This window comes from Uloborus diversus, chromosome 1 (assembly GCF_026930045.1).
Source record: "Uloborus diversus isolate 005 chromosome 1, Udiv.v.3.1, whole genome shotgun sequence".
Taxonomy (NCBI): Eukaryota; Metazoa; Arthropoda; class Arachnida; order Araneae; family Uloboridae; genus Uloborus; species Uloborus diversus.
In genome coordinates, this window is record NC_072731.1 from 230,237,104 (window position 1) to 230,456,580 (window position 219,477).

General features: G+C 32.5%; 7 protein-coding genes across 11 annotated transcripts; 4 read left to right on the forward strand and 3 right to left on the reverse strand.

Annotated features, from left to right (window-relative positions):
• Positions 1–8,874: 8,874 nt before the first annotated feature.
• Positions 8,875–33,872, forward strand: LOC129225669 (2-amino-3-carboxymuconate-6-semialdehyde decarboxylase-like). 2 transcript variants are annotated; one of them, XM_054860147.1, is made up of 9 exons: positions 8,875–9,070; positions 11,821–11,971; positions 13,049–13,098; positions 14,354–14,590; positions 26,824–26,917; positions 28,297–28,439; positions 31,453–31,578; positions 32,199–32,294; positions 33,677–33,872. In XM_054860147.1, the coding sequence occupies exons 1-9, from the start codon at positions 9,008–9,010 to the stop codon at positions 33,737–33,739; spliced, it is 1,023 nt and encodes a 340-aa protein (XP_054716122.1). In that variant the 5' UTR covers positions 8,875–9,007; the 3' UTR covers positions 33,740–33,872. The 2 variants fall into 2 exon arrangements, with proteins under 2 accessions (XP_054716122.1, XP_054716130.1); XM_054860155.1 differs by having other exon boundaries at positions 8,971–9,070; positions 11,808–11,971.
• LOC129225658 (GTP-binding protein 10-like) lies at positions 33,850–57,482 on the reverse strand. The gene is made up of 9 exons (XM_054860137.1): positions 57,310–57,482; positions 51,325–51,524; positions 51,154–51,242; positions 46,212–46,356; positions 46,007–46,080; positions 41,267–41,319; positions 40,031–40,216; positions 36,777–36,900; positions 33,850–34,091 (listed from the first exon to the last, which is right to left on the reverse strand). The coding sequence occupies exons 1-9, from the start codon at positions 57,334–57,336 to the stop codon at positions 33,883–33,885; spliced, it is 1,107 nt and encodes a 368-aa protein (XP_054716112.1). The 5' UTR covers positions 57,337–57,482; the 3' UTR covers positions 33,850–33,882.
• Positions 57,483–57,725: 243 nt separating this feature from the next.
• Positions 57,726–103,731, forward strand: LOC129225687 (polynucleotide 5'-hydroxyl-kinase NOL9-like). Its single transcript, XM_054860166.1, has 14 exons — positions 57,726–57,821; positions 66,678–67,280; positions 77,548–77,609; positions 80,360–80,874; positions 82,831–82,933; positions 85,196–85,293; positions 89,308–89,341; positions 90,898–91,034; positions 97,384–97,540; positions 98,787–98,906; positions 99,168–99,282; positions 99,369–99,441; positions 101,584–101,717; positions 103,330–103,731. The coding sequence occupies exons 2-14, from the start codon at positions 66,756–66,758 to the stop codon at positions 103,438–103,440; spliced, it is 2,184 nt and encodes a 727-aa protein (XP_054716141.1). The 5' UTR covers positions 57,726–57,821; positions 66,678–66,755; the 3' UTR covers positions 103,441–103,731.
• LOC129219202 (jerky protein homolog-like) lies at positions 59,649–60,706 on the reverse strand. Its single transcript, XM_054853531.1, has 2 exons — positions 59,774–60,706; positions 59,649–59,690 (listed from the first exon to the last, which is right to left on the reverse strand). The coding sequence occupies exons 1-2, from the start codon at positions 60,704–60,706 to the stop codon at positions 59,649–59,651; spliced, it is 975 nt and encodes a 324-aa protein (XP_054709506.1).
• Positions 103,732–114,688: 10,957 nt separating the features above from the next.
• Positions 114,689–157,425, forward strand: LOC129225697 (src substrate protein p85-like). Of its 4 annotated transcripts, none has more exons than XM_054860177.1 (17): positions 114,689–114,811; positions 115,944–116,038; positions 117,549–117,625; positions 118,297–118,426; positions 118,956–119,066; positions 119,296–119,350; positions 125,946–126,167; positions 128,003–128,113; positions 130,550–130,716; positions 131,373–131,439; positions 133,587–133,738; positions 135,180–135,377; positions 136,771–136,950; positions 138,698–138,815; positions 141,435–141,527; positions 142,286–142,341; positions 155,906–157,425. In XM_054860177.1, exons 2-17 carry the CDS (start codon positions 115,949–115,951, stop codon positions 155,984–155,986), a joined length of 1,908 nt encoding a protein of 635 aa, XP_054716152.1. In that variant the 5' UTR covers positions 114,689–114,811; positions 115,944–115,948; the 3' UTR covers positions 155,987–157,425. The 4 variants fall into 4 exon arrangements, with proteins under 4 accessions (XP_054716152.1, XP_054716161.1, XP_054716170.1 ...); XM_054860186.1 differs by having other exon boundaries at positions 133,590–133,738; XM_054860195.1 differs by lacking the exon at positions 128,003–128,113.
• Positions 157,426–160,021: 2,596 nt separating this feature from the next.
• LOC129225720 (methylosome protein 50-like) lies at positions 160,022–183,969 on the reverse strand. The gene is made up of 9 exons (XM_054860216.1): positions 183,833–183,969; positions 177,645–177,830; positions 175,424–175,565; positions 171,006–171,058; positions 169,957–170,027; positions 169,828–169,882; positions 166,392–166,569; positions 162,017–162,094; positions 160,022–160,230 (listed from the first exon to the last, which is right to left on the reverse strand). Exons 1-9 carry the CDS (start codon positions 183,888–183,890, stop codon positions 160,101–160,103), a joined length of 951 nt encoding a protein of 316 aa, XP_054716191.1. The 5' UTR covers positions 183,891–183,969; the 3' UTR covers positions 160,022–160,100.
• Positions 183,970–184,233: 264 nt separating this feature from the next.
• LOC129225730 (uncharacterized protein CG1161-like) lies at positions 184,234–199,414 on the forward strand. The gene is made up of 5 exons (XM_054860227.1): positions 184,234–184,360; positions 188,267–188,376; positions 189,834–189,948; positions 195,263–195,394; positions 196,270–199,414. Exons 1-5 carry the CDS (start codon positions 184,298–184,300, stop codon positions 196,411–196,413), a joined length of 564 nt encoding a protein of 187 aa, XP_054716202.1. The 5' UTR covers positions 184,234–184,297; the 3' UTR covers positions 196,414–199,414.
• The last annotated feature ends 20,063 nt before the right edge of the window (positions 199,415–219,477 follow it).

Here is a 219,477-nt window from a genome sequence, read left to right on the forward strand (position 1 = left end):
AAAAGTTCCAACAGCAAAAATTTCTTATTTCTAAGGGGCTTAAGCCCCTTACTTGCCCCACCCCCCATATGGGTGCCTATGGTGTGTAGTGAACAGTTGTTACTTGACATTGGTTGCAGTCCCGGATCTACCCACCTGCAGACCCCCTCCCCCAGTGTGGGAGGGTGGAACACCTCTAATGGGGGTAAGGCGCCCTGTTTTTTTTTTTTTTTTTTTTTTTTTTTTTGCAGGGAGGGGGACCCGAATTTTGTAGAGCTGAACCTGATTGGTTGAATGCTTTCAAATGGGCATCATCATCGAGAATAATAGGCAAACAAGAATTGCCTAGTTTGGCCCAATGTTAGTATTCATTTCCATTTATCTGAATAAATATTATTTGAGGAAATAGATTTTCAATTTCAATACTTTCTCATTGCCAGACAGGTATGAACCGGCATGCTGTCTGTATATCAGTTTTCTTCTGAAATAGACAAAAGCTAACAAACACCAAGCTATGCAAGATGTATCGCGTACTGATTAATTTTTCTTTAGAACCACTCTGCATGAGCATTCTGTTGTGCAACATTAGTAGGGGGTATAAAAATTTTAAAAAGTGCAGTTTTAGACGTGGAACTGGGTATTTAAAAGTTATAAAGTAACACCAGTAGTTAAAGATTATATATATTCAAGTTCTTATGAAAAATTAAATATCATTTGACCATTAAGTATTAATCGTGTTTCCAGATGAGCATAGGAAGTGTAACATGCAGGTCTCAGACTATTAAAGTATAAATTGATTGTATTTTTGGTTCATAAATATATTCACTCTGCTAATGTATTCATTAGCACAGTAACCTATCAGTTACTATTGTGCTGTTAATCAATCTGTACTGCAGATTATGCACAATATGTAGCAACTAACAGACCAAAACTGTTTTGGTCAAAAATCTAATGTACGAAAGTTTTGTTCCATGTTTGAAATGTTAAAAAGTTGATTTCTTTTTTAATTTAAAACTCTGCTGTAAAAAGAAATATATATTTTGGAAATTTTGGTGCATTAGTTTAGCGTTTTAAATTTTTGCTGTGATCCTGTTCTTATGTAAATATTGTATTTATTCATATTATAAATATTTTTCGTTGAGAAATGCTTATTGTATATTTAAAACTTCTTGATTTGAAAGTATTTTTAATACTGTTTAAAATTTGGAAATTCATTATGGTGTTTGCATCAAATGCATGTGAAATTATTTAAGAACTATCTATCATTAAAAAGACAATTATTTAATAATTTTAGGGGTTTTATTATGTGTTATTATATGCTCAAGTATAGATGTTAAATCTTTAATTCTATAAAATGTTGTTTTTTAAGTTGTTTAACAACAATGAAGTTGTTAAATTTAGAGTGCACTTATTTTGGTAAAGCTTGTACATATTTTTTAAAAATTATAATTGAATTATAATTGTAGGTTTTTCATGTTGTATTTTCTTTAAATAAATTGATATTTTAATTTGAACAAAAAATGGAATAGGGCACTAAAGAAAATATACATTGAAATGTAATTCATTACATTTTATTAATTGTTCAAATTTTATTTAGTATTAGATTCTATAAAAGTGTTTTTTTTTTTCTTTTATTGTTGCGGAAAATTAAAATTTTATAAAATCCGTTTATTTGTATTCATTTTGCAGAAAATGTTTTCAAAAAAACGTTATGGAAATTTTTTTAATAAAATTTTTTCCTGCATCTTTTATGTTTTCTGGCTTTTTGAATATTATTTAGTTTTAGTTGTGTTCAATAATAAATAATATAATGTGAAGTTATAAAGCAACATTAACAGATGAATTTCAAATATATGCTTTATTAAGAAAAATAATTATGTTCATAATATGTTTTCAATTGTTTTTCGATCTGTTTGAGTGATTTATCATTGCTAACAAAAACATTAAGGGCAATTATTTTAAAGTAAAAATAGTTTTTCATATTTAATAGGTTCAAACAGAAATTTTGATTTTACCCATGGCCTTTCAGATTCATATTTGATAATTAAATGCAATATTTGGAGCAATTTGAAAAGCCAATTTCCTAACAATTTTCTGTTTGTCCTTACACACTTCAATAAATAACACATGCTTCAATTTATGACCTTTTTTGAGTTTGCCATTCACTGAGTAAAATACATTTAAATGATAGGTATCACATTTTCTTTCTGGTGTATTTTATTATTAAAAATGACAATTTTGCTTAAATAATTTTATTTTTATAAAAGACAAGCTTTTGTATAGTTTGTAAATATGTATTATTTCTGAAATCACTTGTATAAAGGCGAATTATTTGGTCTTGAAATAAAAAATTATGTTATAAATATTTCATTGTGTCATGAAATTATGACACTTCTACCGGTTGTTTACTGCTTCATTTGTTACTAGAGTGTGTTTTAGAGAGGTCAGGGAAACAGTTGTCTTCATTCAACTAAATAATCTAACAGAAACCAACAAGTAAATTTATTTTTAGAAACATTCCTTTATGCATTTTTATTACTTAATTACTGATTCTACCATGTTATTGATAATTCTGATTCTACTTGATTTAGCTTTACTGTGTCCAGAAAATTTTCCAGATACTTCCTTGGCTGTAATAGTTTTATATGAACTAACCAAGTTTATTACTTTTCCGAATTAGTTGGTTTTAAGATAATAGCTTCTGGTGAACTGTCTCTTAAAATACTGAACTGCAATAGTTTTTATTAACCAAAATTTACAATTTGCTGATTATTACTTCTTCATTTGTAATGAAACCTTACACAGAAAAACAGCCCTAAATTAATTACACAGAAAAATAGCCGAAATATTTTTGCAAACTTTTAGGGCTGATAATAATGTCATAAAAAGTCACGTTTAACTGCAACTGTTTCCCTTATCCCTTTCACCTTTTCACCCTTAAATGTGAAATTCAAAAAAATGACAGGAGCAAAATATGTAGTATATACCCATAGTTCTGAATAATTATTTTGCAAATTATGTTTAGTAATATAAAGCCTAAATCGTGGAACAGCATTGCTGGTATGTTAAATAGCAGCTTATGTAAATATGCAATATCTTCAATATATCATGTAATGATTTTCTACAGTTGGTTAAAAAGAAAGAAAAATGTAATTTGTAACCTGGTTTAGAATGTGTAGCTTCTGTTATGTAATAAATGATCATCAATTGGCATTATCCATTATTACGCAGTAATTGCTGTGTGAAATCTCTTGTGCTATATGACATGTGGCTTCTTAATAAAGTCGTGTCTCTTCAAGATGCAATTGCTTTTTCTTTTGTCTTGAAAGTTTTTACACAGACACCCTATCTAAATGGTGCACGATTGTATTATTGCCTTAAATATATTTTCATTACCTAAAATATTGTTAATCGTTTAAAATATTGCACAACATTTCAGGCCTTTGTGACCTGGACTATGATAAATGTTGGATTTTGAATATGCAGGGTGCATATAACACTGGCTTACTTAAAAATTCCTCAAGGGAAGTGTCCTGCCAAAAATCAGCCAACTCTGATACTGGGAAACGCTAATTGAAGCAGAGATAATATGATTTTAATTCTACATACGCAGTATCACATATGTTAAATTGAATAGATGATGAAAAAAGTATTCCAAGTGGAATAGAATAACTTTAATTTTAATTATTACAGCTTAATTTTGAGCTTCAAGGGAAGGGTCCAGATCCAAGGCCCAGCTCCCCCCCCCCCTCCAGGTTTTAAAAAATTACATCAAATTGACGGTCTGAGTTAAGTCAGAGCACACACACAATTAATTTTGGAGAGCAATAGCTCATCAAATTTTGTACACACTAGTTTCAGTTTCCTTTTTCAGTATTAGGTAGTGGTAGCGCTGCAAGTCAGTGCCGGTTCTTCAATTTCTCTGAAACTGCGCCCTTTCCCATCTTCTTTAAGTTTTTACGTCATGTGCAATGAAAATAAAAATTTAGAAGAAGGGATATTTTCCTGCTGGGGTAAAGGCCCCTGCTTGCTCCTTCTTAGATTCGGCACTGCTGCACCTCATTTGAAATAACATAGAAAAGTCCATAAATGGACTTTTCTATTGGATTGTTAACGTATTAACTTATCAATTTCATAATTATATTATTTAGTTTAGTTTCAGGCGATGATTTGTTATTATTCAAAGCTAGCAAATCATTTTTAAGGCTGAACTTAAGCAAGCATGGAAGGATTTGGAAGCAATAATGAAAAAAAAAAAAGCATTTGTATAATTATATAACTTATATCACTCTGTAATTATGTAGCTTTCAAACAGTGATGGAATTTTTAAAATAGGTGCAATGGTTCCAGAGATTACTCTGACACATACAGGCCCAGGAACATGTAAAATCCGCTCTCTCATAGTATATTAGCATAGATTTCATTTAAAATGTAATGTTACTTCTTGAGGAATAGCCCTCCCAAATCCAGGGCCGTCGAGAAGGGGGGGCAAGCCTATGCATTGCATTGGGGCCCGTGAGAGATTGGGGGGCCCGCGAAACGGGCATAAGAAAAAGAAAAAAATCCCTCCCACCAGGGGGGGGGAGGGATTTTTTTCTTTAAAAAAAAACTGTTTTTTTCTTTAAAAAAAAACTGTTTAGTTTGAAGAAACTCTTTCTCCTAGAGATTACAAGTTTTCAATCGTGCATGTTCAAAGTGAGATTTTTTTTTTTTTTTTTTTTGTCCTTATCTTCAGAGCCCTCTATCGACCAAAAATAAATATGACTTTTTTTTTTTGCGTAAATTGCAAGGCTAAAAAAAAACGCTTTTTTCTGAAAGATTACCAGAACTTTAGTAAAATGGACAAAGGGTAAAAAATTTAAAAAAAAAGCGCTTGCATTTTTAGCGTTTGAAACTTAAAACGTTGGCAAACGGCTCAGTTTGATGAAATATTTTAAAATATGTATTGTTCTGAGTTTTAAGTTCAATGATACAAAATGAAACTAATTCTAGCGTTGTTTCAAGAGTAAAAACGGTTGCCTAGTTTGGGAAAACATTTTGGACGAAGCACTTCTCATCAAATATCTAAAAGGGGCACTGTTATGTCACTCAAGGGTGCCCACCTAGGGGGGGGGGTCAGGGCCATTAACTTTTTTGGGGGAGAGGGGGTGCCTATTCTCTTGGGGGGGGGAGGGATGGGTTCCCTGTGTCACTGTATTAATTAGAATCAGTGTTGAATTTACCTATAAGCTAAACAAGCTATAGCTTTCTCTGTGTGTGTGTGTGTGTGTGTGAATTCTACTTTTTCATTAGTATCTATTTTTTAAATATTTCCACTATTTATTTTAAAGAGTTTTATGCATTGTTTAATCTAGATAATTTTTCAATTGATTCAGCGTTGTGTTTGTCGGTGGGTAGAAGGGATAATCAAAACTATCGGGTCGAAAAATAAAATATGTTAACCGAAAGTCGATGTGAGCAAGTGATAGACTGTGTGTCATATCGTTTCTTCTCTCTCGCTCTTCATGTCTGTCGATAAATATCAACGATTTGTTGAACCAAGGGCAATTTTTCTTTTGTATTGCCTTAATTTGCAAAAAAGTGCATAAGTTTAAAAAATTTCTGTATTTTGTTCTCCTATTTTTGCTGATGTTTTTGTAGTTCGAATTACCTCTTATAAGACCTCAAAATGCAGAATTTTTGAATGAATTTTTCTAAAACATTTACGGGGGAGAAACCCCCGCCCCCCCTCAAATTTGAGGTATTCTACCCTCAACTCAAAGGAGGTCCCTGTCAGGGCCACGCCGTCCCTATGTGCAAGGTCGTGCGACGCACGACGGCGCCAGAGCCCAAAGGGCGCCGAACTCTACCGATCAAAAATGCTTCAAATGAAGGGAAAACAAACTCTAACCAAAAAATAAAATAGAATTCTTCATGACATTTAATGGAGGCAGTGAAATTATACTGCTCATTGAAACAATTAATCCGTCTCACTGAGAATCTAACAGGAAAAAAATATCGACTTGTGTCTAAACATGCTATTCAAAAGCGCTATCTTTTACACTGAAAACAAGTGACATTAATTAATGCATACATTAACATTTCCTTCTTAATTTGGAGCCATGAATGCTATTTCGGTATGTCTTTATTACACAAGATTGAACATATGAGGAGCAAAAATTTGCTTATCCCCATTTTGGTTCTTGATGTCAGTATCTTGTATTATAATTAGTGCAGACGTAGTCGTTTTGTGATTAGTTCGTTGTAATTCCACTAAATTGGAATTACAACGAATTTTAATTAAGAAATTTTATCATACATTGAAAAAAAAAAAAAAAAAAAACGGTAAGCACATTTGCATATTACTTAGATGTGTGTAATATTTATACATTGTAGGACAATAATTTAGGTTAAATTTTTAGTTCCGAAAAGTGTTGACCATAATTACTTGATTCTCCTCTCCCCTCCCCCGTTTATCTTTTTAACTATTTGTGCATTAAATTAAAAAAAAAAAAAACTTTGGAGAGACTATATATTTGTTTTGGATCTTAAATTCAATGCCTTTTGTAACGGTTCCGTATTTTAAAATTTTTGATTTTACCGGAAAAGATTTCAGTTTCATATTTTAAGGGGAAATATCCTCTACTTCAATTTAGAAATCTATTCAGTGCTCTGTTGTCATATTTTGACCGGCATAACACTTTAAATAATTATTTATTAATTAGAGAGATATTTAGAGCGGTGTTAACTTTGATGTTCAAAATATTTTCTTTTTCCAAAAACGCATTAGCATATCGGATTCGGTCGGATTCGTCAAATCGGGCCCAGCCTGAAAAAAATCCGCTATCTCGGTAAAGTAGGTTTTCCAGAATTTTCTATATTTTGAAACTTACTTTTCAGAAACAAACTAAATATCGATCAATATAAAGTCCAGAAATAGACATCTTGCTTTCTGGAAGGTAATCAAATATTATAATAAATATTATAATATTTGATATACTGTCCAGATTATTATGTCGCATACTGGCAAGCTTGCAGTAGCTGCATACTAGCAATGCAATTTAAGCTGCATAATAGTAAGCAATAATTATTTCGATCACATTCCAAGATTTTTTTTAAATTGCTGGGGTAAAATGCTTTGATTAACTGAAACTGGTCATCTCTTTTTTAACGGGAGCTCCATGCAAGGTTTCCAAGAGAAAAAGTCAGATTTCAAAAGTCAGTTTCAATCGCCCGTACGTTATACCCGCCCATACTCGAAATAACTTAGAGATAAGAAATAAACACGTACACTGTGTTCCAAAATTGAAAATTTACAGATTGTTTTCATTTTAATAAATTAAGTACTAAATGTATTTTTTTCTATGTTGCATTTGTCTACAAAACCTGACACTAGGAAGTAACTATATTTTGCTCGAGCGTCACTGCATGAAGGCGCTCAAAAGACATTTGCACGACGGCGCCGATCAAGCTTGGCGCAACTTTGGTCCCTGTATAACTCTCCTGAAAACCCTCCTCTTTCAAGGTAAAAAAAAAAAAAAAGAAAAAGAAAAAGACAGTATAACAAAACATTTTTTAAAAACATATTCATGGCTATATCGCTATATGTGCCAAAGGAAAAGAGACATAATTGGTCAAAAAAACTTAAAAAATAGCCCGTTTTGCTCCTAATATAATGCTGTCCGAGCTACAAAAAAGGTCCCCCATACTTAAAATAGCCTAGGGCCTCATTAAGTCGAAACCTGGCCCTGTATACAAGAATCTCTTTTTAATAACATTACAAAGTTTGGATTAAGAAGAAGCACAGCAAAGCAATTTTAATTGAGAAAAAATACTTTCAGTTAAAAAAAAAACCTTTTTATTAGACCTAGACACATTGACAACATTTGGGACATTTATGTAAAAACAAAGCGAAGAAAGAGGAGATTCAAGTAAAAAGTTAGGGGCCCTGAAGAAAGTTGCATAGGGGCCTATAAATCCTGTCGACGGCCCTACCTAAATCGCAATGAACAAAAAAGAACGTTCTACTGCGACACTCCCTTTTGAGCCATTGGTGTCAAAATAAAATCAGCTCTTGTACCCTTTGAGGTCTGTCTACCTTTCGATTCATGTTTTTTTTTTCAATTCCTTACATTATTACTTCTCGAGATAAAGCAGTCACAAGAATCGAGAAAAAATATTCGATTGCTCACCTGCCTTTTGAGCTATTGACTCCAAAACTGAATCATCGCCTGCACCCTTTGAGATCAACATATGGACCAAATTTTGTTTGATTTCGACAGTTACTTCCTGAGACATAAGAGGCACGTTTCAAGTGCTCCACCCGCTCCCTCCTCTCCTCCCCTTTGGAGGAATTTGCGCCAAAAATTAATGGGCACAAGTTCACATTGGGGCCAAATTTTATTCGATTTCATGCTGTAATTTTTGCTCTAGAGTGACCACAAAAAATCGGTCACATACACAAGGGCGTGCACGAGGGGGGAGAAAGGACACCTGTTGGCCCGGGCCCGATCCTGAAGGGGGCCCAATATAACTAGGGGTGAAATATAGGGGTAAACAACATGGAGGGGGGCCCAGAAAAGTCATTTGTGACTGCCCCAAAATTTCTGCACACACTTCCACAGATTAGATACAGAAGAAAGTAAGAATCATAGGAGCATTAAAAACAGTCAGATGAGGTAAATGAGCAATTTGTCTCACTTAAAGATGTTAAAATCTATCTTACATCAAAAATCGTAATCCTAAAACAACACAAACATTGCCTAACACTGATGAAGTAAGATTTCCGAGTTATCTGATATTGATTGATAATAATATGAAGTTGCATAATCAATCAGAATGGCATAATCATGAGCCAGAAAATTCGAAAATAATCTTCAAAATCCCACAAGCACTCTGGATCGCGTTTAAGAAATCTGTTCACAACCACTGTCATATTTTTGCTCTTTCTGCATAATTTTTTGATAATTTTCCAGATAGCGACAGGCTTCAAAGAGAAGACAGCATTCATCATTGCAATTTATCTGCAGGTTGGACATTGTCATTGATAATGGTCTTCAAATTTGATATACACACTCATATTTTACCACCGGAATGGCCTGATTTAAAACAGGTATTATATTTTTATTCGTTTTTATTTTTATTTATTTATTTATTTTTTCTAGCAATAAATATTCTCAGAAAAAGTGCGGGAAAACAAGTGATAGAATAAGGGAATATTATGTAGTTTCTTTACTCTTGAAGTTAGAATAATTAAATGATGTTCACTCCAGTGACAGCTACAAGGGGAGGGGAGGGTCATGACTCCCCGCCCTCTAACCGTCGACAATATTATCTATTCACATTGCGTTCAAAAACTTTGCCGATAAAAAGAAAACGAACCCCCCAACCCCCATAGTGACATGCATTAATCATATTTTAGTACTTAAATTTAATTCTTTAGTAAAATTTCTGCCCTATGCCTCAGCATCACTTTAAACTTTCATTATACATAGATTACATTCAATAAGAACGAGAAATCAAGGTTGTCTACACGCATTTTGACATCGCCAAAAATCCATGCAATAGCACTCAGCCTTTTGCAAGTAATGAAGGGTTTTACAAACATATTGTCATTATGCATTTTGCATGCATTTTGATCCTTTTTTTTTCCTATAAAATACATTGAGTATAAACCCTAACTAATGTTCCAAATTTTTGCTTTTAAATAAACAAAAAGAATTTATCATACTAAATGATAAAATGATTAAAAATTAAAATTTTTTTCAAAATTAACTGGAACTTGTCCTAGTGTAAATTTATCGTGAAAAATCGAAAGTAAATATTCCATCGATTATACCCCCCTCCCATCTCTTTTAACAGAAAGTAAGATTATTCTGTAATTCAGTATATCCTCGTAACTTTTGCCGATCTTCTTTATTTGCCACTCCCTCAAAAAAACACACACACACACACACACACACACACACACACACACACACACACACACACACACACACACACACACACACACACACACACACACACCACCACCACCACCACCACCACCACCACCACCACCATACACACCAAACATTTTCAGCTCTGCTTGTCAGAACAATTTTAGAATTTTAGTTTCCCCCTCCATTTGCAGGTTTTCTTTCCTAAATAAAACAAAATTAAGCAAACAATAATACACATTAAAAAAAAATTAAAACATCATGTAAAAAAAAAAAATAGCCAGTTCCAAGGATTTCTTCCTTCCACTTTGTCTTGGCCCATTTTAATGCTAGGGCGCTTTTTTTTTTTTTTTTCTCTTTTTGTTCATATGTGTTACAAAAAGAACTTATTTGGAACGAACAAATTCGGAACATACACTAAAAATGCACAACCTCAAACTTCACGCCATGTGGAAAACACGTTGTTTAAAAATTGTCGCAACACTTAGAAATAACCTAATACTAAAAACAACTTTCAAAAAATCTCAATAATTCCCCCTCCCCTTCCACCTAAATTTATCAGTTTTGTTTTGAAAATGGGGGTGGGTACTTTCTAGATTTCTCTAACATAACTTATTTATTACGTATGTTACATTTGTTATGAAACGCGTCTTTTTACACCCCCCCCCCCCCCACGCAAAACTCTTCTACGAATTTAGATTTACTTTGCCGCATCTTTCTACTACGTTTCCACGTTATGATAATCAAGCAGCGAATTAAATATTGCGTTCTAAACTTGCTATCAACCATATCGTTGCCAATTCACGTGAGTAAAGACGCGAATTAAATATTTTGCAATGTGAATTGCAACACTGAATGGCATTTCATCATTTGTGATGTCATCGGCAGAAGCCGTAAACAATGAAAGCGCTCCGATTTAAATAATTTTTTTAAAATATCAAACGTAAACAAATTTATCAGAAAATGGTCAGATCCTATGTTTTTAAGCATTCTCTTTCAGAAAAAAAAATTGGAAACGACCCAATTGTGTCTGAAATGCACGAATTGTTTTTTCCATTTTGATATACACTGACATTTATATTTTAAAATTCCACCTTTGAATACTAAATTTTAGATGATTACAAGTGTGACTCAGAAAAATTCATTAGCCAATAACACCCTTAGATAAACAGATGATGAAAATATAGGTTTAAAAAGAAACGCGTTTGTTTGCGTCAATAATTTTGGTAATGTCAAGGAAACATAAAATTGTAATACCTCAGCCGCCCCCAGAACAATATCCTGGATTCACCACTGTACAATAGCGCATTACATGAAAATTGTAATATAATTTTTGCAGTAATAGTTTATTTTAATGAATAAAAAAACACTTCTTTTAAAAGTATTTCTTGCACTATAAAATATGACGATTCAAAAAATACACACGTAATTGTTCAAGTTTTCACTTCTATCGGCACTCCCGGAGTGCCTTTTACTTTTTTCAAGTACTTTTCAATTCATTTTTCACTTACGCTATCCCTTCTTGTGAAACAGGGTACAATAGAAAGAGAAATAAAGAACTATTTTGTGTAGAATGGCATAAGAAAATGTATCAACGTGAAGTAGAACAAATGTGCAGAGAACTGCATGCCTGTGTTTCGGGGACACAAGGAACCTCTTTTTCAATGCAAAAGAGTTCAGCTGAAGGAGTTCCTTGAAACCCGAAACACGTGTATGCAGCTATCTGAAAATTTGTGCGATTTCACGGTGTAATTTTTTCTTTTACTTAGGGTACAATAGAGTCTTGAAAACTCGGCAATCTTTTACCTAGCCGAATACAAATAACTCCGCCACGTATAGTTACGTATATTTCACGTTATGCCGAGTTTACGGGACTCTATATAACAAAGTTCCTACAATTAACGAAATCAGTTTCGAATTCTAGCGTTATGGTTACGGAGGGTGGCTTAGGGTAGAGCCACACCAAAATGACCCCAAGAAAGCAAGTCTATACAAAGACGACGGAAGATTTTTCCGGGCCATTGAAAGCAATTGTTGGTGTCCAGAAGACAGAATACAAGATATGAATAGAACAGGTAATATAGAATATATAATTATTTATACCAATAGAATTTTTAATCGCTATCCCATTTAGCAGTAAGTTACCGCTCATAGGGCCATAAGGCAGGACTACATGCCACTCGTGTGCAAAATTTATTTTAGCTACCAGTTTGTTGGTACTCTCAGCGTAAATGGCAGTAGCATCCAGCTTGTTTATCGACTGTTCCAGACTGATGAGACCATAACAGGAACGAAACTGCAGTCTCTGGATATGATAACCGGGCAGCCGATTTATTGTTTTTTTTTTATGTCGCTATTTCATATTTAGCCGATTATTGCTCTCGTTTCTGCCAGCAGTATATTTTCATTTATTACGAATTTTTCAAAGCAACAGACGAAAAAATGAGCTTTTACCAGTGTGGTTTTTTTTTTTTTTTTTGCTTATCTTTTCTATTAACTCTTTGTCGGTAGATGAATAATTACATTGAGTTGCTTCTTTTTCGTTTTGTTTTGTAAATATCCAAACAGAGTTACATATTTTAATAATTATAAATTCATTATTCATTGATAAAATTAAAACAATAGTGAATAATCTTTGGTCCGCAGGCTGTAACTCGGAAAAAGTTGGCTAAGAACACCCTCGATCTAGTTCTTTTTTTAATTTAAATATTATTTGAAATTTTTCATTGAGGTTGTTTTGTAGAAATTTCGAAACAATAATATTGCAATTTCATTTCTCTCTTTTTTTTTTCTTTTTTTTTTTTTTTTCGTTCGTTGAAACAATTCTTGATATTTTGAATTTTCTGAAGCACGCTTTGTCCTAAATAGCACGGATGAGTTAAATATTATTTTCATAGTAACTGATAATTTTCTTTTAAGTATTTAAGACTTTGTTTTGTTCTGAAATGATTGCTTAAAAAATAAGGGCCGTGGGAAATACAATGGCAAGCCGAGGCCGTGATAAATAAGATCAAAAGCCAGTGTTTTTTTTTTTTTTTTTTTTTTTTAAGAATATAAGAACGAAGATTCGTTCCAGAAAATTCAAGGCGAATTTCGATTTTAAGATGTTTCTTAATTTTTCTTTTCCTTTGTAATCGTGATCTTTTTCTTAGGTGTTCATGTACAACTTTTATCAACGGTTCCCGTCATGTTCAATTATTGGGTAAGTATTGTGTAAATTTACAAATCATCTTGATAACTCTTCATCTTTAATTCAGCTATTAATAGTTTTAAATTGAAACAAGAAAACAACCTAAATTATCCAAGACATTAACTATAATTCACTCACTGGCCAATGAATTAGAAACCCAGGATCAATATTTTATTGGACCACCTTTTGCACGGACAACTGCTCTGATTCGTTTGAGCATCGAGTTTACAAGCTTCTGGAGTGCATTTATATCCAGAGAATATCATGCAGCATATTATCCAGAGAATAATATGCAGCTTTTTAGATCTTGTAAATAAAATGGAAGAGAGTTCTATCGCATCGGCGTCCATGTACAAAATTTTAAGGGGAAGGGCTCAGATATTTTCCCCAAGGTTTAGCAGGATATGTTCCTCATGGAAGGCGATTTCAGTACACATTAGAGTTATTAAAATTTGACATTTTCAATGTATTATTCATTAATGACTGGAAAAGCAATGTTCTTACATTTTTTCAAAGAAAAACTACTAAAATCAAGGAAGTTTTGATTTCTAAGGGGGGGGAGGGCTTGAGCCCCCACTTGCCCCCCCCCCCTCCCATATGGTCGCCCATGTATCTGTTGGATGCGTCTTTCCACCATATCTCACACATTTTCTATGGGGTTAAGATCCAAGCTATGCGGTGTCCAGGGAAGGGGTTGGAAGTCAGACTGATGCTCCCTCCAGACCCTTGAACAGTGCGAGTAAGGCAAGAAATTTCTCTCAAAGGTTTCTAATTTATTGGCCAGTGAGTGAAAATACCAATATTCTCCGAACTAGAGCCAGCATTAAAAAAGGTGGGACCCGATTGGGGAAACCTGACGAGGTCCGTAACAGAATTAAGAGTTCTGAAATACCCTACCCTGTATATATTCAGAGGCGCTTCTAACCTAAATTTTTGGCTAGGAGAAAATGCTCAATTTTTCGGATGAAACATCAAATTTCACCGAATAGCATGAGCCCCCCGCCCCCCTCATGCTTAATTCTGCACTATAGTCGGTGAAATCCTAACCTGGTAACATTGTAAAGGCAACCCAGATCAAATCACACCATCACAACGCTGTCGCTGCCAGGTTAGGTTTGCCCCAACTTAGTATCTTCCAATTTGCCGAATCGTCGGACAAAACTTGCCGAATAAGAGACTTTTTTGGAGTTCGCAGTGACCTAACATCGAGGCACCCCTGTATATAGGTTTATGTTTACTGTAATTTAAACCCATTCATTATTTGCAGGCAAAGCCTGAAGATACTTTGGATCTTTGTCGCATTCTAAATGACCACATTGCATCTGTTTCTGGAAAACATTCTAAGAGGTTTGTTGGATGTGCTACTGTACCTCTACAGAATCCTGAACTAGCTGCCGAGGAACTTAAACGTAGTGTGGTAGATCTAGGCATGTCTGCCGTTATGATTGGCTCCCATATTAACGATTGGAACTTAGATGAACGTGCACTTGATCCATTTTACAAAGTGAGTCTAGAAATATGACGAATTCTGCTGTCATTCTCAAAGTGTAAATAATTTAATAATGAACTAAAAAATATCAATAGACAAAATGATGCGGGTTAAAGCTACAATCAGAGGTCAGAGGCTTGTTTAATAGAATACACATTAAGATGCCGTTTATTTTTTGTGCTTAAAATAATCTAAGCAGAGAATTGTAGTTTGGCTCTAATAGCAAGAAATCTAACGTAGGGAGAGTTCATTTCTGCTTGGAAATAAAGATGAGGAAATCTTTTATTGGGGCATACGACTAATACCTATCGATGTACAGTATTAGTAAAGCAAACTGGTTTTAGCAAACCTACTTAAACGAATAGAATCGTTTCATCTATCGTTGTCGAACTTCAAAAGTTGTCAAAGCCAAACTCTATGATGGGTAAAAATACATTAATTCGATTAAAAGAATCTTTCGTTATGATCACTTGACTAGTGATTCAATTGCTCTGATACTCTGCACGATTGACAACACCAGAAACGAAAAGTCAAAAGAATTTGTTATGAGGTGAATCAATAGAGAGATGTAGAAAGGCTTCTTAGAAGTATCTCCGAACTCCGACATCAAATGCAGTACATGAAATGCATACTTCTGACTATATATTTTAAAACCTCATATCATACAATTAAATAAAAATACACTTTTATTTGGCAATATCTCATATACACCGTTGGGAAAACGTTTTTGATAGATATGTTTGGTTGATTGATAGAGGTTCAGGGTCCGACTATGATTTTTGAAGACACTGGGCACGAAATTTATTTGGTGTCGTCCCCCCCCCCCTCGCATTTTCTATAGTGAAGATATTTTGATATTTTGTGTTAACACAGCCACGTGCTAAATTTGGCAGTACCTTTTATTACAATATAATTTGCAATATATTTACATTATAAAAAGTAGAAGTGATATAGCATACAATAATTATCCATTTATAATATAATATTTTTTCAAGCTTTTCTCGTTGTTTTAAGCCGCAAATATCAAAACTATCTTCTATCTTCTATACATATACAGTGAAACCTGTGTAAGTTGACCACTCGCGGTGCAGTACTATGGTGGTCAACTTAGACAGGTGATCAACTTATAAAGGGCGGTAATGATTCTTTTTATTTTTTGTCATTTCTCTCATCATGTTTTCATTTTTTGAGTAATTCACCCTTATTATTTCTGTTCAACTCACTTTCATTGTTTAACATGATTGAAAGTGAAACAATAATTAAAATACTATTCAAATAATTTTGTTATTTTTTCCCTGTTTTTAACTATATTAGACACTGTAGTTTTCGAAATTCCATATGTGCCGGCTAATTTTCTCTTGCTTTCTCCATTTTCAATTAATTTTAATATAATATTTCATACTTTTTATTAATCTCAAGTTCAACTAACTTTCTTTTTCAAGCCTTTTTTGTACAACTTATAGCACAAAGAGCAATAAGGGCGACTCTCCCAGTTCATAAAGGCAAAATTAAACTGTCCTATCTCTTAATCCTTTAATCAGAAACATGTAACTTTACTCATTAGCAGGTCCAGATCTGCGTATCCGCAGTGCGAGGGGCTCGCGTCCTTAAAGGAGCTAACGGCCCTAAAAATTGAAGAAAAAAAAGAAAAAAATTAGCACTAAGACTTATTCACTTTACAAATAGACACTGCTGGCCACTAGAGAGGGGCCCTACATATTTTGTTTTAGGCCCAAAATGTATAGATCCGGTTCTGCTCTTTTTAGCACAATTCCTGTGTTGCCACAACATATTGCAAGTGAAAGAAAAGAATTTGAACTTTTCTACTGACACCTATTTTCATTGAATAGGGTACAAAAAGCTATCTCAAGTGGAACAACAAATGAAAAACAAGTTTGGAGAATAAAGAGCAGCATAAGCTTTATGCTGCTGTTTAGTTAGTAAAATGCTAGTTTGTCATCAAAGCATTAAAAACACTTTTGGAAAGCTAACAAAAAAAAAAAAAAATAATGAAAGGAAGAATAATAATAATTAATAAATCTATCTTCTATACATATAATAAAATAAGATGTTTGTGTGTGTGTGTGTGTGTGTGTGTGTGTGTGTGTGTGTGTGTGTGGCGCGCATCCCGGGAAAACGGTAAGGCCTAGAAAGATGAAATTTGGTATACAGGTGTAGTTTTTGCTGAAGTTGTGCACCTCGGGCTTCGATTTTTGATATTTTAATTAGAAAAAAAGTTATTTAATGTTTTATGTGATTTTTAGCACTTTTTAGTACTTTTAACCTCACAGACCCCGAACCAATCACGCCAGATAAATATTTTTGGTACTATAGTGTCGGAAATTTAATTTTAAATATGATGAACAAAAAAATTTTGAAGATAGAGCAATTTTTGTATTTTTTATGAATTTTGGAAAAAACCTTTAATTTGCATGTTTTTCTGGGTTTTATTTTTTTCTAATATCATCCTGCGAGAAGTATCAAAGCCTCATTTCTGAAATTTAAGTTGGTAATAGTAAAAACATTTCGCCCTCTTCAGAAGAAAAAAGTTCTTAAAAATACGCAATAGTTTTTTTTTTACAATTTTTTTAATGCTGAACACATCATGTCCTTTCACGCATCAGTCGAAAAAAGCGTTCTTCAATCTTTTATGCCTGTGACGTCACCACTTGGGTTTCGATTCGATATTTACGATGGAATCTTAATCGTAAGCAATGTTAATCTTTTTTTTTTACTATACAGCTTACTTCTACATTTTCTGACGTGATGACCACGTGTTTTTTCGGCAGCGCTTGCTTTTTTTCATTCCTTTTTTTTTTTTTTTTTTTGTTTCATTTAGGGATTGCATTTATTTCTTTTTCCATCCCCCCCCCCCCCCCCAAGCTGGACCTTTCGCTGTATCTATATTACGTTACATTTCATAGTTGTGCGCATTAATTCCATAAAAACAGCGAGATTTTTTTATCTTTGTCAAACGCTCTTTTTGCACACTAAGGGGGAATTTGAGCTTTTTTTTTTTTTTTTTTTTTGCTCTACTTAAATAAAAAAAAAGCGGTTTTTTGAGTGTTCTTTGTTTTTATTAGGAAATGGGTGAGGAGGTCAAAATAAATAGAGATGGATAAGAAAATGTAGAGATAGATTGTAAAGGTAGATAGCCGCCGAAGGCGGCAATCTTGGCGCAAAAATGTGAATGGCACAAAAAAAAGATAGAGATGGATTGATTAATACGCTGCCAAATTTATTTAAACAACCGCCGAAGGCGGCAAACTTGAAGTAAAAAGGTAAATGACAAGTTAGCCAAACAGCCACCGTAGGTGGCTGCTTGCACATTAAATGTCAATGCCCCCCCTCCCTCCCCCACATACACCATGACTTTGAAAAAATAATGCTTTCACATAAAAGTGGAAGTGCTTTTTGTTATTTTTCGACAAAATTTGCATGAAGAGTACGTCGTTTGTGTCTCCCCTCCCCCTCTTTTAAAAATATTCCAAACGACGAAACTGGAGACAGATCTAGAAAATATTTTATTCAAATTATTAATGATATAGATAGATATAGATTGACTGACACCGCCACGAAATTTATTTAAGCAGCCGCCGAAGGCGGCAACATTGGCGTAAAAAAACGAATGATAATACTGATTTATAGAGAAAAACATTGATTAATGTCGTCGCTAAATTGTTTAAGCAGCCGCCGAAGGCGGCACCCCTGGCGTAAAAAGGCGGACCAGCTGGTCGCCGCAGGCGGCTAGTACATATAATAAAATAAGATGTTTGTGTGTGTGTGTGTGTGTGTGTGTGTGGCGCGCTTCCCGGGAAAACGGTAAGGCCTAGAAAGATGAAATTTGGTATACTGGTGCAGTTTTTGCTGAAGATGTGCACCTCGGGCTTCGATTTTTGATATTTTAATTAGAAAAAAAGTTATTTAATGTTTTATGCGTTTTTTTTTTGCACTTTTTAGTACTTTTTATCTCACAGTCCCCGAACCAATCGCACCACACAAATATTTTTTGTACTATAGTGTAGAAAATTTAATTTTAAATAGGATGAAGGAAAAAATTTTGAAGATAGAGCAATTTTTGTATTTTTTAATAAATTTTTGAAAAAACCTTTATTTTGCATTTTTTTCCGGGTTTAGTTTTTTTCGAAACCCATCCTGCAAAAAGTATTGAGCCCTCAATTAGAAAATTTTAGTTGGTAATAGTAAAAACATTCCGCCCCCTTCAGAAGAAAAAAGTTTTTAAAAATACGCAAAAGTTTTTTTTTTACAATTTTTTAAATGCAGAACACGACGCGACCTGTAAGCATTGCCGGCTGAGTTCCGCACTTCCTCATCACGTGACCTAACTGAAATCGTTTGCTTTCTCTTCACTTTTTTTTTTTTTTTTTAACGTTCAGAGATTTCTTAGATCTTTATTTTCCCAACTTTTTTTTTCTGGACTGTTTGCTATATTTATTTTTGGTCAAATATTTTTGCGCATTTTAATTCAATAAAAGCGGTGATTTTTTTTCACTTTTGCAAGCGCTGCTTTTTGGACACTACAGGGAACATAAAGCCTTTTTTTACGTGTAATTTTAAGTAAATAAATAAAGCCCGCGGTTTTTTTGCATGATTTTTGTAGGGATTGGTGATTATGTTTGGTAGATAGAGAGATGATATTAAGGGGGCAAAAAATGTTTTTTTTTTACATATAAAGGATTGTTAATTACTATCAGAGGTAGATATGCTTGGATCGTATAGATAGATAGATAGAGAGAAAGAAAGGTGGACAAATATAGAGGTGGATACAGTAGATGGACAGTAAGAAATAGAGGAACTTCAACGGGGGATCAATAGCCCCCCCCCCCCCACACACACACACACACCATGACTTTGAAAAAACAATGCTTTCACATAAAAGTGGAAATGCTTTTTGTTATTTTCCGACCAAAATTTGCATGAAGAGTATGCCTTTTGTGCCTCCCCTCCCCTTCCCTGAAAAATATTCCAAAGGACATAACGAGAGATAGATCTAGAAAATACTTTATTCAACACAAAAAATTTTTAAGCAGCCGCCGATAGCGGCAACCTTCGCGTAAAAAGGCGAATGTTAATATTGATGTATAGAGAAAAAGATTGATTAATACCATCGACAATTTTTTTTAAACAGCCGTCGAAGAAGTCAACATTGGCGTAAAAAGGCGAATGATAATATTGTTATATAGAGAAAAACATTGATTAATACCGTCGCTAAATTGTCTAAGCAGCCGCCGAAGGCGGCAACCCTGGCGCAAAAAAGCGAATTGCGTAAAAAGGCGGACCAGCTGGGTCGCCGCAGGCGGCTAGGTATATAATATAATTTTTAATAGTGTAAATATGCTCTAAACTTGGAGTGTTTTTGGGATTTGCAAAAGGAGGTTAAATTTTCAAAGGAAGTTTTTTTTTTCTAGATTTAATAGTCAGATCCTGCCACAGTGCGATATGCAATGAGTCCAACTCAAACTTTACCTACAGAATTGGTGCCCCCCCCCCCCCCGCAGTGTTGCCAGATTGGGGGAAAATTTCCCCATTTTGGGGGAAATCTGGTGCTCTCTGGGGAAATTTTGGGGAGGAAATGGGTTTTGTGGGGAATTCTTTGGGGAAAAATTTTTTTCTTGGGAAAAACCTGGGGAAAAAAAACTTCGGGGAAAAAAAATTCGTATTTAAATTCGAGTCTTGACATCTAGTAGTTACATTGTTGGTATCAAACAGCGTTGGTGGTTTAGCTTTTGCTAAACTTGATGGAATTCGCATTTCGCATTATGTGGAATATTATGCTACGGAATTCGCATTAATAGTTCTGCGTGAGTAACTAGATGATACGTGAAACAGGCAAAAAAAAAAAAAAAAAGTGTGATGAAGAATGCTCTTGGATAAATATATACAAAAATCATAATTTAAATGTACATACAGAAGCAGAGTAGTAAATGGGAGTAGAAAAAATATATTTGGCTATTTTCTTATCTCTCGGTCAGGCGCTTGTATTTATGACTAGTGGCACCCGCACGGCTTTGCCCGTAGTAGAAAATTAAAAGGTATTTTGGTTCCCCTGTATATTTACAAATAATGAATGATGAATTTCTCGCCAATTGGCTTGCCCACGTTACGGTTCCACGTAAATAAAATATATAAATTATATTAAATAAAGATATTAAATAAAGTATAAAAATGTCGCGTTTGTTTGTCACAGAACTATATGTTGATCAGGCACGTAGCTAGAACTTTGTTAAGGGGGGGGGGGGGCAAGGTTGCACGAACTTCAAAAGAGGAGGCATGCTAAAGTAGAATTAGTAGCTGATAATTACACAAGATAAGATAAATCCAATTAAAACTGATTATTAAAATATGATAATTAACTAAAATTAATTAAATAATTGAAATTAATAAAGTCATTAGTTAAAATTAGTTAACAAAAATTTTATGTTAAGTGGTAAATTAATTATTGTCAGTTTGTAAATTAACATTAAACTGAAAGTTATCACATACAAAGTTTCCATATATGGGTGAACCTCTGTCCTCTTGAAAATGAGTGATATATTTTCTATTAATAAAAAGGGCACAATAAAAGAAAAACGAAAAGTGTTCTAGAAGTTACTTGGAAAATGCATTCGATAATTTAATAAAATATTAAAGCGTTGTAATATATTTCAACAAAATATGTACATTTGTACTTATGCCATTTTATTTGAAAACTAGGAAGTCTTCCGTCAAGGTATAACGGGTGAAAATTGCTTCAGCTCTTCTTCATTTGAACGAAGCAATTGCCTGTTTCGTGATATTTTGATAGTTGAAATTTTAACTCTTAACACCAGTGGATTAATCCTAAACTCCAGTAGATAGCGTTCATTGTTTTCGTTTCTTCATTCCTCTGATATGACACAGTCTTACCAGTAAAACTGTTCAAGTTACCGGATCGAGTTCAGCCTTGTCACAATAAAGCCTTTCCTTGCATGTTAAACATTACCAAAACATATTATCGAATTACATATCATGCCGTGGTGCGAATTCATTGTTGAAACACGCGGGTTACTCGATCATCGGCATTATTTATGTGAGGATAAATACATCTATATCTATGGAGTCGAATGTATAACTATATGAATGTTACATAACGTAACCCTGTCCGATTTGAACAACATTTCAGGCAAAATCCCACAACTCTCTCAACGAAAATATTAACAAGGTTTCATTTAAAAGGCTTGGATTAGTTTTTATTTATTTACATTTATAATATTCTTTTGATAATACGAAATAGAATGATATTTCCAATCTTATCCGTTTTCTAATTATCATTCCTAATCATCAATTAAAAACTTGAACAAACTATTAACTCTTTGAGGGACGGAGGCTTCCTTTGATGCAACCATTTTTTTATATATTTACTTTTTCTTTCTTCATCCAACTGACACAGTGATTTCAGTTAGCTGAAAAAAAAAAGAGAAGCAAGAAATAAATGGGGTTGAAGTCACTATTCCTCAAAGGGTGAAAGCTGGTCGGAAAAATTTTAAATATCGGAAAAAGCGTATTGCCGTTTTTTATCATTATTTTTTTCTTTCTAATGGGGCTGTGTTAGAGGCTTTAGCCTTTTTCGGAACAAGCGCGAAACAACGATATGGCATCCAGTCATTCATATGCCACCATTAAGGCGCGGATGTGAATGTCACAGGAAAATTTGATGCCCAGTTTCCACCAGATGGAGACACCTGAGCTCTCTTCGATGCGAAACTGCAAAAGGAATTTAATTTTGTCAAGAGCATTCACAGTCAAACGACCTAAGGGATCTTTTACATGCCGATTAATGGAACGTATACCTAATGAATTAAATCAAGCATCTCTGTAATTTTATTTTAACAACATGTTGTTAATTTTAACAACAATACATATCATATTTTACGACGCAGGTAATGATTTTTTTTTCTTTAATACGATGTTAGCAAAATACTCTATTTCAAGAAATAGTAAATATCTTTAGCTTAAAGAAAATAAGAGTTAAAAAAAAAAGCAATATAGAAACGAAAAACAAAAAAAAAAAAAACCTCTTATTCACCTTTTTTGTTTCTTTGCTTGTAGTGCAGTAAATAGCGGTAATTTTTACCTCGTAATTTATAGTTAAATGCACATGCCTGTTTTTTGTTACGTTTAATGCTACCTTCACAATTTACTAAAGATGTATGCATAGATGCTAATTAAATAACTCCTTAGTAGAAAGCCAGTGAATAACAAACGGAAAATGTATTCCAATGATGCAAATACAAATATGTTTTGTGGAACAACATCGAATAAGAGATTTTTTCATCAATTAAAAACTGACTAACTGTTTTTCTTTTGGGATCATAGAATAACAATTCAGTAAGATTTTTAAAAGTAATAATTTCTAATAAATTACTTATTACATGCGTTAATATGGCCGAACTTGCAATTTCATAAACTGATCACAGTAAAATTTTCAAATAATTTTCAATTTTATTTTTCAAAAAATTTTGATACCGCAAAAAGTTTGTTACATCAACTTTAAGTTTTATTTATTCATTTATTTTATTTATTTTACCTACAAACCAGGGGCGGCAAATAGGAGGGGCGAAAGGGGGCGGTTGCACCCCCAAATTTTTCACTAAGAATAATAAAAAAAATGGGTAAATTCAACTTAGAAAATTATTTGCCTGCATTTTCAAAACAGAAAAAACTGATTGAGAATAATTGTTTGCCTTTCCAAAAAAGTAATCTCTTAATATGGGTTAAATAATTCAAAATTGTGTACACCATGTTTTGATGGTGCATCTTGTATGAGATGCCCGTACAGTGTTGAGAATGCGCAATTTTTACGCGTCAACTCCATGTCATTTTACACAAACTTTATGTTCATATTATAGCTCAATGTTTAGCTAGTAAGTGTTCATTGATTCCTTGGGCCACAAATACATTTTAGCAACTCAATGTATTATATAATTTCATAGAAACGTTTTGTAAAAACATGCTATCTTGGCTCTTTACTTGACAATCTCTGAATACACAAGATGGTATTCAAGAGTTAAATCTATAAAAGCCCCCTGGAAGAATGATTGGAAAGCGACCTTTTCAGTGATAGAAAATCTCATGTCATTAGAATATCTATGACTTTGCTTGAATGTTTGTTTATTTTATTTATACTGCGGTGCAGTTTTTTGAACAGTCTATCATAAAAACAAAATGAATTTCAATCCGTTAATCTTAATTCTTGGATTGACAATTGAAACTCATAGTAATTTTCGCACTAATGCATACTTGAACCAAGTGTGTGACAGAACTTTCCATAAAAGATTTTACTGTATACCATTGTAGAAGAGGTGACAAAACCCACATGAAGTTTTAGTCAAAATATTAAATCAATATTTTGAATAAAATAAGCGTTTCTTAAGAAAATGAGACAGAATTTGATGAGATACATTTATCATTGGTCTTAAGTTCAATATTGTAGGTCGGTTATAGAAAACGAAAAGGAAAATATTACACTTCTAAGTAAAATTTCTAGCATGAGGGAAGAGGAATTGTTTTGTGAACTGCGACTATGCTTTTTAATGACGCAAAATAAATACTAGCCGAATTTAAAAAGCTTTCTTGGTTACTTTAAAGAGAGGGATCTGAAGGAAATGTGTTTTTTAAAATAACTTTCTTGCTCCCATTATTATTATTTTAACTGTTTCAATCAGGTCTTTGAAAGATGACTTTTGTCTCTCAGGAGGTTAGGGAATTACCTTCGAAGCGCAATGAGCCAAGCAAGACCTTCATCTTTAGCTATACTGGCAATAAAGCAAAACACTGGATATTGATTAAATACAGTTACAAAATCTTCTCTTCTTCCTGAGTTCAAAAATAGCAGACTAAAACTTTACAAAAAAAAATAAAAAGTACTACCGAGATATTTTGTGAGATAACTTAGTTACAAAATAAAATTAAAGCTTCGGTCGCAAAAATGTTAATTTTTCTTAACAAATTTAATTATTCTTAACATTAAAATCATTTTATTATCCTTTCCTGTTAACCAATAAGTATTTTATACTGTATTGAGGAAATTCATGTTTAAGAAACTCGACCCCCCAAACGAAATGCTGAAATGCCGCCCCTGCTACAAAAACAAATTCTTTTTTGGCATTTAATATGTTCCATGATCATGCTTAAATATTGGGTGGGGGGGGGGGGGGAACATCAGTAAAAAATCTACGTAATTTGTTACTCAGAAAGGAGAGAGATGTTAAAAATAATCTAGAAGTTCAAATAAAATTTTTATCAAAATATAAAATGAATCTGAAATGAACCATGCCAAAAATATAGAGTTAAAATGAAAAAAAAAAAAAAAAAATCAATAATTATTTTTTCTCATCCTCAAACACACGAAATGTGTAGAATTTCTATTTTCGCTGCTGGCTTAGAATCTAAAATTAGTTTTTAAATGGAAAAAACACATTAACACGTAAAATTGCTGGTATTATTAAGTAAACTTTAAAAGGGAGCACTGCGACTTACCTAGTTTGGGTAAACTTAATTTCCTTTTGCATACAATTTTGTTCAAGATATGTTTCCTATAAGTATGACGTAGATAAAAACTGCGTGTTAAAACAGAAAAAAATCGGAATTCAATTACTGATTCACTAGGAACGCACCTCACTCTGGCTGTCTTTCGTACAACATGCGCCTACGAAATCCACGAAAATCCAAAAAGAAAGGAGAAAGAAATAAAGAAAACCAGGCCAATGAGACTGTGGAATACGGCGTAAGTGGCAATAAATGCTTGTTTTTACTTTGCCAATGGCAATTTGATGAACCAAAGGAAAGGGGCTGAATTTCAAGGTCACGCGACCCAGCTGGTTTGAAAGACGAAACGGACATTTAACCGTTTCAGACCAAGTAAGCGACACAGCAAAAAGCAGACGAAAATTGGGAACCTGCAGTTGTTGCACGAGGTTCTCGTGTTCTGAATTGACTCAAGCGCTGAGAAAATTGCCGATTAATGGGAATATTTAAGGGGAAAATGCTGCGTTTTATAAAAACATTATCTTTCGGAAAATTTTTGTTGATGCGAGATGCAACTGAAAACAAAGGCCAGGGGTCTTTCGGGAGGGCGGGGGGGGGGGGGGGGGTCCGGACCCCATGTACCTCCCCCCCTGGCTACGTCCTTGTGTTGATCATTTATCATGTGAATTTATGAACCTCCTTGGGGCGCCTCTTAAATTGTGACATGGTAAATTCACCACTGGCAGAATGAATAAAAATTCTCTTCTAAGAAAGGTTTTTTTTTTTCCAATTAACAAGTCACTATTTTTTAACTATTATTTTCAAAATGAGTGCATTTTTCGTATAGTTGTAATGCTATGCATAATTCTTTAAGGGAACAAGGGACTTTTGAATTTTACTTTTCAATTTTATAATTTTACACCATGTATTTGAAGTAATAGAACAAAAATAATATTTTCATATCAATATTAGACATTTTAAATGTTAATTTAAAAATTTTAGGGTTAAAAAAGGTGTTTTGTGAGGCATATGGAACGCAACATGGACAGAATTGAAAACACTCCAGGCGCAATTCATGTAAACGAAAACCAACAATATTTTTTTTCCAGATGTAGTTTATCCGTATGAACATAAATGGGCATTGAATTCAATCTATGTGCGTATATAAACTAGAAAAAAAAAAGCAAATTATGAATAGAATTTTACGTTTTTTTAATACGTATGCTACTTTGCTAACAGCGGATAAATAGTAAATTTTTGTATTTGGGTAAAGTAATGCCCAGTTTTATGAAGTATAAGACTGTTAATGTGCTCAAAAAATTTTGAAGCGATAGTGAAAAATAATGCGGTGGGAGCATTTCGAGCCAAAAATGATGATTAAAAACGTGTAAACAAAAATCAGCTGATACTTTTATCCCTTTAAATACCACGCCCCCTTTTTTAAAAATGTAAATAAAATGCGTAAAAATCATAATATCGCAAAAATGAAAATGGATTATCAAAGCTGGTACTAAGCTCTATTTTTTTGGCGCAAAAACAATTTTTGTGAAATTTGGTTGATTTTCCGAATGTATAAGGTCCCTTGTCCCCTTAAGCAATTTGGGGCCCCTTAGAAAAGAGGGGCCAAGACCACCCTCACAATTCCTTTTTATATTGTTCCAGCTTTCATGATTCATTTTTCAATACTATTATTCAACACTATTACTTCGAATTATGAATGTTAGGTAAAACATATTTTTCAGACAGCTGAAAATTTGAACTGCCCTATATTTGTTCATCCATGGGATATGGACACAAGTGGAAGAATGAGCAAATATTGGTTGCCATGGCTGGTTGGTAAGTGTTTCCTAAAGCTAAAATCTGACAACTTCCAAATCTGTAAAGAAAAGGCTTGATGGAGTATTTTTTTCTTCTTCTTCTCTTATACCTATGTTTCGAAATTTTTTCGGGTTAATCATGATTAATTGCATTGTATACTAGCAAATAGGTAGAGAACTCAAGTATCATGGGAGTTAGTTGAGGGTTTACTTTAATGCGACGCCAAACGCCAAAAAATATTTCCTGACAAGACTGAATCTAAACTATTTCCAATTCCCGACTTAATCGAACCTTTTCAGCTAAATACCACAAAAAATAAATGTTGTCAGATGATATAATTTCATAGGGTCTAACCGTTAATAAAAATTTTTTTGCCTCTTTGGAAGAAGTCTACAGTCGTGAAAGGGCAGAAATGCCGAATTTCGGCCACTCCGGAAACTACTTGATCGCGGGAATGTTGAAGATCATTACAGTTACAAATAATTAAGAAGCGAAAATTTAATGTTATACATTCAGAACAACAGAAACGATGGACAAAGATCGGAATCACGAAAACGAAGCGTTAACAAAAAGCGCGACTGGGGGGGGGGGGGGGGGGGGGCAAAAACAAATCATTAAAGTATTTTTCTCTTCTACATGTGCAATCTTTTGCAACCTTAGAGAAATTTATTTTATTTTTGGCCAAACTTTGTAATACATTATTCCATTGTGACGGTGAATAATAACCTAAATGAATAATAAACTAAAATTACTCTAAGTTTTGCTTTGCGGTCGAAAAATATTGCAGAACAAAACTCTTTCTTCCAAACCTTTCCATGCTATTGAAAATCTCAATTTAATCTGTTGTAGTCTGAGCCGAATGGAAGAGTGACCCCCCCCCTCTCTTCCCCCATCTAACACACACAATCCGTCCACGCACAATAGTTTGTATATTTATTTAAACATAAAACGAACTTAAATCCATAAAGTGTTGCAATTTTGAAATGACGTAGTTGGCCAAGTTTTCACTCAAAAAACAAAGTGATGTTGTTGACAATCAACAAGAGACGATTAAAGCTTGACCACGGAGAGATGGGGGATGACCTTGAAGTGGAAACATCATTTGCATCAGTAATAGAGGTTGTTTGTTATTATTTTGTATAAAATCAGCGAGAGCGCGCCTCTTACTACTCGGCGCTTTCGGGCTGATTCTTCCTATTACAAATTATGCAAATGATATTACCGCTTCAAGGTCGTCCGCCATCTCTCCGTGGTCAAGCTTTATTAGACGCAGAAGAAGCAAGCTTTTTTTTTAAAAAAAATAATTTAGTCTGTTATCTTTCGATGCTGCATGTGTGCTTTCTGATTGTTACTGACTGTCCTTTTCTCGCGGATAATTTCGAAAATGTACCTCACAGGGATGCCTGCGGAAACTACAATTGCCCTCTGCAGTGTACTATTTGGGGGAGTCCTCGAACGATTTCCCCAACTCAAGATGTGTTTCTCACACGGTGCAGGAGCCTTTCCTTACACGATCGGAAGGATCGAACATGGATTCAAAGTAACGTATATAAATGAACATTATTAATTAGGAATGTTAAAAATCGGTAAAGATTTTTAACTTTACAAAGGTAGGGGGAGAGGGGAGGGGGGCAGACATCGCACATTGCAAGTAATTTGCTTCTAAAAGGTATATGTATATTTCGCAAATAGTTGTTAATTCAGTCTGAAGCTGTTGCGATGCTCTGTAACAGATATTCAAGCAATGAAGTTCTAATATCAGAATGTTGAACATATGTTTTCAAAAAGTAGCTGAACAATAACATTTTTCAGTTTTAAAATCATGTTCCTATAATATCGCCCACAGGGTTTTTCTTATTCCGCCTACGCTACATAAAATGAAGTATTGGAAGATCAAAAATATTATTTAAGGACAAGTATTATTTTTTTACATGCACTTGCATACATTTTGTAAATCATGTAGAAAATACAAAACGTTTGTCTCTTTCTTTCGCCAATGAAAACCCCCTCGAACATCTTATCAAAGTTTTACCATGCTTGTGAAAATAAAGTCCTTTACAAATGACAAATTGTGCGTCATCAGCGTCCATTGCTACTATCGAAAGGGATGAATTAAGAGAAGGCATTCTCTTTCGCGTGTTCCATTCTTTTTTAGTTTGATTAGTTTGTGGTTTGTTAAAAAGGCGCTATCTTTTGCTTGTATTTTTTTTTCCTTTTTTTTTTTGTTAAGAGTACCTTTATAGAACTGGTGACAACAGCTGCTGGTCCAAGCCCTGAAATTTGATGTAGCGGGTGATTGAAGGGTTGATATTACTATGATCAGACCTCTAGGATGTTTCTAAAAAGCTTGCAATGGATGTTCTGGCCTTTGTTCCTCCTTTCTGTGCATTGCCTACTGGGCGATAATTGGAACACTTGGGTGGGCGATATTAGGAACAATCCTACACGCAAACAAGGTGGCCTTTATTGCAGATTTGCACTGCAAACCCAAACTCAATACATCCAACAGCGTATTTCCGTAGTTTTACATAGCGTCGTGAACCAATGTACTGCTACTAATTTCTACAATCTACAGTCAATTCGGGATAACTCGAAGTTCGAAGACTAAAACATTATTATAACTCGAAGTTTTTATCAAGTCTCTACCCATTTGTCTTTAATTCTATGCTAATTATTTTCAATATCTCGAAGTTAACTTCCTTTAAATCGAAGTTTTTTAAAAGATGACTCGAAAATAATTTCAAAAGAACAAAAAAAAAAAAAGTGACTATGAGAGAAAAATTAATTTACCTTCACTTGCAATTCCTGCACAAGAGACCTTTAAAGCAAGAACACCTGTTGAGCCAATGTATGATAAAGGAGTTACACGTGTGGAAATGAGTTAGCTTGTTTTCTTTTGTTGCACTGTTACACTATGACATGTTGCTGGTCTACAATTTTGCTTTTAAGCTGTCAAGTCAACTGATTGTACCTTTATTCAAACGCTGACCTAAGTTAAGATGCGTTTCCCTTCATTCATTAGTTCGATCATCCTGAGAGATAGAGTGAGTTTTCTTTACTATTAAAGTTGTTTAAGCAAATACTCAGTCAATGATATTAAAGAAAAAGAGAAATTTCTAAAGCGATAGAATCCATGAACCTGAATTTGAAACGGATGAAGATGTGCACCTTACCTGAAGTAGAATCTGCTCTATTCAAGTGGTTCCAACAGTATCGAAATCAACACCATGCTTTTGATTTTTTTCTCTCAATATTTTTGATTAAACTGTGCATATTGTGCTTAAAAACTTTTAAGTTCGGTAATTTTGTCTGTTATATGTACATATTAATTAAAATATTCGATGTTTTTCAATAGTAAAATGTCGAAAACCGAAACTAGCAGTAAGTTGAATTTCCGATAAGTCGAAGTTTTTCGTCGGTCCCTTTAGATTCGAGTTATCGCGAATTGACTGTATATTGATAATGTATGAAGTAATTTTATAAGACCCACACTAGAAAATCCGAAAAAAATCATAGCACGAAGATGAGATGAACCTGTGTCTTCAAACTTTTACAATTAGCTGCTGTTGCTGGTGAGTACCTAGCAGCACTAGTTATTGAGAAATCAGGACGGCGATATTTGGGCTGCTACCGAATATGTTTAGCATCTCTGATGACGTTGCTAAGTGCAAACAATTTCGTGATAAACTTTTCTTATACACGTAATCAACTAGAAATTAAATCACAGCAGTTTTTTTAAATACTACAAACCTTTTTATCCCCCCTCTCCCATACCAATCCATCAGTTTACATTTCAAAATCTGTTAAAAAGTTGAAAAGCAGTATTATAGATAAGTATTTTGATGATTTAATTGTTATAATTCGTTGGAAATGTTAATTACACGAACTCAGACACAGAATTAGGTATATTGTGCTACTAAAATTTGAAACTGAATAATTAATGAAATAAAATTACACAATGTTTTTTAAATGAACTGAAAACTATAAAATATTTTCTCTTCGCTTCCTGCAGCTTTAAAGCCCCACACAGTTTCCAAATTTCTTGCAGATTGTCTGGGAAATTTGTGACTGTGAGTATTTTGATAGCTATCAAAATACTTGTAAGCTTCAAAAGGAAAAACATGGGGTGCATGTACTACATAACTGTAAGTGTAAAGGATAGCTATCAATAGGAAAACTTAAATCTCAGTTTATACTATTTTCCGAGAAAATTGTTAGTTAAACCATAAATGCATTAATTGTCTGTTGGTGTGCCCCATATTTTTCCTTTTAAAGATTACAAGTATTTTACAGCTATTACAAAATCACAATCACAAAATTTCCACACAATCTGTAAGAAATTCTGAGACTGTATGGGGCTTTAAGCAGCATGAAGAGACGAAAAATTATTCCATACTTTTTAGTTCATTTTAAAAACAAGGTATATTAAACGTTTATTTCACTATTTCCTTTTTGCTCAGATTTCATTACATTTCATTAGAAATAACACTTAAAGTAATTTGATCTTGGACTCAAAATGTTAATAATTTATTCAACTTGCCTTTTTTCTGAAGGTTAGGCCTGATTTATGTGCAATTGAAAACAACACACCACCCAGTGAGTATTTAGGAAAAATATATTCGGACAGCCTTGTGCACAATGAAGATTCTCTGAAGCTACTATTAAAATTCATGGGTGAAGTATGTATTACCTATGTTTTGATTATTTTAGATCTCTGATATTTATATATATATGGTAGTCTGACCAGTGAACTAATGAATGAAAAATTCGTAACCTTTAAAGTTTGAATGGGGATGGAAACTAGGATGAGTGAATTGGGAACAGAATTTTTTAAATTTTCAATTCCAAAAAGAAAACGACTAGAGTAGTTGTTACTCTACTTTTTAGATGTTTTCATTTTCTGGGTTGATGCATCCTCCAAAAGTTTAACCACTCCACCACCACCCCTCCAAAAAAAAAATCTAAAGTAGAAACCATAAAAGTTCTGCCCCCCCCCCCCCGCCAAGATTTTTTTTTCTTTAATATTAAATTCACCAACAAAAAAGTTTTTTTATGTCATGTACCAAATACTAGCTTTTAATACTAGTTTGCCTCAAAATATTCATTTGCTGGTCAGACTACCCCATTTATAATGGAATAAAACAAAACAGATTAATTTTTGAATGTAATTGAGACATTTCGTTTAATTATACTGAATGGTTTACAGTTTCAAACCCTAAGGAAGATCTTTTTTCATATTATAATGTTTACTAATGAATTATTTTTATAAATAACTTCTGATAAAAGAAATATTTAACAGGAGCAAGTTTTACTAGGAAGTGATTATCCCTTTCCACTTGGAGAACACTCTCCAGGAAAATTAATAGAAGATACAACACATACTCGAGATATTAAGGTATGCATACTGTTCTCTTATTTTTGGTCAAATGATAAGGCTAAAATATATCACATGCATCTCTTACACTAACATAATTAAAATAAAATTGATGTAATTTCATTTCTATTTCATGCATTCCATAATTTATGCATTCCATATTTTTGCATGCAGAAACTTTGACCCAGTGGTGGAATTTCAACCACACTTTGTTAGAAATTGACTGTCGAAATTGGCTTATTGTCAATTTTCTATTTTAAACTCACACTGGGGTGCCTACAGGGGGGAGGGGTTTATGGCGCAAGTTGTGCCATCAAAATAGGGGGTGGTATTTTTTTTTAATTTAATTATTTAAATTTATTTATTAATTTATTTTTGATTAAAATTTTTGTTTTATTTATTTTATTTTATACTGTTTATATTTCATTTCATTTATTTATTTAGTGTGTGTGTATGTCATTGACGTAGCACAGAACTTTTCTAATAAAATAATAATCATAATAATTAAAGATAAATAAATAAATAAAAAAATATTTTAAAAAAAGAAAGAAAATAAAAAAGATATTTTAAAAAAAGAAATAAAAAAAAAGGAAGCTAAAAAAGGAAAGAGGGTTGAGAATTTTTTTTGTGGGGAGGGGGGAGGAATTTGCGCCATTAAATTTGGGGGAGGGGAGGGTGGCACCCCTGGACTCAGAGTACCAGAAATGATTAATTTTGAATTTCTACTGAAAATATGCTGCAGTGACCCCTTAAATTTTCAACAGTGGCAACAGCAGCACTGTGCAGGTAGTGCTAATGTATTACAGTCAACTCTCAAAAGCTCAAAGTTCCAAAAGATTGGCTAAAAACTTCAAGTTCTGGGAAGTTTCCACAGCCTTCTTAAGAGTTTGGAACCCAATGTAAATTTTGAGCTAAAGGAATATTCAAGTTATAGGGCTTTAAGTTATTGAGAGTAGACTATTATATATATATATATATATATATATATATATATATATATATATATATATATATATATATATATATATATGTGTGTATAAAAGGTAAGAAATAGTTCTAATTTTTTTTCCCTTAATGATACTAATTTGAAGAATCCACATTTACATTTTAAGTAGCAAAAAATAAACAGAAGAGAAATGTGCGCAGGCTCTGAGCAAATGAAAAAGATTTATTCTTTTTTAACTTAATGTCCACATTACCTTATTTGCAACAAATTATCTTTTAATCTTGTACAGAGGATCCACCTAGCAAAGTAACTTTCCTGGCAAGTTTTCCTTATCTAATTCCTATTATTAAATGACTTTTAAATATTTCTGGCTGAAAAATGCTGTTTAACTAATATTTATAATTTACTGTTCAAATTGCTGATTTTCTATTTCTTTCTTTTTTTTTTTTTACAACAGGACAAGATTTTGGGAGAGAATGCAATGAGATTCCTGAATACAAAGATGGAGGATTTTATGTGAAAAATACTTCAATATTCATTAAATTTTTGCCAATATAATTCTGTACACTTGAATTTTTGACGCTAATATTTTTGAAGACAATTTTCTGCTAAAGAGCAAAAGAGGAAAAATACTTAAAAACTAATTTATTTTACAAAAAAAATTTAAACATAAATAACATCTGGGACAGCATTTCTTAGGTGACAAATTTCAGTTTCTTTTCTTTTTTCTTCTTCACTGATATCTATAATAGTCCGAATCTTTTCTTTCAAAACAGAAATATTTGCACCATGTTTTGCAGATATAGGAAGGATAGCATCAAATTTCATAAATGAACTAGGCAACATTTCGTTAGGTATGTGACCAGAATTGCCTATAAAAGAAATTTATTTGATTAGTTCAAAAACAAATTTACAGATAGTTATTTTTTAAGCATGAAAAATAAGTAATGATACTTGCTTTCAATTTTTTAGTTTAAAGAATATAACTAATTCTTCAAAAATGTTTTGGCAAAACTGAAGCATTTTACTTAAAAGTTTGAAGATTTAAGAATTTATGTCACAAGATTAAAAATGTTTCTCAGATTTGTAACATAAAAAATAACAATAAACGGGGGGAGGGGGGAATCTGTTTCTAGTGTATACTGAATGAAAAAGCATCACATTTAATTTTTCTCAACAATTCACTTACAAAAAAGGGTGCTCATATTGGGGGGGGGGGGGGGGAAAGTGGGGGCTCATCCCCCCTTGAAATTAGAACTTCCTTGCTTTTAGTACTTTTTTCTTTGCAAAAATGTAAAAACATTTCTTCTCCAGCAATTAATGAAGTTATTTAAAATGTCAAGTTATAATAACTCTAATCTGTGCTGAAATCAGTTTCTATGGGGGAAAATATCCTGTTAAACCATGAGGAAAATATCTGCATGCAAAAATTTTAAGGGGGGTAACCCCCCCCCCCTTAAAATTTTTGCATATGGGCGTTTACAAATATTCTTCTACATTACTGATTAAACTCAAGTTATGAAGAACTAAGTGCCATGCTGTACCCCTAACTGATTTGGTCAACACCCTGAAGATTTGGCCAAAAACAAGAATTAAAATTGAAAAAGCAGCATAGCAAAAACTTAAGCAGTGCAGTAATTATTTTTTTTTTCTTAAAATCGTAACAAAGGCATAAATAATGAATGAGGAAAAAATAAACTACAGAAAACTGTAAAATTTTATATTATAATTTTAAAATAAAGGTGCAAGATATTGTTAATAATTTTATGATTGAAAAGCAAGTGAAATTTATTTCTGATTTATAAAAATCTCAGTCAAGTCGTATACAGAAAGAAAAGGACAAGAACAAAAATTCAAACTGTACCTAGATAGGAAGAAAATACTTGTTACAGACAGAAATTAGAATTCTAAGCTGAGTTTATGATCCTTACTGTGGCCTAAATTATGCTGATATAGAGTAAAGTATAACTCTTCTGATCCTAAAATTCAAAATCATAAAGCCTTTAACATCAGAAAGATTGGAGCCTAGTTCAATGAATTGAATAACTAATTGAATGTGATGGACTTTCTGAGTTTTCGTAAAATAACTCTATATATGAATTATTTAATTATTTAGCCATTAACATCACAGCAGAGCAAATATTGAAAGACAGGATACTTAGAAAAACAGGAAGGACTATAGTGGTCCCTAAGGCATTTTAAAGTTAAAACAGAAGAACTCTTCTTCCACAATAATCATTTCACGTGGAAAAGTGGTATTTACTCTTGTTTTACCTTGAGTTTCTTCTCTTTGCAGCCAGTTTGAATTTCAAACCGGTTGACACCAATCTTACATTCAAACAACGTTTTCACTGAAAAGGTTCACATTAAAAAATCAAAAAAAACTGAATGCAATCCTCAAAAATATTTACAGGGTTTGTAATCAATTTCAGAAATAAAATGAAGGAGTTTTTTCGTAAAAATGTTGTTATAATAACTATGTGATGTCACTTTTGTTACTCTCGCTCTTCTCCTTGTCACAATTTCATGAAACCGCCTCCCCCTTTAAGGTATGACAATGACATCACACATAGATGACCTTTTTAGAATGTCAAAACAACGATTTAAGAAGCAATTGTTTTCTTTAACAAAATCACTTAAAATGGTACAGCTACTTAAGTATTTTTAATATTTAAATAATTATTAGACAAACTGACTTTTGCTGTCGACAGTGTGGTGGAAGGAAAAGCAATAATCATAAAACTTGAAAAAACTTTTGAAATGTCTCAGTCATCTAATAATATTTTTACGCCTTCAACTTTTAAGACTTCTATAATCAATTTGTAAATCACATCTTTAACACAAAACAAAATAAATATATGAAATTACTACATTAAAATCGCCCTTATACCTTTGCCCTTGTGACGATGTGATGAAGCTTAGTTGTCATTTGAAATAATTTAAATTACTGTCACAGAGGAAGAATATGTAGTCTTGAACTAAAAAAGGAGTTTTGAAGGAGTTAAAACCAAAATGAAGGAGTTTGAAGGGCCCTTAAAAATTTTTTTCTAAATGAAGGAGTATTCGAGGAGTTTTGAAGGACCATACAAACCCTGATTTAATATAAAAGATATCACTAGGGTGGGAAAGGGAAGTGTTTCCTTGGTACCACTTCTGAATTTGATAAATAAGCACTAGGGTTTAACTTCTCCTTACCACATAAATAGCGACACAGATGTAGTAATGCAGCATCATGCACTTTAAAAACCAAATGGACAAATCTTGCACTAAAAACCACCAGAGCTTTTCAATGCAATCTGCTTTTGTACATATCAAGGAATGCCATTTTTCCTTCACACAGTATCGAATACAGTTCAAACAATTAGCTTTGAGCAATAACCGCTCAAATATTATTTCTATTACTTCAAATAAGAACCAACATTGATATAATGTACGGCATGTTCATCACTGGTAATGAAGAGGTTAAATGTGAGAAAGACATTTTTGGAAGAACAGAATTTTTTTGAATTCATATTAGTCATACATAATACTAAAATTTAAACAAAAACTTTTCTTACTTTTCATGTCCCTTAACATATTCCTCAGAGAATTGTACTTTGAAAGATCAGGGTCATTGTCACTCTTATTAACAGCTAGTATTGAAGGCTTGTTCAGTAACTCCTCATTGTATAATTCAAGTTCCTTTAAAAATCATATAGACATAAATCAAGACATGATTATCAGAAAAGCAGTAAAATAGGCATTAATGTAAACTGTTGTCATAGAAATATCGTACTTGAATAAACATATATTTTTTTCTTTTTTAATTGGGTAAAAAACTAAATAAATCAATTTCCTAAAAATTCATTTTTAAAATGAAATTATTGCTACATTAAAAAATAGATATAATTACATTTTGCATCCATCCTTAGAGATATTTACATGCATTACTTTGAAGTCAAGTTGTTTCAGAAACTACAGTTTCAATTTTATGTTCGCTATGTTTGATAACTGTTTTGTTCTTATGAACCACGATCAACTTAGCACTGATGAAGCATGAAGCTTTATCTACTTTAAATTCCATTGATCCTCATATTCAATTCTCATGTGAAAAAGAACAGAATAATTGCCTTCCATTTCTGGATGTTCTTGTTTCTCGAACTGAGGCTGGTTTTGAAACTATGGTTGTTCTTAGTTTTCAGGTTGCTAAGATTCTGAAGCGATTCCAATTCCAAGTGGTGTTTTCTCCCATTAATAAACTTTTATTCTCTTCTCTTAAAGATTCTATCCACCCTCTTAATTGTTGTGGGATTTATAAAATTGTTTGCAATTGGGGACTCGGATACATCAGACAGACAAGCCGTTCTTTGAAATTTCGCTTAAAAGATCATCAAAGCTACATGAAAAAATCACAGTTAAATAAATTCAGTATTGCTCAACACTGTTGGGATTCAAATCACTCTTTTGATTTTAACTCTTATCAAATTATCCGAAAATGCCCCAATTTGCTGGCTCTTAATTTTTGGGAATCTTTCTACATACAGAGGAACCAGTCTAATTTAGTCAACGATCTTGATCTTACTGCAATTCCGTGTTTTTCTTCTGCGTGGACTCCATTTTAAAAATTGTGTTAGTTTTTCTATTATTTTTATGTAAACATCTGTACTTTTCTTACTTTTATTTTTTAATTTTTTGCTTTCTTATTTCGTTTTGATCAACTTATTCCAATTTGTTTATCCTTCACTCTTTTTTCTGCATTGCTCCATTTGTTACATTGCTTCCATCCATAATTTTTCCCATCGGTAAATTTATTGCTAATTTATTCAAATTGTTTTCTTTTTTGGACAATTTGAATTGTTTATGGGTTTTCTTAGCAATTAATTACTTAACGGTTTTCCTGATAGAATTATATAATAAATTTCGGCTTCAGGTGTTATTTTGTCTCTTTTGTTTTGCTAAATTTCTATTTTTTGGTATTTATACTGTCTCCTGATCCACTGCTTTTCTCGGATGACTTTTCATCCAGGATCTCACACTTCTTTGCATTGAAAAAGGTGTTCCTTGTAACACTGAAACACGTGTCTGCAGTAATTTACAATTTTTGTGCTTCAAAACATTGGTTGATTGAGTGCTTTAATTTTTAGCACAAAGGTATTTATTCGTTAAACAGAGGTAGGCTTTTTTTTTCTAAACTCTTTTTTTAAATGCTTTTATTTGTACAAGTATACATGTTGCCGTAACTTTACTCAAACGGAGGTAGGTACACCTACGATGTGTTTAAATGAAGAAATTGTACAGCAGGTTTCTCATAAACAAATTGCATTTAAACTTTGTTGCCTGGTGAACAATTGTTGGGATACTCCATGCAACGAGAAATGCTTAGCAGCACATTTTTGACTTTGATAGAGGTTGAATGGTAGCCTACTGTCATAGTGGTTTATTGCATCACAGCACTGCTGCTCACTAGGGCTGGGCGATACATCGATACATCGCAAAACACCGGTGTCAAGCAATCATCGCCATGCCGGTGTTTATATTTACTCTTCTTCCGATACACCGCGATTCCCGGTGAAACGTGATGTATCACGATACATCGTGATGCGCCGCGATGTTTCCAACGGCTTCAGAACGTCTGAGCGAACCACGATGCTTGCGAAAGACCGCGTTCGTTGAAACACCGCGATGCGTCGGAAGGAAGAACGGCCTCATAATGATTCGGCGAGATTGCGCACGCTCCGGACCTTCGCGATTCTCCCCGGCTCGCTGATACACCGCGATGCATCGGAAGAACTGCCTTCACTTCGCAGATACATCGCGAATGACTCGGCGAGACTACTCGCTGATACACCGCGATGCATCACGATGCGTCGAAAGAACTGCCTTTGAGAATACATCGCGGCTTATGATGACTCGGTGACTGAAGTCGAAGCATCGCTTCTCGCAGCCAATGGCGAAGCATCGTGATATTATGTCGATGGCAGGGCCGTAGACAGGGTGGGGACCGTCAGGACAAATACCCCCCGAAATTCTAGGACACAAACTTTTTAGTCCTTCCCTTTTTTTAGTTTTTCCTTCTCCACTCAAAAGAAAAAAGAAAAGAAACAACCAAGACTCTGAATCCTCTAATCAAAACGTTTCCCCTTCACCTTGACCTTGCTACTTCTTTCTTTAAGTCAAACCCCTTCTCTGACTCCCCCCCCCCCCCCCCGCACAAAAAATGCGCAGTGGACTGGGGTCATTGTTTGAAATGGGGAATGTCTTCCAAAATATGAAATTAAAATGAATCTTCTGTGTTTTTATGTGGCTCATGCTTTTGCAGACCTTGCGCCTTACCCCACCCCCTCCCCCTTGGTGGACACCCTTGATTTAATGAAAAGAAAATACATCGAAATATCGCGATGTATCGGAATATCGCGATGTTTACTCGCGATGTATCGCGATGTTAAAATCTGCAACATCGCCCAGCACTACTGCTCACATTGGTCCAGATCCCACGACTGCCCACAAAATATGGAATGGATAAGTTGGGAGGGAGACATACAGAATGGCTCACTGCATGTCAGAGCCCCACTATCACTATCAGCCAAGAGGACAGTCAACAGACATCTTGCCCACATGGTCTTACTGAATTGTACAGCCTAATACTAATGTTTCTTCTATTTCTTTGAGCTTCTAAATCTGCTTTCTAATTATCCTTTACTTATCACTGACTAGTTTTAGCCTCACACATCATCTTTGAATCAGAAAAGAAAAAAAAAACATTTTCAAAGAAAAAGATTTTAAACTAAAATAGTTACACAAAAGGATTTCTTATGTTTTCAAAATTTCATACTTTGTTCAGGAACACAATAGTCTCAAAAGCATCTCGGTGAGAAGCCATTGCATTCAGTCTAAATCCATCAATATCAACTACAAAAAGCAGAATTTTGGTACGTAAACAGTGCTTCAGAAATCTGTGTCCCATGCCATAATTCATATGTGCACCTTCTATCAGTCCTGGGAGATCAGCTACAGAAATCTGTAAAAGAAAATAATATGTCAGAAAATTAACTTAGTAAATTTAAATAAAGGGTGCAGCATGATTTGCTTATTTGAAGAGCCAATAAAACCAAAGACCCTATAGGTACCATTCTAAATATTTATTCCCCATATGTTACATACATAAAAGTTACTTGCACACTGTTTTTAAAATTGTATTGAGCAAGTTACCCTTTTTTGGCAATACACTGAGTGACCTGATTTCTGAAGTTTTGGCCAACTCTTTACTACATAGCGATGGGCATTTTCGTGATTTCTCGGCTAATGTTGTCAACCCACACCACAATTAATTGCCTACCAGGAACACAAGTTCGAGGAGCAATCTTGAAATATGCGCAGAAGGCTCACTGCGCCGCTACTATTTAGTGACCATTTAAAAAGTAAGCCTCTAGGGTAAACAAACTTTTCATTTGTCCAATGCATTCCCTGCAATAAACAGTCATAATAAACTTCCCAAACCACCCCTTTGCATAAGATCAACAGCGTCTTCTTACCACCATTTCTTGCTTTGTAACAGCAACTGCAAATAAGCAAATTATGTCCCCCCCCCCTGTAAACCCTGTATGTAAAAGTAAGAATTAAAACTAGTAAAGGTCCTAGACTTCATCTGAAAACAATTCATCAATTTCTATAAATTTTAAAGCTTAGGCCAAAAATAATTTTAAAATAATGGCTTTGATTAATTTAAAAACATTGCAGAAAGATTTATATGATGAATTGAATAGTTAAATGATAATCAGCTTATATACATTTTAATTACCAGCTGTGTCCCTACTTCTTACAATCACTTTTTAGCAAATGAAATCTATGTTCATGATAAAGTAGTTCTTAACAGGGCTGATGTTATACTTAATATGCTTTATCTTTCATAATCTAATTGAATCTCTGTCAAAATGTATGTTTTCATTATAAAAAAAATCTCAAGTAAAGATGAAACAATTTCATGCACAAATATATTTGTAAGCAAACAAAGAATAGTTCATAAAATTATAAGAGGTTGGCTATTAAAAGTATGACAAAATAAACTTACTTTTCTAAAATCATTGTATTCTACCATTCCAACTTTTGGTTGAATTGTTGTAACTAAAACAAAAACTTTTGTTTACAAAACACATTCGTTAACAAAAAGGAATAGAACAAAATACATCATCAAGAAAGAAAAACCTGAGTCAAAATTTCAAAACGATTTCAAACTTAATTTTATACAATGCACAACAAACATCTTCAAAACTGATAAATTAAGGCACACAGTGAACAAAAGTCAATGTACAACCTAGGTTTTTGACCCACCCAACAAAGTCTATTAAAAAAAATATATATATCTCCAGCCTTTTTTTTTTTTTTTTTTGAAAAAAGCAACTTAAAAAGCTCAATTAACACTCACTCTGGAAAGGGTCTTTATCTATATGACAGCATTATTTTTGAAAAATGTTTCTTAAAAATATGTTTTTAACCATTAGTTTTTCAATTTTGACTCTATTTCTATTGAACAAAGAAAGAAAAATATAAGCTATCAATAAAATATTATGTCAGTTTTTATATTTTGTAACATTTTTCAAATTAATAATTTTTTTAAACTTTTAATATCTTAACAGGTTATTTAACATAACAGACACAATATCACATATCAGTAGATTCAATTAGGGAAAGATAAATTAGGTAATCTATTAACAAATTAATTTTACAAAGATGCATAAGCTTAAGACTCACTCTTGGCACATTGGCAAAGTATTTAAAATAGATAACCTTCATGATTTTTAAATGGTTGCATCTCATCTAACTTAATGGTTGCAGCTATAGAAATCATGGATGCAAGGATTTAAGTAATATGTTAGTGCAGTTTTAATTTTACTGAATTGGAAATAAAGAAATTGAATTTCAAATTGCAATGAAGTCCAGAATGAAATGAAACAAGAAGGATCAACTTCAATTAGCATAATCAATTTCGTTCTCAGTAAAAATTTTCATCAATATTTCATTTAAACTAAACTAACGGACAAAGTCACTGAAGCATTGTCATCAAGCATCATTTTAGTGCTATTGTCTACATTGAAATACATAAAGCATAAAATAATTAATTTTGCAAATTTAAAAAGGTGCAGAAAATTGATTTTTGAAACTAAGTATTACTATTTTGCAATGAAAGGTTTTGCATAATCAAACTGTTCTCTTCTCCAAAAGGTCTATTAAAACAGAACTGAGCTGAGATTAGCTGGGAAAAAAAAAGTAAGAAAAAAACCCCTGCGTACAACAGATTGGTTCTATATTAAAAAAAATCATCAAAGATTAAATTTACAGACTTTTTCTAGATTTTCAGAAAATATCACATAATTTTAAAATACAGGGTTTGACAAATCCTGAGTGCTAGGTTGCCTAGGTGACTAAATAAAACATATTTGGACTAGTATATTCAGAAGAAGAACCTTTCAGACAAGACCGTATCCAGAAATTTTTTTCGGGAGGGGTCCGGATTAGCACATTGCCCTAACACACACACACATATAGTATACATAGACACACCAAACTCATAAAAATGTTAACATAGAAGACTTTTTGTCTCGATTTTGAATGATTCCACTTTTTGGACTGTTGTTATTTTAATTTCTTATTATTTTTCTTATTCACCTTGTAGTGGTAAGGATAATAGGGGAGTGTCCCTTTAAGTGGGATGTAGAACATCCATAACTTCAGGGGGTCCGGGAGTCTTTCCCCCGAGAAATTTTTGAAAAAAAATCTGTATTTTGAGGCCCTATATTAGGTAATTGAGACTACAAAAATATGAAAAAAAAAAGGCAAACAAAGTCTTTCAAAAGTTATACATTCCTTTGCAAATCAAGATCAAACAAGATAAAAATTGCTTGCTCGACAAATCATGGAAATTAATGGACAGAGAGGAAAAACGAGAGAGGAGAAAAGAGAAGCACCCAGTCATCTGCTCATATCGGTTTTTAGTGATTTTTGGTTTTGATCACTAACCCTACTCCCATTTTTTTTTTTCATTTAATGCCCTACAGTATGAAAATTCTACATAATAGTTTAAAAGAAATGGTGTAGACATTCAGAAAATAAGAACAGAAGAGTAATATTCTAGCCATTTGGACAATTTATACTTTATTTTCTTGATAAGATACAAAATTGAAGAACTTTTCAAGGAATTTCAAAAACTTAAATAATTTTCAAAGATTCTCGAACAGTTGAAATTATTTGAAGCTCTTTATTTACACTTTTCAGAAGTTGATTGTACAGTCTTACAAAATGATTATAACTTTGTAACACACACCCGTTTTAAGTTAAAAAATAAATGCAACGAAATATTTCTCGAAACAAACTTTTTTTTTTCAATCACAAGTAGTGCAGAAAATGAAACAGAGTAGAGTAAGTGTTATTTTTTTTTCTCATACTTAAGGTATTAACAGTATGCAGTAGAGGTAAGAAAAAAAAAACAAACAATAACAAAAGAACTTCCATGATACTGAATTCGGCATTAAATAAATGCAAGACATGAAACATATCAGTCACAAAAATGATCTTGAAAATTATGCTACAAAAACGCGAGAATCGTGATTTTTGCATTTTTTACTCAGGATGTATCATGGAGCTGAATTTGGCACATCTAGGTAACAAGATACTAGCCTAATCGAAAAATAGGGGCCCAGCCTTTGGGGAGTCCCCGGCTCGAAATCAGTACAGTGTAAGTTTTATAAGAGTTATAGGGGGAGGAGGGTAGGGTCGTGCACAGAGGGGAGAAAGGACACCTGTTGGCCCGGGCCCGAGCTTAAATGGGATCCAATATTTTTAAACCTAGGGTTGAAAATATGGGTAAACAATATGGAGGGGGCCCAAAAAAGACATTTGTGATAGCCCCAAAATTTCTGTGCACGCCCCTGGAGGAGAAAGTGCACAGAAGTCAGTTTGGTAGACTTGAAAAACAACGAACTGACAAAGGGCCTGCCTTAACCCTGGACTGCCCTGAATTGAATTGGGAAAGAGAGCAGGAAGTCCTAATTAAAGGTCTAAATTTCAAGTATGCCTCGCGGCTTAATGAGAACTAGAACTGCTTTTTCTGTATTTCTTCAAAATATTATAAATTTTGAATAGTAGCAAAATTAAGAATAAAAAAACTTTGTTGTTTTCCTTTTCTGACATTAGGAATTAAAAAAAAAAATTAAAAAAAAAAACCTTCTGTTTTACGGTACAAAACATTTGGGGTTTCGGGGAGGGCCCGGGCCCGTCAGGCCCCCCCCTCTGGATACGGCCCTGCTTTCAGATGCTATGTTACACTGAATTTTTGTACCAACTACAAAACATAATATTCCTGTCAAAAAAATTTTCTCCCTAATTTTGAAGATTTTACAATTTTTTTTGGCCTCTGAAAATATCAAACTTACTAAAATATAGAGGAATTCAGAAAAAGGAGAATAACTTGATCTTAAATATGAATAATATAGCAATATAATAAGTAAAGTAAATAATAACAAATTAAAACAAAAAAAGTTTGATGAATGAACATTTAACAATAAATTAAAAATGGATATACTCATCAGCCATATGCGGCTGGTGCACCAAAAAAGAGGGGGGGGGGGGGGGTCAAAAAATATCGGAGTTAGGAGGCATGGCTCCTGAAGCTGTTATTTTTTTCATTTTTTAAAAATTACTGATTAAATGCGCTTCTAAAAATGAGGAATATAGCATCAAAAATCGCACTTTCGACTTTTCCCTGCCATTTCAAAATTCCATTCTTCTAAAATAAGATGAGAAAAGCAGATTTCTTTTTAATTTTTAGTTTTTACTTTCGTGAAATAAATCTATCCACGTTATAAAAATCACTTTTCAATTTATTATTACTTTTTCACTCTAAAAGGTATGGGGGCAGCTGCCCCCCCCCTTCTCGTACGAGCTGTTTATGTCATTAGCAGTGGAAGTCTCAAGTACATTGTCTTAAAAACCATCACTGCCACTGATAAATAAAGTTTTAGGCGAAATACACTGAAACATCCAAGTGCTGGTATACAGAGAAGAGACAGCTAAAGGAATCTAACTAAATAAAAAATAGTAGCAAATATAACATGCCATTTTGCAGACTAAATTTTAGGTTAAGCACAATCAAAACTCTTAATTACAAATAGACATTGAAATTGTAGTCAACACGGATGATAATAATTAAAGTAAGATAAGGTCAGTAAAAATCATAAAAGGGTTTCATTACAAAAATCATACTAGTAACAATGCCATGTTGCCCAATTGTTTATCTTCTTTTCACCCAATAACAAAATAAACAAAATTGTGGCAAAATTCATGGGATAAGAAATCAATTTAGTTGAGCTTCATTACTAGGAGATTAGCTGGATTTATCCAATTAAAAATTTTGGACCATTTCTGAAGCAATAATGAGACATTTAAGCATTTGTCCACCAAGAAGCTTATTTTCAAAAGGGAGTTTTTTTTTTCTCTCTCTTTTACTTTTAATGGCTCTTAACCTTCATGATTAGTTTTGTTTAATTATTACACCATTTAATCAAGTGGAATATTTTCTGGTAAGGAAAACAAAAATAACACTATTGTTGAATAAAAGCTAGATTTTCAGAAAATGTATTCATAACAGGCTTGTCAAGCACATATGTATATTAAGAAATTAACCTTCGTGCTGAAAAGTACGTATCAATCAACAACATTATGACCCACAAAATTGACAGATTTGTGAATCATAACGTTGTTGATTGCCATTTAGATATGCATAATACTTAAATAAAAAAAAAAAAAAAAAACTTACAAGGATAACTTGCAATTTTTGGCTGAGCCTTGGAAATTGCTTTCAGCAATGAGGATTTACCAGCATTTGGAAATCTTTTCCCAAAAATAAAGAAAAAAGCATTAATTATAAATGAGGAGATAATAGAATTTAAATTCAAAGAGATAGACAAGTTAAAATGAAAAAAAGTCCAGACAGGAAAACAAATTGCTATAAATTCTCTTACCCAACAAAACCAACATCTGCAATAAGTTTCAAGTCTAACGTTAATGGAAATACTTGACCTTTCTGGCCAAGGTAACCATTCTGTGGACCCCCACCAGAGCCTCCTTTTGCAAGCAAAAGTCTTTCTCCATGAGCATTTACTTCTCCTATTTTTCACAAGCATGAGGCATAAAAAAAACTTAACATCAGAATGGAGTCATATGTCAATACGATAGAAAATTTAATTGCATTTTTAAAGCATTCATTAAAAATTATTTAATGACATTTCAATAGCAAATTTCTGAAAATTTCAATTTATTCAATTTTAAAGTTAGATTTTTATCCTATCAACAAGTTTAAATGAGATATTATCAAAACTTATATGATATTTGAACAGGACAAACAAAACAAGCACAGAAAATTTTCTTCAGAGAGAATGAACAGGGGCGCCTAGAAGGAAGGTCACTGTGCAAGGACGGATCCAGAAATTTTTCAAGGGAGGGGCGATTGATTTTAAGTACTTACCTTTTACTATGTATACTGATTGAAAAATATTGATCACAAAGGACTATAATTCCGAAACAGTTCCGGGTTAGCATTATAAACTCAAACCTCCCTTCATTCAACATCAATGAAACTCGTCTAAATTTGCATTTTTTGAACTTCATTTTCGAAATTTGACCGGTGGAGAGTCCCTTAAGGGAGGTCTGATCGCCCCCATCGCCCCTCCCTTGTATCCATCCCTGTCACTGCAACTTACTAAAAATCCTCGATTCCCTAAATTTTATCTGATGTTTCAGCAAATTTGAAGGCAACATTACAAAATTGCAACTTTTAAAAATTTTATAATGAAGTTTATTGTTTTTTTGCATCAGACACAGGTATGTCTGTATGTTTGCATTTTATCATTTCAAAAAATACAGAGTTTGACAAGTTGAAAACTCCCCCCCCCCCCCCCCCCCCACCCAAAGTTTAAGTTCAGAGCGTCTCTGAATACAAATTGCATCATAAAAGATCAAGGGATACTCAACATAGTCAGATTCCAAACAAATTTTATTTTAATTTAAGTAAAAATCATACTGAATTGCTCCTCTATGCACATTCATATGTGGAAAAGCTTACAAATTTTGAAGAATTGTTCTGAGAAGTTTGCAATTTAACAACTACTTTCATCACTCAAGATTTACTTCTGTTTTTATATAATACTTTTTAGCTCTGTAGGCTTAAATGTATCATTTTAAGCACTTTTAACATACTTGGCATGTTTGTCACAGAAACTCTGAGGCCTGCTTTCACTTACATCTCAGCAACTAGGCCACTTAGTGACTTCAGGATTTCACTAAATGATTTGTTTAATCTTAAGCTACAACTTAACACTAAAAAATTACATTCTAAAATAAAATCAATTATTTTGGTTGGAATAGAAAACAGTATATTTTCACGTAATTTCCCCATTAAATGATTAAATATAAAAACCCATTGTTACAAAAATTTTTTGCCTTACAGCAGAAATATTAACAGTAATCGCAATGAAAACGTTGAATGGAAGCTTCTCTGAAGCAAACATGAAATATTTCACTATCGTTGCTCTTGTAGGATTTTTATCCTGATCTATGCCAATTATGATGACGGGGCTAAGTAAAGAGACATATTAAGATCTTTATCACAAGTAACTTGTATGTTGTAAAACATAAATTAGTTTGGGAAACCTTTAATTTTTTAATGATTTTAATTAAATTAGCACACAAATAAATCCTAGAAAGGAACAAGGATTAATTTTTAGTGCCAATTGCTTAAAGTTTTGGACACATACATAGTTTTTTTTTTAATACAGGTGTGATATCCCCCCCCCCCCTATTTGGCAACATCTGATTTTTTGCACAAAATTGAAATATTTTTCTCGCCAATGAGGCGATAATTTTTTAAGCATGGCATCCCTGGCAAAACTAACCTGTGTTTGCAGGGTTGGCCGAATCGGACCCAATTGGGTTGGACCCAATGGGTTTTTTTGAAAAAACCCATTTAAAAAAACCCATTATTTAGCCCACTTTTGGGTTTTTTAAAATTTTGTGAGAAGTTTGTAAAAAAATTAATTAATTTAAATACTTTTACAATTTAAACTTCTTTTTTATTTGTTCTTCACCACAGACAATGAACACAAAAAATGAATTTTGAGCTTTAATAGTATTTCTTAATTCTTAACGGCATTAAAAATATACTTCAAAGATTTTAAATAAATGTATTTAACTTTTTTTCTTTAACTGGTCAATAAATAACTCAAATTATCTTGATCAAGTCTTGTCACGTCTGATTTTCTCAATATTTGTAGATTGTATAGAGGAAACTAATCTAGTTAAAAGGCTTTCATGTGAATTATTTTCTGCTAACCAACACGTCACAAATCTCGAATAAACACAAGGTAATTTTTTTAGAAATAAACAGATTTTTCAAACGGTCTACAGAGAACAGAACAGGTACAGTATTTTCATTATTTTACAAAAAAGTTTAATATTTCTTACCCTGTACACAGAAATAGAAAAACAGGCAACATAAAATTCAAAGAAATGTCTTGATTAAGCTGGAATTCAGTAAAAAGGGATTCAAACTATTTGAGGTTCTACAGTAATTTTGCATAACAAAATGAAATACTATAAAGTAAAATGCAAAAAAAAAAAAAAAAAAAAGTAGTAATTAAAAACGAACAATAGATTTTATCACTCGAGAAGTAACTTTGCCTTAACTGTTGGTAATAATAAAAATTAAAAAAATCTGAAACTTTAACATTCTTGGGTTTTTTTGTCTTTTATACTTTTCTTCAGAAAACTCTGAATTTTAACTAGTTTTCCAGCTTTTTACCCGAAGATAATTTTTACACTTTGTCCATATACTTATGCTACAATATGCTACAAGTACCCCACATTTTCCCTAAAAAAAGACAAAAAAACCCACATTTCTTTTAAAAAACCCAACTTTAGTTGGGTTTTTTTGGGTTTTATTTAAAAAAAACCCAAAAAAACCCTGGGTCCATGGGCTTTTTTTAAAAAAAACCCGGGTTTTTGCCAACCCTGTGTGTTTGACAACCCGAAGGCAATCTTAGATCTGTTCAAACTTGTTCACTTGTTATCGGTTTCACGCAGGAGAGATTCTTGTTTTTTCGTGCAATGTACCTTACAGGAAATCTTACTTTGTGTAGTTTAAATTCAGTAGTTGTGTTTTGATGAATAAATATTAGAAAATACCAGTTTCTTCAAACTTGAGCGTTAATTAAAAGTAAACTCCAACTTGGTGTGTATCTGTTAGGTGTCACTGTCATTTTGTTTCAGAATGAGTGAGGATTTATACCACAGAAAGGTAAGTTCTTTTTTCTAGAATTAAAAAAAAAACTCTCACTTCCAAAATTCTTTGTGTTTACATAATCTTGAGGGTTTGTTTCTTGTAGTTTTTAACTTTATTTTTACTGTATGTAAATTAATTATACAAAAATAGTACGGTTATTTTGTTCTAAAAGTTAATTCTTATCGATGCCACGAATTATTTAGACATTCTATAAACGTGCCTTTTTTCGGTACTGAATTTCTGAAAATAAGTTGACTCTAGCATTTTATAAAAATATGAAGGTGTTATTTTACGTAAAATATAATAGGTATTTTGAAAGCATGTCTGAATAGCAAATTAATGTATGATATTTTTATATTGTTTATGTTTGGGCTGTTCTGTTGAGACATTTCTACTTTTCATACATCAAAATTTGAGTAACTAAGCGTTTTTTGGCTGAAATAGTTATTATTGATTTTGGGGATTTTTTCCACTTTAAAGATCACAATTTGAATCGCTTTGCTCTTTTTTAGTAGAGTATGAGAAGTTTTTGTTCGATGAAATGCATGTTGGAAAATAGCTTTTGTTTCTATAGGTACATATTTCATTGGTGGGCTGTTATAGTAATTTTACTAATTTAAGCATTTTAAATACTTTTTAGTAATTTTTCTTTGTGTACAAAAACATTCCAGTTTCTGTTATTCTTGAAGCGTATATTCGCGATGTTTTTTGTTGTGGTTTTATGTTGCTTTTATATGTATTGTGTTCTGAAGTGCTTTGATCATATTTTTTTTACATGAATTTTTCCTGTTGGCGCTAAAAAAGCATCATGAAGAACGATGTATGACATATGTCGTCATACATCATTTTCTTGGCGACGCTTTCTTGGCGCCAACAGGAAAAAGTCACCAAGGGTGGGATATATGACATTAGTTCCTTTTTTTTTAAATATAGATCATTTATATGAAAAATAAGGTGAAGTTTCATGATGGTAACATTGTTCTATTTCTGAAATACATTTACACTTAAAAAGAATAAAATAACAGAATTTTTTTTTAATGCTAAGCACTTTTCATAATGCACTGCAAAGGACAAAATAACTTTTCTGGGTCAGAAAGGACAATTTAAGTATCATTGTAGTTTTCAATTATTCCAAGAAAATGACACCATAAATGAAAAAAAGCACAGCTCAAGTCATTTCAAACGAAACTCCCTCATCATGAAAAATATGTATGTTTCAACATTTGAATTAATGATTGAAAGCTAGATAATGATAATACATTCTCTACATGACTTGAGCCACACTTTTCTTCGTTTGTGGTGTCATTTTCCTGGAATAATTGAAAACTACATGAATACTTACATTGTCCTTTCTGACCCAGAAAAGTGATTTTGTCCTTTTGAGTACAGTATGAAAAGTGCTTAGTATTTTTTCAAAAAATCTGTTATTATAACTCATTGGTTGACTTTTGATTAAATTTTAATCCAATTAGCTTTAGAATTTATAGTTAATATTTCTTAATGAATTGTCTTTCATCTAATCTTGTTATTTTTGTCATAATTTACACTGAACAAAAGGTTCAATTTTAGTTTGAAACATATGTGTAACTACAGGAATAAGAACATAATAAGCTAAAGATAGTTCTTACCTACAAACTTTGATTCCACAATTGCAGCAACTCCAGTAGGGCAAGGTATGATAACATCTTGTCCAGGGCTTCCAAGGATGCAAAATCTCCTATTTTTAAGTACATAGACAACAATTAGAATCCTTGAATTTAAAACAAAGTATTAAATGGGCTGCTAAAATTGAAACTTACTTGCTGTTGGCTCCAGGTCCCCCAACAAATTTCCGGGCAGGGAATTCTTTTATGAGTTTCAAAAGGGAATATTCACTATTTCCTTCAATGTAAACGTCACCTCCCTTTCCACCTACTCCACCGTATTTAGGCAATCCATTCCCGCCTCTACCACCTCTGACAGTAATTCTTGCAGTATCTATAAATGTTCTGATCGGCTTCTGTAAAAGCAAAAAATAAAAAAGTTTAAAAATTAAATTATAATTTACTTCTCATTCACTCTGTACTTTAAAGTTCATAAAAAAAAAAATAAATAAATAAAAATAAAATATAACTTTTTTTTTCCCCTTTGTGATTATCTGCAACATTTTACCATAAAAAATCCCATTTACCACTGGTGCCCATCCCCACCAAGAGTGCTGGTGCAATCCTTGTTATTGCTACAAAGTAACCCTCCAGAGAACAAGACACAAGATCAAAAAAAAAAAAAAAAAAAGAAAGGAAAATATCACAAAAAAACAACACACTTCAAAATTTTAATTTTCAAATGCAAAATTTCAACTGATAACTCTTCCTCTTTTTTTATCTTTTGCTTTTTGAACCATCATTAAAGTCATAACTACATGCTCTTATCTTAAGCTTGTTGTTACAAAAAGAAAAAGAAATGAAGAGAAGAAAGAGAAAAATTTCTATCACAAACACTATCAACTTAATTGCCTCTAAAAATTTAAAAATTTTTTTTGAACAAAATCTGAGTATATTTTATAAATAATCAATGAACATTAGCCAGAATAAGTAAATCAACTTCTGATAAAGCATATTTTGATAGACGATTTATGCAAAAACAAAGTGAAAATTAATTGTAAGCATACTATCAGAGCTTCCCCCAGGATTAAAAAAGGGCAGGGTGCTGTTTTTTCAAAAAAAAAGGGCACTTTTTCGAAACTAAAAGGCATGTTAATTATAGCTTCAAAGCATCAGTGAATATAGTCGTAGGATATTATTACTGTTATTCCTGGGTTCAAATGTCTTACTGTGGCAACAAAAAAACTTTGAAACATTTATGAATTACTTCGTAGGACATTTGAATAGTTGATAATCATTTTCAAAGGAGGCGATTGGGACTAAAAATTGGGGAAGAGGGGGGTTAAAAAAAGAAAGCAACTAAAAGCCATAGGATTTTCAGCATCTGCAAGAAAAAGGAAAGAAAAAAAGGAGAGAAAACAGTACAAAATTTTGCTAAGGCTGGTTTTGAGAGCATGTGAGTGGTAATTGATGCAAATCTAACCGCTTAACTCACGTTTCTCTTAAGATTTTGATGAATTATGTACATAATAACTTTCCCCAATAACACACTTTAACATTAATTAGACTTACATTAGTTACCACAAAGTACTTTGAGATGTCACAAACATTTGGTAACAATTTCATTAAGCAAGAATGGCTTGTTTATGTAAAACAATTGATTTACTAATATCTAAACAATGAATATATAAAGTAAAAGTTTCTGCTTGTGGCTAAATAATGTTTTGTAAGCAGATATGCATAAGTAAAACAAATTATTATGATCTGAAAATTTGGACATTCTGCTTTTTTTTTTTTTTTTAAATAATTTCTAGTTTTGATTTCTAAATTGGAAAACAAAGAATGAACTATAAAAGGGGGAGGGGGCGGAAAACTAATTCTTTCAGCTGTTACTAGCTGTAACTTAGGACTTTTAAATCCAAAAGTAACAATTGCTCTTGGAGTAACCACCACCATAAGGAAACAAAAACCAATAAACAGCACCAGTTTCAAAGCACTTAGTATTTATTTTCAATAATTAAAAGTCATTTGTTTTCATTTGAAATGTCAAAAATCATCCACATTTGACTTTTACATGCTGAATTCTTTTTATTTTTGTCATATTTTTGCGTTTTTTTGATGCCACGTGTCACGCGAAATATTAGCGTTTTGCTGTTAATCTGCAGCAATCTTTTAGCATCTGCTTTCAGTTTTCGATATTTCTTATTATTTTTTGAGTAGTACACAATATGAAGAAAACTGAGCAAAAATACAAACGTATTTTTCAGATAAAAAATTATCGGCGTGAGTATAAAGCATAATAATAAAACAGAGCATATTATCCGCTAAAACAGCTGTTTCAGCAAATAATCGTGATTTTGATTAATTTACACTGAAATAAAATTTAAGAAAAAAAAAAGATTAAATTTGCAGCGCAGGGGAAAAAAATGGAAAAAAAAAATGGCGCGAATTTTGGACGTGGCGGATTTTAGGTCGGTGGATTTGTGGCGCTCCATTGCATCTACTTAATTCTAATTCAAAATGGAAAAGCACTATTAAAAATTTGAATTTGATTGAAAGATTATAAAATGCAGGGCTAACTTAAAGTTTATCTGGCTGGAAGAGAAGTAGAGTTTTCTTGACATACATGTCAATTGGACAAAGAAACACTTCTCTTGTCATGAAGCGATAAGGAGGAAGGATGACAGCCAGTATTCTTCCCTACAGCCCTCCATTATTAAATAAAGGGCGATGGGAAGCCTGAGGCAAGGAAGTGATTCTGGGAATTCAGCAGTGGCTTATCAGTAGTGTTCCCAAAAGTGAAAGGTCCTTGGAAGAACATTGTTAAGTCTCTAGAATGCCCAGTAGGCCACTTTTTATCCCTTGTGGTAACTGATAATGGAAGGCATGCTTTTCTAATAGTCAGCTCAATGGCAATCCTAGTTAAGAGGCGAGGGGGAGGGGCGGATGTCCGCTGCTTTCACTTAGAAGAAAGTCATTGTCTGAAAACAATGGAAAGGGACACTGGCTCCTTACTTTTTCTAGTAAAAATCTTAAATCCAAAGGATGCCAGTTCATGAACAAAAAGGCAATTAGGGCGCCGTTTTACCGATAAAACGGCAAGTTGGGCGCGTTCTAAAAATCAAAGGGCAAGTTGGGCGCGGCGCCCTCCCGCCCATTGGCGTAAACTAGGGGGGGCATAGGGGGCAAGTGCCCCCCTACTTTTTTGAGCTATGGGCAAAGTATTATTTTGCCCCCCTAGTTCTTAAACAAAGGATTTTTAAAATTGTTTGTCAAATGATCTATATATTATTTTCAAATGATAATAAAATGTAATTCACATATTATCAATGCAATTGTCATGAATTATATGCAAAAGATGCATACTTGTCTTCAACCACCAATTAGTAATTTCAACCTATAATTAATCTATTTTAAAACTGCACCAAGGCGGCGCAACTGAAGCCCAGAAGAGGCCCGTGTACCTGATCGCCTTATCCCGAAGTGATGATGAACATCTCCCCCCCTCACGATACATATAGGCATGTAATCCTAGTTTACTAAATTCAGGTAGTATACTAGGATTATATGACCAAAAAAAATGAGTGTTTTCGGGAAAGAGATAATGCTGCAAAATTCCGAAGTTTTTCTTAAAGCGAAATTTACTTTTAATCCTTTAATTGGAGCTAACATGAATGAACAACCAACCATATAATGGACGGGTCAAAATAGAACAGTGGTACAACCAGAAAGGAAGCTTAAAGCTCGAGCCCCATAGAATGTTTGAGTTGAATGTTTTTTAAAGCTATTCTTTATTATTGATGAGAAGACGTCTTTCGAAAACAAAGTATTTTTTAGAAATTAATAGTAATGTTACGGGAAAATCTAGTTTCTTTTAAAAATAAATCTTTAATAAAAAATATTCAAAAATAACAGCTTATTGATCAGCAATCACCCCCGCTCCCACCACTCTGTCCTATTTTTTCTTTTTTCTTTTTTAGTTCGTCTAAAAATAAGAAAGTTATCAAAATGCTTCTCGTCCGAAGAGCCCCCTCCCCCCCCCCCCACACACCGGAAGCATTATGGAGCATTTGACATTTCATTTTCAGGTTTCAATTTCGCGAATTTTCCAGGGGAAAGTCCCCAATTACCGAACATCGAAAATCGCTTAAAATTACGTTTTTGGAGTTTTAATTTCGAAAAATTACTGGTCCTAATATTACAAAATATGGTCTTACAACCGCGTTTTAAGATACGAATTTCAGAAAATATTCGGGCAAGGGTCCCTATGCCGCCATCCTCCAGTACCATAAGCAGTTTGGTTTTTTTTAACAATACTTAAAAAAAAATTTAAGTTTAATAGTTAATTATAAAACATTGCTTTTAGCACCATAATTTTAAAAATTTTACCAGGGAAGAGCTTCAGAACCTCCTCCCCTTAAAATGTTAAACGTTTGTCTAAAATTGCGTTTTTAACTTCAATGTCGAAAGCAGGGGGAGGAGGAATTGATTTCAATCTATAAAAAAAATCGATCGGGGGCAGTCCTTGAGCTCCATCCGTTACCCTAATGTCGATAAAATATAGCCTATAATCGCGTTTTTAAAGCTTCAAGTTCTAGAAATTCCGCTGAAACCCCTGTACCTTTTGTCACCCTAACATCAACGAAGAAAGTCTAAAATTGCGTTTTTGAAGCTAAAAGTTTCAAACATTTTCCGGGGGAGAACCCCTGGACCCCCGTTTCCTATCAGTTCTAAATTTTTCTTTTCTTTTCAGATGTACCCCCCTCATCCCCCCCCCCTAATTTTTTTTTCTGGTTGCGGCACTGAAGTAGAATATTTTTGGTTCAGGGCATAGGTCATTAATAGCAAGGTGTATACTATACAGATTCTTCATTCCTGGGATCCTGGAAGACAACTTCGGAAAGAAAGAAAAATCATTTCCAAAGTACAGAATTCCTTGAATTTTCCAATTATCCATGGAATTATTCGAGAATTAAAACCAAAGCAACTTAGAAAATGATATCCGTACTTTAGGATTACAAAACGTAAGCAAAACTGTTTGGCGCCAGTGATCATGTAAACTATAAATACAACAACAAAAGAGTATCAGCATATTTTTTGGGAAAGAGTGATTCTTCTCTGGATGTATGTGCGCATTACTCTCTGTAGCTCTATTCTGTTTAAACTGAATAACGTACATTGCGTTAAAAGTTATTATGGTTTCTTAAATTCATTTATTCTTTGAAAAAGTAATTTTTTTTTTAGAATTTTAGTTGGATGGCAAAATATGAATCAAATTTCCCTTTAAAAAAAGTTTGCCCCCCTGCTTTACATGGCCAAGTTACGCCTCTGCTCCCGCCCAATCCTGGGGAAGGGTCTGATACTATAACAACATTCAAAATCATTGGTGGTCTACTGGTCCGAGGCCACTGAAAACTGCTTCCGACCACCATAAAATAGAATTCAGTAGTCTGTGGGACCAGTGGATAGTCACCGTCAAGTAAGCCACTTCATAGTATTTAAATTTAAATTTTTTAAACCCTTTTTTTCTTTTGCATTTAGTGTAATTCTGTGTACTTAAATTAAGTTTTCTTTCTTTTTTTCTTGTGTATTATTAGTTTAGTGTTTGAAATTTTGAGTTAAATTTTTAAAACTTTAAATACTTTGGTACACAACAATTTAGATGTAAATAAAATGCTTAGAAATTTATGAAAAAACATATTTACGTTATGTTAAACTACAATCAGTGTTATGCGGACCAATCATCCAACATGACTTCATGATTGCTGGTTTGCAAGACCAGTTACTTTTTTTTAAGAATTTCTACTGTTGTATTAATTTTTTGAAATGATGTTGCCCAGCTGTAATACCAGCTTATTGATTAATTTGTTATACAAATTCTGAAAATTCAACCACAAAAGTTTTAACAAAGGAGATTGGAGTCAATTAAATTTGGTTAAAAAGTTATACAGGGTGAAATGTTGCAAACCTCTATTCAAAATTTAGGTCTATGTTAAAAATATCTCTGAAATTTAGTGCCGATAAGAGTTACTTGCAGAGTCGTCAATTAATTTTAGAACAAAATTTTTGTCCCCCCCCCCCCCGCGAACAGAAAAGAAAGAAGATACAGGAAACCATCAAAAGCTTCAATAGAAATATATTAGTTTTATTCTTATGTGAAGGAACCATTTTAGTGTAAATTAATTCCGCATTAGTTCTTACCCATACTACATTACTTAAGATAACCATGTCGAATAACAGCTGTTCATGGGTTTGAATGATTCTTTTGACCTTCTGTAAGACATTCAGAGTATTTTCAACATGAATTAATTTTTATTTCATATTTTACTCAGATTTTCAATCTTCGATTATCGACGGATGTTCACTGTTTCACATTTCAAAATATAAACAAAAGAAGTATGTTGCCATTTCTTTTAAATTAATTCCAAAGCCACAGGTAGGTACTGAGGTGATCTTCGAAATTTGATTATTAAACTCAATTTCTTAAATTTTAAAATCACTTAAAGAACTGAAAATGCATTGTTTACACTGAAATATCTCCTTAAAAAGATGTCATTTTATTTCGTTATAGCTCTTTAAGCTTATTTGGCAACACTCTTAAAAGCCATTTTTGATTTGCGGTTTGCGTTTGCTGATTTGTTTGCAGTCGGCAGTGTTTGTCATCTGCGAAATTCACTTGTGATGGATTTAAAATATTGTTAATTCTATAGATTGTATGTATTTCACCTTGTATCTGTAATTTATGCTTTAGTATTAATCATTTCAAATATACTTTTATCTATATTCAGATTTTCAAATGCAATCTCGTGTTCAATTTGTAAAAATTAGGATCCAAAAAACTATTTCGGTGTAATAAGAGTTGGGAGAGTTTTGGATGAGTGAGATTTTGGCCTGGTCTCCAAGCTTCGTTTCATTCTCGCTTTATCATGGAAACCTAAATGCAGAAGCTTTGGCGGCAATTGAAAAGAAAAAAAAATCAACAATCGGGTTTCGAAATCTCCCTGAACTTCTTGTTCTGCTCAAAATCATATTTGACCAGCATAAAATTGAAGGGCTTCAAGTTCATAAAAAGTCCACTGGGCAGTGGCGGATTTCCTACGGGGGCGGTAGGGGCGACCGCCCCTTCCGTGACCGTCATTTTCTGAAATCGATAATATGGAATTGAAGAAATTACTAGCAGTCGCTACTACTTTCAAGTAAATTCCATAAATTTGCTTTAAATTAGTTCTATCAAACAGCAGTATAGTCGAGGTGGGTTATGAAGTTAAAATAAAGGGGATCAGCTTACTCGCGAATCTACTAACTTTGCATATAAATGTCAGCGCTCTTCATCCTTGGTTACAAAAGTAATAAATCACTAATACTGCCACATTTAGTGCTGGTTGCTAACATTAATTTTCTTTGAAAGGAATTAACAAGTTTAGTCAGTTGTTTTGTTTTTATAATTTTGCTTGTTTGTTTTATAATAGTTGAATCAAAATTGCTTGCAGCGCGGCAATGTTGTTATAGATTTTTGTAAGCATGCAAATTCCTTTAGCTTAGAAATTGCCTCATAAGACTTTTCTCCTTGCTCATGCTTTAAATGGACTCTTACTCGAGGAACAAAGAAATGGAAATAATAACATGCCTGGGAATTGACTACAAATATATAGCTACTGGTGGTTATATATATACAGTAGAGCGCCGATTATCCGAACACGTCGGGACCGACCCTAGTTCGAATAAGCAAAAGTTCGGATAATTGGACAGACAATTTAAAGGATATCCCTATCTATACAAAAACCTTCACACTTTATCCAGGCTTAGGACTGGCAACACTGTTAGTGCTGGCGTGTTTAAAAATGATTTTTTTTTTGTCTTTTTTTCATTTTTTAAACTTTTTTTTGTCTTTTTTTCATTTTTTAAACTTTTTTTTTTGTCTTTTTTTCATTTTTTTAAACTTTTTTTTTGTCTTTTTTTCATTTTTTAAACTTTTTTTTGTCTTTTTTTTAAAAAGATTATAATTTAAGTAAAAAAGCTTTTGATTTTTTCTTGCTTCAAAGAAGACATTCTTTTCAATGCTGCCATATCTCTAATGCTTCTTAAATGCATTGCTTGACTAGGATCAGCGTCTTTCTGCCTTTCGAGCCATTTCATAGCTTTTTCCAAGCATTCAAGGGCTTCGCTATGTGATGGACCTGGGTCATTTTCAGAGCATTCATTTTCAATTTCATTTTTATTTTCTTCATTTTCGCCTTCAATCTCAGCCACAATCTCATTGTCATTTAAAATCTGATATCCAGGGTCTTGCATGTCACAATTTAGCCACTCATTAATTTCTTTTTCCTCATAATTTAGGATTCTTCCCATCTCTTTTATAGTTTTACACTCCTCATTTTCCTTATCAGATGCTTCTGCTCCAGTGTCAATTTTTTCCCTGTTTAAAATTTTATTCCAGGAATTTTTTAACGTTGATGATTTTACAAGCTTCCAGGAATCGGCAGCCATTAATGCAACAATCTTTTAAATTAATGTTTTTGGCATTCTGGGAATCAGGCTCTTCAGTGTCTTCTGATAGAAGCATCTTTCTCAACATTTGCTTTCTATAAAAGCGCTTAAATGTCTCTATTGCACTCTGATCCATGGGTTGTATCAGTGATGTAACATTAGGTGGCAAAAACTTTACTCGGAACTTCCCATTTTCCCGTTCAAGGGTATCTGCACACGGATGTGAAGGTGCATTATCAAGAAGTAGGAGTACTCTGCCCTCTTTCTTCATATCTTCTTGATGTGTCTTAACTTTAGGAATGAATGTGTGATCATACCAATCAATGAAACCTTCTGATGTCATCCAAGCCTTTCTTTGAGAAGTGTAAATTACTGGCAGATTTTTCCAATTATTAAAACATCGAGGCTTCTTTGAATGTCCTATCACGAACAATGGTATTCGATGGTTACCGGTTGCATTTGCGCAATTAAGAACTATGATTCTTTCTTTGTTTAATTTAGTTCCAGAAGCACTTTTTTCGAACCCAGATGCTAATGTTTTTCGGGGTAAAGATCTCCAAAACAGGCCGGTCTCATCTGCATTGTAAATAAATTCTTCTTCGTATTTTTCTGATTTTACAAATTCAATAAATTCTTTTACGAATTTCGTAGCAGACTCTGTAGATACAGATAATTTTTCACCATGCAATCCGATTTCGCGTATACCATGCCGTAGCTTAAAATTTCTAAGCCACCCAGAGCTTGCTTGAAATGTATTAGTATTTTCTCCATTCAACTTTTCGTTGAAAAATAGTGCCTTCTCACATAATAAGGGTCCAGAAATGGGATGACCAGATGAGCGTTTCTGCAAAAACCACATGTGCAAAGCTTTACCTACTTTATCATCAAAGGATTTTTTCATCGATTTTCTATCTAAGCTTCCTTGCTCACTTTCAAGTCCCGTTAAATACTTCATAATTGATTCTTCATTCTTTTTTATATCTGATATTGTAGACTTTCCTACACCAAACTCCGCTGCTAATTTTGAAGCGGCTTCATTATTTTTCAGCCTCTTCAAAATCTTTCCTTTGTCTCCTAGCGAAAGAACAACTCTTTTTCGCTTTCCAGACATCTTTTCACCTTCGTTGCAGAAAAAGAAATGAGCTAGATCGCTGGTGCAATCAACAACCGCTATCAAGAAACCTTTAGTAACAACCACTAACAACTCTATTAACAACAAGAATTAACAGCGGCTAGCAACCGATATCGACGATAACAAACTCTAAAAAAAGCAGAGCACATGATTCTGAGCAACTCACTTTGTCAACGTAGATACGTCACACAAACCAGTTTTTCCCCACGTGTCCACAGCGAGGGTGGGGGGAGAAGAATGCAAACAGGAATTTTGTGCTTTGACCTTGGTTTCTCAACCCCTTTCTTCAAACTTTTTGTGTTCTCTCTTCCCACTAACAAAACTCCCCAAAAATACCTTGCAGTTTCCGGATTAAAATTTGTATGCCAAGAAAGAAAAGAAAAAAGATAGATAACAGGGTGAAAAAAAAGAGTACGTACGTAATTAAAAGCTTGGTTGGAAGGGACAGAAAAAAAAATTAGGTTTTGGATGAAAAATATGCCGTTCGCATAAAGTTCGGAAAAAAATTTTAAAAGGCGAAAAACACGGTTCGGATAATTGGAAGTTCGGTTAATTGGAGTTCGGATAATCGGCGCTCTACTGTATAGAAAATACAATTGTTTTAGATAAGATTACCAGTTTTTTAATTATCCCATTCCCATATTTAGCATTCGGTCGTAGACTTTAGCAACATGTTTCAACATTATTTTAGGAAAAAATTGTATGACTTTTGAATTTTTTATGCTAACATGGGTGACTGCTCCAAAATTGCCTTATTTATTCGTGTGTTATTACTAGAAGCAGGGGTTCCGCTGATGCACATAAAAGAGATGGGATGCCTGAAAAGGACTCAATTTTTCAAACACAATGCGTCTGAAAGGATGTGCTATTTTCCCTTCAGTTATTTTCTTTTTTTTTTCAACGTTCCTGAAAGTTGAACCATAGCAGAATGGAATTCATTCTCCTTGAAAGAATTAGAACCAGAGTACTTTTAAGGTCTATTAGCTAACATTTAGTATTTCTCTTTCTTTCAATAGCTATGTCCTTGGAAAGAGTTTTTTAAATGCTTACTTCCTGGAGATGTTGTTCTATCCTCATTATCCCCCCTCTCCCTCCCCCCCCATAATCCAAGAACCATCTCTTTTCCACCGGCTTTCTTTCTAGGTGACGACTGTCAATCTTGACTTTCAAGTAGAACTACATTGAATCAATAATAAATCAAACCTCTGACTATAAACTTTAAACGAAATTGCTTGGCTTCCGATCTGAATAAAAAAACAGCTGTCTTCAGGGTCCTATCTAGCCAGTTTAACCACAAATAGTGGTAAGTGTGGAGTGTCCCTAGAATCCCAAAGCAGAAGACTACTAAATTTGCGACTTCTTCGCAGAACAGAAACCTGAACTATAGAACAGTTCTGTTCAAACGTGAGAGGAAGACTCAAATTTCTGCGTACAGATTTCTGTGAATTTTTGCAGAAACTGCAGATTTTCTGCAAATATCTTCCAACTCGGCATAAAATTTAAGAATTAGAAATTTCTTAAAATTAGACGAAAATCTAAAATTCTCGAAAATACGATAACTTGGTGGAAAGCTCACGAAAAGTGTTGAATTCAAAAAGTCATCCGCAGAAACTTTAGATTTACTTCGAACTCAAAGAAAGCTGTCGAATTTGTGCAAAGTTCTATCTTGAGTTGGAAGATATTTGTAGATAATCGGCAGTTCCTGGAGATTTTTTTCAAAAACTTCATGTTCTAAATCTGAAAAGATTGATTTTTCTAGCATTTTTATTTCTTCTTCTCCTTATTTTTCCCAATCGACCTTCATCCACAATCCACAGCAATATTCTCCATAAGCGTATGTTTTGGAAACTTGTCAACATTGAAACACATCCATCGCCGAAGATTGCGTTTCTTGTTTGAGATTTCAATCCTTTTGCATTCTGAAAATATTTGAATTGTTTAGAAAGTTTTGAAGCGTTTTATTATTTGCTACCTTAACTCCACTCATTTTATCTATTATTTTTGTAATTTATTTATTTATTAACATAATTTTAATTTCTCCTTCATGCCTTGTAAAATTAACCAAAAAGAAATGTAGTTTGATGCTTAGGTTCGGATTTTTATAAAATTTTGTATCTTTGCTCTTTCTATGTATTTTAAAAAGATTATAAAATATTTTTGGAGACTCTCAATTGGTTTAGGTTCCACATGAATGTGTAGCAACTCAGTAAAGTTTTTAAAACTGAAAAAAAAAGACCCCTCCTGTATGAAACGATTTTGATTTAGGGCTCCCAATTTGTGGAAAAGGTCACGTTGGTTGGTTGTGTATACAATGCTTGAAGTACTTGCAGAACAATTTTGGTTAAATGATTTTACATTGCAGAACATTGTCAAGTATTCTGCTTTAGGGCCCTGGAATGTTATCTGATATGCCTTCATTTGAAAGTGCAGTACAGAACCTTTTTGTCCTGTATCCAGAAAACCTGGAAATAGTTGCTAGATTTTCCCGCAGTTTTTATAAAATGCCAATTTTTGGTAAATATTTTCCTGAACAAAACTTAAAATGAGCACATGAAAATCTGACATTTCCCCTATTTTATTTCAACTGAAAACTAAAGAAATAAATACTGACGTCCTCTAAAGCAATCTCTTATTGAATGGTTTATAGCATAAGTGACTATGTTCAAAGTGCGAAAAACGCAAGTACCAGATTGGCGAATTTTTTCGATAATATTGTGGAATTACATGAGAGGTTAATAAGATGGAAGAGCTTAAACGGGAAAACGTTAACTACAAAACAAAACCTTAAGAAAAGAAAAAAGGGAAGAGTGTTCACACGAAAGCAACACTTTTCATACATTATTTTTAAAAAATCGCATTTACGTTCAGAAGCATGTAACTTACCCTTTATTTTCTTTCTTTTATAAGCATTATTGAATACTGTGATCAATTTTATTTGTTTATTTTTTATTTATTTACTCATCTTTTTTTTTTTTTTTTTGAATTTTCATTCACCAATTCCATTTACTATTTTTTTTCTATAGTTTATAAGCTTTTCTGAACTGTTTACTACATATTTTAAGATGCATTACTATTATTAGTACTTTTTGGGTTTCATAAACAATCAACAAACAGCATTTTTTAGTGATCCAGAAAACTGGAAAATTCTTACAGCCGGGATAACGATAGTTCAAACATCACGGAAAATTAGTTCTCTAGTGTATTTGTTCAAACCAGGGCTGCAGAGTTGGAGGGAAAATTAGACTCTGAAAGTTTTAGACTAGAGACGTACCGAGTAGCACTTTGGCCGAGTACCGAGTACTCGGCCTTTCACTACTCGGCCGAGTACCGAGTTACCGAGTACTCGGCATTTCACTACTCGGCCAAGTTAACAAGTACCAATTATGTTTTAAGAAGAACCACTGACACACACATAATCAATTTTGAACTTATTGGAATAGTAGTATAGACCTCTTTGTCCATATAAAAGTTTTTAAAACTAAATTCCTGCTGAAATTTAATTTCGTATTATTTAAAAAATTTTGCTTACGTCAAAAATTTTACAAAAGAATTTTCTTTTAAATTAAAAATAAATAAATAAAAGGTATGATTGATCAAGTTGGAATTAAGACAAACTATACCAATCTATTTTAGTTCTAGTCCGCCAAACATAAATAATTTTTAAAAGCAAATGTGCAGGAACACTGCACACACGTGTTTCTGTGTTACAAGGAACGTCTTTATCAGTGCATAAAATGAGCTAAAGAATGTTAAGACATTCGACAAAAAAATCCGACTTTCGTCGGATGCCTTTAAATCTACAAGCTCACATTTTGTGCATTGAAAAAGGAATTTCCTGTAACGCCAAAACACGTGTCTGCAGTGTTCCTGCACTACGCTTTTAACGTTGTTTTATTTCCCTTTTTTTTAAGCAAAGGAATTTTTATATTTCTTATAACTAATTTTTGTTTGTATCAAAAATTTATTTTTTATGAAAAAATCCCATATTTTCTATACTTACCCTTTTTGCACAATTTTTAATAAATAAGTTTTATTAACTTTGGGGACATAAAAAATAAAGATTTATTCCATTAAAGCATTAAAAAACTTCATTATTCTCAAAATTTAAAATTGACTTGTAAATGATTGCAAAATATTAAAAATGCTTGCGCTTTTTTATAAATTTTAATATCTGTCTTGGACAATATTCAATTTTTTGCAACTACTCGGTATTGGCCGAGTATCTGATCAAAATTTGGCCGAGTACTCGGCAAATTGGCCGAGTACCGAGTAGTTACCGAGTACTCGGTACGTCTCTATTTTAGACTCCAACTCCTTTTCCCAAAATTCAGTCCGACTCGCAGGGTTCATACGGGTCATGGAAATCCTGGAAAGTCATGGGAAAAAAATAAGCGAATTTCAGACCTGGAAAAGTCATGGAAAATTGAAATTTTCATTGAAAGTCATGGAAATTTATTTCAAGTCATGGAAAAATGTCTTAGATAAAGAGAAAGTAACAGTAACTAAAAGAGCATTAGAAATCTTGAGTGATTTAACAGTACAGCACATAAAAGCTATTAAAAGTGGAAAATTGAACGATCCCAAAATCAAATTTGAATTTTGAAATCCTATTGCATCCACTTCTGTCGCAGCCGCTTGCTTTTTTTTTTTTTTTTTTGTGATTTCACTGCTTTGACACCACTTATTTTGAATTAACTGTTACTTTCAACACTTCTAATATTTCATATTCTGTAGTAGCGAACTTGCACGTTCTTGGTTTTGCCGCGCCAACTTAAAAAAAAAATCAATTCAATTACACCTGAGTTCATTTAATCACTCATAAGAACTATATTTAATAATATAGTTCTTATTAGAGTTAGTATATAGTTAGTACTAGTAGTATTTATTAGAGTTTATCTTAATTTGTTGATGGTTTTAGGAAATAAAAATCTTCACTCAGGCGATAGAATACAGAAAAAGAGGAATTCTAATACTCTAAAACAGTTGGGCCCAACATATACATACATCCCACAAAACTAATCCATGCGACCCACTGCTACGCTCAATGTCTGGATTCAAATATGTTCTGGAATTTCTGAACCTATTAATTTATATGCATTTGAAAATGTGCAAATAAGTAAACAAAACAAGTATACTTTTGAATCAGAAGATTGATTTATTACTGATTTTTTTTTTTTTTTTTTTCAAAGAAGATCTGGTGAAAGATCTGGTTTAGAAAAATAAAGAACTAAACTATGTGGCTTTACTATAAATAACCAAAATACTGTCAAGTTACGTGGATAATTAAATGCTCTGTTTGTCATTGAAAGGTTACTTTTGAAGCAAATTTATTGAAACTTATTAATGACTCATTAAACTTTGTCCCATTCAATATCATTCTGCCTGTTCATAAAAATAAAAAAAAAAGTTAGGACATTTAAGCATCATCATATTTCTTTCACTGCATTTTTACTTAAATTTATATGATGAAGACAAATAAGAATAGTTTAGGTTTTTAAGTGTACACTTATATTTTTTCCATTATGAGTAAGTTCTTCAATGAGGCGTGGCCTTCACGCTAATGCTCATTTCCAAAAATTAGCAAGTTTGAGATTAGATAGTGCTATTCTCTTCGTGTAATGAGGTCATGAAAATTTTCATTGAAGTCATGAAAAAGTCTTGGAAAAGTCATGGAATTTTTTCATCCAATTAAAGTATGAACCCTGGACTCAGACTGCACATCCCAGGCAGAGATGCACTCTGGCAAGGAAGATGACAGACTCCTACTCTGACTCTTGGAATGTTAAAGCCTTAGACTCCAAACTTTTTTACTACAAAATCAGTCCAACTTCACTGCCATGACTAAAACTAGGACACTTTTAAGTTTGTTGGCATGGAAAAAAAAGTATATATTATATGTTTAATAGGTTAATCGTTTAAAGTTTTTTAATTTCTTGTTTTTATTTTTTAGCTCTTCAGATATTTTTATTTTGGATGAATAAGATTTAGATTTTCTGGAATTCTAATTGTATTGCCCTGCATAAGAAAGATGAGCTCTCGTAGGCACAACTCTCATAGAGTTACAAACAGTTACGAAGCCAACAGCAGTTTCAGGAATTCACATACTAACAACAATTACAAGGAGTCGTCTTACAGTTCATCATCAGATTATTCTGGTAGTGACCTGGAAGAAACGGAAATGAACTATTCTTTTAAAGCACCTTCTGCTTCATTTCGATCTACACCATTTGATAAAAGCAGAAAACGGAAGATAGCAAAAAAAAGATCCAAGAACAACATGAATAATGATTATGGAACCCCATCCTTTTTAAAAAGGATCCATGTTTCTTCAGATGAAAGTGATTTTAGTGAAAAGCAAGCAAGAAAGAAAACTAAAAGAAACTCTGAAGTTGAAGACCTTCCATCGTATTTGAGGGGTTTAGATATTTCGCTAAAAAGTGACGTGGAAGAATGGAAAGAAGCTTTAAAAAGGAAAAGACAAAGATTTTTGGAGAAGAAACGTTTAAAGAAGAGAAAGAGAGAAAATAATCAGTTGATTACGAATGGTGATCAGGTAATATGTATCGTAGTTGTTAGCATTTTTATGCATTACTAGAATCAAGTAGAAAATCTAGTTACTGTTAATGCACGTCTCTTTTAGAAACTTTTGTTTTAATACTAAGCCTCGGCACTTGAGGTTAGTGATTGCAATAGTGTTGTACCAAATACTGGTACTTCGAACTGTTTTGCTATGTCGCAAAACCAGTATTTGCTGAGGTAAAATACTGGTATTTTCAAAATTAGCTGAAAATAATAATCTTTTAATTTAAGAGTTTTCAATTTAATTTATCATATATCAACTGTTATTTTAAATGTATGTTTCTTTTTAGATGAGACAGTACCAAAATTAATCTATTGGTGTAAAAATTGGCTTCAAAAGCAAATTACCTAATGAATAAAAATAGCAGAAAGATTTCAAAATGATATTTTCATCACTGTAGATAAATTGCATTTTCATCCTTTTTTTGTGCACCATTGTTTTTATTTTTTAAATATCTTTCATTACTCACTTACCCTTTTAGTTAATTTCAAGTGTTTACAATGTATTTGTGCTAAGAATAATTTATTCCAACCATAATTTTATGAAATATTTTTTAACTTTTGCATACCTGCCAACCCTTTCGGATTTCCCGGAAGTTTTACGGATTTTTATGTCCTTTTCCGTTTTTCCGGTTATGAGCAAAATCTTTCGGATTTTTCACGTTTTGTAGGAAAAATAATTATCTCGCCAATTTTGGCACTAACGATACTTTTGTGGAACGCGGCACCGCGTTTTAGGCCAAGTAGCCAAGGAAAGGTTGCCGTAAGAGAATGGCAGGAGAAGAAGCGAGGCAAGATTATGACGTCACTGAGTGATACAGCGCATGACTTCATCAGGATCCAATCAAAGCAAGTGTCGCGGCGGGCAACTAGGGGCACAATTTCGGCGCCAATTATCTTCTAATTCTCTCAATTCGAGCTGTTTTTGCTTCTTTCTTTTTTTAAGATGAGTAACAAATGTTATTTCCAAACTTTTAAAGAAAGCAATAAAAGTAATATTTACTAAACGAAAGTAATTTCAATTGATATGAAATTCATAACTAATATATTGTTAAATGTAAAGAGGGTAGGTGTCCTGTTTGATTTTATTTTGCGTTAAAATCTTGTGGATAAAAATAAAAAAATCTTCCGGATTTTTTTTCTCGGAGGTTGGCAGGTATGCTTTTGACTCAACTGTACTGAATTTTGAGAATAACCTTTTCTTCCTGCTTAAGTAACAAGAAAGGCAGATTTGTTGTCGCCGATATTGGGGTGCTGCTCTGTCTTGCTAGTTAGCAATTTAGCTGTATACTTTGTGAGACAACACTTGGCTAGTACCTTAAAAATATGTAGAGGTTTATTATTAAAAAATATAAATCACTGTCTGCCAGTAAATAAACAGGGGTTAATATTTTTTTTTTTTTTTTTGGTGTTTACCATGGTTTTTACTGGTAAAACCTAGTTTTTCCAATGTCCTGATAAAAACCAGTTTTGCCGGGCAAAAACACAACCCTGTGATGGGAGCAGTGTTCAATCCTTGGAATGTGAGATTAATATTTCTTGTGATGTACATCGTAGGTTTTTAAAAGTGTTTTGTAGTTAGTCCTCACTTAGTTAGTCAAATTTTAGTTTTAAAAGCTAAGGGGTGTGAGAATGCACTGGCGCTTGTTGACCTAAACATGAGATTAATAAATCTTCATATGTCTTTTGTAACTTCAAAAGAATTTTTAGTGCATCTTCAATTAATTCAATTTTATTTTTAATAGCCAGGAGGTGAAGGCGCGTCCACTGCCAGTAATCATAGACACTTAGAAAGTGATTTTTTAAAATGTATTTTGTAGCTTTAAGTATTTTTGTTGTTTCTTCTCCATTTAAAATGAATTTAATTTCATTTAAATGTAAATAATTGCTAAAGAATTATTTTTACTTTCTTCTATATCTAATATATAGAAGAAAGTATTGGATTCGTGCAAATTTTCGAATTTCGAATTTTGACGGATTCGAACATTTTGAGGTGTACCGAGTCCATTTCGACTATTTTTGGAAAATGTCTGTTTGTCTGTGTGTGTATGTGTGTCACGTCTGTGTGTGACCAGTTTTTTGTGGCCGCTCTACAGCAAAAACTACCGCATGAAATCGAACGACATTTGGTACACATATGTGCCGCTATGTGAACTTGTGCCCATTGGTTTTTGGCGCGAATTCCTCCAAGGGGGGTGGAGCAATGGGACGTTTTTTGAGTTGCGCGTGCTTGCTATTCCCAGGGTTCGTACGGGTCATGGAAATCCTGGAAAGTCATGGAAATTTATTTCAAGTCACGGAAAAATTTCCTGGACAAAGAGAAAGGAACAGTAGCTAAAGGAGGATTAAAAATCTTGAATGGTTTAACAGTATAGCACATAAAAGCTATTTAAAGTGGAAAATTGAACAATCCAAAAATCAAATCTGAATTTTGAAATCTCATTGCATTCACTTATGTAGCAGCCGCTTGCCATTTTTTGCGATGTAATTTTACTGCCTGGACATCACTTACTTTGAATTTTCTGTTATTTTCGACAATTCTTATGTTTAATATTCTGTAGTAGCAAAATTTCACGTTCTTAGTTTTGCCATACCCACTCAAAAAAAAAAAAAAAAAACAATTCAATTGCATGCGAGTTCGATTCTATCACTCGTAAGGACTTTATTATTAAATTTATCAAAGTTTATCTTAATTTGTTGAATGTTTTAGAAAATAAAGATCTTAAGTCAGGCGATAGAATATAGAAAAAAAGGAATTCTAATGCTCTAAAACAGTAGTGCCCAACATATGGCACACAAAACTAATCCATGCGATCCACTGCTACGTTCAACGTCGGGAATTAAAACGTGTTCTGGAATTTTTGAACCTATTAATTTATATGCATTTGAAAATATGCAAATTTGTAAACAAAACAAATATACTTTTGAATCAGAAGATTGATTCATTATTGAATGTTTTTTTCAAAAAAGATCTGGTTTAGAAACATAAAGAACTAAACTATGTGGCTTTACTTCAAAGAACCAAAATACTGTCAAGTTATGTGGATGATTAAAGGCACTGTTGACACTAAAAGGAAACTTTTGAAGCAAATTTATTGAAACTGAGTGATGACTCATTCAACCTTTGTCCCGTTCAATATCATTCTGCTTGTTTTTAAAAAAATATCAGACATTTAAGTATCATCATATTCGCTTCACTGCATTTTTACTTTACTTAAATTTATATGATGAAGACAAATAAGAATAATTTAGTTTTTTAAGTGTGCACTTATATTTTTTCCAATACGAGTAAGTGCTTCAATGAGACTGTGGCATTCATATAGACGTTTTGCTAATGCTCATTTCCAAATATTACCAAGTTTGAGATTAAATAGTGCAATTTTCTTCGTGTAACGAGGTCATGAAAATTTTCATTGAAGTCATGAAAAAGTCATGGAATTTTTTCATTCAAATAGAGTATGAACCCTGTATTCCTCGGGAAGTAACTGGCGGAATCACACAAAATTTGGTCCATATGTTGCCATTAACAGGAACAGGTGCTGATTCAATTTTGGTGTTAATAACTCTAACGGGGGGTTGAGCTATAGAACGTTTTTTGTCGTCAATTGTGACTGCTGTATCTCAAGAAATAATGAACGGAATGAAAGAAAAATTTATCGGCAAGTAGCCCTTAGTGGGTATAAGAGCTGATTTTATTTTGGTGTCAACAGCTAAAAAGGGGGTAGCGCAATCACCTGTTCTTTTTTTCCATTGTGAGTGCCCTATCTCAAGAAGTAATGCTACGTTCTGGTTGAAATTTGGAATATATGTGAATCCATATGTAAACAGGCTTTGGTTCAATTTTGAGGCCAATCGCGCCAAGAGGTGCTGATTTTTTTTTTTTTTTTGCGAATAAAAATAGCTTTATTAATGCAACAATAAGAAAGATAAATCGTAATAGATTGTCGTCTGCGTATTTCTCGTGATTTTAATTGTATGGAAATGATCGGAAATATTATCTCAATGATTTAAAATTTTTAACTGTTGCCATCTTATGTTTGTTAACAAATAAAATATTTAATTAATTCAACCAAGGCTTTTAAAATAACTTTCAATTTTCGCTCTTTGCTTTGCTTTTGCAATAATTCAGACATTGGGATGGTCGTCAAGTTTTTGCATATGTAATTTTGTTTTTGTTGGGAATATTGCTTCCTCATCAAGCATGGGGAGGGATCCCCAAAAAAAAAATATATATATAGAAGAAAGTTTTGTGATGGTCACAACATACTAGTTTAATTTGTTTTCAAAAGCTTGCGGGATGAACTTGCTCCCCCCCCCCCACCTCCAATGCCCATGATGGACTTAGGTACCATCTTATTTACAATGAAAAATGCACCATAATAAAGTGATGTACAGACTATAGTTAGGGTAAACCTAACCTGGCAGCATTGCAAAGGCTGCACAGCTCCTGATCACAGCATTATCACGCTGCTCAGCCAGGTTTGCTCCAACTATAGAGTGGGAAATGCCGGTGTCAATGTTGCTTGAATCCAAAGTGTCACTAAAGTTGTGAAAGTCGATTCACAAAATCAATATTTTTTTGCCAATATTTATGCATGCATTGCAGGGCTTGAAAAATCTTTAAAATTTTACATGCTTTGCTGGGCATGTTTGTCTGAAAGATACGTGCCCGAATTTCAATATGCCCAGTTTTCCTTGTTGTATATCAATAAAAGCATTTGAATTTGTCGTACAGCATTAATCAGATGAATTATTTTTATGTAAATTATAAAAATAAATAGTTTGAATAAATAGTACATAATAAGCTGTCGTTAAATTTAACAAAGTTTAAATTATATAATGGGAAGGATCGCTTTTAAGCAAACTGGAAACAGCAAAATGTCTAACAGTAGGGCTTGAAATAAATTTTGAGCTCCAAGTAAGGATACGGTAATTTTTCAATAAAATACGAAATAATAAAGGTTAGAAAAAAGTATTTGATCAAAAAATTACATGACCAGTAGGGTGGAACGAAAAAAACAAAGTTTTTATTTTCAAATCGTAATAGTGCGGAAAAGTTGCGATTGGTGAAGACTTACAAAACAAAACAAAGATTTTTAAAATCGGATAATATCTTCCGATCCCGCAACGAGCCTGAATATTTGAAAAAATGGAAAATTTCGTGTTTTCTTAGTGATTTTTCAAAAATTTTGTTTTATGTTTCTTTTTAAAACTCTAAGATGGAAAAGTTACGATTGGTGAAACCTTCAGAAATTTAAAAAAAAATTGAAATCGAATAATACCTTCTGATCCAGAACCAAGCCTAAAAAATCAAAAAAGTTGAGAATTTCAGGATTTTTCCGAATTTTTAACATTTTTGGATCAATGTACTTTTTCAGGCTACAGAACGGAGGAGTTACGTTTAGTGAAGACTTCAAAGTGAAAAAAAAAAATCTTTTTGAAATAAAACAATATCTTCCGATCGCGCAACGAACCTACATGTTTGAAAAAATGTAAACTTTAAGCCCTTTTTTCAGCTTTTTTTTTTCTTTTAGTTTAACGATCCTCATAAGTTCGGTATGAAATACTAATGGAAGAACGTTTGTTTATAAAACAAATGTGATATTTCAGTACTAGAGCCTGCCTGTAAATTGTCCACATGGCCCTTTAATCCCGCAATACTTATATTTGTTTATGCCGCTTAGTACAGTGTATGCATCTAATACGCCCCATTAGCGAAATAAAGAACCGCAAAAATTTCACAGACGATGCCATTCATGGTTACTGAACAATTCAAATCTGTCGATACTTACCTGACAATCTAAAACAAGTTGTTTGCCCTGTCATTGAAAGAAACTCTTTCTTTGCGCATCCCGAAATTTTATTAATGGCAATGGTGTTTAATGAAAGGGGGCACATAAGAGAACTAGCATTTAGAAACGTCTTAAAAGCCAGAGAATCTGTTTCTAAAGGCAAAAGCATTAGAAACTTTGTCATTCCATCTCTAAATTTCGAAGCAGAAGGTTACACAGAGATTATTAATTGGAACACGACAAAGCTATCTTCTCCACCTTTTCTTCGAAAAGTTCCTAACAAAGACATTGAAAATTTTATTGTAACAGGCACTATACCCGACTGGGATATAAAACTATTCCTCTGCCATACGCAAGCTGTCGAAAGATGTGTGAAGCTAATGACGGAAGCTTCACTCAAAGTGTGGATTTAAATCAAAAGATGTCTACATAAGAGCAACATTGAAATCCAGATCAATTAAGCCCGAATTTTCCAAAAAATCTTATTATAAATTAGCTTCAACAACTAACACTTAAAACAATAAGACTTGTATACTGGATTGTAAATTTGGTAAATATTTTATAACTTTCTATTATTTGAAAATGTTTCATTGTTGTAAAGAATGGTAGTTTTGCTTGTTTCGAATATACCTTAAAAGTCAAGAAATAAATTAATGTTTATGTGTAATATAGGCTTTTTTTAAAGGCTTTTCCCTGTAACACCGGGGAAAAAAACAACAAGAACAATTTTATTTTTAATCACTAAGAAAAGATGAAATTCTCAATTTTTTTACTTTTCATGCTTGTTCCTGGATCAGAAGGTATTATTTGATTTCAATATGTTTTTTTTTAAATTTCTGAAGGCTTCACCATCGTAACTTTTCCGTCTTAGAGTATTAAAAAGAAACGTTGGAGCAACATTTTTAAAAAATCTCTAAGAACACATGAAATTTTCCATTTTTTTTTTCAAATTTTTAGGCTTGTTGCGGGATCGGAAGATATTTAAAAATTTTTGTTTTGTTTTGTAAGTCTTCACCAATCGCAACTTTTCTGCACTATTACGATTCGAAAATAAAAACTTTGTTTTTTTTCGTTCCACCCTAGTAAACAACTTGTTTTAGATTCTCAGGTAAATATCGACAGGTTTGAATTGTTCTGTAAACATGAATGGCACCGTCTGTGAAATTTTTGCGGTTCTTTATTTCGCTAATGGGGCGTATTAGATGCATACTCTGTACTAAGCGGCATAAACAAATATGAGTATTGCGGGATTAAAGGGCCATGTGGACAATTTACAGGCAGGCTCTAGTACTAAAATATCACATTTGTTTTATAAACAAACGTTCTTCTATTAGTATTTTATACCGAACTTATGAGGATCGTTAAACTAAAAGAAAAAAAAAGCTAAAAAAAAGGGCTTAAAGTTTACATTTTTTCAAACATGTAGGTTCGTTGCGCGATCGGAAGATATTGTTTTATTTCAAAAAGATATTTTTTTTTTCACTTTGAAGTCGTCACTAAATGTAACTTCTCCGTTCTGTAGCCTGAAAAAGTACATTGATCCAAAAATGTTAAAAATTCGGAAAAATCCTGAAATTCTCAACTTTTTCGATTTTTTAGGCTTGGTTCTGGATCTGAAGGTATTATTCGATTTCAAAGTTTTTTTTTTATTTCTGAAGGTTTTACCAATCGTAACTTTTCCATCTTAGAGCTTTAAAAAGAAACATAAAACAAAATTTTTGAAAAATCACTAAGAAAACACGAAATTTTCCATTTTTTTTTCAAATATTCAGGCTCGTTGCGGGATCGGAAGATATTATCCGATTTTAAAAATCTTTGTTTTGTTTTGTAAGTCTTCACCAATCGCAACTTTTCCGCACTATTACGATTCGAAAATAAAAACTTTGTTTTTTTCGTTCCACCCTAATGACCAGCCAGGCATGTAAGGGTAAAAGATTCATGCCCGATCAGAATTTTTACATGCCCCGGTTTTTGTGTTGAGAGCAAGGAATTTACATTAGTTAGCACAAGTGTTTCTATGCCGAATACCTTGGCTGCCAGCACAATCCTATGCATATGGTGTACCTGCATTTGAATCACTAAGCGAGTAGTTTTACTTTCTTAAAAATTTTGGTACAGATGTGACATACCCCCCCCCCCCCCCCCCATTTGGCGGCATCCGATTTTTTGCACAAAATTTAAATATTTTTCTCGTCAATGAGGCGATAATTTTTTAAGCATAGCATCCCTGGCGGAACTAACCTGTGTTTGACAACCCGAAGGCAATCTTAGATCTGTTCAAACTTGTTCACTTGTTATCGGTTTCACGCAGGAGAGATTCTTGTTCTTTCGTGCAATATACCTTACAGAAAATCTTATTTTGTGTTAGTTTAAATTCAGTAGTTGTGTTTTGATGAATAAATATTAGAAAACACCAGTTTCTTCAAACTTGAACGTTAATTAAAAGTAAACTCCAACTTGGTGTGTATCTCTTAGGTGCCATTGTCATTTTGTTTCAGAATGAATGTGAGGATTCATACCATAAAAAGGTAAGTTCTTTATTTTAGGATTCAAAAAAAACTCACACTTCCGAAATTCTTTGTTTTTACAAATCCTTGAAGGGTTCTTGTAGTTTTTTAACTTTATTTTTACTGCATGTAAATTAATTTTACAAAAATAGTACGGTTATTTTGTTCTAAAAGTTAATTCTTATCGATGCCACGAATTATTTAGACATTCTTTTAACATGCCTCCTTTAGGTACTGACTTTCTGAAAATAAGTTGACTCCCGCATTTTATAAAAATATAAAGGTGTTATTTTATTTAAAATATAATAGGTATTTTGAAAGCATGTCTGGATAGCAAATAAATGTATGGTATTTTTGTATTGTTTATGTTTAGGATGTTCTGTTGAGACATTTTTACTTTTCATACATCAAGATTTGAGTAACTAAGCGCTTTTTTGGCTGAAATAGTTATTGATTTTGGGGATGTTTTCTGCTTTAAACATCGCAATTTGAATCTCTTTGCTCTTTTTTAGCAGAGTATGACAAAAGTTTTTGTTCGATGAAATGCATGTTGGAAAATAGCTTTTATTTCTATTGCTATATATTTCATTGGTGAGCTGTTATAGTAATTTGTCAATTTAAGCATTTTAAATACTTCCTAGTAATTGTCTTTGGTGTACAAAAATTTCCTAGTTTCCGATATTTTTCAAGCGTATATTCGTGATGTTTTTTGTTGTTTTTATATATATTGTGTTCTGAAGTGTTTTTTATCTGATTTTTTCCTGTTGGCGCTAAAAAAGCACCACTAAGAGCGATGTATGACATATTTCGTCATACATCGTTTTCTTGGCGCCAACAGGAAAAAGTCGCCAAGAGTAGGGTATATCACATCAGTTCCAATTTTTTTAAATTATTTTTAAAAAAATGTAAGTATTTTTGCATTTATTAATTTTTATGCAAATTTTGAAGTGCATAAGTGAGCAAGTGGAACTCACTTACAGACCTCTGCTAGAGCCCATCAATGCACCCTCTAGCATCTCTGCCCCCTACCGGCACTCAGTGACATAAACACAGCATTAGGAATTTTCCTGACATGTTTCCTAGTTTCAGTACATTGTAGTTCAGGGATTCCCAACCGGTTCTTCGTGAACCCCTGGGGGTTTTCGAAAAAGATATTGTAATGACGGAGTTTTAACATGTCTGTTCCTGATGAAGTTTCATGTTCAAGCGGTTTCAAGGAAAATTTGCTTCTTTCTTATTCATTTGTCTCTCGCACATTCTATACTCTTAGCATGGAAACATTACATGGAGCATATGCGAGCGTCTCAAATATTTTGATGCTTAGTTTCTTTACCTTTTGAGTCCGATGAAGAGCTATTGCTCTTCTTTTGTGTCGAGTCCAAAATGCATAGAAGTGAGATCACGCTGTTGTTTGTGGCTATAATTTTCGCTCTACGCAGACTACAATTTACTTTCAGCTTTGTTGTCAAAAAAGAGAAAGAATGGCCAGCAACCCAAAAATACCACAGAAGTATGAAAAATTAATTACTGTAGAAAATTTTCGTGGGTGAAAGTTTGGCAGTGTAAGCTTTACGCAGTAAAAAAACAAAAAAAAAACACGACGGAATTAAACCATGCACTATATGTAAATAAGGAATTTATGAAATTTATGTTGGAAATTTCTTTTGTAGTAAGTCAGCTTAAAAATATTTGTTTCGTTAAAAATTCCCTTTCGGTTTAAAATTTAGAGTAAATGCGTAAATTGGAAAAACGACACTTCTATTATTTTCTTAATATATGCATTTTATAATGACAATGCAGCTTACGCATAAAGTTAGATGAGATAAATAAGGATTGAATCCTCTGGAATAAGTGAATTACTTTTTTGAACAACATGATGTATAGAATGCTATTTAAAGTTTTATGCTATATCTTCAAATATTTCATTAATGTCTACTTCCAGGAATCACAGTCCTGTGTTTCAATATCTCAGCCCTCACTTGCTCAAAATAAACCTAGTTATAGGTATGTTGATTTTTGTTGCCTTAAAGTTTTTTTAAAAATATTGTTTGTTCACATACAAAAAAGAAAAAGAAAAAAATAGTTTAAAAAACTAAAAAAACACGCTTTCGTAGCAAAATGAACTAAAAAGTGAAAAATAAGCTTTGGATGATAGTAGTTGACCAATCACTTAATTTTAATGTAATACACAAAAAGCGTGGGGTGCTGTCTATTTACATTTTTGCTTGGACAACAAATGGAAGAAATTCAAGACGACTGATAAGAAGCCCCCCCCACGCTTTTTTGTATTACATTAAAATTAAATGATTGGTCAACTACTATCATCCAAAGATTATTTTTCACTTTTTAGTTCATTTTGCTACGAAAGCGTGTTTTTTTAGTTTTTTAAACTATCTTAAAGTTAAGACAAGGACACCCCAATGGGAAGCTACTGTGAGTCATCGATGTATATGTTTGCGGAAATCATATTTATATTACTTTGAAAATTTGAGATGCATTTGAATGAAAGCTTTGTTCAACAATGGTCTGATCAGCAATGAATTTCCAATTGAAGGTTCACCTAAATTTGGCATGAAATTAGTTAAAAACAATTATATTTCATGTTCTAATTATCTTGGAACATTGGAACAAATTTTGTCAGATGCAGAAAAATTAAAGGTTTTTGCTGATATTTTTAAATAATTTGGAGAGCATTTTTTAATGTATTTTTTAAAATTTTTCCTTTTTCACATTGTTGGATTTATGCCAAAATATTGATTAAAATTGGAGGAAACTAACAATTAAAAAAGTTATTAATTAATTTGATTATAGAACATTGCATTGTCATCGGGTCTGAGGTCGCGTGCCAAATTTGAAAAGAATCCGATCGCAGGAAGTGGGGGAAATTTGAGCTGAAAGATTCCGTTACAAGATACATACATACGGGTGAGGCTAATAAAAGCGTGTTAAAAAAGTAAGAGAATTTTTGAGAGTGGTGCTTCAAGTTGAGTATTTTTTTTTAAAGATTTAATAAATGGTTGGTTGTTTACCTTTTTTTTTCTGAAAAAGAAGAGAGTAAACATATCCACCTGTAACACAAGGTTATTTCATTTCAGTAATTCTCGTGTTTTTTTGTATTGTGGTCATTCACTCTAGCAGATTGTCGGATTTTTTTCTCTGCTATATTGTCTCATAGTTGTATTATAATTTTTAATAATACTCAGTTTTAAAATTTTGTATAATTAAAGTTTTAAGTGTAACCTAGTTTTTAGTTTTTATCAGGATTTGCTTTCTGCCGGCAGAAACTAGTTTTTGCCCTGCCAGTGGCAGAAACTGGTTATAAACGGCAGAAACTGGCAAAAACTTAAAAGCATCTTTAATTACTTAAGTGATTGCTAAATGATATTCATTTAAGTAAACTAAAAAATTAAGCTTCATTTCATCATTTAAAAAAATAAAATCCTATGCTAATGCCCTTGATTTAGTTTGAGAAGGGAACTTTTCAATTGCAGATGCTCGTAATGTTTGGATTAATCTAACAAAGGACGAAAAATCATATAGGTGCTCAGGAAAGAGGAGCGAAATACAAATTTAAAAGGCATTTCTGATTTTAATTTGCTCACTCATATGTTTCATCTAAATTGTTTGTGATCGAAATTATCACGTGCTTCAAGAAGAAAATGCCAGAATTTTACTTGCCAATAAATATTAAGATAGATTTTGTACCTTAATGTCACAGTTTTGCAAAAAAAAAATTGTCCCTATTTCTCAAAACTTATTTTTCCAGTTAAATTTCTCTCACTACCCCAGTTACTACATGGTGAACCAGTTAAAAAAATATATACAATCGATGAAAGTTTCACGAACATTGCTTGTTCCTTCATGCATTGCTTGCTAGCTCTTCTGTTGAAGGAATATTCTAAAGTTTCTCATTTGTACATATTAGATTGAGAAACTGTTTAGATTTTAGAAACCACCTTTACTAAGAAGCAACTGCAGGGTCCAAACAATGTAACATTTAATTTTAAATTGTGGTAATATCTTAATTAAATTGTGCTTTGGTTAATAATTTTTTCCATGTACTTCCTATTGCATGTCAATAATTTAATTTTTTTTATTTTGTGAGTTTTTGCCAGTTTCTGCCGCAAATGTGGCAGAAAGTGGTTTTTGCCATGCCGGTTTTAACCGGTTTCTACCAGTGGTTTTAACCGCCTCGGCAGGAACTTGCCAGCCCTGGTTTTTATAAATCTTGTCGTAATTCAAAAATAATCTTTTAATGCTAGTGTTTTAGATGATAATCAAAATATAAGCACAGACACAGATAAATGGTTCCTGTTCTGCATTTATTAACATTAAAGAAAAAAGGTATTTTATAAATGAAAACCTAAAACATCACAAATTCAATGGTGTGTAAATAACTTACAATGATGCATTGAATATTATAGGATTAAAACATATTAAAAAAAGAGAGAATTAGAGCTAAAATTTGTAAAAATTAAGACAACTTGAAAGCATATCTTATTTTGCTGTTTTGTTAAAAAGTGATAAAATATTTCTACCAGGATGATTTAATCATGAAAAACAATTAGATCATTTTTCATGAAAAATGACTGATTGTTGTCTTCACTAATTTAAAATGAAACAGTAGATGCAACAACTATTGGAGTTCTTGATATTAGTATGTTTGTAGCAAAGTTTTCACTTCATAAATAATTTGCAATTTTGTTGTATAGTATGAAGCAAAATTATATTGTAAATTTTTTTCCTCGTTTCAGTGTTACAAGTGTTCCATCATTAAGTGCTGAAATTGTTGTTCTTCAGCATCCGACTTCAGTAACTCTTCATAAGTTCATTGATGTTAAAGTTATTAGTGGTGGCATTTCAATTTTGGGGTGGAACATGACTTCCCTGAGTGAAAAAGTTACCATATTTTCTTATGAAAGAACTGGACTCATCGAGCTTACCACTTTGCATGCAGACCCAATGTGGAAAACGAAAGAAACCTGTAAAAGTATAAAAACAGCTCTTAAAGAAATTATAGGGAAGGAGGATACAATTAAAATTCTTGAAAAGTGTGGCAACTCATCTGTCATTGTGATGCTACAAAGAGCAGCATTTACATCACCGTTAAAGATTCTTAGTATTTACTATCCAAGAGAATCATGGCTTCCGACAGATTGGAAAAATAATCGCCATTTTATAAAAAAGAAGTCTAGTCATCAGGTCATCAAGTTCACAGTCGATCATGTAACAGTAGCTGAAGCAATTGCTCATGCAATGCGTAAAGCAAGTATGATTGCATTTTTATGCCTTGTTCATTACTAAGTGCTATTTGTATGTGCTTTTTGAAATTTCTTCTTAGTAGCTTAGCTGGGTTCTGAAGTAAAAGTTAGATTAATTTTGGGGTAAAAGATGTATGACTCCTGCGGGGGAAAAAAAATGTTAGCTCTAACTAGCTAACTGCAAGTTTTGTTGGACATTTTTAAAATGAAAAGCAACGGGAATTAAAAAGAAATATTATTAATAATTTGTTTACAAACTAAACTACTATTTATACGACTATCATTAGGGCATACTTGCCAAATTGTGTGCATTAGGCATAATATTTATACTTCTTAACTCTTAACTAGGCTTGCCAAACGTCCCAGTTCCACCAGGACAGTCCCTGTTTTCAGACAAAATGCTGGTGTCCCGGCCAGTTTACTTCGCGTCCTGGAAAAAAAATAAATCGGAGAAATGATGTCCAAAAAAATTTTTAAATAATTAACGGTGAAGGATTCTTTTGGACAATTAATGTTACAATCCTTTGTAACATTAACATGGAAAACTAGTATTGGACTAGCTTTTGTAAATATCTTTACAACAAGATCAAAACCGAAAAAATTCTACCCAATGTAAACATTATTTTACTTTTTATCCCTCATTTAAAGTCTTTCTTCTAACTAAAGTAATCTGTAAATATAAATGTGTAAGAAATAAAGTGTTTCCTGGTTTTGGTTCATAATTAGTAACCATTTATTCATAGCATTGAGAATGAACTACCCTCTAAAAAACACTCTAAAAACTGGCCAAAATGTGTGTACCCTTTTGAAGACCAGCAACACTGTGTGTGGGTGTGGGAGGGGGGGAATACATTCTGGTGTCCCGGTTGAACATTTCAAAAATCTGGCAAGCCTACTCTTAACTGATATTGCACTTTTAAAAGGCTTTTTTTTTTACACATATTGAAATCCAATTGCATCCGCTTCTGTAAAACTCGCTCATTTTTGTTCACTATGCCATTCTACAGCTTAAAATTTAATAATTTTGTATTGTTATATTCAACTTTTATTTTATTCTCATACTTTACTTTTTGTTGTGGACTTGTATGCTCATTGTTTTGCCACTCTCATTCGAAAAATTTCTATTCATTTCCACTCCAGTTTATTCAAGCCAGCACCATTCTCAAAGTTTATTCTATTGCTTACCAAAGATGTAGTGAACGAAGATATTAATAAAGTTAAACTTATGTTGCTGTTAAAAACGTTTAGAATGGTGATAGATTTCTGAAATGAAGGAACTTTCTTTTGGAAAAATAAAATAAGTCTAAAGTCTAGAAATTTTGTCAGTTATACAAAAATGTAAAGGGTACTTAAGCTTTCTTAAAGTTTGGACAATCATATCAGTTACTGTAACTGAAGCATTATTTGTTTTTTAATATTAGTAACTTAAGAAATGTTTTGTTCAAAAAATCTTTTTTGGGACATTCTAAGAATTGGAATATTGAATTCCGATTATTAAACGACTTTGTTAAAAAATAATAATAATAAATATTATTTTTAACACAAAAATACAAAAATATTGCATGCATAAGTTTCAAGAGTAAAAATGTAAATCTTTTTTCAATGCAGAAACTTTTTTTAGCTTCTGATGCTAAGCAGCCTTTCTCGTGACTTGAGCATTCACATGTATGCAATATTTGTTGACTAGTTGGATGTTAATTATTTTTCAAACGTTTGCACTCGATAACTAGTAGAAAAAAACCATTTTTTACAAATTTCAATCCCTATATCTTTTTTTATTGAAAAACCCATATTTGTATGTGCCTTTGCTTGTTCTTAGACTACATTTACTGAAAATATTAACTTTTTGTTAAATTAAAGGCATATACTTGTAATTGAGTATTAAAAATATTTTCTGAACAGGAGGAGTTGATGTATAGTTAAATTTGTTCAGTACTGTTTCAAATGGTCTTTTACACCCTTAGCTGTGAACGCCAAAAATCCTGCTCCACGTGTCGTTATTTGTGGGAACTCGCATACTGGAAAATCTACTGTTGCACGTTTTATTATCAATAGGCTGTTGGAAATGTAAGTATGATTCTCTTATTAAGTGTCTAATTTAAGGGAGGGGTAAGGTTTTCAGCTTCAAAAAATACACTTTTGTCACATTTCTTTCTTTTTTTTTTTTTTTTTAAGGGTTTGATTAAATTTATTAAAACCATTTATGCATTATTATATATAGTTTTAAGAATATGCTATAAAATTTTGATAAAAAAATATCCACAGACTAAAATTTTTCCCAGAGCGCCTTTGGAGAAAGACCATTTGCCGTGTTCACTATCTCAGCTGACAATTATCTGAAAACAAAAAGTATTTGAATTTTATCAAAGCATTAATAAATCCTCCCCTCAACGGTCTGTTTTTTTTTTCTTCACTCTAAAATTTTTCGGCTATTTTAAGTTAAAAGTGCTATTTTTCACGAAAAGTTCTGCCATTTTGTAAGTAAAAAACAGATTTAAAATAAAAAAAAAATTCTAAAAACCAACATTTAAGGGAAGTTTTTTATATGCAAAATGTGTGTATCAAGTTTAAAATGAATCAGACCAGTAGTTTTTAAAATGGGAATGAACTTTGAAAAAGTGGTTTTGAGAACAAGACGTTAAATGTTATAGAAGCTAAAACCATTGAATCCAGATCCACGAAGTACAATCCCTATAGCAGCTTCGATGTCCTCAGCATCTTTTTTTTTTTTTACTGATACTTATTTAATTTTAACTAACTCCAAGCAAGTAGCACTGAGGTTCTGAGCGTCCATAGCTTTAGACTTCTTCAGCTGTCGGAGCTACAGCTTGAAGGAGCAGAGACTAAATACTCGATAATTTTGGGAATTTTGCTTGGATTGACTGGAAATTTTGGAAATATAGTTTTCGAATGTTTAACTGCAAGAAAATATGTAAAAGATAAAATCAATTTTTTAAAAGTGCAAATCCCTACCCCTCCCTTAAGAGATAATGTAGTTTTTGCTGCCTTCAGAAATTTTCTCATTGTTAAACAAATTTTATTTTATATTTTAATTTTTCATAAATATCCACCATCGAGCTATAAGTAAAAAAAAAAAAAACCTGAAAGAAAAAGCAAAGTTATGCTTGGCTACGTGATATGATATGATTTGTTTTCAGCTGTTTAAAAACTTCAAGCAACCTTTTTTTTTTCTGAAATTTCAAATTATGAATTTATTAGATATAAAAAGAAACTTTATGCAGAGAAAAGTTAAAATAAATATTACATTAAAAAAATTGCAGAGAACTGCATACGTATGATTCATAGTCGCGAGAAACCCCTTTTTCAATGCAAAAAAACGTTAGCTTATGGGTGTCAAGATATCCAACAAAATTGCATATCTTTTCATCCATAAGCTCATCTCTTTTGAATTGGAGAAAGGGCTCAGTGTAACCCCGAAACAAGTGCGTTAATTCTGCAAATTTGTGTGATTTAATGAAGTTATGTTTAGTTATATGCATTTATTCAAAATTTTCAGCAGTTAAGGTCAACACACCAGTAGCAGCCAATGCTGAATGGTGCTTCAGTAGTTGCCACTTCAAGGTTTGTATTTGAAAAAATAGGGTTCTCGAGGCTTCCCAATGGATTCAAACATGCAGGAGGTAATACCTCCTGCACATTTGAGGCAGTGAGAAGCAAAGGGATGTAAGTGGCAAAATTAAAAATTTGGAGATAACCAGTTCACATGGTAGGTCAACCTCTCCTCTATCTTGGGGCAAGAGATGGCACTAGTTAGCCCTGGTAGTTGCAGCTATACAGCATGTTTTACGGAAAAAAAATCAATGAAAGCCTACCTAGATCCTAATCTTTAAACGCGATTTAATCAAAACTTGAAAATATCCATTTGCATCCGTTTGCTTCTCACTGCCTCATTTGATGTTTTTTTAAATCCATTGAAAGACCTGGAATCCTTTTTTTTTCTTTTACAGATATAAACCTTGAAGTGGCCACTACTGAAGCACTGGGCACTACTCTGCCGTGGGCAGGTAAAGAACAGTATATGCAAAAATGAGTTTTCGAGATTTTTGATAAAATGTGTGTTGGTTTCAATACTAGAGATAGAGAAACGTTGAAATTTGACATCTTTTTAAGGGTTTTTTTTCAGCAGAAACCAAATAAGCAAGCTTGTACAATTAAGCTAACATACAATAGATGACAAAAATGAAAAATGTGCAGCTACTGCCCTTTACCTGCCCATGGCAGTACTGGTGTGTGTACCTTACTTGTCGTATATTATCTTCAAGAAAACAAAAGTTTACTTGTTTTTGACTAAATGGATCTTGATTACAGGTTTTCACATGTGTTTTATCTGGATGCTGATCCTGGACAGCCAGAATTTACTCCACCTGGTGTAGTCAGTTTGAGCAAAGTTGACAAGTGCATGATAGGTAATTTTTAAATTGTCATTATTAGAGATTTCCCCCCTTTAATGTTTCAAATAAAAGACCCCGTGCCTCCTCCCAGAGTGCTGAGTAACAGATTTTTTAAATATATTTTATTGTTATTGAGGGAAAAAAAAGAACACGTTGTGGGAAAATAAAGTGATCTTTAGCAGAAAAAAAATGAGCTGATGTATGCATCACTTGACTCAGTGGTTGGAAGTAGAGCGCTACAAGTAGCGACGCTACTGTAGTAGCTACATTTTTTAGTAGTTTCTAGTGTAGTGCACTATTTTTTGAAAAAAGTAGTGTAGCGAGTAGTTCGATACAAACAATTAGTAGTTTATAGCGATTTCAGAAAACTACTTTTAAATAAACTTCCGAAGAAAAAAAGAAGAATCAAAGTTCAAACGAATTTGACTGGTGCAAGGTTTACACAAGTGCATCAGCGGATACAATGAGAAATAAAGCTCATAAAAATACGAGATCAATCGTTTTAACGCCATACGTTATATCTGTTTGACGCCATTAGTTTGTTTGTCATCGTATTTCTCATATTTCGTCAATATTTATATTCAATAGAGCTTGACTTAAAAAGAAAGTATATGAATTAGCGATAACCGCCAATTTTGTAACTCCTTTTTTTTTCTGGCTGCCGAGAATGTCCCATGGATGAACATTTTAAATTTCAAAGAGATTTTTGTTCCAAGATTGTAAAAGCACTTATTTTCGCGAAAATTAAAATATCGGTGATTTCGCAAGTGGAAAATTTCGTGAATTTTATATGAACAGACCGAAAATTGAAAAACAAAAGTATTTCGTGAAGGTGAGGCTTACATTTTCGTAATTACGATGGGCACGGAAAAATCGTGAAAATAGTGCTTCTACAGTGTTCACCAAATAAAGAAGCTGTAAATATTATAGAAGATGATACTAAACTGACCTGACCGGCTTACAATAAATACGAGCAGGAGAGTGTTTATAAAAGTATGATAACGGACATTTTTGGGGAAAATAAAAAGAAAAAAGAAATAATAGATAATTCTTAGTAGTATTCCATGTTCAGATGAGCTAATTTATCAATCTATCCCTTTTTCTGTTCAATCTTCATACAGTGAGTGTGTGTATTAGGGTGCCCCCGAAAAATCAAAAGTTGATTTTTCAAATCGCACACCCTCTGTATTTTTCCTTTAAAGTCAAAACAATTGTAAAAAATGTTTCATATAATTTTAACAACGGCAAACAGTCTGGCTTTTGTCTGAGAGTAAAAACCAGCTCTGTGTACTAGACCAAATAAAAAAATATATAATTTTTTTCGAAGTTTGAAACTTTACATTGATAAAACGTTTGCCCTATAGTACCACATGTACCACAAACATATTTATTCAAATTAAAAAAAAAAACTTTTAGGTATCCTACACTTGGCCTAAAATTAATAATTTTTTTTTAACTTTTCTTTTTTTATATACAAATTTTTAAAAAGCAAGGTAAATTTAACGAAATTATCAAGCTAAAAAATATGAGAAGTAAAGTAGGTTATTAGCGTTAAACAGAAATTTTTGCTCTCCTGCAATATTTAAGTCTCCTACATAGTACTCAAAGATATGCATTTTTTCAAGGTTAAGTTAAATTTTTCATTTTAAATTTCTTTTTTTTTAAATATTATTATTCATTTACAAATGTGTGTGTTGATCTGAAAAATGTGTTCGCTAATAATTTTTGAACTTGATATTTTGTTTCCATTAAAATGTAGATAAATAGAAAAAAAAATCAATTTTTTGAAGAAAATTATAAAGTTTAGGCCAAGTGTGAGATATCTAAATGTTTTTTAAATTTGAATAATTGATTTTATGGTGCATGTGGGATGTGGGATATATAGGGGCAAGAACAATCATATATCAACAAAAATTTCGAGTTACTAAAAATTTTTTTTTTTTTTTTTTTTTTTTTTTTCAATTTGTCCTGACATACCTACAAGTGCTGGCTTAACCTTTCAGACGCAGGTCGGCACGGGTTGCCGTTGTTCAAACTGCATGAAAACTTTTTTTTTTTAACAATTGTTTTGACATAAGAAGAAAAATATAAGAGGGTATGCAACTAGAAAAATGGACTTTCATTTTTTGTGGGGCACCCTAGTCTGTATGCTTTTTATTTACTTATTTTGTAAAAAGTAGCAAAGGAGCGGCTACATTTCAAAAGTAGTTGTAGTTGTAGTTAACTATATTTGTAACGAAGTAGTTGTAGTTCGCTGCAAAATAAATGTAGTTTTTCCAACCACTGATTTGACTTCCTTTTACTCCAATTTAAGGTCATTTCACCGTTACTGGCAATTTTAATGTGATTCAATAGTTTACTCTCTAAATATCACCAACAGTGGTCAAATTGAAATCAGATTTAAAAGAAGAAAAAAAATTGCCATATTTGTCACCAAGTTGGCGATCAAAAGACTAGCAATATATTGCCAAGTATCCACCAAATGATAACACCACTTGAGTTAATAGTATCCACCAATATTTCTGGTATGAATTTACAGTAGTACCTTGCAAAGTTGTCTCTTAAAAAGTGCTTGAACTTTTTTCTCCTTGAAGGGTTATGAACCCTGATTGACGTACCCTGATCCCCAAATGATGGGCCTGAAGGAAAATTCTGGTTTTTGCAAAGTATGAAAAATAGTGTTTTACTTCCCAGGTGCTGTTAACGAAAGAGAAGAGTCTCTTTTATGGATTTCTTTTTTTTTTTTTTGGTTTGTGTGTGTGTGTGTGTTATCCATATATAACATACAAGGGCGGATCAAATGTAAACCGGAATTCTTAAAAAAAAAAAAAAAATTGTTTGCATCAACCAAAAGGTATATATCAGTGATCCTTTATCTACATGGTGTCCTTCTTTTAATACACATTTTATCTAACAGATGGGTAAGCATTTGATGCCATCACGATAGAAAGAAAAGGGATGTGTGCAGAGCTGATTGCTCACTATAACTCCTCTATACTTGCACCATCATCAAATTGTTGTCCTCCTAGGTCAAATGGTAGCCACAGGGCGATAAATCTGGACTGTACAAACGGGATTTCTTGGTATGTCCGATGAAATTCCTTCAATTTTTTCTCGTCAAAGCGGCAGTATGTGACCTTGCATTTCATGAAGAAGAATCACTTTGCGAATCGCTTACCAATATCACATGTTGTATGCAGCTTGTGCTTCGTCCCAAAGATGACAGCAATAGCCTGCATTAGTTTTCCTTCCGTAATGTCATGAATGGTAACAATATTGTCTGCTAAGATGCTTGTCTGTGGTCTTTCACCAGGTTTGTTTTCCTAATTTGTTTCCTCAGGCTTATTGTCCTGCCATAATTTTTGCAGCCCACTCATGTGTTTCTTCCACAGACTGTGCTTAAAGCTATCTCAAAATTTCAGAGGGTTTGGTGCCATCTTTGCGAAAAATTTAATAATGATGCGTTGCGCAACTGACTTGTGCACATCTTGCTCATTCATGGGGTACTGAAGCAGCCCAGATTTCCAATGTGTGTGCGAACAAAAAACCCTTCTTTAGATATCCCCATCAACATATTGACAAGTCACCACTTTTACTAACAACAACGTAAGAGTCAAATTCCAGTTAATATTTGATCTGCCCTCGTATTAGCAATATCTACATCCCTTCAAACCTGACAAATGTTTTTTTATTTCAGTAAATTTACATGTCCAAATTGGTAAATTTCTGAAAAAAAGGTTTTTAATTTCCTTTTTATGAGAGTCTTAAGTTCAGATTATTTTCTAAGGGATCTGAGAAATTTTGCCAGGCGTCTTGCCAACAAAAATAATTGCTTTGAATTTTCCTCTGACATTTTCTTACCTGTTAGTTTTTTTTTTTTTTTATGAACTAAAGGGGATTAAAAAATATTGTTCCAATTAGAGGAAAAAAAAAATTATTTCCTTAATTCGCCATTGCATTTTCATCATTTTAAAATAAAATTATTATTCAATTATTTTATGAATATCTAATTTCTGTTAATTTATGTAGGACCACCTTTCAGTCATCTGCGGAAACCAATGAAGTAAGTTACACTTAACTATATATGTATGAATAAGATATGAATATATATGAAACAAATACTGCTTGGTCTGGGGAGGAAGCATTGCTTTTGAGTTGACTCTCCTATTTTTAGGGCTCCCAAAATGACTTTTTTTTCCCAAAAGTCACTTTTTTTTTCATTGGTCACTTAAGTCACTTCTGAATGTCAAAATTCATTTTTCATCACTATTTTGGTAAAAATGTCTGTTTTGTCGATTTTTTTGTTAACTGGAAAAAAAATCTAAACAAGTGACAAATATTTGAAATTTTTTACGAACATCCAAAAACGTTGCTGAGGGCCAGGATTCGCAGCAAGATCTAGAGGAGGAAAGTCCTTTTCCCCCTGACGGCATTGAGTTTGGCAGCGTGACTTGCTTGTGGCTATTTTCTTGTGATTACTTTTTTTTTTTTTTTTTTTTGTAAATAATTATTTAACTGATTTTGTTAATTTATGGAAGAATAGTCAGGCTAAAAATTCTTGTATTTTTGAACAGTCAAAAAAAATATGGTCTGTGCTTTTCTTGTTAAGTTATTAAAAAAATTTGTACTATTCTGTGTGTTCATGTTTGATAGTCAAAGTGAAATGCCTTTAATTTTGAACAGTTTTGGTCGATAATATTTTCTATGATTAGATTAAAAATTTTTTAGGTTCAGAACATTGCAGATTAAGTTTTAAAATGTGATAAAACTATATACAGTCGAGCCTCCATATATCGAACTTCCACATATCGAAATTTTCTATATATCGAAATTCCAGCAAATTTCAATATTCATTACATAGAAAAATTGTTTCTATATATCGAAAAAATCTCTATGTATCAAAATTTTTTTCGAGACTTTCGTAGATTTTTTTTTTCACTTTAGACTTTGTCTCATGAAAAATGAAGGTTGGGGGAGAAAATTATGGTTACTAAAGGTTGCTAAGAAACTCATAAGAAATCTGGGTTTGAGGGGTGTGTAGATAGGTCATTGTTCCGTTCTAGAGTTTTTAAATTCCCTCAAGTTTATTTCAAATCTTATGTAAAATCAGTTTCAAGTTATCCTTTTTATCTGTTGATTATCATTCCTAGTCTTTTTAGCTTCCGTAAAAATCATTCAAGTTAAGTAGATTAATTTTTTTACTTTTCTCTCGATTACATTGTCAAAACGAAAATCCCCTCATGTTGCGAATCAAGTTGAACTGCCGAAGAATGAAGATGTATGAGGCCACAAAAATGTAATTTCTGTTATTTTTTCAGTTGTTAACTTTCGTTTAATTCGATGCGTGTATAAATTATAAATTGGGTTTCATGCACGAAAATTAGCTTTAATTTTAATGTTTTAGGAGATTTCTATGATAAAATAAGATCGTTTCTATATATCAAATTTTTTTCCGGCAACTTGCTACTTCGATATATGGAGGTCCGACTGTACTTAGTTTTAGTGGTAATAGTTGATTATTGGTTGGTCACTTTTTTGCATCACTTTCTTGGTGAGAGCCCTGTATTTTAATTTAATACTCAATATTATGAGCTCTAACAATGTGCTTCCATGTTGTAGAATGGTTTTTACTGGAGCAATTTCTGCTGAAGCCTCTCCGCCTATGTATTTCAAAAGCATTAAGCAATTAACTCAGCAATACTTCAAGGAACATTCTTCAGAAACATTAATAGTCAACACAATGGGATGGATGCAAGGTAAAAACCTTAATTTGCTTTCTTGAGTAATTTTCATTGTAGAATTTGTTTCAGTGCTTTATAAGTTGGAAGATTCCCCTGGAAGCTGAGAAGACATCACTAACTTTTGCGTGGAAGAAAATTTTTTTCACTACAACCTGTGTATTCTCACATTTTAAAATTCCCTGTTTGAAATCTTGCCCTCCCTCCCCCTGCATAAACATTTTAAATTTTACCCACATTGTTAACAACAGCTTTCCTTTATTCCACTAAATTTACACTTGTCCCAATGCAGTGGAACCCCAATTTTACATTGTTCATTTCATACGTTATTCCTCTTTGGAGCTCATTTTCTGCTGGTCCCTGAAAAAAGATGTTCTGATAATGTAAAAATATTCCAGATTTTTTTCTACACTTCTTCAGAAAGTTCGCTTTATACAGTGGTGGTCAAAACTATAAGGGCAAAGGAACAATCACCAAATCTTAGCTGTATTTGATTGGAAGGTTTTGTAAATTTTATGACTGAAAACTGATAGTAAATGAAACTTTTTTTTTTAAATTGGAAATGTACTGGAATTTTTTTTTTTTTTGTGTTTATGAAATAAAGTGTGAATTCAAACATCTATGTGATATGGATAAAATTGTAAAGACAATTAGATTTGTGTGTTTAAAAAAGCAAAATTTGCATGTTTTTCTTTTGAAAACTACACTGCATAACAATATAAATGCTTGATAAGCGACTGAGAAGCCACATTCTATTTTTTTAATCATGCCACTACGTACAAACTCTTCAGAGTTTGAAAAAAGAAATGAACAGTTGAGCCTGATTTTTCAATGTACCAAACCGTTGTAATCTTTCATTTTGATTCTGGATAATGATATATCCTGCTTACCAGAGTAATTTTTTGTGAAAAACTGGCTATTCCATTAATCGTGCTCGATTGTAGTTCAATTTGAAACAATTTCAGGACCAATGCAGCCAGGAGTGCCCATCCAGTTCAATGGCACAAATCTCCCCCCCCCCAAATATTTCTCAAACCTCTTTCCTTTTTTTATTTCTTTTTTTATTTTATTATTTTTTAAACATTTTTTATAAAAATTATTTTAAAAAATATTTTTTATTTATTTTATTTTAAAAACATTTTTTATGTAATTTATTTTTTTAAATATTTTTTATGTATTTATTTTTAATTATTATTATTTTATTTGAAAAGTTCTGTGCTATGCAAATGACACACACAAACTAAATAAAAAAATAAAATATAATATAAAAAATTAAATTAAAATAAATAAGTTAAATTAAAAATAAATCAATAAATAAGTTTAGTCAAATAAATTTTAAAAAAATTTAAAAATCCCCCCCCCCACCAAAAAAAATTATTGATGGTGCAACTTGCGCCATAATCCCCCCTTGTGGGCACCCCTGAATGCAGCTCATGCATCCACCAATCAATGTCAACATTTCTAAGTTTGTTTATCTCTCTTCTATATCTATATATATAAAAATGAATGTTGGTAAATGGTGTGGCTGTGTGTGTGTGTGTTCCCTAAAATCTCAGAACCTACCCGGCAGATTTTACTGAAACTTTCACCGTTTGCTCTTTTTGGTACTGGGAAGGTTTATAGACCAGTTCGAAAAAAAAAATCCCATTGATGGTTCCTTTTTTATTTTACTTTAAATCCCAATTTTTGCATAAATGCTCCAATAAGGGGGTGAAAAAAATACTTGCACGTGTTAACATTATGTGTCCATCGAAAGCGCTGATTTTTCTGATGAAGATGACATCTGTTTTAAGTTCTATGTTCGAAGGCTTTCATCAACTCAATTCATTATTTAGTGTATCATCTGAACTTCTAGTCGATATCTAAAATTGTTTTATTGTTGAATATTTTTGCGTTTTGTCTGACTGTCAAGGCTTTTTTCAAGTCAAATCTTAAAGAAACGTTTTTCCACAAGATTGGCAAATGGATTTGACTGATTATTTTCCATTTAAATGGAAATTTAATGTAATTAATGTTTTATTATTATTATTATATGTGCTGATTGAACACTTTCTCATTATCCAATCTACCAGCAGAAATCTTGCCAAACGTTTTAGCAGAAAGATTTCAGTAGCTGATGCATTTGGCAGTTATTTCAACTGTCGCTGTTTTTTAAGCCTAAGACTTCATAATAATGTATCTCAGCTTTCACCATGTAAACAAAATATCGCCATTAAAAGAATCTTTTAAAAAATTTTAATGTGTCAACTAAATTAGGCAAATCCATAAACACGCAAAACGTTTACAGGGGTCTGGCCAGAGGATATTTGGGTCCGTTAACGGACCCTTCACAAAAATCCGATCAACCAAAACGGACCTTTCACAAAATCCCGATCAAACAAAACGGACCTTTCACAAAATCCCGATCAAACAAAACGGACCCTTCACAAAATTCTGATAAACAAGATCAGATCTGTCACAAATTGTTTATTGAAAGAGCAAATCTGAAAGCAAAAAAACGCATATTTCTGTGTATAAACCGATAATTTTTGGAAACTTTTTTTAAGTCAAATTAGAGGGATCAGCTTATACAAAATCGGCTAATTTTGAAAAAAAGAAAAAATCGGCACTCTTGCGATGCTCCTGCAAGCAATAAATAATTGCTACTGCCAAAAAAAATAATGGTTGTTTGTTTTATCACAGCTAATTAGCAGCGGTGTTGTTGTAAACTTTTTTGAAAAGGCATTGGTAAGCACTTTTCTCCGCTCATGATTTAATAAACAATAATAATAATATATATCTGCGAAATGAACTTAGAACTGCAAAGGGATAGTAAGGGTGAGGAAAAATATGATCGCTTCAGATAGGGTTACCAACTTCAAAACTATGACCACTTAGCGTCTGGCATTGAACCTTTATAATGACTTGATAAGAAAATATTCTCATCATTTTGTGGGCTTGTCAATATTTGCGTTTTTACGGTGCGGTGCGATGTTTGATTGTTACTTTGGGAGAAAATTATATGGGTTTTGATTTTTTGATGCTAACAAGGATGACTAACTTTAAATAAACTCTTATAATTACCGTTTTTTTTCTTTAGATGTCTACATTTTGAAAAATGCAATCTTTTAACATCCGATATGAGAATCATATTTTGTTCTTTTTTCAAGCTAACTTCGCTTTATTAGGATTCAAATAAATGAAAAGTCTCTTTATTTAACTCTCATTTCAAGTTTGAGTCAAAAATAAAAATGCTGAATAGATGGTTTATTTTATTTTATTTATTTTTTTTTTTTGGGGGGGGGGGGGTCAACTGTGTCCACAGATATTAATGATATGTTATCATAGGACTCTAAAATGCAATTTTAAAATAATTTTATCAAAAATATTTCTTTTACAAGCCGTTTTTATACTTTTGATGCCTTCACTTTGAGAATTGCGATCTCTTTGCATCCGCTATGGGAATCCGATTTTTCGAATTTTTGATGATTATTACGCTTAGCTTTGTTAAGAGGTAAACAATTGAAATAGCTTTTTATTTTTGTTAAAATCATGGAATTTATAAGTTTTAAACGAAATTCTGTGCTTTTTAAGAGTGTCTTGGGTCAAAAAGTTGAATGCTGAACTCTATTCTGAATTTTGTTTTATTTATTTATTTTTTTGTTAATATTATTTTAAATACTGTACAGAAATATATCTAGTATAAGTTAACATAATGCAGAATTGTAGATAAATATTGATACTTGAATGAGCGATGCCCCCCCCCCCCCCCCCCGCCAAATATCAGAAAAAAAATCCAGAATGATTTTCTCGTCATAGAAGAGGAAAACACTCAGCTCTAAGTTTAATTGATGCAGTTTGTGCCATCTCTAAATTCTAAAATTTTGTTTTAACAATTTTTTTTTTTTTTTTTTTTTTTTTTTGTGTGTGTGTGTGTGAAATTTTTTGATTTTTCACAAAATTAATTCATTTTTTACAAAATTATTTGATTTTTCACAAAAAACGGACCCTGTGAAAAATCCTGGACAGACCCCTGGTTTATTAATATTTTTTTTGCACAATTTCAAACAATCGCCAAATTTTATTACTTATTTTGGAAACATTTCGGATGAAACTGTTTAGCGGCATTTCATGGTGACCAAAAGTATCTCAGAATCTGGCGACAATATCGCTTTAACCACCTTGCAGTTTATGACGAGATATCTTGTCCATTTAACGTGTAATTCTTGGACTGTCCAACTGCAAGGGGGTTAACAAAAATTAGTAACATACCGTTTTACAAAGTAAAGAGAGGGAGCATTATCTGAGGTATCCCAAAAAGATTCCCACAAATTGGGTAACATTTCAAATCACACCAAGAACCCACAATAATTGAAAGTTCCCAAAATAACTAAAACAAGTATAAGGGGATTACAGGTGGCTATATTTTTTTAAACAGTTCATACTCCAATAGCCATACAGAGAAGGTTTTAGACTCAATGTTAAAAAAAAGTACTAACAGATAAATCTTTTTAAACATGTGAAGTTTAATTTCATATTTTGGAAATTCCTCAAATTTGTATATGCTTTAATGTCATGGTTTCGTTTCTAAATGAATAGTATTTTGCTCTTTATACTTATTACTATTTTAGTTTTATGAGTAAGGAAGTAGCTCGATTTTTAATCAGGTCAAAAAAGTGTGTTTTATTCGTTCACTGAAAACAGAAAACAAGTTCAAGTAACGATTGTTTCTCATAATTACTGCTGACCCAGGCAACACCGGGTATTTTTGCTAATTTAATGTATAGCAGAAAGTATTGGTTCCGTTTAAATTTTCGAATTTTGACAGATTCGAACGTTTTGAGATGTGCTTAGTCCACTTTAACCATTATTGGAAAATGTCTGTATGTGTGTGACCGTTTTTTTTTGTGGCCCCTCTACAGCAAAAACTACTGCATGAAATCGAACAAAATTTGGTACACATATATGTCCCTATGTGAACTTGCGCCCATTGGTTTTTCGGCGCGAATTCCTCCAGGGAGGGTGATAGCCACAAAATGTCTATTTGAGAAATATTCTCACCAATTCATTTTAAAAGCTAAGTGTAAACTAAGTGTAAATGTTTTTACTCACTTGTATTTCTTTAATAATGAAAAAGCAGATTAATCTTGTCCCTTAAAGGACTCATTTCAAATCGTGTATCGGAGAATCAGCCTGTAAACATCGGAACAACTTCGAACAAATTGTTTCGTCAGGAAGAAGGATGTGACGTCAGAGCATGAGCGGATGTGTGATGTAATCTCCCAATGACTCCGCGGCAAATTGAATGTTCTGGAAAGATCCAGATTGGCTCTTACGTAAGCATATCCGGAGTGACGTGCAGTGTGTGCGGGGTAGGATATAAGCAGATGGAATGAGAAGGAAATCAGCTCTTCTGCTCACGTTTCCCATTTTCGACTTACGATAGTCGTATTTTTAAGAGGATCGTTCGCTGTTGAAGCGACGTCCTGCACTAAGGAGATGGCCGTTAGGATTTCGCCATGTGAGTTGGGGACTGAAACATTTTAGAATAATTCTTGTTATGGTGTCAAATATTTTTTGGAAAGATGTTCTTTTGGAACATGAAGATTGATTTGAGTATTGTTGAAATCCCTCATACTTGTTTATATCAGTTGCTGAAGTTGGATTTTATTTACAGTTGTTAATTATTAGATTTATAAATAAAATGATTTAGCCTTTCAATTTGAGTTCTGACATTTCATTCACTTGATAGCTACAGAAATGTGAAATAGAAAGGCATCTGCTAAACTTATGGTGTTTACCTTCCTTATGGGAGTTAAACACATATTGTTAGGTCAACAGAGGGGGGGAGCAATGGAATGCTTCTTGAGTTATGCGTGCCTGCTATTCCCCAGGAAGTAAGTGGTGACTGATTTTATTTTGGCCTCAATAGCTGAAAAGGTGGTGATGCAATCGAACGTTCTTTCTTTTTCATTGCAAGTGCTACATGTCAAGAAGTACTGCGAAGTTCTGGATGAAATTTGGAATAAATGTGAACCTATGTGTGAACAGGCATTGGAGCAATTTTGGTGCCAATCACTCCAAGGGGGATGATGTTTTTTATTTTTGGTTGAATAAAAACAGCTTTATTAAAATGCAACAATATGAAAGATAAATCGTAAGAGACTGTCTGTGTATTTCGCATGATTTTAATTGTTCGGAAATTATCAGAAACATAATCTCACTAATTTAAAACGTTTAACTGTTGCCATATTATGTTTGTTAAAAAAATAAAATATTTAATTAATTCAAGCAAGACTTTAAAATATCATTCAATTTTTTAATTAGCTTGAATGTTTTAAATTAGCTTCCAGAATTTCATAAATCTATTACTCTTGTTTATTCGTAGGTTTAGGAATCTTATGTTTAAAAGATGTTATAGCAATGGTTGAACCAACGATCATAGTTGAACTTCTTGAAGAAGGAAAGGATACGTGTTTTGAAGCTTTTTCGAATCCTGATACTAATGTGGATCATTACATCATTCCAGCAGTAAAAAAGGAAGCGTAAGAGTTTTTTCCTTAAATTTTTTGCATGCCTTTTCCATTGAAGTAAATGAAGTAAAAGGATCACATCTTCAATCGACAAACATTAAAAGATATCACTACACAACAAAAAAGAATTTTTTATATGCATCCTGTTTTTAATTAGTCAATTATTACTAATTTTGGGTCAAAAAAAAAGCATGTGTAAAGCGGTTTTTTTTTTTTTTTTTTCATTATTTTTAATAGCTCTTGATTTCAAGATACCAAAGATCTCACAGGAAAATGATACACAGCAATCACCCATTGATTTGAAGGTAAATTTTAAAAGAAAAAAAATCCTGTGCAATAACTCTAATTAAATAGGTCGTGTTTCGTTAAACTGTTCATTTTTCAGAAAGCAGCAACTTTCGAAAATTTCACTGTCTGCAGAAAATTTTACCTGTGTCCACTATCACCCCTAGTGGATTCATGCACTTTGAACTTTGAAAGATTGTTGTCAGAGTTCATCGATATATATCTCGATATATATCGGATATTTATTTTGTTTGAAAATATGATATTTTCGATATTTTTTTTTCCAAAGTACGAAATTTGCAATATAAAAATTATATGTACAAATCTTTTTTATATTAAGTACCCGCTGTCTTTTTATGTTTGTATATGATGTTCTAGGTGTACATACTGTGCAATAAAAACAAAATTGATGTCAAATTTCAAAATTTTAAAAATTGCTCAGAATTAACTTTTTTTGTTCCCACCTTTTGAAAACTACCCTATCACATTTTACAAATGATTGTAAATATCATTTATATTTAAATGCCATTCTTTCTAAGTGTGTAAGTTTTGATATAAAATGTATGTATATAAATATAAACAATTATAGAAATATAAATTTTAAAGTTGATGCGTTATAATAGTACATAAGAATATTAACGACATTGATTTGAGGAAGCAGTTATTATATAATAACTTAAGTTTGCGCTGATAGAAAATATCGGATATATATCAAAATATCCTTTGTATATCTAAATATCACATACTTTTGAGCCCTGATTGTTGTAAACCTAGGTATGGTAACGATATAAACTGTTTTAATGAAGGCAATTAATCCACCCCCCCCCCCCCCACACACACACACCATTTTCGAGACTGTTAACATTCAAATTCTTTTTTCTTGAACACGGAAAAACCACTTGCTCTCAGACTACAACTATAATTTGTGCCTTAAATTTTGTTTGTGCTAAAAAAAAATTGTCTTCCCTTTCAGTACTGCTTCTTCATATAGAGGGAAAGAAAGGCGTGACTTCTCTACATTAGCTTATTTTGGGCAATGTGCAAAGAGTTTGCATCTAAGACCTATGAATTTGAATGAAATGAAAACTGTCTGGTAAGTTCATTCTCTTATAGTCACACCCTAAAAAAAGAGAAAACGCTCAAGATTTTTTTTTTTTTAGTGATAAAATATTTTTAAAGTTTTCAAAATTATGGGCAATTTCCCCCCATTTCTTCTTTAACTTTTCAGCCCCAAGTTACACTGCTTAATTCTGCTTCTTGATAAAATTCTGTTCAAACTTTGTTTCTTCTTCATAGAAGCCATACAGATACAACTAGATGTTTTATCATTTTTTGTATTTCATATTACTTTCAGCATATGCTGGGACCAAATTGCTATATATGTGTTTGGGAGCAAAGTAATGCCCTATAGACTAGTAGAAGCTGTGAATGCAAGCTTTGTTGCATTATGTACTGTAGATGAATCTGTCGTAAGTAGTTTTTTTTCCCCCTCCACATACCTTTTTTATAGTATTTTTTAAAGAATCTTTGAAATAATTTATTTTTCTGTTTTCAGATTTTGAAAAGTGGTGTACCACTATTTCAAACAACATTGAAAACGGAGCCTGCAAATATATGTCACGGATTTGGTAAGAAGGATACATTTTATAAATCTCTTCAGAGTTCTCATGTAAATGCAGCAATATTGCAAATATTTTGTATATTTTGGTTTTATCTCTTAAAATAATGAAAAATCATTTGAGAAAATGATCTCTCACTCTCTCTAAAAATAGTGTAAAGAGTCACCTTTTTTTTAAAACTGGGCAATCAAATAATTATTTCATATAGGCAAGTTCAAAAACATTGGGATTTTTATTAGAAAAAAAACATTAAAAATTGATTTTTTTTAATTATAAATTTTAAAAATTTGGCTGGAAATAGTTTTATTTGCACAAATATTTTACTGAAATCTAAAATTATAATTGTGATTCTAAGTAATAATATCAATCTTATTGCTACTTCATTCCCCATTCCATTGGTAAGCAACCAAAAAATTTCAAGAAACAAATCTTTTGGAAAACTGTCCTTAACAACCCCCACCATGACAGGTGCATGACTGACCTGTCAAGAGATGCAGGTTGCATTCGACCTAATCTGCCAAACAAAAGGTGAGGATAGAAGAGCCCGAGGGGAACATAGAGCCATACATTATCTTAACCAGTCCCTAACCTAAACAGAGTTGTGGTAGATAGTAGAAAAATGAGCCAAAAATCCAATTTTGGAGAAAAAGAGCAGTTTCTGAAATTCTTCGCAAAACCTACACAGAAAATAAGTACATATTTAAAAAGAGCAGGCAAAATCCTATAAAATGATTTTTTTTTCAGCTTGATAGTAGAATTTTTCAGAGCGCTTCAAGCTTTGGAACATTGAAAGTACTCAAAATTGAATTGAAGCAAAAATATACAATCAGCATTTTCAAAAACAATCATTTGATCTGTAGTTGACCAAAAACTACTCCACCTCACTAGTTTTCAAATGATACCTCAGTAAATCATAGTGGGGTTCAAATTCGGCAGAAACTAAGTCTTTTGTTTGAAACATTAAAATTGGCATTTGTCCAAAACAGAAGATTAGAAAAGATATCGTAGTCCTTTTAGTACAAGATCCCTCTACGAATTTGTGCGTTCGTTTGTTTTTAAAACGAAACACAGTTTTTATTCCTAATTATTAACATTAAAATTGGCATTTGTCAAAAGAGGAGATTAGTAAAGGTATCGTAGTCCTTTTAGTACAAGAACCCTCAATGAATTTTCATCCATTTGTTTTTTAAACAAAACACAATTTTTATTCCTTATTATGATTTGACAAATATGGTTTTTACTGTGTTATCGATCAAATTATGACTGGACGTTGTTGGAACTTGTGCCGCAATTTTGGATTCTAGCTGCGTTTTTTTTCCTTAGTTTTCTTTTCAAAATAAAAAATTATTTGCTTGTGAGTAAAATTATTCCTTGATAAATTAAAAAGTAACCTTCAAATACCTTCAAAAAAGGTGTTTTTACTTTTATTGTAACTGTAAAGGGTGCAGAGATTTTGAAATTCAACATGGAATTTTTAGAAAACTCACAATTTTCTTAGCTTTTTTAATTTTGGGGACTCAGGCTTGTTACAGACAAATAGTTTCTTGAAGTTACAATTGTGTTTAAATTTTTTTTATGGCTTACATTCAAAAATCTTAACACTCCAAAAGTTTCTTTTAGAAAAACAAGATTGAAATTTATAAGACTAAAAATCACTTTTTAAGATCATTTTGTGTATCAATAATAGTTTCATATTACCTTCTAAACATAAATTTAGGTTTTTGACAAGTATGTCAAAAAAGGTTTTTTTTTTTTTTTTGACATGACGGTTAAAACCGAGTAAAACCCCCAACTGTCAAAAATTTCCCAACTACGTATATGAGTTTTGCTATTTGCTGGTTGCGACAGGTTTCGTTTGTCTCTCCCAAAAGAATTTAACATTGAGTAAATAGGGAGGACACTCGGTTTTTATTGTGCTTTTAGCTGTGTAGAGTGGTCTCTCGGTAAAGTTTCGTTCTGTATACGTACACACACTTACATATACAAAGACAAGAATGTATTATGACATTCAACGTCTAAAAAATTTTATATGTTTTCTAAATATATAAAATTTTTTAGTTATTTAAATTCTATTTTAATGTTACGTTTTTATTTAATTTCTATTAAAATTTCATATATTTTCTTCATGCTGACTTTTTTTTCTTTTTTTAGGTATTGTTCGTGCAATTGATGAGACACAGCATCTGCTGCATATCATTACTCCATTAAAAATGGAAGAACTGCAAAAGGTCAATGCCATAATGAAAGGAAACATCACAGTTCCTGATGCCGTGTTTCTTCAACAGGTGCGGTTTAACAATGTTTTACACCAATGCCAGTTATTAGGGCTTGAAAGCCTTTCCTTTTTTTTTTTTGAGGGGGGAAGGGACACATTTCATAAAGATTTGAAATCGTTCAAAGTAATAAACACTTAGCATCTTGTTTGCTACCCTAGATTTCAAAGAAAATTTCTAATGTCATCGACAGTAATCCAAGTTAATTATTCTTCATGTAACTGTTATTGAATATTAGTGAGATGCTGGATATATATTGTTTAGTAGCTACAAATCTCTGAATGGAAACTAAGATAATTTTTATTGGATCTCATTTTAAAAGAAAAGGGGTTGCTGAGATGTATTGCTCATTGCAAAGTGTATTGCATCAAGTTATTAAGTAGAAGTTTCTGTGACTATTTAAGGAATGCCCAGTGATGAATCAATCAATGCCCCCCTCCCCCCTTTTGTCTTGCTGCTTTTCTACTGGGTCGCTGGTGCCATGCGAAGTGTGCAGAGGAGTTCGAAGCATAGAACGCTTCTGAGTGTTTTATTTTTTAAATGTTTATGTGGTGTGTCCTTTTATTTTAACAGAGGATAGAAGCTACCATTGCCTCTTTACATCCGTATAGATAACAGATCATGCTGTTTTTATCATCAAGCTAAAGATAGAACTGCATGGCTTGGGCTGGCAATTGAGCTTAACCTACTAACTTGTGCAATGACTGGTTCCATAACGGACCTGCATTGTTGACGATGGCTTGAATTTAGGGTGTCACTGGTCACTCTTGCTCGCCACCTACAAGTGCATTTTGTCTTACCCAAGCCTTCCGTTCGCCAGATGACAAGAGCTTTGCGCCTCTTTACATGTCAACAAGGTTCGAAAATATCATATTTTCAAAAATATCCGATATCTCGATATATATAGGATATTTTGGTATCTATCCGATATTTTCAATCGGCACTAACCAAAGTCTTCAAAATAGTTAATGCATCCTCGAATCATTCTTTCTTTTCATATATTATTATTAAAATATGTAGGCATAAAATTTAGGTTTTTCATTATTTATATCTAATATTTCATTTAATATTTTTATCAATTTTAATGGAGTTAATTTAACATTAGCTGTTTTACTCATTTTTCCTCTGTTTGCTGTTTTACAGTTATATGATTGAAAAATAAAAAAATATGCGTTAGTCGGTGCGCACTCATAAGACATTTTCTTTTTTTCTGACCAATGTTTTATATTTAATTAAGCACTTTTAATATGAATTAAAATTATCATTACCAATAATTTTAAGAGATTATCTATACTAATATTATAAAGAGAAAGGGCAGATTTTTGTGTTTATGTGTTCGAGGTACAAACTATTGATACTTTATTGCATACAATTGAATTGAGAATCAACAAAAGAAATATAATCATTTAGTGGAAATATAAGCAATTAGTAGGAATTAATAAAATTCCAATTTCGGACACGATTTGTTTTATTTTCGCAAGCATGAGCCTTTATCAAGGGATAAAGTTGATTATCAATCAATAAGTTTACTTAAAACATTTATTTAATTTGTATTTTTAGTATAACCTACTATATATTAGTGAAATGATTTTATTATTCTTGATATGTTTTTCTTTTTATACAGAACTTGATGCAGATGCCTTTGCCATTTTTGGACCAATCAAAAGCTGCCCCTACACCTTCCAGAGAGAAAGTGCGAAAAAGATCATTTCGAGGACAAATTAAAGCAAATTAATTTCATACCATATGAAATGTTAATTTTCCGGCATTTATTAGAAACTGTTAAATGTGTTTCTTTTTTATACAGAACATGATAAAAGTGGCTTTGCCATTTTTTGACCAATCAAGAGTCGCCCCTACATCTTCAAGAATGCAAGTACAAAAAAGATTGTTTCAATGACAAATTAAAGCTTATAAAGTTCATTGCATACAACAGTTTCATTTTCCCCAACATTTATTGTGGGGAAAAACTTACTTCTCTTTCTCATTAATTGTAAACATAAAATAAAAGCATTAAAATTTCTTGGTTCTCATTCTTTTCATGAAATGTAATGTTCTTGAGAAATTTGTTTGAGTACATATTAAGCTTAATTCACCGAAAAAATTTTAATAGCTGAATGACATATTTATTTGAATAACATGACCAGAGTTAAAATATTTAAATGAAAGCATTTTCTTCTAAAACATTGCAACAATAAAACATCTGCATTCATTTTCCCCAGTCAGTTAATCAAGCGAAAGAACAAGGAAAGAATGCATAAATTAAATACAGTCGCACCTGTTTATAGCGAAGCCGATTATAGTGAATTTATGGCTATAATGTAATAATTTCAATTCCACTTTGTGTTTTACTATGTATTTCTTAAATTTTTATAACAAAATTAGAGCTGTAACAAAAATGTTTTTGTCCTTTCAACTTCCTAATTAACGGTTGCAACTGTGTCTTACTTCCTAGAACAGGGATTTCCCAACTGGGTGTTGCGGCACCCTGGGGTGCCGCGAAATGTCCATTGTGTCAATACAAATGTATGTAATAGGATGCCGTAAGAACAGTGTAATTCTTCAAAGGATGCCGCAATTGGAAAAAAAAACTGAGAACCCTATCCTAAAGCATCCTTTGAAAACTCAATTTTTTATTCAATGCAGAGCTCATATAAAATGCAGGGCATGAAAAATTAGTTTTTGGAAGCATATATCATGCAAAAAGGCGGATTTTTCTGTGTTCAAAGCACTTTGTTCCAGTTCTTTAATGGCAGGAGTTATTTAACATGAATTTTCCAAGGCTTTACTTGATTCCAGGCACTACTACTCTTTATTGAAATCATCAATAAAAATGAACAAATGACTCCACTGTTTAACGGTTTTTTTGAGCAATCATGATTGCTTATTGTTCTCATTTGACCGTCCTTGATGTGGTGGTTCCTTTTTCAGCTTGGACCAGGGAGGTGCCTCTGCAGGCGCGACTGTTCCCCGGTAGCTGCTTCTCCTGGTTGGTGGCGTCCTTGTCCTAGACACACTCACGCCCATACACACACACATGCCTTTACACACACGCCTACGTGCATACAGACAGGTTTACGCACACGCACAAGTCTACACATGCACGGACGTGCACCTGCACACACACATAACCAAACAGGAGGTGGGACAGGCTTGGGGGGACAGGAGCCGTTTCTAGAAACAATAACTGCAATGAGTAGAGTCCTGTGCGAAACACATAATTTGAATTCAAAATTCAGACATGTGATTTTCCAGTATTTTTACTGAATTCAGTATTTTTTGAGAGAGCAAAATACTGCATGCAGAATAAAAGAAATCACATAGGCAGTTAATTTCATGCATCCAATTAACATAGTGTACTATATAGATACAAAAATACATGAAAAAGCTTTCAGTTATAGTAAAATATAGCAACATGGTAAAACAGGGTGGCGACAGATCAGGGAAAAGTCAGGGAACTTTATTAATCAGGGAAATATCATGGAATTTAGAAAAAATAACAAAAAATCAGGGAAAATCGATTTTATGAAGAAATTTTTTTTTTTTGCTTTGCAAAATTAAGTACCTAATTCTCTACGCATTTTCCGCCAATTATCTGTTAAAAAAAAAAAGTTAAAATTAATAAGGTGCGATTATACACTGCCGCATATTTGCATCTTTTTTCCTCAACATCAAAGTATTGCATCTTACTTATTAACCACTGGATGAACTTCCTAAGATTGCTTCTGTGTCTGTAAAGTTGTTTATTTTACCTAGCTTGAACTTTGCTTTCTTTCAATACTACGTAAAATAAACAACCCCTACAGACAACCCTGCAGGCAAAGAGGAAACCGTCATTAATGCCTTAGCTCCATTGCCTTGATTCCATTGTCTCGAAGTAATAAGTGTATTGTAATCAAGATTTCAAGAAGAAATCTTTGTTTTTTGAATTAATACTGATAAAAGCTTAAAAGTTATTACTTCTTCGTGTTTTTAATGTAATTGCTAACATTGAACTTTGAATCAAAAAAACTTTTTTTTTTGCCGTTATACTATTTGCTGTCGCCGCAGATTATTAAAGGTTTTCTTTTCTTCAGGCTTAAATGGTTCTTTTATTTTAAAACCAAGTTGTATTCTTCTTTTATACATTTTGAAATTAACCAATTGCTTTTTTCCCCCTTGCATTTCAAAGCTGTTTGTTACAAAAGCAACCTAAGATTTTTTCGATACATACTGAAATCATTTGAAATAGAGTTAACTTGTGCATTTACGTAAATATCATAATTTTTTATTGTTAAAATGCTGTAATCATTTATTAAAACTTATGTTCTTGTTAGAGAAAAGCTCCCTATGAATGGATGTCAAAAGGTTTCACCTGTCTTTCATAAATATGTCAATTAGTTATATAAGAATAACTACGTTACTTCTATTATTTCACTATTACTTGTTATACTTGCAACAATTATTATACTGTTACAAATTCTGTAAATAGTAATTATTGTAGGAACGTAACCTGTAAATAGTTTCCCGTAATGAATATACAACCCCTTTTTCATTCGGCTAAATTATACGACCCCTATTTTCTTTCTTTTCATTGATAACGGTCTACTACTTTACAGAAGCGTGTGGAATATTTGAGAAATTTCTTTTCGGTGTATTTAAGCCATTAGCGATGGATAAACAGTTAGTTTCGATGGATATTTCGAACTGATAGCATTTTGCTCTGTTTATAGCGAGGCATTTCGCTGTGTTGTTTTCGTATTTGGAAGTAAATACGTGTGTAAACGTAGAGTTTACGGTGTTGTGTGATAATTGCTTAATTGCTGATGAATAATTTAGCAGTTGTTGAAGATCTTTCCTGTACATAGTGTAAATAAATTTCCTGTGTTTTTATCAAGAACTGTGTTTTCATTTCAAGAAAGTGGAAGTCGCACCGAATCCGTTACAATTTGGCGCCCAACGTGGGGCTACTTCAGGACTTTCTTGCAGTAAGTGTGACTTTGGACATTTTTTCATAAAGACTTTTTAAATTTGGACTTTATTTTTATGGTGATTACTCGCGCAATGGATGAACAATTAAAACAACTGCTTGATGCAATCAACTCTGTGAAGAGTGATATGGCGGCTAATCAAGAACAATTAAAAAGTGACTTGACTGCAAGTTTTACAGCTAATCAAGAACAATTAAAAAATGATATGGCAGCTAATCAAGAACAATTAAAAAATGATATGGCGGCTAATCAAAACCAATTGAAAAGTGATTTAACGGTGCTGAAAAATGACCTAGTTTCTAACCAAGAGGAAATTAAAAACGATCTTACTTCGGTAAAGACTGTGATGGAAAATAAATTTAATGAGATAGAGCATCGAGTTGATGCTATTGAAGGAAAGTTTGAGGCAGTTGAAGGCCGATTCATCGCAGTGGAAAATAAAATCGAAGAGAAATTTGAAGAAAAATTAAGTTCCGTTGAGGGCCGATGCAATGCTGTAGAAAATAAACTGGAAGAAGAAGATAGAAAATTTCATCAACTTAAAGAAGACATCTTTAAAGACCTGGAAAGGAGATTGGCGACCGCGGAAAACAGCTCTGTACAGTTTGGCGCTCCCACATCGGTTGCTCGACCGTCCATTAAACTTGCCACATTTGATGGGAAAACTTCGTGGCAGGTTTACAAAACTCAGTTCATGATAGTGGCGGAAGCGAACGGATGGGACTCTGCTACCAAGGCCTGCCATCTTGCAGCATCCCTGAGAGGTGACGCAGCGGTCATTCTCCAGACCCTTCCGGACAGCCAGCGCCTGGATTTCGCCGCCCTCACATCTGCGTTGGAGCTTCGCTTCGGTGAGAAGTGCCAGAAAGATTTCAGCCGACTCCAGTTGAAGTCCCGTTTCCAGAAAACCGGGGAAACCCTGCAAGAGCTTGCGGCGGACATCGAGAGACTGTCTCATCTTGCTTTTTGCGACTGTCCTGCGGATGTTCGAGACAACCTGGCACTCAACTACTACATCGACGGGGTTCGAGATCCGGAAATCCAGAAAGCTCTACGGATGGCGGATGTCAAAGACCTGAATTCTGCCGTTGTGTATGCGATGAGATACGAGGCCGCCCAAGAAGCAACCCGTGTGGATCGCCATCTAATCCGGACTCAGGAAGCTGATGAGTCTGATTCCAGGTCGTCCCACCTCGCTGAACTTGAGAGACAACTCGGTGACTTGACAAGACATCTGAGCAGCATAACAGCCCAAAAGAAACAAGAGCAGAAGTGCTGGAAATGCGGTAGTGAAGGACACCTGCGAAGGAGTTGTCCAGCTCGCCAAGCTACGCGAGGGAAGGAAATCACCACCACTAAAGCTCTGCAGATTTCCTCTTCTAGTAGTGGCAGTGATGGACTTTTCATTTACGCACATGTAAATGGGAACCCCTGCAGACTGATTGTTGACACTGGAGCCAATGTGACAATCATTAGGACAGATGTGGCTCGTGAATTTGGATTGAAACTGCTGTGGACATCGCCACGCGTAAGTCTCCAGACTGTGACAGGTGACAAAATTGAGATTGACGGTAAAGTGGACTTGGAAATAGTGTTTGGGAATGCCACCTACCATCATACGGCATTCGTCGCTAATATCACGGACCCCTTCATTCTCGGATTGGACTTTTTGAAGAAATATGACTTCACTCTCGACTTCAAGACTAATGAGCTGCACTCGATGAGAGAAGACATAGCCGTTTTCCCTGCAGAGAGTGATGTAAAATCCGCTCATCAAATAATAGCTCAAACAGATTTATCGATTCCCTCAAGGTCAGAATCATTAATACCTGGCTCCCTTGAAGAAAGCAATAGTTTTCGATTTGGACTCATTGAATACCCTAACCTAAGCAATAGCCTAAAAGGAGTACTGGTAGCATCTACGCTTGTGGACCTTTCTAAGGATGTAATTCCTGTGAGAGTCGCCAACGTGAGTGAAAGGCCAAGGAATATCCGAAAAGGTGAAGTGTTGGCAACTTGTACTCCAGTAAACTGCATCATTAGAAGAATCAATTCCCCTGAGACTGTGTCTTCTGAGTCCTTGACGTCGAAGTTAATTGGGAGTGCGCCATTATCGAAAGATCAAAGAACTGCTGCGGAGCAATTGGTGGACGACTTCAAGCATCTGTTTTCATCTACATCGGAGGATGTTGGCCGTACGAATTTAACGCAGCATAGGATTTACACTGGAGAACACCTCCCTATTAAACAGCATCCAAGACGACTACCGTTCGCCAAGAAGGAAGAGGTTGAGACCCTCCTGAAAGAGATGAAGGAGAATGATGTAATCGAACCTTCATCCAGTCCCTGGGCTTCTCCCATCGTCTTAGTCCGAAAGAAAGATGGCTCCACCAGATTTTGTGTCGATTACCGACGGCTGAATGAAATCACCAAGAAAAACAGTTACCCTCTTCCACGGATAGACGACACCTTGGACACTCTTTCCGGACACAAGTGGTTTTCGACCCTGGACTTGAAGAGCGGCTACTGGCAGGTTGAGATACACCCTGATGACCGAGAGAAGACAGCATTTACAACTGGACAAGGCTTATGGCAGTTTAAAGTGATGCCCTTCGGCCTCTGCAATGCACCAGCTACGTTCGAGCGTCTTATGGAGACAGTGTTAAGAGGACTTTCCTACGAATCCTGTCTGGTCTACTTAGACGATATCATCATCGTGGGACGCAGTTTCGAAGAACATCTGGCAAATCTTAGGAAAGTGCTGCAAAAGCTTAAGGAAGCCAATCTGAAGTTAAGCCCGTCCAAATGTAATTTGTTCCGCCGGGAAGTGAACTACCTTGGTCACATCATCTCTTCTGAGGGTGTACAAACCGATCCAGAGAAGGTATCTGCTGTCAAGAGTTGGAGTCGTCCCGAAAACATCCACCAGCTGCGAAGTTTCCTGGGGCTCTGCACCTACTACAGGAAGTTTGTAAAGGGTTTTTCCAACATTGCACGACCTTTGCATAAGCTGACGGAGAGCAAGCAAAAGTTCGAATGGTCCAATGCGAAGATGCATTTCTACGACTGAAGGAGGCTTTAACATCAACGCCTATCCTCAGCCTGAAAAATCCTTTATCCTGGACACTGATGCGAGCAACGAGGGCATCGGAGCTGTTTTATCCCAAGAAATTGACGGAAATGAACATGTCATCGCTTACTGGAGCAAATGCTTATCAAAGTCGGAGCGAAATTACTGCGTCACCAGAAAGGAGTTACTGGCCATAGTGAAAGCTGTAGAACACTTCCATCATTACCTCTACGAATCCCTCATTCGAATCCCGGCTCGGGCATGGACGTTCTCTCTCTCTCTCCTGTCCTTGTCCTTTCTTTGTGAGAATGTGTTGTTGTGCTGTGAATGGTTGCCTACGCTATAAACGAGTTCTTATGGCATGTGTGTACTGTAGAAGTCGGACTTCACGCCAAATTACTGTAGAGTTGGAAAAGTGAAGTAGCGCACCCCAAATTGTCAGCCTAGCTGGCACTCGACAACATCAACAAAGCTTCCCAAACTCTTATACAGTCGACTCCCGCTACAACGCGAAAGGGCTATAACGCGAGTTTTTCACGAGGAAAGAATTTTAGAGCTAATGCGAATTCCTCGTTGACAACACAATTTTTTTTCTGTTTTTGGAAGGAAGTATCGGCTTTGTTGTTGGCTACTAAATATTAATTTTGTGAATGTTGTTACATCCCTTTATCGTCACTGAAAGCAGCGAAAGTTCTCATACCAAACTACTCTACGTATCGCGTAGTTAGTGCATCAAATAACAACTCAGCATATTTTTTTTTCATTCTAATTATTAAAGTTGATGAAATAGAATGACGCCTTCGTGCGCTGTTTCATCCAAAGTTTGAAGATAGGAAGAAAAAGAAAGTTCCTGCCAAAAAAAAAGGGTTAAGATTCTCGATATGCTTGAACAACTACAAAATGTCGACGGTAGCACGAAAATAAGTATGAGTGAATCTTTCATAAGTACAATTAAAAGTCAAAACTACAGAACTTAGACTTCAGAAATTAGTTTCAGTATTGAAGTGCAGAGTAGTGTTTAAGCAAAGTAAATATGTATTATGAAAATGGAAGCTGCTCTTGTATTGTGGATTAAAGAGTTCAGGAAGAGAGGCTGTTGTCATAAAATGGAAACGTTATAAAAGACAAGGCGAAGCAACCACATTTAAAAATATATTGAAAAAGAAAGGAGCATAAATCATCACCATCTTTATTTTTCAACTCATGAATATTATTACTGTATCTACTGTACAGTGTTATAGTGCAGCATTTTATTATTACTACATACTATGTGTGCCGTGTTGTTTTATTTTATGTCTGTCCCTCCCATGCATTGATCATTCATTTTGTGCAACTTTAAGCATTTTATGTTGAATAAAACAGTTTTTTTTTATTTTTAAGAACAGTAAAAGTTCAGTTTATGTAAGAAACTAATGTATAGTTGAGGAAAACTTTAAAACAGTTTAAGGGGTGTTTAACAGTGTCTAAAAGAATTTGGTGTGTTTCTAAAAAAATGTATACGTAACATTTCTCTACAACACGAAATTTCAACTTACGCGAGGAATCTTGGAACGCATCCCTCGCGTAAGTCGGGACATGACTGTAGTCAGCAGATCCTGTCATTAGAGTGTACAGATACTTACAGTTAGTTGATAATTGAACTACAATGTACTCTATATATTACAAAATCAAAAGGACGGTAAAAATTTTTTTCAAGATATTGAGTTTTCGAGATAACATGGTCATAATCATAAGACAGTAACCCCTGGTTATATCGAACTTTTCGGGGCACAAAGAAAAAGCGCTATTTTACCTAAGTCATTAAAAATAGTCATCCATCCAACATACAAGTAAATTAGGATTCGTTCTTTCTGACACATAATTTTCAAATAATTTTGATGTAATTCACGAATGTACTATCACATGTATTAAATTTTAAATAAGATTTAAATTTAAGTAAATTTTTAGCGTCAGAAAAGTACAAATATCAAATGGTAAATGAAAATCATCTTTTTTAGCTACTGCAAAATAAGACTGAGCATTCCAATTCCCTCTTATTCTCAATAGACTTTCTAATCCCTTCGATTTACAGTAGAAATGATGTGAAATGTTAAAGTAACCAGATTGTTGCCAGAAAACTATTTCTGCATTTCAATCCCCTCTTATTCCCAATAGACTTTCTAATCCCTTCGATTTACAGTAGAAATGATGTGAAATGTAAAAGTAATCAGATTATTTCCAGAAAACTCTTTCAGCTTTCCAATTTCCAATTGACTTTCTAATCCTTTCGATTTACAGCAGAAAGGATGTGAAAAGTAAAAGTAACCAGATTGTTTCCGGAAAACTCTTTCAGCATTCCAATTCCCTCTTATTCCCAATAGACTTTCTAATCCCTTCGATTTACAGTAGAAAGAATGAAAAGTAAAAGTAACCAGATTGTTTCCAGAAAACTCTTTCGCCCGCTTGTCCAGATCATTCTTCCTTTCTTTGATGCAAATCCCGATTTGTACAACCAAGCACAAATCTTTTCTGTACTAAAAGGCAGTCAGGGCCAGAGCATATGTTCTTTTCATTTTGGGCCAAGGCCTAAGTATCGATACAGAAGCAAATGTCCAGTAGTTTCCAAACAAAATCTAAGACTGAAATATACTGCCAGTATGTACATTTGGATGACTTGAATTGCTGCTGCTTTTCCAGCGAATTCAGAAGAATCTTCATCTTGTTCATTGACAAAATAAAGAAGAAAGAGACCTTTTCATAGTAATACCATGTGTTTTTATAAATGGTTTCAAGCAAAGTTTTTTGTTTAAGGTTTTAATATTTCTTTTCGGGAGACAGAAGAAAAGAGCGATATATCGAGGCGCGAGATAACGAGGGGTGTAAAGAGCAATTTTAGACGACCTCCAATCATTTTAGGGAGAGAGGGTTTCGAAATATTACACGCAATTATTACGAAATTGAAGTTCTAAAATGCAATTTTATAGCACGACCCCTTTCAACGGAAAAGAAAAATAATAGCTTTGAGGATATGCTTGGATAAATTTGTATATTTTAGTTGCTAAAAGCGATATGGCAGCTCCCCGCTCATCTCAAGCATGTGTAAAAGTCAGATACGTAGTAAGTGATTAGTTAAAAAATCAACCACCCCCTCCTTGAATAATTTCTGGATCTGACTATAATTCAGGGACTCTCACCCGGAATTTTCTTTGAAGTTGAAGACCCGAAAAAAAGAAACTTTTTAAAATTATCTTTTGTAAATTTGGGAAGAGGGAGGATTTTCAGAAAATTTTCAAATTAAAGTGTTAAAAAGCAAAAAAGTCTTAATTTTTTAAAAGAAAGAAGACAACAGTAGAGGGTCGCACCGGGCATTTGCCCACATGGCCAGTCCACCCCTGGCAACATGAACCAAATTATGCTTGATTCTTCCAACTCTACTTCCTCTGAGGAAGAGCCGGCACACATAACCAAAGAAACATTCGATTGCTCCTCTTCCCTTGGGGGGAATTGGTGCCAAAAACAAATGGGCACAAGTTCACATGAGAGCACGTACCAAATTTCTCCGATTTCACACTACATCAGTAGAACCTTGCCAGTTCAGACTCTGTTAATCCGGATCGATGTTTTTTTTTTTTTTGAGCAATCGCATTGCTTATTGTTTTCACTTGACTGTCTTTGGCGTTACGCTGATTATATCCCCCCCCCCCTTGCAGCACCACCGTCGACTGGCTGCTCCCGATGCTGCTCCTCTAGCGAAAACTGTCTCCAGGTTACGTCCATATCCTACACACACAAACTCACACACCTACATATATATATACATACACACACTCATGCCTCTACACAGACACAAACACACACGTCTACACACACATACATGCACGCACACATACTTACACAAACGCCTACATATACACACTCGTGGTTACAAAAAACATAATTTGAATTCAAAATGTCAAAATTCAAATTAATTATTTTTTGCTTTTGTGGGAGAGGGGGCTTTTGGTGACACCAAATTACTGCTCGGGTGTTACCCATGCTATTCACGTTACTGATACAAATATTAACATACTTGTGCTGAACTTGACTCCATAAAATACATCGCAATGATGTGCTTACACTTCTTCATAAAAACAAACAATAATTGCTTAGAAAATTTAAAATATTACTGTTGGTAAAAAATTTGCTGTGCAAACTCTTGCAGGAAACATATGTTCGAAGCAAACTTTTCTTAATCATCTGCAAACTTTTTTTGGCTCTGTTATTATATTAGTTCGCAATGAAAGAATTTTTAATGAAGTTTTCCGAATATTCGGTATATTTCTATCATACTTAAGTCAGGCCTGTTATATTTCAAAATTTGCCCAGGGATGAGGGTAAGGGTTGTGATCAATACATCTTTGGGGAAAAAACAGCAAGATGGGTACAAAAATGTCTAATATCATCTTAAATTCATTGGGGGGGGGGGCAATCCCCCCTCCCCCATGCATTGCGAAAAGACAGGCCTGTCATTCAGATGTGGAGAAAATAAAATGCTCATTGACTGCACAAAATGCAACACCAAGAAGGAGTAGTCAGAATGAAACAAATATTACACACGAAATAACAACATTGATTACAAAATAAAAATAAAATTATCATTTATTATTGGAAAGGGGGCCTCCATTTCTCATCGCTTTTTTAAAAAAAAGGGTTCGTAAGATAAAAATATGCAATTCTTTGTGCTTTCAATCACGTATCCATGAAAGCAAGTGATTAATTTCATAAATTTATCTATAGATTTTCCAAGATAACAACCGGTTATTATTGATATTAATTTAAAAATTTTGAGCGAAGTACATATTTGCAGCAAATGTATCAGGGCACGGACGCGATCAAACCAACCGTTCGGTGCAACCGGTTGTTCTATACGAACATTCTTAATGTTGGCATTGCTCTAAAACGCTGACATTGAATCATACTCATGACCGTAATCAATGTCGGTTTGACGGGTGTTGTCTGTTGTGATATGAAAGATTTGTTTTATTATTATGATTATATCTAGCTCAAATTTGAGCATATCTTTATGTAAAACATATTAGTTCTAAAATGTAGGTTCATATAAATTTCATTGATATAATTTTGTATTCCTCTTGCTCTGGCCTTATAGCATCGAAGTTGCTTTTATGATTATTTCCTTTCCATTTTCCAAAAAGCTTTGGGGGGAAAGTCTAAAGTACTTTCAGCTTTATAAAAAATTCTCATGTGTTTTAAGATTGCTCAATTTTATTATTTTCATTTAAAGGCTATTTTTTAAAATTTAGTAATGAAGTCTTTAGGGAAGTATTAATGCTAAGTGGCTACTTAGTCAGGGGTCCCTACACCCCTAAAGGCAAGGGTACACTCCCCTAAATATCGCGAAGCCCTCCCAAAAGCAAGAGCCCCCCCCCAAAAGTGAAAAATACCCCTCAAAACATCCCCCTTCCTCCTAAAAATTTCATTGGCGCAGTCTACATGACCCTTCTAGGTGAGCACCCCTGCCTTAGTTACGACTACCACGTTTTTAATGTCAGGTGTTTCACTACCATTATTAAAACGGGGACGGGGGAATAAAATTCTTGCAGGTATGCATTAAGGGGGATATTTTGATGGGGACGAAATATGGAGCTGTCTGGTAACCATACTGTTTTCTTTCCCCTTAAGTCATAAGGCTGTTGCATTATCCGTGCTGAGCACCTGATCAAAAGTAATAGGTAATCACTTTGACAAAGAACAAACGAACATTTATGATTGCACCGGTACAATGCTGGTGTTTAGATAGAAAGTCGTGACCTGTTAGTCTAGAAATTTTAATAAAAATAGTAACTATACTAATGTATACATGCATGCAAAAGCAAAAATTTCCCAAATTGCATTCAGTTGCTGCAAACTCTATTCTGACTTTAATCTTAAATTTTTGCGTGCGTCATTAGTACTGATGGATCTAAAGCTCTTCTGAACTCTTAATTAGCTGTAAACTGATATGCCTTTTATGATTGTGCGGTACATAATACTGGTGTCACTAGTATTATGTACAACAATAGCATTTTTTTTTTAGTCAAGTATTTAATTTTGTCAATTTTGTTATTATTTTGTCCAAATCTTGTCTCAAGGTGTCAAGTGATTATTTTTAGGTATAATGTGTGTACTATATAATTTATTTAAAAAAAGGGATTTAAAAAGATATTTTTATTTATCTTTCAGTTAATATGTGGCGTGCTACTGTTGGTTATGATGTAAATAATACAAAAAATGGAGATGATGGGGATGACGATTGGGAAACTGATCCAGATTTTATTGTAAGTAAACCTTTTAAATTGTGCTACGTTCTTGATTGTAACTTAATAATTTATTGCATCTTCATCAGTTTTTGAAATGAAATGCATTATTATATGATTTTAAAGTAGGCTTGCCAGCTTTCTGAAATGTTCAACTGGGACATCGGAATCCCCCCCCCCTCAGCATTGCTATTATTCTAAGGGGTACATTCTCCTGGCTGAGTATTAGAGCGTTTTATATGGTAGTTTATTTTCAATGCTATGAATAAATGGTTACTAATTATGAACCTTAATATACAAAGGTTGTAATAAAAACTGACATAAGCAGATAAAATTTAAATATTTCAGTTCCGAGATGTAAATACAGTGAAGCACCGTTTATACGGCTTTGAAGGGACCGAATGAAAATAGCATATAAATGAAAAAAACATATAATAGGTGTATGTTAATGTGTATTAGACTCTGCAGGGACCAATTTAAAACACATATAATTGATAAAAATGTATAAAAGAGAAACATATTAATGGTGCTTCACTGTGTTTACAATTTATTTTGATTAGAAAAAACACTTCGAATGAGGAATAAAAAAATGAACAATAATTACATATACTTTTCATATTATAGGATTTTTTAGTCTTATTTGGATTTAATCTTGTTTCAAAAACCCTCACAAGCTAATCCGGTATTAATTTTACAAGTCAATGTTGTAAGTGATAAAAGTAATTATCCTAAATAATCCTTCACAATTAATTATTTTTGGACCATTTTGATCATTTGTAACAAATTTATCCTTTACTGGGATGTGAAGTAAACCTGCCGGGACACCGAGATTTTGTTCGAAAACCGGGACTGTCCCGGTCAAACCGGGATGTCTGGCAAGCCTACTTTGAAGCAATGCATATACGTAGCCTATATAACACAACCTTTGAAGGAAAAATCTGAGCAGGAACTTGTGTTATTCAAAAATTACTCCCTTTCATTGCATACAGGTGTGCAAAATCTGCCAATCTGATTTATCCAAAGTGTAACTCAGGCAGTGATTTTTATTTTTACTTTGCTGATGACAGAAGTAGTTTTCTTTGCTAAGGCGTGTTTCTTTTATACAGTTTTGATTATTATCATGGCTTGTTGAGTGGTTTAAAAATGATATTGAAAATTACTACTTATTAAATGTTTCATAAACAAAAATATTTATAAAGCCATTCTAAAAATAAAATTTAAGCATAAAATTTTCTTAGTTTTTGAATGTTTCTTTATTTATGTTTTTGGGAAAATCGAAACAAAATATACATAAGTCTAAAAAGAAAAGCTTCAAAAAATTAAAAAAAAAAAGAAAAAACTTTCCTCTTTGACACTGATGACTGTTTACTTTGTTAAAATTATTTTTTAGTAATATCTCTTAATTTTTTAATGACGAAAAAATAGCTCAAATAAAGTTCTTAAAATACAGATCACAAACTGCATAAAATTTTGATACTTTTTATTTGAAAACTAAGGTTTTTTTTTTTTTGATAAAATTATTTATTTTCAGAATGATGTTACTGAAGAAGAACAGAGATGGGGATCAAAAACTGTAGAAGGTTCAGGCCGAACTGCTGCTGCAATAAAGTACTTCTGTTTTTATTCTCCCATTCATATTAGCTAAGCAAGACATTTTAATCTCTAAGCAGGGCCTGACTAAGTTTTTGAAGACCCTGGGCACGAAATTTATTTAGTGCCCTCCCCCCCATTCCGAACTTATTTATATCTGTACTAAATTTGGTGGTATCTTATATTGCAAAAAATGGAAGTGACAGACATAGTATTAGATAACTAAACATGATAATATTAGATGTCATCAAACTTTGCCCGTTGCAGTAAGCCCTTAATATCAAAGTTATCAATGGTGGAACCTTAATAGTGTTGTAAATATAGAACGAACTTGGAATGGCTGTGGGATCTGCGATAGAGATTAAATTTTTGCAAGGTTTTTTTTCTTCTGAGTTTAATATTTACATCTTGCTATAGTATGATATGGAATGAGTCCAAAATCAAACTTTTACCTACAGATTTGATGTTGGTGCCTCCAAATGTTGGTGCCCTGAGTCCGTGCCCCATGCGCCTGTGCCTTAATCTGGCCCTGTCTCTAATTCATTATTTCAAAATGTGTTTATTTGTTGGATTTTTTCCCTTTTTCATTTAGTGGAGTGCTCAAATTTTTTATATTGCATTCTTTGCCAAGTTTTTCTACCTGCTCATCTTTTCAACAGACTTCTAATTTTTATGTTCATTATTTTTAGCATTCAAGAACTGAGGAGTAATGTGGTGAAAGATGATGCTGAATTAAAGAAAAAGAGTTTGGAAAGTGGCCCTAAATCATCCTTTGGTTATGGAGGGAAATTTGGGGTTCAAGCTGACAGAATGGATAAGGTAAAATAGCTGTTAAATTCTTCAATTTTAATTATTGAATTTCAGGTTATTTCAAGCAACTTTAATGATTATTTTCCTAATAAAAGAACTTTTTACTGTGAAATTTTCAATTCAAGGCAAGATAGAATAATCACTGTTTAATTCTTAGAAGTTAGCCTAACTTAATCATATTCATACTTTTAAAAACTTATTAAGTAAACATTTAAAACTTTTATTGAACAAATTATTAAATATAAAAAGTAATAAACTAAAATGTTAAATTACAACACTAATTACTGAAATGCTAAATTACATTGACTTGAATGTGTTCTGCTCCTCTTTTATTGATTAATTACATGATCTGAGCTAAAATGATGTTTGCTGAAATTATGTAGTTTTTTTCATGTTATGATGTTCTTTCATGTTATATTGTTCTGCATTTTGAAAATAGTATATCCTTTTCTACTTTTTGTCTTTATAAGGAATGGCTTAGTTTTTAAATGCACTCTTAAATATATTTTTAAAATCTTTTTTTTTTTTCTTCTTTCAGTCTGCTGTTGGACATGATTATGTTGCTCATATTGAAAAACATACTTCTCAAGTAGATGCTGTTAAAGGATTTGGGGGGAAATTTGGTGTCCAAGCTGATAGACAAGATAAGGTACTTAAATTTGTTGTTTTAAACTTTTTCCTCTCTTGGCCATGTCACTTTCAATTTCAGTTACAATCTCTAAAATGTTTGATAGTTCAATGATTAGTGTTCTTAATTTTTTTAAACACAGTTTCTAGGGATAAATACTAATTTTATGTTTAAGAAGGGAATTTTTATTGCTGTAACAATGAAATTATTATTCTTTTTTAATATATATATATATATTTTTGAATTCCAGTCTGCACTTGGATGGGACCATCATGAAAAGGTTGATAAACATGCTTCTCAAAAAGGTATGCTACCATTAAAGTTAAGGCAGGCATAGTGAAGAAAGGAAGAGCAATTTTATGTTTGGTTGATTTTGGAAATGCAAATTATCTAGTTAAAAATGTCTTTTTCTAGTACAGTGAAACCTTTTCAAGCAGCCACCTGTCTTAAGCAGCCACCCCTTTTAATGGCCATTTTGTTGCGGCACAAAATTTTTAGTACTCAGACTTAATTTTAGAAAAACCTCTAGCAACAGCCATCCAACCTTTTTGGATGACCAGCAAGTGGCTGGACCCAACCCATCTTTCAGGAAAATCTATTCATTTTTCTTTTTAATCTACAGCTTTTCAGTTCAAGAAGGAGACGTTTTACTGGCTGTTAACGAATTCCGATAGTTTTGGAGTAAAAATGATGCTTAAGCTTATTTTATCAGTTGATCAGTGTGTGTGTGTGTGATTTGGGTTGCAAAGAACACTAAAAAATCTTTTTGTGAATCTTGAACAACATATTGAAGTTCTGAGCAGTATGAGCACAGAAAATTGGCGAGAGAATAGAGTAGGATTTAGAATTATTTCTAACAGAAAACACCAACTGAATGTTTTGATAATTAGAGTGCCCACCGAGAGAAACATTTTCTGGTGAGCGATTAAATCTAATACAGAACAAATATATTTTTGCGCCTTTCATGTACTAATTTGGTTTTTGACAATCAATTGATACTTTATACATCTTGTAATCACCAGCAAGCTAAACCTTGAACTGAAGTGATTTTGGGGATAATAAATAAAGTCATCAGAAATGTAGATATAATGACAACTAAATTGGTTAGAGATTTACATTTTGAACTGAAAAACAAATTTTTAAACAAGTGTTGGAGAAGAGTAAAACCTTAGTTACAAATTGTATCCTATTTTTGAAATCATAAAATAATTAAATAAAATACTATTTCCCTTTAGAAAAGTCTCAAACTTCATTTTAAGTGATAGACTAGCTTATATTATGTACGTATTATAGAAATTACATTTCAACTGTAAGGAAAATCTTTTAAAAGGACCACCCCCTTTGAACAGTCAAAGTGTTACGAAACAGAGGAGTGGCTGCTCAGAAAGGTTTCACTGTTTTGTGTAGTTAATATTTTAGTTCAACTTTTATTTAATTGTTCAGCAGTATATTATTGTATTGTGCAGTAAAACCTGGCTAGAACAATACATGGTTCAATAATAATTTCCTGTATGAAAGTAATAGTTTTGAGTTTCCCGTGAATTTGCATAAAATATAATGTAAATTCCTTTTTAACTTGTCCTGTGCATCCTTCTACAACAGCGGTTCCCAACCTTTTTCTCTTTGCGAACCCCTTGGAACAGGCAAAAAAGTTCGTGAACCCCCTGATGTTGAAATTAGTAACATGTAAGAAACAATAAAAAAACAGCATGTTTGCTTTCCATTTTTTGCAGCATTTGATTGCAATAAACAAAAATATAATTGTAAAATATCATTAAATGCAAACATTAATAAAAAGTTAAAACTACATCTACAAGAAAAATTATAAACAAGAAGTTTTATAAACCAACTACTTTTTTTAAGCATACTTTAAATTGGGGAAAAAATCCTTAATGCGATATTTGTGGCTGTTTGACGGAACAAAGAAACTGAAAGTTTGGTTCAATGTCTGACAGTTTGAGTCTTAAATCAGGCTCTGCATTCAATCTGCTTCGGTATTTATCTTTGAGATAAGTATAGGAGGAAAATATTTTCTCGCACAGATATGTTGTACAAAATGGTAATAAAATTCGAATTGCTTTTTTGGACAAAACGGTATAGTCATTTCTTACACTGAGCCAGAAGTCAATTAACGAGAGCTCTTTAAAGGTTTTTCAATGAATTATCACAGGATAACTCGATGAGCATTTCCTTTTCAGGTAATGTCAGGGTGGTCTCTAAGCATGGATTTCCTTCAAAAGGATTGCGTATCCAGTTGTTTGAGAGAGGGACGTTACGTCTATTAGGAAAATACTCATCAAAAGTTAGTTCAAGATGTTGCAGATGTTCACATACATTTCTTTTAACGCTTTCATCAAGTTTCATTGAGTTTTCTGATAAAAAACTACTAAGAGAAGTGAAACAAGAAAACTCACCCATTTCCAGGCATTGGATCCAGAAATTCAATTTTTTTACCATAGTTTCAATTTTATCATATACAACGAAAATATTAACAACTACACCTTGCAAGGATAGATTTAATTCATTTAATTTTGAAAAGATGTCAGCTAAATATGCAAGCCCTTGCATCCAAAGCGGATCGAATATGCAAGTGGACAAGTGAAATGGATGATCAACAAAAAATGCTTGGACTTCTGACTTCAATTCAAATAAGTGTGTCAAAATTTTGCCACGGGAAAGCCATCTAACTTCTGTGTGAAGAAGTAAAGTAACATGAAGGCTTCTCAATTCCTCACAAAGCGCGTGAAATAGACGGCAGTTTGTGGCACGTGATTTTATGAAATTTACAATTTTTACCGCATCATTCAAAGTAGCGGATAATTCTGCGGGAATACGCTTGCATGCTAATGCTTATTGTCTATGAATGCAGCAATGAGTCCATTCAATTTTCTCGTTGATCTTCTTTACTCGCACCACAAAGCCAACAAATTTTCCTGTCATTGATTTTGCACCATTCGTGCACTCACCCACATACAAAGACCAATCTATTCCATTTTCTTCAAAGTAACTGTTGACCAGTTAGAAAATTGCTTCTCCAGTTGTGTTGGTTTACAAAGGTTTTGCAAATAGTACATCTTCTTTAATTGTATCGTTAAAAATATACCTAACATAGACAAGTAATATTGCAACGTTTGCTACATCAGTCGACCCATCAAGCTGGATCGCAAAATTATTCTCTTTTATTCTATTCACAAGTTCTTTCTCCACATTACTTGCCAAATCAGTAATTCTGCGTGATACTGTGTTGTTTGATAGCGGAAATAGGTCAATTTTTTTTTGCTGACTTTTCTCCCAGCATACACTTAGCAATATCTTTAGCACACGGTCCAATTAAATTTTCTGCAATTGTATGTGGCTGTCCAGATCTTGCAATTCTATAACTGACTCGATATGAAGCTTCAAGGGCCATTTTACTATCTTCGTTGGATTCTAACAGGAACGTAGAGACGCTACACTTTTCATTATATTCCAATTTTCTTTTAAAATATTCGATAGGTTTGTCCTTGTGTGTCGGATTCTTTGTTTCGAGGTGTCTTCTCAGAAGTGACGGTTTCAAACTGCTGTTCGCTAGAACTTCGTTGCAGAGAAGACAAAGCGGTCTAGGTTCAGACTCTTCTCCAATAAAATAAAAGCCCATTTGTAAATAGTCACTGTCATATTTTCCCTTTTTGTCCCCTAGTTCACTTTTCTGTTTAGTCGGGGGAGGCGGCAGTTCATTACAGCTATCTATTTCAATATCCTGTGTTGATTCGAAAGTTACTGCTGATGTTGAGGGTTGATCGATTGACTGCTTGTCCATTTGTCGCTCAACCAAACTACCAGTTTTCAACCATCGATCCATAACAGCAGAAAGTTATTAAATCATAAAAATTACCAACACGATTATAACTTCACAGAGTAGCAAGTTCACGTAGCAAAACCAATTGCAAACAAAATCACTTGTTTTCAAGCATCTCTAAAGTATCTCTAAATACGTCTGTTAACAACTATTTCCCCAGAACTATGAGCATGAGCATGCTGATGTTATAAATTTTTGAAAACGAACAGATGGGTAAAATCCAGTAATAAATTTTAAGTTTGGAGCCTTTTGCTGTCATGTCTGCTATTCGATGATTGAATTCGACGGAAATTCCCGAGTTATATTTCAACCAGATTAGAAATAATACCCCTATGATGCATTGTTTGAGAATTCTTTATTTTTTTCGACATATGTATATTATGTATATTGTTTGATTGACTCCACGCGATGGCGCCTTTTTAAGGTCATCGTGATCCCCGCCACAGCTTAATACAAGGTTTCTGCATGGCGCCTCGCAATAAAGAAGGAAGGATATCTCTTTTTGTTGTCTATCAAAAAAAAAAAATGAGAAAATTTCTTTTTAACCAAGATTATAAAACCGCTGAAAGATTTTTTTTTTGAGCTTAATACAAGAGTCTGGCGCGTTTTCAAATTAAAAAAAAAAATTTAGTACCTATGTGTGCAAATTGAATATTTTATAATTTTTTACCAAACTAGGAAAAATCCGCCATTGCACCGAAATTTTCGCGAACCCCCTTCCTGCACCTCGCGAACCCCTGGGGGTTCGCGAACCACCGGTTGGGAACCTCTGTTCTACAACAATAACTTTGTTTTAAATACTGGGAAATGAGAAAGCATTTGCTTATTTTTCGATCCGCTTGAAACAAAGCTGATGACATGCGCCCTTTCTGCAACTAGTAAAGATCAGCTTGTCTAGTTTCCACCTGTTATGTCAAATATTAGAGTGGTTCTTCCCTTAATTGTGCTCCTCTATGCATTTCTCAGAAATGGAAATACAATAGTATAACCTTGATTTAACGATTTTCAAGGACTGGAAAAAGTTGTCGTTAAATGCAGTCCTTCAATTAGATCTTCAGTGCAGTCAAATCCGGAAAAGTGAAATGTATCATTGAATTGAGGAAATCGTTAAATCAAAGTTATGCTGTACTGAATCTTGCTGGTTGCAAATTAATAAAATCTAAAATATGCAGATAATGAAAAAAAATCAAGACAAATTTGATTGTATTTTAAATTTAATTGAACAAATTTATTCTTCACGGCAATCAAGAGTCTCAGTCATGGATAGATAAAGAAAAGTTTTGCTCTGATCCAAAACTTTTGGTGTCAAATTTTGCACCCAGGTTTTTAAATCTTCATGTCAATTTACAATTTTTCGTCTCCAAATACAACTTATTGCTTATTTCTAATACTAATTGGATGGTTACAGTATTTAGTCGTTTTATTTCCCTAAACCCTTTAGGCCTTAGTTCTAAAGTTTTGCTGCTCACTCGTTCTCGCTGATGATGTTTCCATTACAAAATGAAGTGTTCTTTTTTCACTTCCAGTTCATCGGCTATCTCTCTGTGCACAGCTATATGTGTGTCTGTGTATTCATACTCATACATGTACAAACACAAGTGTATCAAAAAAATGAAAAGCTTAGATTTGGTTATCTATTTGCAACTGTTCAATAAAACATCTAGTGCAAAAAGGCAAATATTGACCCAACAAATTTTTATTTTATGTTTTTGACTTTAAGGAGAGAGGAAGATAAAATTTAAACTAATCATTTGTTTTATTATCAATTGCAAAACAAACTTCGAAATAAATAAATAATGCTTCAATCAAGTTTTTATAAATTTATTGCAGGAAATAAAATTTTTAAGAATGTCATATATATTGACATTTTATGTTATTACCGTGGGCAAAAAATTTAGAAAAATTACTTTCTGAAGCATTTTAGTCACTTTTTGAGCCATGGCTTTTATTTTATAACTAAACTGCAAAAATTAATTTACAACTTCATCTGCATACCATCTGACTGTGACAAGGGCGCCCATATCCGGGGTAAGGGGGGCTCAATCCCCCCCTTTGAAATTAGAACTTCCTTGCTTTTAGTACTTGTTTCTTTGTAAAAATGTGAAGACATTTCTTCTCCAGCCGTTAATGAATAAGTTATTAAAAACATCGAATTTTAATAACTCTAATCTGCATTAAAATCAGTTTCCATGGGGAAAATATCTGACCCCCCCCTTTTATAATTTTTCATATGGGCACCCTTGCACCTTGCAGTGTGGGGGAGGGGGGGGGGGGTTCCAAGAAATTGAAAAAAAAATTGAAAAACTTATCACTAAGACTTATTAATGTGGCAAACATCATCGCCTCAGCAACAATAAGACATCTAATCCCAGAAATAACACCAAGATATCTTACTGTTGCTCTGAGACGACGATATACACTGCTGACCTCTGGGGAGGAGGGACCCTATAGATTTTGTTGTAGGAGGGACCAAAAATTATATATTCTGGTACTGCTGAAATTTCACTGTATAACTTCCGTTTCAAAATTTAATTGCTCTTTTGCACTATATTCTCACATGTTGGTGACAAATTTCACGTATGCAATATTGTACTTAATAGTTAATTTTGGTCTTAATTGATGAAATTTTATTAATTAACTCGACTGCTAATGCATTTCTAAATAAAAAAAAACCCTGCATTTGTTTGGTTTTGACTTTCTTCTCTTAACTTTACTCCAGATTATGCATCAGGATTTGGTGGGAAATATGGAGTTCAGAAAGATAGAGTGGACAGAAATGCTGTTGGTTGGGATTACATTGAGAAAACAGCGGAGCATGAATCACAAAAAGAATCAGCTGTTGGGTGGGATTATCAAGATATTGATGGTTAATTCTTCTTTTAATTGATGACATTTTCTATTATATATGTATGTCGCAGTGAAACTGTTCACATGTAACATGTTTGATAGTAAATTTTGAAAAAAAGGTTTGCTTTTTTAATTAACTGGACTGCTAATGCATTTCTAAATAATGACAAGCTGCATTTGTTTGATTTTATTTACTTCTCTTAACTTTACTTCAGATTATGCATCAGGATTTGGTGGGAAATATGGAGTTCAGAAAGACAGAGTGGACAGAAATGCTGTTGGTTGGGATTACCTCGAGAAAACAGAGAAGCATGAATCGCAAAAAGATTATGCCAAAGGCTTTGGTGGAAAATTTGGAGTTGACAAAGGAAGGCAGGATAAATCAGCTGTTGGGTGGGATTATCAAGAAAAAACTGAAAAGCATCCTTCACAAAAAGGTAATTTTGTATAATTAGTGAAATAAATTATTTATGTTAGCTCTTTAATACCAATAATTTTTGTTTAGTTTTATTTCAATGGAAAATAGGTTTGATCAACATATTTAATCAACAGGTGTGTTTACTGGACAAATATCTTTGTATTTTGGGATGTGTTGTTGACTGTTCATTTTGTTCACATTTACGGGCCTGAAGAGAAAAGGAACTCTTCAACTTTCATTCAACCAGGCCCAGATCTTCGTACGAGGGGGTGGGGGGGGGGGAGGGGGGGGGGTCCATTAGTCCAGAAAATTGAAAAAAGACATTGGGGAAAAAAAACAGCATTAAGACTTGTGAACTTTGCAAATATACACTGCTGGCCTCTGGGGATTTACAGATAAGTTAATATAAAGGTAGATTATTTACATGGATAGGTTAATTCTTTTTCCATGCGAATATCACCTATGATGAAAAAGAAAGGAAATAAAATTAATTTCATTTATTAAATTATTTGTGTATAATTTGTAGAAATCTTAGAATTCTAAATTTCACCTACATATTTTCATAAAATTTGATAGGCTTTTATCTTTGAAAACATTTTTGTAGTATTTAGCTCTGTTAAAGGAAAGTCAAAATTTGATTCAGTTCGAAAATTAAGAGTCAAAAGTTTAAAAAAAAATTATGTGTTTAATACAAGTATGCATTAGCCCTGAAATTACCTGAAAAATAAATGTATTTGTGGACAAAGGGATCAAAGTTACTCGAGGTAGAGGTACCTGTCAACCAACTGTACTACAGATTTTATAGATTAGTGGTAGTGTGAAAGAATTGTACATGCATGCATAGTTCAATGCACAATACTAACAATGTGAAAATGTGATATTTATAATGTTTAATAGGGTTTTAGTTTCACATATTTTCTGTAATATCGTGGATAATACAAGGTCCGGCTATTAATTTCCCGGGACTAACTTAACTGCAGGAGATCGAAAAGCCGAAAGATGGCGCTAATGATTACATATTGAAGATCGTTTTCTTGCTCATGTGCAGTGCTATCAGCCTCACTCTGAAGTAAGTGGTTCTCGTAGAAAGGCACATTAAAATGTAGTGTCTCAATTCCTGTTGTCGCTATAACGCGAACTTCCAGTGTGAGTACGGATTGCGGCCGACCTGTGTGAGGATCATCATCGATCTTTCATACCCGCCCCGAAAGTGTTTAAACCTTTCAAAAGTTATTGAGCGGGATAACGCTTCCTCGCCCTAAACTTGTTTCCACATTTTATATGTTTCTGCAGCTGTCTTGCTGAATTTGAAGCAAAATTTAATGTTAATTCTTTGCTCCACTTTTACTTCGACGAGAGGAATTTGAGCGCTACGTTTTAATGCATCTTTCCACAAGAGCTACTTACCTTAGAATGATGCCAATTTCACTGCACATGCGCATAAAAATGCTTTTCAACATGCAACCATTAGTGCCATCCTGGAAATTAATGGCTGTACTTTGTATGAATGTAATGGTGGCTTAAGAATGTTATTTCATATGTATAAGAATCTAATTTTTTTTTTAAAAATGCATTTAAATGGTCATAAATACATTTTCTGCACTCTAACTATGAAAAATCATTAGTTTTATAAATAAAAAAACCTATTTCGCTAAAATTCACTTATCGTGGTAGAGGCTAGAACAGATTAACTGCAATAAACAAAGATTGACTGTATCGTTAAATCTTTTTAAATCTAAGTTGAAGTGTTAAAATTTATTGATACATAATTGAAAGTAGCATTTTCAAATGCTTCCTTAAATTGATTTGCTTCTAAGTTAACTTTTGTTTTAACTATTTTTGATTGCTTCACAGATTATGCATTAGGATTTGGTGGAAAATTTGGTGTTCAAACTGATCGCCAAGACAAGACAGCTGTTGGTTGGCAGTATATAGAAAAAGTGCCAAAGCACCAATCTCAGATTGGTCAGTCATATGGTTCTGAAAACTAAATGAGCTAGTAGCATTTTGACTTGCATAACACTGCTGCTTTTCACTTACTCAATAATGTGCAGCTTTTATTTTTAACTCACATTATTGCATGATTCATTCAAATAATTGTGTTCCGTTTTGGGAACTGATGGTTGCAGTTAAGTTGGGAGAAAAACTCGCATTCTTTGACATCCGCTCATTTAATTCAAGGATGCCATTTGTAACTTATTATTTTGCTTGTTTTAAGTAAATGGGGTAACATTTAGTATTTATAGATGCTTAAAAGCAGAAATAAAATCTTTTTCTTAGTTTTTTTTGGAGGAGGGGGGGGGGGGGATATTTTCAATGATTAATTAAAAAATTGTGTTAAATAATTGTCTTTTTAATGCAAAGAACATATTGCAATTTCCTTTTCAGCGTTTTTCTCATTTTACTATTAAAATCTCTCGACATTTCTTGGATCCATAGTTTACTAAATAACTTGAAGCTTTAAAATATTATAAATATGTGATTATAACATAAAATTGAAATTCTTGGAACAAAATATAAATAGTAATGTTCATTTGTTTTAAGAAACCTTTCATCTGGTTTATTTTTGTTTACGTAAAAGTTTTCCGATCATACAATTATGTTTGTCATTGTTATTATTTTTGACATATTGATATTTTTACTAGTGCATATTGCAAAGTGTCCAAATTTCAGATCTTTGTAACTTAATTTATCAAGAAAAAAAAGAAGAAAAAAGGAATACCTTTCTTTAAAATTTAGAATCTATAAGAATGTACATAAGCTTTTTGTTAATGTTTGCTGGGATTTTAAACAATTTGTAGATAATTAAAACACGTGTGCCTTAAGCACTGTTGTAAAATTGTTTATTAGGATTTAAGGAATGCTATACATTTTTTTTTTTTTTTTTGATGTTGATAATTCATCGGTATTTAAAATAATAAAAATAATTAAAAAAAACAGGGGGTTTCATTAAAACTTAAATTTTGTTGCGAATGGCAGCCTTGGAACTAACACCAAGGAGACTTCAAAACTACAACTGAAAGTAAATAACAATAAAACTGCTTGCTAGACTTTTTAATTATAGCTTTGCTTTTTTTAAATTTAAAATCACTGCAGCATTTTAAAAGTTAACTTATGATAGATGTGCATGTACTAAATTGTTCTGGTGTTTTAACAGGTTTTTTCAAATTTACGTTATTGCAGCATGTTTATTGATTTGCAAGTTATAGTAAAATCATGAAATATTATACTTTTACTGTAGCATTTGATACTTTTAGGACATAACATTCATTAAATATCAATTTAGAATGTTATCAATATAATGAAAATTATTTTTGAAGCTTATTGTTTTCCGTGGTTAAGTAAAATGAAAGTTAACCTGCTTAAAATTGACATAATGTTCCTCAAATATGCTTAGAATTGAATATTTAGTTTTTTTTTTTTTTTAATTCAAGCTTTTTTCTTAAATAGAAGCCAAGATTCTGTTAAACCTCTTTAAACATTTGATATTTTTAAAAGTCATGTTTCCCTATATGTTTGAAAAATATAAAGTTAAAACTTTGAGTTTAATGTTAGGTTTAAGCAATGACATATTGAACACTTTTTTATTAATATAAAATAACTCCAAAGTTAGTTAAACTCCATTTTTTCACTTTAAGAGGTATGACGACCTAAATAAGAAACTAGAAAACAAATTATCAAGACATATAAAGAGATCCATCTGATAAATTGTCAGGGAGAAAAAAACATCCAAATATTTTAATTGTGTAATAAATTCATTTGAAATTGTTGCTCATAACTTTACAAATGTTGAAAATCTAAGTTTTTACTTAAATTTGGCTGAATTACATTTTTTAAAGGGATAGAAACATATTTTATATCATCCCAGTACTAAGTGGAATTTTTTAGGAAGTTCTATTTTATTCACTTGTTTGGTTTGGATTGTTTGTTAGGAAGTAATATTTGGTTGTTTTCAAGTAAAATAAGACCTAATTTGGAAGTAATAGGGTTTTGTATTATATGCCTGTCATTCTGGGACAGAAGGTTTGTATGCTCTTGCAATATGCATTGCTACATGTGTAGCACTTTAATGCTTGATGTGAACACTTACCAAGTCCAGGGATGCCCATCCCCCTACAGTAATTGGGTGCCCCCTCAAAGGCTATATAGCCTCCCAGATTGAGAACCCTTCCCTCCCCAAAAGAAAAAACTATCATTTGAAGCACCCCTTAAAATTTTCAATGATGCAGTCTTTGCCATCGACTCTTCCCTTGTGATGACCCTGCCAGATGCCCCTTAGAAATAAAATAAGATTAAAATTTAATCACATATCCTTAAAAAAATTAAGTAATGTTTAGCTGTAAATATTAATAATTTTTTCAAAATGTCTTGCCAATTTTGTTATTTTTAATTTTGAATTAGATTATGCTAAAGGTTTTGGAGGTAAATTTGGAGTTCAGGGTGATAGAAAAGACAAATCTGCTCTTGGTTGGGAGGAAGTTACTAAAGTTGAAGCTCATCCTTCGCAAACTGATATGAAAAAAGGATTTGGTGGTAAATTTGGTGTTGAAGCTGACAGGCAAGATAAAGTAAGTTAGTTGATGGAATCATTTTTTTCCCTTTGTTTTCCCCTTTCTGTTAAATGCAAAAATTATTAGTAGTTAAAAGATTGCCTTATTACTGTATGGGTATCATTACTGTTCAAAAGAAGTCGATTAGTGTAACTTATTTATTTTTAAATAACAGATAAAATTTACAAACACAATGTTACACTTGACACACAGAGACAATGAAAGGCTTGAGCTGCACACACTATTCCACAGTTACTTGGAACTATTACTCTATTTTCCTGGTTGATCACCCTTGGCCACTGCTGTGAGACAGGTCATCTTATGTTAAAAGAGAGAAAGGCAGCTATATACATGGTGGTTAACTCTTATTTTTATTATGTTTAAAAGTGAAAAACAACTTAAAAATTTTGTAAAGAAAAAGCTGTTCTTTCGTGAAAAGCTGATTTTTACAACTTTTTACAATTTTAAATGCAACCTACCTACAGCCTTACAGAATTGGTAATTTTCCTTCATTTAAATATTAGCCCAAGATTTATAGAATATAATTTATGATTCATTTGATTCTTTTTTTTTTTTTTGGTTTCTTTCTTTGTATGCTGTTCTAACTTTTCTTGCTTTCTTTTAGTAGACATTTTTTCTTGCACATTCAATCTAAATATTTTTTATGTTTTCAGTCTGCACATTCTTTCTCTGAAATTGAAAGGCCACAACCATCATATCAAAAAGTTCGTGCAGAATCAGGTGAGTTTTTTTTTTCTTTTTTTTCACCGTTTCAGTAAAGCGACTGTTTTGTGTGAAGATGAGACTTTAATATGGTATTTAGTGATTCTCTGAATTCTGAATAAGTAAAGGCTTTATCGATTCAAATAAAATTCATGATTCAGTTTAAAAGCATCATCTTTTTGTCCTCACTCACGCATCCAGGCAAAGAGGATGGAGTGTGCTTACTAGTCATTTGCTCTAGGAAGAAACCCTTTATTATCTTACATCTAAAAATGCAGTGTCCGTGTGTTTGCTACCGCAAAATTTAAGTAGTCGATGGATTTACTTGAAATTTTTACTCAACACTCTTTTTGTGCAGAAGAGAGCCCATAAAAACTTTTTATCCCCAAAATTCTAAGCATTTTGCAAGAATTAATTAAAATCATTTGTGTCTGACTAATGATTTCTATGTATTTTGGCCCATTTTTCAACATGAACTGAAGTAAATATTTAATCCATTGCCAAAAGACAATAAGAAATTCAACCTTTTTTTTCTAATATCTTAAAAATGCTACTTTCAGTTTTGTTGTTTTGAGGCTTAAATAAAAACAATTATGTCTGACAAATGAATTTAAGCATTTAAGCCTATTGTTAAGCGAGAACTGAAATAAATATTAATCCTGTTGCCTAAGTATAGTGAGAAGCTCAGCCTTCATTTGTTTTAAAATATTTTAAATACTTATGATTTTCACAGCAAACATACACTTTTTTTGACAGTCGGCGGTCCGATGCATGACCAGCAGCTCCACTCAATGTTTTACTTTTTTGCTTTCTGTTTTCAAACCTTTTCTTTCAAAGTTTTCTTACTATGATGTAACATGTATTATGCAAACGTAATCATAGAAATGATCACAGCAATGCCAGGTTTTGTATAAAATTGTAACTGGAAAATCTATTAATAAGTGTGGCAGTTCACTTAAGACTTATTCAAAAAATTGTGCGGATTTTTGTGTTTCTGTCTCTACAAAAAAAAAAAGACAAAAAAAAAAAAAAAAAAAATCTAGTAAGTGTGACCCAACAAATGAAAATGACAGACAACCACATGCTAAAAGTAAATGGATCCAATGCCATATTGATAGAGTTTGATATGGGAAAATAAAACTGTAGATATTCTTTCAAAATATAAGTACTCATTTGTGCAAAATGTATAGAAACAGAATGCACAAAGCATTCAGTAACTTGGGTGTGATTGTTTTTAAAAGGTGTAACTGATAACGTTTTTTCAAAATATGTTTAAACATATTGAATGAGATACTCTGTTTTTCCATTGAAATTGTTATAATTCAATAAGCAATTCTAAGTATAGTTATCTATTTATATTGATTCAATTTGAATAATACAAGATGATAATTGATAAGCAAAGAACTTACCTTCTATTTGATCATCTGTTATGTTTACGTTGAGGCTTCTCTATAATTATTTATATTTCTTTAAATGTGATGTGTTGTCATTGTTTCATGCTTTATGCAGTCACTGCTTAACAATGATTTAACTAATAAAAAATGAGCAACATTTATTAGCTAACAATGCATAACATGTCTACACACTACGATGGTTAGAGAGAGTCTAACCGCTTTTACAAGATGGATGCAAACAAAAATGAATTAAAAGTTTTTAGTCTGGATTTGATAGTTTGGATTTGAAAGTTCACACTTTGGTTTTGTTTTGGTTTGCATTTAGCAAGTATTTACTGCTCAGTTCAGGGATCACAATTAAAAAGATATTTGTAACAGAAATAAGGCAATGTATGCAGATTCAGTTAGAGACATGTTACTATACTCAAGGCTATGACATTTTAAATACCACAATTTTGTAAAAATTAAATTGATTTCTGTTGTTTTAAGCAAATTATTTGATGTAGATGCTGAAAGCTATTGATACATTACTATCGGTTATTACATTAAAAAAAAAAGTTTCAGTTAACTAAATTAATGTATATTTTACTTTATAATCTGGGATCGAAGTGACCTGCTCTGCAGTAATAGATATATCGAAAGTCCATCGGTTCTAGCGTTAAATAGTGAAAATTGCTCTTTTTCAGCCTAAATTTAGTGATTTCTACTCAATGAGTTTGTACAAGATCTGACTAGTTGAAACTAATTAGAAAATTATATTTTTATGTGCAGTAGGGTCCAATAAAGCTAGTAGTTTAAGAGCTCGCTTTGAAAACATGGCTAAAGCAGAAGAAGAAGAAGCAAAGAAGCGAGCTGACGAAGAACGTGCCAAACGAATTGCTAGAGAACAGAAGGAAAAAGAGGCTGCTGAAAAAGATGAAAAGGTAATGTGAGAAAAAATGTAATACGAGAAATTGTGTTTATACATGGGAATCAACGCCATAGTTGGGAATTATTATCAGGTCAGGTCAAGGACGTATCCAGGATTTCTTCAAGGAAGGGACAAAATTTCATTTTTAAAACTTCAATTTTGAAAAAAAGTTAGTTTGCAGACCTTCTCAACCTGGCGTAATCGAATATCGTTTAAAATTACATTTACGGAAATACAGTTTCGAAAAATTAGCAGAGGAAAGAGCTTGAATCTCTTTATTAAACTTTTTATTTCCACTACCTTTCTTTAAGTTATTTCTCATCATTTTTTAATTGTATGACGTAAAATATCATGTAAATTTACATGGTTCAAGGTATTCATTATGAAAAAAAAGATATAATGTGCATTACATAAACATTAACGTAATGTGCAATTGCAACATAATGTGCAATATGCTACTATTTTCAAGTCTTATGTCATGTTATGTTGTGAAATGTTTATGCTATATTTTCTAAAAGTCACTTTTCCATGTTTGTGACAAAATAGCCATGTGTGATATCTATTTTAAATTCAATAGAAATTTTGCATTTTTGAATATAAAACATAAAAATGCAAATATTCAATAATTTAATTGTGAATGAAAACATACTGATTTTTTTTGGAGGGGGGGGGGAGGGGTGATTTCCTAAAAGCCTTCTCTAGCTTGATGTGAATGCTGATCATACTTTTCAGTTTCAATAAGGCAATACTAGTATAGTATAATTTTGATTCTCATTTGATGATCCTGAGGAATGACTTGAAGGCAGTGGATAAGAATTTATGAATAATTAAATATGCATGAAAGTAACACAAAAATTGCTTAAATGAAACCAAAGTGAGAAAACATTCAAAACCTTTATATTTACTAATTGCATTTTCTGCTTTATCTGTGCATTTTTTACCATATGAATTATTATTAACTGAAGAATATGTGATACAGTAGAACTTCAGTTATTGGGACTGATCCCTGTTCAGACTCCGGATTTAATGGGTGACCTATTTAAATTCGTTATTGCTTCAATAGTGACCTGAAAGTCTTTGTATTGAGTTAATAATAAAGCAATTTTACCTCCCATAAAGCATGAGTATTTAATATGTCAGCTACATTGTATTAGCAGGAATATAAGTATGTACAGTATTCTATAAAGAAGTACAAAGCATGTGTACTAACACTAATGTCATCATCAAGCCAATCAGTTTGGTAAGCCAACAAAAGGTTACCCTATTCAATTCTACATAATGAGGCACAGTGCTGTATTGTACATTGTAATGCAAATATGAGAAAAAAATGGTAAAACATCACTTGATTTTTTCATATTTAGATCCTTCTCATACTGTTATTTCATTTGTTAACTTCTATTGCTGTACTTTGGTATATACATACACATAAGATAAAATATTTGATAATGATTTAGGAACGACAAAGAAGACTAAGCCTGAGGGAAGAAGCGAAGGTGGAGGAAGAAGAAGAGGAGGAACATTTATTTGGCCCTACAGTTCGAACGTCATCTGTAGGCGTACCTACCCCTTTATTGCAAGCTGCAACAACTACAAAAAGTGCTTCTCCAGATCAATCGTATTACTCCTCGGCTCAGCCTCCTGTTCATTATGAAGTTAGTAATGTTAGTTTTGTCACATAATTTAGGAATACAATCTTGCCCTACATCAATCTTCATATTGTATTTAAGCTCAGTTGTATTTAATCTTGTTAACTGGAAACAGTACATGTTTAGTAAAATTAATATTTATCTGATGTCTGCCTGGTAATTTAAGATTAAGTTATTTTAGATGAAAGATAAGTGTTAAGCCTCACCTGTGACCACTTTACCCTATAGGTGAATAAAAACAAACAATTTAATTTTGTACATTTGAAAGAGATCTCTAAAAATTACTTTTATTCATGTTTATATTAAAATCTTGATTTAAGAACTTGTTAAATGTGTGAGTAGAATTCAACATGTTGATTGTTAATTGGTGTTCAAATTCTTTTTTTTTCCTTATTGAAATTTTACTTTACTTGGGGGCAACCTCAATCTGCTTGCTATTTTTTAGCAACCCTTTGAACTGCAAGAAGTTCCATTTAAATTACTTCATGATCTGAACTTGCAGGGCTCGCTCTCCAGATACATCATTGCAATTTAGCAAGTTTGGATCTAGAACTCACCAGTTACGCTCACTATATAACTAAGGTGACCATATGTCCCATTTTGATTGGGACTCCCATTTTCAGGTACCCTGTCTCGTTCCCCTCAATGTCTCGTTTTCTGAAATGACAGAGAAGAATACTGAGTGCTTCAACCAAAAGTCATTGGGTGGAGCTGTTTAAGTATTTTTGTACCCATAAATTAATTCATGTATAATTATATATTATACTTTGTTTTCCCAGACCTAAAACACTCATCAAATGCATCTCTTTGCTTATGACTAATTTGTGGACTTCCAAAACAGCACAGTTGCAAATTGCAGTTCTTATAGCAATGATGATTTTAAAAGTAAATTGTGGGAAATTCTGCAAAGTAATTCATTCTTTCTTGAAATCAGCACCACATGTATTCAAGCAAATTTGTTTATTAAGAAATTACACCAATTCTTGTTCATTCCTATCTTAGTCTGTCATAAATTATTTATTTTTTTTAAAGGCCACTCTTTTTGATATGCACATACAGGTACCTAAAATTGGTAAATGTCCCGCTTCGAGGAAAAATGAGATGGTCAACTTAACTTCTGTATTCCAAAAGTAGCAGGACATTTTCAATGACCTATGTTTTCCTGGATTTCTATAGACATACCTGATCCTTTGTTCTGTAAATTATCTCCTCTAAAATGTATGTTTGAGCTTATCTCTCCCAATAACAATTCCATCACATGTACATTCAGAGGAATAAGAACTATTTTTTTTTAAATAATTATACTGCATTGTATATATTGTATAAATTTCATAAAATATATTTTTTTGCTACAAACAGTTATTACTTTGATTTAATGTTAGTTCTTGTTCAATTATAGGAAGATCAAAGAAGACGAAGCCGAGAAGTTGAGAATGAAATTGAAGAAAGCAGAGAGCTTTCATCTGCTCGCACATCATCTGTTGGTGTCCCGACACCATTGTTACAAGCTGCAATTACTGCTAAAAATTCATCTCCAGAACAGTCATATATATCACCTGTAGTCTCTAAATTATTTGAAGTTAGTTATTTAATTTTATGTAAAGTAATTATTGTTTTACATTTTTTATAGTGTTTAAACTCAAAAACTAAGCATTTATGATGTTTTAATCTGTGTAATTTTTTACCATGTGCAATAAATACATGCATCTTCCATTCATTCCTCAACTTTTAATATTTGTTTCAGCAAATCACTAAAGCAGCATTTGATACTCTAATTATATTTATCTAAATTTTAATTTGTTAAAATTTTAAATTTGTTGCTACATTTAAAATGTTTTTCCCTTGATAGTAAATCAACTACTACGTGGCCCTCCCTTTAAAAAGCAATTAATTAACGTCCGCTCGCCTCAATTCTTTGTTTAAATTTTTTTTATTGAAAATAACTTACCAACCGCCTCCCAAACATACACACGTCTTATTATAGGGGGCTCCTAAGGGGGGCGAGGGGGCAACTGCCTCCTCACTTTCAAAAGTATAGGGGCCTTGCCCCCTCAGTTTTCAGAATTAAAAATCAATGATCAATTGAAAAATTATTTTTTATGGGGTGGATTGATTTATTTTCCAAAAGTAAAAACTGAAAATTCTAGATAAATGGACTTTTCTGCGTCTGATAGAATGTGCTTGGATTTTTCATTTTTCATAGAATTCGAATCATAAGGTTTTTTTAAAGCAGATTTTAATAACGTCTAAGCTTTTATTCACGCGATTGATGAACAAATTCATTGTTGGCCGACAAGGAAATAAAACACAATGATTTAAAATTTTTATATGTTGCCAGTTTCTATTTAATAGCAAATAAAATAATTGACATTGATTTTTAATAATATAAGGCTTTTAAAAGGATTTTCAATTTTCCCTCTTGATTCTATGGTTGCGACTCAGTCGGGGTTTTTTAAAAAATTTTATCGTTGTTATTACACAGCTAGTTTGGGTTTAATCACGTTTTCTTTATGCATGCCAGGCACATGTGTTAATATAATAACACATTATTAAGATGAATGTAATTACTAGAATGGAGTAATTTTTTCATCTGAGGAATACCTTGAAAGAATTTTTTTATCATCCGAGATCAGTTCAGAGTTTAAGACGCCTCCACTTCACTCCTGGTATTCTGAAATATCCCCAGGCAGCGTCCTTGCTCTTGACATGAATGGAATAATCCAGGTCCAGATCAGTAGACTTGAGTGGGCATAGTAAGAACCTTATTTTTACCAGAGGAGAGAAAAGCTTTTGACTTGCACTAAATGTGATTCAGCTGAGGCCTCTCCTTCCCACCTTCTTGCGAGTTTGGGATTGACATATAAAGATCTATCGATCAATACGCTTTTAGTGTACGACTTCTTATCGATTTATAAACTCTTGGACCTGGTCTAGCATCAACTAGATCATGGGGAATAAGCCACAACGCAACAGTAATTTTTTATCCATGGAACTCAATCCCTCTCTTAACACTACTGCTAAGTCGTAATTTATGCAATTTTGATTTAGATTGCATTTCTGTGGAGCATTGTCCTGCGTGAAAAGAGGGATTACTGTTTTTCAATTGTTTCTTAAAATGCTTTTATGTAAGAAGCATTACTAGACTTATGATGCAGTTATGTGCGTTTTATAATATACTAAATAAAATACTCCAAATTGTACAGCTTTTATCAAAAGCACTCAAATCAGCTTCAGACCTTTTATGTTTAATTTTCTTGTTATAAGAATCGTAGATGTGTCTATTTATTTACTTATTATTATTTATTTAACTTATTTGTTGCTATTAGGATGAGCCAATAGAAGCAAAATCAACTAATAAAAGGATTCAAGAGCCAACGTTTTTGGAGCAAAATGAAGATTTAGAAGCTGAATTATTCAAACCACCTCAAAGTTATTCAGAACCGGGTGAGATTTTAATTTTTGTTAACTTATAAAGTGTTTAAATATCTTTTCCATTCCAAGTATACTTATATTATTATAGCAATGAATTTAAGTTCAGGTTGATAAATTGGTTATTGTAAAAACATAGTTAAAAAAAAAAATCTTATTTTGCTTAAGGTATGTGCCTACCTTTTTGGAGCAATTTTTTTTTTTTTGAAAATAAATTTTTTTTGTTTAACATACATGTTATTAGTTAGAATACGAAATAAAACAATGAAATTAAGGCCTACTTTCGTGGAATTTTTCTCCACTTTTGAAAATTATTAAAATTATAGTGAATATTAATACTTACGCTAAACCTTCTCTAATGAATTCTAATCATTTTGTTTCAACTTTAATTCCAACAATATGTTACTACAACACTTACCTGTGTTGTGAAGCAAAAGATTGATAATATTTTGAAAACTTGATGATGTAGGACAACTTTTATGTACACTATGAATTTTTCAAATAAAATTACAAATTTTCAAATAAAAAAAAAACATAAAATTAGTAAATACATAAATACAAGCTATTTGGTGCTTCGTAACACAGCGCAAAATGAGCTGAATATACAGACCAAATTTAGTATCAATATCTCGACAGTGTTTTTAGAAATCAGATTTTTCGTAAACAAAAAAAAAACTAAAATCGCAGTTTTTCAGAAATTGCAATTCAAGTTTTTAATCTTGAGTAACAAAATTAGTTCAAATAGATAAAAATAATACAAAAATCAATTTAACTTGACATTTAAATAAGAAATTGTGTCAGAATAGTGTTTGGAGATTATAGAATGGCTGCTCTAATGCACTGATTACATTTTAGTGGCTCACGTAACTCTCACTTTGGGATACAAAAATTTCCCTTCCGCTGCATGTCTGGAGCCACAACTCTATTTCTAATAATTGCAGGGTTTAAAGTAAAACATTTTTGAAATTCTAAAGATATATCTTATCAAATGAGCAAATAAAACTTATTTTGAAAAGTTTCATCAAAATGAGGATTTTAAAGGTAGGCACATACTTTAAAGTGAATATCAAACGTAAATAAAGCACAAATTCTCAAACATTTATGCTGTGGTCAAGGGGGGGGGGGGCACCTGGTTAGCCCGAGCCTGAGCTTGAAGGGGCTTGAGATTTTTAAAGTGAGGGGTGAAATATATGTAGGGACCTAGAGGGGACAAACGCTGCAATAGGGGGCTTGTAAAAGTCACTTGTGACAGGCCCCAAAATTTATGTGCACGCTCCTGGGTCAAGAGTTTGTGCAGGGCTGTGGTGATGTGTCAAGAATTTGTGTTCTCAAAAATTTTGTGGTGCGTGAATTTCCATTGGTTGACCCATTTGGTATAAATACCAATGTCCACCTGGTACTTTCGTTCCTGGTACTACGTTCTGTTGATGACTCTCTTTTGTGTGGTGAGTTTTTTGAAAGATGAACAGCAATTGGAGCCTTGAAATAGCTATATGCTGTATTTTCTTTAGAATTTGCGTTATTTACATTGGTTTTTCACTTTAATCATATTGTAGCACATAACATTTGATCATTTTTCATTTAAGTCATTATGCTGTTTAAAAGCAAAGGAATAGTAGTTCAATCTTTTATGTACACTGCTGGTATTATAGGGTGGGTCAAAAAACACTTTTTTTTTATAATCAATTTCTAATAGCATGGAAAATTTGCTCATTAGTATCCTAATAACAGGGAAAATAATTTAAAAAATTTGAAGTTATTTTTGAAATCGCGCAAGTGCACCTCAAGTTGAGAAAAAAAAATCACATTTTTCAATGATTTATATTTTTTTCAAAAAATAATTTACTTCATTTCTAATAGTATAAAATATACACTTAGTTGTTCCCGAAATGAATAGAAAAAACTTGGGGGCACATTGTGGATCATGTGAATTCGCGCAGGAAACCTTAAAATACCATTTAAAAGTAAAAGTTATATTATTTTATTCAAAAATTCTTAAGCTGACATAAAGCTATTACACATCTGTTTTAATGTTTAACATATATTTCTCTTTTGCTAAAATGACTCAAGACTCACAACGTGCAGGCCCGTCATTTCAAATTTTTCAAAGGGAAGAGGGGGTTAGTTAGTTTTAGGGGGTTTAGAGGGGTGGGGCAATTGGTTAAAACTGTTCTGAAAAGAAGTGCTTTTTCTTGGTTTGAAGCAAAAAGAAAAACAGAAACTGAATATCCATGCCTACGATACCCCCCCCCCCTCCCAGTACTTAACCTAAAATAAATTAAACGTTGAAATTTATTCATTAGTTCTTTCAGGTGAAGTATATATGTCTGATTTTAACTAAAAAGAAAATATGTTCTGGTTTTTTATTTTTTACACAAAGGTTGTTTGAAAATAAAAAAATTGAACAGCTGCTTCACCCACATAATTCATAAAGAAAATCCAGAAAAACATGCACATATCCAAAAAAAAAAAAAAAAAAAATGCAAATCCACAGAAAAGAGCAGGTGAACTGTTTTTTTGCCAATTCAAAGCAGTATGCACTAGAGAAAAAAAAACGAAACTTTTTTTCCCAGAGAGATAAAACAATAAATTATGTATTTAACAATCGAATATTAATGCATTCATTTTTTGTAGCATATGAAACTTTAGAACAAGTTGAAGAAGAACTATATGAAGTGCCTGAAGGCTCTGGTTTATCTGCTGTAGCTCTTTATGATTATCAAGCTGGTAAGTTTATTTTTAATACATATTAAATATATATGAAAAAATGTTGTTGCAAGCAAATGTTTTTATTTGTAACAACATTTTCCTTCAAAACTTGAATTATAATTTACTGGTTTTTCTTCAATACATTTTGTGCCATTTAAAATTTACTTTGCTATTTATTTTCTTATAACCAACTACTTGTTTTTATTGCTGTTTATTTTTTTCTTATCAACAATTTAATATATACTAATCCAGCTTCTATGAATTTGAATTTTAGAAATTGAAAGACATTTTGTCAGTGACGGCGCTGTGCAGTGTTTTAATGTATTTTTTTCCTCCCAACATTTTCATAAATTTAAAAGCCTCATTACTCTTTTCAAAGTTGTAACACGGGAGGTGGTAAGAAAAGTTTGTATTTAAAATTTATTTGTTGACTTGTAAGTCTAAGTGGTGATATTAAAAGAAAAAAGATTTTTCAGAAAATATGGAATCTTTTTGAATTAAAATTACTTCTCTTAGTCATAATTTCTGTTTCCACTCTGCGAAAGCATTCGACTTTTTACCAAGACAAAATTACAATTTACCAATAGCATTAGGTTAAGCTATTTTTTAATCATTTTAATTGCTTCAAAATTAAAAGATAATTTGTAATAATAATTATAATACTGTGTTATTAAGTTATTATAATTTAAAATTCATACCTTACATTGCATTAAGTATTGCAGTTTGTTACTTTACCTTTAAAAAAATATATTGAGTTTTTTTTCTCCCTTCATTAGCTGACAGTGATGAAATATCGTTTGATCCAGATGATATAATAATCAATATTGAAATGGTGAGTAGCTTTTTAAATAATTGTCATTTGATAAAATTTGTATAAAAGTTGTTACTCATTTTGATACTTTTATAATTAAGTTTTAAATTTTACATGTACATATGTTGTGGTTAAAATGTAAGTGATATCCTAACATAGTTCAGAGTAATCTAAAGTTTTGTAAAACATTTGGCACTAATTTCGGTTACTTGACAATTTTTGTACCCTCTTTGCAATATATTTTAGCTTTTTTTTTCTCTCATCTGCACAATTGGTATATTGAGAATCTAAAGAGCAACCCAAATCCATGTTCAACTCCATTTGTCAAATTTTTGCCTTCCATCTGTCATGCAGTATTTAGTTTCTTTGATGATAAATTTTAACCAATATAAAAGAAACAAACGTTCATACAAATACTTGCTGAAATTGTACTTTTAGTGCAAGGAAGGTAAAACTTTAACTCAAAACGAAATCATTAGAGTTATACGACACCATTAGAGTTATACGACACCATAAATTGGCCACATCTTGACAAATTTGGCACCAAAATGTGATGCCAAATTTAGAGTCTGCATGATAAAAGTCAGTCAACAACAACAAAAAAATAGGGGGGGGGGCAAAATGTGACTCAGACAAAAAGCCATAAGCTTGGAGCTTATAAGAGACATGCAATATGTTTTTTTCTATTAGACTCTTATGTCAAGAAAATCCAATTTTACTATTCCTGTGTGCATTTTTGTTTCATGACAATAATGATTTCTGTGAAAAATTTAAAAAAACTTATAATCTCCATTGAATAAATGTAAATGAAAAATATATATGTGTATGTATAATATATGAATTGTTCTAATATGACCTTTTCTCCATCAAAACCGTCGTTTTTTTCACTCCTTGAAATATTTTTCTTGTATAATTTAGATATTAAATGGTTTGACCAATAAATGAACACTTAGGCTCAATTTATTTTCAGAAATTCATAACCATTAAAATTTAGTACAACATTTCAAATATTTTTATTAATATATTGTTACAAATCCTGTAAATAGTAATTATTGTAATAACGTAACCTGTAGATAATTTCCCGTAATGAATATACAACCCCTTAACATATGGCTAAAGTATACAACCCCCTATTCTTTTTTTTTTCTTATTTCATTCACTGATTTTATCAATGAAAGTGTAGTTGTAGAACGATGTAGCTTTTTCTGGAATATTTGAGATCTCTCTTTTCGGTGTGTATATAAACGGTTACGCTGGAGAGGGGAGGGAGTTTCGATTCAGATTCCGAACTGAGAGTATGTATTAGCTCTGTTTATAGCGAGGCATTTCGCTGTGTTGTTTTCGTATTTGGAAGTAAATACGTGTGTAAACGTTGAGTTTACGGTGTTGTGTGATAATTGCTTAATTGCTGATGAATAATTTAGCAGTTGTTGACAATCTTTCCTGTACATAGTGTAAATAAATTTCCTATGCTTTTATCAAGAACTGTGTCTTCATTTCAAGAAAGTGGAAGTCGCACCGAATCCATTACAATATGTTATTACTTTTTTAGAAACTGAATGAATTAGAGTATGTATTAGCTCTGTTTATAGCAAGGCATTTCGTTGTGTTGTTTTCGTATTTGGAAGTAAATACGTGTGTAAACGTTGAGTTTACGGTGTTGTGTAATAATTGCTTAATTGCTGATGAATAATTTAGCAGTTGTTGACGATCTTTCCTGTACGTAGTGTAAATAAATTTCCTGTGTTTTTATCAAGAACTGTGTTTTCATTTCAAGAAAGTGGAAGTCGCACCGAATCCGTTACAATATGTTATTACTTTTTTAGAAACTGAATGAATTTTTAAGGTTCATGTTGAAGTTTTTTGGAGGTTTGCAGACCCCGAAGAGTTCCTATTTTTCCTACTTTTTCCTATTTTTTAGAGCACTGTCCTTATTTTCCTACTTTTTCCTTTTTTTCCTACTTTTTCTTTCTTTAGTATAGCACTTCTAATTGTGCATTGATTATTATTTTTACCATGCCGCCCCCATAATTTTCTGCATGTTTCAAATTTGAAAAACAAAAGAAACAAGCGGTTCCTGAACTGACTACATTGACATTCCTAAACTGACATTGACTGACTACGGTAATTTCTTTAAGGAGCGCCGCGGCGTCTGCGTGTTTAAAAGTTAAATTTTCTCATGTGACTTTTTTACCATTGCTCCGATAATGATCGACTTTTCTTTTTATCGCTCCGACTTCAGTCCTACTGTTTTAACGAAACAATAAAGAAGTGGATACCGACACATTCTAATGCAATTATATATTACTTACCCGTTAATTAGAAGCTTTAATTAAAGTAAACGGCCAAGTGTAAAAGAAGTGCGGGAAAAGCCGAATTTCCTATTCACCAATTTTTTGTATAGATGAATACAAGGGAAGTGGAGCTCTATTTAAACAGAAAGGCATTGTAAAACCTTAAAAGGAACGTAAGGAAGCAAAAATTGAAAAACCTGTACACAGTACATATTTTCTTGATGTTAGTACAAAATAAAAGCGACATCGCAAAAACGGAACACTTCAAAAATAATCGCAGAAACTAACTTTTTTCATACATAAATATGATTATTGTTCATTCTAAATAGGAAACATGATTATAAAATTTATAAAATTTCAGTTTCTTTCTTTGCAAAGAATGTATTTGCAAAAAAAAAAAAAAACTCGGCAAAACCTAGGTGGGCAAAACGTTTCCGATTTTTGGAGAAAAATCGGAAATCAATTTAAATGCAAGATACCGTTTTTATTTCTTCAGATTTTTTAAAGTTGTGTGTGTGTGGGGGGGGGAGGATAGAGTCACAAGCAAATATGTACTGTATTTCTTTTTCTTTTTAATAGATATTTCTTAATCTGATATATCATCAATATCGAGGAGTTGCTCCCCCCTCCCCCCATCACTCTCAATTTCGTGAACAATTTCCGGATGAATATTTTTGTTTGGTGAGAAATGAATTGTTTACCATGCATGATTATCCCTTTTTTTTCCGTGACAAAAATTTTGGAAGAAGGAGGTAAAAAATCATCAAACCAATAAAACAATATTCGTTTTTATTGCTTGTTAAAAATTAAAACTGGCCCGTCATTTTGATTTTTCCACCGGGGATGGCTAGCGAAGTATGTGTTCTAAATGCAAATTTTGTCTGAAAACGATAAAAACCACACAAACGTATAGTTAAGCATTATTTTTCTAAAGCCAGGGAAGGGAGAAATTTTTCTCACTGAATGACGTTCCTGAAAGAAAAATTTTCTTGTATACTAAAAATATCTATATATATAATTCTCTTACGTGCCGGCAAATGAAGGGGTGAATTTCTAAACCTCTGTTGGCAACACTTCGCCGATAAATCATGTAAACAAACTTCTACGTTGTTTTGAAATCTTGAATCACAGAATACTCAACGAACTTTTTTTTTTTTGAGATGAGTTTGAGTCGGGCTGTGGCCCATTTCAACCTTAATCAGCAAAGAAAAGCTCAAAGAAGGCAGGAAACCGTTCTTGAATCCAATTTAAGACGAGCCATTTCCAGAGTTGTATTCTCTGATTCGCTGCCGATAATTTTTAGCGGCTGGGGAATTTTCAGTCAGCAGTTCCTTCAACAGATCAGGTGCGTCACACAATGCCGGTAACCGCACCTTTCCGTCATGGCAACATTTAGTATATTTATTTGCAGTATTACGCTCTTTCTGCCAATAAAGAGCACCACAAAATTCGCATTCTTCACACATTGCTCCACAATCATGTTCATCGGCAATGTTTTGAACGCGTAGGCGCTTTGAGCGTCGTCTATTCTCTGCTTCAGTACGACAGTTCAGTTCAAAATGAATAACCGAGAAAGAATTTACTTTATTCCTTTTATTCTCAGCTGAAAGGTTTCGCCAAATTTGTTTAGGGTTATAGTAGTTTTAGTATTGTGCAAGCAAAGTAGCCTTGGCGAGTTTTCGCGTTTTTAGTTAAACCATTTTTTGTTCGTGACGTGGCAAGGATTCAGAATAACAACAAGAAGGACAAACGTTTGAGAAAATATGTTTGGTGCTCTCTGAGCCTGTTTTTAGTCATGGCCAGCTCTATGTGGCATTATCAAGAACAAGATCTTTTGAAGCAGTGTCAGTTGTGGCTCCCAAACGGGACATTTTTAATTGTGTATATGAGGAAGTTTTCTCAGATTAGAATATATAAGAGTGTAAATATGTAAATATATAAGAGTGTAAATAATGTAAATACATCCCTCGGGGGAGCCTGTAACCCCTAGAGGGCGCGTCCCCAGGTGGCGGATAGGGGAATGCCTTCATTGGTTTTCCAATGGGTGGTAGAAGGGAAATAAAATACCTTCCGCGGACCAACAGGTAGAAGTGCAATCTCTCCAAAGCAATGACAGACACTTTTGTATCTATAATGGTAAAGTTGTGCACATTGCCAAGGCAGTCATCTTACATACAGCAAAGTTAAACTGTCGAAAATCTGGCTAAAGCAGACAAATTAACATTATGAACGTAATTTTCATATTGGTTAAATGGATGGTGACCTAAATGCAATTACCAACTTTAATTTTTACGGAAAATTTTAGCTAGGCTAATGTATTGGCATACAGCGAGCGAGCGAAGCGAGCATGGATCGCGAAGCGATCCACAGGGAACTGCGTAAGCAGTTCCGGGGGTTGGCGAGCGATAGCGAGCAGGGGGCGATAGCCCCCTAGTATAACATAATATAAACTCTTTAGTTTACTTATTTCGTTATTTATTTAGTTTAATTATTTTATTATGAATTTTATGTCCCATATTTAAGAGGCCGCATCAGACAGATTCCCGGTTTTCGAATCCCTATGTTAACCTACGGGGCAGAATGTCTTCTCATTCTTGCGATAGCTCATCGGGAAATTGAAATTTTCAAACTTTTCTTTTTTTGACTTAATCTGTGACGACTATAGAGTGCTTCTATTTTTGCGGTTTTTCATTAAAATAATTCAAAATTTTTTTATACAAACTTGAAGTTGAACTTTGAGAAAAGGTGAATTTTTGACGAACCAGGAGGAGTATTCGGATTTTTAAAAAAATAGAAGCATAGCGTATAATCTCAGCTTTCTAAAGATGTTAAAATATTTTCGATAGCTTTAATAGAACAACAGTAATCAAATAAATGGTGAGCCTATTCCAATTCACAAACTAAAAATTTCCATCCCCCTTTACGAAGGTACGAGATTCGCCTTTACGCAAGTGATTTATGGCCTTTTCGGGGAAACGGTCAGCACCCCACTTGTGGGCGTGTTTCTTCTCCACCTGCTTCTCCACAGATCGACTGTCCTAAAGAGCTGTCTGGAAAGATTTTTTCCTTCGCTTGAGAATTGCGAGGAAAAAACCTGGCAAAAATGACGCTCTTACATAAATTTAATTTTGCTTATTTTTTAATAAAAAATTGCGGGTTTTTTTTTTTTTTTTGTAAAATTATGTATGTAAACACAAAATTTAAGCTTTAAAAGTATTTACATCACGATTTAAATGCAGTTGTAAATCTTCGGGGGGGGGGGAGGAGATTGAGAGTTTACGTGCTTCTCTCGAAGGGATAAAATTAATTGAACTCAACCATTAAATAATTTTCAATTAATTTTGTCACAATGTAACTATATATTTTTTTAAATTATTACATTACACAAAAAGGAAAGAATATTTGAATATACCTAGAAGAAAATTTGAACTTACCCTTATCACTTTTGTTTGCTTTTCGAGTATTATTGGAATTTAAGGATAGTAAGAAAAAAGATATGTAACTCAATGGTTTTAAACCCAAGGGTTATATATTATCGCGATTTGTCTATTACTTCTTTTTTCATTGAATTAGTAATTAACATTAAAAAAAATACATATGTATATGCTTACCTAGAAGAGTTATGGCGGATCAGAAAGCAAATCATAAGTTTATGATCAGTAGCGGGTTTTAGGGGTGCCCCCCCCAAAGGGATGAATTAATTTAACTATTTTATTAATTATTTTTAATTGAATTCTTTTTTGCATTTTTTATATAGGTTATTGACACAAAACACACACAGCATATTTCGAATAAAAGCATTCTTGTTTGCTAAAAAAGTAATACTAGAGTCAGAGGTCCAGAGTGGCAGAATACATTTAACTCACTGGTTTCGAATTCTAGGGAATGTTTATCACCATTCATCTACTAATTCTTCTTTTATGGAATCAATAATTAATATTTAAAAAAAAATGTGCAGGTTCGCCTAAAAAAGTCATTTTGATCCAGGCAGTTATTTGCCAAATAATAGATTTCATTTTCAGCTCATAAAAATGCAAAATGATAGAAATCACATGATGGTAGTTTCTTGGAAAAATCATGATTATTAATAGAAACGGCATGTAGAATACAATATGTTATCTCAACTGTGTCATGACTTAAAAAACAATCAGTAACTGCTTTGAAATTCACACAGAAATAGTTTCTGAATTCTTCAATAAAACTTATGTTTTATGAAGTTATGATTTTCTTACTAAAATAATATTTTGTAGTTAAAATATAAATTAATTTATAAAACTCAAATGAGAGATGGGTTTATTTAATAACATTTCCCTCAATGTTCCTAATTAAAACCGCTCATTGTATAGCATCTCGGTGATACTAAATTGGGTTTAGTATTTAATTGGCTTGAAACGTTGAAGATTGAAGATGTTTTTCGTCCACATTCAAAATATATTAGTGCATAATATTCCTATATTTAGAAGTAGATTCATTGACCGCAAAACCATTAAAAATAAAGTCATCAAAACTCTGTTGTTAAACATCGAAAAGGCGGGGGGAGGGGATTCAATTTTCGGGTCTCCTCCAAAAGATTTTTCTGTATCCGCCCCTGTTTATGATGGCATCTTTTTCAGCTTATACGAAACAGCATGGTAAATTAGAGTGGTCCAAAAAAAAGCCTTTTTATTATTTTTTATTTTATTGGTTTTTACTCTCCCATTTGGTTTCCCCTATGTAAAAAATAATGATTGTGAAGTTTGAGCACATAATTTTAACATTTAGAGAGAGGTTTCTTAACAGCCTCGAAGTTCTGCGTTTTCCCATCTTATGCTACGAATGTAGGTAGAAATAAAACGGATGCTAGGAAAGGTATGTAATTTCATTTCATGCAAATACACAAAACTTTCCAATCTTTAAAAATCCAAACTTCAGATAAAACGTAATAAACTGGAGTTATAATAAGCAAGCTTGGGCCACAGGGGACATTTTTTTGCAATTGTTTTCAGAAGTGTTTCCAGAAATAAAGTTATTAAACTCATACTTCATACTGAAATAAAAAATATTTTTGATGATTTTTTGATCTCTTATGGCAGTGGTGCCAAACATTTTTCTACTTGAGACCACACCTCATATTAAAATGATTCTAGCGGTTCAGAAAATAACTAAAATTTGAAAATGTTCAACATTTTTTTTAATTACATGTGAAAACGAGAAAAAAGGAATGAAAATTAAAAACCAATGATTGATGTAATCATTACTTGATGCATCTTTTTTTTAATTGCATCAGTTTATCAGAAATCAATCTGAATATTTAGCTCAATTTTTGACGTTCTCATTAAACGTGCTTTTCGATTTGTTGAGTTTAAAGAAGACCACGGGCCACACGTATCAACTTCACAGATCGTATGTGTCCCTCGAGCCGCAGGTTGGGTGCCACTGTTCTTATGGTATAACTTTTACACTGTTTCGATTCATTAGTATTCTTTTCGTGAAACATTTAGCGTAAACAAAAAATCTGAAAAGAAAACCTGAAATTTATTCAAAACTCTTGCTTTTAAAAACATACATAACTCAACTACTACGCACAAATTCGAAAAGAGAAAAAAAGGACATTGAAAAAAAAAAAGGTAAGTAATGATTCAAGATTGCAATCTTTGATTAAAAAACTTCAGAAACAAATTTGATTTTCTTTTTCGAACGCTTTACTAATTCTAAAATTTACCCTATGAATTAAAACAGTATGTTTCAAGTCTGAAAAATACGTTCCCTGATAATTCGATAAGTGGCGTGTGTGTGTGGGGGGGGGGGGGGTAAGGATTCTGTCATTCCCATACAGCTTGACAAATATGGAAATTAATGTGGAAAAATTTTCATAATCATTCTTTTTCCGTTACTTTTATTTCGATTCACGTTTCTACAAATGAATTTATAATTTATCATACCAGTGTGTTTAATTAAATCAGGATAAATTTAATTGATTATTAAATTTACTGACTTCTGGTTAGAAAGTTAACGATGGTGTCGCAGCGGCCAATGAAGTTCTTAAACGTAATTTTCATAATCGACTTTTAAAATGTGAAGCAGAGGCTGAAATAGATCAAATGCTACAGAATATAGATTGCAAAAGATTAAAATAATCTTACTACTATTATATATGCGAAAGTTTGTCTGTATGGATGTATGGAGGTTTGTTACTCTTTCACGCAAAAACTACTAAATGGATTTTGATGAAACTTCACAATAATATAGCTTATGCATCAGAATAACACATAGGGTAGTTTTCGTCCAATTATGGGGGGGCAAAACCCCCTTTGGGAGGCAATAAAACACAATTTTAGTATAAATTCTCTAATATGGGGATGAAAAAATACTTGCACATATTAACATTATATGTCCATCGAAAGCTCTGATTTTTCTGCTGAAGGTGGCACCTTTTCGAAATTTCTAAGTAGAATAAAAAACGAGTTATGAGCTTTTTAGTTCCATGTTCGAAGGCTTTCCTTAACTCAATACATTATTTAGTGTATCATCTCAACTCCCTGTCGATAGCGACTATTGTATTGTTGACTATCTTTGCTTTTCGTGACTGTTCAAGGCTTTTCTCAAGTCAAATCTTGAAGTAAGATTTTTGCACAAGATTGGCAAATAATACATGGATTTGGCTGATTTTTTTTCCCATTTTAATGCAACTTTGAGGCAATTAATGGTTTTTTTTTAAATTTATTTGTATTGACTGGGTATATTTAATCGATCAGCTGGAATCTAGCCAAACTTTTTTTTTGGAATCATTTCAATAGCTAAGGCATTTGGCATTTTTTTCAACTGTCGCTGTTTTTGAAGCTAAAGACTACGCAGTACTGTGTTTCTCGGTTTTCACCATGTAACCGAATATCGCCATTTCTTTAATATTTCTTTAAATTTGTTAACACGTAAAATAATTCGCCAACTAATTCGCAAATTCATAAACAGCGCAAAAACTTCCATTACTTTGTCTTTGCACACAATTTCATACAATTGCCAAATTTTTACTGTTTATTGGAAACATTTCGGGTAGCATCATTGTTGATCCCATTTTGGGACGATTTCTACGGTAAGAAGTTATACATTATACAATAATTTAGATTGCCGGTGTAGCGCTGGATATTATGCATTTGATGGAGATCGGGATTATAAGGGAACTGTTTCACTTTATTTAAGAATAGTTGACCTCACTCGAATAGGTTTTGTTTTGGGAATTACCCATGACTTCTTTGCAACTCCTGAACGTTTTCGTGATTTATTTTTTGTGATTTTTGGGTGTCTTCTCAGTTTTGCCGACATTTCATTTACTCCCCTTCCCCCTAATTTTCAGTTTTAATCATACCTTTTGATACATTTAAGGGGACAGACAATTTGAAATGTCGACGAAACTAGAGACAAACAATTTTTTGGTAACTATTTGACCTCTGCCTGTAATGACCATTAACTTAAATCAATTGAAAAAAACTACATCAACGTGAGCGAAGCCGCGGGTAAGAGCTAGTACTGGAATATAACTGTTTTCAAAAGTAACAGTTTTGCTTTTATTCGAAAATATCATTTCAAGTCTAAGTCGTTTCTTTAAAATTGGGAGGGGGGTGGGGGCCTTGTTTTGGCACATTCCTCAAATTTTGAATAATTGTTTCATTTTGGTGAGTTCAGCCAGACTGCAGGAATTTCGCGCCCATTTGCCTGGTGCTGGCGGTAATGATGCGGTAATATTTGATGAACAAGAGCGCCAAATTCGAATCGCAACGTGATCCATAATTTGTTTTATCAATCCTGCAAATGCTTTTGATTTGCAGATTGATAATGCTGCGTTTCGAAGGAAAACGAAATGTTAATGATCCTACTGCATATCCTTCTTGTGCATAAAAAGTAGCATGTGAAAGCATTTTAATAAATCAAATTTAGAAAACAAATAACGAATATAAAATTAACAAAATTTCGAGTTTCAGTGCATAAGGAAAGGAAATTTAGGCACAAAACACCGATTGTGTAGAAGATTTCGGTCGAAACTAAAATGCGCTAAAAGAGTCAACGCAAAAATTGTATGTGGTCATCCAATACTATACACGGACCCTCTTCCCCTGCCAATAAATTTTGAGTGGTGACAGCATAGAGGGGAAGACGTCCCCCAAAACCTGTCAGCCGCTCCAGGTAGAGGGGAAGGAAAACGCTACAGCTTTCTCTCTCTCTCTTCCGAAAGCTAGAAATTTTCTGTCTGATGAGTCCTCTTAAGAACAAATTTATTTTAGTTCTGCACTTATAGTCTATTTCCTTTTTTTTCAAACTCAAACATCTGCCCCTGCTTATGCAAAACCGCATGTCAGTTGCTGATTATTTTCAACTAAAACTAATTTAATATTTGCTTTGCTTTTTGTATCATAGTTTATGACAACAGGAACTGAAAGTGTTAGTATTTTCAAATGATAAATGGATGCTCTTGAAGGAATCTTTTCGTTTTTGACAAAACAAATCTTTAACAAAAATGGTTTTATTGCACCAAAATATGAGTTTTTTTATTATTATTATTTTTATTTATTATTATCATTATTATTATTTCGATCGCTATATTGCATTTTATTCTTTTCTTCTTGAAATTTTTATTACTGTATTGTTGAAAGATGTTTCTTTGTTTGGATTTTATTTTCATATTTTTGTATTTAGTACCTTTGTTTCCACTAGTTTATTTTTCATATTGAAAATTGTCAGTTTGTTTCTTTCGTTTTGTTATTTGACTCGGTCTTTCATTAAATCCCTTTAATAATTCAAAAGTACTGTTAGTTTATTTTTGGGACAGTTTTAAATCAAAAATACTGTTAGTTTATTTTACATTAGAAATAAAGTTTACACAAAATCTGTTTATTCTTATCTCTTCCTATTTTTTCCTACTTTTTTAAGTGATTTTTTTCCTAATTTTCCTACTTTTTTTAATTTTTAATTCCTTATTTCCTACTTTTTCCCCCCAAAAAACCTCTTCGGGGTCTGGGTTTGAATAAAAAGTGGTGTAGTAACTCAGTAAATAAGCATGTATAACTTGTTAATTTATTGGGTTACAATGACAAGTTAAGACATGTTAATGTTATGTTGGGTGTTAATCATGAAATTTTCTAGTCATGTGGGCCTTTTGTTTTAAACTTAAGTTTCATTGAGGATTCTTCCCCCATATAATGCATTCCTTTTATATCGTTTGTAGAGTCTCAAAAGTCTGTGCTGATTGGGACTAATGATTGCTCAGATTAGACAACAAATTATTAGCGATTGAAATTTTACATTTTTGGGTGACCTAAAGACTTGCCCCTTTAACTTCTTTGTACAAAGTTGAAGTATTGTCTTCATGAAAGAGTTATCGTTGAAATTTAATTTTAATAACGCTTAAAGGAATTTTGACTACTTTTTGCCTGCGTATTTCTGTATGTATTTACGAGAGCGATTTGATAAGTTTATGACTTTTAAATGAAAAAATCAATATAAATCCCAAAATGCAGTTTTTTTTTCAACATAATCTCCTTTCACAGCTATACACTTTGTCTAACTTTTATAAACTTTTCAAAAAAAAAAGGTGTCTGAATGTCATCAGAATGGAGTATGGTGGATGAGGCACTAATTCATAGCTTAATTCAAGCAATTTCATGGTTGCAATTGCAGATGTGTGAGCTAGCGCATTATTGTGACAGCACAGAACTTTTTTCTTGGATAAATGGGGTCGTTTTTCTCTTAATTTAGCATTAAAACTATCTAATAAATTAGCATAATACTGTCCCGTGATTATTTTTCCTCTTTTAAGATAGTCAATGTGGATGGGTTATGGCCTCAGAAAATTGAGGCCATAACCCATCCAATGGAACTGTTTTTGCCTTTTTCGGAGCAGTTTTTGCAGGAGTGCACTATTTTGACTGTTCTTTCATTTCTGGTGTGTAGTAATGTATCCAAGTTTCATGCATTGTGACATAAAATCGCAAAAACTCACTTGGATTACGCTGGCATTTGTCTAAACACTATATGACATTGTTACACGATTCTGTTTTTGATCGACTGTCAGCAAACGTAGCAGCCATCTTGCTGATAACTTTTTCATACGCAAATGTTTGTCCAGAATGTTGCATACACGTTCAGATGATATGTTTTATTCATATTAACTATCTCACCCACTTTCACACGGCAGTCTTTTAGCACAATATCATGGATTTTGCATTTCTTCGTTCGTAACTTCAATCGGACGTCCAAAACTTTCTGCATCTGTTGTGCTCCTACGGACACAACAAAATTCTGTAAACCACTCGTGAATCATACCATGCTATGGAGCATACTTACAATAATATTGTTTCAACTTGTAAACTAGTAGGCAAACAAAAAATTTAAGTTCCTTAGTGATGTTTGAATGTATGTGCGTGCATGTGTATGTATCTTGCATAACACAAAAGCCCAAGAAGCTTAAAATTTTGCACATACAACTAGAACAATGTCAAGTTGTGCACCTCCCTTTTACATTGCAATTAAATCTTCCAAAAGACTGTTGGTTGTGGGAAAACAATGTTAATTTCAAGTTGTTTTTGTATCAAGTTATTAATTCTAAAACATATCTTAATCCATCTCTAATAAATGAATATTTCATGCCACTTGGCATTGTGTTATTGTATAATTTTTTCAATTGCGGAAGCTTGAGAGTTTCAGATTTTAATAAAAAGCACAATTTTAGATATTTAAGATGTACCTCAAAATGTCAATGAAGCACCCCAAACCCTGTCATGCCGAAACCTTAGAGTTTCAAGATTCTACTGTGCAACCTTGATTTCATTTTGCTTTCTGATTTACTTTTTCATCACTTTTCAAAACTTTTTCTTTTACTCTTTGGAATGGAAAAGAGGGTAGTTATTGTTGCCCATTACCGAAGGGGGAAACCTTATTGAAAAAAAAAAAAAATGAACGATCAAATTGTTCATTTACTGGTCTGACCACCCTAATTTCATCCATGAATAATACAATTCAAATACTTAATATCAAATTATTCTAAAATTATGTTTAATATGTTTTTATTCTACATTTTGAAAAGTTTTTTTTCAGTGCTTACTTTTGAAACAGTTAAATTCCTTTTTAAATTAAAAAAATAGTTTAAAAAAAAAAAAGACTATTCTACTTATTGATAGATATTTAGAAAGCTCAGTCAATATCTCTTTTGTTTTCCTAGCTTGAAGAATAGTTTGCACTTGAACCATTTGCTTGCTTAATATGAAAGTGATTTTTCTAAAATATTTTGTTATGATTTAAAAAATATTTATTTATATTTTCAGATTGATGAAGGTTGGTGGAGGGGAGAATGCAGAGGTCAAATAGGACTTTTCCCTTCCAATTATGTCCAACTTTTACAGTAATAATAATTAGTCGAATAAGGATTTCTCAGTGAGTGTCATATAAGTGATTTTTAACCTATTTCATTCATTGAAAGACCAACTACTTTTTTAATGTCCACAACTGTTGAAAGCCTTGGTTCAGTCTGATATTTTGTAAGTTTGCTTTTACATTTGGTTATTGTGATTAATAAATAAATGCATGTTAATGGAAAAAAAGTTGAAGTTGATTCAAAAACCTATTTCTTGACATATAATTGGCACTAGTTGAAAAAGATTGAAGCACTGACAGAATTTACTTGCCCAGTCATAAGTATTTAACTTTTTGGAACGTAATTACTGCTTTCCTTTTGCTGTCTATAGTTTAGCTGTAAAATTTAAAATTCTTGTCTTAGCTAAAGATTGTGCCAACAATTTGATTACTTTAATCTAATGCTAATCTTGTGATTTGTAAAGAAAAAATTGATATGTGTACATACTTTTTCCTTATTTTTGTTGACATATGAGACCAGTTTTTAATAATTAACTCAGTTTGAAAGAATTATCCAGTATTACAGCTTTAAAAAATAAATAAATAAATTAAAGGTTTTTTTTAACATTAATTTAAAAATATTTTTAATTGAAATCAATCGCTTTTAAATCAACTAAAAATATTTTTATTATTGCAATAAAAATTATACCCATTTTTTCTTCATTTTTTTTTTCTATAGGATTCAAAGGCTTAAATTTTCTTCCATTTCTATGTGCCAAAATATTTTCTTTCAAAATTGAATTACTTATTAAAAACTGGTTCATGTTAGCAGTGAGCTGCAATGAAATTTTTTAATTAGTTTTTAGTACATATTTTGCTACTGAATAATAATAAAAAACCCCGAGGGTAAAATTTTTTGGAAATAACCTTTTTCCATATTCACTTCATAGGAATTATAGTGTAACGCATTATTACGAACAAATGATTTTAATTGTGTGTGAAATAAAATCAGTATTTTGACTTTTCATACTTGTAATGTGTATTTAAATATGAAATTCCTTTAAATGTTCTTTTTTTTATGTAATTTTAATTGTATTTTAGCTTCTGTAATACTTATCAACATTCCATTTGTAGTACTTAATACATGTAAGCTTTTTGGATTACTTTAATTGCTGCAAGAACTAAATTCAATAGCATACTAAGTTCATATTAAAAATGTAATTTGAAACTTGTTCTGGTTGAACTCTGCGTTTGAAATCAAAAACTTTTTGTTGGTGCAGAATTTACAATGAGCTTTAAGAAAAAAATTATAATGTTATTGTAAAAGTAAGACTTCTGCATGAGGTGAAAGCATAAAGAAATTTATTTTCATAGTGTCATACATAAATGCATATTTATTGTTGAAACAAAGTTATGTTTGATAAAATTTTAATGAATTGTAACTAAAATTCATAAAGTATTATTTGTACTTTAATTTTAGAGTAATCAAAGTTATTTCATGTATATTGTCAATTATTGTTAATCTGAAAAGTTAATGTTTCTTTTCATGAGTAATTTTTATATAAATAAAATCAAATGATTGTTTTACTTTGTTGTCTTTTCATCAGTGACATAAAAAAAAGCTTTTAAATATCTAAATTAATTTGCTTTCTATATAAGCTGTTTATATTATGCGAGAACAAATAAGCCAAATTAGCAATAAGTTCATGGACGATTCTCAGTAAAAAAATGATTCTGAAATTAAGGGAAATTTTCTGAAAAAGTATACACTGCCAAATTATAATGAAAACTATAAGGTGACTTACCACTCTCTCTTCACAAAACATGCATATATACAGTATGTCCACATTTAACCTGCAAGACCTCTGTCTAAACTAACAATAGCCCTAAATGCATACTTCCAATCGCAGAAATGGTCAAAATAAAATGCAGAGTTAAGATATTGCAAGTTTGAAGCAAAAAAGAAAATTAGTGAAAATATCTTTTTATACGGACCTTAGAGCCTCTCATTTTTATTTAGCGGATATAATCTCCATTGAAAAATACATGAATTTAAAACATTTGTGACCAAAACTCAAGGAGAGTTCAATATTTTAAGTGACTGTGCTGAAGACTAGATAAAAACATAAAGCTTACATAAGAATGATAGGTTGTCAGAAATAAAAAAGCAAAATATTTATACTTTTCATTGCTATTGAAAAATAAATGCAAATGTTATGCTCTGAGGTGTCAAAACATTACAAAAGCTCCTATAATTTGAAAAAAAAAAAAAAACACTATGCTCACATAATTTTGAACTGTAGTCGGATGATGTAACCCCCTCTCATCCTACCTCCAAGAGGACAGAGGACTCCAAGTCACAAAAGGCTGCATTTCATATCTCGGTGAATATTGTTCAAACTAATGTCATGAATAATTTAGTTTTCTTTATAACGCTGAAAAAACCATGTCAGGGAAAACCCTTCAGGTTGAAAAATTCAAGCACTGTTGAAGTATTTTCCCCCCAAAGTCAAAAAACATGTTTTATCTTAACCATTTCACACTCTACCCTAAACAATTCATTTAATCAATAAATAATAAGCAACAAATACAACCATGGTATATAACCCTCATACAGACGTAAAAATGCACATTTGGAAGGGGGGCCTCCCTGCCCCCCAAAAGAAAGGGAGAAATTAAGAAAAAGGGGGGGGGGGGGAGAAAATCAAAACTGCTTACTAGAAAATAATTTTAACTCTTAAGTGCCACAACAGTAAATACCAAAAGAGTAAATTTTACTTAATCTTTACATTCTCTCTTATTCGGAGGCCCCCACAGTAAATACCAAAAAAATTATATAAATATTAAATACCAAAAAATTAGTGCCACAACAGTAAATACCAAAAGAGTAAATTTTACTTAATCTTTACATTCTCTCTTATTTGGAGGCCCCCCCCCCCCCTTTCTTTTCTTTGGCGTGAATGTCGCCAGGTCCCCAGTTTCCGACTAGGCTGACATGGCCTCTTGTGGAGCCTGGAAGGGGGGAAAAAGGAAGCAAAGAAGTGTGATAGGGGAAAAAAGTTTTGGCAAGAAAGAAATTGATGCTTTCAAAAGAAATAAGGATGTTCTTCAATAGAAAATACTAATATAACATCAAATAGCACAAATTGCAAATTACTTGTAATGCCGAAACATGTGTCTGCAGGAATGTTTTTTTCCAATTCAAAAGAAATGAGCTTATGGATAAAAAGACATCCGACAAGAGCTAGATAAGCAAGCAGCTTAAAAAGTAGTAATAGCAGATTAACTAAACACCAATGAGAAAATTATAAACCAATATGCAAGAAAAGCCAAATTCGTGAACTTCCCATATACTGTATAATACTCGCATATAAGTAGACTCCCCTACTTTTAAGTGGAAATCTACTGCTTTATGCTGGACTTTCCATTAAAAGAGGTTTTTATTTTGCATGACTTATTGAAACATGGGTCATTTCACTTGAAATGACCCATGGGGTGATGTTAGGTGTATGATAGGTGTGAAAAAGCTTCTATAGTCCATTAATGATTGTAGCTTTTCTTTTATTAATATACCATTTTAGTTGCAAAGTTCTGTGGAATCATCCACATGTAGCACTTTTGCAGATATTATATTTATAATGTTTCCAGCATTCTTTGTAGGGTGAAGTTAATTTAACAGCGTGACTGCTTTTTTATACAATCACTTACGATAACTCAAAGCCATATAACTCCAATATTCCTTTATCTCGAATTTTATATTGCATCCCTAACTCTAGAGAAAGCTGCGGAAAATTCACAACTCGAGCTACCAATAACCTGAAGGTTTTAGCCAGTACCTCGGGACTTAGAGTTATCAAGAGTTAGGTGTCATTCACTACTTATGCAGTAACACGGCAAGGGATGGGGCATTACGTGATATACTCTCCACTGGTGAGTGATTTTTCTGATATATTGTAAGTTGATGAGTACATTTTTTACATACAATATGCATCAACATATAAATCACTGCTATACTCTGCTGCATGAAGTAAAAATAGTTTTATTTAATCTATGCAGATTAATAAAATATGAAAAGCCTTTATCAGAACAAGCAAGATGAATTTTAGCAGACAAAGTAAAATCAAATCAATTTATTTTATTTTGGAACACTTTATGATAACATAGAAATCAAACAGTAACATCTGTTTCGGTAAACACATGTTTTAAAACTTTCTTGTCCCAAGCACAGGAAATCAAATAATTTTCTGGACTCCAAGCAAGATCTCGAACAAAATCATCATGGTCGTTATTTTTGTACCTGCATTTAAAAAAATTATTAATAAAATTTGAAAGAGCAAATGAAATAAAACTTTAGTATTATCATTACTTTGTTGTGTCGTGCTATTTATGAGGCAATTTTCTGATTAGGTTGAAAAGAAACAACAATCAAGCTTTTTGTCCTCAGCAGAACATGATTTGTTACACCACTGACATTTTTATTAAACGTATAATAAGCTGTTTGTAGTTGCTCTATAAAGTTTGTTATCACACTGGACAATAACATAAACAGCCACTATTTGAATGAGTTTTAATATTTTAATAAAATTAAAGGGAAAAACATTTAGCTTTATAAACTGAATAAGTTGCATCCACATTTGTTGATATTATAGCTGTAAGGTAAACACACCAATAGTGGCTACTTCAAGGTGTATATTTGAAAAAAATAGAATTCCAGGTTTCCCAATGGATTCAAACGCACAGAAGGTATATTTCCTGCATGTTTGAATCTAATGGGAATCCTTTTTGTTTTTAAATATAAACCTTGAAGCCGCCGCTAGTCTGACCATCACAAGAAAAGCCACCGTCGAAATGTCTGCGCCTGTCTACTGCTATAGTAACAAGGCGCGTCTCATTTTTCCAAGGGAAGCTTAATGTTGGAAAAACCTGTACATGCACAAAGGCAAGCAGACGAGTGGCGAAATGGCGCCAAAAAGCCTTCCTGCTAGTCCTTCAGAAAATGAACGAAGTCCGTTTCTATGGCAGTAGACAGGTTCAGACTTGATGGTGGGAAAAGCCAGCAGTACTGGTGTATTTACCTTATAAAATTACGACAACACTTAGAGTACCATAATAACACTGCATGGCAAAAATAAATAAATAAAATGCTACTGACACCATTCTTGTTGATTCATATGGACAATGACTCCCTTAATCTAAATATGATCAGTTTTCATATTTCACCCCTCACTTTTTCAAAATAGCTCCCACCTATATATTTTTTTTCAGTTTTTGACAGTTTCATTATTTTGGTTTGAAGGGGAAAGGAAGATTATATTAACCATTAACATTCCTTTGAAGGACTAGAGAAATTGAAAAGTTCAAAGAAATGAACATTTGTAGTGTGAAAGAACACTGCAGGGGAAATTTCCTTCTAAAATATTTATCGTAAATTTTATCCAAAATAAATAACCTAAAACAATATTTTTCTAGTTTTCTTTTTTTCACTTGTTTTTCACTATAAAACCAGAGTGTCGGCCTAACTAATTCAAATTTGTGTCATATAAAAAGTTAACAACAGAATTACTTTCTCACACTGATAAAAACATCCTCTGATAACTAAACAGAAATTAATTTTATTGTTTGATGAAATCTTTGGTAAGATGTTATTGTTTATCTGCTTATATTTTCAGAATAACAATACAATAACGATAAAGACGATCAAGATTTCTATTTTAGTTTCAGAAAATGATTTTATACTAAATTATGCGCTTTGAAATGTAAAAAAAAAAAAAATAAATAAATAAATTTGAACAACATCCATATTTAAAAATGCAATGACGAAGTAAAGAATGGAACAAATAATTGAAGTATAATTCAGAATGATTAAGAGATACATTTACAATTAAAATATAGAATTTTCAAGAAACTCAACATTTCCTCATCATAATAAATAAATACTGACTTTTCAAATTCATCTACTTTTACAAATAGTATAAAAAATATAAACCTAGAAACATTTAGGTTTTACTGTTTTTACGCATTTACAAAATGTGTTCTTTTTTCCAAGTATTATAAACACAAGTAATACTATTTTTTAAACTCACATTAGGGTTGGAATGTCTTTATCTAGATCCATTGCACAGACATCTGTATCATCAGAACAACTACCAAGCCATGGAGACCTAGAAAGATCATGAAATAAAAATACAGAATACTATTTATATACAATTAAAAACAACAGTATTAATTTGCAACATTTTACATTACAATGACAAAAATGTTCTGCATGTAATTCTTCCTTGTATGAGATAAAGGAAGTATTAGTAACACAAAACTTTCTTACTAGCAGTTCCAAGTCATTTTATTTAACTCACCCTTAACTAAATGCTGGCTAATTTTTTTTTAGCATATCCCTACAAGTTTATGAACTTACTAATGTATGGGCAGCCAAAATATCCATTAAGACAATTCCCCCGGTTTTCTACGTGTGTGTGCACAGCTAAAAAAATAATTGAAATTTCGTATATAGTTAGGTCCCTCCCCTTTTGGTTGTGATTCAATGTTCCAGAAGAGTTCTGTACTCATTTCTTGTTACAAATCATGTAATGTCATTGTTATACAAATCTTGTAATGTCATAAACTGGCAAACTTCAGTTGCAAACCTGAAGACATATAAAAAATGCCAAATTCAGCGTCAGATTGGAGAAATATGTAGAACTGCTTACACAGTTCTTTCGGATCGCTTCGCGATCTGAGCTCGCTACGCTCGCTCACTGGTCACCAAAAAATTAGCCTAGCTTTATTTGTATTAAAAAAAGTGTAGTGTTTTTTTTTTTAAATATTTGTATGTGAATCTCATGACACTTATGATTTTCATACATTTAAAGGCGACAATTGCTTTGACATGCAACTCGTGCATTAGATTACTATAAAGCATAAGTTTGCAAATTCCATTATCTTTTGAGATAAGTATGCAAGGGAACATTTTTGTACTAAAATTACAAACATAATATAATCTTTTTTTTTCGTATATTTACTGAATGCAAAAGAAATTGCAGTGAAAAAAAATCTACAATGTTTACACACTGTAAAGACTAAGCACCTTAAAAACATTTCATGGTCATTAATTATACTATGTTCAGTGCCAAAATATGTGTGTATAAATGTTTTAAAAAATCTAACAGTTGCAAAGAGCAAGCAACTTCTGACATTCTCTGAAAGCAGTGATTTAGTTGGAAAAAAAATGTTAGAATGAGTGTTTTAAGAGTCAAAAAACCCAACCCAGTGACAAGACAGCACATGAGAGCCAAGGCCTACTGTACTCATCTCACTCCTTCTGACCGAGGGCTCAGGGATGCTCGGCAGATGCTCTGGTTAAGAGGTCAGCCTAACGTTGAACCTTCAGGGTTTAGTTCCCAAGTATGATTGGTACTCATTTTATCGAACCAAAACTAAGTGACATCTTTTGCAATGAGAATTGTCCAATAAATTAATTTAGTCTATGTGGAATAACATAACAAATGTGGTTGGAAAAAAAAAAAAATCAGTCTTTACAGGCTGCAGTTAGTGGCAGAGCTGTGGAGTCAGACCGGTTTTTTGGTAAAGGAGTCGGAGTCAATGGTTTAAAATTTTAAGAGATGGAGTCAGTAATTTTCTTTTAAAATTCGCAGCTCTGCCAATATTTCCGGAGTCACAGCCGGAGTCCGACTAATTTTGGGTAAAGAAGTCGGAGTCTCTAAAAATCCTGGAGTCGGAGTAAGACATTTTTCCTCCGAATCTGCAGCCCTGGTAAGTAGGGAACTTTATTTTTTGTAAGCACTATGGTTAAGGGAAAAACCTTTCGACAGCAACATTGGCTTTGCAAAGGATTTAAAAAAAAAATTAAATCATAATATTTCTCTGCGTACACGATTAAAAATTTCTGGGTTTTCAGATACAACAGAGACATAATCAAATGATCCGACTCTTGAATGACTTACATATGACATGTCTATGACTGAAAAATGGTTTTGTCAAATCTAAAAAAATTTTATCAAAAGTTTGACCCTGTGCATTATTTATAGTCATTGGGAAGGCTAATCTAGCAGGAATTGTTCACATTTGAATTTAAAAGGCACATTACTATCGGATGAAATAAGTGGTATTCAAGGATAAGTATCAGTGTTACTATTAGCTTTTTTTTAATACAATAATATTTTTCTCCAGTTTTATTACTATCAGTGTTAGTCCAACTCTTTTCTCCAGTAAAGTGCATGATCATACCACAAATATTTTTGGAAACACTTACAGAACTCACTCGATTTGCAATTCGCGGTTCATAGCGTGTGTTTCCGCGCCTAAGCCTATCTGAGTCATTTCTGATCGATCTGCTTTCAAATCTTTCATCTAAAGACTCCCACACCCACTGCTCTCTTCTTTGTAAATTATATTCAAGTGAATGAAAACTCATTCTAAAATCAAATTTATAACCCTGGACATCTAATGCTAGAAGAGAGTCTGCAGCACTTGTAAACAACGATCATACGTAAACAAAGAGGATTGTTGCCAACGGAGAGAAAGAAATAAAGGCAAGGGAAGTAAAACTAGGGACGTAAGTGTTTAAAATATTTTCTGCTTTTTCCAAGACACTATTGCATTGTTCTTTTTACATGCATTATTTAGTTTAGTTGCAGTTTAAGATCTCAGATGTCAACGAAAACATCAAAATTCTTCAAATTTGAAAGTTTCATTCTCTATACTTAACATTCTTACAGGTGCATATTGTACAATAAGTAACTTTGCAAAGGAGGTTGGGGCAAAACTCCTTTATTTTTGGTAATGAGGGGACAGTTGTATCCTGGATGAATATGTACATAGCACGAATCTAGAGCTGACGAGAGGCCATGTCAAGCCTAGTCAGATACTAGAGGCCGCTTGTGATCAGAGTAGTATAAGGTTAATATGTTTTATAGGTGGAATTGGGGCTTGGTGACCAAACTGACAAGGGGCCTGCTTTTGCTCTCTGTGGCTTGCAAGGCACCCCTGTTAAAGTAAAAATTTTCTTTATACTTGATGAACATCTAAATATAGCTAATATTCTTTAAATAGAGAACTAATGACCAAACGGCACGACCTTGAGGGTCACGGATTTGGACAAAATTCTAAATATAGGTCCATTCCCACTAGATATGAGCTCAGGTACAGCGGTTTGACTGCATAGGTCCTAATTTAGCTGGAAGCAAGGGTCCAAAGTTGTTAGTTTGGCCCCAACAATGCAATGGTGTGTCCGTAGGAATTTCAGACTTCGACACAATGTTCGTTCTCCCAACACATTTGGCGTCTTTTGTTAGTACAACGAGTGGAAGGGGTAACACCTATTTATTTATGGGCATTATTTCAATTACTTGAAAAGTCAACACGATTTTGTATTTTTATTTTTTTTTTATGTGCTATGTGCAATAAAATGGAATTTTATCTTCACTTCCATTTTTTAAACGGAATTTTATCTTCACTTCCATTTTTTTCTTATCATTGTGAAATATCTTTGATAGCAGCGATAAACATCCAGTTAAACTAAATATTTTTATTAGCAAACGATAAATACTTTTTACTAGCAGACAATTGATATAAGACAAAAATAATTAGCTTCAACTGCAAACGATAAATATCCTGTAATTATGGTTTTTTGGCAAACACGGTTTTGAAGTTTAAAGTAATATCCAATTTAAATTTGAGAACCACTTCTTAAAAATTAATATTAAAAGTAATTGATTCAAAGTACGTGCATGCAAATGATTCGTACCTGCAGTACAATTGCGGAAAAAGGGGTGAAAACAGTAATTCTAATGGAAACTCTATTGCATTTCTGGGTCCAAATTATCAACTTTAGACCCCTGTTGCGGCCGAACTAGGGCCTATGCAATCAAACCCTTTTACCTGGGGTCATACCTAGTGGGATTTAACCTATATTTAGAATTTTGTCCAAATCTGTGACCCTCAAGGTCGTGCCGTTTGGTAGTAAGCTTTTTGTAAAAATTTCTGCAACTTGCTGTTAAAGAATTGATGTTGTCATAACAATGTAAATTTTTCGATTCATCAATAATTAGGAGGAATCTAATACCTATTGCACAAATAGCAGTTTACTAATGACCAAAAATCATATCTGAATTCATTTTTTTCTTAAGCACTATTCTCTTTCAAACACTAGTTTTTTCAAAAATACATCTTAAAAACTACTCAGTTTCATCAAGACTAAAGATGCAGGGCTTCCTCAGTGAGTGCTGCAGTACCCTGTGGTACCACAAGGAGAAGCAAGAGGTGTCACCAAGTGTCCACAATATCAAATCTTTTGTAAATGACACAAAATGGTGAAATGGTTACATATCAATATTTCACCCAGTTCAGATAGTTTTCTTGAATAAAAAAATAATAAAAGAGATGAGTCAAATGAGAAATTACATTTTTTTATAATATTGGTATTAGTAATAATCACAACATTACCTTGGTGAAAATTTTATTCTGAAGACACGACGTTTGTGAGCATCCCATGAAGATAGCGTTACATTCTTTTTGATGTCCTTAATAGCAATATGGCCACTTTCATCTCCTACAGCAATCTGATTTGATTTATGAGGATTCCAGGATATGGCAGTTATTTCGCTTTTTAATGGGCTACTATCTGAAACAAATAAAAATTTGAACATTATTAACAATTGCTTTCTAATATCATCTCAAAATTTTTAATTTGTAAATTAAAACTATTTCTAGGAATTCTCAACTAAACTGTAATACTAAAATAGAATTTCAATAAGGTTTGTAATAAAAACCAAAACCTGTGGCACGATAGCCCGTGAGTGCCAAGGCCTACTGTGCCCGACTCGGTTTTCCTGATTGGGGGCTCAGGGGTGCAAGACAGATGCTTCAGTTAGGTGGTCAGCCTAATGCGGAACCCCCTGTGATTGGTTCCCAAGTATGCTTGGTACTCATTTTATCGACCCACTGAAGGGATGACTGGTTAAGTCAACCATGCCCAACCCGGGCCTGTGGTGTAAAGGTTTATAATACATGTGAATAAAAATTCTTTTTTTTTCTTATTGAGTGTGTGTGAGGAAGAGGAACATTCTTTCCCCAAAAATTATGCTTTGCCAAATATTACATGCTGTGTTAAAGACTTCAATCTTTTTGCACCCAATAAAAGTATCAATTATTTTAAAAGTTAGAAGTTATATTTTGATATATGCCACATCATATCAACTTATTTTATTTTTATTTTAATAATCAATGTATTTTCATCTCAAATTTTAGCTGTTATCAAATAATTGGTAGTTGAAAAAGAAAAAGGAAAAAAAATAAATAAATAAAATAAACTTGAGAGGAACAAGCATTTAGTTGTTTATTTTTTAATTTTACTAAACCTTTTTTTCTTTTCATTTATTAACTTGCTTTTAATGTGAAAAGTATGCTTAAGTTCATACTGCAGTAATATATTTTATAAAATTGAATGTTTTAAGGAGGGGCACTGTTTGAAATACAAACTTCTATCGAAAATAAATGCATAATTTTCTCCCAGTTGTGCATCCCAAATTCTCACAGAGTATTCATTTCATTAGTATAGCTCTTTGAATCAAAACCTGTCAGTTTTAGTTACTTATCAAACTGCATTGGTCATTTTTCAGGCTAATGATTCCAGTTATAAACAAAAAATACAATGAATTACATTAACAGTAGCTTTAAAATGTAAAGAAATGATCATGCAACTCTATTGTTTATAGCCGAAGTCGCCAAGCCACCACGTTACTGTAATCCAGCTAACTCCGACCAATTGGCGGTCCGATCTTTTGAACGAAAACTTTTAAAACTTCATATATTGCCTAATTTGTTCTTTCCACCAAAGATAAAGATCTTCCACTACACTGATCTTTTGTGTACAGAACTACCCTGTTTTAATTTATCTGAACGAAAATAAAATTTGTTTCCTCTTTAAATTCCATCTTTTTTTCCTTTAATAATGTACTGATTAGTTTGTTAATCCTTAAAGTATTCTTGACATTGGTACCAAAACTCAGATGGATTTGAGCTGAGAAACAAATGTTGCTAGGTATGGTACTTTCTGATCATTTGGTTAGGAAAACCTTAAGCATCGATCCGGTCAGATAGTTCAACTGTGACGACAGAACACACGTTTTGCATGAACCATCCAGTACTTTACTGTACATTATATCATGGGGCCTAAAATCATTGCTTTCAGGAGAGAGAGAGAGAGAAATGAAGGCTCCACTCTCTCTACGTTTTATCAATTCTCAATTGACATATCACAGTAGGAAATTTCATTACAAAAAGCAGAGCTGGCTTTCGTATTGTCCTTTGGCAACAGGTTAAATATTTATTTCAGTTCTCGCTCAACAATAGGTTAAAATAAATATAAATCATTTGGGAGCTATAACCATCCAACGTTTAAATTAACTAACTAACAAAAACGTTTTCGATTGGATCCATCCCACTTCTATATATATACATAAACCATGCTTGAAACAACTTAATTACACGCAAAAAAAAAAAAAGATCAAAATCAGTCCAGCTGTTTAAAAGCCTTATGGTTACAAACATCCGTACAGAAGAAATATATATATTATTAACACATTAAAATTTTTTAAAATGTCCCAATTTTCATCCTGATATTTTTGCAATACAATGCCCTTGTGGCGTGTTGGTAGTATGTGTGGCATGCTGAGTGGAAAGCAAGTAGTTACCGAGGGTAAATTTAACATTTTTTATTTACACAGCTATTTACAAGATTTAGAAATGATCCGTAGTTAGACAGATTTCTGGAGAGTCAGAAAGACTAACCTCTCCAAAGTTTTTGATCGTTCTTCTTGTTTAAGAGTCAGCTGCGCCCCAGCCCCGCAAAATTCATCTCCCCTTTTTCTTGGAAAATAAACGGGGATTCTCTCTCTCCTTTCCCAAGGATGCAGCTGATCCATGGATGCAGGTGGCCATCCTGGGAACGGAATGTTAAACTTGAGCCAAAACGGCCAAAGTTCAGCTTGGGGGCGGAACATAGTATTTTATGGATTTGAAAGAACTTGATGCAGCTGGCTTCGAAGTGTGGGAATGAGTAAAAAGTGTGGGAAACAGTGGCATCCATTGACAGAAAGCGTACTATGCCACACCCTGATTTATTTTTTTTAAGCCTCAAATTGGCACCAACTTTCTTTTTTTCTATGATGACTGAAAAACTTTTCTGGCATCATAACGACACCTAAACTGAAATTCTTATTTGTAATCCTGGTATTAAATTCCAAACACCAGTGTTACAAATGGCCAACCTAACCTGGCAGCATTGTAATACTATGATTAGATTCTGAGTAGCCTTTACAATTCTGTTAGGTTAGGCTTGCCCCCAACTATAGAAATAAATAGCAAAAATAAAACAAAAATATACTGGCTAGAATCCAGATGACATGTTATAATTTTAAACAATCCATTACTTTTCTTAAAATATTTCATCTACTGTAAAACAAGTAAATGGAAGGAATTTTAACTTATCAATATATTTTTTTCCTCAGGGGGAATATCTTGAGTTTTTAACAGAATTTATTTTCACAAAAAATGAAACATTTTGTGGATTTTCTGGATTCATTTGTATTTTGTTTTAACCCATTCAGACCTAACTTAATTATGCATACATTTTAAAGTAAAATTCTTTTAAATTATGATCAAGGTATCATCAAAAAGTTAATCCACTTATAAATCCGTCTAAAATAAGGTGCAGAAATATATCTACTTCTGGCAGGGTTTGCAAAGTAGAAACATTGGAAGGCAGTTTGTTTTCTATTGGGCATAAAGAAAAATTGTCCTACAAATATGACGCTGAGCCCTAGCATATTAAAATAGACTTCAATAAGAAACATTCCACCATTTTTGGCACAATACTAACCAATTACAACAGCTGGTTTTGCTAGTCTTCGATCAAGTAGGAGAATTTTTCCATCCTAAAAGAAAAGCAAGTTTAAATCATTTAACATACATAGATACAAAAATTTTACACTAATCAAATAGAATGTACCTGTCCACAAGATGCAAACAAATGAGGATCTTCAGTTGAACATGCTATTTGCCAAATAATTCCTGCATGAACTGTAAATTAAAAGGATTTTAGGCACTTGTTATTTATAATAAATGCAAATTAACAGCTAAATGGACATTATTTGGAGCAAAAATGTTTCTATCACAAATATAAGAACTTACTACAGGAGGAATTGCAAACACTTGGATATTTCCATCATTTAAAATTTTTATGGAATATATAGTTGACTATCAGAGCAGATTGATTTTAATTAGAGGCATCACACATGCATGAGTTTGCTAACCACTTCAATAACAAACTAGCTTAATCTATGCGAAGCAGTTTGACAGAGGAAATTTAAATATCCGATTCACTTTATAGGACATTTTTCAAAAAATAGCCAAAAGATTTGTCTGCTTTTTTTTGCATAGTCTGAAAAACTTTAAAATTATACCTTACTTTTGTAGTTTTATGAAGTAAAAAGAAAGCACACACACACACACACACAAAAAAAAAAAGAAAAAAAAAACCCTAAGAAATATTATTTATGATACAGCAATTTATCTTATTAAAATAAATGTATTCTGTTTTCAACGCAACATCACAACTGTGGTTCAAAACTTTTCAATGAATTCAGATAATGCAGTCTAGGTAATTTGAATCAAAATTTACCTGAAGAGAAAATTTCATTCGAAACCAATTTTTAAACCCATGGAACGATCAAATTCACAACCTTTATGTCATTAGCACTGACTGAGCTAATAAGGCCTCCCTTATACATTGCTATACATTAAAGCAACGCTACACAATAAATAAATTTTTAAAAAATTGCATTTTTTGAAAATCAACCACAATGTATTTTTTTTTTTTTTTCATAAAAAGCAGTGAAAAAATTCCTAAAATTATGCTTTACTTATGAAGTTTAATGTATTATTGCAGAACTTAAGGCGTTCCATCAAAAAACCCCTTTGAAAAATGAAAGATATGAAGCACAATATCTTCATTACACACACACACACACATTAGGACAACAAATATCTAGTTATTACCTGGCCTATAAGTTTCTGTTGTTGAATAAGTATCTAAATCCCACACTTTAATGCTGGAAAGAGAAAGGCGAAAAAACTGCTTCAAAACATTAAAACTTAAATGTGACCAAAATTAATTCTGAGCACAATAACGCTAATAAAGAATGTGAACTCAATAATTTAATGCCACAAAAATTACAAGAAAGCATAAACTTAAAAAATAATCGTCAATCACTTTTAAAGAATGCACATCATTCTGCTGTAAGTCACCAAAAGTTCAAATAGAACTAGGGATTGCAATACCGGACCAAAAATTCAATACCGATATTCGGTATTTTTAAAACGCAATGCCGCAATACCGGTACAGTGAAAAACGTTTAACACGAAAACGCTTCACATGAAAAATCGGTTTACGCAAACTGGAATAGCGATCCGGACTGTATACTGCGCACTTAAATATAAATCTTTTAACAGGAAATTCGTTTAAAATGAAAAAAATTTCCGGTCCTTTCAGCTTCGTGTTAAACGTTTTCCACACTATTTGAAATTTCTCAAAAACAACTTGAAAACATATTGTTTTGTTGCCACATTTCATAATTTTGTACAAAAATTGTAATTTATGAAAACGTAATGTGAACAAATATAAAATGAAGGAACAAATGTCATAACAAAAAAATCAATACTAGTAAAAAACATAGTGCATCTATTGAATTGTTTCTAAGCCTCGAATTCTTTTTCATGCTCTACTTTCCTACAGTTGAAACTATTCTTTCTGATTTCAGGCAGGTCGGTGGTACTGTTAACAATGCGTGATACATCTCCTCTAATTTCTTTGCCTAAAAGTATTTTATCTTCAAAAAAATTCTGTCTGTTTCATGTCATTTTTGGATAAAACCTTTTGTGTGTATGTGTTTCTTTTGTATTGTGCGTATTTTTAATATTTTTTTAAAATTTAAAGCTAGTTGAAATTTCTTTCCTGAGAGACGATACTTTTCCAATTTTTACATCATTTTCTCTTGAACAGGAGGGGTTTGTGTTTATTTTTTATTAGCCCTTTTGTTTGAAATTTATGATAAACTTGACAAAATTTGATCTTGTTGGTATCTCTTATTCTTTTTAGCTTTCTTCTCAAAATTCTTTGCAATTTTAATTATGTAAATATCTGAAAATATCTTTGAATTTGTGGAACATATTTATGCTTTTCCTCTATGCAAATTTTCAAGGCAATATATAAGTCTAAATATTATCTTGCCAAGCATGAAGCCAAATAGCGAGACGGCACAACAAACCAATACTGGTGTTAACAAATTGCCATTTGTAATGCTAACAAGAAACGGTTTTTGTCAAAATTTAGTACAGTTGAGACAAATATTTAAGAAAAAAAATAATAAAGCATTTCTGCAATTGATGGTTTGAATAAACTGTTCATTGGACAAGGGGGGGGGGGGCATTCAAAATTATACTCGAAATTAACTTTCCCAAAAGGGAAAATGAGCGATCAGGGAAATGGAAAAAATAAATACATGGTGCAAAAAATACTCTTTAGTTGAATGATATTCTATTAGTTCATGCTTTTAAAGCTAAATTTTTATATTAATAGATTGATTTCGGTTCGGTATCATGGAAAAATAAATGTAATTTAAAATATAAGTAGACATTCAATAAGTTAAATTGAGAAAATTCTTGAATTAAAATTTTATTTTCAGCTAATACCGAAAATACCGGTATTTTCCTCAGCAAATACCGGTATTACGAAATTGCAAAATTGCTTGAAATACCAGTATTCAGTATACCAGTATCCCTAAAGAAAACTGTCAAATTATCTTTCTCTGCACCAAACAATTTACAACAGCCTAGTAAGAACCACGGTTTAAACTAAGTGAAAAACTCCTTCAGTAAAAGAGCAAAAATTGAAAAAAAAAAAAAAAAGCTTTGGCAAGATTAAATTTAATGCTCCAGTATTATAAATTATTATTTTTTGCCATGCCGCAAAAGATTAAAACCATGAGGCAATTTCTTTTTATTAGTTTCTAAAAAGTTTTTTATACACCTATATTTATACAACTTTTTAATAACTTACATTCATATGAGTTTTTCCCAACAGTTACAATGAAATACAGTTTAGGACATCAAATTCAAAATTTGGAAATTTGTGGCTAAAAGCTTCAATGTTTTTGCTACAGACAACTTTATTTTTGACCACATTCTTTGCAGAAAGAAGTTCAGAGCAAAATTGGGAACATTTCACCACAGTTTTGGGAAAGAAAACCATTTTAAAAAGGAGGAAAATGAAATGTAATGAATATATTTTGGAACAAATCTGATATACCCCCTCTTGGCGACTTTTTCCTGTTGGCGCCAAAAAAGCGTCGCCAAGAAAACTATGTATGACGTCATATGTCATACATCGTTCTTAGCGATGCTTTTTTAGCGTCAACAGGAAAAATTCAAATTATGTCATTAATTATTTAATGAAATTAATGCATTAATTTTTTTCCGTTGTTTCTCCGGGATACGAGCCCTCGGTCTCATAGTACTTTCGTAATGAGACCTCTGCCTCGGTCTCATTACGAAAGTACTATGAGACCGAGGGCTCGCCAGGACCTCGGTCCGTTATCCCTCCGACTTTTAATATACATCACAGTCGGATATAAGTCACAGATCTCCTCCGTTCAGTATACAATAAAGTCACAGATTTTATGTGAAATTAACACCATTTTTGTGCTACAAAAATGCCAACCAGACCAAAATACAAACTACCAGAAACACACTAAAAACACAATAATTCAAAATATCTTCACTTACCTTTTTTACTTTTCTTTTACTTCCTCACGTGAGGCAGTGCACATATGTTCCGCTCTTAGGGAAATTATCCCATTTTTTATCATCATTACTTTACAAAAATATTTAAATATAAAATATATATATAAAAAATCTATTTAGGACTCCGGTACGTCCAAACGTTGGACGACCTGACGAAAAAGAAAAAGAAGATTCATTCAAAAATTTCAATTGATACATTTGGACAACATCACAAACCGAACTCATAATTAAAATAGAAAATTCAACTAAATTAACATTAAAAAACAACAAGAAAAAGAATACTCTAAAATAAAGTTTGAATTGAAACTTTATTTTAGAGTATTCAACTTAAAATCTCCCTAAGAGCGGAACATATGAGCACCTACCTCCTACCACACACACACGTGCAAAAAGAGACTTCGAGAAACTACTTTCCAGCGTTCAAGTTGCAAAACCAGGGTTGCCAAGTTATCGCCTTATTGGCGATTTTCGTATCGAGCGAAAAATTAAAATCTCGCCAAGAGGGGGGCATATCAGAGGAGAGCCTATATTTTTAATTTTTTTTTTTTTAATGTTAATAGGTGTCTTTTCGTTTTGATATCAATAAAAGTTCATGCTTAAATTTCTGATAGTACACATGTGTTTTCAAAAACAAACAATTTTCCATGCAACATGTATAGAAAAAATTAGCAAATCCAAAATTTAGTGTTTCCCACGCTTTGCACATAGTCAGACTTTTTACTCTAATTAGTCTTTAATTAACAATTGAACATTACAAAATTGTATCAGAATGTGCCAACATTTTATTTCTTTTAGTGTAGTTAAAATAATTGAATTATAATCAGGAAAAATGTCCTATTTTCAAGTTAATTTGCCAACTATTCAATATTTTTATGTTTGTTATGTTGTTTTTAGCAACTATTATTTGAAATCCAAAAAATCTAGAAATATAGAATTTCTTTTTGTTTTTTGCAAGAATGATTTTTTTGGCTCACACTTTGGAGATTTCTTTTCGCAGTTCAGTTTGGGAATAAAGTTACCATGGTTTAAACCCTGGTACAAACTAGCAAACAAACTAAAATTATATTTTTACAAGAGCACTTTAATTCATACAAAAGAGTAAAAAAAAAGAATTTTGCAGCCAGACAACAAAATTTTTTACATTTTTGTCTGAACAACTTTTGCAAGCAATTTCTTTAAAATCACTTTACATATTTTAGCAACAACTCTCTTTTATTTCTTAACTAGTGGTACCAGCACGGCTTTGCCCGTAATAGAACATTAAAAGGTTTTTTGGTTCGTCTATATATTTACAAATAATGTATAGTGAATTTTCTCGCCAATTGGCTTGTGCTCATGTTACGGTTCCACGTTAAGATAATTTCGTAATTTACTCGTCCATCTTATGATAATTTTATTCTTAAAATTGGAATAGTAAAAGAACCACATCGAATTTTCGAAAAATCGCTTCGAGGTGCACACCCCCATGCTACAAAGTAACTTTGTGTCAAATTTCATGAAAATCGGCCGAATGGTAGAGGCGCTATGCGCGTCACAGAGAGAGATCCGGACAGAGAGACTTTCAGCTTTATTATTAGTAAAGATGAATTTTGCGAGAGCAAAAAATAATGTTATACCATTTGTCAGCACTTGAACTCACTAGTCTGGTTTTATCACTACTCACTGAAATAGAAGTCACAAAGTCATCATGCTCACAAGCTCTAAACTCATTGGTAAAATTTGACGATTCAGCATCAAGATGATAAATTTCTAAAGACCCTAATAAAGAAATAAAATGCATAAAAGAATTACATTTAAAAGCTCATTAATATACATTACTTTTGTACTTGAAACAATTCAGCATTTGCATACAAAAAAAATATGTAACATAAAAATTATGCATATGAAACTAGACAGCATTAAAAAAAAATGACCCAAGCATTACAAATTACTAAAAGGACTCTCTTATTATTATTATTTTTTTTTGTTTTGGTATAATCATTCATAAAAAAATTATTTTAGTACAGTGAAACTTAAGGAATCTGAAACTCTGGATAATTCGGATTGCTTAAGAAATCCAAGACTAAAATAAAATTAAAGAAAAAAAAAGGATATTCAATAATTACAATTCAAAAGTTAAGTTTTTTTTTTAATGGCAGATACTTTTAGCATGCATTTGATTGCAATGTACACAACCAAGTAATTGGCTGCTATAAGGTAAATAATAAAGTTCTCAATGTTTTTACTTTACCATTGAAAGTGATAATAGGTAAGCTAAATTAGTGTGTCACTTCGTTTAAGCAGCTGTCATGTATGCAAATTAGTGTATCACGTGCTTCAAACACCTGTGGGGAGGCATCAGACCTAGAAAAACCCGTACAGTAGGCTAGCAAAATGGAAGTGGCTAAGGAGCTCGTTCAATGTTGTTTGATTTGAGATTTTAAAATGGGCTTATCAGTAGCAGCATCAACTTGTCGAATATATGTTAAGCGTTTGGGGACAATACTGTAACTGAAAGTACTGAAAGGCCAATAGTTCTAAAAATTCAAATCTAGAGATATGTCTCTTGGTGATAAACCTTGTAGTGGATGACCACCAGCCTTGGATGATGATGTGGCCTAGAGAAGGTCACTAACGAGGACAGTAGCCTAACATGTGGTGAACTTGCAACACAGCTTCAAGTTTCTGACGAAACAATTAGATTGAATCTGCACTGCTTAGGTAAGTCCTATAGAAGCAAGCGGGTTCGACACAAGCTGTTAGAAATTCACATGAACAAACAAGTGGCAGAATGTAGGTTGCTGTCTCAGCACTGTATCACACCCATACTAGATTAGTGCTTTTCAGTGATGAAAAGCAGATCATGTATAAAATTCCCCAAGCATTCCAAGCATTGGTTGTCATCAAAGGAAGCTGCCACTTACACTGCAAGCTATGCACCCACACAAGATCATGCTTGGTCTGGACGACTAGTCACTATGTCGTTGAAGTAAACACCGTGCAAAGTAAACTCGCGCAAAGCACTCACAGAACTTATTTGTATCTGAGACATCTAAGTTTTACCGTAAGAGGATTGCACAGTTAGAGACACATTGGCAGAAGGTCCTCGATGCCGATAACTTTGAGAATAATAACAATTGACTATACTTTCTGTGAGCCATCTTTTTTTTCCACCATTAAAATGGCAAGTACTTTATTGATTTACCTTATACATTGTGTATATAGGGTTTATCATACTAATACATATAAACATTAGCATTAGTACGCTTGTTTAATACCTAATTTATATTGTGCTATATATACATTAAATGTCCTTAAAATTTGACATTTTTGCAAAGAAAAATGTACTAAAATCAAGACAGTTCTAATTTCAAAGGGGGGAGGGCTCAAGCCCCCCCCCCCTGCCCCCTATATGGGCACCCTTGTCTGTTGTGGTCACTTTAAAAAAAAATCTTGCTAAAAATTAAAAGAAATAAATAATCATATTTACAAAAACATGGTGAATTATAGCATTTTGTAAATAAATTCAAATTTAAATAAGAAACTAAAACTTAATTCCACAATTTCCTAAAAAAGAGAAGGTAGCGAAGTTCAGTGCAACTGCCAACAAAAGCCAGAACTTTTATGTTCATAAAGTTTTATAAGAGTGATTTAAAAAATCCCAACTATTCAAAATGCTTAGAATGATAACGTTAAGAAGTTTGCACAGCAGAACAGGTCAAACATTTCCCCAAGATTAAAATAAATTATTAATGTAGGTTTATACTGCCACTATGAACCTAACACAGATTGTGGCTGTTGAAAATGTTGGTAGAAAATTGAGGAAAAAAAGATTTTAAAACAGAAATTTAATATTACCTGAATCTAAAGCAACAGCTGTTCTACTTTTATCCAAGCATACCAGATCACAAATGCCAGAAGAAAGTTCAGTTCCAGCTAAGCATTTTTCAACTTCTGGAGCATCGCTAACATCCTTAAAGCACCATAAAGATCCATTCCAGTATCTGCCTGTTAGGTTTGATGAACCTAAAATTATTTTCCCACCTGGAAAATAATTTTTTTAATTATATATTTTTAAAGTTACATCAGGTTTAATAGAAATATGAAAATTATACAAGCAGGATATACCACACATTATATATATTATACTGCAAGTACAAGATTTTATTTCAGATCTAAAATAAACACATTTTGTGTGGGTACATAATTACTCTTAGATTGATGTACTTTTAACTTCCTACCTATTTTTTTAATAACTAAGCTTTAAAAATAGTACATGATAAAAGTTCAAGATGTTATTTTGACTAGACTAGGTGGGTAAAATGAAAAACATTACGCATTAAAAATTAGGATTTCCTAATAAAATCTTTGAGAAAATCTTGTTATCAATGGCCATCCACAAGGAACTCACTATGCCCACACAGTGTCATGTCATTCCTCAACTCATCCTTCATGACCACTAGTAGCCAACACGACATGCAGCACACCCAGTTTGCAATCTTAAGCCCTGGTTTCCTAGAAGCGAAATCAAATACAAATACAAATACAAATGTGACGACCAGCAACAGGCTCTGGGCCCAGCTAGGCTGGTCCTAGTCAATTAATTAGTCCCCAATGAAGATCAATGGCCCTCTTAAAGCTATCCACTCCCTTGCTCATTACCGCCTCTTCCGGTAAGCTATTCCAAGTGCCCACGACCCGGCTAAAGTAATAGTTTTTCCTGATTTCCAAGTTAGCCTGAGATTTAAATAGCTTAAAACAATGACCCCTTGTCCTGCTTTCCCCGCAAAAATTTAATCCATTTACATCTTTCATTTTGATAAATTTAAATAACTGAATCATGTCCCCTCTGACTCTCCTTTGCTCCAGGCTATACATGTTAAGCCTATTAAGTCTGGTATCATAATCTAAATCTGAGAGTCCCCTTACTAATTTAGTTACCCTTCTTTGAACCCTTTCCAATACGAAAATATCTTTCTTCAGATAAGGCGACCAAAACTGAACAGCATACTCCAAATGAGGTCTTACTAAACTCCTATATAAAGGCAGAAGAACTTTCTTAGATTTGTTTGAAATAGATCTCTTGATGAACCCAAGCATTTTGTCGGCTTTGTTACTAGCAATACTGCACTGTTGACTAAACTTGAAGTCCTGATTTATAAAGACACCCAGATCCATAACATTTTCTGCCTGATTTATGACTGAACCCTGTAAACGATATCTCATACGCTTATTTCCATGACCTAAGTGTAGCACTTGACATTTCCCTACATTAACTGCCATACCCCATTTATCTGCCCACTTAGTAATGTGATCTAAATCCTCTTGCAGCTGTAAATCACCGAGCTTTGGCATCATCGCTACTCGGCGTGACGCTGAAATCTAAGTCAAGTGAGATTCCGGCGTGGCCACTCAGACGTCGATTTCGCTCGGGCACGCATGCGCAGAAGTATCAACTTTTCCTCTTGGCGATAAGCGACGTCGAAGGTCGGTGATTCGCTCCTAGGAAACCAATGCTTTATAGGGGAATACTATGAAACACCATTCAATGCATAAAACAGAAATGAGAAGATTGAAGACCCTATTCTGTGGCTGAAAAACTGCAAGAATTACTTATAAACATAAATGATGAGCAAGCAGGGTTTCCGCTACGGTCGCATTTTTCGCATAATGCGAAAACACTATCTGAATTGCGAAAATAAAGCAATGCATTTTCGCTTTTTTGCTCAAATAAAAAATAAATTAATTTTTTTAAAAAAGTAGAAATGTTTGATCCTAGAGAGGAAGCATGCATGGCGATAAACAACTTAATCATTTTTAAATCTTAGCTAAGATGTTTAAACTACAATTAAGTTCAATAACTGTTAGTCTTATTCAGCATTATGTCCCCCCAATAACTGCTTTATTAGGAGGAGGGGACTGCAACGTTCTAAACAACAATCGTGTTTTCTTTTTTTATTTTATGTTTTAAAAAAATTGCTGTTGTACTTATTTCTTCAAAGATATCACAGATGAAATGTGAATTTTATTTTCAACTTTAGATGAAACACACTGAGGCATATATAAATATATGAGAATGAGTAACATTTTAGCATTTTGCTAACATTTTTTCCTCAATTTTAGCTTTTATGCTAAAAAACTTTTGAACCCAGCTTAAACCCTGTGAGCAAGGGCACATTCAGGGGAGGGTCAAAGGTTCAGTTGACATGGGATTTATTCAATTTTTTAGATCCAAAAAAATTGTAGTCAATGCTAACCTTTATTTGCTTGGTTTTGTATAGTCTTTCTTCTCAGGGCATCATAGTTCAAAGGATTAACTACGTTTGTTTACAGGGCTATAGCTATTTTGAGTTTTTTTTTTTAACTTTCAAAAGAACAACCATCTCGAATGAGCTTAACATTCTTTCAAAGCACTCTTCCTTCTCTAACCAAATATTGTTTAGGGGAGAGGGGGACTAATGTGGACACAAAGGGTTAGTGTGGACATCTGGAATTATTCTTTGATTTGTTTTTAAAAATTTCTCAGTTAATTTATGCATAATGACAACTCCAACATGCACTTCCATGTGTAGTTTCATGACAACACACTTTATACTTCAGTAGCAAATTACAAAAGAAGGTTTTCATAGTGGAAAAGTAAATTTTGGATTTTCTTCCTATTAATAGATTAATTACACTCTTTTATATTTTTATTTTAAGTAAAAGGAGATAATATACCATAAATTACTGTATTTTATATATATATATATATATATATTGGTATTTTGTTTTGCTGTGCATAGTTTTAATTAATAATTATAAGGCTTAAAAGAAAACTTTGCCCCATGGGTGATGGGGTACTGTGGACACATGATAATGATGCCTCTGTGAACTCATACACACACTAATTAATCCCTTGCAACTTTGAGTGAGAAAAAAATAAGGAGTTAAATATAATATTTTTTATGTTATTTGCTTGATGAGATTAATTTTGACAGGTATGATTCAATAAAGGATTTCATGTCCCATTTTTTCATATTTTAGGTTTCATTTACAAAATAAAATAGATTCTTGTAAAGGGATGAGTTTTTTTACAAATGATTTTATTTATTTATTCATCATATTAAACTTTGGGATTTTATTATTTTCAAATAGTAATGATAACAACAGTTTTAAAGTACAGCAGTAGTTTTCAAATTTTCTTTACTTTTCCATACTATTTATAAAAGAAGTAAAATATTTCGAAATTTTATACGAGTTCTGGCAAGCGAGAATCATTTTAATATGAGGTGCGGCTAGCGATCAGAAAAAGGTTGACCAGCAATGGCTTAACCAATATTTTTTTAGAAGGAGGTATAATGCTGGTCATTGAAATGTGAGCCCCCCCCCCCCCCAAAAAAAAAAAAATCTGAATTAGTTCATGATGATAAATAAATTTCAGAATTTGTCCTTAGTTTTTGGCGATGATGATGATGATGATGTATCGATACAGCTTATATGAGAGTATTTTTTTTCTGGCACAGATATTGAATGAACTGGACAGATAAATAATGCTAAACGATAACAAAGAATGGAAAAATGGCAAAATAAAAAGTCTTGCTGTTTAGCCAGAAATCATTAGACACAACGAAATTCAAAAATGAGTGCTAGAGATTGGAATTTGTAAATGAATACTTCTTCAAGGATTGAATGGAAAAAACAATCTTTAGAATGAAGGGAATCAACAAAAATACACAGGGGTCTGTCCAGGATTTTTCACAAGGTCCGATTTTTGTGAAAAATCAAATAATTTTGTGAAAAATGAATTAATTTTGTGAAAAATCAAAAAATTTCGCAAAAAATTTTTTTTTTTTTTTTGTTAAAACGAAATTTTAGAATTTAGAGATGGCACAAACTGCATCAATTAAACTTTAAGTTGATTGTTTTCCTCTTCTATGACGAGAAAATCATTCTGGATTTTTTTTTCTGATATTTGGCGCGGGGAGTGGGCATCGTTCTTTCAAGTATCAATATTTATCTACCATTCTGAATTATGTTAAATTATACTAGATATATTTCTGTACAGTATTTAAAATAATTGTAACAAAAATATAAATAAATAAAACAAAATTCAGAATAGGGTTCAGCATTCAACTTTTTGACCCAAGACACTCTTAAAAAGCACCGAATTTCGTTTAAAACTTATAAATTCCGTGATTTTAACAAAAATAAAAAGATATTTCAATTGTTTACCTCTTAACAAAGCGTAATAATCATCAAAAATTCGAAAAATCGGATTCCCATAGCGGATGCAGAGAGATCGCAATTCTCAAAGTGAAGGCATCAAAAGTATAAAAACGGCTTGTAAAAGAAATATTTTTGATAAAATTATTTTAAAATTGCATTTTAGAGTCCTATGATAACATATCATCAATATCTGTGAACACAGTTGACCCCCTAAAAAAATAATAATAATAAAATAAAATAAACCATCTATTCAGCATTTTAATTTTTGACTCATAACAGAAAATAGAATTTTGCTTTAAAAACTTGAAATGAGAGTTCTAACTGAAATAGACTTTTTATTTATTTGAATCCTAATAAAGCGAAGTTAGCTTGAAAAAAGAACAAAATATGATTCTCATATCGGATGTTAAAAGATTGCATTTTTCAAAATGTAGACATCTAAAGAAAAAAAAAACGGTAATTAAAAGAGTTTATTTAAAGTTAATCATCCTTGTTAACATCGAAAAATCAAAACCCATATAATTTTCTCCCCAAAATAACAATTAAACATCGCTTTGCACTGCACCGTAAAAACGCAAATATTGACAAGCCGACAAAATGATGAGAATATTTTCTAATCAAGTCTTTATAAAGGTTCAACGCCAGACGCTAAGTGGTGAAAGTTTTGAAGTTGGTAACCTTATCTGAAGCGATCATATTTTTTCCTCACCCTTAGTATCCCTTTGCAGTTCTAAGTTCATTTCGCAGATATATATTATTATCGTTTATTAAATCATGAGAAAAGTGCTTACCAATGCCTTTTCAGAAAAGATTACAACAACACCGCTGCTAATTAGCTGTGATAAAACAAACAACCATTATATTTATTTGGCAGTAGCAATTATTTATCGCTTGCAGGAACATCGCAAGAGTGCCGATTTTTTTTTTTTTTCAAAATTAGCCGATTTTGTATAAGCTGATCCCTCTAATTTGACTTAAAAAAAGGTTCCAAAAATTATCGGTTTAATACACAGAAATATGCGTTATTTTGCTTTCAGATTTGCTCTTTCAATAAACAATTTGTGACAGATCCGATCTTGTTTATCAGAATTTTGTGAAAGGTCCGTTTTGTTTGATCGGGATTTTGTGAAAGGTCCGTTTTGGTTGATCGGATTTTTGTGAAGGGTCCGTTAACGGACCCAAATATCCTCTGGCCAGACCCCTGATACAACATGCCAAATTGGCACCCCCCTCCCCGTTATTGAAATAGTTGACGCTATTTTTGCTTTTCATACTTAAACTTCACATTTTGAAGAAACTTTTCATGTAAGTTAATGACTTGTTTTTTAAATTTTTATTCGGCGGATAACTTTATACTTCAACGGCTAATTCAATTCGTTGGCACTTTTTTTTTTTTTTTTTTGTGCATTTTTATGGTAGACCTTGCTTGTTCAATGGCTTATTTTATGAAAAAAAAATTAACATTTGGTTTAAAATTCACGCAATTTAATGATTTCGGCACGTGATTTGCTTTCAATACTTGTGTTTTATTACGTGCCAAGTGTTCCAAGTTGTTACGATTCCCTCGGAAATAATGGTGGTAAGATTTTGATAGCTGAAAAGCTTTGGTTTTTCTTTGTTATGACTAAATGTTTCACGTCTTAGGTTGCTAATCAGCTTTGCGGATACTGTCAGAATGGAACGATTATTGCGAAAATTTGGAAACCGCAGCAAAATCTCAACTATTAAAACATTTCTTCATTTATAGCAGCACTAAAAAATTAAAAAAAAATAATAATAATAAATGTTGCATTGGATTTGCTATTTAAAATAATTAATAAAATCTAAACCAATTATCTTACTTGAATCATAAGACAGAGCATCTAAATGCGTTTCAACAACAGCTGGTACATTAGACATGTCAAAAACAGCTATGAGATTTGTTAATTCTGAGAAAATCAAAATTTAAATACAGAATTCTTTCATCCAAAAAACATGCGCTCCTCCAAACAAAACGCAAAACCTCATAACAGAAGAACGGGATTTGATTGGTCAACATTTTTGCTGCCATTTAAAGAGAAACTCAACGTTCAAAATTAGTTTCCTTTACTTCAATTTTTTGTTTTCAAAAAAAATTAAATCCCATTTCTTGTTACACAAAATTGAATTTCACATTTTTTATGCTTTTAAACTATGAAAACACAAATTGTCTAAAATTTATTTTCCAAATCCACAAACAGCTCAACTTAACAAATTATATTGTTTTGGTTTATGGAGCTGTTTTGGTTTTCTCCGATTCTTATTTGTGTCACAGTTTAACGTGAAAAATGAACTATATTTACTCTTTTTCTGCGATTTTCATTCTATTTGCACTATTTTCTGTCTGTGATGTATGTACTGTTAGTTCTGACTTTCCATTTTAATTCAAAATGCCTTATCCTAATATGCAATATGCAATGAAGTAAATGCGTCTCTAATTTAGAAATACGATTGAACAGATAACAAATACTTTAAAATTTAAAAATTGGAAGAAAAAACATGAATTGTTCTTCAAATATTACTTTGTTGATTGCCTTACTTGGCAGATATAAATTAACGATTATCCGTTTACAGAACCGTAGTTTCGATTTGTTTTTCAATGGGTTAGTAATGGAAAATATCGTCGCCTCAGAGCGACAGTAAGATATCAAATCCCAGAAATAACACTAAGATGTCTTTTTTTTGCTCTTAGACGATGTTATACAATGTCGTATTTGCGCATGGGCTTACTGGGCTATAGCTCAAGCCTGCATGATTTTGAAGGCGGCACTTTTTCCCATTTCAAAGAAAATAAAACCCTTTTTTTGAATTAGTCATGTGGCCGTAGGAGCGGCCTTTAATGGATTCTTTCGTGGGATGATTTATTAATAAAAGGAAGGATCCGCACTTCTCTGGCGTCAATACTCAAATACAAGAGGTGTTATTTAAGATCTCATTAAAACCTACTGATCTCTCATATGCCATGCTGTATTTACATTATAAGGAACCATAACAACGTTCGTAAGCAGTTTTGTAACCATTTCCGCCTGCAGGATAGTTTTTTTTTTTTAAAGACGCATGGCTCCCATGAGTCGTTGAAGTAATTTTTTAGCAGAACAATGCCGGGTCACACACATCATGGGTGTCAGGGAACCTCCTCTTTCACATTATCATCTTTTCGGGCATGCTTGACGGACTGCTCTGTCACTCACATATCGCATGTATCCACAGTTACTGTGATACAGTTGCAGATCGCCACAGTTTGTTCAGTGTTCAATCAAAGACAAAATATTCAACCGTAAAAGTAATAACAACAAAAGAAAAAATAAATGAGCAAATGAATTAGCAAATTAGATACAAAAGCATCGATGTTTCGAAACATCAACCTTTTATGTGTACATTCCTACCTAATAAACTCCAAAAAGTGTTTTAATGCTAGAATTAAATTCAATGTAATCACTTTATTAATTGAAATGATTTTTGAACTGCCAAAGATAAACCAACAAGAAAAAATTGATAATTAATTATTAACATTCCAAATTGAGTACTTATATACTCACATATAAATCGGATCTCGCGTATAAGTCAACGGGGGGTTACTTTAGAAAAAAAATCGGGGGAAAATTGAAAACCCGCTTAACAAGTCGCGTCCCTACTTTTGGAAAAAACAGGAGTGTTTTGATGCTAATTTTGAATTTAAACATTATAAAAAGGAGGAGAATGAAATGTAAGGATCGTTTTTATGTTAAAAATGTCTGATTTTTATTCTTTTGCACCAAAAGGGTTCACTTTTGCAATTGCGATTTATGTAAAGGATTTGATTTCGGTGTTATGATCTTGTTATACTTGTTGCTTTTATTTTGATTTTATATCAATAAAATTTTATGCTGTAGCCATATTATGTTATTTTTTTAAAATGAGCAATAATTTGCAGCTCTTGGGAAAATTTGCAAATATGGCGATCCCTGCACTTTTTGCGTAGTCCGCCGTTTATGTAATTATTTATTCTTTATTTCACAGTCAGAATATGTAAAATAATAGCAGAATGTTTAAGTATTTACATCTTTAGCTTCTGCTTGAAAGGAATGGACTAAAATTGGCTAAATGTTCACGTTTTTGAGTGTTATTTTCTAAGAAAAAAATCAGAGAAAAGTTTCGGAAATTCTGCCTTGCGTATAAGCTGACCCCTAACTTTGAACCTCATTTTTTGTAATAAATTTCTCAACTTATATGCCAGTATATATGATAATGCAAAGGGATGAAAACCTTATAAATTTAAAGCACTGTGAAACATCAATACAAATTAACTGGAATAATTACATGACATCCTTCAAATTTCCAGAAGAATAATACTAACACAATGTAAATTACTTTAACACTACTCAACACAGGGTTGGCAGGTTTCTGCCGAGGCGGTAAAAACCACTGGTAGAAACCGGTTAAAACCGGCATGGCAAAAACCCCTTTCTGCCACATTTATGGCAGAAACTCAAAAAATGACATAAATGCAATTCCTGACATGCAATAGAAAATGTATAAGAAAAATATTAAATTATAACTCGAATACAATTTATTTATTTATAACTCAAATACAATTTATTTACAACACTCACAATTCAAAATCAAATTTTACATTGTTTTCACACTGCAGCAGCCTGTAACAAAATAAAAGTTTTGACGCTGTTTCTAAACCTATTTCCCAATTTGTTGTGCAAACAGAGAATTTTGAGAAGATTGTTTCAATCCCAGCAGAACTAGCTGGCATTATCCTCAAAGAACAAGCAAGATTCACAAAACTTTCATCTATAGCACATTTTTTCAAACTGGACCACCATGCGGTATTTGGAGAGACAGGAAATTTCTTCATGTATATTTTCAATACTGAAGTTTCAAAACCGTACTTTTACATAATATTCGATGGTATTAGAAGAAAGGGAGCTTTTTCCAGGAATTCTTCCGGAATTTAAGTCTTTAAAACGCAATCGTAGCACATCTCTTATTACTCTGGGGATAGGGGCACGAATTTTCTACAGGAATATTTTTGAAATTGAAGTTCCGAAATCTCAATTTTAGACGATAGATGATATTAGGGGTAGGTAAACGAGGGATTCAATGCAATCCTTCGAAAATTTTTAGAAATTGAAGTTCTAAAGAGCAAAGAGTGAAAACAATCGCCCCCTCCTTGAACATTTTCTGGATCAGCCCTTGTGTAAAGCAATGGTATAAGGTACATAATCAGGTTCAATATTTGTGAGTAAAGTGTGGGCACTTTCGTATTGATTACATAATAAATTTACTCCCAAATACTTTGGATGGAGCATATGGGCGAGTAAATGATTATCAGTAACTGCTTGATTAAGCTCTTTGAGAAAAGCTTTATTCAGTTATATTAAGTGTAAAATAAAAAGTTCTTGAATTTTAGATTTTAATGAAATAAAACAAATCTGTATTTATATAAATATTTGATATATATATTACACTTTATATTAAATGCAAACAAAATAATTATAAACAAGAAACTGAAAAATTTGTTACTTACAACATTACAAGGCTAAAATTTCTAACACATAGCAATTTCAACTATGATAAATTTTACTTTGCTTTGGAAATGTCAGTCTTGTTATTTAACATATTTTTACTCTAATTATTAAATAACTATTATATTAAGTTTTTGCAATGACGAAATGGAGATAGTTATATTTTTCATTTTACTTAATTGCCTGTCATTAAGTAATTACTAGAGCTATTAAAAACGTTTTCTAGTTTTTGCCAGTTTCTGCTGGTTTTTACCGGTTATAACCAGTTTCTGCCACTGGCAGGGCAAAAACCAGTTTCTGCCGGCAAAAAGCCAACCCTGACTCAACACCAAAAATGCATCCGGCTCAAAAATAGCTTTTCCCGAAGTATTTTACTTTGCTAAACATGAAAATCACCATAAAAAGTTGAGATTGTCTCTAGTTTTCATGTTTTAAAGGCCATTGTGCAAATTTTTTTTGAAATGAATTATCCTCTTAGTTTTATAAACTATCTTGAAAATAATGTTTTCAAGTTTCTCCAACACCAAAATCTTCCATTTTTTGTGATAAGTTTTGCATTTCTAATTTTTGTAGTTAACTCGTCTATTTTAATGCATAAGAAACACTTACTGTATATAGGTTTATGTGTGTACATGTATTTTTTATTCTTGCAGTGACATTTGTATTAGCTATGTAATGCTAGTTTTTGAGTTTAATTATGCTTAGAGTAACGTGTCTTGATGTTTCTAACTTACATAATAGGCTCAGTATGAAGATGTGCGATGTAAATGTATATGTCCCAGTCCTGAAGTTGTTAAAGGAAATAAAACCGAAAGAAAGCTTTATATCGCCAATGTTAAACCATCTCAATGGTAAGGAAAAGTCTTTTTTTTCTTTCTGTCTCTTAAGAAAGTATTTTATTTAATGTGTTATAAAATGAAACCGATAATAATTGCTATACATGTATTTTGGTGTTTCAAAGAATCCCTTATAAATGCAGGAAGATGAGGCTGTTCCATAAGCCTACATCTTTTGCATTGAAAAAATATGTTTATTCTAATCTCAAAACACATAACTGTAATATTTATTGCTGTCTTGATGATGGTTTTTTTTAAAATTATTTATTTATTTATTTATTTTTTGTTATTTTTTTTAGAATCTGTTTATAGTATCTGGCTTAATTTATATTTTTTGTCTTGAATATATTTTGTGAAGTTTAAACAAGCAGTTATAAGTTTAGCAAAAAAAACTAACATCAACCTGCATCACAACATCGCTATGTAAGTTTGGCGATGCATCAAGATGTAAAATTCCTACATCGGCCAGCCCTACAACACATTTGGTTTTGTGAAATCCCCTAAATTTTTGCTTCCCCCCATATCTTTCCAATCTTTAGTCATTCTAATCAGTCTAAAGTAGACCAAGCAATTTTCATTGAAGAGTCAAATTAGTTTTTGTATGTAACGGTAGGTGGGACTCGTTCAGCCAGTCTCATTAAATTCAATACTATTAATATTTTGTATTTTTATTTAAGATCAACAAATAGCCCCCATAGTCCGACAAATCTTGTGACAAAACGACGTGGTAATATTGAAAAAATTTCATTTCAGAAACAAATTTTATTGCTATATTTTCAGTGCTGAGTAATTTTCATAGGTCTGCAACTATTTTTTTTAAATGGTTTTAATGAAGAATGGAGTAATAAATTGAAGTCCTCTCCTAAAGTAAGTTCTTTTAGTACGTAATTATTTGTAGTTTTTTTTACTTTTTGCTATAAGGAAAATTATGCCAGATCAAGAACACGTTGGTCCTTTTTAGTTACTATATCGGATGTTGTCATTGTTGTCCTATGCCAGCTAGGCTGGCAAATTGGGGTGTACTGCTTCACTTTTCCAACTATACCGTAATACTATATTGGATAATATTTATCATTATAGAAGTGGTTTTCACTATGCGGACCAACATATCCCATGCTCGGGGTCCACTTCTCAGAGTTCAGTTAAAAAATTATTGTAAAAAAAGTCAATGAATTGAATATTTTCAAAAAATCTCAGATGATGAGGAATATTTAATGAAACTCATGGTAGAAAATCAAATTTTTTTAAAATTTTTTTGATGAGATAAAAATGAAAACCGGGGAAAGCGAATCAATGTGCCCTTTCTCTCCTTACATGTTTTTTTCCATCTTTCAGTTGAACTCTATGTACTGTGACATACATTTACATTTAAAAATTAAGAAAAAAAAATATTTTTTTTTTGTAGATAATTTCTGAATGAAATCAAATGGTAATAGCCCTTCCTGATTTAATGTTTTTAATATCCTTTTCAGTAAATGTGAAGGTGTTGTAATGCCACAAGCCGATGACTATGTGAGAGTGAAAGAAAAAGAGTTTTGTCCTAGATGTGAATGTCGTTATGAAAGAAGAAACACCATGACTATAAAAGTAATATCCTTTTCTTTCATGTTTGAATTTCTTTATTTATTCTGAATTAGTAGTTCTTATGTTAAATGTAAACTGTGCAATTAGTGGTTGAAAGTTCTGTAAACTTTCGACTAAATTTTTTTAAATCTATTTTTTTTTATTGTCCAATAAAAAATAAAGACAATTTTGAATTTCTATGTTCATTTTTTTTTGTTGAGTCGTTTTTGAATGATCCAGTTTTAACGCATACCTATTCATTTTTATAAAAAGTGGTTCTGCTTGTACCATAAAATATGTCTAGCTTGCAGGACCGTAGACAGGGTGGGAACAAACTCTCCCCCAAAATTCTTGGATGTATAATTTTTAGATATTGAATTCCAATAATGCTGCCATTTAATTACTCAGTACAACCTTTTTTGCTTAAGTTTATTTTCCATATGTTTTTATCGTATATGTTTTATTCTGTCTATACGTTTTTATCCTCATTTGACCATTTTTATCTATTCAAATATTCTCTTACTCAACCTGAAAATTTAAATTTTTAATCAGGCGACTGGTGCATCAAAAAGTAGATGATCAAAGCAACTATTTTAAGTCTTTTTTAAAAAGTCAAAAATATCCGACCTAAATAAAAGATATCCTCCTGTGATTTAAATTTTTTTAAAATCAATTTTGAAATTTTTTTCAGAGAAGTTCTATTATTTTACACTTTAATCCATCCCAGAATACTAATGATTCTTATTACGAATAACATTTCTAAGAGATGGAAATAGAAGACATGTTCAAAACATCATATTTTTAAAACTTCAAAACTATCATTTTTAATCCCACCATACTTTTTATTAAATGTTTGATTTTGATAGATTTTAATAAATTAAATGCATAAAGGATTTATGTATTTTGGTGCAAAAAATTTTGTCAATTAGTTAATGCATTAGCAGGGTGGCAACAGATCAGGGAAAAGTCAGGGAACTTTATTAATCAGGGAAAAGTCAGGGAAATATCAGGGAATTTTGAAAAAATAACAAAAAATCAGGGAAAATTGATTTTTTGAAGAAAACAAATTTATTTTGCTTTACAAAATTAAGTACTCTTAATTCCCTACGCATTTTTTTGCCAATTATCTGTTCAAAAAAAAAAGTAAAATTAATGAGGTGCAATTATACACTGCCGCATATTTGTGCATCTTTTTTCCTCAACGTCGAAGTATTGAATCTTACTTATTAACCACAGGATGAACTTCCTAAGGTTGCTTTTGTGTCTGTTAGGTTGTTTATTTTACCTAGCTTGAAATTTCCTTTTACACCTTCAATGCTAAGTAAAATAAACAACCTTACAGGCAAAGAGGAAGCCTTCAATTATGCCTTAGCTCCTTTGCCTTTATTCCATTGTCTCGAAGTAATTAGCGTACTGTAATCACAATTTCAAGAAAAAATCTTTGGTTTTTGAATTAATACTATAAAAGCTTAAAAGTTATTACTTCTTCGCGTTTTTAATTTAATTGCTAAAATTGAACTTCAATTACAAAAACTTTTGTTTTTTGCCGTTATACTATTTGTTGTCACCACAGATTATAAAGATTTTCTTTTCAGACTTTAGTGATTCTTTACTTTTATAACTAAGTTGTATTCTTCTTTTATATGTTTTGAAATTAACTAATTGCTTTTTTTTTCTTTTTTTCCCTTGTATTTCAAAGTTGTTTGTTACAAAAGCAATCTAAGATTTTTTTTTCGTTACATACTGAAATCATTTGAAATAAAGTTAACTTGTGTACTAAAGTAAATTACTTATTTTTTTATTGTTAAAATGCCGTATTCATTCATTAAAACGTATAATCTTGATTAGAGAAAAACTTCCTATGAATGGATGTCAAATGGTTTCATCTGTTTTGCATAAATATGTCAATTAGTTACATAAGAATAACTACATTACTTCTATTCTTTCACTATTACTTGTTATTCTTGCAACAATTATTATTTTGTTTGAATATTTAGTTCAAAATAATTTCAATTACTTTTTAGTTCTATCATAAATACACATGTTTTTAAAAGTAATTTTTACAGTTTCTTAAAATTCTTATGCTAAGTAGTTTCTGGATGTAAAGTATTTTTTTTAAACTTTCTATAATCTTTCCATGTATAAAAATTTAATATACGGTTTTGTAGGTTTTTCTCCCCCCCCCCCCCCAAAAAAAAATTGTCCTTTTTTTTTACCATTTTATTAAAAAAGTAGCATCTTTTTAAAATATATCTTTAGTTCAACAACTTTACATAACTTAAAACGTTTAAAATACTGCATTTTATACAAACATACAATGGATTTCAAGTAAAGCAAAGAAAGAAAACCATAATCATTGGTAACGTAAATAAGGGAAATTTGGTGAACTTAATCAGGGAAAAGTCAGGGAACTTTTTTCACAGTTCCTGTCGCCACCCTGATTAGCCTTTAAGAATATTAATTTACTTTTTGAGGTGGCGATTGTAGATTACTTTTTAATTGTGACTATTTTCATTGATTAGCCTGAAAGTTAATCTCAAAGCCCCTGTCACATGCATTTGTAATTGTAAACCTGTAATAAACACTGTATGATATATTATAGACCATATAAGTGTACGCAATCCTATTATTTTGTTGAGCTGGATAGTCATCGGATACTGATAGTGATAGAGAACTTATATTTTAAAAATATCATTTTTCCCTGATGAATAATTCTGGTGTGATGTAAATTAATTACCAAATACTAATGTTAGTTAATTAAAATAATTATTTGATGCTAATTTTTTCAATTACATTTTAGTTTAATTTTTGCTAACAACCTAGTAAACATAATTTTGAACCGCTGTTTCCCCCCTGGATTACATGTCTGGAACCACATTTGTTTCTAACCATGTCCCTCCGCAAAAAAATATCCTGGCTACGACCTTGCTAAATTGCCTTTTCTTTGAAAATTGCTACGTAAAAGCAGCCGTTATTGCCTATTGTTTAAATTTACTGAAGTAAAATGTGATTGTTGCATTTTTATCTCTTAAAATTAAATATTTGCATTCTGTAACTTTCGCGTGGGTGATTGCTTAAGGAGGAGAGAACTTAGTAATTGTAACGTCAATTTTCAGACGAAAAAGCTTCCAACTTTTTAAATTTTTCCAGTACTACAGTTTAAAATGAGCATAAATAAGTAATTTTTAACCTTGGTTCAAAAATCTCTCTCTCTCTCTCTCTTTTGAAAAAATATTAAAAATGTATTGATTTTGGCCTACGAATGCAGTTTTGATTGATCATATGATTAATGCAAATGTACCTAACATACAACCCATGTAGTTAATTTATGTATTCATATTTAAGTGAAGAGAGACTTTTGCATGGCTTTAAGGGTTACACAAAATGTAAGTTAGGTATAAAAAAAAAGCAAACATTAGTTACTAAAATGCCAGATTTCTTAAACAGGGTTGCCTCGCATCTGGAAAATAGAGAAAACCTGGCATTGTCAGGAAAAATGAAAATAGCCTTAAATGGTCAGGAGAAATCATAAATCATAAAAATTTCTAGAAACGTCAGGGAATTTCTGTTCATTCCTTTCATATGAGAGGTGTAGCTGCTACCCCAGTTCTGCTTTAAAGCTATTGTCCTCAAATTTATGTGCAAAACTACGAACACATATTGTTTTTACCACCCTATTTCCTTAGATATGTCTTTTGAAAACTGTTGATTGACTCATTTTGCCGTATTACTGTACTTTGTTTTGCCTATTTTTGCCACGTTTCTTCATTTTTCAGTATAGTAGAGTCTCGGAAATCCGAGGTAATCGGGGCTCAGGCCACCTTGAAATACTAAAAACTTGGATATCCGTAAAATTCTTCCAGATTAAAATTATAGTTTTCAATAGACGTAAGGAGGATTACCTTTTACTTCCTTTTACAATGAAAAGGAAGTATTCTCTACACAAAAAATTCATCACTGAAATATAAACATAAATTTCGCTTTTAATAACCTCTAAATGAATTGTGACAATTCATGTTTTTTCATTACCTCTGTGCCAATTTGTAAGCAACCAAACATGGATTTTGACAGTGCCCAAATCCATTTCGATAAATTTTATCATAGCCTCTGTATCTACCATATTTTCCTGCGTTTTATCCGCGGGTGGCCTATAATCCGTAGGTCCTAAAATCGGCCTGAAGAAAAAAAAGCTTTGTATAATCCGCGGATGTAAAAAGATAAAGTTTGAATTTACCATACCACTTGAGCAACTAAACTAAAAATGTGAAAAAGTAATTACTTTGAAGGCATAATCAAAATTAATCTGAAATATAATCTAAAATATAATGATTTGTTCTTGAAATCTTGATTATAGTACGCTATACTTGAAAAACAGAGTCAAGAGGAAGGAGCAAACAGTCTAATCTTGTGTAAATGGCTACCTATTTCACTGTAATCTTGCTTATTTTACATGACCTGAATCGCCAAGAGGAACATTCAAGCAACGTAAAATAACCAACATACAGGCAGGCAGCGAGGAAGAACATGCATGCTTTGTAAAATAAACAACATTCAGTCGGCGTACGATCTGTAAAAATATTGAGGTTCAATGTGTTGGCGTTAAGGGGGGGAAAAATCACAGATAATCCGTGGCTGCGTATAATCCACACCTCATAAACTTTGCCTTTTTTAGCAGATAATCTGCGGATTATACACAGGAAAATACCGTATATTCGAGTGTATGAATGCATCTTTCATAAAACCCAAAAACGGTTCAAAGGTTTAAATTTCATACGATTTGTGCGGCGGCATGAGCTTCCTTTTTATCAGAAATCAGGTATGCCAAAGACATGATTTCACGTTTTTTGTCTCAAGTCAATGTTAGTTTTACGTATCAAGCTTTTATTTAGAACACATCTCTTAATCAATATGTTTCGAAGTTGGAGAATATTTCGTGCCACTTATGGGGAGTATTGTTGACACCACCCTCTCAGTGCATTTTTTATTATTTACTGTATGTAGTTAAATAAGTTTAGTAGTAGCAAAACATTTTTTTTTCAGTTTTTATTGAAAATCATTTTTTGGAGACTAAAAAATGTAACTGAGGATATAAAATAAGCACCTTGAATTTTCAAAACTCGGATTTTGGAGACACTACTGTATTTAAAATCAGGGTGAAGAGTGGAACTTCAAAAATGTGTATGGACCACTGAAATTTTACAGCTAACTGGTCCATTGGACCAGTGACTTATATTCTAAATTTCTATCACTGAAAAAAATGTGAACATAAAACATTTAAGTTTCTGTGATAGAAGTTTTTTTTTCACATGAAATTTATTATGTAAAATTGTTTTTATAGGTTGTTGTCATCATTATTATTTGGGTAATTTCATTGTTGACTGTATATATGTTGTTTTTGATGTGCTTGGATCCCCTACTAAACAAAAGAAGAACAGCTTATCATGAGCATACCAATGAAGAAGTCACTCTGGTAACATTCTTTCAATAATCTTTAAAAAAAGTTAATGATTCGTTTTTTAATTTTAAACCTTGCAGTTCATAACTCCTACAAGCATTATCTCTCTTAGGTTTATCGGTGAATGTTTTGTGATTTAATTGCAGATTAGTTGGCCTGAACAATAAAACTGATTCCCTTGGTTGTTTTTTTTGCCGCAAGAGCTTTTTTAGTCTATTGGTGAAATAGACATTGAAAAATGCAATATTTGATCTAAATTTCCAGCAAAAGTTGCCTGCAATATGTCTAAGATTGGCGAGGTGCCTCACTCTTTCTCTTGTTCAAGAATTTAAGGCTTTAAAAATAATTAAATGACCAAAATAAATAAATAAAATGAACTATCTAAAAAAGTTAAAATTGGCAATTCAAACAAAAAGACCCAAATGCAGAGTGAAACTTTGTTAATTTTATTTGAAGTGAACTTAATTAAATATTGAAATGAATGATCAAAAATTTAGACTACAATCGGAAAAAAAAGGGAAAAAAAGAAAAAAAAAAAAAAAAACAACTGAGAAACAATTAAAAATAAATAAATAAAAGGAAAAAAGCTTTTATCTTTGACAAGGTGCTTTCAGGCCTGCTACAGTTCCATGTTAGCATTTATTCCTAATTTAATTAGTTGTCTGTGTTTGTTCATTAATACTAAAAATTTATATTGGTAAAAAATAAATGTTCTCAAAAATTATAAATGAACTATATGTACGAATTAGATATTGAGCTGCACATTCAGGGTAATCTTGCCCTGCTCACCTGCCTTCGTGCTCTGTGAAAAAAAAATCAGTTTCAGCCCAAACTAGATTTGCCTTTAATTGTAGAGAAATATTTATTTATTAATTTTTTTTCAATTACAGGATGTACCTATGCCAACTATTCCAAGACCTAGAGCAGGAAGCAGTAATGTTTTAAATAGAGTTGGTCTACAGCAAGACAGGTGGAAAAGACAAGTTCAGGAGCAGAGGCGAAATATTTATGATCGTCATACCATGCTGAATTAAATAACCTTTTTGACTCTAGTTGACACACTATGTATAAATATAATGTATATTCATATAGATATATTTGTGTGTGTATGTGTTACTGAAACTTTTATAATTAATGAAGTGTAAGATCCTTTAGGATTTATTAGTTTTATTTTCCCCATATTCACCATATTGTGTGAAACAATTTGTTATCGATGCTAACATTTATCAAACTGGATTTTATTTAATATTATTGTACTTATGAGTTTCTATTATATTGTAAATATGATCTAAAAGAAGTTTTTTGTGCATTATGAATTATTTTATTTTAAAGGAAAAAGGAGTATAGTTTGTCAATTATCATGTACATAAAATATTTGCAATTTTTAGCAACGATAACGTTTCTTGAATTTTTATCAAGACAATTCTTACAAAGCTATTTAATTCTGTGCATGATTCAAATAATTTTTTAATGAATCATTTATTCAGTAGCAAGTGTTAAACTCAGTCTCACAACATCTTTTACACAGAAAACGCATTTTTTGAAGAAGAAAATAAAGTATATTCTAAAGAATTTCGCTAAGCTGGAAATTTAAGCCTTTTTTACATTTTTTGTTTCATAAGCTGAGAGCTCTCACGATATCTTGATCCTTGTCTTTTTTTGAAAAAAAAAAAAAAAAAACTTCTATAAAAATTTAATACATATTTACCAATATTAAAACTATGTTTTCATTTTTTTAAAAAATTATTTATTGGATTTAGAATGTTGTTGAATTGTAGTTTGAGTACAGCAAAGAACAAAGTGATGTAACATTTCATGAGTACTGACATTTTTTTAAATATCTTCTAGTAAATTCTGCAAAATATGCATTTTAAAAAGGAAACGCTGTTTTTTTTTTTTTTTTTTTTAAAGAGCTCATGCGTGATATTTTTTTTTCTTCTCAATTAATTATTATTATTATTATTATTTTTTTTTTTTTGCAACTTATTAAACAGACATTAATATTTTTGAAGGTCATATAACTAACACTTTTTTGCTTCTAACTTGATTGCGTGCCTTCATTTTACTTTTTGTAACTTCCAAAAGTTATTTAATTTTAATTTAGATTGTTATGTTGAGGAGGGGGGAATGGTTTGAGTATGTTATGCTTTAGATGAATAAACCGACTTCGGTTTAACAAAACAGTTTCAGATAATTGGGGGATTACCGTAGTTGTCCATCTTTTCTCCATTTCACCCCACCTTTTAGTGTGAAGCCCGGGGTTGTACCACGTGGCGGAGGGGGGGGGGGAGTTATCCATCTGTATGAGAATTGTTTTTTTCATACCTATAAAATCAGAGTCAGGTTAAAACAGACATTGCATTGCTATACATAATATGATTTTTGCCTATTGTAATGTCATTAAAATTATCACTTTTGCACTTACAGTAAAACCTGTCTACAACGATACTGTTGGGACCTAAAAAAAATATTGTAATTGACAGATTATGGTTGTAGACAGTATCGTTATACACAGGTTTCACTGTACTATGTATTGTAGGGTAGAAATCACTTTTTATTTTTCCAGATCTGTTACTTTTCTTTATATAAAATGTATTTATTCAAAAAATATTTAGCTATTTTTATGTTGGCGGTATATTGGGTCGGTAGTCCTTTCTGTTGGTAGTTCATTTCATCCTTGCTAGTCAAAAAGTACCAAGAGTTACCTTATTTTCCCAATGAAGATACTTTCAAGAATGACATTTAAGAAATTTTCTGTAGAAACATAAACAAAGAATTATTTTTAAATGATAGATAAAGTATTAGGTTATTTTTAATCAGCTCCTTTCAGAAACCTGCAAAATCTAGGTCATTGTATTCTGTCTCTTCGGAATTTCTTTTCTTCCTCTCCTTCCTCATTTTGATCAAATGATCTTATCTTGTATAAAATGTATTACCAATTATTTTCAAGAAAAATTAACCTTCTTTCATTCACTTGCTTTGATCTTGGTCTTTTGACCGAGTCAGACATTATAAATGATTTTGAAAAGAGGATTATATGTATATTTTTAATTTCCCAAAATTTGATCTACTTCTGTGGTTTCCAAACGTTTATACCTGCGCCACCTTCTTTCATGAAAAATTGTTCTGCCTCTCTTCAATTTTTGTAGTCAAATTTCATAAATGCTTTTTTGGGGTACTTTATTAATTACATGGGTTAGAAAACAACACCATATTTTAAATATAGTACTTTTTATGCATCAATACATATTTTGTTATTATTAAATTGCTTTGACGTTTTTGATAGATTTACTAGTTACTACATTTGATGAAAACATGCAAAATTACAGCAAAATAGATGTTTAAAACACATTAGTGAAATAGTAATGCTATGGGACTTGTGGAATTGTTTTCGGGCCCAAATGTTCTCAAATCCTGTTTTCAATAAAAACAACATACCATTGTTTTTAGTGTGAGCGTTCAAACCAGAACGCCATAGCGATGACATTTTGCTTATTCTTATTTTTCAACACCAATTTGCCGTTCTTTTTTTTTTTTTCCTTTTTCTTCTGCTCAAAAATTTTATGAACAGTTGCATGCACCCTTACAATAATTCATACTTTTCTTGGGTGGTGGCCCCACAGATTGGAAACCACTGATTTACCACATTTTAATATTAAAGTTTACAGGCCGAAGTTTGCAGGCGTATTATTTAGCATTGGAAAATCGGGTACTTCTGGTTTCTTTTAGAAACATGTTCTACCAAAGACTGAGTTAGCTTTTCTTTTTTAATCATTGTTATTAACATGAGCCTTTATTTATTAAGCTTTCTTGTATATATCACCTTTTTTCTCTATGAACTTTCTAGTTTGAGAAACTGATGGGATTTGGGCATTTTACTGTAAATATCAGATGTTTTTCTGTAGGATGTAGTGTCTATATTTTGTATCCTTTATTGTTCGTGGAAAAAACACCTATGTAATTAACTTATCTTAACCAGGATATTTCTAATTTATATTGAGTCATTTTTGTAAACCAGAAAATAAAATTGTTTGTTTCAAACTCATGATTTCAGATTAATTAACACCATATTTATGAATGTTTTTTGATAAATCAATACAAGTGCAATATCCCTTTCAAGATTCTTATACCATATTTACCGCTAATGTTTGCTAGAAAAGTTCTTCTGGTGGTTGTAATCCAAAATATTCAAAAACAGCTCTATGTTTTCACACTGGTAATAGCACGTTCATCAAAAAGCACAAATGTATGTAAACTGGAGTTTCCTGAAGTTTAGCAAAATAATGCACAAATATGAGCACATAATAGGTAATATGTTAAGTTAAATTACAAGTTATTTTCAAATGCAGATTTCAGTATGAAAATTTTGCTTACGCAATACAAAATAAATAATTTGAAATGTTCTCATTTTTATGCATACAATTGTGATATCGATATATATTAGTTTCAAATTACTGTTTATTATTGTAACTAGAACTTTTAATTTAAAATAATCAAAATATTTCTTAAATTTTTGCATTTTTTTTTATTTCATTAGCATATTGCAGGGCCATAAATACATACTGTAAAACCGTACAACTTTAGACCACTTTATGTGTATTTTTCTTCATATTTTCATTATTCTTTTCCAAAAAAGGTTGAGAATTTAACCATACACTACCATACATCTTAGCTGTAGAGTGACACTTTGAACAAAATTCTAAATTACACACAAAGGGAGGGGAATTTGTTGTATAGTGCTATAAAGTTTGCACATGGGGTGACAACTTTAGACCACCTAAAGTTACAATGCATAGATCGTTCTGTTCCAATCCCGTACAATGAAAAAACTAAAAAAACATTCGTACTTTTTTTTTCCGATTTATAAATTTTTTTAATACTTTTTGAGTTAATTTGCGGTTTTCTTAGATAAAATCAATTGTGAAAAATACAATATTTTATTCAGATATGGATGCCTCAGTTGCCAAATCGATTAACTCCACTTGAAAAAAAATCCTCATTTCTGCTTTAATAGTGCTTAATCAATGCTTAGCATGTGAATTTATATTAAACTTTTGGTTCAGTACATTTCTGATCCTGCGATGGCAGAAAATGTAACACGAGGGCCCATTCACTCCTAGGGATAACACTATCTTCTTCATCACTTTTCTCGACTTTTTGTTTTATGGAGTTAATCGATTTGGCAAGTGAAGCATTCAAATATTTCTTTTTTTAAAAATTCTAATTGCCTTTGGTGATCAGCAGATTTGTCAATTATTTAGTTACGGCTGGTTTATGGCAATTTGGATAACATCTTATGAACAAAAAATGTTCAGACTCAAAATGGATTGTGCCTACAATTGTTTTGGACAGAGACTCTTGACTTTCTTAAGAGGTTTTCCACCTCCAGCTCAGTCACTCCTATGCCGGGCTGATGAGTGCTAAGAAGCACGAAACTGCAGTACTTGGCTGGAATTGACTCAGTTGGCTGTGTATTTCATGTATTTCTGCCTTAGCCCTGGCTATAGGGCGGTAACTTACTGAACATTTCTCTCATCTTGTTTGCCTAGTTTTAACTTTTATTTTTAAATAATTTTTATTTTTTAAAACTGCTCTTTGAACTTATTCATGTATATTTTATTTTCTGTTCTTAATGATAGTTTTTAAACCTTTCCTTTTTCATGTTTCTGTTTAATTTTGTCTTTTTCTTTCTTTGTTTTATTAGTTTTTTTTTCTTCTGGAAATAGTCTGAAAATTGTTTCATCACATTTCTTTTAATTATTATTATTATTATTTTTTTTTGGCATAAAAACACTATTTTTCATGCAAAACAATTTTAAGCAATGTATATACAAGAAGAAAATTTTACAGTTGGGGGGATGTATTTAATAATTACGTACACGGGCAGGATGCCTCTAAAAAGAATTTTTTCTGCCAATTCTTCCGACTTCAAGATAATCGAACATGAAATCTTGAAGACGTTAGAAAAATGAATTATGTTTTTCTCATTCAGTGAAAAACTATTCTTGATTCGCAACTTTTTCTGTCGATCGTTAAAAGCTTTACAGAGCACAATTTGACAAATACTACTACATAACAGCCTAACATCAATAGAGGTCAAGGAGATTCTGCATAGATTATGCAAACTATTTTCAAAATCTGTTCCCCTTTGCAGAAGAGAGAATTGTTTAAAGTCCTATTGCATAACTACTATCATCATCCTCTAATAAGAAGTAGATTTGTTAACAAAAGAATCAAGTTACATCAATCAGACTGGTTATGATATAGGTCAAAAATTTTCTAAGATACTAGCTGACCCGGCAAACTTTGTCCTGCCACATAAATTATTTCTAGTGAATATTTGGGTTGTTAATTAAAAAAATATCGAATGTATTTCAAGTGAGTGGGGATGAAATTTGTTATGGAAAGAGGAATGGAAGCACTGTAGAAGACAATGATCGCCTATAAAGACAAAAAACAACCAACCATTCATTTTCTCAATTACAATGTATGTCATAATGTAACGAACAAATTCATTGTTTGATCTCTGAAAAAAGTAATATATTTTTTATCTTAAGCAGCGGTTCCCAACCGGTGGTTTGTGAACCCATGGGACTTCGCGAGGGGTTCTCAGGGGGTTCGCGAAAAAAATATTGTAATGGGGGCGTTTTAACATTCCTGTCTCTGATGAAGTCTCATGTTCGAGCAAATTTTGCTTATTTTTTGTTCATTTGTCCCTCGTTCATTTGATGCTTACAGCATGAAAATATTTGCATACTTTCTGTAATTTAGTCTGTCATTGCAAAGCGCCGGTTTTAGCACTTTCATTGAGAATGATTACCCTGAAGTCATGACTTATGAATATGTCCTCAGATGAAAGAATTTGAAAGCGTTTGTTTCCGCAGAAGCTTTAGATCGGAATGATTGATTAAACTTGATGAAAACATTACATAAGAGAAAATGCAAGCGTCTCAAATATTTTTACGTTTAGTTTTTTTACCTTTTGGGTCCAACGAATACCTATGGCTACTCTCTTGTATTGAGTCATGAATGCATAGAAGTGAGATCACGCTGTTGTTTGTTGCTATAATTTTCACACTACATAGACTACAATTTACTTCAAGCTTCATTGTTGAAAAAAGAAAGAATGGCTAGCGATCCAAAAATACCACAGGAAGTATGAAAAATTAATTACTTTAGAAAATTTTCGAGAGTGAAGTTAGGTAGTGTGAGGTTCACGCTCTAAAAAAAAAGAAAATTAACCATGCAACTTAATTTATGCTATATGTAAGTATGGAATGAATGAAGTTTGTGAAGAAAACTTCTCGTGTGTGTGTAGTATGTGAGTTTAGAAATATTTGTTTTCTTAAAAATTACCTTTTGTGTAAAAATAAGAGTAAATGCATACATTGAAAAATAGACGCTTCTATTATTTTTTAATCTACACATTTTACTCCGCACTTATAGCATAATTACAAGAAAATTCTTCAGTAATCAAACGATTAATGTATGCAGTATAGCCTCATCAAACAGCTGGGTTCATAGTCCTTTTCACGAAGACTTAAACCTAGAGATCTTTCTCATTTTACTGGAAAAAAAAAGTTTATTTAGTTAATCTGAGACAGTTCCTTGAAAGGTATTTTAAAGACAATTCTTTAATTGACTTCTGATATAGTGATTAGTATGTGCCATCAATGTACTCTTGAGTCAGAAAAATTTCAGCCAAACTTTTTTTTTTAGCCTTTTTGTTCCACAAATATCCCATTTTTAAATTTTTTTCAAGGTTGATAAAAGCTCAACACAGAATAATCACTGTGTTTATTTTTTGGTGAATTTGTTTTGCATTTATTTTTTAGCGATCATTTTAGTTCGTAGCAATATTTGTGTTTCTCAAAAAGGTTGGCAACCGCTGTCCTAAAGTATAACAATGAAATAAATAAAATCAATATTCATTTCGAGGTGAAACTGAGTGAACGATCCATCAAGGGGCAATTCAACACTACGGCCGTCCGTCCCGTCCATCACGTTTGTTTCCATCTGGTGGGTGATTTCAACCACTTAATTAATGAGTAGTGAGAACTGCCCAGTTCACTTCTCGGCCATCCGTCCCATCCATCCCGTTTTTTGACGTGACGGACTGCCGACGAAAACAGAGTAGCATTCACATACGGTCGCCGCACATCAATCACGTGGCTGAACTCACCCACCAGAGAAAAGAGCACGCTGCTTGGCGGGAACCAATGAAATGCTGTCCTGCTTTTGACGGCCGTCATATATCAAGGTTCTTCTGATCGAAACCGGTTCCGTCCAAGATGGCTTGCTGCCATGTCAACCAGCAAAGAAAACCTGTTTCGAGAGGAAAAAAACGTGATGAACGGAACGGACTGCCGATATGTGAACAGGGCAGTTCACACTACGGCCGTCCGTCTCATCCATCCCGTTTTCTGACGCAAAAAAAAAAAAAAAAGAAAAAGGAAGAAAGGAAAAAGAAAGAAAGAAAAAGGGGTTGAAAAAACTCCGAATAAGAGAAAGCGTAAAGCTTAAGTGAAATTTACCCTTTTGATATTTACTCTTATGGCACTTAAAATAGAGTTAATTGTTTTCTAATAAGCAGTTTTGATTTTTTTCTTCCCTCTCCCCCCACTTTGTTTCCTTCTTTTTTCCCTTTTCTTTTCTATTTTCCCCCTTTGTTTCTGCTTTTAACCCTTTTCTTTTCTTTCTCCTTTTTTGGGGGGCTGAAGATGCCCTCTGATATAACTGACAAGGGGCCCGCCTTGGCTCTCTGCGGCCCTGGTAATCTTAAGCCTGTTATCAAAACTCAAACTACTCGTCAAAATTGCTGACGAGGTAACACAAGAGTTGTCCGGAAAGTAAGTTTTCTTGGGTGCATGAAAAAAAGCAAAATACAGTTACCACCGGAAGGATTTATTACAAAAGAGGCAGGGATATTATTGTTAAAAAGTTCGTGATCCTTATGTTGAGAAGTAGCTGAACTATTGCCATATCTTTTACAATAAATGTTTTTCGGTAATAATGTTTTTAAGGAAAAAAAAAAAAAAAGACCGTGGAAAAGTTACTTTCCCGATGCAGATGACCTGATAACAGCACAGAAAATTTCTTAATCGCACCCACATCTGTCATAACAATGTTTAAATCAACCCATTATTGTAATACAGGCGTCCCTCATATAACACAATACTTGTACAACACGGTTTCAATATTACACGGCACCAAATTTGCGATTTTTATAACACGGTTTCGATATTACACGGTACGAAACTTAATTTAATTCTTCATGGTTTTGATATAACACGAAAGTTATGTTTAAAAATGATTGAATTTCATTTTCGTTTTTTCATTCTGTTAATGTTTGATAATAACTCTAATAAGTTTTTACTTTGTTTTTATGAAACTTAGTTTCGATATAACACGGTACACATCCCTTGATTCACATTTATTTCTAAGTCTCGTATAGCACGAAACATTGTTTCGACACAGCACGATACAATATTGACAAAATTTTTACTATGTCCATGATTAATTACTGTAAAAAATGTAAAAAAGTTATTTTTAAAAAAGTCTTGTATCGTACGGTTTTGATACGGTACGTACGTGCCGTACGTATTAACCGTGTTGTACGAGGGACGCCTGTACTTAAGTTTAACCTGAATTTAACTCCATTGCACATTCTGAAGATTGATGTAGAATTTCCATCTTGTTTGCGGAATATTATGTGAAATCGAATAAAAATACAGCTCAGATAATGATAATCATTTTATTTCAATTTTACTGTACATGTTCATAACACATACATAATTATGGCAAAAATCTTATTCAGCTAACATGCCAATGACATTAATTACATGGTCCCACAGTTTGGGCTTTTTGGACGTCAACAGATAAATATTGAAATGGAATAATTTACATTCTCATGCATTTATATTAGTTATTGTAAAATGAAAAAAGAAAAAAAAAAAAGGCGGCACTCAAATTGTGAACATTTGAAAGCTGAGAGCAAAAGGAACTTTTCTGTGATCAATCAACACGGGTATTCTATTTCGTTCCCCAATCCCCCTTTTCCCTTTATTGCCCCCGAAAATTTTCCCTTTTCACAGAAAATTTCAAAAATGGTTTTTTATGATTTCATCTGAAAGAAAGGTGTTAAACAATACAAAGAGAAAAATGTTTCGCATTTTACAACTTTTATCTATTTATGAGAAAAAAGATGAAAACTCCTTCGTTACTGAATGGAGGCAAACTACAACTGCAAATAGGGGAGGAATACGGCGTTACAATTCATGACTAAGCAATCGGTATGAAACCTAAGTATTGCAAGTTACTTAGTTTAATTTCTCTAGAAATTCCTCATGAATCGTTAACTCAGACTGCATTCGAAAACTCAGTTAAAAATTTTGCTCCTCTTCTCACAGTATAGTCAGTGCCGGATCTTCGAATTTTTCGAATGGCACCCGGCAATTTTTAAAACTACCGCCCCCCCACGCATTTTCTTTCAAGCCTCTTATTGAGTTTCAACGAAAAAAACAACTTAGAAATATGAAGAAATAACAGCATCACTAGATGAGTTCGAACATCGAACTCATCCACTGATGATGTCAGCCGCAGAGCTTGACGAAACGTCTGGATTTTTTTTTTCCATTTTAACCACAGCCAATAAGCTCGGAAATGTTATTTCTTCATATTGACGCCGGTAGCGAAAGCCCTAAGCAACATAGAAATAATTTGAATTTGCCGCCCCTCAGAAGTCGCCGGACTGATCAGCGTTACCACAATTTACACAGGCCAAATCAGGACACCATTATATTGAAAAAAAAAGTGGGGCGGGAAGAGATACTTGAGGAACTTGCATATTCAGATTGACATTTGAGATGAAAATCTATCAACGTCTCTCTCAGTCACAATATCATTCCTTCCGTTAACTTAAAATCAAATTTTAGACCAATGTTACTCTCAGCCTTTCAACAATTCTGAGCTTGAAGACGGCCATTAAGCTTGATTAAAGTGATATTATACAATGAGCAAAGGCATTTGCTACGGAAATAGTAATGAAAATCGATGAAGTATACAAATGGCGTGGATGTTCAAATGGAAACGTACAACTCAGTATAAATTCTTCAAAGTAATTTTAAATGATGCAAGCATATTGGAAGCAATTCTGCATATTTTTATTATATTTTCAAAAATTAAAGCTCGAACTTTAAAATTATTTGTATTTTAGCTTTATTTGTTTTTTTAATCGGTAATGTTTACGACATTGTTAACTTTTTATCATCTATGCGTGTTCTCTTCAAACTAATGGAGCAAAAGGAAAATTTTGAGGCCTCTGATAGGAGATGCCTATGAAGAAAATTATTCTCAAGTCTGGGTTTGAATGATCTTTTTGGTGACCCAAAACTTTTTTCATATTAAAAAGTGAAAATCATTTCGCCCATTTCAAATTGTTTATTTTACTATCTAAGCAAATTCGTCTTCACATGACTGCCTAATTAACACTAGAATTGGACTCTGATTGTTTTTACTACAGTTTACGACCCAATATCAGATATTGCTGTTTTTATCCTGGACATGTGTCCTGAGGTTGATTACTTCGATGAGACTATAGTGCACAGCACAAAGGAGTAATTCTCAAAATAGTTCTGGTTTAGCGTTTATGGAGGAAAATGTTCTAAGTAATTAACACGTATCATCGGAGGAAAAAAGGGCAAGATTGGTGGTCGAAACATACAATGTAGTTTTGGTTTAGTTTTCATAATCTTGAATTTTATTATACTCGTTATGAAGACAAACTTTTCATATAATTTCAACTTTCTCGGTCATCAATATGATCCAATTTCAAAACTACTAAAATATTTCTTAATAACAAAAGCGTTGACAAAAATTCTCAAGCCATTTTGCATCGAGCTTATATTCTTATATTGGCACAGAGTGTAAAGTTTTTCATGCTAACAAGCTAACATGAACATTGGTCAATCTGCCTGTGTTTTTCATTGTTTCGAAATAATGTGACGTGTGTAAAACTACAGATGCATTTGGAAATAAGTTTTTATCTCAGTCATTGGTTTATTTTGAGCATCTATAAACATTCCTTATGTCCCAAATTAGTTGCTACGTTGAGATCGAAAAATTTGTCCCAGATTAGTTGATTGAAACTGATTTTATGCTTTTATTCAAACGTTTTCCCCATAGATTCCAGGATCCTATGCCATTAATTATCCACATTTACATACGAAGTATCTCTTTAAATAAGTACTAAATTAATTTCAAAAATCCAAGGTTCGCACGCTCTTAAGCCACGCCCATTTTGTAAGGATCTTTCGCCAGTAATCGCACAAAGCTATCTCTTTGCTATTGAATCTTGTATTCATTAGAAAAAAAGTAGGTTGAATGTGCCCCTGAAATGATGTTATAATGGACGCCCCATTAGTGAAAAATTGAGCGACAAATATTTCACTAGGTACTGTTTCTAAATTGTTATTTCAGTATGATTTTTCGGAAAAATTACTTCTGGAATAAAATTTTGAAAATCTGATTTTTAGGTTGATCAAAAGTTATTAAAGGCAACTTGCTTTTTTTTTAAATGGCACATTCAACTCGATTGTGTTCAATTCGATGGAATGCTGTCTACCAGTAGCGTAGTGAGAAATTTCAAATGGAAATGCAAATTTTTGGCTGTGCTATTGGTAGATACAATCTTATTCGATTGGATCGAATTATGTTTGAGTTGAATGGGCCACTTCAACTTAAAAAGTTTCAGTTGTACTTGAATTTTTTCAATAGTGAGATTTTCTTTAAATCAAAACACGAGTTTTCAGAAATTTCTGGTCAAACTCGCTTAGTTATACTTTGAAATACAGAGTGTTGTTTCAAAAGTTAAATTGTCTCAAGGAAGAAATAAGTTCCCTAATGCAACTAAAAATTAAAACACGTATTTAATTTACATTTTAAACTGATGCACCAAGAACCTCTGAACTTCTACTTTGCAGTTTATTAAACACATCTTGTCGTAAAACAAAATATTTTTTTTAAATTAATTTAATTGACATAAATACACATTTTAAATTTTACATCACATTGCAGAAAGTAGTATTGCGGAATCCTCATCGTCTTAGGGCAAAAGTTTAATTAATTGAGTGTTGGTCAACTATGACTTATTTTGTTTCAGTCGAAAGTTTAATTAATTTTAGTGTGGTAGATTCATTGTTTCAAAGCTTTTCAAAATACGAAAAAAATGAATTTCAGTTTCAAATGTCTGGAAATTTAAATGCAAACGACGTCAAGAAAAAGTCTTACATAACTCGAGCTTGAACAGAAGTACGTTCATTTCTTTTCAATAAAAGGAAATCTTGAAACGCATCTGCAGAAATCGTTTACAGTTTTACTACTTAACAGTCATTTAACTCAATATTTTTTTAATTATTTTATTTGACACTTGTACAGATTTCAAAATTTACATCCCATTGCTGGACAGTTGTATTGCAGAATCCTCGTTTTTACATGCAAGTCAATTCCGTTGTAAAATTCCATAAAAATTTAATTTATAAAAGCTATTTTTTACATTTATAAAGTTTATCAGTTGAACACAAATAATATATGCCCCCCTTTAATACTAAATCCTCTAGGATAATATTTTTCTAGAAATAGACTCCCCCCCCCCTCTCCTCCCTTCCCTTTTATCATCAAATATAGCTGAAATGTTTTTAAGATATCAGTTTTTTTTTTTTTTTAATTTATGGCGAGATTCTCCGAGTCTCCTTCCTCTAACGTCTTCAAGTTCAGCTTAAAACTATACTTTTAAAATTAAATTTTGAAATATTAAGGTTGGATATCCCCTTAAGTCCCCTAAAAATGTTCTTAATTCTTCACCTCTGAATCTGAGGGGATCATTCATGGAAACTCTTACCCTTATTGTTTACTAAAGACCAATCTAAAATTGCAATTTTAAAACTCCAGTTTAATTCATTTTTCTAGAACCCCCCGCTCCCCCCCCCCCCTCGTTTTCTCACCTTTACATCACCCAAAGACAGCTTAATCGTATTTTCAAAACATCAGCTTCAACAAATATCTCGGGAAGGTATCCCTACACCTTTGCCCGAACATTAAAAATATGGCCTAAAATTGCGTTATTAAAGCTAAAATTAGAATTTTTTTAATTAAAAGCCCTGAAAATTCCGAGTATTCCAGTCTGTGACCCCCTGAGCCTCTCTTTTATAATGTCAAATAGTTTGCATGAAATATATGTATAATATTGAAATATTTCTTTTATATCTGCAACAGAATGAACTTCTTACTTATCCAATAAGTACACCGTTTTTCATCAAAATTTTCATCATGTGTTGTTTAGTTTTAGTTCATCAAGTTGTACTTTTTTCTTAAATAGGACATGGTCATTTTTCAAAATATAAAATTTTTTATAAACGTGTCGAACAGCAAATTGAAAAATTGATTTAAATAAGGCAAAAAAAGGTAAATTTCGCAGAATTATCTTTTAAACCGGTGATTTTAAACATTTTGTTTCCCAGTCCTTTTTTTGAACAATTCCAGGCCCGATAAATGTACTGAGACACACATACATTTATACAAGCCTATATAAGCTTTAGTAGTTTCAGAAATCCGATCAACATAGCTGATATAACTTCTTGCATATATTTCGAGCTCTAGAGTAGAAATTGAAACATCATTTTTTTTGCTTTACTATGCATTTGTGTTAAATTTAAATTGTAAGACTCGAATTTCAAAAATTTATAAAGTGTAACAAATAACAATAAAGGTTAGGGATCCTTGTTCCAAGCAGAATCAATGGTCAAACATCTGGATTACAATTGCATAATTTTTAAATTTAGTTATTTAGATTCTTCTACAACTTGAACAGTATGATGAATAAATGTTTATTTAAAACAAAATGTGAATACTCAGAGATGTACAAGTGCTTAATGTACAAATGCTAACGCATACCATCCTTTATATAGTTGTGCAGTAATGTCTAATTGAATCATTCATTCTGATGTTATTGCACTTGTGCACTTTTCATTTGGGCAACCCTTATAGCTTTTGGGGGTAAGTGCGTGGTCACAACAGCTATTGTTGTTGTTGTGTGCTAGCCAGGCTTGCAATTTTGAGTGCGCTGCTCCAACTGTACCGTAATTTGTTGTGAAGTCCGACTTCCACAGTACAGACATGCCACAAGTACCTGTGGGAAACCATTCACTACACAGCTACACATTCACACGTCATTCATTCAGGAAAGTACAAGGACAAGAGAGAGAAAGTACATTCATGATCGAGCCAGGATTCGAACCCAGAACCTCGCCCTCGCAGTCAGACTGCTCTGACCACTAGACAAAGTGGCCCGTCGTCATAACAGTTCCTATATAAATATCAACTGTCTTATAGAATTTCTAATATGTGTTAAAATCAAAGGTTCTGGGACCTTTAAAACCACCTCATAGCACCCCTGAGATTTTTACTGTTATAGAAGCCATTTCCAGTTTTCGATGATAGTGGCAACTACATTGCTGTAACTAATATTATACTAATGAGAAAAAGGTGAAGATAAAAGAATAAAAAAAAAGAAATATTCATGCATAAATATTACACTGAGCTTTGGAAATAAATTTTATGTGTCTGTGCGTGACTTAATAAACACCCTGTATTTCTATTGTTTATTTTATTTATTAATTTGAGCCCAGACTCAAACAAGTAACCAAACGTGGCAACTTTTCGTTTTCAGGAACGCAATGAACATGTGCGAAAAGAATAACATACATCAGCGATGCTTTTCTCTTTACGTTTGTACTCATATAAACTTCTTTTAAAAGAATTTCTTCGATCGCTAGTGTTATAAAGAAGCAGAAGCATCTAATAACCAACAGTACTTTAGCTATACATTATTGCATTGTAAAAAAAAGAAAGAATGGCTTTTCTACGAAATTGATAAAAATCTATCTGTCAGTGTTCAATGATATTTTATTCATCTTTTTAATTAACTTGTTTCCCCATGTTTCTTGGCGGGTCACAGGTCAGAAGTAAAACTGCGTTTCTGGCATGGCCGAAGAGTGTGTTCTGTCTGATCTTAACTGACAAAATTGTTTTTTTTTTTACTCAATCGTTCAATTAATCTTGGTGAACGTGTCGTAAGTAAATCCCTTCTTTTTCTTGTTTCGTATACAAAACACCCTTCGTCATATATATTTCCTTTGAGTAGTTCATATTAAACTATCAGGAGTGTAATGGAAGCCGTAAATTAGTTTCCATGGTAATATTATAAGTCATTAATATTTTTTTTTTGCTGTATATACAACGTTAATTGTTGCTTTAATTTTCACAAGAATATATTTTTTTTTCGTTTTTTTATCTCGGAGTTGAGCAGGGTGCAATACCTGTTCAGCTTCGAAATCAAAAACAGTATAAGCAGCGGCGCACCTCCACCTTCGAATACCACGAAGCCACCCCCCCCCCCCTCCTGGAACGGGACCCTAAACAAAAATAGAAAAAAATATACCATCTAAAACTACCTTTTTATACTCTAAAAACAACAATTTCAAAAATGACGAAAAAGTACTCAAATTTTAACACATCGAAGAGTCAAAATGGCTCCGACTATGTGATATTCAAATTTGAAACATTCAAATGCTCATCAAATACTCAAATCAACATGTGTTTACTTTTGAGGTATTTGTGCTCATTTTTGAATTCGTTTCAATTTCAAAATTGAGTACTAACCAAGATATGTACTCGTTTTTGAGTATGAAATAATTCAGCACACTATTTGAAAACATGGGTACTCATATTTGAATCAAAAGGTTTCAAGAAAATTTGGAAGCATGAATGTACTCATTTTTAAAAACTTTATTTTTCTCAGTGAAAGCATTTCAAATGGCGCAGTCTGAGCCATGTCGCCTGTGCTGAGTGAGCATGGCTAAAGCTAACAACAAACAATTAATAGTTTCTTTTATATAAACGTACTTTCAGCCAAACTAGCAATGACCGAATTCTTCATCCCCTGTGATAAGTCTGTTTAACATATCAACAAAGCAATTACTTTTACACTAGCTTCGTTTCTTTTTTATCTCTTTTTCTCTTCGTTTCTTCTTTCTACTATCGATTCAATTAATACGAAAACGGAATTAACCAATGACGAATCTCACTCCACTACTTTGCATTGTTTACTTACCTTCTATTATCTGACAGAAACTGGTACCAGCTTTGTTTGAAACGAATGAGTCTTAACTCATCAGAGATATAGTGCGAAAATCTATACTTACTTAAACTACTTGAAGGGAGATTAAACTAACTTTTGCACCAAAAAGGAACGAAGTTAAAAGTTTGTCAAAATAATCAAATCAGCAACTCACTCCACAGTTTTTGTTCTATTTGTTGCAGAGAAAGTTGTGTCATGCAAATTGCTAAGAAAAAGAATTGCTTAGTGTAAGTTGTTTTCCAACTACGTTTGTTATTTTGGTGTTCTGCCATTCTAAGAACAAAAGTGGTATATGCAGCTGAGCTCAAGAAGAGAAATTGCTTTCCAAAGTTTTATAACACCTTACACTTGATTCAGACGCCTCTTTTTAAAAATGTTTTTTTTTTTTTAATATTTTGCATTCGCAAAGAACATTAAGACATTGTGTTTAGTTAAAATATATTACAAAAAACCACCTGGGGCCAACTACTCAATTTTGATTAAAAGTGCAGATACGGCTTTTGTGCTTAGCACGGCAATCTTAGCATAAAGTGTGTTATGTAGTTGCAGAGATAAAGCTATGAATTTTTCAGATACACAAGTTCAAAAATGTCTTTAGTGCTTCTAATGACAATTGAGTTCCGTTGGTTACTAAAATAACTAAAATGTCTCCAGACCACAAAGTAAACATTAAAAAGAATGTTAAATAAAAATATACAATTGAAAATATAATTGCTTACGTAATCACTGCTCCAATTTGGGTAAAGGTTTACTTTTATCTCAAAACTATGAATACTTATAAAAAAAAATCTTAAAATATAGAGAAGAATTTCTAAAGTTTTTCCTTTTCCAATATTTATTTTAAGAAACGAAAATAAAAGCTTGAACGCCATCTCACAAATGTATTTCTGAGTACCTGTCAGTCTTTTGAAGCATGATCCTGTCTACATAGGCAGCGACGTGATATATGGTTGCTCCTGGTTTTTGTCAGTTTCAATTTCGACAATAAACTGAGCAATTTTTTTTTTTTTTTGAAGCTAGTGTTCTACTTTAGTAAATCCTTTTATGACATTTTAAGGAGACTATTAGATGGGTATGTGAACATCCTAATCATTAAGAATTAATATCTGTTAAAAATATAAGCAGCTATTTATTAAGTAGATTAAAAGCATTAGGGGTTTGTGATAGAATGGTGGTATTACGGTAGATCAAATAAAAACAAAAGAGTTGCCATAATTTCTTGTTGTGTGGGTGAGAAAAAAAGTTTAAGTGGGAGAAAAAAAAAACCTATTGAAGAAAGGACTCACATTTCTTAAGATCACGCAATCACTTGGTATGAAGTAGCGGTCAAGCAGAGTCGTCAAATAGGCAATCATTCTGCGTCTGGTTCACAACAGAGAAGAGATAATATCATAAGATGTGATACTTGCCAAGTAGCATTAAGTTTTACTTTTATTAAAGCACTAACAGTTTCATACAATTGTATGGGTTTCAAATTAAAGTAAAAACATATTAAATACTCTTTCGACAATATCTCTATATCAAAGTACCACCTTATCAAATTCTGTAATGGTTCGAAGGAGGAAAGCTTACGTAAGGAACATACGTATACATTCCCGTTTTATTTATGCAGTTTATTTTGGCTCTTATAAGCTGAATTACGATACATTTTAGCTTAAACAGTTCCATTTGTTAAAAAAGGGGTGAGAAAATTCCGATGTCCGTTCCCGATAGCGATTACTGGAGTTGTACCAATCTATTTCTCCACTAACCATTCAAACATAAATGACCTTGTTCAAGGTCAAGCATATTTTTTACCAAAGTCAGATTGTAACCAGATTAAAATTTCAAACCAAGTTACCTTTGAGAGGATGAGATAGACAAGCATGTGCGGGGCTAAGTCTGTTTTCTGGGGCAATCTTGCGGGTGTCCGGCAGGAGGATAATCTCATAGGGATCGTCTGCAGAGTCGTCTGCGAAGTGCAGCTCCTCCAGGTCCATTTCAACACCCCCCAGCAGCCCATCACACGGCTACCTACAAAAAAGAAAAGTTTTTAAGTTAATTAATAATTGTGTTAAAAAATCGGAGACTTCTTATTATTGTATGAAAACTAAGATAATACACGTAATTTGGAAGAACAAATAAAAATCTTATGTGTGCAGAACACGCACACATAAGATTTTTATTTGTTATACGCCAACTAAATATTCTACATATTTTAATAACTACTCAAAACAAAAATGCTGCCTTGTATTCACGTGCGCACGTTAGCAGTAATACTTCTAAAATGCATATTTTTTGACTTTTCCATAGCCCTTAGAATATGTTAAATGTATGGAAGGACGATTTCAACTTTTAAGAAATGTGACGCTCTTCTCGGCGTCTGTCATCTGACATTGTAAACACCAAACTAAATTGAAAGTGTAAAAGAATAAAAAACAGAAAAAGAAAATGTAATAGTGCCTTAGGAAAGCAGCAAAACGTTTTTAATAGTTATACTCCAAGTGTTTTGCGAGCTGGTGCAGAAAACATATTATAAATACTGACAATGTCAATAAACATCACCAAATTGACACCGAATTCGCATCGAAACATGGAAATCAGACGCTTGGCGATGTATATCCAAGTTTTTAGCAACTTATGATATCATTTATCCTGCATCCAAATTAACGTTAACTTGTCTCAAGAATCGAGTACACAGACCTTTGGAGCATCAAATTTTAGTCAAAAAGGATGTTGCTCAACTAGACATCAGACTACATGTACTAAATTTCCACCTAGTACCGCACACCCTTTTTCAGTTTTGTAAGGTACATACACACATGCAGACGCTGAATTATTGTGATAATGAAAGCGGAAATGATCAAATTCAATATTTCGGTTGTCTATCATTGGTACACTCGCCGACATAGATAGTCGAGTAACATGGGAATTCAGGAAGAAATTTGAGTCGAAAATATCTCGAAAATACAAAAAACCTTCCTATACTTTGTGCATGTAAATATAGATCTTAAACTCGCAAGCAGCCATTTGGAGGGGATCCTCTTCATCAGAACAAAAAAAAAAGTGGTCCGCGACAACCACAAAATGAGCAAGTGAACCTTAAAAACCGGAGAAAATAATATAGAACAGCAGGCAACCGAAAATTGAAAACGATATGCCACTGGAAAGGAGAGAAGAGACAATGGAAAGGAAGGTGGGAAAATGCTAAAGGAAAAGTTACAAAGTATAGTAAAAAACGGAGTCACGTGTTAATTAACACAGTTAACGGTGCTACGTGTTAATTAAAACCGTTAACGGTGTTACGTGTTAAAAAGTTACGTGTTTAATTTTTGAGAAATGCAAACTAAGACAATATAAAAGGAAAGTCAGACAGCAAGACTCATTTAAATACATTTTGTGTCCGCGAAAATTTCAATTAAACCACTTCGGTATTACATAAAACTCCTCTTCTAAGGAATTTATCTTAATTGTAACTTTTCTATGCTTGAACACACACACTGTTCTAAGTTCCTAAATATGTTCCGAAATAATACTTTTGGGGTTGGAAGAATTTTCCGAGTATTTTAAGTGTATTCATAAAATCAGATGTATTACATCTTAGCGGTTAATGGTAAGTGAACAGATTCGTTCAAGCATCATTTCAAGCACGAGTAGCTTTCTGCAGTTTCATCATCGTCATGACGACAGCAAATTCCAGTATGGAGAGAAGAGTGAAGAATATGTGGAGTTTCACATTCCAACTTTCTTTTTTTGCTTCAGCGTCAAATGTTTCTAACACATGTTAACTCTGAAATCATTTTACTACATTCCTCTAGCCTACAAGATGTCTTGCTTAATCATATTACGGATATTTTAAATTGGTATGCATTATATGTATATGATAACTAAATGTATTGAACTGCTGTACTAATCAATAATATGTAATTTTCATTAAACCTGTATTTTGTATGTTTTTTTTTTTTTAATATCGGATGAAAGTTTAGAAATACAAAAATACCTTTTGATAAAACAGACAAATCAAAACAAAGTGTGTATTTCTTTGTTGAGTTGAGTTGAGTTCGTGGGATAAGTTTAGTTGGGTCGTTTAGCTATGTTGAGATGAGTTGTCGACTTGAGCAATTTAGCCGGTATGTTGTTCAGATAAGTTGGTTAGTTGAGCTGAGTTGCTGATGGGTTTTTAACGTTTAATTAAATTCTGTCTCACTAAAGTACTGCTATAACAGCATGAAAGTCCCTATTCCCCCACCAGATTCACAATTTTAAGGTATCCGACTAGATTGAAAAGGCGATTTGATCAAAATTCAGTTTTTCTCAAAATGATCTCATTGATCAGCCCCATTTTCTAAGATTATAAACCTTTTTGGATTTTTAATCTACGTGAATTAGAACTCAAGTTATAAGTACTTGAATACTAAGTATTTGCACGTGTTAAGTCTAATCTTCATTTACCTTTTTTGAAGAATCCAATTTTCGCTCATTGCTGGCTACGGAAAACATGATTTTGCAAATGTTTTTCAATATTAAAACATGAAATTTGGCGTGCATGTCTTGTATGTACTTATGAGTGTAATAGACCGCAGGCTGCGTAAATGATAAAATATTTTCTGATTTATAGACTTTTTCCAAAAAAGGTGACTAATTTTAGAAACATTTCTGAATAAATTTACATAATTTGTCATAAATCTTAAAATTCATGAAATATTTCTTAACCTGCGGTCTGTTATATTTGTTACACTTATTCTTGGGAAATAACCAAAGTAAATTGAATGTAACTAGTTGTTTTTTTAAATCACGGTGTTTCTCCTAACTTGTAATTTTCAGTCATTTTTACCAAAAAATCACCCACTAAAAAAATTTAATGATATTAGGATTTATTTTTAAGAAAAATACATGTTTTAAGATCGTTCAGCTTCTAAAAAAAACATTAACATAGTTTCATAATGGTTAAAAAAAAAAAAACTGCTCCGAACCTAATCGGACACTTTATAAATCTGAAGACAGTGATATGTATATAATATGAAATTTTTCAACACGCATGAAGAGATTCACCTCCAAGATGAGTTATAGTAAGATATATATTAATAATATCATGGTTTTCGTGTACTAATACGCAAAAAATGCAAAATAAGATTAAGCAATCAAAAAAGTTGTATAATGCTGTTTTATTTATTTATTTATTTATTTTACTTTTACTTCTACATTAGGGTTTCTTTTCCTCTTTTTTCGCGAATTTTCCCTATAATGCTTTTAATGTATTTGGAAATCAAAGGAAAAAGAAACATGTAATCACGCAAAAAAACTCGCAGGAACTTTTAGTTTTACTTGGACAGAAACTTTAAAAATTCAGACCTTGCGTTAACATTAAGTAACGCAAAAAATATTTCATTATCGAAGTCATAAAACCGAAAGAACTTCACTTTCAATACCCATAATTAGAGATCATGTTCAATCAATACTTCCCGAACTTCCAAAATTCTTTTCCTCTAAAAAATGGAAACGTGTTCATTAACGTTCTTTGAATACCATAATATATTTCTCAATATTTCACAATTTTGAAAGAATCTGGGAGAAAGAAAGATAGTGATATGTGAAGTAAAGGAACTTGTTCCGACTTTTACAGAAGTTCCGAACTTTTTATTTTATTTTTGCTGTCCGCGAATTAATTAAAAAATGAAAATATGAGGGAGAAGTAGGAAAAAAGGAATAAAAGAAGCAAGGATGAAGAAGAAATCATTTTTATGGGCGTCTCTTTTGCTCTTTTTCTTTTTTTCCCTTCTGCCAAAAGATCTTTTCGCACATAAAAGACCAAAAAAGATGAAATATTTGTTATATGTTTGAGTTAATTGGGAGCATTAAAACGATTTAGATATTTATTTACTGTAATGTATCAAATGTACTTCATGTTAATTAAATGATAATTTTTGTCGTCTAGACAGTACCGATACATGTACACTCTTAAAAAAATGTGTAAAGTTACCAGTATTAATGGGTGTAACGTTACATGAATTCATCGTTGTTTCAAAAACTCAAGTTGTTAGAGCAACCTTACACTATGGTTTCAGTAAAATTTAAAGCGCATGCGTAAAACTCAGAATCGACGCAGAGCAGCTAAACCCTTATGAGCAAAACGAAAACCGTACTTGGTAGCCGCGCGGTAAAATGCACTTCCTTTGCGACCCGCCTCGTCTGTAAAATTTGAGTTGTGGGTTCGAACACCACTCAGGTCATTTTCTTTCTTTGTGCAATAAAAATGAGTTGTTTGTATATTAAAAAAAAAATAAATATTTTGCATTAAAATAATTGGTGTATATTGGTTGTTAAAAATCATGAACTACACAAACTGTTCAAGAAAGTCAGATGAAAGCTTAATTTTTGCTTTCGAGCGATATCTCTGTCAGCATACACAAAATTCTGGTGTAACCTTACTCAGAAATGAGTGAGACGTTACGCTATAGCTACATTTTCATGGTGCAACCTTCCATAAGCGATGTGCAACTTGACAACAGCTATATCACTTAAGTTACTCCATTGTAGTGGAGGCAGCTAAGCTGCTTTCGATTTAATGGAGTAAGGTTACATTTTTTTTTACAGTGTAGTACATTTCCTAAAACTTCGTCGGACACATGATTAACGCTAGTTAAGGAGAAATGTATAGTCATATTTAGTAAACATCAAAGCAATAAGGATTTTATAAGTATTTGAAAATTGTGCATACCATAGACTTTCGAACAAAAAAAGAATGATCAAAATCGGTTCATTCGTTAAGGAACGACAACCATACAGATAGATTAACATCCGATACGGGCTCAGATACGTCAAACTTATAACCGCCTTCCTATCTACGTCGGAGTTTAAAAATTTATATATACACAGGCAAAACAGTTAAAAGAAAACAATGACAATGATCGAGGAACAGTACATA

Bases quoted from the DNA above. Each gene is read 5' to 3' on its own strand.
- LOC129225697 (XM_054860177.1), top strand. From the start codon at position 115,949: ATGTGGCGTGCTACTGTTGGTTATGATGTAAATAATACAAAAAATGGA. The intron at 119,067-119,295 runs GTACTTAAATTT...TTTGAATTCCAG, and splicing joins AAGCTGATAGACAAGATAAG to TCTGCACTTGGATGGGACCA. The intron at 119,351-125,945 runs GTATGCTACCAT...ACTTTACTTCAG, and splicing joins TAAACATGCTTCTCAAAAAG to ATTATGCATCAGGATTTGGT.
- LOC129219202 (XM_054853531.1), bottom strand. From the start codon at position 60,706: ATGTCTGGAAAGCGAAAAAGAGTTGTTCTTTCGCTAGGAGACAAAGGA. The intron at 59,691-59,773 runs GTAAAGTTTTTG...GCGCTTTTATAG, and splicing joins GGGAAAATGGGAAGTTCCGA to AAAGCAAATGTTGAGAAAGA.
- LOC129225687 (XM_054860166.1), top strand. From the start codon at position 66,756: ATGAGCTCTCGTAGGCACAACTCTCATAGAGTTACAAACAGTTACGAA. The intron at 85,294-89,307 runs GTAATTTTTAAA...TAATTTATGTAG, and splicing joins AGTTGACAAGTGCATGATAG to GACCACCTTTCAGTCATCTG. The intron at 99,283-99,368 runs GTAAGTAGTTTT...TTCTGTTTTCAG, and splicing joins GTACTGTAGATGAATCTGTC to ATTTTGAAAAGTGGTGTACC.
- LOC129225658 (XM_054860137.1), bottom strand. From the start codon at position 57,336: ATGGTTATCTTAAGTAATGTAGTATGG. The intron at 36,901-40,030 runs GTATGAAATTTT...TGATTTTTAAAG, and splicing joins CTATTGTGTTCCTGAACAAA to GAACTTGAATTATACAATGA. The intron at 34,092-36,776 runs GTAAGAAAAGTT...TTTCTTTTATAG, and splicing joins TATGTTAAGGGACATGAAAA to GCAATTCTGGTCACATACCT.
- LOC129225669 (XM_054860147.1), top strand. From the start codon at position 9,008: ATGGTCTTCAAATTTGATATACACACTCATATTTTACCACCGGAATGG. The intron at 14,591-26,823 runs GTGAGTCTAGAA...CATATTTTTCAG, and splicing joins CACTTGATCCATTTTACAAA to ACAGCTGAAAATTTGAACTG. The intron at 28,440-31,452 runs GTAACGTATATA...TTTTTTCTGAAG, and splicing joins GGATCGAACATGGATTCAAA to GTTAGGCCTGATTTATGTGC.
- LOC129225730 (XM_054860227.1), top strand. From the start codon at position 184,298: ATGAACTATATTTACTCTTTTTCTGCGATTTTCATTCTATTTGCACTA. The intron at 188,377-189,833 runs GTAAGGAAAAGT...TATCCTTTTCAG, and splicing joins AATGTTAAACCATCTCAATG to TAAATGTGAAGGTGTTGTAA. The intron at 189,949-195,262 runs GTAATATCCTTT...TTGTTTTTATAG, and splicing joins GAAACACCATGACTATAAAA to GTTGTTGTCATCATTATTAT.
- LOC129225720 (XM_054860216.1), bottom strand. From the start codon at position 183,890: ATGTCTAATGTACCAGCTGTTGTTGAAACGCATTTAGATGCTCTGTCT. The intron at 162,095-166,391 runs GTAATGTTGTGA...TGATCTTTCTAG, and splicing joins AGAATAAAATTTTCACCAAG to GTCTCCATGGCTTGGTAGTT. The intron at 160,231-162,016 runs GTGAGTTTAAAA...TTTTAAATGCAG, and splicing joins AAAGACATTCCAACCCTAAT to GTACAAAAATAACGACCATG.